Source organism: Somniosus microcephalus, chromosome 5 (assembly GCF_052327205.1).
Source record: "Somniosus microcephalus isolate GS21.2 chromosome 5, FLI_Smic_1.0, whole genome shotgun sequence".
Lineage (NCBI taxonomy): Eukaryota > Metazoa > Chordata > Chondrichthyes > Squaliformes > Somniosidae > Somniosus > Somniosus microcephalus.
In genome coordinates this window covers 93646391-93934748 of record NC_140991.1, presented here as the reverse complement: position 1 = coordinate 93934748, position 288358 = coordinate 93646391, and the positions used below count along the sequence as shown (strand labels likewise).

The following is a 288358-nucleotide window of genomic DNA, read 5'->3' as shown; positions in this document are numbered from 1 at the left end:
TTATTCTGTTGCTTTCTGAGTCCCTTGGGGTTTTTCTGGAAGCCCCTCCTATCTGGATTCCCCTATCTATTACAATAGTAGGCAGGATATAACATGCTGTGATGATATAAACCTTTCCCAGATTATATTTGGACTGGTAGCTGAACCTCTGTTCCAATATTACCATGTTGTTCTCTACAGTTACTCTGGTTGAGTCATTAGTCTTATTATACCACTGCTCAGAGGTAGTGGAAGGAGCTTGAGTAGTGGCATCAGGCATGGCAACAGTGGGTAGCCAAGGTCCACTTGCAGCCAGACCCTTGATCCTTGCACATTCTCAAACAAATGGTGGAATAGTATATTACTTGAGTATAAATGAGTCATGCAAGCTTCCAAGGAACCTATCATTGAACTGCATATATTCCCTATATGGATATAGGGGAAACGATATATTGGTTTATCATGGCAAACAACCTGCTGCTATAGCAATGGACAGCCAACTGGTAGATATGGGTTATATCCGCTGTGGCCGATTGAAAACTTCCAATGACAATAAAAAAAATTAACGTCATTGTGACCTTCACTGGCACGGAGTGCACAGTACTGGTTCTTGAACAACGTTACAAGTCCTCTCCTAGCAGATGGCACAATTCCCTGGCCAGATCCCACTAAAAAAGTGTCTCTGCAAGCACTACTTCTCACTGAGGTTCAAAGTAAATCCTTTGAGGATGGTACATCCTCACAGCTGGGTACCTCCTAGTTGTAGCTCTCCTCTGCTGCTGCTGTCTGACAGTTCCAGCTCATCATCATCACCCTTCTCCAACTGAAGGAAACACATGGACAGGGAGCTTCCAAATGGGACCATAATCTCTCAATAAGGCCTCCTCGTCTTTATTTAAGTGACAGATAAAGATATGCTGTTTTCTTGTTTGTATCTGATCACATTAGGTCAGATAAGCTCTACTGCCTTGTCCCAGCAACACAACTAAATGTCAGCACAAGGTATGCAATCTTGCTAAACCAGACAATATTTGCACTCCCCACATTTCATAAACATAGGACTGGAGATGGTTTTATAGAGCTATAAAAAAAATAGCCTAGTTGTGGTCCTTTACATCAAAGAATAAAGTCAAAACTTATTCTCCCTTACATTTACCACCTTTAGGGATAGCAGCAGGATTGTCTCACCGAAGCAATATTTCTACGTGTGGTAAACTAAATTGAACTCTGATGGTATTAGTAAGACTCAATAATAGCATTTGGTTTTCCCTTGTTTCTAAGTACCAGAAGTAGAGATCTGCTTGGGGAAGAGATAAGTGTCTAATTGCTTCTGTGTGCTTTTTGTAGCACATTGGTTAACGCATTGGCATTAATTTCCTCTCTGTGCTTTTTAAAGCCGTCATTGTCATCTACACGTCTTCAAATCCCTCCACAGCCATTCCCCACCCTATATCTGCAACTTCCTCCAGGCTTAGATCCTCTCCTGCACACTCAAGTCTTTTGTGCATCACCCCTCCCTTCGTCCCCCCATTGGTGACACACCCTCAACCAATTCAGCTCCACTCTCAGGAATTTCCTCCCTGAACCCTGCCACCTCTTAACTTCTCTCTCCACCTTTAAAAACTTTTTCAAACCTGCCCTTTTAACCAAGCTTTCAGTCACCCCTCCTAATCTCTTCCCCATTGTCCATTGCTTTTATTTTATTTTTTCTCCATTCTCTTTCAAGCATCTTGGAGGTAATTTTATCGGCAGATGAAAAAGTATTCAATGGAAAAGATAATTGGGCAGGGTGTAAAAGGGGCAGCCGATTCATCTTGCCCGTTCTTTGCCCAGCGGAAAAAGTTAAAATGACCTCCCTTGAGACAACTTCAATGTTAAAGGTGCTATATAAATCCAAGGAGGATAATGTTAACTTTGTGCGATTGTGTAAAAATCAAAATATCGATTTAGCCACCTGTTGTACATCTCTCCCGATTTTAATTTCCATTGAAGTCAATCAAAATGAAAATCAGGAGAGATGTATAGCGGGTGTCTGAATCAATGTCGCCTGTTTTACATTAATCCCCCAAAGTCAAATTTAACCTCAAGTAGTTTTTGTTTCACATTCCTGATGGGAATTATGTTTTCTCCTACTGTAGCATTGCCGCTAAATATTCTGTATTGTCTCCAAAGACAATTCTTGAATTTTTTTTCTAAATTAGGGTATCAGAATTAAGTACTTTCCTGAGTTTATATAAACTGTGAAGAGCACACACTTGCTGTTTTCTCTCTTTCCATGTGATCACTTGGAAATAAGCTGTAACAAAAACTATTATTGTGAATATAATGGCCCAGGAATTCGGGTCTCCACGGGTGAGTACGCACAGGGTACTCACCCGTAGGCCCAATGGAAGTGCCAGTTTCCTGCATGCACTGCGCATGCGCGGGAAACCGGCACTTCCGTTCCCCTGAAAGCAGGGGTTCAGAGGTCGAACGTGTGCGCGGGGGAGGCTGCGCATGCGCATTGAACTTCGTTTTTTTTTACAGGTTTTCCCGGGAGGGTAAGTCTCCAGGAGTTAGACATGTAAAAAGCAGGCGTAAGGCCTGCTTTTTACAAGGTAAGTGGTGAATTAATTAAAATTAAAACATTTTTTCCACAGGTTTATTATTTTTAAATACTTTAAAGCAAGATAAGTTTATTTTTAGCCCCGTTAGAAAATAAAATTATTTTTTTCAAAAATTTAAATTATTGTTTAAAATAGTTATTTCATGTAATTTATAGTTTATTTAAAAATTGTGATTTTTTTAAAAATTAATTTGGAGATTTAGTGATGTTTTGTAAGAAGAAGGGGCTCGTAGTATTTCTAAGTTTGACAGCACTTCCTGTCAATCTTATGAATGGAGCATTCCCTGCTCCGATTGGCTCCCCATGGCCCACGTGATCCCAGGGGACGCTTTGAACTAACTGCGCCCCTGGGATACACAAGCACTGCGTGCCGGCAGCTGGAGCAGGCCCCGGATCAGAATTCCATGGGGGCCCACAGCTCAATGGCCAGCGCGCAAGGTAAGTGCAGATCGGGGGCTTGCACCCGCGGGAAGCCCCCGACCCGAATTTCTGGGCCATTAACCTTATAATCAATTCAGGCAGCAGCTGCTATGAAAAATGTGTGTTAAAGATTGCACCTATAAGAGGTTGAGAGGCACAAGCAATAATACCAATCTAACCTTCCCCTCTCTGATGTGGTGTTAACACTGGTAGAAATAAGGCTCTGGAAACTAATGGATTAAAGTCAACTTTCAGGAGAGCTATGAGTATGGCTTAGAGTCCTCTTCTCTGTATGACAAGATTAAAGCATACATGACTAACTATTTTTAAAGATTTAAAAAAAGGTAACACAAAATGAAAAATAAACACTTGGTGGAAAGGTGCCTTGATTTTGATTGAACACCAGTGCTAGGTGAAAACAATAGCTGCCACAGCACCAAAACTCTGCTCCGAATAGTCATGTTTAGAATTAGAGCCTGAGGCTGTAGTAGATCTTGTGCCGGGACCACCAGCTGTAAGTCCATTACCTCCTGGCATGGGGAAGAACTATCCCTTGTCTCTAGAAATAATTAGCACTGAGGACTAAGTTCTACTGTGTAAATCTATTATGGTTAATATTTAAATACATTTATCATTAAAAAAATGAATTAATGTTTCCTCCAGGGATACAAAACAACAATATGATATTTCAGGTAGAGTCTCTTGGTAATAAAACGTGTTGTACATCCTTTTAATACTTTCTATAATAAGTATGTTTAGCTTATGTCATAAATCACTTTGGTGACAGCACTGCAGTAAATTGGTTTATCTGCTGCTCTCTGGGAAAACGCTCACAGTACAGTTGGGAACAGGCTGTGCCAGGCTCATTCTTCGATCTTAATAAAACTCCAATGGGAACACAGGAGAAAAAAAAAATTAGGACACTATCATGGCATTGGTGTGGAATCTTACTAGTGAGGAGTTGCAGAGTAAAGATAACCTAAATATGTCCTCCACATTAAAAGTCACTTTTGCTTTTAAAAACAGTACTAAAGATTAACTCGATCATCAAAGTGAATTAGTGCATGTCTAAAGTACACGTTGTGTCAAACTTAGTACATTCCATCAAAGACCAGAGCATGAGGGGGCTTCCCTTTGATGTGTGTAAGATTTAATGGCCCAGTAATTCCGGGCACAACGCGTGAGTACTGACGGGGTACTCACGCGTGTGCCCGGAGGAATTGCCAGTTTTCAGCATGCACAGCGCATGCGCTGAAAACCGGCATTTCCTGTCCTCTGACCCAAGGGGTTAAGAGGCAGAACGCGCGCGACTGCACAGGCAGCGCGTGCGCAGTGAAATTCCTTTTTTTTTTCAGAGTTGCGCGTGTGTAAAGGCCTCCGGTCTTTACACATTGAAAAACCACACGTAAGTGCTTAGTTTTTCAGGTAAGTGGGCTTTTAGTACAATTGAGAAATGTTTTTTCCACAGGTTTGTTATATTTAAAGAATTTACAGTAAGGTAAGTTTAGTTTTAGCCCCGATTTTTTTTTTTTAAGTTTTTTCAAATTTTAAAATGATTGTTTAAAATAGTTTTTCAGAGTTCTTTATTGTTCATTTAAGTAGTGCAATGTTTTTTTTAATTTTCTTTCAGGTTTAAGTAGTGTTTTGGGGCCAGGAGTTTTCATGAGTTTGACAGCTCTTTCTGTCAAACTCATGAATGAGTTTCCCCTCCCCTGATTGGCTGCACAGTGCTCACCTGATCCCAGCCGGCACATCGCACTAACTACGCCGCTGGATCAGGTAAACACATCGCGACGACATCTGAACCGGGCCAGTGACAGGAAATGCAAGCAGGCCCGTGTAAAGTCTGTGGGTTGTTTAGTTAATTAATACACAGACTACCAGAGTAACTTAAAACAGGACTTTACTATTCGAAGGTCAGGGCGAATCTGCCAAATAAATCCTGACACAGCACTTATATACCGGTGTGGTCACCGTCGGTATTACAGTATACAGAAGCCAACAAAGTAGTGCCACACCTAAAATAGTTCTCTTAAAGGTGAATGGTTACATACAATGGTTTTCTTAAAGGTAGACGGATACATACACTACAATCCTCCCTTTTTAGCTTACAACATACTTAGTCCCCCATTAAACATAACATATATTCAACTTCATGTAAAACAATTCACAGGTATAATCTATGCGGGAAACAGTTTACAGATTCAGTCTCTGCGGGAACAGTTCACAGATTCAGTCTCTGGTCTTGACTCGGTCCGAACAACATCTCTGTGGTGTAGCCGGTTCACATTGCTAGCGTGACTCATCCAATAGTCTTTCCCTTGACTTAACAGCTTGAACTTCCGTCCTGCTGAACCAGCAGTGCTGACTTTTACAAACAGCTGGACTGCCTTGGTAATTTTTCCTACTTGCCAACTGATTTGGCTCCCTTCGTAGGGCCCACGTACATGATCTGGTAGAAGTGATAATGATTTAGATGGTTATCACCTTCTGCTTCGTCTTTTTCTTTTCTGCTTCTTGGAGACTCTCGGGGCTCCCTTATCAGCTGCCAGCTGTAGCGCCACCATCTCCCTATGTTCCTTAGACTTTAAGTGCTTCATCCTGATTTCTGCAATTTGGGAGTTTTCATCACAAGCTGGGCAGACCAAGTCCTCGTAATATTCCGTGTCACTCAACAGGTCATGGTAATATTCGGTGTCATCCTGAACTAGTCTAGCGAGAGGGCCTGCTACTTCTTCCTTACCCAACTGGACGTTAGCCGACTGTTGTTCCCTCCCTAGACATCTTTCCTGAAGAGACTTCTTCATGCGTTCATATTCATCCCGCTCTTCCTGGGTTTCCTGCAAATCCTTCACTAATGACCTCATTTGTGATTTCAATACTTCCCCTTCCATCGGGGATTGATTGATCGGGCTATTCAATTCTTCTACTGGAGCAGCTGTTTCAACATTCTGTTGTTCACATAGACGTGATTCAGCGTACTTTTGGCATCCCAGTAAAATCTGTGTTGCAACCTCAGCTATTTCCATAACTTTTGAGAGCTCCGAACTCCTTCCCTTTGAAGATTGAAGCTCGTGTTCAGATTGTTCCCATTGCAGAGTCTTGTCCCTCAGCATATGAAGGAGTTGGCTGACCGTTAACTCTTCCACGGGAACACTGTGGATCAGAGTCTTCTCCATTTCATCCACCTTTTCCTCCAATGCTTTCACCTTCTTTTCCTCTTGTACTTTGGCTTTCAGCGCTCGGAGAAGTTGCGCCTTGATGCTCTCTGGCTCATGTTCAGGGGCCATTCTTACAGTCTCTGTGTTTCTTACAGTTTCCTTTTCTTCCACTGAAAGGATTCCCAGTTGAATCTGTTCTTCAAGTTGTTGAACCTCGGTCATTGCCGTCTCATATTTGTCTTGGGTTTCCTTCAATATTTTTATGAGTTCTTGGACATCTTGTCTTTCATGTTCTGCCATGTCTTTCACCTCTAATTTCTCATCTATGGATGGAACTTCTACCGATGAGTCTGTCTTGGCCTTGAGCTCATCAAGAATTTCCTGCAGCCTTTGGACTTCTTGCTCATGTTCAACCTTTAGTTGCTCAGATGCTTCTACTGAAACTAGCTTTTCGGAGGTTGCCGAGTTAATCCCCTCCAGGATTGTAGCCTGGGCCTGTTCATACTGTTCCTTCAACTTCTCAAACTCTGCTTGTAAGGAGTCGTAGAGAAGAACGGGAATAAAATCCTGGCTTCCTGAAGATTCCTCTTCATTTGCTCCTTCCTGCAAATATTCTAACTCCTGAACAGCATAAGGGAGATGTGATCGGTAATTGGTCACAATGGCTCTGTGGTCGCTCTCTGCTTGAGCTAGCTGCTTCTGTTGTCTTTCCAGATTCTCCCATTCGGTGTCATAGAACTTTTTCATTGTTTTCATCTCTTGTTCGAGACGGTAACTCACTTGTTCTACTTGCTGTCGTAATTTGAAATAAAGTTGAGTCTGAGCTCGGTGTTCGTCAGTCATGGATATGTCCGTAAACTGAACAGACTCAGAATTCTCTGTCAAACTATGTTGTCGTTGTTCGGTGGAGTTCTGTTCTGAAACTTTGTTCTTCTCTGGAGCATAAGCCTTTATGCATGCCTTTGTTCTTCCAACCTTAGTCGGCAAGTCCATTTTAGCCTTGTCTTTCATATTTGGGTTGGTCTTATCGTCATCCGTTTCAGAATCTGAGCTGATTGTCTGCACCGAGTCCTCACTCGTTATGGCTTTTAGATAGTGCCATTCCATGTCTATTTTCTTGATCCACTCCCGTCCCAGAAGTGGTGGTCCTCCCTCAGGTAGTACGTATAAGTTCATTCTTGGGTGTTCTTTACCCCCATCTCTCACCTTGACTCTTATCTTCCCCATGGGGTATACTTTATGCCCCGTGTATGTCTGCAATACGAACTTGGTATCTCTTAAGGGTATATGTGAGAATAGCCGGTGGTAATCCCTTCGATTTATGACTGATAGAGCTGATCCAGTGTCCAACTCCATTTTCACTTGGACTCCAGCTATTTTTAGCATGACCCAGATAGTTTGTAGGTCAGCTTCCTTATTCACATTGTGAAATCTCAGACTGCCCAGCTCCTGGCCGTTGGGGTCTGAGTCCGAATTCTGTTCGTCTGAACTCTTCTCAGCCACCTTGTGTACCTTGTTGTACTTTTCCTGTGATGGCTTCCTTTGGTTGTTGGTCTTCTTCCCTGACCGGCATACCTTAGCTATGTGACCCAGTTTGCCACATTTCCTATATTCCTGGTTCTTAAACCAGCATTGGTTCTGGTCGTGTGTTGTCTTCCCACAACGATAGCATTTTGTTGTACTCGAGGTAATTTGATCCACACTGAGTGCCGCTGCCTTTAGCTGCATTTCCGCAGTTCCCTTCACTGCGGCTTCGTGCGATGCTGCAATAAGGACAGCCCTGTCAAGTGTAAGGTCGTTCTCTTCGAGTAGTCGCTTTTGCGTTCCTTCCTTTGACAACCCGCACACGAACTTGTCTCGCAATGCCTCTGTCAGATTCCCTCCAAACTGGCAGTGTTTCGCTAGTCTACGCAGTTCGACCAAGTATTCTGCGTTGCTTTCGTCTTTCCTTTGCGTTCTCACATAGAATTTGAATCGTTCCGCCAACATCAACGGTGTGGGGTTCAAGTGATCCTTCAGAACAGTCACAATATCATCGAAAGTCTGATCCGCCGGTTTAGCTGGTGCTAGTAGATGCTTCAAGAGCCCGTATGTCTTCGCGCCCATCGAGTTTAGCAAGGTTATAGCTTTGTCATCTTCTTCTATTTTATTGGCCTCACAATAGATCTCAATGCGTTCCACATACAGAAATCACAGAAATCACAGAAACCTCACAGTACAGATAGAGGCCATTTCGGCCCATTGTCTGCCATACGTGGCCCAGTCTTCTACCTCAGAATTAAAATCGTTGATGTTACCACGCTTAGGCATCTTCCTCTCTTCCTGATAACACCATGAATTATTTCTTTAAATTTTCTTTTATTTTTTTTTCCAAGATGGCGGTTCCCGCGAAAATGGCGGTTTCCCGCGCTTATCTTCTCTCCCCGCCCACTTCAATGGCGGTTTCCCGCTTCTGTCTTCTTCCCCGCCTAATGGCGGCTTCCCGCATTTCTTCCCTAGCGGGAGGGGTACACTTTCCCCACGGGCGACAGTCGCTGGCTTTCAGGTTCACAGCCTGCGCGTCGGCTTCAGGGCTTTCCCTTTTCTCGGCAGGGCAACCGGCGCTGGGTACACCCCGTTGACGGCGAACAGTTTCAGCCGCTGGGCTGGCTCTCGCTCGGTTCCCCTTGCTCGGGCTCTGTCTCTCTCCTGCTCACTCGGCTCTACCGGCGCTGGGTACACCCCGTTGACGGAGAACAGTTTCAGCCGCTGGACTGGCTCTCGCTCAGTTCCCCCTTGGTCGGCTCTGCCTCTCCCGCTCACTCGGCTCCCAATCGCGCCTCCCAGCCCTCTCGCAGTCCGGTGCTTCCCTCCCCGGCTGCGGCTGAGTTTATCTCTTCCCGCGCCTACGCTCCTGGTCGCAGTGCTTCGTGGCTTCGGTCGCTGCCCGGCCTTTTTCGCCGGTCGCGGTCTAGCTATCTCACGACGCCGTTGCATCCCCCAGCCTGTCTGTACCGCGGCTTCCTTGCTCCACACTGCCCCAGTCTCAGCGCCTCTGGACCCGACTTCTGTCCGGCTCCTTTCCCCCTCGACCGTGGTCGAGTGCACCGCCCTTATCCTCCGGTTATTCTTTTTACTTTCCCTTACTCACAGTCACCGTGGCCGCCTTGCTTCTCGTGCTGATCGGCTCACTCCTCACCGTGGCAGAAGGGGCAGTCAGTGCCTGTTGCTGATGGAAGTCTTTGTCTCTAACTTCTTCTTCCTTTCTAGTTCTGCAGCCTCGAGTTTTCTCCCAGCAGAACGACGAGGGCGGTTGCCTCTTCTCGACGCTCGTTAACTGCTTCGGAAGTATTGTTGCTGCAGGGTACGATCGGACTCGTCGCCACTGTAAAGTCTGTGGGTTGTTTAGTTAATTAATACACAGACTACCAGAGTAACTTAAAACAGGACTTTACTATTCGAAGGTCAGGGCGAATCTGCCAAATAAATCCTGACACAGCACTTATATACCGGTGTGGTCACCGTCGGTATTACAGTATACAGAAGCCAACAAAGTAGTGCCACACCTAAAATAGTTCTCTTAAAGGTGAACGGTTACATACAATGGTTTTCTTAAAGGTAGACGGATACATACACTACAGCCCGGGCTTTAGATGTCGGCGCGCAGGGTGAGTGCACATCGGGGGCTTGCACACACGGCAAGCACCCGATCCTAATTTCAGGGCCAATAGTTGATCCATTTGCACTAGAAAAAAAACTTAATTCAGTGCTCAATGATGCACATGAAATTGATTGTTTGGGTAAAATACCCTTAAGTGTCTCATTTTGTACTGTATCAACAACAGATTATTATAAATATAAATGTACCTAGAATTCTAGCTATTTATAACTATATAATATGTAAAGTCCCAAACAAGTTACCCGAGGCTCTAAATTGCCATGTTAATGAAAAACAAGAAAATATCTGTTTCTCTCAATAATTAACAATTCGCTAATGAAATTGCATTCTTAGAAATCGTGGCCGGAACCTTTACCTTGGAGTCGGGTTGCGTGCGTGCAGGCCGCACAGCGGATTGGGAATCCGATGTTGTGAGCAGCGCCTTCTTCAATGCAACTTTAACTTACTGGCCCCAATTAAACCAGTCATGCGCGATTCCCAGCCCAATTAAATGGAGCGGGTCTGATGACATCATCAATGACTCGTTTCCAGCGCTGATATTTAAAGCAGCCTTGCACACATCTCATTTGAAGGTTGATGTAGGACTGTTCAAGGTGATTTCCAGAGGTCTGAGTAGCGTTATAAAGCTGATAAAAGTGTGGATCATGGGTACACAAAGGCAGAGGACCGCACCGAGATTTAGCGACGCCTCCCTCGATGTTCTGGTGCAGGCAGTAAGAACACACAGGGACGTCCTCTTTCCTGGCTGTAGGAGCAAAAGACCACCCAAAGACACAAAAAGGGCATGGTTGGAGATCACAGAGGAGGTCAGCAGCAGGGATGTTGTCAGGAGGACGTGGATCCAGTGCAGGAAAAGAGTCAATGATCTCATGAGGTCAGGAAAGGTGAGTGCAATGCCACACTCACCTACATCCTGATGTGCCTGTCACCCCAACCCCATCACTCTGCCTTCCCAAGCCAACTCCTGCACATCATTCCTCACGCCAACCTACCTTGCAAGTCCACCCATCCCTTTCTGTCTATGTACATACTCACATCCCCATCTGACTAACCACCCCTGACACTCACCCTCATCCTAATGCAATCATAGCAAGTAACACCACAGAAGGAGGCCATTTGGCAATGTCACGTCACTCCCTCATACTCACCCTCTACAGATGTAGCCCATCCATTCCTTATACTCATTCCATCACTCTCACTCAAAGTTCTCTTCTTTCCCTCCTGGCAGAAGAGAGCCCAGAACAACAGGGAGAGGCAGAGAATTGGAGGTGGCCCTCCAGTCTTCACTCAATTGACTCCAGCAGAGGAGGAGGCCCTGGAGGTCTCTGGAGTTGCAGAGCTGCTCGTGGTGGAAGATGGAGAGAGGGGGACCTCCCAGCAACCTGGTAACAGAATTACATCTCATACAGCCACATGGCACACAGCAGTCACTCGTATGGTGACTGATGTCAGCAGCCAGTGAATTGTCATCATGTACATAATGGTAACGTTATCCATTCTTATGATAACACTTCTCAATCATCTCTTTACTCTCCCACAGGTACATCATGTGACCCCCACTGTCCAGCCGGAGGAGGAAGACAACTCCTCAGAGGAAGGTCCAGCCTCTGAGGGTGCACCGTCAGTAGACCCAAGTGCACCCAGCACCAGATAGAGTAGTGTTGTCACCTGGTGTCTCACACATCACAAGTGAGCAAGAGCAGATGGTTTTGACAGGGACAGTAGTGGAGACTCCTCATCAGAGGGCACAGGCACTCCAAGCTCTGCTGAGCTGCATGCAGGTGCTGAGCCTCGAAGGCCATCAAGAAAGAGGGTGATCTTGGAGGGGCAGCAACAATTGCATGAGGCTCTGGCAGCTTTTGCAGCCGCGATGTTTGCAAATGTGCAGAGAATGGAGGAGTCCATCTCCAACATGAGCACCACCATGTCGCAGGCGATGGTGACGATGTGCTGTTCCATGGAAAGGATGGCCACCTGCATGGGGCAGCTAATGTGCCAGTCACACGAGCACATGCTTGCTGTGGACAACAGATGGCAGACGCTCATAGACCTCACCTCTAGGAGAGATATAAAAGTAGACTTGGGCGTTCATCGCCCCACTGCTGTACAGTAAGGTGCTCTCCAGCTCCTTGCTAGCAGGGAAGTGCAGGTGGCTCCTCTCAAAGCTCTCCCACTTCTCCTCCATTGCCCTCCCCTCAGTCAGAGCCCCACATGCTTCCTTAGATCCCGATAGCTGAGTCTGCCCCTACACAGTTGCAGAAGGAGCAGTCTTTGGCGGGGCCATCACAGGCTCCAAAACCCAGAGGCTGTCCACCAAATGTGTCTAAGCAGTTGCAGCAGGGCAGTGAGCAGCCTGCCTCTACCTCTGCTGAAGCCACAGGGGTTGCACCTCGTAGAAGCATGCGGAAAAGAAAAAAGACACAATCCTAGGTGCACAAGGGTATGCACGTGAGTGTATGAACAAATGTTAGTGATAACTTTCAGTTATTTTTAAGACACAGATAAATGTATTTCTTTATACCACCTTCCAGTCTTGTCCATTTTTGCCTGCTACCTAGGAAGTGGCTTTGTCACTTGGAGTGAATGGGGATACATTACTTAACCTCCAGCACTGGGGGCTTGGTTGACAGGAATGGCTTGGTCATTGTAGGGATACTTTATGGTGTTGCTGCCGGCGGGGGGGGGGGGGGGGGGTGGGGGGGGGAGTGGGTGGGGGGGAAACTTTGTACAGCATGTGGCAGCCATATGGATGCATTGGTGCAAGGTAAGTAAATCTAACCATTATGAAGCCATCCCGGGCCTCCCGGGCAACAATGTGTGTCGATGCTGGTGCCATCTCCACGTCAGGTTCGTCCTCCTCCTCCTTTTTGTCTTCTATGTGTTCCTCTTGCTTCTCTTCCTCCTCCTCCTCCTCTGTAGAGGCTTTGCGCTCTGCGCCTTGTTCCTCTCGCAGCTCCAATCCTCGCTGTTGCGCTATGTTGTGCAGTGTGCAGCAAACGACGATGATTCTGGAGACCCTGGCTGGTATGTACTGAAGGGCTCCTCCAGATCTGTCAAGGCATCTGAAGCGCATCTCCAGCATGCCTATAGCTTGCTCTATGACACATCTGGTGGACATGTGGCTCTCATTATAACGCTCCTCGGCCTCAGTACTTGGCCTCCTCAAGGGTGTCATGAGCCACGTCTTCAGTGGATAGCCCTTGTCTCCAAGCAGCCAGCTGTTAAGTCTGTTTGGAAGTGCGAAGAGCTGAGGGAGGGTGGACTGGCACAGGACAAAACAGTCATGACAGCTGCCAGAGAATCTGGTGCACACATGCATGATGATCTTTTAATGGTTGCAGATGAGCTGTACATTGAGGGAGTGGAAGCCCTTGCGGTACACAAACGCTCCTGGGTGATGATGGGGTGCCTTGATGGCCACATGTGTGCAGTCAATGCCGCCCTGCACCTGTGGGAAGCCAGCCAGAGCAGCAAAGCTGAGCGCACGCTCAGTAACACTGGCTTCATCAGTGGCAAATTTCACATAATTGGCTAACTTGTCAAACATGGTATCAGTCACCTGGGTGATGCATTTCTGGGCGGTCGACTGCGAGATACTGCAAATGTCTGCTGCAGACCCCTGGAAGGAGCCTGAGATGAAGAAGTTGAGGGTGGTGGTGTCTTTGACAGCCACTGGTAAGGCGTGTCCACCAGGTCCTCTGGGCAGCAGGTCTTGCTCCTGCAAATGTCTGCGACGACCTGGCGCAATAGCCTGAGTCTCCTGAAGTACTGCTGTTCAGTCATGTCCAGGAAGCTCATCCTCTGCCTGTATACCCTGTGTTGGGGGTAACGCTTCTGGTACGGTTGCAGCCCTGTGCTGACCCCCTCTCTCCTGTGGAGCAGCAGGTAATTGAGGAGAAGACTGCTGGTGTTGTGACTGCTGCTGGTGTGGCTGGTGCTGGGGCTCATCTTGGTTCGATTCTGAGTTCCAAGGTGAGACAGCATAACCGGCACCCATGCTGATGTAATAGATGGCAGGTAAAGTGGAGATCAGAGCGCATATCCCTCAATGTTGTGATAGTGACTAGCAATGTGTTGAGAGTGACTTCCGAGGTTGCAGAAATGACCTGCAAACTGCTGACAACTAAATCTCTGTACAAAATGGAGTCAGCAAGAGCCTTTCCATTAGTTAAGTAATCAGGTGTAATGTGGGAGTATTTATGTGTTTTTCCCAGCTCTCAATTAATGTCCTCGCACAATGGCCACTGAGCTTCCGCCTCCCCTTCACAGGTGAGGTTCTTGAAGTGCGTGAATCTCGTGCTCCTGAAGTTAAAGCCAAAAGATGCTGTTAAAAACCCTCTTAAGGGTCTCTCACTAAGCATTTAAGTACTTGAATGAGGTCGCCCACCTTTCCCGAGCGGGTCCGTGACGCGCCTCGAAACGCGCCCGAGTTAAATGTGGAAGTCGCTGGGATGACTGCGGGTTCCCGACGCGCTGGCAATTTCTGGGAATTTAACTGCCGACCCGCCCCAAACCCGCACGCTCGGCAATGGGAAAATTCCGGTCCATATGTTTCTAAGTCATTATGAAACTGTATCACTTCTGGTTTCAGACTGATTGGTATCTGATAGTAATACAACCAAAATATATTACCAGATTTGTTTGAAAAAATTCCCAGAGTAAAGGTCTTTAGTGCTAATTGCAGAAAACTAAGCATTTTGGTCTATGATTAATTATTTATTGGATCATTTTTGCTGGTCATAGCACACACAGTATTACAGTTGGTTACTGCTAGCTGTTTCTTTAGGCTTCAGAGAATGCATATCCCAGAATGCATGAGATATATGCCTCAGCACAGGGCAGAGAAGAGAAGTTCTTATTATATGAAATGCCTGGATCAAGTGGGCGAAAGGGTCTGTTTCAAAGCCCAGTCTTTAAAGTGTTTGGAACTGGTCAAGCTATTCCATTCAATGATAAGCATCCTGTGGGGCTGTTTACAATACACCTTTTGGTTCATGACTGTATTTATGTGGACAAACACCATTGTGAATCCTATGCATTGCTGACCATCTAATAAAATTAAGAGAAATGCAAGCCTCAATTTTAACTTAACCTGCTGCCAAGAACAGGGTTAGTTCGATTCGGACATTCGATTTAAACCACACTTGAATTTACACTCCATGCAGTTTTTAATTCCTTTTATTCCTGGAATTTTTTCAAACCAATCTGATATATTTTGGTTGTATTACTACCAGATAACAGTCAGTCTGAAACCAGAAGTGATACATTTTCATAGAATTTACAGCACAGAAACAGGTCATTCAGCCTAACGGGTCTGTGCTGGTGTTTATGCTCCACTCAAGTATAGACAGAAGGCTCTGTAGAGCAGATAGCTATGTTAGAAGTAAGCAACCATGTTTCAATAGTTAATATTGGACCAGAAATTGGTGTCGGGGGCTTCCCGCGGGTGCAAGCCCCCGACCTACACTTACATAGCGCGCCGACAGTTGAAGCCTGGCCCTGCGTGGATTTCCTGTCAGTGGCCCGGTTCAGCTCCCGGCGCGCTGTGCTTGCATGATCCAGCGGCGTAGTTAGTTCGATGAGCCGGCTGGGATCACGTGAGCACTGGGCAACCAATCGGAGGTTGCAAAAGCTCATTCATGAGTTTGATAGTAAGAACTGTCAAACTCATGAGAACTCCAGGTGCCCAAAACAGTACTTAAACTTCAAATAAAAGTTTTTAAAAATCCCACTAATTAAATGAACTATTAATAACTGTAAAAAACTAATTTAAACAATTATTCAAATTTTTGTAAAAATAATTTTTTAACAAATCAGGTCTAAAAATACACTTACCTTACTGTAAAGTATTTAAAAATAATAAACCTGTGGAAAAAAATTTCTAACTTTAATTAATAGACCACTTACCTTTTAAAACTAAGTACTTACGTCTGCTTTTTTCTCGCATAAAAACTGGAGGCATTATCGCACGGGCAACCCTGTAAAAAAAAAAAAAGGAATTTCAGCACGCACGCGCAGACTCCTGCGCGCATGCGTTCGACCTCTGAACCCCTTGGTTCAGAGGATCGGAAATGCCGGTTTCCCGCGCATGCGCTGTGCATGCAGAAAACCGGCAATTCCATCGGTCCCACGCGTGAGTACACGGTGCTTACTCACGCGTTGGGACCCAAATTACTGGGCCATTATTTTAAGAGTCAGCGCAGGGGAAGTGCCTTTGTTGTTTGGTTCTAAGAATAGTGAAGTCTTTTTCTACTGTAATTCTACTATTTGTGTTCAGTACTGCTCATTTACCTGTTTTAATGGTGGTTTTTAGCCCGAACTGTGATTTCATAGTGTATATATCCTTCCGCCTACTAAAGGCAAGGGGATAATGTGGCAGCATGTGGTATACTCCAGTAAAATAGAGTAGAGTGAGAAGGGTCCTCTGTTTGGCCCTTGGATATCCCTACATTTGCCTAGATGTTAAGCGGGTAATGGCACACTCCAGTTCATAAGGGATGTGAGGTCCACTTATAGGAGTTAAACCAAAGGAAATATCAAGAGTCAAAGTCAAAAAGATAATAATTTTGTTAATACAGAAAAACATTCTCCCATTTTTTATTAAAATAAGAATTTCAGACACTTTTATTTTCTTTACTCAGACAAATAAACAGGGCATCCAAGTGATCTGCTCAACCAGGAATGCACTTTAAATATCAGTGGTGGTGAAACTGGTCAATGCCAGTAGTGCAAAATGGGCTGATAGCAAATCGGCAACCCGTTTTACAACACATCCACTAAATAAATGCAATTTGTTGTTTAGAAGGCACAGCATGATGGAAATTCAGAGGAGCAACAGATATATTACTGTCAATAAATTAAAGAAAGTAAGGTTGTGAGGAAGAGACTGTGGGCTGATATTTCAGGGTCAGGGTATCATAAATTGGGCACGTGACAGGATCTGTTCACTCACTGCAAGTTCATTCACTTCAGGCAGAGAGAAATTGCTGTGACACCTTGATACAGTGCCGTGTGGCTGACTTTATTCTTTCAATTTAAATGTTTTACATTTCTGCCTTGTCCAATGCAATCAATTGCACCAGGCAAAGCACCCTTTATAATTTCACCTTGCCCATAGCAACACACGGTGCCAGGAACTTGGGTCCATTGTCACTGAGGTGTCAATAACGTAAAATACATCATATGACGCCATTCACACAATTGCATCTTATTATAATGCACCTGTCCTTATTTGGGTGGACGTATTGTACATCCATCACTCAGGGAAATGGCATCAGGTGGCCAGGAGATGGCAGAATGACTCCCCATCCAATTTTTCTTCCCCTCCTGTCCAGGTTACGCACAGAATTGGATGGGGTGGCAGAGGAGAATGTGCCCTGTGCGACTAATGGTGATATGGTGATTGTTTTGGCGTGGGTGGCGGGGGGGTGGGGGCGGGTGGTGCTGTTTCTACTCTTTTATTTATCTTCCTTCTACCCATGCCATGACCCTTTCCTATACCATGAGGACAATTATAGAAGCTGGTTTCCAGACCTCTTATAGTGTTGCTCTTCAACCAAGCATATGGAAATGTTGTTGATTGGAGCTTCCTTCAATCCTTCTATCCCTACAGTTAAGCACCTCATCTTGCAAACTGCCTGTTTAAGAGGCAGAACTCACTGTCTAGCGGAATACAGGGGAGAACCAATCCAATGACAGTAGCGTAATGTACAAACTGGTTGCATCACTAGTCCACTCAGGGAATAGTGAATGTTAAACATTATTGAATCATTTTATATTACTCTGTAGGCTTTAATTAAACGTTAATACAACAGAAAATAAGTACAATACAGGGCATATCACTTTAGAATTCTCTTTTGTCTTTGTTTTAATATATATCATACCATTAATGTACATTGTATCATTCATCAATTCTGACTTGACCTAAATAATTAATACGTTTTGATATTCAGACTACCACTGGGAATTAGAATTTTTATGACTGTTAATAGTGGTTGCTGCATTAAATACATCTATCTAGGTCAGTGTAAGGAATCATCAGTATCCCTCAGGTCTGCATCCTAAATCTAGTTAATGTTATACGGACATAAAAAGTCCTTGGTTGTCTATGCCCTCAACCTCACAAAAAAAAATGTCTTTTTCCATTGCATCAGGGGTGTGGATTAGGTCCTTGCCACCTGCCCAGACTTTTGATTCAATAAAATACACAATCTATACCTTCATAGCAGAGATTTGTATATTAAACTACTAAGGGGGTCAATTGGGTATGGGCCAAATTATTATATGTAATTAAATGCCCAGCAGTCATTTTTTTTTTAACTGATTGAGAAATAATTCTTAAGACACAAGGGGGGGAGGTGAGCAATTTTTAACAGCTGGCCACCTGTTTCTTGCCTGAAAACCGGGCGGTCGGCAATTGAAAATCAGGCGGAGATCATCTCGGCCACCCCATTAATGCTCAAAGCCCGCGTAATTAAATTGTCAGGTGGACCTGTAAATGGGCGAGGAGCCCACCCCCCCGGAAACAAGTGGGAAATTGCTTAAATATGCAAATCAGCATCCTACGTCAGTCATAGGACCTCAATTGAAATGTTCAGAAACAAATGGGTGATAAGAACATAAGAAATAGAAGCAGAAGTAGGCCTTACGGCCCCTCGAGCCTGCTCCACCATTCAATAAGAACTTGGCTGATCATCGACCTCAATTCCACTTTCCCGCCCGATCTCCATATCCCTTGATTCCCCTAGAGTCCAAAAATCTATCTATCTCAGCCTTGAATATATTGTACGCACAGCACCCAGTTATGGCAGAAATTGAACAGCCTAAGCTGTGGCCCTTAAAGGGACTGCTGAAGGCTACTCAAAAAACAGCCCAGGAAGCTTTCAATTATTTTGGTGGTGGGGAGGGGGGGTGCGGGGCATTTAGGAGGAGCAGGAGTGCTCCTACTGGCCCACCAAAACAACTCCAGCCCGCTACCTGCCAGTTCAAAGTCGCTTTGTGGGTTCGCCTTTCCCACCCAGGCCCAACATGCTGACCATCTCAGTGTGAGGGCCAGCCAATTTCCCACCCACCCAAAACCAGCAAGCTACCTGCTTGGCATCCACGACTGATCAGCGACATGTTAATGAGGCCCGGGCCTCAAAATGGCTCAGGCTTTACACCAGCACAAACGAGCAGGCGTAGCAAGCGCTCTGCCGACTTAGTGCCCATTTTGGACGCTATTTGCAACTCACCTTTCAAATTACAAGATTGCACAGACACTAGTCCAAGGCAAAAGCAAACTGTAGCAGTTCTGTTCTCAATGTATCGCATAGTGTTTTCCACTGAGCAATATTTTTTAGAAACAAAAGAATCATAGAATCATGCAGCACAGAAGGAGGCCATTTGGCCCATCATCCCTGTGGCAGCTCTTTGAAAGAGCTATCCAATTAGTCCCACTCGCCTGCTTTTTCCCCATAGCCCTACAATCTTTTTCCCCTTCAAGTATATATTCAATTTCCTTTTAAAAGTTACTATTGAAATCTTTTCATATGCTTGATTTACCTCTAATAACATGGATACTGAACTGGTTGATGTCATATATACCACAGAAAAAGGTAACAATTTTTTTTGTGTGGTATTGTATAGATGTAATAAAGAGAAACTGTTTCCAATGGCTGAAGGGTTGATAACCAGAGGGCACAAACTTAAGGTGATTGGCCAAAAAAACAGAGGTGACATGAGGAAAAACATTTTTACACAACGAGTGGTTAGGAATTGGAATGCACTGCCTGTTAGAGTAGCTTTAAAAAGGGAATTGGATAAATACTTGAAGGAGAAAATATTGCAGGGATATGGGGTAAGAGCCGGGGAAATGGGATTAAATGGCTTGCTCTTCTGATCTTCGAAAGAGCCAGTGCAGACGCGATGGGCCGAATGGCCTCCTGCTGTGTGTTGCACACTTCTATGATTCATTGATATCTGAGTTCTAATTTCTGTGTATATTTGCTGTAAACTGGGTTAGTAATATAACTGCCAGAACTGAAGAGTTGATATCTGAGAACAGGATATGTGGTGAAGGAGCCAAAAATTATTTATCTATTATTACATAGATGCAACAATTATCCAAATGGCCTATGTTTCCCATACAAATAGTGTGGCGGGAATTTTGCTCACCTCGGCTGGGGACTTCAGTGGCAGGTCCTGATCCCGCTGCTGGCTCCATCCCGCTCTGTGAAATGAATATATGTAGATGGGGCTTGTTAAGCCCGCCCAGCATGTTTCCCGGCCAATTAGAGACCTAATGGAATGCAACACGTCAGGGAGCATAGTTTCCCACTGCTGGTCTGGTAGGTTGCGTGACCTCAGCGCAAGACGAACAGCATTCCAAATGATAGCGTTGTATCTCTCAACCTGTATGTTACCGATGGGATGGTACAGTGTCGTTTTACTTGTGGCGATTCCCCATTGGGAGAGATAACTTTTGAGTTCGCTTGACATGAAGGAGGGACCCCGATCAGAGTGGATAAAATTGGCCATACCGCAAAGGGAAAAGACTTGATCAAGGCATTTGATCACTGTGGAAGTAAGCATATTGGGACAGGGGAAAGCAAAGGGAAAGTGTGAATATTCGTCCACCATAGTCAGTAAGTAGGTGTTTCGCGTTGAGGAGGGCAATGGTCCTTTAAAGTCAATGCTGAGTCGCTGCATAGGCTGCATAGTGTGTATGAGCGAGCCATCCGATGGACGGAAGAATTGCGGTTTTAATTCGATGTCAGCAGCCACTGAATGATAATTATGTGCATAATGTTATCTGTGCCCAATGTACATATGACATATGCAACTCATGTCTTTACTCTCCCACAGGTCCATCAAGAGCCCCCCACCCCCCGCCCTCCCCAGCACTGTCCAGGAGGAAGCCAAAGATGATTCTTCAGAGGAGCCTCCAGTTTCTGAGGACACAGCATCACCTGACATGAGCCCACCCCGCACCAGAGCAGAGACACACACCTCGGTGGGTGCCATGCGAGATAGAATAGTGTTGTCACCTGGTGTCTCACAAATCACACGTGAACAAGAGCAGATGGTGGAGACAGGGTCAGCAGTGGAGACTCCTTGCTGGAGAGCACAGGATGCTCCCAGCTCTGTTCAGCTGCATGCAGCTGCCGAGCCTCGGGGGCCATCCAGAAAGAGGGCGATCCTGGAGTTGCAGGAACAAGTGCAGGAGGCTCTGACAGGTTTTGCGAGCGTGATGACTGCCACTGTTCAGAGAATGGAGGAGTCCATTTCCAACATGAGCACCACTGTGGCGCAGGCAGTGGCAACTGTAGACTCCTCCATGGATAGGATGGCCACCTACATGGAGCAGCTAATGCACCAGTCGCAGGAGCACATGGTGTCTAAGCAAAATAGATGGCAATCTATGGAGGAGAGATGGGTATCTATGGAAGAGAGATGGGTATCTATGGAAGAGAGATGGGTATCTATGGAGGAGAGATGGCTATCTATAGAGGAGAGATGGCTATCTATGGAGGATAGGTGGGTATCTATGGAGGATAGGTGGGTATCTATGAAGAATAGATGGGTATCTATGAAGGAGAGATGGCTATCTATCGAGAATATATGGGTATCTATGGAGAATATATGGGTATCTATGGAGAATAGATGGGTATCTATGGAGGATAGGTGGGTATCTATGGAGGATAGATGGTATCTATGGAGAATAGATGGGTATCTATGGAGGAGAGATGGCTATCTATGGAGGAGAGATGGCTATCTATGGAAGAGAGATGGTTATCTATGGAGGAGAGATGGCTATCTATGGAGGATAGGTGGGTATCTATGGAGGATAGATGGGTATCTATGGAGAATATATGGGTATCTATGGAGAATCGATGGGTATCTATGGAGGAGAGATGGCTATCTATGGAGAATATATGGGTATCTATGGAGAATAGATGGGTATCTATGGAGGAGAGATGGGTATCTATGGAGGAGAGATGGGTATCTATGGAGAATATATGGGTATCTATGGAGAATCGATGGGTATCTATGGAGGATAGATGGGTATCTATGGAGGATAGATGGGTATCTATGGAGAATATATGGGTATCTATGGAGAATCGATGGGTATCTATGGAGAATATATGGGTATCTATGGAGAATCAATGGGTATCTATGGAGGAGAGATGGCTATCTATGGAGAATAGATGGGTATCTATGGAGGAGAGATGGCTATCTATGGAGAATATATGGGTATCCATGGAGGAGAGATGGGTATCTATGGAGAATATATGGGTATCTATGGAGAATCGATGGGTATCTATGGAGGATAGATGGGTACCTATGGAGGATAGATGGGTATCTATGGAGAATATATGGGTATCTATGGAGAATCGATGGGTATCTATGGAGGAGAGATGGCTATCTATGGAGAATAGATGGGTATCTATGGAGGATAGATGGGTATCTATGGAGGATAGATGGGTACTCGTTTGTTTGGACCCAAAAAAAACCCCAAAACAAATTGGACTGTAAATTAACAAAAGTTCAACTAAAACTTAACAAATCAAATTAAAATTTGGTTTTCTGGATTGATGATGCACTCCAGTCCTGGCAGCGCCCACCGGTGAGGATAGATGGGTATGTTAGATTCGAATTTTTGGAGCAAAACCACACGGAGACGGAACTGCTGACGAAGTAAAAGTTTATTAGTAAATGGCTGGAAGGCCTTGTGCACAAAGGGAGAGAGGTTGATTTCCCCAGAATCGAACCGTTCCTCTCAACGAAATACAATCTACAAGCCTTGATATACCTTTCGATAGGTAACGCCCACAGATTACAAAAGTAGGCGTACACATACAAACAGCGTCACTACCATTACTCCCTTATTGGTTGGCGTGATTCGTCTCTCAATGTTGGGGCCCGCCCTGAAGTGTTCTGTGACATTAAGCACGATGCATGATTCTTAGACAGGAGCTTCCGTCTAACTTCTGGGAACCAAGACGTTCCAGGCTCCATCTAATCTCTGCAGCCGAGGTCACCAGGCTTATCTTCCCTTCCCCAGACTATTATACCTAACCAACACTTCGTTAATTCTAGAGAAAAGTGGAAGATAAACAAGGTCATCTTGGGTTGCGGGCCACATTCCAAGGGGAGATAAGGTGTGAGGCGAGGATAGAAGTGGCCTAGTCCCCGTAAGGCTTGGTTTTCTCTTATCTCTCAGAAGGCCAGCTGCATTAAACACTGATAACACATTCCGATGTTTTGGGATCAGCGGAGACAGATGCCAGGTATGGCAAATGTGCTGTGATCGCTATTTCTACATACTTAGTTAAGAAGGGGTTAATACAATGCTCAAGTATCCCATCATGCTTTGCAACTACCCTGATGCTACATATATGCTTTTAATATATATATATCTCTACAAGTGAAACTAATCATCCTTTAAACATGATTGCTAATACTACAGCCCTACAATCTTGGTCAATGTATTTAAAGACGGGATGATTCAGGCTTTGGTTCACAGGCTTATTTTTGCAATCCAACAGGTATCTATGGAGAATAGATAGGTATCTATGGAGGATAGATGGCTATCTATCAAGAATAGATCCCAGAGGCTCATTGACATCCTCTCTAGGAGGGACGTCAGTGTAGACATGGGCCCTCATAACCCCACTGATGTGCAGCAAGGGGCTCTCCAGCTTCTTGCTAGCAGGGAAGTGCGGGTGGCCCATGAGAAGGATGATGGTGAGAGGGGACATGGAAGTGGGGGCTCCTCTCCAAGCACTCACACTTCTCCCCCTTTGCCAACCCCTTAATCAGAGCCCCAAATGCCTCCTCGGACAGCGATGGCCGAGTCTGCCCCTGCACAGTCGCAGGAGGAGCAGACATTGGCGGGGCCCTGACAGGCTTCAAAACCAAGAGGACATCCGCCAAGAGTGTCAAAGTAGTCGCAGCAGCGAAGCAAGCAGGCTGCCTCTACCTCTGCTGAAGCCACAGGGGTAGCACCATGTAGAAGCACTCTTAAAAGAAAGGTGCCACACAAGTAGATTCACAAGGGTAGTCACTTGGGTGTTTTGTTCAATGTTATTGTGAAGTTTCCGTTAAATAGGTTTCTTTTCAAAACTTTCCTGTCTTGGACAACTTTGTTTGCACAATGGGAAGTGGTTTAGTTGGAGTGAACGGTCAGACCTAACTTTACCTCCAGCAATGGTGGTATCTGTAAAAGGAATGGATTGATCATTATAGGGATGCTTTATGGTCTGGCTGTGGGGTGTTGCCAACCTGGCAAGGCATGTGGCAGTCATATGGGTGTACTGCATAAAGTTAAGTAAATTTGGCCATGTTGAGGCCATCCCTGGCCTCACGGGCAGCAATGTGTTCATGTTCTGGTGCCATCTGCACCGCAGGTTCCTCCAGCTCTTCCTCCTCCTCGTCTTCCACCTGATGCTCTTCCTGTTCCTCCTCCTCCTCCTCATCCTCTGAGGAGACTATGCGCTCTGCGCCTTGTTTCTCATGCAGTGCTAATCCTCACTGCCGCGTTATGTTGTGCAGGGTGCAGCAGACCACAATGATTCTGGAGACCCTGGCTGCTGTGTACTGACGGGCTCCTCCAGGTCTGTCAAGGCATCTGAGGTGCATTTAGAGCAGGCCTATTATCTGCTCTATAACACATCTGGTGGAGATGTGGCTTTCATTATATCTCTCCTGGGCTTCAGTACTTGGCCTCCTCAAGGGTGTCATGAGCCACGTCTTCAGTGGATAGCCCTTGTCTCCAAGCAGCCAGCCGGAAAGTCTTTTTGGAGGCGCGAACAGCTGAGGGAGGGTAGAATGGCGAAGGATGAAAGTGTCATGACAGCTGCCAGGGAATCTGGCGCACACATGCATGATAATCTTCCTATGGTTGCAGACGAGCTGCACATTGAGGGAGTGGAAGTCCTTGCGATTGACAAAGACTCCTGGTGATGTGGGGGTGCCCTGATGGCCACACGTGTGCAGTCGATGATGCCCTGCACCCGTGGAAAGCCAGTCAGAGTGGCAAAGCTGAGCGCCTGCTCAATAACACTGGATTCATCAGTGGCAAAGTTGATGTAATTGGCTGACTTGTCAAACAGAACATCGGTCCCTGTGTGATGTGGGCAGCCGACTGCAAGATGCCGCAAATGTCTGCTGCAGATCCCTGAAAGGGGCCTGAGGCAAAGAAGTTGAGGGCAATGGTGACTTTGACAGCTCCTCTGGGCTGCAGGTCTTGGTCCAGCAATGTGCAAATGTCTGCGATGACCTGGGGTGATAGCCTCAGCCTCCTTTGGCACTGCTGCTCAGTCATGTTGATGAAGCTCATCCTTTGCCTGTATACCCTGTGTTGGGGGTATCACCTCTGGCGCGGTGCAACCCTGCGCTGATGCCCTCTGTCCTGTGCAGCATCAGGGCGTTGAGGAGAAGATTGGTGGTGTTGTTGGTGGTGCTGCTGGTGTACCTGGTGCTGCTGGTGTTGGGGCTGATCATGGTCAGATTTTGAGGACCAAGGTGAGACATAAATAGTGCCCATGCTGATGGGATAAATAGCAGGTGAAGTAGAGTTGACAGAAGCAATCTGTCAATGGTGAGAGAGGTTCTTCCAATGAGGTGACAGTGGATGGAGACTTTGCTTGAAACACTTGCAGCCTGCAGAAAGCTCAGTCCATGTTGCAAATGCAGTGAGAAATAGCGGCTGCATGAGGAAAGTGATCAGCTGTCAGGTGGGAGCTTTTATAGTAAATTTCATCCTGTCAGCTAATCATCTGGAGCAATGACCACTCAACTCCCGCCTCAGGTTTACAGACGTGGTTCCCAAGCAGCGTGCACCCCGTGGGAATCCAGTGAAATTTAAAAGGTAAGTTTAAAATCACTCTTAAGGGTCTGACAACAAGGTAATAATTGTTTAAATTGGGTCGCCCGCCGCTGCCAGTCGGGGTGGCTTCGCAATGACATGCCTGTGGGAAAGGCGCGTGGGAGCGAGACCCCGCTATAAAAAAAAACAACTTTCCCACCCGACCCGACACCGATCTCATCCACTACCACCTCAAAAAATTCCAGCCATAGACATTAGGAAACATAATGTAGGGAAACATTTGGTGTGATATCATACTGAATGTACGTGTAAAGGGGCATTTTGTATCTCTGCCACCATTTCTAAAGGGTTAAGTGCAACTGAACCCAAAGCTGGCTGAATTGTTTAGGTAGGGCTTAATAAATAAACCTAAAATGATCACATTCACAGATTGTTCAGGGACCATTCCTAGATCATATTCAAAATAAACATTTCCAGTGATTTCTATTAACCTTGTACATTATCTAGAAATATGCATAACTGTCACCCATTATAATTTTGTCATCTATCATTGTCATTTCTCATCATAATAAACACCTGCAAATTAAATGTATCAAATATAAAGTACTTAACATTCCCCGCAGTTGTCTGATTGGTAATACTGTGGCCGCGATTTCGCTAGCGGAGGCAGGAGTGTGGCGGAGAGGTGGGTGGCGGGTCCCGGTCCCGCTCCCAGCTCCAGCCCGCTCTCTCCAAGTGATTTTGCCCTAATTGGGCTTGTTAAGCCCGCCCTGCGCGTTTCCCAGCCAATTAAAAGGAAGCGGGTCTGATGACATCATTTGATGAAGCGTCATCAGCCGGTTTCCTTAAAGGGGCCATGTCCACGTTGACTTTGACAGTTCTGCTGTCAGTGTTCTACATCATTGAGGTGCTGCAAACACTGACAAGCACTGCACAGAGGTGCACACCTGCACCCAGGCTCTCCCATAACTCCCTCCATATGCTTATGGAGGGAGTCACAGCACTCAGGGCGGTCCTCTTCCCTTCCCAGGACACCAACGCAGCCCGGTTGCACATTGCACAGGAGGGCAAAAGCAGGAATGTCGTCAGGAGGACCAGGCTGCAGTGGCGCCAACCTTTCAATGATCTGAGCAGATCACAAAACGTTACTGCCAAGCCACACTCAACCTCATCCTGCTGTGCCACTCATCACATCCCTATCAATCTGCCTTCCCTATCCTATTCCTGCACATCTTTACTCACACCAACTTACTTTGCACCTCCACCCATCCCTCTCTATCTACGTTATCACTTCCCCATCTCACTAGTCACCCCTTACACTCACCCTCGTCCTAGTGCAATCATACTAACCAACAACACACAAGGGTAGGCACTTGGGTGGTCTAGTCAATGTTCATTTGAAGTAACTGTTAATGTATTGTCAAACATTGAAATCTATATTTTCAACACTTTACCTTATTGGATAGATCTGTGCTCACCTTTAGAAGTGTCTTAGTGAGTTCCAATGAATGTTGATACACAACTCCGCCCCACTCCCAATTGTGATGAGTGTGAAAGGAATGGCTTGGACATAATAGGGATGCTTTATGGTGCTGGTGTGGGGTGGTGTCAACCTGGTGCATCATGTGTCAGCCAGGGTGTACAGTGTCAAGTGAAGTAAATCTGGCCATGGTGATGCCATCGCTGGCCTTCCAGGCAGCAATGTTCTCGAGTGCTGATGCCCTGTGTCCTGTGCAGCATCAGGTGATTGCGGAGAAGGTTGGTGTTGTTGTTGGTGATGTTGTTGGTGTGCCTGGTGATGTTGGTGTTGGGGCTGATCATGGAGGGATTCAGAGGACCAAGGTGAGATTTTTTCAAGGGTACCGATATTGCTGGAATAGATGGTAGCTGAAGTTGAGATGACAGAAGCGATCTGTCAATGGTGAGAGAGCTTGCTCCAAGGAGGTGACAGTGAATAGAGAGTTTACTCCAAACATTTCCAAACTGCATACAGCTCAAAGGTGTCTTCCAAGTCCTGAAGGCTCAAGCTTCTGACATTGGAATGTGACCAGCTGTGAAATGGTAGCTGTCACCTATTCACAGCAATGGGAAGACATAGAGAACCCAAACTACTTACCTGACTTGAGCTCTGAACGACGGGAACCTCGTAGAAAAAGTGGTAAAATAGAAATAGGCTGGCAAAAATTGTAGTTAACGAGCATTTAACAAGCATTTAACTATCTTAAATGCCTCCCTCGTGTCGGGTCTGTTCTGAAATCGCACACCCGACACTTTGGAAACTTACATGGAGGCGCGTTCGGCGCGGGTTCCAATCCACTGTCAATCATTTCGATTTTGGACCCGCCTCCAAACCCGCCCTCTGAGCGACGGCAAAATTCAGCCCTGTATGTTTTTAATACATTGTCTGATCAATATTTAATTTAATCGATTAAATTGAAACCAGGAAGAAGTTTAAACATGAGAGGAAATGCATTTGATTAATGAAGGAAAGCCAGATCTTAACTTCTTCATGTTCAAAATCCTATGATTTGCTGTATTTGAATAATAATGTGTATTGAACAGCAATACATTGTGGTGGACGTAAAAATTTCCTGTCGACAACTGCAAATTATTCCCCAATCCTTCTTCTTAGGCAGTCCCTTGGAACTGAGGATGACTTGCTTCTACATTAAAAATGAGTTCTCAGGTGACTGATGAGTCTAATGCTGGAAGCCTGTGGTAACAACAGTAATATTATGAATACTACAGGATATCATCATAGAGCGTACAGATTACGACTGACAGGAATAGAATGGGCTCCATATTGAATAAATGTACAATTCCTTTTAAATCATCCGGCAGGAGCCAAGAAAATTTGCAAATTAAAAGGAGTTGCAAGAAAAAGGAACAAAAAACAGAAAATGCTAGAAGTACACAGCTTCTGATTTGTAAAGATTAAAGACATGTTCATCTGTCAGAACCCAAGAAAAAGGAGGGTTGGAATGTGCTTTCCCACTTCTCAGTTAGATTTATTTACACCTTATTTTGTTTTGGGATAGTTTAACATAGTTTATGGGAGTTTTGGTTTGGAATGTGCTTAATTTGTTTTGTTTTCCACACTTCTCAGTGAGATGGATTTAAAAAGGAATCCAACTCAAACTTGAGACTAATGCAGATCCATAAATTGGTTAGTTGCATCTTAATAGGAGCACACAGGCTCACCTTGTTAAGACAGTGAATAACTGAGCCGTACAGGCCAGGAAGAGCTCAGTCTCGATCCTCAGTTTGTGCTGTGTTACTTGATCTTACCCAGGGTGATGGTAGGGGCAGAAAACTCATTTAAGAAGGGGGAAAAAATCAGTCAGGGTTCTTTAACAATTGATTACTATCCAGTTAGCCCCTCGTGGCAGTGCATATTAGGTGAACACCTGATGGTGGCCACCAGTCGAATAGCTTGCAGATAGTCACTGTTTAGGCTCACAAATAAAGGACTACTTGGGTGAGGTATCGGAGCATCTCTTGCTCATTAAATTATCAAGCAGTCAAAACTTTCAGGAGAGAAAGGGAAAAAAGATGAGAAGAGAGCACTGTACACATCATAAAAAAATAATAGTCACCCTGCAGGAATTTCAAGTTGTAATCTAATCATGGGGTTAAAATGCAGCACCACTTGGAAGTATTTGAATCACTTCAAGTATATCTTAATTAGAAACAAAATGAGCTTGATGAAATTGTGCATTGCAAATGAGGGTAAAATGCTTAGTTAAATTGTGCATCAATAGGTAAATTGAGCAGGGCATCTCATGGCGTGTCCAGTTAGTTAGACTTTATCCTGCCCCCTTCAGCTCAAAATTATTTTGCCCTGTAAGTTGCTGGTAGTGCAAGCTGATAACAGCGCAGCAAAGGCAACAGGGCACCTGGGACCTTGGTGAACGGCCGGACCAACAGGAAGGCTGCTTCAGCAGCACCCACCCCAAACCAGAACAGTGCCATGCCATTCCAATGGCAGAAAGGAGGCTTTGAAAAAGCCCAATGAAAATGTTCTGCCCTGAAATTTCTGTTGGGCTGCTCCAATGGCAGAAGAGAAATGGAGCGGACCCTAAGGCCTCGATTTTCATTGGGCCGTGAGGCGGGCTTTTAGGCGTGCGGGGGGTTAAAATCGCAAAACCTGGGGGTCGCGACCCCCCCCGCCTGGATCCCGCCTCCACGCCATTTTAACCTAGGTGTGTCTGATTGACCCGAATCAGTCCCGCCTGCAACAGGCGGGACTGGTCTTTAGGGCCCTTAAACACCATTTTAACAGGCCCTTGCCTGTTTAACCCTTTTCCCATGTAAAACACGCCTGGTGGGGATCACGCCTGTGAAACCTGACGTGAAGACTATTGGCTTACTGACTATCAGCTGCAGGTCCAACATTAAAGAGGATATTTGATCAGTCATCATTTGCAGGTGGCAGGACTTTGTTGTCTCAGGTCTGGGGCAACTTTTACCAGGCCTAACCACACCTGTGGAAGGTTGGAGCCTCATACAATTCTCCAGTGTGACCTCCTGCGAGACCCCTCTCGCCACCCTCACTCAGCACTTCCTCAACTGAGGCATCTACCAGAAGCACGGGAGGCGCGGCAGCAGCAGAACCAGGAACAACAGCAGCACCAGCCACAGCAGCAGCAGGAGCAGGAGCGACAGGCTGCTGCTCACCCACCTGAGGCAGCACAGGCCAGAAGGGGCCATCGCATGGAAGCCCATCGGCGCAGGAGATACCCCCCAAACAGGGTCTACAGACACAGGGTCAGCTACCTCAACATGACTGAGCAGCAGTGCCAAAGGCGGCTCCGACTTTCGCGACAGGTGGTGACTGACATCTGCGCAATGATACAGCAAGACCTGCAGCCCAGAGGACCAGGTGGACACTCCTTACCAGTGGCCATCAAAGTCACCACCGCACTCAACTTTTTTGCCTCAGGCTCATTCCAGGGATCAGCAGCAGACATCAGCAGCATCTCCCAGTCGGCCGCACACACTTGCATCACGCAGGTAACCGATGCCCTCTTTGCCCTCGCGCACAATCACATCCATTTCACCAGGGATCGCGTAAATGTGACGGCGCGAGCGGTTGGATTAGGTCATCTGGCAGACTTTCCAAGGGTGCAGGGCGTCATTGACTGCACACATGTGGCCCTTAAGGCATCCCATCGCAATCCAGGTATTTTTGTCAACTGCAAGGGCTTCCATTCCCTTAATGTTCAGCTGGTGTGTGATCACAGGAAGGAGATTTTGCATGTTTGTGCCAAGTACCCTGGCAGTTGCCATGACTCCTTCATATTGCGCCAGTCTAGTGTGCCTCTGCTATTCAGTCCACCAGACCAACTTCACGGATGGCTACTTGGAGACAAGGGCTATCCCCTGAGGACTTGGCTAATGACGCCATTGAGGAGGCCAGCCAACGAAGCTGAGGAGAGCTACAACTCCAGCCACATTTCCACCAGATCTATAATCGAGCAAACCATCGTCTTGCTGAAGATGCGCTTCAGATGCCTGGATAGATCAGGTGGAGCCCTGCAGTACTCAGCAGCCAGGGTCTCCAAAATCGTCGTGGTTTGCTGTGCACTCCACAACATGGCACAGCGTCGTGGCTTGCAGATTCCTGAGGACCAAATGGCTTCTCTCATACCCTCCTCAGATGATGATGATGCTGAGGAGGAGGAGGGCGAGAACGAGCATCCTGCAGAGGCCCATCAACCAGCGGCAGCATTACGCGAGAACATTGCTGCCCGGGATGCAAGGAACGCACTCATCCTGGCCAGATTTGCTTAGCCTAGTAAATCAAACTTTTTTGCCTCGCAGCTTCTTACCTGAGCATCACCAATGGCCAAACCCTGCGGATTCCGAGCTTTTTGACCAGCATCATGACAACTGCAAGTAATCCTAAGCCCTCAATGTGAAAGCCCCATTCACGAAATGACACACGCCAGAACTGCGGCAGTTGCCACCAGAATTTTTATGAAACACACACAACTGATGGCATTTTTCCAAAATACACAGCATTTCACCCAAGTGACTACCCTTGTGTCTATTTGTGCTTTATTTTCCTCTTACACGTGCTCCTATGTAGTGGTTCCCCTGTGGCTTCAGCAGATATGGAGGCCCCTTGCTCACTTTCCTGCTGCTCCTGTCTCAACACCTTTGGCGGGTGTCCTCTGGGGTGGCGAGCATGTGAGGGCTCGCCAGCAGTCTGCTGCTCCTGCAGCTGTGCAGGAGTTGAGACGTCTATCTCTGTTGGGTGTGGACTCCGGCGGGGCTCTGACCGAGGGCTCTGCAGTGGCATGGAAGTGTGAGCGCTTGGAGAGGAGCCCCCACTTCCTTGAGGTCTGCCACCAACCTCCCTCTCATGGGTCAGGTTCCCCTCTGATCTTACGGATGGACCCAGAGGCAGAGGGTCGACATAGAAACATAGAAACATAGAAACATAGAAGAAAGGAGCAGGAGTAGGCCATTCGGCCCCTCGAGCCTGCTTCGCCATTCAATGCGATCATGGCTGATCATCCAAATTCAGTACCCTGTCCATGCTTTCTCCCCATATCCCTTGATCCCTTTAGCCTTAAGAAATATATCCAAATCCTTCTTGAATATATTTAATGAATTGGCCTCTACTGCCTTCTGTGGTAGAGAATGCCATAGGTTCACCACTCTCTTGGTGAAGAAATTCCTCCTCATCTCTGTCCTAAATGGCTTACCCCTTATCCTTAGAATGTGACCCCTGGTTCTGCACTCCCCGACCATCGGGAACATCCTTCCTGCATCTAGACTGTCTAGTCCTGTTAGAATTTTATAAGTTTCAATGAGATCCCCTCTCATTCTTCTAAACTCCAGCGAGTACAAGCCCAATCGACCCAATCTCTCCTCATACGTCATTTCTGCCATCCCAGGTGTCAGCCTGGTGAATCTTTGCTGCACTCCTTCCATGGCAAGAACATCCTTCCTCAGACAAGGCGACGAAAACTGCACACAATACTCAAGATGTGGTCTCACCAAGGCCCTGTATAACTGCAGCAAGACATCTTTGTTCCTGTACTCAAACCCTCTCGCTACGAAGGCCAACATACCATTTGCCTTCTTAACCGTCTGCTCCACCTGCATGCTTACATTCAGCGACTGGTGCACAAGGATGCCCAGGTCTCGTTGCACTTCCCCTTCTCCCAATCTATTTCCATTCAGATAATAATCTGCCTTCTTGTTTTTGACATCAAAGTGGATAACCTTGCATTTATCCACGTTATATTGCATCTGCCATGCTTCTGCCCAATCACCCAACCTGTCCAAATCATACTGGAGTTTCTCTGCATCCTCCTCACAGCACACACCCACCCAGCTTTGTGTCATCTGCAAACTTGGAGATATTACATCTAGTTCCCTCATCCAGATCATTAATATATATTGTGAATAGCTGAGGTCCAAGGACCGATCCCTGCGGTACCCCACTAGTCACTGCCTGCCACTCGCAAAAAGAGCCGTTTATTCCAACATGCAGCTGAGCCGAGCTGGCAGAGTCCTGCGCCCACCGACGAGGACTCTCCACTGCTTTCCCTGTCTCCACAACCTGCTGATGCTCACTTGTGCGCTGTGATACACCAGGTGACAACTCTACTCTATGTCCCAAAGGTCCCACCAAGGTGTGAGTGTCTGCGCTGGTGCTGGGTGCACTTATTTCTGATGATGCTGCACCCTCAGAGGTTGCAGATTCCTCTGAGGTGTCTGGCTGCTCAAGCTCTTCCTCCTGCAGAGTGGGGACGGGGGCTCTCGATGGTCCTGTGGGGGAGTAAAGGAAAAAGTTAGAGATGTGATGCCAAGGTTACATGCACATTGCATTTTGCAGATGATCATAAGTCCATATGATGTAGCTTCAGAATCATTATCAGCGACTCACCAGCTTGCAGGGATGCTCCTGTCTGTCCTTCCCCAACTTCCACTTTGCGGTCAGCCCCGGCAATCTCCAGGACACTTTCCTCCCAGGGGGTGAGTTGGGCTAATGAGGGCAGACCTCCTCCTGTCCTGGCTCGCTCACTCCTGTTGTAAGCTCTCTTTTCCTGCAATGAGGGAGACAAGTGGAGGTTGAGTGAGAATGAAGGAGTGAGTGCAGAGATTGCATAGCATAGATACTTAGATGGAGACAAAGATGGAGTGAGGTTGCAAGACCAAGGGCCCTCCCTGTGTGTAGTCAGTTGTGTTCAAAGCATCAGAGTGAGAGGGAGTGTGAGGGCTGCATGGTAGAATAGTTCTGTGATTGTGAGCATAGAGAGAGAGGGAATGGCTAAGGGTGCATGGATGTGAGTGTCTAGTGGGATGTGCAGGAAGAGATTGCTAAAGCTGAGTGCTGGTGAGGAAAGGCAATGGGGAACAGATTGAGGGTGATGGAAACTTCATACAGTACTTATTTTTCCAGTGCGAAGAAGGTCATGGAATCTTTTCCTGCACTGCAACCACGTTCTTCGTGTAAGCCCCAAGGAGTTGACTTGACCTGCCACCTCTAGCAACACAGCCTTGGTTTGGCTGGGAGGCCTCTTCCTCCCTGAAGAAGAGAAGAGGACCTCCCTGTGGGCCCTAGCACCATTCAATAATGCCTGTAGTGAAGCCTCATCAAATTTGGGCGCAGATCTGGCCCTCCCGCTGGCCATTGCTCCTGCAGGTTCCTGTGCCATCTTAATGTTGAAGGTTGGAAGCCTGCAGAGGAAGCAAGGCTTGCTGTGGACCTTAAAAGCAGCAGCAATGCTGACGTCATATTCTGCGACTTTCTGACTGGAAATATTCACTTGCCAAGGCTTCCCACACGCTGGAAATCAATTGGCCAATTGTGTTAAATTTGCATCAGTCTCACAGACCCATTTACAATCGTGTCGGAATCACTAAATTCGGGGAAACCGCCAATTCCCCGCACCTGAACTAAAATCGACCCCTAAGTCTGCCCGAGTGGAAACCCCAAGACTGAAATGTGGGGTGAGTGCATCATGCTAGTAAGAGTACTTCAGCAACCCTTCCCTGGCCACTCACTCAATCTGAACTAGAGCATGCAAAAACTTGGCATCTCGAGTTTAATAATGTCACATCCTACCCATTATCGCGAATGTTTACTTACAGCTCTGCAATATTGGTTTTCTCCAGCCTACCTCACAGTCAATGAAACTCACCTTTGTCATCTCTAGACTCCCTCCCTCCAGACTCCACCCTCCATAAACTCAAATTTATTCAAAATTCAGCCATCCATATTTGCACTAAGTCCCACGCACCAATCAATCCATCCTTGATGACGTCCATTGGCTCCCTGTCCTCCAATGCATTTAAGTTAAGATCCTTGTCCACATCTTCAAATACCTGAACAGACTCCCCCTATTTCTGCAACCTCCACCAGCTTAATATCCCCTCACAGACCATTCTGTCTTCCAACTGAGGCCTTTTGTGTACCTTTCCCTTCATTCCATTGTTGCTGAGTATTGCCACCTCAGCCCTCTGCCTCTCCACCTCTCACCACCTTTAAAAATCTATTCAATACCTGTCTTTTCAGCCAAGCTTTTGAGCACCTCTTGATATTCTTCTACCAATGCTTGGTGTCCATTCCTTTATCCATTTTAATCTCCTCCAGTTTATAATGTGTCTTCTTACATTTTCTATATTAGAGGCTCTGTATAAATGCAAGCGATTATTGTTGTATTTCCATCTCCTTGCTGAGTTTCCTAATATCTTTCTGAATTTGATTTTATTGTTCCTCATTATTTGATTTGTTTCCAATTTTACTATCATATGCAAACTTGGACATTTTACCTTAGTGCCCTCATGTAACTCATTTATATATATGTAAGTATCATCATCAAAGTTAAGGAAGTCAGTATTATTATAAATAAAAATTAAACCCTTTTGTGTCCACCTCTAGCTTTAAAAGTTTCCATTAATAGCTACTCTCAATTCCCTTTCTTTGAGCCAGTTTTTACCTATCCGTCCATTTTTCCTTTTCCTCATAGAATCATAGAATAATACAGCACAGAAGGAGGCCATTCGGCCCATCAAGTATGCGCTGGCTCTTTCGAAGAGCAATCCAGTTAGTCTAGATGTTTCTTTATCCTAACCATTACATTCCAATGTAGAATTTTGTCGAAGGGTTTTGAAAATATTAGTATATTAGCAGATTTTCCATGGCATTGCTTGTAGTGAGTCAGCTGTTATCATGGCCCGTATTTTCCGATTCCTACGGCTGTGTACACACCCGTAGGGACATCGGAAATGCCGGTTTCGGGCATGCGAAGCGCATGCACTGAAAGCCGGCATTTCTGATCTGTCAAGAATGCTCTTGACAGATCAGACGCCTGCCCTGGAGAAGGGTCTCTGCAGGGGGAGAGTTCCACTTTCTGCAGAACCTCCGCCCACTGAAAACCCTTAGAAATCTTACTCCTTTTACCAGCATAAGAGTTGAAAAAAAAACATTTTCACTCATTTATAATTTTAAAATACTTTTAAAAAAGGTAAGTTTATTTTTAGCCCCATAAAAAACTTTAATTATTTTTTCAAAAAATTTAAATGTTGTTTAAAATATTTAATTTATTGTAATTTTAACTCATTTTAAAAACGTGATTTAAAAAAATGTATTTAATGTTTTACTGTGTTTTTAGGGTGATCTCCATTCATATATTTGACAGGTCTATCTGTCAAAAATATGAAGGGAGATTCCCTTCTCCTATTGGCTGGCCTGGCCCATGTGATCCCAGGGACGCTTGCGAACTGCATGCGCCCCTGGGGTACGTGGGCCCTGCGCATTTCGACTGTGGAGAGGCCCAGGAGCGGAAGTGTCTGGGCCTTGGGAGCCCTCAGTTAAGAGCGTAGATTTTTTTCCGATAGGAGGCATTCGCACGCAGGAAGCCTCCTGTCGGAAATTACGGGCCAGTGTTTTATAACAAAAGGAACATTACACCATGTAATCCAATTGTATTATTCTGCTGCTAAATCTAGCCTATCTTTTTGTCTAATTACTATAAATAGGAACATTCCAAGGTTAATTAGTGTTTAATTGCTATTGGTGCAGGTGTCTTTGCTGCTGATGACACAACCTCTGACTCTCTATTGACCTGCAGTCTGTGATCATTGGCAGGTAGAAATGTTATTCCCTCCAGACACAGTGGTAACTTCTTGGCAGGTTTGGCCGATCAGACTGTGCTGGCTGTTGACCTCCCTGGAATGACTTTTTTCATGCAGTGCAGCTTTGGCATGACATGCTATGATTCCAAAGAACCATCCAGCATTACAATTAGTCTGGACTCCACGTACTGGGGATGATTTTGGTCTCTCCACCATCCCATTTTTTGCCGGAGTAGGGTGGTAGCAAAACCAAAAATCACAATGATGAACTTACTGCTCCCTTCATGCTGTTGTCCCACCTCTTGGAGCGAGCCAAGAAATAAGCATTCAGGATTTCTGCTGGCCACAGGCAGGAAGCCTCATTATTGCAAGAATTTGAACTCAGATTAAAAAATCTGGGAATACAAGTGACCATGAAGCTATCGGATTGTCGCAAAAACCCAACTGTTTAGGTAATCTACTTTAGGGAAGGAGAACTGCTGTCCTTACCCAGTCTGGCCGACATGTGACACCAACCCACACCAAAGTGGCTGACCCTTAACCGCCATCTGAAGTGGCCCAGCAAGACACTCAAGTGTATTAAACTGCTACATTGTAGTGGTTCAATAACGCGGCCCACCACCACCATCTCAAGGGCAGCTAGAGATGGACAATCATTGCCGGCCTTGCCAGCAACGCCTTCACAACTCAGGAATAACAGTTGATGACCTGACTGTTTTAAATTTGAACAGTCAGCTCAGCTCCACGGAGGAGACGCTGGATTTCCCCCACCCCCGCTTCCTCCTCAATCTCCCTCCTCCCCCCTCCCCCTCTCCCCACCTCCCTCTCCTCCCCTTCCCCTCTCTCCTTCCTCCTCAACCTCCCCCTCCCCCTTTCCCCTACCCCCCTCCCCAGCCTCCTCCCCTCTCCTCCTCCCCCTCCGCCTCCCCTTCCTGCTCCTCCTGCCCTCCCCCACCTCCTCCCCCTCCCCCACCTCCTGCCCCTCCCTCTTCACTCCTCCCACCTCCCTCCGCCCTCCCCCTCCTCTCTCCCCTCCCTCGCTTCTCCCTCCTCCCTCCATACTCCCTCACTCCTCCCTCCCTCCTCCCCTTCTCCTCCTCTACCTCTCCCCTCCTCCCTTCCTCCTCCTCCTCCCCTTCTCCTCCTCCACCCCTCCCTCCTCCCTCCTCCCCCTCCTCCTCCCCTCCCCCTCCCCTCCCCTCCCTCCCCTCCCCGCCCTCCCTCCTCCTTCCCCTCCCCTCTTCCCCTCCCCCTCCTCCTCCCTTCCCTCCTCCCCCTCCCTCCCTCCTCCTCCCACCCCTCCTTCCCTCCTCCCTCCCTCTCGCCCTCCCTCCCCCTTCCCCTCCTCCTCCCTTCCCCTCCTCTTCCCTTCCCTCCTCCCTCCTCCCCCTCCCTCCTCCCCTCCTTCCTCCCCCTCCCTCCCCTCCTTCCTCCCACTCTCTCCTCCCTCCCCTTCCTCCTTCCTCCCCCTCCTCTCCCTCCCTCCTCGCTCCCCCCTCCCTCCTTGCTCCCTCCTCACTTCCCCCTCCCTCCTCGCTCTCCCCCTCCCTCCTCACTCCCCCCTACCTCGCTCCTTGCTGCCCCCTCCCTCCTCGCTCCCTCCTCGCTTCCCCCTCCCTCCTTCCTCCTCGCTCCCCCTCCCTCCTCCCCCCACCTCCCTCCTCCCCCTCCCCCACCTCCCTCCTCCCCCCACTTCCCCCCTCCTCCTCCCTCCTCCCATCCCCTGATTGATGAGCTGCCTGGTACTGCTCACTTAGCATTGGCAACTCACTGATTTTATTTTAATAAGCCCCAACCATGAAAATGATCCAGACCTCCAGTGAACTTCATTGTCAGGCTCCCTCCACCCACCATCTCCTCAATGAAATGGTCACATGAAAATTGATCCCATTATATTTGTGCCATTAGGCCTGCCATCAGGAATTCCCACTGAGGAACCCATTGGTGGCACTAATGGAGCTATCGGAAGGAAAAAAGAGGCACAATTACCACAAAGGCTCCTGAAATCTAAGTGTCATGGGAAAAAAATGACAAACATGATGAACACCTTAAACATGTTCACTGAATCTTCTTCCTATTCCCTTTAAATGAACTTTCATATAATACTGATGTCCTAACAACCATGGATGCCCACTATATATGGGTGTGAACTGCCCTCAGAATTCCTCACACATGAACGTCAGAAAGTAACATGCAGGACAAAATGCCATCACGCTCCCTAATTTAAATATTATAATGGAGCCCCTGCATATTTAAGACAGGAACTTCCTGCCCTTATTTATTTGCCCAGCAAAAATGCACACAATGCACATACTTAGCAGGCATCCAGCAGTATGCATCTCCGTCATACTTTCTGTTCCATTCCGTCCTGTCTGCACCAGTTTACAGTGTACAACAAAAGCAAAAATCACTCCCTGCATTTTGAGTGAGCTTTGAATTTGTTTCTAACCACTCATGACCTGAACCAAAAAGTCTAGGCTAGTGGGTCTAAAGCAACTGGGAATTAAAGTCTCTGCTGGGAATTAAAAAGAGGTTTTATCTAGCTGGTACTAGAAATAATGATCAATTTGCTTGCAAGCTAGTCACAAGCTATAGGGGCGAGTAGCCTCATACAGTAACATTCCAGGCTCGTCAAAATTTATAGAGGTGAGTACTCTCATATAGTAACAATCTTCTTCTATTCTACCCAACTTTTCTTCACTCTGTCGGGAATAAGATGGATAGAAACTATAGATAAACCTCCTTTTTTTGTTCAATGTTGCCGCTCATCGAAGTGAAAGATGAATCCTGGTAAAAGGAACACCTTTCCATTTCTGGCACCCAATAGTTGTATTAAGCACTCTCAGGTGAGGTATAGCACAAGGTAATAACAACAGAAAATGCTGGAAATACTCAGCAGGCCAGGCAGCATCCGTGGGCACCTGCTTAATATCTGTTTCATCTCCAGCTTTTTCCAGTTCTGATGAAGGGTCCCAGACCTGAAACGTTAACTCTGTTTCTCTCTCCACAGATGCTGCCTGGCCTGCTGAGTATTTCCAGCATTTTCTGTTGTTATTTCAGATTTCCAGCATCCGCAGTATTTTGCTATTACTATAGCACAAGGTAGATGCATAACATTCAGATATCCTCTATTAGATCTGCCTCTACTCTGCCCAGCAATGTTACCTTACCCCAACCTCAGAGGAGCACCAATGTCACATTGTTCATAACCTGCACCACCCACTCTGTGGCTTCTTTGAGTAAAGTAACAGAGTTCCAAATTCAGGGCTGTTTTTGTGCTGTGAGCCTATGCCCATGAGGACTGAGCTTAAACTGTCCAAGGTTCTATCATATAAGACTTTTATAGCCAACAAACAGAGAAATGCAGATTCCAGAGGTGAAATGCCAGCATGCTGATCCATTTCAGCATCCAGTCTGGACACTGCTGTATTTCACTGATTAAAGAAATCTTGTTTAGCCTGGTGTTATTTGCAATTTTCCCTGGATACATATGCAACCAATTTTGAAAGAGAGGGATGATTCTGCCACCCTGTGTTTATGACGCAAATTGTACCTCACAGCACAGAGCGAAAAGATTACTATCACTATTACTTTGATACAAAGAGAATTCCTAACTACCTTTATAAAGTTCCATAATAGCTCCACTTCTAGTGTAAGTAAACAGGTAAAAGGAATATTATGTTGTGTTCTGTTTACTCCAGCTCTTGCTATCATGAGATGCGGAAGATTTATTAGATTTCATTCAATTGTATATTGTCGACAAAATGGCTAAAGCAAAGGAAAAAGGATTCTAGTTCTTAATCATTTAATGTCCTGTTTGCACAAGTAGGGATTTGGGCAGCACCTTGATGAACAATGTTACTGGCCTTATTAAGGGCCTACTTGGACAGTCCACCTGTACAATTAAAATCTTGATCAAAGTGCAGTCTCCTGGATGCATTGAATATGAAATGGAAGGCACAACCATTGTGCCACTCAATTGCATACTTGTGTTAACCATATCTATTTCTGAGATGCAACTTCTGTAAAATCATGTACTGTGAGAAAGATGAATCAATCAAGACTTCAGTAAAGATATTTTGATTTGAGTTATTCTGGGAGTGTAGTAATAAAGTCACTCCCCTGTAAACAAAATATCTGATTCCTAAATACCTAATACAATAGATATATCAGGGTAACTTTAGTATGGCAAGGTTCCCAAAATGCAGCCTTGCTCAATGAGTGTGCAGATCAGAGAATTCATAAAAGGAAAGAAAGAAAATGCTTGTGTTTATATAGCTCCATTTATATCGCGCAGAATTCGTGCTGCCTGCTCATTTACATGATTGAAGTGCTGAGCTCAGCACTAAACACGCTGCTGGTTGGCTTACCGCTCCGCAGTTGGGCCAATATCGGGTGCAGTCCAATGGCCAGTAATATTTGGCCCAGTCTCTCTCCACTATTTAAAGGGGAGGTGCTTTGATGCAGCAGCACCTCATTGTCATTGGAGTTGGAAGACATGGCTCAACGGCAGCACAGAGAACGAGCCAGAAGGTTCTCCGATGTGGCTCTCGAGGTACTGGTAGTGGCAGTGGAGAGAAGGTAGGGTGTCCTGTTTCCACAGGGTGGCAGGAAGCCATCAAAGCACACTTCGAGAAGGCTGTGGCAAGAGATAGCTGGGTCCATCACGGCCGACAGTGTTGTACCGCGGACATGGATCCAATGATGCAAGAAGTTTAATGACCTCGCACGGCAGGTCAAAGTGAGTGAAGGCTTCAGCAAATGGCATATTCCACCATCTGCACCACAAGCCTCACACACTGCTCAATGCGGCACATCCCCATCACTCACCTACCAACAATCTCTACCTATCACCACTCATATTGCACAATCATAGCTTCACTTGACCCTCACAACCTTACCACTGCTGAAACAGTCACACTCACATCTTGCACACACTAACAGCTATTCAACTATGTGGAAACTGACGCTGTGTGTTTGGATGATGTCACCGAGGGGCAGCATGTAGATGAGAAATAGGAGGGGGGCCAAGGATAGATCCTTGGAGGACACCAGAAGTAATGATGCAGGAGCGGGAAGAGAAGCCATTTCAGGTGATTCTTTGGCTACGATTAGATAGATAAGAATGGAACCAGGCGAGTGCAGTCCCACCCAGCTGGACGACGGTGGAGAGGCGTTGGACGAGGATGGAGTGGTCAACCATGTCAAAGACTGCAGACAGGTCGAGAAGGATGAGGAGGGATAGTTTACCTTTGTCACAGTCACATAGGATGTAATTTGTGACTTTGATAAGAGCCGTTTCGGTACTGTGGCAGGGGTGGAAACCTGATTGGCAGGATTCCAACATGGAGTTCCAGGAAAGATGGGCACAGATTTGGGAGGCAACAGCATGTTGAAGGACTTTGGAGAGGAAAGGGAGGTTGGAGATGGGGCGGTAGTTTGTAAGGACGGAGGGATCAAAGGTTGGTTTTTTGAGGGGAGGGGTGATGACGGCAGATTTGAAGGAGAGAGGGACAGTACCCGAGGAGAGAGAACCCTTAACAATATCAGCTAACACGGAAGCCAGAAATGGAAGTTGGGTGGTCAGCAGTTTAGTGGGTATAGGGTCGAGGGTTCAGGAAGTGAGTCTCATGGACAAGATGAGCACAGAGAGAACATGAGGGGAGATCAGAGAGAAACTACAGAAAAATGTGAATTCACGGCTAGGGCAGGGGAGAACTTTAGAGGAAGTTTGGCCCGGTGGGCTAGGGGAAGCAAGGGAAGGGCAGAGGAAGCTGATCGGATGCTCTCATTCTTAGAGACAAAGAAGTCCATGAGCTCCTCGTAATTGTTGTTGGAGGTGAGGGTGGAGGAGACAGGGGAGAGGAGTTTATGAAGACGGTTTGCAGTAGAGAAAAGAAGCCAGGGATTATCTTTGGATTCCAGAATGATCCTGGAATAGTGAGCAGTTTTTGCAGACGAGAGCAGGAGCTGATAATGCTTTATGTGGTCCAACCAGATCTGGCGGTGAATGGCTAAACCAGTTGTCCGCCATATCCATTTAAGTCACTGATCAGTCATTTTATATTCTGTCACGCATGCAGCTGTGGGCAAGGAAAAAGAATATTGCAATCAACCACCACCTAGACCGAAGGGTGTGTTGATGCGGGATGGAGGACACAAGCACAGTCACAAGATTGGTAAATGAAATACAGCAGTTAGCGGTGTTTTATTTTTAGAAAACGGGGAAAAAGGTTCACATCTGTCAAAATCCAAAAACATACGACGTTCAAAAAACAAAATGAAGAACAAAACCATCACCTGCCCCGGGTGGTTAGGAAGGCAGTCCTTAAATCAATTTCCTCCAAAAAAACAATAAGCCAGGGTTACTTTACCACTGGATCTTTCTCAGCCAGTCCAGGGATCACATCCGGCTCTCAGGACTAAACAATATATTCCACCCAGGTTCAACAGCAGACCTCTCTGTGGCAGCTGCAAGCTGGTTTTCAACAGCAGTCTTGGCTTTGTCTTGGCTTTCTCCTCAGGTACTGGCCCTGTCCTGGCCCTCTCCTCGGGCACCGGCCCTCTCCTCAGGCACTGGCTCCCAGAACTAAACAATATTCCACCCGGGTTCCATAGCAGACCTCTCTGTGGCAGCCATAAGCTGGTCCTCAACCGCGGCCCCGGCCCCGGCCCCGGCCCCGGCCCTGGCCCTCTCCTCAGGCACTGGCCCTGAAGGGATGCACTAGTTTGCCTTTTGAACTCCTGAGCTAATGGGTAGTTTTGCCTCAGGCGTGTTGGAGGTGGGTGTGGCCTTCACCTGGATTGGAGTGAGAGGGGGACTTTGTCTCCATCTGGTGGCCACATACCGTCCATCCACCACAAACCGCCCCCATAGCTCACAATATCAATAATGAAAGCATATTTTCATAAAATGATAAATTAGAGGGAACTTTCTACTTCCAATATAAATGCTTTTAGTTGTATACCTAGAGCAACTAAGTACAGTGGAATGAAATCTAATGTGTCATTCTTGTTTTGCTGATGTTAGAAAAAAGTGTCCAATGAAGAGTAGCAATACAGAAATATTGTAATAGTTATTCTAAAACTTATTTTGGTGTCTAGAAAAGTGGAGTTGCTGCTGCATTCGATGGAGGCAAGAAGAGTTTCTCTGTTTACCACTCCCGGGCACCCTCCCCAGAAGAAAACAAGCAGCACGCCTAACAGGAGGTGGCAGCCAGGCACCACGCTAACTGTGGTACCCACAAGACCTGGGAACATGTTTGGCAGAAAATGGCACAACATAAGGAGACTATAAGGTAAGCTTACCCAACGGTTCATTTACCTGGTGCATGCCACATATGCATGTCACAAAATGCTGCTGGTCAGCGTGTTGCACATTTACTGCTGGGTCCTGAAAAGCCTTCACTCATGAAGCACATATCAAACATTCAGGCATGATCCATCCACTTTCTGACCATTAAGGTTCAGTCATGAGTCTGCAGACAAGCGATGGCAGCCCACCACCTGAGCCCTCCTGTTTGATGGTTGCACTGAAGTGGAGATGATGCTATGTGGGGTACTCTATGACATCATCTCCATAGGGCAGGATTGCCTGCAAGGACGTGGAGGTAAGCTTGAAGTTAAGCTAATCCTTCCATGCTGTGTGATAAAAGCAAGTAAACTTGCAGCTGATTGGAAAGATCTGCATTATCCATTCTGCTGACCCAGAACCTGAAAGGACAGTTCCTTATGAACACTGCCAGGTAGTTGTACCAGGGCCTACAGGCATAGCCGGTGGCATTTTGGCAGCCGTGGCCAATCAGGATATGCTGCCTGTTGATCTCCCTGGTATGTCTTTTTCCATACAGTGTTAAAGAAAACAAGATATACTTTTTAAAATTTATTCTTTGAATGTAGGCAACATTGGTAAGGCCGCAATTCACAGAATCACAGAATCCCCACAGTGCAGATAGAGGCCATTTCGGCCCATCGAGCCTGCACCGACACATAGCCCACCCTATCCCCGTAACCCCACGTATTTAATCCCCTAACACTAAGGGTCAATTTATCATAGCCAAATCAACCTAACCCGCACATCTTTGGACTGTGGGAGGAAACCGGAGCACCCGGAGGAAACCCACGCAGACACAGGGAGAATGTGCAAACTCCACACAGACAGTCGCCCGAGGCCAGATTTGAACCCGGGTCCCTGGCGCTGTGAGGCAACAGTGCTAACCACTATGCCACCGTGCTCCCCAATTATTGCTTATCCCTAGTTAACTGGAGAAGATGGTGGTGGGTCTTGAAATGCTGCCATCCATGTGGCTTTGATGCTTTCACAATGATGTTAGATAGGGGATAGGTAACTGTGACTGAGGTGCTTTTGAGGAAGCAACCAACACTGTGGTTAGTCAGGCATTCTTGGTGACACCATCTAATCAGCTGCCCGGCTCCCTTTGCCCTAATTATCTGCCAAAGGAAGTATTGGTAGGTGGGTTAAAAAGAATGCAACCTGAATTGCCTCACAACACTCCTTAGGTCCTTCTCTTCTCCAATAAATGTCAGATAGGGCACTTCCCACTGGCAAAATCTTTGGTGCCCAGAGCTGCATGATGACACTCAACTAACATTTCATGACAGATTTTAAATGAAAATCGACGATTTGCAGTGCCACCTACATGTATAAAGGATACTACAGGTAAACGTTGATATTTTTAAAATGGGTTTTCCAATTGATAAAGCCTACATAGAAGTTTTCAATATATTTTGAGATGGAATGTTGCAACCTACTCGGCAAATATATGATAGCCCAGATATTCCGATCCCTACGGGTGGGTACGCACTGTGTACCCACCCGTAGGGACATCGGAAATGCCGGTTTCAGGCATGCACAGTGCATGCGCTGAAAACTGGCATTTCCGATCTGTCAAGAATGGTCTTGACAGATCCTCTGCCTGCCCTGGAGAAGGGCCTCTGCAGGCAGATAGTTCCGCTTTTTGGAGACCCTCCGCCCGCAGAAAACCCTTACAATTCTTACTCCTGGTAAAAGCAGGCGTAAGGCCTGCTTTTACCAGGATAAGAGTTTTACCAGGATAAGAGTTGAAAAAAGTTTTTTAAAAATTCTCTGATTTATCATTTAAAAATACTTTTAAAAGGGTAAGTTTATTTTTAGCCCCATAAAAAGCTATAATTATTTTTTTCAAAAAATTACATTTTTGTTTAAAATACTTAATTTATTGTAATTTCAAGTCATTTTGAAAATGTGATTTTTTTTTTTATTTATTTAAAGTTTTACTATGTTTTTTCATTGATCTTCATTCATATATTTGACAGGTCTTCCTGTCAAATGTATGAAGGGAGATTCCCTTCTGTGATTGGCTCCCCATAGTCCACGTGATCCCAGGGATGCTGCGAACTACATGCGCCTCTGGGTTACGTGGGCCCTGCACACTTCAAGTTTGGAGAGGCCGAGGAGCAGAAGCATGTGCGTCCCGGGAGCCCTCAGGTAAGGGCGTAGATTTTTCCAGATTGCAGGCCTCCGCCCGCGAGAGGCCTGCGATCGGAAAATACGGGCCATTATAAGTTTACAATTTAGCTCCTGTGTGTTTCAGGTGAGGCTTTTTGCACCCATCAAATATCTAACTGGAAATGTGTGTGATGTGCATTATGGATGGAGATCCAGCATAACCAATCTCCATCCTTTCTTGCAGTTGGTTATGGGCTGATTATGCTCATTTATGGGGCATAGCTGATTAGTAAATCTAAACTGTGGTTTCTTCATTTCACTACAAGAGGAAGTGATATTGCAGAAAAACACTAAGATCAGGAGTCACTGAGCACAAAGATGAATACCAATCAGTGTTATTTCTGATATCAATTTCATATGTCTGTGGGCTTTAAATACCACCCAATTTGGTTTTTTTTTATTACTGTTCTTGAAGAAATGGAAAATAAGCATTTGAATGTTGTTTTCACCGGCTTAGCCAGGGGAAAGTATCTTGACCTGTGTGCTGAGATGAGCACATTTCTGGATGATCCTGCATTTGTTGCTGATGGTTTGTCTGTAGTTGATTTGGCAAATCAGCTCAATGAACTGAATCTCACACTTTAGGTAGAAAACCAGGACTGCTGCTCGTTTGTTTCACCGTGTTACGGGGTTTAAAGCAAAGTTGAAACAGGAACTGAGTACAAACAAATTTGCAGATTCATAGGGTGAGAAAGATCATGGTGTCCATGAAACCTGAAATTTGCAAGAGAGTGAGCCAGTAACTGATCAATTGCAATCAAGTTTGCCAACTTCAGAGCGAAGTCACTCAAGCTGCCCCTGTTTAGTACACTCTTCACAGCAGATTCTGGCAACACAGATGGTTCGCTGTCAGAAGAAGTGATTGAAGTTCAAAAAAGTTCTATTCTGAAAAATCAGATGTGATGTTACACATAGCTAGGCTTAGACATATCACAGCTTACAATTTCAGGGTCCTAAAATATCATGCTCAGTGCAGCTTTGCATGCAGTATATCCGGCCATCAAAGGAATGACATTACAATTGCTCTAAAAGTAATGAGAAATAAAACATCCACAATTGTCACCTTTTTCACAAGTGTCATCAGATGAGTAATAGAAAAAGAAAATGCCAGAAATGCACAGTACGCCAACCACCATCATAGCTCTGATGAAGGAATGTGCACCCATAAAATATCCTTACTTGCAACATCTCTCCCAAAAGTGTGCTGTAAAAATTATAACATTGATTATGTCTCTCTTAGGCAGTCCCTCAGAACCGAGGATGACTTGCTTCCACACTAAAAATGAGTTCTCAGGTGACTGATGAGTCCAATGTGGGACCAACAGTCTCTATCACAGGTGGGGCAGACTGTGGTTGAAGGGGCGGGTGGGTGGGGTGCTTGGGTTGACGTGCACTCCTTCCGCTGCTTGCGCTCGGCATCCACTTGCTCCCGGTGAAGAGACTCGAGGTGTTCCGTGCCTTCCCGGATGCTTCTCCTTCACTTTGAGTCGTCTTGGGCCAGGGATTCCCAGGTGTCAGTGGGGATGTTGCACTTTTTCAGGGAGGCTTTGAGGGTGTCCTTGAAGCGTGTCCTCTGCCCACCTGGGGCTCTCTTGCCGTGTCGGAGCTCCGAGTAGAGCACTTGATTTGGGAGTCTTGTATCAGGCATGCGGATGATGTGGCCCGTCCATCGGAGCTGATCGAGCGTGGTCAAAGCTTCGATGCTGGGGATGTTGGCCTGAGCGAGAACACTGACATTGGTGCGCCTATCCTGCCAATGGATTTGCAGGAACTTGCGAAGGCAGCATTGGTGATACCTCTCCAGTGCTTTGAGGTGCCTGCTGTACATGGTCCATGTCTCTGAAGCATATAGGAGGGCGGGAATCATAACTGCTCTGTAGACCATGAGCTTGGTGCCGGGTTTGAGGTCCTGGTCTTCAAACACTCTCTTCCTCAGGTGACCGAAGGCTGCACTGGCACACTGAAGGTGGTGTTGGACTTCGTCATCGACGTCTGCCCTTGTTGACAGTAGGCTCCCAAGGTATGGAAAGTGGTCCACGTTGTCCAAGGCCTCATCATGGATTTTGATAATCGGGGGGCAGCGCAGTGTGGCGGGGCAGGTTGGTAGAAGACCTTTGTCTTACGGATGTTTAGTGTAAGGTCCATGCTCTCGTATGTTTCGGTGAAGGTGTTCACGATCGTTTGGAGTTCGACCTCAGAGTGTGCGCAGACACAAGCATCATCTGCATACTGTAATTCGATGATAGAGGATAGGATGACCTTGGATCTGGACTGGAGGCGACAGAGGTTGAACAGAGGTAGCGAGGCAGAAAGGTTTAGGCAGGGAATTCCAGAGCTGAGGGCCTATGCAACAGAAGGCACAGCCACCAACGGTTGAGCGATTATAATCAGGGATGCTCAAGAGAGCAGAATTAGAGGAGCGCAGATATTGCGGGGGGTTGTGGGCCTGGAGATGATTAAATGGATAGGGAGGAGCAAGGCCGTGGAGGGATTTAAAAACAAGGATGAGAATTTTGAAATCAAAGCGTTGCTTAACCAGGACGCAATGTAGGTCAGCGAGGGTGATAGGCGAACGGAACTTGATGCGAGTTAGGACATGGGCAGCTGAATTTTGGATGACCTTAAGTTTACGTAGGGTAGAATTTGGGAGGCCAGCCAGGAGTGATTTGGAATAGTCAAGTCTAGAGGTAACAAAAGCATGGATGAGGGTTTCAGCAGCGGATGAGCTGAGGCAGGGACGGAGACTGGTGATGTTACGGAGGTGGAAATAGGCAGTCTTAGTTATGCCACGGATATGTGATCAGAAGCTCATTTCAGGGTCAAATATGACACCAATATTCCCAAATATTCCTTGTACTCTTGTAAAAATGTTTTTGTTTGGCCATGAAATATTTCCCATACTTCCAAATTACTACAATGATGTGCTCTGTGCTCCCTCTGCTGACTGAATTCAATAAAACAGCACAGTACATCATATATCTTCCCCTTTCAACTTAACCTCTGTATCCTCCCCTCCCCCTCGCTTGACTGTCACTCACCTCACCCTTAGACCTCCGTCCACTCTCCCTCACCTCAACGCTCCCCTGAAGGGTGAGTGCTGAGGCCAGAGGCCCCCTCGCTCTTAAACAGATTGCCAACCCCCCCCCCCCCCCCGCCCACCGGAGCCATTTCTCTCACACTCTCACTTCCTATGTTTCCCAGGACCAGTACATGGAGGTGACTCTTGCCTCAGGGAAGCAGGTGACCCAGAAGGGCAAGCTTCTGGCTCCATTTCTCTTGCACTGGTAAGGGGTTCCAGAGCCATGTCTAAAACTCCCTGATGTGTGGGCACTGGAGAGGACCAAAAGGAAGCAGGCTCAATGCCACTATCTGGAGAGACAGTGACATCTGTACACATTCATTATTGCCCACCCCTGGGCACAGACTCAGAAGTGCTACTGGTCAGTGTCAGTAAAGACTGAATATTCCCAACTGGGTCTTGGAACCTCTTTGCAAGTGTGATGTTCTGATTTATCCTCAAGGCATTTATTGAAGCAATGGTCGCTGCCACTGCAAAAGCCACCTTAGAAGCTGTTTCTGGCATCTTAATGCAACAGAAAACTTCCAGGCTGTCACAGTCTCCAAGTTTATTCTGCAGTTTGTGAGAAACTTCTTGCAATGTGTTGCAGATGCTGCTAGTGGACTCCTCCTTTCTGTCAATTATTTTAGCCATATGAATGGAAACCATCTCCACTACACATGAGATCAATACTCCCTAATCATTGCTCTTTTGACAACTGGGCTCCTGAGATCTGGGTCCCTTGGCTCATCGGCCATTGGAAATGGTTTCTTCCCCCTCTCCCTCTTCTACTCCCTAGTCTTCATTCTCAATAGTGCTCAGTTCTTCACCCTTCTGACTCACTAATTAACTTCCTCCCAAGTGTGTGTCCTTGTGCTGGTGCTTGCACAAGTAAGATGCCCTTAGAGTTGGTGATGAAGCGACAGGAGTTGAAGCTGTGCTTCCAGCATCTAATTCCCCAGTGGCAGTGGTGGTCATTATTATGGCTGGCCAGTTCCTGCAGACGAGCTGTGCACACTGTGACATTCCCCATGAAGAAATTGCGGGCACTACAATACTTTAAAAAAGTGTACAAAGCTGAGACTGCCTATGATGAGCATTTCCCAGCTTTTACCAGCCTTCTGTTGCTACCACACCTCCAACCTCACCCTCTCACAGCTTCTCCTATCTGCCCGCCCATGATTTACAGCAGCCCTTCTTTATGTGTGCTCACTGTGCTCAGTACAGCTGCTCTTCCCCTGGTTGTGTTTCTTTGACACAGGTTGCAGGAGATCTTTTCCTTTAGAAGGAGAGAAGTCAATGTTAACAGCATGCGAGTGGCATAGATGCTTTGCTTTGTATGAGAGCATACATCCCCTGATGATAAGATGTAGAGGCACTTTAACTCAAGTGTCTTTGAAGACTAGGGCCTAGAAATTCGATAAAGCCCGAGAACAGGCAGTGCCACCGTGGGCCAAGGTTAACCCCGCCCATAAAAAGAGTGCAGGCAGCACTGTTACTTTGGTGCTGCCTGCTGATTTAAAAGAGCGCAGCACAGAACCTCCTGTGCAACGTGCTCTTTCAGATGGTAAGATTAGCAGGAGGCCGAAGGTAAGATTAGCAGAAGGGCCGGATTTTCCAATCGGAGGCTTCCTGCGTGCGGATGCCTCCAATCGGGAAAAATCTATGAACTTACCCGCTTGCTCCATAGGTCCTGAGACTTCCGATCCTGGGCCTCTCCTGGTCCACGCGCGCAGAGGCCCAGGTATTCCAGGGGCACAGGAGGTTCGCAAGCGTCCCTGGGATCATGTGGGCCATGGGGAACCAATCAAAGAAGGGAATCCCCCTGCACACTTTTGACAGGTCTGTACGCACAGATCTGTCAAAATTATGAATGGGGATCGTATAAAAAAAGTTAAACATTAAATAATTTTTTTTAAATCACGTATTTAAAATTAGTTAAAATTACATTAAATTAAATATTTTAAACAAAAATTTAATTTTTTGAAAAAAATAATAAAGTTTTTTACGGGGCTAAAAATAAACTTACCTTTTTTAAAAGTATTTTTTAAATTATAAATGAGTGAAAAAAAGTATTTTTTTACTTTTTTAAACTCTTATGCTGGTAAAAACAGGCCTTACCAGGCGTAAGATTTTTAAGGGATTTCAGCGGGTGGAGGTTCTGCAGAAAGCGTAACTCTCTGCCCACGGGGACCCTTCTCCAGGGCAAGCAGATGATCTGTCAAGAGAATTCTTGACAGAACAGAAATGCTGGTTTTCAGCGCATGCGCTTCACATGCCTGAAACCGGCACTTGCGAGGCCCCTATGGGTGTGTACACAGCTCGTACATACCCGTAGGGATCGGAAAATACGGGCCCTTCTGTGCAGCGTTCTCAGGAAATCGCGATTTATGAAACAGAAGTGCAAAGTTTCCGGTTATGTTTCTCATGTTTTGTAGGTTGACAGACAGGGTATGCAAGATCAGTCAAAGCCTAAAAATACATTGATCTGCCAGATTTTAAAGAATGCAACCTGCAGTTTAGCTGAATACTATGTTTAATTCAACTGCTGACTCTCAAATATTTAGCTGGCTAATTTGTCAACTACAATTATTAAACAAAAAAAGTCCTCATTAACTGATTAAATTACTGCAATTTGGGTGGAACCATTCTTGCAGTTTGAGGTTCCAAATGCTTGAAGTTATGAAAGCTTATGCTACATGTGTCATAAAATTTCTGATTACACCATCTAGTGCAAACAGTGTCAAAATTATTTGAATCTGTGATCAGTGAGGAATGCAAACCTGTCACAGAGCCTGGGTTCAGTAGGGCTGCACATACTCTGCATAATTATTGAAGACTTCTCAGGGATCTATAGATCTCTGCCGCTTTCTCCCGGGTCTACGCGTTGGCAACGGCTGCATGCACGGGTCTGCTTTGGAGAGGGCGGTAAAGGAGCGGCGATGTCTAAAATCGCTCAGCGTGCATCAATTCGGCATTGCACGCCAATTGATGTCACGCTCTTGATCATTAAAATATTTGAGGCGAGCACAGGCAGCAGCAGCGCTGCTGGCCTGCCCAATATGGCGGCCATTACGTTCCACACCAGAAGTGGGCAGAAGCGAGGCGGCAGCCATTTTTTCTTCAAAACCAGCCTTAATGGCCGGAACTAAAGGTTCCAATTTCTAACCCTAGGTGTAGCCCTCCTGGCAGACAACGTGAGTTGGCAGAGTGGTTTTAAGGACAGCAGGTGCTTGAATGTTTGCAAAGGTTGCCTTTTGCAGAAATGAAAACCCCTTAACACCCAGATGCTGAGAGAGAGAGTATGTGAGGTAAGGAGGTGAGTAAAGGCTGGCTGTATGAGTGGTATTGACAAGAGTGTCTAGACTTACCTTACCACCTTTGTAAGGTAGTTGAACCTCTTCCAGCACTGTGTAATAGTTCTTGTGATTGTGGAGGTAGTACTGACTGTCTCTGCTACCACCCTCCAGACAGTCTGCGCCACTCTGTTATGGGGCTTCCTGCCATCATGCCCAACAATTTTCCGCTTCTATTCCTGACTTTTGCCAGCAGGACGTCTGGGGATGAGCCTGAGAATCTCAGCACGCTTCTCGTTGCTGACACCCCTGATGCTGCTGCTTGCTCCTGCTTTAGATATTATTGCAGAAAAGTGATGCTGCACTTTAAAGGCTGCACCAGAACTGTGTTTTCCCCCTCTCAGCAGTGGTAAGCTTATCGGGAGTGGTATTACTGATCCAAACCCTCCCGGCATAGCAAATGAGGGAGCCAGGAGGACATTGCAGCAAATTAGTGTCCGAATCAGGCAGTATTCCCACTACACCATTATACCACCAACAGAAAGGAAGTCTAGGTCCATGATTTCAAATATTCATGGTTCAGTAATTACTGTAAGTGGATTCCAAAGAGACATCCAAATGGTTTGGAAGCTCTCCACCTCCAACTGGTGAATCCACCGTTCAGTGGGGTATGTTTTGTGTGTCAGTGCTGTGGTCTTGAGGCTGGTAGCAGTGTACTCCCATATATTATGACTAGCTGGGGAGTCCCGCGTTGCGAGGGCAATTTTGGGGCGCGAGGGCAATTTTGGGGCGTTTGGTCTCCCTGCCCCTGTGTGTCCCCCCTCTCCCTGTCATGTCCTCTCCCTGTCCTATCCCTCCCTCCCCTCTCTCCCTCCCCTCCCCCCCTCCCTCCCCTCCCCTCTCTCCCTCCCTCCCCTCCCCTCTCTCCCTCCCTCCCCTCCCCTCTCTCCCTCCCTCCCCTCCCCTCTCTCCCTCCCTCCCCTCCCCTCCCCTCTCTCCCTCCCTCCCCTCCCCTCTCTCCCTCCCCTCTCTCCCCTCCCCTCCCCTCTCTCCCCTCCCCTCTCTCCCCTCCCCTCCCCTCCCTCTCCCCCCTCCCCTCCCCTCCCTCTCCCACTCCCCTCTGTCCCTCTCTCCGGCCCCTCCCCCTGCCTAGCGCCTGAGGTCCGGTGCCGTCGAGGGCAATTTTGGGGCGCGAGGGCAATTTTGGGGTGTTTGGTCTCCCTGCCCCTGTGTGTCCCCCCTCTCCCTGTCATGTCCTCTCCCTGTCCTATCCCTCCCTCCCCTCTCTCCCTCCCCTCCCCTCTCTCCCTCCCTCCCCTCTCTCCCCTCCCCTCTCTCCCTCCCCTGTCTCCCTCTCCCCCCCCCACCCCTCCCCCACTCCCCCGCTCCCCTCTGTCCCTCTCTCTGGCCCCTCCCCCTGCCTAGCGCCTGAGGTCCGGTGCCGTTGCTGAGGTCCCCCGCGTATCGCGCGGCTGATGGACGGCCGCTGCGGGCGGGCGGGCAGCGAATGCGCGGTGAGTGTGGGCGGCGCATGCGTGGTGAGTGCGGGCGGCGCATGCGCGGTGAGTGCGGGCGGCACATGCACGGTCAGTGCGAGCGGCCCGCGGGAGCCGGCAAGGCCGTTAGCGAGCGGGAAACTTCGGGCGGCGCACCCGCGCACCGTCCGCGACACCTGAGAGGGGGAAGTAGAGAGAGACAGAGAAGGAAGAGGAGAAGGAGAGAGAGGGAAGAGGAGAGAGGGAAGAGGAGAAGGAGAGAGAGGGAAGAGGAGAAGGAGAGAGAGAGAGGGAAGAAAGAGAGAGAGAGAGAGAGAGAAATTTTTTCAGCTTCAGGCCCCGAGTCCCCCCTGCGCGAGGGTGAGGAGGAGGGGGGGCGGGTTGCTAAACACAATATAAAACTCAAATAAATTGTTAATTAATTGCCTAACACATAATTGAAATATTTACCTTAGTTCCCTAACACACAGAAAGTGTGGGGGAAAAAATCGTGGAAAATCAAGATGGCGGCCACTCACCTCGGTTCAGAAGGATAAGGCCCGCCCACACACGCACCGATTGGTCGACCGGTCAGGTCACCGAAGCGTAGGATTGGTCAATCGTCGAGTCACTCGACACTCAACTGTAGGAAGACCTCGACGTTACACGGTCGCTAATGAGATGCTAATGAGCGGAACGCTGAACGTTTTTGGGATACCGCGGGCGGGATTTTTGTCCGGCCGAAACGTAAATACGCCGATGACCGGTCCGGAATCGCAAGCTTTCTTTTGAGGCGACGCGCGCGTCGGTACGCTCTGTAACTTCCAAACGTATAGAGACCAGGCGGACAGACAGACAGACAGACAGACAGACAGACAGACAGACAGACAAACAGAAGAGCCGCTTTATATATATAGATGAGTTGTGCTGCTCACCGTGCTATTCATGAGAATTCCTGGTACCTGTTATCTAACTCGGGAGTTCTCAAATCTGCACTTGTCAGTTGTTTAATGACCAATTAGTGACTGTCTTCCTGTTGGGAAGGGTATGTGAGGTTGAGGTGATGCCTGGCAATGGAAGTTTGGAAGCAAGTCAACCCTCTGTGACAGACCTGATGATCCGATGCCTGATGCGGACAGGTCTGTAATGCTCCAGTGCACTGTTGATGGTCGACCAGATAGCCGGGATCACTAATAGAACCAGGAGGGAGTAGACCTGTCTGTGATGCCTGGGATTCTTCCCACTTGACTTCAGACAACCTATAGGTCATAGGGCGGATAAGCAGCAGGAAGCTTACCAATGATCTGTTCTGTACAGTTTCAGCTGCAGTATACTTACATACGTCTAGGGGTCTCTAAGACTTGGCTCTACCAATCTATACTTTAACTGTCTAGACTTAGGTAAGTGGGATGTCTCCCTATGGGGAAATAGTGTGCAGTGCATGTTGGGCAAACAAAAACTTTATAGATGGGTATAGATTTCTTAGTAACTTGAAATGGAATGCCTTAAACATAATGTTGGGACCCCATGCATGTCAGACACCTGGCTAATGCAAATAATGAGTTTTGCTGAACAGATCCTGCCAACAATGTATACTCATGTGAATGCCACAGAAAATAGTGTCATACCTTTCGATAGGATTTACAGTGGTACCAGTGGGACATCAACACACAGATACAGAAACAGTGGAGGAGGTGGGAGGGAGCTGTACATCAGGGTAACAGCTCCCTCCCTCCTCCTCCCACTGAGACTAGGAAGTACATTGTCCTGTGCGTGTGTGGGGGGGCGGGAGAGACTTGAGCAAGCCTTCACGTGTGGTTAGGCCTTGTGTGTGTGTGCGTGTAGAGCATTGTGTGAGCAAGACATTCAGATGCGTGGGCGCCCAGTGTCCCAACCATCATTTTGTCACGGGTTGCTTATATGCTCCCTTATATTGCAATGACCAGAATCTTATGAGTTTTTTCTTAACTTTGTATATAGATGAAAATATACCTCTGATATCTGAACCACTGCTTTAAATTCAAACTGGATTTGAGTAGGCAATAATAGCACCCTGTTTGAATAGTTTCTAAGTTGAAGAATTGTTCATTGTTTCTATGTAAAAAAAAGGGTCAACAATACTTTCCCTGCATTAAGTGGTCAACAAACCCTTAACAAATCCATTGGCAGGATAGGCGCACCAACGTCAGTGTTCTCGCTCAGGCCAACATCCCCAGCATCGAAGCTTTGACCACGCTCGATCAGCTCCGATGGATGGGTCACATCGTCCGCATGCCCGATACGAGACTCCCAAAACAAGCGCTCTACCCGGAACTCCGACACGGCAAGAGAGCCCCAGGTGGGCAGAGGAAACGCTTCAAGGACATCCTCAAAGCCTCCTTGAAAAAGTGCAACATCCCCACCGACACCTGGGAATCCCTGGCCCAAGACCGCACAAAGTGGAGGAGCAGCATCTGGGAAGGTGCAGAACAGCTCGAGTCTCTTCGCCGGGAGCAAGAGGAAGCCAAGCGCAGGCAGCGCAAGGAGCGCACGCCAACCCAAGCACCCCACCCACCTGCCCCTTCAACCACCATCTGCCCCACCTGTGACAGAGACTGTAGGTCCCACATTGGACTCATCAGTCACAGTGTGGAAGCAAGTCATCCTCGGAGTATCACAACATACTTACCTTCAATCTGCTTCCCATCTCTTCTCATTACCAGCACTCTGCATTGTCAACCTACTCCTCCACATCCCACCTTACCCTTACTTCCCTTGCACCCTTACCTATCCCTCTCTCTCTATGTACAGAATCACTTCACCATCCTACTATGCACCCCATACACTCACTCTCACTGTTATGCAATGACAACAACAAACAATGCACAGGGAGGCACCTTGGTCTTGGCACCTCACTCCATCTTTGTCTCCCTCTAAGATTCTATGTTACGGATTCTTCATACTCACTCCATCAATGTCGCTGAAACTCCACTTGTGTCCCTCCTTGCAGGAAAAGAGAGTCCACAATAAGAGGGAGGACTGGAGGAGGTCCATCATCCCTGGCCACTTCAACAAGCATTGAGGAGGCTGCTCACAACATTGTCGGAGGTGCAGAGGAGCTGGAAGTGGGGGATGGAGAGATGGGTGCAGTAAAGCAAGCTGGTGACAGATTAGATTTGCAACGCTCTCATTTCGATTTCATGAGTGATTGAAATGGCATCTGATGTTCATAGAGGTTGACTTCTGATCATCTGCACAGCAGGATGTGTCTGCTACCTAAATAACACATGTCTAACTCATGCCTTTACTCTCTCACAGGACCATTGAGAGCCCCCCTCCCCACTGTCCAGGAGGAAGAGCCAGATGACTCCTCAGAGGAACCTGCAGCCTCTGAGGGAGCAGCGTCACCAGAAATCAGTGCACCCAGCATCAGCGCAGAGACGCACACCTCGGTGGGTCCTTCGCGACATAGAGTAGTTTTGTCACCTGGTGTATCACCGCTCACAAGTGAGCATCAGCAGATGGTGGAGACAGTGACAGCAGTGAGAGTCCTCGTCGGAGGTCACAGGACGCTCCTAGCTCTGCTCAGCTGCATGTAGACGCTGTGCCTCTGGGGCCATCCAGAGAGAGCAGTGCTGGAACTTCAGGACCAAGTGCATTTGTCTCTGACAGGGTTTGCATCCACGGTAACTGCGAGTGTGCAGAGAATGGAGGAGTCCATCTCAAACATGAGCACTGCCATGGTGGAGGCAATGGCACATGAACATGCCACCATGGAGAGGGTGGCAACCTCCTCAGAGGACATAACTCGCCAGACTCAACAGAGCATGGTAACTCTTCTAAATAGATAGTCTGCTGTGGAGGATAGATGGGCATCTATTGAGGAGAGGCACCAGAGGTACATGGACGTCCCTGTTATGGGGACTGTCAGTACAGAGAAGGGTCCTCATGGTCCCACTGATGTGCAGCAAGGTGCTCTTCAGCCACTTGCTAGTAGTGACGTGCAGGTGATCCATGAGAGGGATGTTGGTGGTCGACAACAAGGAAGTGTGGGCTCCTCTCCAAGCACTCACACAGCCATGCCACTGCGGAGCCCTCAGTCAGAGCCCCAGATTCCACACCCAACTGAGATGACTGTCTCAGCCCCTGCACAGCCGCAGGAGGAGCAGACTGTTGCGGAGCCCTCCCAGGCTCCAAAGCCCAGAGAACACCTGCCAAAGGCATCCAAGCAGGTGCAGCATGAAAGTGAGCAAGGTGCCTCTACATCTGCTGAAGCCGCAGGGGAAGCACCATGTAGAAGCACGCGCAAGAGGAAGTTAACACACAAATAGTCACAAGGGTAGACACTTGGGTGTTTTCTTCTCTTACAAAGTGAAGTTTGTCATCCTGATTGTAACTTTATTAAAAAATAGTGATGGCAAAGAATTGATAATTTGGCCTATGTGTGCTCAGAAATGGAAGTTGCACAGTGAGGGGTCAGGGCGCCTTTCATGATGGTGGTGAGAGTGATAGGAAACCACAGTTTATTGTACACATGCTGTATGGTGTGTTAAGAAGGTCATCCAGACATTAATTTCCAAGTGCTAGCCACATGTGGTTGATGCATAAACTTATGCGAATCTGGCATGGATGAGTGCATCCCTTATCACGGCCAGCAATGTGGTCCCGCAAGGTGTCCCTCATCTGCTGCCTTCTCCTCCACCTCGTTCTCCTCCTCATCCACCTCCTCCTCCTCTTCCAAGGAGGCTGTGCGCTGAGCCATTTGTCCCTCAGGCAGCGCTAAGCCACGCTGCTGTGCAATGTTGTGCAGGGCGCAGCAGACCACGATGATTCTGGAGACCCTGGCTGGTGCATACTGTAGGGCTTCACCAGATCTGTCGAGGCATCTGAATTGCATTTTGAGCAAGCCAATGGTTTGCTCTATAATGCTTCTCGTGGAATTGTGACTGACATTTTACCGCTCCTCAGCTTCGTTTGATGGTCTCCTCATCGGTGTCATTAGCCACTTTTTCAGGGGATAGTCTTTGTCGCCAAGTAGCCATCCAGAAAATTGGGTTGGTTGTTTGAACAGCTGAGGCACAGTAGACTGCTGCAGGATGAATGAGTCATGGCAACTGCCAGGGAACTTGGCGCAAACATGCATAGTGTTCTTCCTGTGGTTACACACCAGCTGGACGTTAAGGGGGTGGAAGCCCTTGCGGTTGACAAATACAGCTGGGTTGTGATGGGGTGCCCTAATGGCCACATGTGTGCAGCCTACGACACCCTGCACCCTTGGGAAGCCTGCCATATTTACAAAGCCAACCACATACTTGCTTCATCCGTGGAGAAGTGGATGTAATTGTGCAACTTTGCAAAGAGGGCATTGGTAACCTGCATGATGCAAGTGTGTGCGGCCAACTGGGAGATGCCGCTGATGTCTGCTGTTGATCCCTGGAAGGAGCCCGAAGCAAAGAAGTTTAGTGCAGTGGTGACTTTGACAGCCACTGGTAAGGCGTGTCCACCCGCTCCTCTGGGCTCCAGGTATTGGTGCAGCATTGTGCAGATGTCAGCAGAGAGTGCTGTGAGTTTGGGTAAATGTGAGAGTTCTTTCATTGTTATTTCTCTTTAAATCATTCTTGATAAGATTACTTAAGCAGTTTAAGTAAAGGGGAAAAGTTAAATATTTGGGATTCTGTTGGTTTAAGAAGAGTAAAACAAGGTTACACTGCAGTAGGAGTAAACTGGCACAGCAGGCAGTGGAAACCAGTTTTCTAACCAATCAGCAGGGGTGACTCATTTGGCTGTAAACAAACAAACAGTATAAAAAGACCAGTGCTAGTGCGAGCAAGCACTGAGTGCGAGTCAGCAGAGAGTGCTGTGAGTTTGGGTAAGTGTGAGTTAGGGTAAGTGGGGTGTTAGGTGCTCTTTTCAAACTTTAACTCTGTGGGTCGTAGTTAATAAGACCTTTCTGGTGCAGAGTGACTGTTGGTAAACCATTTAACTGGTGTAATTAGAGGGATTGATTTAATTTAAATCCAATTAATTAAAGGAGATACGAGCATCTAAAATCAGGCAGAGGGTGTCCATAAATAACAATAAAAAAATTAATTAATTATATAAAATGGAGCAGGTGATGTGTTACTGTTGCAAGATGTGGGAGCCGGTGGACCCAATTGAGGCTCACAGTGTTTACTTCTGTGACAAGTGTCTGCTGCTACAGGAACTCCAGCTCCATGTTGATGAGCTGGAGTCTGAGCTTCAGACACTGCGACACATCGGGGAGGGGGAGAAGTACCTGGACTCTGTGTTTCAGGAGGTGGTCACACCTATGAAGTTAATTAATTCAGATGTAGCCCATGGTCAGGGACAGAACGGTGTGACTACGAGTGAGGCAGGTACGCGGATCTAGGAGGTAGTGTTGGAAGAGCCGCAGCCCTTGCTCTTGTCCAACAGGTTTGAGGTTCTTACTCCCTGTGGGGACAGGAGCAGGGACTGCAGGGAGGATGAGCAACCTGGCCACAGCACCGTGGAATGGGGGGCCATTCAACAGGGGGGAGTAAATAGAAATGTTGTAGTGGTAGGGGATAGTATTATTAGGGTGATAGATAGAGTTCTCTGCAGCCGAGAGCGAGAGTCCCGAAGGCTGTGTTGCCTACCCGGTGCCAGGGTAGAGGACATCTCCTCTGGGCTGGAAAGAAACTTGCAGTGGGAGGGGTTGGATCCAGTTGTCATGGTCCATGTTGGTACAAACGACGTAGATAGGACTAGGAAGCCGGTTCTGTTAAAGGAGTATGAGCAGCTAGGGGTCAAATTAAAAAGCAGAAACTCAAGGGTAATAATCTCTGGATTATTACCTGAGTCACGAGCGAATTTGGCTAGGACAAATAAAATTAGAGAGTTAAATGCGTGGCTCAAAGACTGGTGTGGGAGAAATGGGTTTTGCTTCCTGGGACACTGGCACCAGTACTGGGGCAGGAGGGAGCTGTTCCGTTGGGACGGGCTTCACTTGGCCAGTGCTGGGACTAGAGCCCTGGCGGATCATGTAACTAGGGCTGTAGAGAGGGCTTTAAACTAACTAGTGGGGGGGAGGTTCCTAGAGAGCAAATAATAAAAATGACAACAGAGAAGGTCAAAGACTTAGGTAGCAGTGGGGAAATTAAAAACCAGAGCGTGTCAGGAAGGGGCAGAAGGTATGGAGTAAAAGGTAAAGTAATAAAAAGGACAAAAGCAGGAACTAAGTGTCACAAAACATATTTGAAAGTTCTCTATCTGAATGCACGTAGCATTCGTAACAAAATAGACGAGTTAATGGCACAAATAACTACATATGGGTATGATCTTGTGGCCATTACAGAAACATGGCTGCAGGGTGACAATGCCTGGGAATTAAACATACCAGGTTATTTAACGATCAGGAAGGACAGGCAGGAAGGAAGGGGAGGTGGGGTGGCTATGTTAATAAAGGAAGGAATCACTGTAATACAGAGAAATGATAATAAAACAGTTTGGGTGGAGATAAGGAATAATAAGGGGGAAAAAACACTAGTGGGCATAGTCTATAGGCCTCCGAACAGTTGCAACTTTGTTGGACGGAGTATCAATCAGGAAATAGTTGAGGCTTGTAATAAGGGAACATCTATAATTATGGGGGATTTTAACTATCATATTAATTGGACAAATCAAATTGGGCAGGGCTGCCTTGAGGATGAGTTCATTGAGTGTATTAGGGATGGGTTTCTTGAGCAGTATGTAACTGAACCGACCAGGGGGCAAGCAACCTTAGATCTGGTCCTGTGTAACGAGACAGGATTAATTAAAAATGCCCTAGTAAAGGATCCCCTTGGAATGAGTGACCATAACATGGTTGAATTCCATATTCAATTAGAGGGTGAGAAGGTTGGATCTCAAACAAGCGTGCTAAGCTTGAATAAAGGAGACTATGAAGGTATTGAGAGCGGAATTGAGTAGAGTGGATTGGGAAAATAGATTAAAGGGTAAGACGATACATGATCAGTGGTGTACATTTAAGGAGTTATTTTACAACTTCCAAAAAATATATATTCCACTGAGAAGAAAAGGGTGTAAAAGAAAAGTCAGCCATCCATGGCTAAGTAAAGAAATTAAGGATAGTATTTGACTAAAAACAAGGGCATATAAGGTAGCCAAATCTAGTGGGAGGATAGAGGATTGGGAAAACTTTAAAAGAGAACAAAAATTAACAAAAAGATTGATTAAGAAAGGGAAGATAGATTATGAAAGTAAATTAGCAAAAAATATAAAAACAGATAGTAAGAGTTTTTATAGTTATATAAAAAGAAAAAGGGTGGCTAAAGTAAATGTTGGTCCATTAGAGGATCAGACTGGGAAATTAATGGTGGGAAATATGGAGATGGCAAAAACACTGAATGAATATTTTATATCAGTCTTTACAGTAGAAGACGCTAAGAATATCCCAACACTGGACAAACAGGGGGCTAAAGGGGGGGAGGAGCTAAACACGATCAAAATCACTAAAGAAGTGGTACTCGGTAAAATAATGGGACTCAAGGCGGATAAATCACCTGGACCTGATGGCTTACATCCTAGGGTCTTGAGGGAAGTGGCGGTAGGGATTGTGGATGCATTGGTAATAATTTTCCAAAACTCCCTGGACTCAGCAAAGGTCCCGGCAGACTGGAAAACTGCTAATGTAACACCCTTATTTAAAAAGGGCAGTAGACAGAAGGCTGGAAACTATAGACCGGTTAGCCTAACATCTGTGGTAGGTAAAATGTTGGAGTCCATTATTAAGGAGACAGTAACAGGACATTTGGATAATCATAATTTAATAGGACAAAGTCAGCATGGTTTTATGAAGGGGAAGTCATGTTTGACAAATTTGCTGGAGTTCTTTGAGGAAGTAACATATAGGGTGGATAAAGGGGAACCAGTGGACGTAGTGTATTTAGACTTCCAAAACACATTTGACAAGGTGCCACACAAAAGATTATTGCTTAAGATAAAAAATCACGGGATTGGGGGTAATATTCTGGCATGGATAGAGGATTGGCTATCTAACAGAAGGCAGAGAGTTGGGATAAATGGTTCATTCTCAGACTGGCAATCAGTAACTAGTGGTGTTCCGCAGGGGTCAGTGCTGGGTCCCCAACTCTTTACAATCTATATTAACGATTTGGAGGAGGGGACCGAGTGTAACATATCAAAGTTTGCAGATGATACTAAGATGGGAGGGAAAGTAGTGAGTGAGGAGGACATAAAAAACCTGCAAGGGGACATAGACAGGCTAAGTAAGTGGGCAGAGATTTGGCAGATGGAATACAACACTGGAAAGTGTGAGGTTATGCACTTTGGCAGGAAAAATCATAGAGCAAGTTATTATCTTAATGGCAAGAAACTGGAAAGTACTGAAGTACAAAGGGATCTGGGGGTCCTGGTGCATGAAACTCAAAAGGTTAGTATGCAGGTGCAGCAAGTGATGAAGAAGGCCAATGGAATGTTGGCTTTCATTGCTAGGGGGATAGAATATAAAAATAGGGAGGTATTGCTTCAGTTGTACAAGGTATTGGTGAGACCACACCTGGAATACTGCATACAGTTTTGGTGTCCATACTTAAGAAAAGACATACTTGCTCTCGAGTCAGTACAAAGAAGGTTCACTCGGTTAATCCCGGGGATGAGGGGATGGACATATGAGGCGAGGTTGAGTAGATTGGGACTCTACTCATTGGAGTTCAGAAGAATGAGAGGCGATCTTATTGAAACATATAAGATTGTGAAGGAGTTGGATCGGGTGGCTGCGGGGAGGATGTTCCCGATGATGGGTGAAACCAGAACTAGGGGGCATAGTCTTAGAATAAGGGGCTGCTCTTTCAAAACTGAGATGAGGAGGAACTACTTCACTCAGAGGGTGGTAGGTCCATGGAATATGCTGCCCCAAAAAGCTGTAGAAGCTACATCATTACATAAATTTAAAACAGAAATAGACAGTTTCCTAGAAGTAAAGGGAATTAAGGGTTACAGGGAGCGGGCAGGAATTTGGACATGAGTCTAGGTTCGGATCGGTCATGGCCCTGTGGGTAGCGGAGCGGGCCCAGGGGCCGTGTAGCCTGATCCTGCTCCTATTTCGTGTGTCTAATTCTGTTAGATTCAGGAGATGGTTCGGTGATAGTGGATTGGCGGTTAGGATCAGATCAGCCATGATCTTATTGAATGGCGGAGCAGGCTCGAGGGGCCGATTGGCCTACTCCTGCTCCTATTTCTTATGTTCTTATGTTCTTATGTTCTTATGACAAGGTGCCACACAAAAAATTATTGCTTAAGATAAAAAATCACGGGATTAGGGGTAATATTCTGGCATGGATAGAGGATTGGCTATCTAACAGAAGGCAGAGAGTTGGGATAAATGGTTCATTCTCAGACTGGCAATCAGTAACTAGTGGTGTTCCGCAGGGGTCAGTGCTGGGTCCCCAACTCTTCACAATCTATATTAACGATTTGGAGGAGGGGACCAAGTGTAACATATCAAAGTTTGCAGATGATACTAAGATGGGAGGGAAAGTAGTGAGTGAGGAGGACATAAAAAACCTGCAAGGGGACATAGACAGGCTAAGTAAGTGGGCAGAGATTTGGCAGATGGAATACAAGACTGGAAAGTGTGAGGTTATGCACTTTGGCAGGAAAAATCGTAGAGCAAGTTATTATCTTAATGGCAAGAAACTGGAAAGTGCTGAAGTACAAAGGGATCTGGGGTCCTGGTGCACGAAACTCAAAAGGTTAGTATGCAGGTGCAGCAAGTGATTAAGAAGGCCAATGGAATGTTGGCTTTCATTGCTAGGGGGATAGAATATAAAAATAGGGAGGTATTGCTTCAGTTGTACAAGGTATTGGTGAGACCGCACCTGGAATACTGCATACAGTTTTGGTGTCCATACTTAAGAAAAGACATACTTGCTCTCGAGTCAGTACAAAGAAGGTTCACTCGGTTAATCCCAGGGATGAGGGGATGGACATATGAGGAGAGGTTGAGTAGATTGGGACTCTACTCATTGAAGTTCAGAAGAATGAGAGGCAATCTTATTGAAACATATAAGATTGTGAAGGGGTTGGATCGGGTGGATGCGGGGAGGATGTTCCCGATGATGGGTGAAACTAGAACTAGGGGGCATAGTCTTAGAATAAGGGGCTGCTCTTTCAAAACTGAGATGAGGAGGAACTACTTCACTCAGAGGGTGGTAGGTCCATGGAATATGCTGCCCCAAAAAGCTGTAGAAGCTACATCATTACATAAATTTAAAACAGAAATAGACAGTTTCCTAGAAGTAAAGGGAATTAAGGGTTACGGGGAGCGGGCAGGAATTTGGACATGAGTCTAGGTTCGGATCGGACATGGCCCTGTGGGTAGCGGAGCGGGCCCAGGGGCCGTGTAGCCTGATCCTGCTCCTATTTCGTGTGTCTAATTCTGTTAGATTCAGGAGATGGTTCTGTGATAGTAGATTGGCGGTTAGGATCAGATCAGCCATGATCTTATTGAATGGCGGAGCAGGCTCGAGGGGCCGATTGGCCTACTCCTGCTCCTGTTTCTTATGTTCTTATGACTACCTCTTGTGAAAGTTTCAGCCGCCTTTGACACTGCTACTCACTCATGTTGAAGAACCTCATCCTCTGCCTGTAAATCCTCTGTTGGGGGTATCTCCTGTGGCGAGGTGCAGCCCTGCGCTGATGCCCTCTGCCCTGTGCATCATCAGGTGGCTGAGGAGAAGTTTGGCGCTCCTGTTGTTGATGCTGCTGTTGTGCCTGGTTCTGCTGCGGCCGCGGCTGCTCTTCCTCCGATTCTGAGGACCAGGATGAGAGAGTATAAATGGTTCTCATTCCGCTAGAATATACTTCAGTTGAGGAATAGATGTTATAAGTGCTCACTCAATGTGGCCAGAGGTTATTCCAAAGAGGTCACAGTGCATATGGATCTCAGCTTGAACACTCACAAGCTCAATAAACCTGCAAAATGTGTGCCAAAACCTCAAAGCACAAAGTTCTGGCATCTGAAACTCAGCCATGCAGGAGCAGCTGTCAACAATTCAGCTACTTGCTGAACCCGGCACAATCAGCTGGCGTGTTTGTCGCACGACGGGCAACATGCTGAAAATGTACTAAAATGGGAAGAGCCAGTAAAAATGGGATTAGCTAAGCAGTTAACTAGCTGTTAAATGCCTTAAGTGCCGTTCCCGCCGTTTGGTGTCGGGTCTGATCAGGGCTTGCAGACCCAACACTTTGGAAAGTTGCGTGGAGGCGGGATGGCAGCGGGTTCGCAACCCGCCATCAATTATTTGGATTTTAACTCCCGAACCGCCTCCAAACCTGCCCTCTGAGCGCCAGCAAAATCGCGGCCAAAGTGTTTATTCCACCATCTATTAACTGAATGGAGAGGTCTAATTCCATATTTTAAATGCATTTCTAATTCTTAAAGTGTTCCAAAACTGTTTGAACATGTACAATTTGCCATCAATAAAACTTAAGCAAAAATGTATTTAGAAATTGCAAGATTATTTATGCCTGTTTCTGTTGTACCTACCATATATAGTCTTGTTTCTGCTCTCTTTGTTATGTTCATAAATAAATCGACGTTTTCATTATGAACAGCTAGCTTGAGCTCGTCATTTATTCAGCCATGTGGACTGGTGTACAGGCATCCATCTTGACTACTGCCTTGTGGGTAGACCACTACTAAACATACAGCTCCACCTAGTGTACCATTCTAGAATGACATGTTACTGATCATTACACTCTTCATTTAGGTTGCTCATCCTGCTGGTTATTCAGCGTTGCCTGTGATAATCTGGTCAGTTAATAGATCTTGTGATAAACCCTTTAAAATACAGATTCAGAATAAAGGACTGTTGAAATTTGGCCACAGCCCATTATTGTCAAATTCAGTTCTTTCCCTCCCCTGAAAATTGAATTGAAATTAAATGAAATCACAATTCCTATGTGGCTTGAATATTTTTAACAAATGTATAAGTTGTTTCCCTCTTCAGGTTTGTGTCTGCAGCCATGTTTTTGGGTAGCTGGAACTGTCTAAATATTCAATGGAGCTACACCACTATGAGAGTATTTGTTGGGGAATTTGTATGATTGCTGGTAGACTCCATGGAAAATAAATATTAACTAATTAAAATGCATTTTGCATTTGCCACTGGCAAGCAGAATAGATGCTCAACATGTCCAACCAATGTAGAGCAACAATCAACAAAGTCACTAAATATTGAACTACATAGCTGAAGGACTGGAATATGTCAGAAGAAGTCATGATCAAACTGTACAGTCAGACGACACCTTGAGTACTATGTCCAGTTCTGTGAGATATTCTAATGCTGCAGGCAATGCAGGGAAGAGCCAGGAGACTGATCTCCAGTGAAAAGGATCTGAGTTATGAAGAGATTTTAGTGAAATTCATTTTGGGCGTAGAGAGTGCTACCACTGAGTCAAGGCTGACACCACAAATCACAATGGTTGGGCCAAAAGGAAGCCAGATATACTTAAAATAACTCTGGTGCTAATAAATAAAATGATGGTAGCTCCACGCTTTAATTTCAAAAGTTCAACAAGTTCATCTGATGGATCAGTGGATAAATCAGTGGATAAACACAGCTTGTTACTGAGGCTAGCAACATCCCAGGTTCAAGCCTTGATATCTGACTTTAAAAGAGATAGTAGTTGGAAAGTTACAATTAGGCACAGGGTCTCTGGGCTAGAAAGGAGTGAAAACAACTTAGCCATGTGGTGTATGTGCCTTTAAGAGCCCCAGGTGTGCTGTAATGCCGGTAATTGCCACTCGGGCTATATAAGCCTGTATATTGTGTATATCCATTAGAACCCCCCCCCCCCAGACTTTGCTTAGTAAATACCTATGAACCAACTCCTGTCTTCAGTGTCTTTATCAACACACGGACACGACAGTGGCGGCGAAGTGGAAACGGACTTACCTGCAATTCGGCAGCACCTCAAGGACATCGATTCCTCGGGCGTCCAGAAGACTCAAGGAAGTGAGAGAAGCTGTGGTTTCACCAGCTGGCCAAGCTGGTGGCAGGTACTGCGTTAATCCTTCCTGGGCACCAGGCTGGGGCTCCAGCGGCTGGCTCTACAGCTGAGACAGGCAGCGAAATCGGAGGCAATCAATAACGGACTGGGAGGGAGCACTCGGGAGACGGCCGGCGCGGCAAGCAGGTCAGTGTTCAGACCTCCGGCGGGAACGAGTCTCCAACAGTAAATTTTAAAAAAAAGAGAACGGAAACCGCAGTAAACAGCGTTGTTATCGGCAGCAGCGGCGGGAAAGCGCGGGAAGTGCCATATCTTTGCTACAGAAAAGAAAAAAAAAGCGCGGGAAGCGCCATATCTTTTCTGAAATGCCTAAGTCTGGCAATATTGATGCTTTTGATAGCGAAATAGAGGATTGGACCACATACGTGGAAAGAGTAGAGGTATATTGCACTGCAAATGGAATAGAAGATGAAAAAAAAGCTTCAGTACTTCTGAACTTAATGGGCACAAAGACATACGGGCTGTTATGAAATTTAACCACTCCAGCCAAACCAAAGGACAAGAATTTTAAAGAAATTGTTGATACCCTGCAGGAGCACTTAAACCCAACACCGCTGCTGATAGCGGAACGATTCAAGTTCTTCAAGAGAAATCAACACAAGAATGAAAGTAACGCTGATTACCTAACCGAATTAAGAAAGCTATCAAAGTACTGCCAATTCGGGGCAGGACTATCAGATTATCTTCGAGACAAATTCGTTTGCGGTCTCTTAAGTGAAGGAACACAAAAAAGACTGCTTTCTGAAAAAGATTTAACATTGGACAAAGCTTTCAGTATGGCTGTATCATACGAAGCAGCAGCAAAAGGAGCTGCAGAGATACAACAAAAGACACAGGACTTCGGCACCCATGAAATGACACAGTGTTTCGAAAGATGTTATCGCTGCGGCAGATCCACCCATAACCAGAGGGACTGCTGCTTCAAGGACAAAGCATGCAGGCAATGCGGAAAGATTGGACACATTGCACGGGTATGCTGATCTGGACAAAATTAATCCACTGACAGAAAAAAAAAATCAATAAAGAAAAGTACAGGAAGGTACAAATGATGACGGACAGTAGCTCCGAAGACCAGAAGAGCGATAGCGACTTCGAAAACAAGAGACTAAGCTGTCTCAAATTACATAATGTACTTGCCAAAGATGATTACCAAACCATTTGGGTTACCCTCACAATAGCAGGGTCCCCAGTTAAAATGGAGCTAGATACAGGATCAGCTCTAACCGTAATAAATCGACGGGATTACGAAAGGCTATTTTCGCATATACCTCTAAAAGACACATCCATTATCTTAAAAACATATACGGGGCAGAAAGTATACCCCAAAGGAAAAATAAGGGTGCCTGTTGTATACAACGGCAAAGAAATACAAAAGTTGTATTTATACATTCTACAAGATGGTGGTCCACTGTTGTTGGGACGTGAATGGATCAGGAAGATACGTTTAGACTGGCACTCCATTCAGGCACTGACGGTGACCAGTAAGGAAAAAAACAATGATGACATCATACCTGAACAATTAAAAGACATCTTGGCCAATGCCAAAGAAGTGTTTCAAGAGAAACTAGGAGCCTTGAAAGGCATCACCGCCTCAATAAAAGTGGAAGATGCAGCAATTCCCAAATTTTTTAAGGCAAGACCGGTGCCATACGCAATACGTCCAGCAGTCGAGGCAGAGCTGGAGAATTTGGAAAAAGCAGGCGTATTATCCAAAATAGATTGGAGCGAATGGGCAACACCCATCATTCCAGTCATGAAAAAAGCATTGAATAAAGATAATTCTGAAGAACAGAGAAAAATTCGCATCTGTGGTGACTTCAAGGTGACTGTAAACCCTGTCCTTCACACAGTACAGTATCCTCTTCCGAGGATAGAAGATATTTTCGCCTCACTATCCGGAGGGAAACGTTTCACCAAAATTGACTTGGCACAGGCATATCTACAGATGGAGGTTGAGGAGGCCTCTAAAAAGTATCTCACGATAAACACACACAAAGGCCTGTACCAGTACAATCGACTGGTTTTTGGAGTAGCATCAGCTCCAGCTATCTGGCAAAGAGCTATGGAGCAAGTCCTGCAAGGGATTCCGGGGACTCAATGCCACCTAGACGACATCCTTGTAACAGGAGAAAACGACAACGAGCACCTTGCCAATTTGGAGCAGGTGCTCACTAGGCTGAAAGAACGGGGCCTACGAGCGAATCGCCCCAAGTGCGAATTTTTCCAAAATCAGATATCATATTGTGGCCACATAATTAATAATGAAGGGTTGCATAAGTCACCTGAAAAAATTGAAGCGGTTATAAAAGCCCCAGCACCTGAAAATGTTTCACAATTAAGGTCGTTCCTGGGATTAATAAATTACTATAATAAATTTTTACCAAACTTATCAACTCTTCTACACCCTCTTAATGAACTTCTACAAACAGGAGTGATTTGGAAATGGAACGAAGACTGTAAACGTGCCTTCCATAAATGCAAAGACTTAATCACATCCGAAGAAGTTTTGGCTCATTACAACCCATCACTGCCAATCAGACTGGCGTGCGATGCATCCCCTTACGGCATAGGAGCAGTATTATCCCATAAATTCCCTGATGGCTCAGAACGGCCGATAGCTTTTGCGTCACGCTCATTAAACTCAGCTGAGCGTAACTATGCCCAAATCGACAGGGAAGCACTCAGCCTGGTATGGGGAGTGAAGAAATTCAACCATTACCTACACGGACAAAAATTTACCTTGTTGACTGACCATCAACCTCTCATCTCCATATTCAACCCTAAAAAAGGTGTTCCCATTATGACAGCGCAAAGGCTACAGAGGTGGTCCCTTTTTCTAGGGGCACACCAATACAACATAGAATACAAAGGGTCAAAACAGCATGGGAATGTTGACGGTTTATCGCGCCTACCGTTGCCAACGGTAGAAGAGGCACCTACAGTAGACCCAGTAGAGATGTTCCACTCTACCATAGTGGAATGTCTACCAGTGACAAATTCTGCCATTGAAAGGGAGACGAGAAATGACCCGACTCTCTCACGGGTCTACGATTTAACAGTGAAGGGATGGCCAGCACATGGCGAACCACTGTTGCCAGCATTCTCGCAAAGAAGAGAACAGCTGTCAGTGTGCCGAGGAACCTTGATGTGTGGATCCAGAGTGGTGATTCCACCCAAACTCCAGGATAAAGTGCTAAAGGAGCTTCACGAGGGGCATCTGGGTGGAGTGAAAATGAAGAACCTAGCTAGGGCGTTTGTATGGTGGCCAGGTATCGATGGAGACATCGAAGAAATGGCCAAGAGCTGCCTAGGATGCCAGAAGGTCCAAAACGCTCCACCACAAGCCCCTCTACATCCATGGGAGTGGCCCTCATCTCCCTGGCAAAGGGTGCACATCGACTTTGCTGGTCCATTTATGGGCTCAATGTTCTTAATCGCGGTTGATGCACACTCCAAGTGGCCGGAGGTAATAAAGATGTCCTCCACCACCACGGAAAAAACCATCACAGTATTAAGGACCATATTTGCCAGGAATGGGCTGCCGGAACAGATATGTTCTGATAATGGACCGCAATTTGTGTCCGAAGAATTCAGAAAGTTCTTAAAAAACAATGGGGTTAAGCACTACACGTCCGCCCCATACCATCCCGCCACCAATGGATTGGCTGAAAGGTTTGTCCAGCCCTTCAAGAAGGCCACAAAAGCCATGGGTAATGAAGACATAAAACTTCAGCACACGGTGGATAACTTCTTATTCGCATACAGGAATACAACACATATGGTTACCAACCAAACTCCCGCCATGATGTTCTTCAATAGAAACCTAAGATGCCGGCTGGATTTGGTCAAGCCCAACATCAGAAGGGGCGTGGAGAACTGGCAGTTTCAAGGCATGAATGAAAGGCCAACTAGAACCTTGCAGATAGGTCAACAAGTTTTGGCCCGGGACTACCGTACCGAGAAATGGCAGCCTGGAACTATCTGCACACGACTAGGACCACTGATGTATACCGTGGACATCGGAGAAAGCATAATAAGGCGCCATGCTGACCAAATCATAAAGTCATCCGAAAAGGGACAACCTACACCACAACTCTATACATCTAACGATGAAGTAGAGATACCCATATCTACCTCCGATCCGGTGATACTGGAACCCGATGAACCCGACACTGGCATTCAAGCCGAATCAGCCTTGCCAGAAGAACCTACTACACCACCAGAAACTACTACACCCCCGAGGCGTTATCCGGACCGAGTCAGGAAGCCTCCTGAGAGACTAACTTATAATTAATTAACTACAGCAATGTATATTATTTTGCTTATAACATGTAATTAATAATTACTTAAAATATGATGTACTGGTTAGCTAAAAGGGGAGGAATTGTGGTGTATGTGCCTTTAAGAGCCCCAGGTGTGCTGTAATGCCGGTAATTGCCACTCGGGCTATATAAGCCTGTATATTGTGTATATCCGTTAGAACCCCCCCCCCCCCCCCCCCCCAGGCTTTGCTTAGTAAATACCTATGAACCAACTCCTGTCTTCAGTGTCTTTATCAACACACGGACACTACAAGCCAGGGTTCCTGCTCCTGATTGCAGTTCAGTGAACCTTGCTGGAAATGGCCAATGTCTGGATGTTAGGTGAGGCCAGATTCAGGTTCACCTACAATGGGCAAATAGCCTGCCTGCACTTTATCGTAAATGTTTTTGCTGCTTTTCCTGCCCCATCCATGTCAGTTGCCTTGTATGCTTCATGCAGATGTCCCATCCCCAACACTGGCCATGACATATCCAGGTCCCGGCAGAGTTTGCGGCCATTCTGTTGGATTCCCATTGGAGTTACAATGGGCATCCACTGGAACAGCCAAGCAATTCTGGCCCAGTGAAACTGTTACTGATTAATTTGTAAATAAATTGGTTTTTCAGCTATGATGAATACATTATCTTGCCAATTTTCTACCAACCTGCCCCCGCCACACAGTACTGCCCCCCCGATTATCAAAATCCATGACGAGGCCTTGGACAACGTGAACCACTTTCCATAACTCGGGAGCCTACTGTCAACAAGGGCAGATGTCGATGACGAAGTCCAACACTACCTTCAGTGTGCCAGTGCAGCCTTCAGTCACCTGAGGAAGAGAGTGTTTGAAGACCAGGACCTCAAACCCAGCACCAAGCTCATGGTCTACAGAGCAGTAGTGATACCTGCCCTCCTTTATGCCTCAGAGACATGGACCATGTACAGCAGGCACCACAAAGCACTGGAGAGGTACTGAAGGGATAATTACAAGTCCTAGCCCTTCCCGGGCTACCCCAGATCAGGCGCATTCCCCAGCCGTTCACCTTCAACTTAAGTTAGAGATAGCCGAATTCCATAAGATGGGTCTAAAGGTTTAGACTATCTCTCCCTAAAGGAAAGGAACAACTGAAGATGTTACCGTCCACCAGATAGCATTTTTAATAAGTTGAGCTAGACTGTAACCTTCCGGATATTATGGGGGTCCAGAATACCCCCCAGAATTCTGCAACTCCTTACAAAAGAGTGTACAGAAATTGGGTTCACGAGTTTATACAGAAATACTCTTTGAGACAATTCTAAAAATATATAGTTTTATTTAAGAGCTGACATTCATTTAACAGCTGTTGATTCTGCCACAACATTAACAATTCAAAATACAGATAGCTTACATTTCTTATTTCACAGAGATCCTTATTCTCAAATCTTTACTTCGTTACATTTCTTAATTATTTCTAAATCCAGAACATCCACCAAAATCAACTACTTTGATTACCCAAGACTCAAAGTTAAAAACTTACAGAGCGTGCCTGTGAAGTTGAGAAATGCTTGGCCTGTTCAGCGAGTTCTGACTTTCTGTTTGAAAGCTCTTATTTTTATGCCCTTTTTGCAGTGGTTTATTCTTTGAAGTTCTCTGCTGATGTCAGCTAATTGCCTTTATTGATACCTCTGATTTGAATGCTTTCTATTTTACTGTCAATTCAACTATTGCATGCATAATTATGTCTCTACCTTTAGGTGTTCCAAAAACTATCATAAAAACAATGACAGCAATGGTTTGTTTGATGCCATTCTTACAAAATTCTTTCATTCAATTCTTAATATTGGCTTAACTGGTTTTTAGCAGACATTGAGTCTCCTTACTGTTCCAAGTTCAATACAAACACAATGTCATTGCTTGGTGTATCTATTGAAGTCATATCTTCAAAGTGTTCTTGTTGGTATCATATTTACTATGTATATATTAAAGACACTTTGACCAGAGTGTTTCATGCATTTCTAGCTCTCTCAATTGGTTGCATATTTAATCGTGTTTCCTGTCTTCCAAGTTTTACATAAAAACTATTTGAGCAGCAGGTGTTTCTTTTACTTGAAGTCATCTTTTCAAAGGCACATGCCTCTTTTAATGTTTGTGTTTCTGTTCAATGTGTTAGCTTGTAACACCTTAAACTGGATCTTCTCATTGTGTTAGTTGCAAACCCCAGACCCTCTGGAATCGCCAAACTCTCATTTCAATAGGGTCATTGTTTTAGTATATTTAACTACTTCCCATTTCAAAGCTTGTTTGGTTTTTACAACTTTGTTATACAACTGATCTTTACCTCAGAAGCCTGTATTTCTGTTTACAGCCTGTGTCTCCAGGGCTTTAGATCTTTAAACCCAGTATATCATAGAGTCATAGAGTTATATAGCACAGAAAGAGGCCCTTCGGCATGTATTAATAAATATCAGAATTGTGTTCATATTATGATGTTTCTTTCTGAAAAATGGCTTAATCCCTCACAGTACCGCCAACACTGCCTCTGCAAGATCCTGCAAATCCATTGGCAGGATAGGTGCACCAATGTCAGTGTTCTTGCTCAGGCCAATATCCCCAGCATTAAGCTTTGACCACGCTCGATCAGCTCCGATGGACGGGTCACATCATCCACATGCCCAATACGAGACTCCCAAAACAAACGCTCTACTTGGAGCTCCGACGCGGCAAGAGAGCCCCAGGTGGGCAGAGGAAACGCTTCAAGGACACCCTCAAAGCCTCCCTGAAAAAGTGCAACATCCCCACCGACACCTGGGAATCCCTGGCCCAAGACCGCACAAAGTGGAGGAGAAGCATCCGGGAAGGCGCTGAACACCTCGAGTCTCTTCACCGGGAGCAAGCGGAAGCCAAGCGCAAGGAGCGCACATCAACCCAAGCACCCCACCCACCCGCCCCTTCAATCACCATCTGCCCCACCTGTGACAGAGACTGTAGGTCCCGCATTAGACTCATCAGTCACCTGAGAACTCATTTTTAATGTGGAAGCAAGTCATCCTCGGTTCCGAGGGACTGCCTAAGAAGATCTTGCCAATTTTCTCTTTCCTCTCCAATTCCTGAAGGTGATGTTTATTTGCTGAGATAGATTTTCAATGGGACCAGTAATTCTCCCAGATCTCCCCCAAGCAGCTATTATTCATGTGTGTGCCTGTACAGATTTAGCAAGCTGTCCAACTGTAGAGGAGCATCATAGCCGAGCCCAATCCTGTCCTTATGCAACCTCCACATCTGCATACATCCAGTAGGAACCTGTGGAAAACACTCTTGAACAGGAACCCAGGCCAATTTTTCCCTCCCTACTGCAGCAGTGCTCAAGTTAATTGTAATGCCCCTACCACCAATCCCAGCTGAGACAAGCTTAGTGCACACTGGGGGCCAACTCTGGGGTCTTCCTAATTTACAGAGGTCAGCTACCCACTGGATAAATTCACTATGCCATTTGGGGAGGCACAATTCCACCCTATAAAATATGTTTTACAATTACTTACAATTAGAATTTTGTTAATGTGTCAAGCCAAGTAATGCTGGTGGTATCAAAAACTGCACATAACTCAAGTCCAGTTGATGTATGACTAGAATTTTGTCTTTCTTCTCTATTCCTTCTGGGGGATGGGACATTTGTGCTTTATGTCATATTATAATTCTTCAAATGTGCAGTTTAATTTAGGAGCTCATGATGGTTAGATTTCTTTGCAGGAACCATTAATCTTAGCACAAAGCCTGGTATCCATTTTTTAATTTTGAAGAAAATTCCTATCTTTATGATCCAGTCCCTAGTGAGAGGAAGGATGCTGCAGCTGTGGCTCAAAATAGACTGGATCAGACAAATATGTTTATAGAAGCAGTGAATTCTTCCAATGTGTCACAACCTGTTTGTGTGGCAGACACCGTACTTGAAATGAAAAAGTAGTTTTTTAGAATGTGGCTTCCTGTTGGCAAAAAGCAAGATTTGACACAATTTATGCAAATATATTTTTGAAATGTGTTTAACTAAATCACACTTAAAATGCCAATGTTGCAAAACTTACAAGAATCAAAATTTCTCTTTTCATTACATTTATCAGGTAATTTCTCTTTTCATTACATTTATCAGGTACATAACATGGTTGTAAAATGTGTACTAATGTGTGGATATTTCATCCATGTTAACAATTTCTTGTTTTTGGAAAGAGTCTTTAAGAACAGCAACAGACATGTAAAATGTGTGTATAATGACAAATAAAAAGTGCTGTTGGACCTATAGAGACAGTGGAATGGCATCAGTCACAGAAGGTGTTCTCCTCCACAATCACTGTGTGGACAGGTATGTGTAACAGTGCAACTGTGTGATTAAGATGGAGCTGCCTGGAGCTCTGCCACATCAGCATCCCGCAACTTCTACGTCCGTTTCTGACCTGCCCCAGGAAGCAGATTTTGGAAACCTGATCCATACTAATTTAAACATTTGGAAAATTACTCCCAATAGCCAAGGTTCCTGCTGGAAGTGAAAAATTACCCCTTTGTGTTGAGACCAGACATATTGGCCACTGTAAGGTACTTTCAGCAGCACATTCTCTCTCTCATCATAATGAATGCAATAAAAATTGCATAACCATGCCAGCTTCACTTGTGACACATTACCTACAAACTTATCGCTTTTATAGGCTAAGATCTTTTCATCTGGAACTTTGCTTCATGCCCATGTATGACCTTTACTGTAAGAAGTCACACAACACCAGGTTATAGTCCAACAGCTTTATTTGAAATCACAAGCTTTCGGAGCGCTGCTCCTTCTTCACTTCACCTGAAGAAGGAGCAGCGCTCCGAAAGCTTGTGATTTCAAATAAAGCTGTTGGACTATAACCTGGTGTTGTGTGACTTCTTACATTTGTCCACCCCAGTCCAACTCCGGCATCTCCACACCATGGCTACTATCGACCTTTACTGTGATATCACAATCTTTATTGGTTATCTTGATGCTTTTCTTTAGGTGATGCAGATTTGTCTGTACCTCCTGCCAAGTTTTTCACCTATGCGACACAACATGTACTGTCATCCCAGGTTTGCCTCCTGTTTATTGAAATCAGATGATTACATTCTAATCCAATATATCATCACCCCTTAAATGAGCACTTTCAGGGTCTTGTTGGTGAATTGCACTTGCACTCTGCTGTTGTTATTGCTCTACTTTCACCGACTATTGCACATACTATAGCTGCATTTATGAAGTTAGGCATATGAAGGTAAATTCGCTGATCCTGCAATCCCAGCAAGGAGTTATGCTTGATGAAAGCAGTCAGAGAATCAGTGTTACAACAACCATGTACGTTGATCTAAATTTATGTTCCAGGCATACCAAGCTGAAGGAGAGATTAAAAAGAAAGATTATAGCTCCTTTCACAACCTCAGGATGTCCCAAAGCGCTTTACAGCCAATAAAATTCTTCTGTAATGTAGGATACATGGCAGGCCATTTGTGCACAGCAAGGCTTCACAAACAGCAATGTGATCATGACCAGATACTGTACTCTGTTTTAGTGATGTTGATTGAGGGATGAATAGTTGCCAGGGCACCGGGGATAACTCCCCTGCTCTTCTTCAAAATAGTGCCATGGGATCTTTTACATCTACCTGAGGCTGAATGGCCTATTCCTGTTGCTAGGTTGTAGGGCTGGAGGAAGTTACAGAGATAAAGAGGGGCAACACTGTAGGGGTTGCAAAATTTCCCCTATTTCCCTGAAGATTGAAAATATTGGTCCACATCGTGGACGAAGAATTGGGTGATGTGACTGGTCTGCAGTGTTTTAAAATGTGCCGAGAACCACAAAAGACTGCTCTGAGATGGACAGAACGTGGACAACACCGGAGTCGTAGAGCTCTGTGGAAAATATTCACACACCTTAAGACAGTACTTTATCAATAAAATCATTCCCTGGAGGTTGGGCAATCATAAAAGGTTTTAAAATGGCCAGAGAAAGCATGGCAAAAGGACAAGCAGCTCGCAGCAAGGATGTCTGTGTATAAAGTGGGAGGATCTAGCAGTGGCTGAGTCAGACCTGCCAATCAAAGGGAGGTTCCCTCTCAGCACTTGAAGTTGTTTATTGACTTAAGCAATTGCCCACTTGAGAACTGATTGCAGGACAATCGATTTGAAACTGCTTCTGTTTACACAGCCATTCAGAGCTCCCTCACAGACAATGAGAGACTGAAACCCTGAAATGGACTTTGGATCTGCTACCGTTTAAGAACTGAATGGGTTTAAGTCACCTAGCATTCTGGACAATAGAGCAGTTGTCTTCCCTTTTGTTTCAGCCCAGGTAAGCTCCGGATGTGGGCGGGAACATTTCGGCCCCACAGTGCAGACACACTAACCCAGTCCAACCACTTTGAGTTAGCCAATCACAGCTTTTCTCTTGTGAATTGGAACTTTTTGGGCGCGAATTTTCCAGACAGGCAAACAGCAGGGGGGAGGGGGGGCTCACCAGGTATATAGATAGCTCCTGAGAAGCTATCACTTTTTACTTCCTGGGACCACAGGTGAGCCTCTCTCTCTCTCTCTCTCTCACTTCGCTGGACCACATGTGAGCAGAGTTTCTGACTCCTCAGCAAAGCAACCTAGTAAAGAGTTAGGGGATGGTAATTTAAGGGGATATTGCTAAGATTGTTTAATCAACATTGTAGCCACTTACCCCTCATTTTTGCTGTCTGCATTCCCCCATTTAAGCAATTTTACTGTAGTTACTGTGATCATGTGGTATAGTTTGATATTTGATTATAGTTTCTTTTAGTTAATAAAGCTTGATTTTTTTCTCTCATCCAAACCACGCGTCCGTTTTTAATATCATTAATTATAAGTCCTGCAGTCAGAACTGGAAGGTGGGGTAGCAAATCAAAACCGCTGTTTGAAAATTGGTTTATTGGAATTGGTCAGAGTGCAGGCAAAGGCTGCAAGACCAGGAGAATTACCTTAAACCAGTTAAAAGAAGCCCCCCCTACAAAATGGCAACCGCGGCAGGACTGCAGGCCGTTTTTGATTTGATAAGTGGTCTGGATCTGGAGAAAGTACCAGCTCTTGTTTCTCTCATTTTCAGTATGTGGGTAGCCCTGCAAATTTTAGCGGCAGTGTGTAGGCTGACCTATCGGGGTATAGGTGGCTGGATTAAGGGTGAGATGAGGGAGCAGGAGGAGGCTAAAGAGGCCAAGAATCGGGAGTCCCAGTTTGAAAAATGCCAGGCAGAGATAGAGCGCCTTGTGCAGGAGGTCACTGAAGCCAGAGATAGCGAGATGAGACTGCGGGAAGAGAATGTCCACCTCATATCAGAGGTTACAGAACAGGAGGAAAGGTTTAGAGAAGTAAGGACAGCTTATAAGCTGGCCTGCACCCAAAAGTTTAGTGAAGCAGATCATGGCCCCTGTAGGGCAGAGATAGAAAGCCTTAACGTGGCTTTAAAAGCTGCAAAGGGGACGATTTGTGTAATCAGCCCAAAGGCAGGTCAGCTGGATTTTACTGGCAGCCCAAATCAAACTACCCCAGAGGCAACACCCAGGGAAAGGCTGGTTGGGGAATTAGAGATCCCAAGACAGCAGCCCACAGCTCCAGGTTCTGAGGAGCTCTGGCAGCAAGGAGGGGTGGACAATGGGGTGGTAGGAGAACGCCAGCAGGTCCCGCTAGGCAGGCGGGGACCAGGACCAGTGTACCCCCTCCAACAACAGAGGTACGGTCCGCCCATGAGTGGTGAACCTGAGAATAGGAATCCTCAGCCCACAGCAGGCACAAGTTCACAGGCAAGCTCTGTGGCTTGTGTGGGGGGAGGAGCAATTCATGGGCAGAGTAAGCTGTTTAAGCCAGGGAACAGGGAAGGAGAGTTCTGGGACCCCTGTAGAGCAGGTCCAGTAGCAGAAATCCGGGACAAGGGAGGCACACAGGGGATAGTTTTGGCCCCAGACCAAAGGCAGGTCCAGGTCCAAAATTCCCCATTTAAAGCCACCCGAGTAAGAGAACATGAGTTTGCTTACCAAACAAGTTCAAGTTCACAGCCTGTAAAGACAGGCTCGGTGGCTTGTTCTAAGGGAAAAGTTGTCCAGCCCACAAATTGGGACACTTCCCTACCCCAGTGGGACCCTAGTTTTGGCAAAAGTTCAAATTTGAAATGGTTAGGTGGCTTAGGAACAGAGAAACAGCAGCCTGGGATCAGAAATCTGCAGGCTGCTGCCACTCCATCCACTGAAACTGCTCGCGCAGGCGCGGTTCCCCAGCCTGCACCCCCAGCGGATCTTCTTTACTCTTCTCGCACAGGCGCAGTAGCGCCTGAGGGAAGAGGTTCCCCAACACTGGGCTCGCGCAGTCGCGAGCTTGGTACCCCCAGCGGATCATCTCAACTTTTCCCACACAGGCACAGTCGAGCACCTGAGGGAAAAGGTTCCCCAACACCGGGGTCGCGCAGGGGCAGTCACGGACCCGGAGCTCCGAGAAGCCCTTACTCTGTTTTCCCGTGCAGGCGCGGTCGCGCGCCTGAGGGGAGAGTTTTGCCAACAGGAGGTTCACGCAGGTGCAGTCGCAAACCCAGAACCCTCAGCGGCTCTTGCCCACAGTGAGGCTGAGCGCGCAGGCGCAGTCGGCCATTTAAAGATCCCTGCTGCTCAGTTTTTACGCGCAGGCGCACAGGCCTGCTTGGAAGACTCAGCGGTTCTTCCAAACCTTTTCAAACAAATTGTTCATGCAGGTGCGGCTGCCTGTGGGACCCCAGCGGCCCCTCTTCTGTTTTCCTGCGCAGGCGCGATCGCCTGTTTGAAGCCAGAGGCTTCACAGCCTCTGCCGTGGGACAAAGAGGAGGAGGTTTGCGCAGGCGCGGCCGCCTGCTTGAATACAGAGGCTTCACAGCCTCTGCCGAGGGACTCCGAAGAGGAAGTTCACGCAGGCGCAGTCGCCTGTTTATAGGGACCAGCTTCCCAGCCAGCCTCTAGAATGGTTCCCCCCATGATGTGGGACCCTGGGGGAGGGGGCAGGGATAGCAATTCTTCTTGCAGGGGGGCTGGTAACAGGTTTTCACAGAATCACAGAATCCCCACAGTGCAGATAGAGGCCATTTTGGCCCATTGAGCCTACACCAACACATATCCCACCCTATCCCCGTAACCCCACGCATTTAATCCCCTAACACTAAGGGTCAATTTATCATAGCCAAATCAACCTAACCCACACATCTTTTGGGCAAGGGGGAGAAGGTTCCCAGCCAGCTAGGGCTGCGATCCTGGCTCAGGGCCCGCCAGCCAAAGTTTCCCCCACTGAGACACCCCTCAGAAGGTCTCAGCGGGCCCGCAAGCCCAAGAAAAGGTGGTCACCAGGGTACCTGCATCAAAGAGCAATCTCCCAAACCAGGGAGAAGCCAAAGGGCAGGGGTCCCTACTCAACAGCCATAAGCTGCGGGGGACCAGAAACAGGATGCAGTCCAGTTTCGCTGCAGCCAGCAGCAATTTGCGACCATGCCAGAGATTAGCCTGGCCATCCGGAGACGGGCAGCATTTGTATTATAGCTATGTGTGAATATAGCGTGCTTTTAAGGTGTATTTTAAGTTTTGTTGATATAACTAGTTTTAAGGTTAAGTTTAAAGAGTTTGGCCTAGAAATTCAGTTGGGCGCGGCAGCCGTTAGCACCTTAGGAGTAGATTTCGAGCGCTAGGCGCTTAGCGGCCGGGCGCAGCGCAATCTGCGCCTCGCCCCAACTTCAGTACACATTTAGCGCCAGCGCAAAGTCTTAGCGCACGCCCTGCTGCGCGCGCACATCATGACGTCATTTGCTAGTGCAACGCCTTTTGTGTGCCCCGAACCGGAACTTCACTCGCGCCGGCCCATTGTGCGCCGGGCGGCCCGAGCGACTGTGAAGTGGAACGGTACACAGCCCAGCCGGGCCGCGGGGAGTGCAAATTAAAGGGCACTTACCCAGCAGTATAAAGGCCAGCCATTTTGCAGCATTCACTCTTGTGCAACGGTTTTTTGGACAGAGACCAAGGAGGAGAGTTTACTGGTTTGGACCAACACTTGGACAGGTATTTTTGGCTCAGGCCAGAGCTTACCAATTATCTTTGCCTTCATTCAGAGCTCAGTGTTTGCCAGCATATAATGGGGGCTGCATTGGGTGGCAACGCTGAATTTCAGCCTTATGCCAGAAGGGCTTACAGACGCCGTGAGAGAGTGGCAGCCCTGGCTAGACGCAGAGGGGGCAACAGGCGTCGCCAACTGAGGCCTTACCCACGCAGGGTATACCGCCAGCAGACCTCCTATCTGACCATGTCTGCCGCGATGTGTGTTAGGAGGCTGCGATTCCGAAGGGAGGTGGTTGCAGACATCTGCCGGCTGCTTCAGAGAGATCTGCAGCCACAGCTGATGCGCAGGACGTCTCTGTCGGTGGCAGTGAAGGTGACGGTGGCTCTCAACTTCCATGCCACCGGCTCCTTCCAATCCGCTACTGGGGACATCGCTAACATCTCCCAGTTCGCCGTGCATTGCTGCATCCGCCAGGTGACCGAAGCCCTTTTCAGAAGGAGACATCAATTCATCTCCTTCCCCATGACCCTGGACAAGCAGGGGTTTGCAAGAATAGCGGGCTTCCCCATGGTGCAGGGTGCCATTGACTGCACGCATGTGGCCTTGCGGGCACCTCTTGGGCATGCCGAGGATTACTGCAACCGGAAGGGCTACCATTCCCTCAATGTACAGCTGGTGTGTGACCACAGGCAGCGTATCCTAGCTGTCAATGCCCGCTTTCCAGGCAGCAGCCACGATGCCTTTATCCTGCGACAGACAACTGTGGCTGACATGTTCCAGGCACAGCCTCCCCCAAGAGGATGGCTTATCGGGGACAAAGGCTATCCTTTGTGTACCTGGCTCATGACCCCGCTCCGCGCGCCCACGACCCCTGCTGAAGAGGCATACAACGAGAGCCATCAAGCGACGAGGAACCTCATAGAACAAACAATCGGCGTGCTCAAGCAACGGTTCCGCTGTCTCGATCGCTCCGGGGGAGCCCTCCAGTATTCGCAGGATCGAGTCTCCCAATTCGTCGTCGTTTGCTGCATGCTGCACAACCTGGCTATCCGCAGGACTCAGGCACTGCCACCTCACGTTGGACCACCACCTCAGGAGGAGGAGCAGGAGGAGCATGAGGACGACGAGGACGAGGAGTACCAGCCCAGGAGTGAGGCACAAGGTCTGGCCGTCGAGCGGGCGGCTGTTGATTGCTGCAGCTGTGGCTGGCCAGCATCAGTCGCTGCAGCAGCTCCTGGCAGCTCCACTGGGGGACTGGCAGTGGCGGCTAGAGGAATGGCGGCAAGCTGGCGGATGGCAGGCGCTCGCTGGTCGCCTGAGACACTGGCACTCGCCCGGGCCAGCACTGCAGCATGCGCACCAATCTGCCGAGGGACAGACCGCTGTGCTGCTGCAGCACGCCGGGTGCCCTGGCGATGCCTGGCTGACACAGCGAGTGTGGCAGCAGTGAGTGCCCGTGTTGACCTGTTCACTGACCGCATCAGAGCAGCCAGTGACTGGACGGCACCACTGATCACCTGGCCAGTTGCTGACAGAGCTGCCCCGAATTCCGCCCAACTCGCTGCCTGATCTGCCCGGTATTCCACCCGACTGGTGGCCTCTGAGGGCCCGAACTCGGCCACACTCCGAGAGAGGGAATCGATGGACTCAGGCAACCGTGCCACTGCCGCCATGAGCTCCGTGTGCCGGCACTCCGAGTCCGCGGACAAGTCTTCGAGGCGTTCCATCTCCTCGGCGAAGAGCATCTCCTGACTGGAGGCCGGACTCTCCCTCTGGGGAGAAGGTCGCCGAGCTGGCCGACCCTTCCTGCGTTGCTGGAGGCCGCTGGGCCCAGCAATTGGACTCCCGTCCGACGCTTCCCCCCTCTGGGGAGAAGGCCGCCGAGCTTCCACACCCCTCCCGCCTTTCTGCAGCCCGCAGGTCCCAGGAGCTCCCCTCCCCTTCGACACTTCCGCCACGCTGCCCTCCAGGGAAGACGTGTCCCCTACATTGGCCTGGGTGGCCGCGGCTGAGGGTTCCCCTGATGGGCCGCCTTCCTCTTGCTCCCCCTCCTGCTCCTCTTCGGAGGGTCTGTCACTGGCAAGTTCAGGGACCTCCTCTTCACCATCTGAAAGCAGGAAGGCACAAGAGTAGCTTTAGAGTGAGGAGAGGGCGTCAGTGCGGGATGCATGAGTGGTGGCATTCAGCGCATTGGTCGGACAGTGGCAAAGGATGTAGATCTGATGCGCAAGTGGGACGAGAGAGGTGCAAAAGGTGATGTCCTTACCATTGCTGCCCAGAACAGGGTCGGCATCTCCACATGCAACGGGCCCAATCACCCGGCCACCCATGAGGCGCTCCACGCGATGTTGCAGGTCGGTGAGTGGCTGGATATGGGGTCGGCCTCCCCCAGTCACAGTCCAGCTCTTGCGATTATTCGCCAGCTTGGCCTGCAAGAGAAAGGACGGCCTCTAAGTACAGTGTGTCACCGTGATCTTGTGTGCACTGCCTCCCATGGTGGAATAGCTTGGCCAGTGTGTCGCCATGATCTGGTGTGCACTGCCTCCCATGGTGGAATAGCCTGGCCAGTGTGTCGCCATGATCTGGTGTGCACTGCCTCCCATGGTGGAATAGCCTGGCCAGTGTGTTGCCATGATCTGGTGTGCACTGCCTCCCATGGTGGAATAGCCTGGCCAGTGTGTCGCCATGATCTGGTGTGCACTGCCTCCCATGGTGGAATAGCCTGGCCAGTGTGTCGCCATGATCTGGTGTGCACTGCCTCCCATGGTGGAATAGCCTGGCCAGTGTGTCGCCATGATCTGGTGTGCACTGCCTCCCATGGTGGAATAGCCTGGCCAGTGTGTCGCCATGATCTGGTGTGCAATGCCTCCCATGGTGGAATAGCTTGGCCAGTGTGTTAAGTGCAGAATGTGCAATTGATGCTCATGCCTGTCCCATAGCTGCTGGATGAAGGCTGGCCATTAGAGCTTTCAGGTCCCTTTGCCCATAATGTGAGGTGCACATGCAAGGATGAGGAGGTCACTGGAAAGGGTACTCACCCTGACAATGCGTGTGAGGTCATTTAACTTTTTGCGGCATTGGGCACCGCTCCTGGGGACGTCGCTGTTGGCTGACAGCTTGGTGGCGACATGCCTCCAGGCTCTCCTGTAGACGCGGACCGTCGCCTCCTTGCCATTGTCCAGGTACAAAACATGGTGCCTCTTCTCCACAGCAGCAATCAGCACACTCAGATCACGCTCTGAGAAGCGCTGCGCACGTTCACGGGCCTTCTCCATGTCTTCAGGCGCTATTTGGGTCCAGCAGCAGTGTTCAGGCCTAGCTGGAGGGCTCCACTATCCAGGGCGTGGCAGCAGACGCAGTCGACCCTTCCCCCTTAAGAGCTGGCCGGCGCCAGGGTGTCTGCTGTCAATCACGAGATGGCCGCACCTGCGCTGCGCCCGGCCTCGGCGCTATCGATCACCACCTCCGGCTTAGCGCCCAAAGAGAGGCATCCAGCAGCAGTTTTAGCGCTCGCCCGAACTCCTAGGGCGAAGCTAATGAATATCGGAGAAGTGGCATCGATTTGGCGGCGGCCGCAAACTTTAGCGGACGCCCCACTTTAGCGCCCCAAAAGTGGCGTCAATGAATTTCTAGGCCTTTAAGTTTACATGTGTGCCAAATGTTTGCATTTTGGTCCGAGGTCAAGGGACCCGACCATGTCTCCACCTAAGGCAGCAGGTCAGTGAGACCTGGCTGCGTGTCCTTTTAAGTTTTTGCAGGAGATTGGAAAATGAAGCAGCCCTGTTCGCCCAGCCCGAGCTTGGCATCGAATGAAGATATGAATACAGAATGTTGGGGATCACCTCGCCACCGGACGAATCCAGAGGGAAACCCTGCAGCGACCTTCGGGAAAAACCGGACAGGGTCCGGAGGAACTTGCCTACTCCTCCTACGCAGAAGAGATGGCCCAAGCTGGGTGGGGCACGGCACCCAACCCAGCACTATCCTGACCGAAGTTCACTTGCGGGAGACCTCGGTGTTGAGGAGTCATGATGGGGAAGCGTGGGCGCCTTGTTAGGTAGGGACGCATTCCCCAGGGGTGGGTGGTGATGGCCCGGGAAAGATTGTATAGAGGAGGGGGAGACCCAAGAGTCACATGGGTGCGGTCGAGGGAGGGAGGAACTCACCCGGGGGCCCACGGGCAAAGAGGGTAAGTGTGGCTGGGAAGGATGAGTGGGTGGCTGGATCTGGGATCCAAGTTTCAGTGTGGGGCCAGGGAGAGCTGCCACACAGGCACCCATCATTTTCTGCAGCCAGTCGAGGGAAGACGGGAGGGGGAGGGACTGGGAGTCACAATCCCATACTCCCCAGTCTCGGTCTGTGCCAAGGTAATTTTAAACATGAGGGGTACCCCACCTCCACAAAGGGACAAGGGAATGGCTCGGGGCTGGCGGCAGCAGGCTGGTCTGTAAATCCATTCTGCCTGTTTTAAAGTTTAAGATGATCAAAGGGGGGTGGAAGGTACATTTACTGCCCGGGTGGGAGGAGCAATACCCACTCGAATTTTGTGACCCATCATTGGCACATGATGGCCGGGGTTTGTTTAAGCATGTTGTTCAAGATTTTTTTGTATTTTGTGTTACAGCCCCAAGTTGAGCAGAGGCGTAGGATCCTCTCCATGCTTGGGATCATTTTGTGACAACTCCAAGTTGAGCAGAGGCGTAGGACCCTCTCTGTGCTTGGGATCATTTTGATTACATTGTGTAACTAAGATTGCAACATTTTGTAATAAGTTATAATGTAAAAGGTGATTGTAAATTTTGATTGCATTGTAATTTTACAAGTGATGCAGGGGTATGCGACCCTTTATTGTAAATTGATGTATCTGTAAGATGCCTACCATACCACTGTTTTTGCGAATTTTAGGGGAAAGGACAGTTCGGGGGATCAGTGGCAGATAGCTGTTAGGCAAATACAGGGGATGGTTGTTTGTGAGGGGGTCTGAAAATTTTGCTCACTCCTTCGAGTTGATACTACAAGCAAGTTGGGAGTATCAAAAGGGAGGAATGTAGGGGTTTTGCAAAATTTCCCCTATTTCCCTGAAGATTGAAAATAGTGGTCCACATCGTGGATGAAGAATTGCATGACCTGAATTGTCTCAACACCAGGACTTTAAGATTAAAATGGTACCCTTTGAGTTTCAAACTGTGCAAATTGCAGAGGGGCCTGAAAATGGCGTGGACAACAATGGAATTGAGGAATTTGTGGTGTATGTGCCTTTAAGAGCAATTATGGTGTATGTGCCTTTAAGAGCCCTAGGTGTGCGTAATGCCGGTAATTGCCACTTGGGCTATATAAGCCTGTGTATTGTGTATATCCTTTAGAAACCCCCCCCCCAGACTTGCTTAGTAAATACCTATGAACCAACTCCTGTCTTCAGTGTCTTTATCTACACACGGACACTACAGTGGCGACGAAGTGGAAACGGACTTACCTGCAATTCGGCAGCACCTCAAGGACATCGATTCCTCCAGCGTCCAGAAGACTCAAGGAAGTAAGAGAAACTGTGGTTTCACCAGCTGGCCAAGCTGGTGACAGGTACTGCGCTAATCCTTCCTGGGCGTCAGGCTGGAGCTCCAGCGGCGGGCTCTACAGCTGAGACACGCAGCGAAATCGGAGGCAAGCAATAACGGACTGGGAGGGTGCACTCGAGAGACGGCCGGCGCGGCAAGCAGGTCAGCGTTTAGACCTCCGTCGGGAACGAGTCTCCAACAGTGAATAAACGGAAACCACAGTAAAACAGCGTTGTTATCGGTAGCAGCGGCGGGAAAGCGCGGGAAGCGCCATATCATTGCTACAGAGAGAGAAAAAAAAAGCGCGGGAAGCGCCATATCTTTTCTGAAATGCCTAAATCTGGTAATATTGAGGCTTTTGATGGCGAAATAGAAGATTGGACCACATACGTGGAAAGAGTAGAGGTTTATTGCACTGCAAATGGAATAACAGATGAAAAAAAAGCTTCAGTACTTCTGAACTTAATGGGCGCGAAGACATACGGGCTGTTACGAAATTTAATCACTCCAGCCAAACCAAAGGACAAGACTTTTAAAGAAATTGTTGATACCCTGCAGGAGCATTTAAACCCAACACCGCTGCTGATAGCGGAACGATTCAAGTTCTTCAAGAGAAATCAACACAAGAATGAAAGTAACGCTGATTACCGAACCGAATTAAGAAAGCTATCAAAGTACTGCCAATTCGCAGCAGGACTATCGGATTATCTTTGAGACAAATTTGTTTGCGGTCTCTTAAGTGAAGGAACACAAAAAAGACTGCTTTCTGAAAAAGATTTAGCATTGGACAAAGCTTTCAGTATGGCTGTATCATATGAAGCAGCAGCAAAAGGAGCTGCAGAGATACAACAAGAGACACAGGACTTCGGCACCCATAAAATGACACAGGAGTTCGGAAGATGTTATCGCTGCGGCAGATCCACCCATAACCAGAGGGACTGCTGGTTCAAGGGCAAAATATGAAGGCAATGTGGTAAGATTGGACACATTGCACGGGTATGCCAATCTGGACAAAATAAATCCACTGACAGAAAAAAAAAATCAATAAAGAAAAGTACAGGAAGGTACAAATGATGACGGACAATAGCTCCGAAGACCAGAATAGCGATAGCGACTCCGGAAACAAGAGACTAAGCTGTCTCAAATTACATAATGTACTTGCCAAAGAGGATTACCAAACCATTTGGGTTACCCTCACAATAGCAGGGTCCCCAGTTAAAATGGAGCTAGATACAGGATCAGCTCTAACCGTAATAAATCGACGAGATTACGAGAGGCTATTTTCGCATATACCTCTAAAAGACACATCCATTATCTTAAAAACATATACGGGGCAGAAAGTCTACCCCAAAGGAAAAATAAGGGTGCCTGTGGTATACAACGGCAAAGAAATACAAAAGTTGTATTTATACATTCTACAAGATGGTGGTCCACCGTTGTTGGGACGTGAATGGATAAGGAAGATACGTTTAGACTGGCACTCCATTCAGGCACTGACGGTGACCAGTAAGGAAAAAAACAATGATGACATCATACCTGAACGATTAAAAGACATCTTGGCCAACGCCAAAGAAGTGTTTCAAGAGAAACTAGGAACCTTGAAAGGCATCACCGCCTCAATAAAAGTGGAAGATACAGCAATTCCAAAAATTTTTAAGGCAAGACCGGTGCCATATGCAATACGTCCGGCAGTCGAGGCAGAGCTGAAGAATTTGGAAAAGGCAGGCGTATTATCCAAAATAGATTGGAGTGAATGGGCAACACCCATCGTTCCAATCATGAAAAAAACATTGAAAAATAACTCTGAGGAACAGGAAAAAATTCGCATCTGTGGGGACTTTAAGGTGACTGTAAACCCGGTCCTTCACACGGTACAGTATCCTCTTCCGAGGATAGAAGATATTTTCGCCTCACTATCCGGAGGGAAACGTTTCACAAAAATTGACTTGGCACAGGCATATCTACAGATGGAGGTTGAGGAGACCTCTAAAAAGTATCTCACAATAAACACACACAAAGGCCTGTACCAGTACAATCGACTGGTTTTTGGAATAGCATCAGCTCCAGCTATCTGGCAAAGAGCTATGGAGCAAGTCCTGCAAGGGATTCCGGGGTCTCAATGCTACCTAGACGACATCCTTATAACAGGAGAAACCGACAACGAGCACCTTGCCAATTTGGAGCAGGTACTCACTAGGCTGAAAGAACGGGGCCTACGAGCAAATCGCCCCAAGTGCGAATTTTTCCAAAATCAGATATCATATTGTGGCCCTCATCTCCCTGGCAAAGGGTGCACATCGACTTTGCTGGTCCATTTATGGACTCAATGTTCTTAATCGCAGTTGATGCACACTCCAAGTGGCCGGAGGTAATAAAGATGTCCTCCACCACCACGGAAAAAACCATCACAGTATTAAGGACCATATTTGCCAGGAATGGGCTGCCGGAGCAGATATGTTCTGATAATGGACCGCAATTTGTGTCCGAAGAATTCAGAAAGTTCTTAAAGAACAATGGGGTAAAGCACTACACGTCCGCCCCATACCATCCCGCCACCAATGGATTGGCTGAAAGGTTTGTCCAGACCTTCAAGAAGGCCATCAAGGCCATGGGTAATGAAGACATAAAACTTCAGCATAAGGTGGATAACTTCTCATTTGCATATAGGAATGCAACGCATATGGTTACTAACCAAACTCCCGCCATGATGTTCTACAATAGAAACCTAAGATGCCGGCTGGATTTGGTCAAGCCCAACATCCGAAGGGACGTGGAGAACCGGCAGTTTCAGGGCATGAATGAAAGGCCAACCAGGGCCTTCCAGATAGGCCAACCGGTTTTGGCCCGGGACTACCGTACCGAGAAATGGCAGCCTGGAACTATCTGCACACGATTAGGACCACTGATGTATACCGTGGACATCAGAGACAGCATAATAAGGCGCCATGCTGACCAAATCATCAAGTCATCCGAAAAGGGACAACCTACACCACCACTCTATACATCTAACGATGAGGTAGAGATACCCATGTCTACCTCCGATCCGGTGATACTGGAGCCCGATGAACCCGACACTGGCCTTCAAGCCGAATCAGCCTTGCCAGAAGAACCTACTACACCACCAGAAACTACTACACCCCCGAGGCGTTATCTGGACCGAGTCAGGAAGCCTCCTGAGAGACTAACTTATAATTAATTAATACAGCAATGTATATTATTTTGCATATAACATGTAATTAATAATTACTTAAAATATGATGTACTAGTTAGCTAGAAGGGGAGGAATTGTGGTGTATGTGCCTTTAAGAGCAATTATGGTGTATGTGCCTTTAAGAGCCCCAGGTGTGCGTAATGCCGGTAATTGCCACTTGGGCTATATAAGCCTGTGTATTGTGTATATCCTTTAGAACCCCCCCCCCCAGACTTGCTTAGTAAATACCTATGAACCAACTCCTGTCTTCAGTGTCTTTATCTACACACGGACACTACAGAATTGGTGGAAAATATTCACACACCTTGAGACAGTACATCTTAATAAAGTCATTCCCTGGAGTTTGGGATATCACAAAAGGTTTTAAAATGCCCACAGAAATCATGGCAAAAGGACAAGCAGCTCGAGTTGCCTGTGTGTATAAAGTGGGAGGATCTAGCAGTGGCTGCGAGTCAGACCTGCCAATCAAAGGGAGATTCCCTTCAGAAGCACTTGAAGTTGTTTATTTACTTAAGAGATTAGCCCACTTGAGAAAACCACAGGACAATCAATTTGAAACTGCTTCTGTTTACATAGCCATTCAAAGCATTCATAGACAATGAGAGACTGAAACCCTGAAATGGACTTTTGAAAGGCAACAGTTTAAGAATGAATGAGGTTTAAATCACTCATCATTCTGGACAATAGAGCAGTTGAATTTCCCTTTTGTTTCAGCCCAGGTAAACTCCGGATGTGGGCGGGAACATTTCGGCCCCACAGTGCAGACACACTAACCCAGTCCAACCACTTTGAGTTAGCCAATCACAGCTTTTCTCATGTGAATTGGAACTTTTTGGGCGCAAATTTTCCAGACAGGCAAACAGCAGAGAGGGGGGGCTCACAAGGTATATATGATAGCTCCTGAGAAGCTATTGCGCTCTTTACTTCCTGGGACCACAGGTGAGCCTCTCTCTCTCTCTCTCTCTCTCACTTCGCTGGACCACATGTGAGCAGAGTTTCTGACTCCTCAGCAAAGCAACCTAGTAAGGAGTTGGGGGATGGTAATTAAGGGGATATTGCTAAGATTGTTTAATCAACATTGTAGTCACTTACCCCTCATTTTTACCATCTGCGTTCCCCCCATTTAAGCAATTTTACTGTAATTACTGTGTTCGTGTGGTATAGTTTGATATTTGATTATAGTTTATTGTGGTTAATAAAACTTGATTTTTCTCTCATCCAAACCACGTGTCCATTTTAATATCATTAATTATAAGTCCTGCAGTCAGAACTGGAAGGTGGGGTAGTGATTCGAAACCACTGTTTTAAAATTGGTTTATTTGGAATTGGTCAGAGTGCAGGCAAAGGCTGCAGACCAGGTGAATTACCTTAAACCAGTTAAAAGAAGCCCCCCCCCTTACAAAATGTTCCCGCCCACATCCGGAGTTTACCTGGGCTGAATCAAAAGGGAAATTCAACTGCTCTATTGTCCAGAATGATGAGTGATTTAAACCTTATTCATTCTTAAACTGTTGCCTTTCAAAAGTCAATTTCAGGGTTTCAGTCTCTCATTGTCTGTGAATGCTTTGAATGGCTATGTAAACAGAAGCAGTTTCAAATCGATTGTCCTGCGGTTTTCTCAAGTGGGCTAATCTCTTAAGTAAATAAACAACTTCAAGTGCTTCTGAAGGGAACCTCCCTTTGATTGGCAGGTCTGACTCACAGCCACTGCTAGATCCTCCCACTTTATACACACAGGCAACTCGAGCTGCTTGTCCTTTTGCTATGCTTTCTGTGGCCATTTTAAAACCTTTTGTGATATCCCAAACTCCAGGGAACGACTTTATTAAGATGTACTGTCTCAAGGTGTGTGAATATTTTCCACCAATTCCTCAATTCCATTGTTGTCCACGCCATTTTCAGGCCCCTCTGCAATTTGCACAGTTCGAAACTCAAAGTTTCGAACTTAAAGTCCTGGTGTTGAGACAATTCAGGTCATGCAATTCTTCATCCACGATGTGGACCAATATTTTCAATCTTCAGGGAAATAGGGGAAATTTTGCAAAACCCCTACAATGCCATAGAGGCATTTGAACACATGGAGAGGAAAGAACTTGCCTTTATAGTGCCTTTTGCAACCTCACAATGTCCTAATGTTCTTCATAGCCAATTAAGTACTTCTGAAGTATAGTCACTTGAAATGCAAACGTCAATTTGCACACAGCAAGGTCCCACAAATGGCAGTGATATAAATGACCAGATAATCAGCTTTCACTATATTAGTTGAAGGATAAATGTTGGCCAGGACATCAGGAGAACTGTCTGGCTCTTCTTCGAATAGTGGCCTAAGATATTTTTACATCCACCTGAGAGTACAGACAGGGCTTCAGTTTAACAACTTTTTCCAAAGACAGTTCCTCCAACAGTGCAGCACTCCATCAGTACTACACTTAAGTATCAGCCTAGACTATGTGGGCAGCAGGTGCATGGGAACACCATCACTTGCAAGTTCCCCTCCAAGTTACACACCATCCTGACTTTAAAATATATCGCCGTTCCTTCATCGTTGCTGGGTCAAAATCCTGGAACGCCCTCCCAAACAGCACTGTGGGAGTACCTTCACTACATGGAATGCAGCGGTTCAAGAAGGCAGCGCACCACCACCTTCTAAAGGGCAATTAGGGATGGGCAATAAATGCTGGCCTTGCCAACGATGCCCACATTCCATGAACACATTTTTTAAAATGCTGGAGTGAGGTTTGAACCCATGATCTTCTGATTCAGGTGAGAGTGCTCCAAGTGAGCCAAGGCTGACCCCCTAGGATGAGAATTTTAAATTGGAGGCATTGGGGGAATGGGAACTAATGTAGATCAGTGAGGACAAGGATGATGGGCAAGCAGGACTTGGTGAGGAATAGGATATCAGCAGCTGAAGTTTGGATATGAGTGGTAAATGAGAGACCAGCCTAGGGAAACATTAGACCCAAAATTAAATGGGAGGCACATTGGAAGTGGGGTGGGTCCGATATCCTGTGGGAAACCCAGAAGTAATTTCAGCGCGCATGTTTGTGGCATTTTAATGTAGCCACCTCATTATTATTTGACTTCCAGGTTTGGCGTTGAATGCATGCCAGCTGGCGTGGTGCACACCCATATGAATGGAGCTCAACTCCAGTATTTAAAGGGCCAATCTGAAGATGGAATTTGGAGGAGTTGGGAGGTTTGGCACAGAGACAGCAATTTCACAATGTACTCAAGACGCTCAAAGGTGCATCCTCTTTTAATGATGCCTTGCTTGACGTACGGTTTGGAACAGTGAGGAGTCGGAGAGAGATATTCTTCCCCAGAAACAGGAGGAAGAAACCAACCAACATGCCAATTGCCTTCCTTATTGCTTGCTGTACCTGCATGCTAGCTTTCTGTGTTTCTTGCACGAGGACACCTACATTTCTCTGAACACCAGCATTTAAAAGTTTCTCGCCATTTAAAAATATTCTGTTTTTCTATTTGTTAACTGCCAGGGGTTCCACTCCATCAATGTGAAGCTGGTGTGCAGTCATCCAACAAGTCTGCTTGCAGGTCCGAAGAGCTAAGGGAGCTTGGGCTGCCACAGAACGAAAACATCATGGCAGCTGTCTGGGAATCTGGTGCACACCTGCAGAAACCTTTTCTTGTGATTGCATACCAGCTTCACATGGATGGAGTGGAACCCCTGGCAGTTAACAAATAATCCCCATTGATCTGCGGGTGCAGATTGCCACGTGTGTGCAGTCAATGACGCCCTGCACCTGTGGGAAGCCAGCCAGAGACGCAAACCCGAACACTCACTCATTCTGGCTAGCGTCATCACAGGCGAAGTTGACATAATTGTTGGCTCTGGCAAACATCCCATCAGTGACTTGCCTTATGCGTTTGTGTGCAGCTGACTGGGAGATCCTGGATTTGTCTCCGGCAAAGCGCTGAAAGGATCTGGAGGCAAAAAAGTTGAGGGCAGTGGTCACTTTCACAGCCACGGGTATTGCGTGGCCACCAGCTCCAGCGGGGAGCAAGTTTTCTTCCAGGAAGCTGCAGATGTCTGCCACCACCTGGTGCTACAACCTCCGCCTCCGGAGGCGCTGCTTTTCCGAGAGGTCTAGGAAGCTGAGCCTCTGCCTGTGCACCCTGTTACACGGGTAGTGCCTCCTCTGAGCTCGACCTCTCTGCTGCTCCCCTCTCTGCTCACCACCTGCAGGCCTCTCAGAAGCAGGCTGCTGCTGCTGCTCATCTTGATCCTCGTCTGAGGTTCAATCTAAGGCAGCCAAGGTACCACTCATCGTGATCTGAGTCTCAAAACGTCTGAACTATAGAAACTAACCTCTCAGCACAAATACTGTGAGCAAACCCTTCCCCAGTGGGAGGTAACAAAGCAGCTGCGAACACTGAGGGCTGGATTTTCATTGAGGAGGCGGGTAGGAGGCAGGACTACAACTTTCGGGGTTGTAGTCCCGCCTCCATCAAGTTGTAGCCAACCCACGCGATTTTGACTTGATTGACCTTGTTGAGCCCGCCCAGTGGGCTCAGCAGGCCAATTAAGGGCCACCCGGCAACAGGTGACGTCACAGATTGATATTTCATCTGTCAAGACCTTTTGACAGATGAAATATCAGCGTTTCACAGCTGTTTGAAGCTGTCAAACACTGACAATCTGTACTCTAAGTTAATTCCTTCCTCTCAGGATGATTTAGAGATCTCTCCAGAACAGAAAGCTGAATGCTGCAATTTTTGACAGATCGCGGCCATTCTGCTTTCTGTGCCGGTGAGATGAGGGACTCCCGAGACCTGAAGGAAGGAAGGCTGTAAAGGTAAGTAAAACTACTTTAAACACACCAAACACACTTAACTCTGCACTCATACACCCATCATTCACCTGAACACCGGACATCTCGAACCCTCCAAGCCCTTCAGCCCGCCTCACTAACTTGGCGTGGTTTGAAGCCGTCGGGAATCCCACACTTCAAGAATGAAAATAGGGATTAGGCTAAAAACTGCCTGTTAACTACCTGTTAACAGGCAGTTAATTAGCACTAATCCCCTTCCCGCCTCGGGGAGGCAGGTCCCAGCACAGGTCGGATACCCTCCTCCTTTGAAACTGGCATGGAGGCGGGTTGGGGCCGGGATGGGTTCGTGCCCCCCGATTTCAGGATTTTAACCCCCCACACACCTCCAATCCCGCCTCCACGGCCCAATGAAAATCCTGCCCTGAGTATTTATTGCACTATTTGCCTGATTTTTAATGAGCTTCATGATCTTGCTTTGTGTTCTCACCTTGATTTCAATGGTAAGTTTCAGGAAGCTCGGGAAACCCATGGATGCACCATTAAATCTGAAAGTACATTGAAATATCTCTGCAATCGAGCGATTTGCACATTTCAATTGGTAACCCGCCTCTCCCAAGGGTGTTATGCTCAAACAGCCGAATACGCCCGAGTTAAACGCAGAAGTCAGCAGCTTGGAGCCGGATTCCGGACACACTCACATTTTTCACGAACTTAACCGCGCCCCGCACCTCACCGCACGCGCTGCTCCCCCCATCGGATTAAACAAGTCTGGAGGAGACAAGAATATGGAGCTGGGGCCCATAGATGATGGCTTCGGCCTTCCTAATGTTTAGCTGAAGAAAATTACAGCTCATCAAAAACTGGATGTTGGACCAGCTGACTGACAGCACAGAGGCAATGAAGGGGTAGAGGGAGATGGTGGAGAGGTAGAGCTAGGTGCCTGGCATACATGTGAAAGTCAATTCCATGTCTGCAGATGATGTTGCTCAGAGGGAGTGGGAAAAGAAGCCAATGCTAGAGATGCTCTGACCACAGTCAGAGAAGTAAGAGTGGAATCAAGCAAAGGCAGTTCTAAAGAGCTGGACAACAGAAAGGCAACTTGGAGGAGGATGGTGTGGTTCACTATGTCAAAGCCTGTAGAGAAGTCGAGGAGAGATAATGCACCACTGTCACAGAATATAATTTGTGACTTCAGTAAGGGTCGTTTCAGTGCTGTAGATGGGGCAGAAATCTAATTGGAGAGATTCAAACAAGGAATTGTGGCTAAGGTGGGCACAGATCTTGAAGGGCACAACATGCGGATAGGGTCACAACAACATTGTAGTCTTATCCCCAATTTACATGCCCTTTGAGCACAATCCTAGCTGGAAGTATGGGAGCTGTGCATTTACATTATATTGTTTAAAAAGCTCATTAGCTGTGTAACAACTGTTAGAGGTGTTGCCAGTGAGTACTGATTCAGTGAACAGTCCTTGGTGGTCACTGTCATGAATCTTACCATTCATGTAGAAATGACTCATGAGATAACACTGGGCGGCCAGCTGGTGGCGCCGTCCAAGGAAAGTATAGTACTCGGGCGTGGGCCCAGCTTGCTCAGGACGTTTTTGTAACCAGGAATTAGTGATGTAACTAGAAAGTCATGGTTGTGAAACAGTTGATTAAAGCCTTGTTTCATACTCAAACTAAGTGCTTAGTAGTTTTCTTACGTCAGTCACTAAAAACTTACTGTCACAGACAAAGTTCAAAACAATGGGGTTGAATTTCCTTGGGGTTTTTCCAATCGTCCGCTGTTTACTACGTTTCTCAGGGATATCCACAGACCTTCCAATGAAGTTACAGCAGACGATCAGGAAAACCCCTGCAAAAATTCAACCTCAAATGTGTTTTTGTGTGTTCACTGCCATGACGAAAAAGCATAGTCTCACATTTATTTGATAAAAGAGCAATTTTGAATTGAAATATCCTACAGTAAATTCTGAGGTGACATTTTTTGTATTTTTGTCAACCATTGTTGCAACCTTGGCAAAAAGAAAACTTTTTTTTAAACAAAAACTTAGATAATAGACAAGTGCATTTAATACAATTTTATGTAAATGCCCATAATCTTCTTTTCACACTGCAAACAAAACTAGTTATCAAGCAGATGACAAAGTTTTTTTAATTTTTAATTGACCTTCACAAATACTGTTTAAACTAGCTGCATGAAATTTGACAGGTCCAAATGATTCATGTTCCCCAATTACAATAAAAAGATTACACTGAGAGTAATGTTCCAAATACTTAACTGTTGTATATTCATAAGAAAGTTTGGTATCATCTTTGTGTCCAAGTAATGAGATGACGAAAAAATTTGGTGATAAAAATTACACCTCATTCATAAGTTAAAATTTATCATAATTTTGAGACAGCCCTTCTGACTTATGTACACAATTCCAAAACTCCACGCATTTAATTAAAAATATCTTAAATTCTGCAAAGAAATTATAACTGCTCAACAAGTTAGACTCTCTGATATCTGAATTTCATCCAGAACATCCCGGAAAGTCTCCACACAAACTTCTCCCTTTGGATGTTTCAAGGCAGCAAGCTTCCACACCTCTTCAAACGTATCCCTGGACATGTCCACTCCAGCTTTACAAAATATTTGCTTAATCTGATCAAATATAAATGGAAAAAGTAAACTTGAATGTCAATGCAATTTTGAGTATATATTTTAGAACAAAGTACTGCAATAGAAATAATCAACAATTTGTAAGTGATTAAAAATGGAATAATCTGAAGCAATGATCTAAGCATCAAAAGGAAGATTTAAAACCGAGGATAATTTGAATGATTCTAACACTGGGATGAGAAGAAAAGTACTAACGGATATCTACACTAGATTATGATGTAAAAACAGACATTCACTCAACAAAATAAGAATAAATTCTATATTTCATCTAATATTTTAGGCAGGGACCCCAATTGCATTAATTAACTATTAAAGAAATCAGGACCTTACAGCAACTAAGGAGCATCCAACGGTTAATAAATGCCTTGAGTAAAATACACTGCACTTGGCTCAAGCCTGAATGAACAGCAAATTCACTGAACTCACACTCAATATAACAAATTTTATTAATTTTTTTTTACTGTTCTTGACTGAAGCTTAATTATAGGCAATACAAGTGCTCAAACCTGACTCAATGAACTCTCAGCAACTCTCTACGAGCTTGCTAGTTCCAATTTTAGCCTGTTGTACCATTTACACTCTGGCAGAATGGAACAGCAACTCATCAAAGTTGACAGGAGCACTGTTTTCTAAAAGACTAGATTAAATATTTTCGTGTTGGCCTGGCCTCATTAAAACCTTTTCTGTGTTGTTATTTTCAAACTACAGCAAGGTGACTCTTGTACATAACTGAGAGAAAGAGAATGAAGCTTGATGCAATAGATATTAAAAGTTTTTTTAAGTGTGCAGGGAGTGCAGGGAGTGCTGCTGGATGCTTGCAAGGCTTCGGATAGTAAAGGAAGGCCTCAGAGAAGACAGAAAATGCTGGAAATACTCAGCAGGTCAGGCAGCATCCTAGGAGAGAGAAACAGAGTTCACGTCTCAGGTTGAAGAGCTGCCTGACTTTCTGAGTATTTCCAGCATTTTCTCCTTTTATTGCAGATTTCCCGCATCCGCTCGCCAAGGGAAGAGGAAGACACAGACGAGGAGGAAGCGGAAGGAAGGATGTAGCCCAGACAGCACCTTTCTGGCTGGGATATCCGGAATGGAATCATCCACCTGTGGTACCAGTGACCACAAACCCAATTCCCCTTTCAACATTTGTCCCACACCTTACCCTCTCTCAGAAGGCAGTTCAGCTTTAAGAGCTGAAGACTGCCCTTTGGGAATTATTTTTTAATGTTTATTTTTATTTCAGAAGGCAATTGAGCTCTAGGGGGTAAAAGACAATGGGGGAGAAATTCCCCTCCTTTGCGTCTCCCGTGGGGGTGCTAATGGGGTGCTAATGGGGCGCAAAGCCCTTTTCTCCGGGGCGCACCACTGACTGCCAAATTCTGCGGGAGGTTAGAGGCTGCGCTACCGGGTTGTGCCCCGATCTCATGCACCTGGAGATCATGACGTCATCTCCGGGCGCATCGCCCCGGCACAAAAATTCCCCTTCGCCCCCTGCAGCAGCGCCGGGCGATGGCAGCGACTGTCACAGGGGATGCGAGCAGGGCTGCCGGCCGCTAGCGGGGCGGAAGTTAAAGGCGAGGTGGCCGGATGCCCTGAAAAAAAGTCAGATTTTATCAACTTTTTTTTTGCGTCTCCGAACACAGGGTCCGTGCCGCGATCGGTCAATCCAGCACTCCGCTTGAGTGCCGGGCTGATCACGTGGCACCCCCGCTCCCCGGTGGTCCAAGTAAGTTTTTTTAAAAACTGCAGAGTTTGCAGCATGGGCCGTTCCCTTTAATTCAGGGAAGAGTCCCTGCAACGCGGCAGCGCCATGCTTGGCCACTCATGACGCTGCTGAGCAAATCACCTCGGATGCGCCCTGGGTCGCAAACTTCCCTCCTCTTGCACTCCAAGAAGGAAGTGAAGAGCTTGATTTAGTGTAATATATCCAAGTTTGGTGACGATGCAAAGCTAGGTGGGAAAGTAAACTGTGAGGAGGACACAAAGCAGCTGCAAAGGGATATAGACCGGTTAAGTGATTTGGCAAGAAGGTGGCAGATGGAGTACAATGTGTAAAATTATCCACTTTGGTAAGAAGAATGGAAAAGAAGAATATTTTTTAAAAGTTGAGGGACTAGTAAATGTTGGTATTCAGTCAGATTTAGGGTCCTTGTACACAAATCACAGAAAGTTAACATGCAGGCACAGCAAGCAATTAGGAAGGCAAATGGTTGCAAGGGTGTTGGAGTATGAGGGCTGGATTTTGATATTGGGGCGGGCTGAGGTTGTGTAATCCACATTTCGTGTTAGCCACCCGATTCTAAATCAATGTGGCAAAATGATGCCATTTTAACTTAATTGGCCAATTGAGTTCCAACGTGTGGGAACCCATGGCCAAATGAAAAGAGAGGGAACCCATGGCCAATGAGTTTTTCCAGTCTGAAAGTCGCCTCCAATGACATCATCATTGCTGCTGCATTTAAGGTCTGCAACAAGCCTTGCTTCTTCTGCAGACTGCCAAGCTTTTGCCATTGCATGTTAAAGGCACCTGCAGGAAGAATGGCCAGCCAGAGACATAGGTCTGCACCCCGCTTCGATGACGTTGCCCTGCAGGCTTTAGTAGAGGGAGCAAGAGCAAATAAAGAGCTGCTCTTTGACCTTCTGCACACTGGAAAAGTGAGTATGTATTTCCCATCACCCTCAATCTGATCCCCATTGCCTCTCCTCACCAGCACTCAGATTTAGCAATCTCTTCCTCCACATCCCACTTGACACTGACATCCATGCACCCTTACCCATTCCCTTTCTCTCTATGGTCACATTCACCTAACTATTCGACTATGCAGCCCTCACACTCCCTATCACTGTGATGCAATTACAACTTACAACATACAGGGAGGGCCCTTAGTCTTGCCACCTCACTCCATCTTTGTCTCCTTCTAAGCATCTATGCTATGGATTCTCTACACTCACACATTCATTCTCACTCAAACTCCACTTGTCTCCCTCATTGCAGGAAAAGAGAGTTCACAATAAGAGGGAAAGAGCAAGGACAGGAGGAGGGCCACCCTCAGTAGCCCAGCTCACCCCCTGGGAGAAGGCGGTCCTGGAGATCGTGGGAGTGGAGGAAGATTCCCAAGTGGGGGGCGGACAGACGGGCGCATCACAGCAAGCTGGTGACAAAATAGTTTTCCATCTCTCTCAATGACATTGCATGAGTCGCTGATAATGATTCTGAAGCTCTAACAGATGGACTTATGATCATCCACAATATGCAAAGTGCATGTAACCTTGGCCTCACATCTCTGACTCTTTCCTTTACTCCCCCACAGGACCATCGCAAGCACCCATCCCCACTATCCAGGAGGAAGAGCATGAGCCTTAAGACTCCTCAGTGGAAGCTGCAACCTCTGAGGGCGCAGCGTTAGCAGAATTCAGCGCACCCAGCACCAGCGCAGACACTCACACCTCGGAGGGAACATCGCGAGATAGAGTAGTGTTGTCACCTGGTGTATCACAGCTCACAAGTGAGCATCAGCAGATTGTGGAGACAGGGACAGCAGTGGAGAGTCCTGGTCGGAGGGTGCAGGACTCTGCCAGCTAGGCTCAGCTGCATGTCGACCCTCTGCCTCTGGGTCCATCCATAAGATCAGCGGTGCTGGAACTCCAGGAACAGATGCAGGAGTCTCTGGCAGGTTTTGTCTCCAGGGTCGCTGCGAGTGTGGAGCGAATGGAGGAGTCCATTGCGAACATGAGCAGAGCCTTTGTGCAGTCATTGGCATATGAACGCATCACCATGGAAAGGATGGCATCCTCCATGGAGGTGATAAGTCGCCAGAGTGCAGAAAACATGGTGAGTGTTCTGAATAGAAAGACATCTCTGGAGGAGCGATGGTTATCTATTGAACAGAGAAACCAGACCTTCATGGAAGTCCTTCTGAGTAGGACTGCCAATGCAGATACGGGTCCCCATGCCCCCCCTGATGTGCAGCAAGGTGCTCTCAAGCCACTTGCAAGCGCTGAGGGGGACCTGACCCATGAGAGGGAAGTTGGTGGCAGACATCAAGGAAGTGGGGGCTCCTCTCCAAGTGCTCACACTTCCATGCCATTGCAGAGCCCTCGGTCAGAGCCCCACCAGAGTCCACACCCAACTGAGATCGGCATCTCAACCCCTGCACAGCCGCAGGAGCAGCAGACTGTTGGCGAGCCCTCACAGGTTCGCAACCCTAGAGGATGCCCGCCAAAGGTGTCGAGACAGGAGCAGCAAGAAAGTGAGCAAGGGGCCTCCACATCTGCTGAAGCCACAGGGGAAGCACCACGTAGGAGCACGCGTAAGAGAAAGATATTGCCCAAATAGTCACAAGGGTAGTCACTTGGGTGAAATTTGATGTTTAATGTTAAAAAGCCATCAGATTATTACTGTAAATAAAAAATCTGATGGCTACTGCTGTAGTTGTGGCGTGTGTCATTTCGCGAATGGGACTTCCACATTGAGGGCTTAGGATTACTTGCAATTGTCAGTATGGTGGTCAAATTGCTAGGAATCCTCTGGTTCTTGGCCATTGTCGATGCTCAGATAAGAAGCTGCGAGGAAAAAGTGCTTGATTGGCTAGGCTAAGCAAATCTGGCCAAGATGAGTGCGTTCCTTGCATCCTGGGCAGCTATGTTGTCGCGTACTGCTGCCGCTGGTTGATGGGCCTCTGCAAGATATTCGTTTTCGCTCTCCTCCTCCTCCTCATCTGAGGAGGATATGTGAGGAGGAACTTGGTCCTCAGGAATCTGCAAGCCACGACGCTGTGCCATGTTGTGAAGTGCACAGCAAACCATGATGATTCTGGAGACCCTGGCTGCTGAGTACTGTAGGGCTCCACCTGATCTATCCAGGCATCTGAAGCGCATCTTCAGCAAACTGATGGTTTGCTTGATTATGGCTCTGGTGGACATGTGGCTGGAGTTGTAGCTCTCCTCAGCTTCGTTGGATGGGCTCCTCAACGGCATCATTAGCCACGTCTTCAGGGGATAGCCCTTGTCTCCAAGTAGCCATCCATTAAGTTGGTCTGGCGGACTGAATAGCGGAGGCACACTAGACTGGCGCAGTATAAAGGAGTCATGGCAACTGCCAGGGTACTTGGCACAAACATGCAAAATGTCCTTCTTGTGGTCACACACCAGCTGAACGTTAAGGGAGTGAAAGCCCTTGCGGTTGACAAAAATACCTGGATTGTGATGGGGTGCCTTAAGGGCCACATGTGTGCAGCCCTGCACCCTTGGAAAGCCTGCCAGATTAGCTAATCCAACCGCACGCGCCGTGACACTTGCTTGATCCTTGGTGAAATGGATGTGATTGTGCGCGATGGCAAAGAGGGCATCGGTTACCTGCGTGATGCAAGTGTGTGCGGCCGCCTGGGAGATGCCACTGATATCTGCTGCTGATCCCTGGAATGAGCCTGAGGCAAAAAAGTTGAGTACGGTGGTGACTTTGACGGCCACTGGTAAGGGGTGTCCACCTGGTCCTCTGGGCTCCAGGTCTTGTTGCAGCATTGCGCAGATGTCAACCACTACCTCTCGCGAAAGTCTGAGCCGCCTTTGGCACTGCTGCTCAGACATGTTGAGGTGGCTGACCCTGTGTCTGTAGACCCTGTTTGGGGGGTATCTCCTGTGCTGACGGGCTTCCATGCGCTGGCCCCTTCTGGCCTGTGCAGCTTCAGGTGGGTGAGCAGCAGCTTGGCGCTCCTGTTGTTGCCGCTGCTGTTGTTGGTGCCGCTGTTGGTGCTGCTGCTGTTCATGGTGCTGCTGTTGTTCCTGGTTCTGCTGGTGCCGCGGCTGGTCTTCGTCCTCATCTGATGTCCAGAAGGGAAGGAAATAAATGGCTCCCATGCTTCTGGTATATGCCTCAGTTGAGGAAGCACTGAGTGAAGGTGGCGAGAGGGGTTTCCCAGGAGGTCACACTGGAGATGGGTGTCAGGCTCCAAACTTCCACAGCTGTGGTTATGCCTTCTAAAAGCTCCCCCAGATCTGAGACAACAAAGTCCTGCCACCTGCAAAGAATGGCTGATCAAATCTCCTATTTAATGGTTGAGCTGCAGCTTATAGTCAGCAATCCAATTGTGCTACCACCAGGTTTCACCGTCGTGTTTCAGAACAGGAGTGCTTCACGTGGGAAAAGGGTTAAAATCATAAAGGCCTATCAAAATGGCCTTAGAGAGGCAATTTAGTGCTTGTTAAGGGCCTTAACGGCCTATCCCGTGTCTTGGAGGCAGGACGGAGACGGGACCAGTAGACACGATTTAATGAAAATTGCTTGGATGCGGGATGGAGGCGGGGTTGGGCCCGCCCACCAGTTTTTGCAATTTTAACACCCCACACGCCTCCAATTCCGCCTCAACGGCCCGATGAAATTCGAGCCTTAAGAGAAAGGAAGTCTTGCTGCAATTATATAGGGCTTTGGTGAGACCACACCTGGAGTACTGTGTACAGTTTTGGTCTCCTTACTTCAGGAAGGATATACTTGACTTAAAGGGGGTACAATGAAGGTTCACTAAATTGATTCCTGGGATAAGAGGGCTGTTCTATGAGGAGAGATCGTGTAGGATGGGCCTATATTCTCTGGAGTTTAGAAGAATGAGGGGTGATCTCATTGAAATGTATAAAATTCTTAGAGGGCTTGACAGGGTAGATTCTGAGAGGCTATTTCCTCTGGCTGGAGAGTCTAGAACTGGAAGTCATTGGCCGGAATTACTGTACCTGGGCAGGTCGGGTGCGGATGGTCGGAGTGGGGCCTATTAAGCCCACCCAGCGTGTTACCCGGCCCAATTAAATGGTGCAGGACTGATGGCATCACCCATGATGCGTTTTCAGCCAGTAGATTTAAAGGAGCCATGCCCACATTGCATTTGAAGGTTCATCTAGGAGTGTGCAGTCACTGCTCGAGAGCTTGTGATTGTTCCAAACACTTGGAAACATGACTGCACAGAGGCAGGGGGCTGAACCCAGGTTCTCCGATGACTCCCTCGGTCATATGCTTGTGGAGATAGTCAGAGCACACGGGGAGGTCCTCTTCCCTTCCGACGGGCAGAAGAGACCTCCCCCAGAGACAAAAAGTGCCTCGCTCCAAATTGCAGAGGAGTTCAACAGAAGGGATGTGGTCAGGAGGACCTGGGTGCAGTGCCAGAAATGTTTCAATTATCTCATTAAATCAGGAAAGATGAGTACAAAACCACACTCAAATTCATCCTGCTGTGCCTCTCATCACATCCCCATCACTCTGCCTTCCCAACCCTGCTCCTGCACATCATTACTCACACCAACATACCTTGCACGTCCACCTATCCCTCTCCCTCTTTCTGCATTATCACATCCCCATCTTACTAGCCACCCTCACACTCACCCTCATCCTCATCCTATCGCAATCATACCAACTAACAACACACAAGGAAGCCATTTGGCATTGCCACCCCACTCCATCATAGTCTCCCTCTAAAGAGCTAATCCATCTATTCGTTGCACTCATGCCATCAGTCTCACTCAACCTGCTCTTCTTTGCCTCCTTGCTGGAAAAGAGAGCCCACAATAAGAGAGAGAGGGAGAAAAGTTGAAATAAAGAATAGATTTGCCTTTCTAATCTAGGCTTTATTAACTTTAAAAATCCAGTAGCACATCTTTCAACACCAGTCTCCAACCATGACTGGAGAGAACTGAATTTAAGATGGCCACCACAAATCACCTGACATCCACTACCAATGAGTTTACAGCATATATCTCAAGGTAGAAACAAACAACCAATTACAATACTTCTTACTAACACAGAGAACAACCACCACATTCACCAATCACGATACTTCTTATTAAACATAGGAAATAATCACCACAAAAGTGGAGGTGGAACGCCATCATTTGCCACCCTCATAACAGCAGAGGAGGCTGCATTAGAAGTATCACGATTTGTTTAGCAGCTCGAGGTGAGAGACAGAGAAAGGGGGACATCTCAGCAACCTGGTGACAGAATTACATATCATACAGCCACATGGTGTAAATCAATCACTCATATGGGGACTGATGTCATCAGCCACTGAATGGTCATCATGTGCATAATGGTATCTGTACCCATTCTTCATATGACATATCTAACTCATCTTTACTCTCCCACAGGTCCATCAAGAGCACCCCCCACACTATAGGAGGAAAAGGAAGACGACTACTCAGAGGAGCCTCCAGCCTCTGAGGGCGCACCGTCACCAGACATAAGCGCACCCAGCACCAGTGCAGATATGCACACCTCGGTGGGTCCCACACGAGATAGAGTAGTGTTGTCGCCTGGTGTCTCATAACTCACAAGAAAGAGGGCGATCCTGGAGGTACAGCAAGAAGTGCAAGAGGCTGTGACAGGTTTTGCGACCGTGATATATCTGCAAATGTTCAGAGATTGGAGGAGTCCATCTCCAACATGAGCGCCACCGTGTTACAGGCGATGGCGACTGTAGGCTCTTCCATGGAAAGGACGGCCACCTGCATGGAGCAGCTAATGCACCACTTACATGAGCACATGCTGTCTATGGAGAATAGATGGCAGAGGCTCATAGATCTCCTCTCTATGAGGAATGTCAGCGTAGATATGGGACCTCATGGCCCCACTGCTGTGCATCAAGGTGCTCTCCAGCTCCTTGCTAGCAGGGAAGTGTGGGTGACTCATGAGAGGGATGATGGTGAGAGGGGACATGGAAGTGTGGGCTCCTTGCAAACTTCTTACACATCTCCCCTATTACCACCCCGTCAGTCAGAGCCCCAGATGCCTCCTCGGACAGTGATGACCGAGTTTGCCCCTGCACAGTCGCAGGAGGCGCAGACTTTGGCGGGGTCATCAGAGGTTCCAGAACCCAGAGGATGTCCACCAAGTGTGTCTAAGCAGTCACAGCAGGGAAATGAGCAGGCTGCCTCTACCTCTGCTGAAGCCACAGGGGTAGCACCTCGTAGAAGCACACATAAGAGAAAGATGACACACAAGTAGATTCACAATGGTAGCCACTTCGGTGTTTTATTCAACTTTAATGTCAAGTTTCCGTTAATGTGATCTCAACCATAAAAATCTTTATTTTCACCACTTTCCGGTCTAGGAGAAATTTGTGTGCACCTTTGGAAGTGGCTTAGTGAGTTGCAGTGAATAATGAGACAGAACGGTACCTCCACCAATGGTGAATGGCTTGATCATTGTGGGAATGGTTTATGGTGTTGCTGTGGGGTGGTGCCAACCTGGCGCAGCATGTGGCAGCCATATGGGTGTGCAGCTTAAAGTTAAGTAAACCTGGCCATGATGAGGCCATTCCTTACCTCCCGGGCAGCAATGTGCTCGGGTGCTAATGCCCTCTGTCCTGTGCAGCATCATGTGGTTGTGGAGAAGGTTGATGGTGGTGTTGTTGGTGCTGCTGGTGTTGGGGCTCATCGTGCTCAGATTCTGAGGACCAACGTGAGAGAGTATAAACAGCATCCATGCTGATGGAATAGATGGCAGGTCAAGTAAAGTTGACGGAAGCAATCTGTCAATGGTGAGAGAGGTTCTTCCACTAAGCGGACACTGGATGGAAACACTTGCAGCCTGCAGAAAGTTAAATCTGTGCTGGCAATGTAGTCAGCAATAGCTTCTGCCTGAGGAAAGTGATCAGCTATGAGGTGAGAGATTTTATAGTACATTTGCTGCTGTCAAGTAAATATCTGAATCAACTCCTGCCTCAGGTTGACAGACGTGGTTCCCAAGCTGTATGAATCCCATGGCCATGCAGGGAAATTTCAAATGTAGGGGGGAAAAGGCTCTTAAGTGTCTGACAACAAGCTCATAATGATTTCAATTAGTTCATCCGCCTCTGCCGGTCGGATTGCTGCCTCACTGGCAAAGGCGCCTGAGGGAAAGGCGTGTGGGGGTTGGATGACGGCAGGTTCTCAGCCCGCTCCAACTTTTTCTAAATTTCCCCACCCAACCCGCCTCAGATCACACCCGTGCGGACCCCAGAAAATTGCGGCCAGTCTCAGGATAAGGGATTGGCCATTTAGGACTGAGATGAGGGCTGCGAATTTAATGGAGGAGGCAGGTTGGAGTCGTGTTGCCTGGTAGGCAGATTCCGGTCCCGCTGCCGGTTTCAGCCGTTCCCCAATATAGATTTTGAGTTAAGTGGCCTCATTAAGGCTGCCATGCACGCAACCCGGGCCAATGAGTGGGAGCGGGTCTGCTGCTCGCCTCTGCGGACAACGCTCATTCAGTTGTTTTTAAAGGGCTCCATGTAGCCCTAGCTTCTCATTTGGTTTTTGCTGCGCTGGGAATCGTCCCATTCATGATGACTACTGCAAGGACAAAGGTTTCGCCAAGATTTGCTGAAGACTCCCTCCAAGCTCTTGAGGAGGGAATAAGAGGGCACAGGGACATTCTGTTCCCTCGCGATGGCCGGAGGAAGCCTTCTCAGCAGACAAAGGTAGCCTGACTGCGAATTGCTGAGGAGGTCAGCGCTAGATCAGTTTGCTCACGCACATGGGTCCAGTGCCAAAAACCCTTCAATGATCTTCTGTGCTCATCCAAAGTATCACATCACACTTTACTTCAATCTGGTTCCCTTCTCTTCTCATCACCAGCACTCTGCCTTGTCAACCTGCTCCTCCACATCCCACCTCACCCTTACTTCCCTTGCACCCTTACCTATCCCTCTCTCTCTATGTACAGAATCACTTCCCCATCCTACAATGCACCCCTCACACTTGCTCTCACTGTTATGCAATGACAACAACTAACAACGCATAGGGAGGCTCCTTCCTCTTGGTTCCTCACTCCATCTTGGTCTCCCTCGAAGCTTCTATGTTATGGATTCTTCACACTCACTCCATCAATCTCGATGAAACTCAACTTGTGTCCCTCCTTGCAGGAAAAGATAGCACACAATAAGAGGGAGAGAGTGAAGACAGGAGGAGGGCCACCATCCCTTGCAAAACTAACAAGCGCTGAGGAGGCTGCTCACGAGATAGTTGAAGGTGGTGAGGAGCTGGAAGTGGGGGATGGAGAGATGGGCGCATTAGATGAAGCTGGTGACAGAATACATTTTCAACCCTCTCTTTTATATTTCATGATTGACTGAAATGGCAAATGATGTTCATCGAGATTGACTTTTGATCATCTGCACAATAGGATGTGTCTGTTACCTAAATATCAGATGCCTAACTCATGCCTTTACTCTCTCACAGGACCATCAAGAGCCCCCCTCCCCACTGTCCGGGAGGAAGAGTCGGACGAACCCTCAGAGGATCCTGCAGTCTCTGAGGGATCAGCGTCACCAGAATTCAGCGCACCCAGCACCAGCACAGAGACGCACACCTCGGTGGGTCGATCGCCACATAGAGTAGTGTTGTCACCTGGTGTATCACAGCTCACAAGTGAGCATCAGCAGATGGTGGAGACAGCGACAGCAGTGGAGAGTCCTCGTTAGAGGTCGCAGGAGTCTCCTAGCTCTGCTCAGCTGCATGCAGATGCTGTGCCTCTGGGGCCAACCAGAAAGAGAGCTTCAGCAACAAGTGCATTTGTCTCTGACAGCGTTTGCATCCACGGTAACTGCGAGTGTGCAGAGAATGGAGGAGTCCATCTCAAACATGAGCACTGCCATGGTGGAGGCAATGGCGCATGAACGTGCAGCCATGGAGAGGGTGGCAAACTCCTTGGAGGACATAACTCGCCAGACAACAGAGCATGGTGACGCTTCTAAATAGATGGTCTGCTATGGAGGATAAATGGGCATCTATTGAGGAGTGACACCAGAGGTACATGGACGTCCCTGTTATGAGGACTGTCAGTACAGAGACGGGTCCTCATGGCCCCACTGATGTGCAGCAAGGTGCTCTCTAGCCACTTGCCAGTAGTGAAGTGCAGGTGACCCATGAGAGGGATGTTGGTGGCCGACAACAAGGAAGTGTGGGCACCTCTCCAAGCGCTCACACTGTTATGTTCATTAATAAATAGACATTCTTATTATGAACACAGCTAGCTTTTGCTAGTTACTTTTATTGAGCACATGTGGACTGGTACAGTATCTGTGGAGGCTTCCATCTTGACCGTTGCCTTGTGGGTAGCCTAGTGCCTCATGGGTAATGTAGTCTTAATATATATATACAGCTGGGTAGTGTAGTCTTATATACAGCTCTACGGCTCCACCTAGTGTCCACTATAGAATGACATGTTATTGATCATTACATCCCCCTTTCTTTGAGGTTTAACAAAATCAATATCAATCAACTTTCAAGAAAACAATAAAGATAATATCAGTAACACTTTTGTTAGTGCTCTATAAACATAAACATTTTCAAAACAGTCAACACATTTTCAAAGCTTTACATTGTACTCAAAGATTAAGTCTATCAGGCTCTTTTACTTCACGTGTGGATCTTCTCAACACGGGTAAGTCTGATGTGTCTTCATGAGATTGTTCTGGCGGTGAATGACACGATGCAGTTGCGGCATTATCATCAATCTGGTCTTGAATAGTCTCTTGTGTTTTTAGGAGGGAACGACGGTTCCTCCTGAGAATCTGTCCTTCCTCAGTTCTAACAGTGTATGACCTTGGTCCTACTTCCTCAAGAACTGTAGCTTTCCTGGTCCATGCATCTGGATCCTCAATCCTGACAACATCATCCCTTGTCAATGGTTTTAGAGTTTTGGATGACTTGTCATAGTATGATTTCTGTTTCAGCTTTAACAGTTGAAGGGTCTGTCTCAGTTCCTCACTTTGCTGTTCTTTTGCACAGCAGGGTAGCGTGGTGCGCAACTTGCGACCCATTAGTAGTTCAGCAGGTGAAGAACCACAGTCTAAAGGTGAGGCTCGGTAGCTCAGCAGGGCGAGATAAGGATCAGACTTGCTTTCTGTCGCTTTCTTCAGTAGCTGCTTGAGAACTTGAACACCTTTCTCTGCCTTACCATTTGAATGAGCATACAAAGGACTGGATGTGATGTGCTGAAAGTCATAATGTGCTGCAAACTGTTGCCACTCCTTACAGTTGAAGCACGGACCATTGTCGCTAACGGTAATCCTGGGAATTCCATGTCTGGTGAAGATGGATTTCACATGCATTATGACACTGCTTGCTGTGGTGCTTGAGAGCAGCGCCATCTCAGGGTAGTTAGAATAGTAGTCAATCACTATTAGATAGTCTTTACCATTTAAATGAAAAAGGTCCATACCAACCTTTTGCCATGCTGCTGTTGGTATGTCAGCTACTATCATTGGTTCCTTTGCTTGTTTGTTTTGGTGTTTCTGACATGTCTCACATTTGCCTATCATGTTCTCAATGTCCTTATTTATGCCAGGCCAATAAACAGTGTCTCTTGCTCTCCTTTTGCATTTTTCAATTCCGAGGTGTCCCTCATGAATCCTTTTGAGCATGTCTTGACGTAGAGCCTGTGGAATGACTATTCTGTTCTGTTTTAGTAATAGTCCACTTGCGACACTCAATTCTGACCTTATGTGAAAATATTTTGGACAGGAACCTTTTGGCCAACCATGATGAATGTTTTCTATTACTGTTTGTAATACTGTATCTTTTACTGTTTCTTCTGCTATTTGCTTTGATTTTGTGTCTGACACGGGCAGCGCAGCAGTGACCATACTCACATGAACATGCACGTCTTCTTCAGTAGAGCTCACATGACTCATTGTGGGTGCTCGGGATAGTGCATCTGCTAACACTATGTATTTGCCTGGTGTGTAGATCAGTTCAAAGTCATATCTTTGCAGCTTCATCATGAGTCGTTGAATCCTTGGAGACATCTCATTCAGGTTTTTTTTTATGATGGCAACCAGAGGGCTGTGGTCTGTCTCAACTGTGAAGGTGGGAAGTCCATATATGTAGCCATGAAACTTTTCTCGTCCAACTACCAAGCCTAGACATTCCTTTTCAATCTGGGCGTATCGACACTCGGTATCAGTCATAGACCTGGAGGCATAGGCAACAGGCTTCCAAACTTCACCCTCTGCTTGTAGCAAGACCGCACCTAGGCCATCTTTTGATGCATCCGTTGACACTTTGATTCTTTTTGTTGGGTCAAAGAAGGTGAGTACAGGTGTGGTTGTCAGCACTGTTTTGAGGTTTATCCACTCTTGTTCATGTCTTTCTGTCCATGCGAACTCATTTGTTTTATGTAGCAGGTCTCGCTGACAAGTTAGGAATGAACTTTCCAATGAAGTTTATCATCCCCATGATGCGTAGCACTCCTTTTTTGTCAGTGGGTCGGGGCATTTTGAGTATGGCATTTACTTTTTCCATATCTGGCTCTATTCCTTTACCAGATAGATTATCTCCTAGGAAAGTGACTTCCTGGACGCCAAACTGACACTTGGCTTTGTTGAGCTTCAGTCCATTCCGGCGTATGCTCTGTAGCACTTTAGTCAGTCTCTCATTGTGTTCTTTCAGTGTGGAGCCCCAGATGATGATGTCATCAACATAGACCCGAACTCCTTCCAGACCTTCAATTATGTGTTCCATCGCTCTATGAAAGATTTCAGATGCAGATATTATCCCGAAAGGCATTGAGGAAACAATACCTACCAAATGGTGTGTTGAAGGTACAGTATTTGGTGCTCTCTTCATTCAGTTTTAGTTGCCAAAATCCGTGTGAGGCATCAAGCTTTGTAAAATATCTGGCACCTGACATTTCACTGGTGATTTCTTCTCGCTTGGGAATCTGGTAGTGTTCACGTTTTATGTTTGCATTTAAGTCCTTTGGATCCATGCATATTCTTAGATCATTGTTCTTTTTCTTTACACATACCATGGAGTTAACCCAGTCTGTTGGCTCTTCGACTTTCCTGATGACTCCTAGTGTGGTCATTCTGTCCAGTTCATCCTTGAGCCGGTCACGCAGGGGTGCTGGAACTCTTCGTGGAGCATGTACCACTGGCTGAGCATTCTCCTTTAGCTGGATCTTGTAAGTGAATGGTAGAACTCCAAATCCTTTGAACACATACTGGAAATTATTCACTACAGAATCCACCGAGTCATCTGGTCTGCTTATGGCACAGTTTATACGGTAGACTCTTCTGGCCAGTTCTAAGTCCTCACAAGCTTTGTCACCCAGTAGTGAATCAAGCCTTTCAGCCACAACAGAAAACATGAGATGATGCACTTTGTCTTTGACTGTCACTTTAAGTCTGCATACACCTAAGCTATCTATTTTCTGTCCATTATAGTCCTTCAGTAGTACTGACTTTTTCTGTATTTTGGGCTTTTCTTTCATATTGTTAATGTCACTCATACTGATTAAGTTTGCTTTTGCCCCAGTGTCTAGTTTCAAGGTAACTAATGCTCCATTTACCTGCAGTGGGATCATCCATTTGTCCTCTTTTACTGCATTAACTTTATGTTCAGCATTGTCCATTTCTGAGGGCTGCACATTTTCTGTATCCTTTTTGATATTGTCACATGACACCATTCCTACAAAAAATGTCTCACTTAAATCAGTGTCCTCAATTACATTAACTCATTGCCCTTTCTTAGTTTGTACTTTTGAAAAGCATTGTTTGGCAAAGTGATTCTTTCCATTACACTTTGTGCACATTTTTCCAAACGCTGGGCATTGTCTTAACTGATGTTTGTAACCACAGCGTTTACAATTAAAAATTTCATCCTCCGATTGCTTTTCATTTCTGTTCTGCCCATGTTTCTTCCCCTTATAGGACACAGCACCGACAGCAGCATGATCACTCGTTACAATCGCATCATTATTGATTTCAATGAAAGTCTTCGCGTGCTTTCAAGCTAGCTCGCTGGCTTGGCATATTTTCACCGCATTTTCCAAATTTAGTTCGGTTTCTCTCAACAGACGTTCCCTGACTTTTTTATCATGAATACCAAACACAATCTGGTCACGAATCATGGATGCTTTGAGCTCAGAGAAATTACATGTCTGTGCTTTCAGTTTCAGCTCAGTTATAAAGCTATCAAAAGTCTCATTTTGCTGCTGTGTCCGAGAACAGAAGATGTATCTTTCATAGGTCTCATTCTTTTTGGGAGAGCAATGTGCATCAAATTTTTTTAGCACATCTTCTAATTTTTCTCTGTTCTCCACTGGATTAAATACAAATGTATTAAATACCTCTATCGCCTGTGGGCCTGCAACCGTAAGCAGCAATGCTATCTTCCTTGCGTCTGGCTTCGTACCGAATCCGATGGCTGCAATGTAGAGTTCGAATTGCTGTTTAAGAGTCTGCCAGTTGTAGTCGATTTTTTCTGTGAGATCCAAACGCTCTGGTGGCTTCAAATTCTCCATGTCGCTTTTCACAATTTTCAGCAGATCTTCACCATCCTGGTACCATGTTATGTTCATTAATAAATAGACATTCTTATTATGAACACAGCTAGCTTTTGCTAGTTACTTTTATTGAGCACATGTGGACTGGTACAGTGTCTGTGGAGGCTTCCATCTTGACCATTGCCTTGTGGGTAGCCTAGTGCCTCATGGGTAATGTAGTCTTAATATATATACACAGCTGGGTAGTGTAGTCTTATATACAGCTCTACACAGCTCTACTGCTCCACCTAGTGTCCACTATAGAATGACATGTTATTGAGGGGCCAACCAGAAAGAGAGCTTCAGCAACAAGTGCATTTGTCTCTGACAGGGTTTGCATCCACGGTAACTGCGAGTGTGCAGAGAATGGAGGAGTCCATCTCAAACATGAGCACTGCCATGGTGGAGGCAATGGCGCATGAACGTGCCACCATGGAGAGGGTGGCAAACTCCTTGGAGGACATAACTCGCCAGACAACAGAGCATGGTGACTATTCTAAATAGATGGTCTGCTATGGAGGATAAATGGGCATCTATTGAGGAGAGACACCAGAGGTACATGGACGTCCCTGTTATGAGGACTGTCAGTACAGAGACGGGTCCTCATGGCCCCACTGATGTGCAGCAAGGTGCTCCCTAGCCACTTGCCAGTAGTGAAGTGCAGGTGACCCATGAGAGGGATGTTGGTGGCCGACAACAAGGAAGTGTGGGCACCTCTCCAAGTGCTCACACGACCATGCCACTGCGGAGCCCTCAGTCAGAGCCCCAGATTCCTCACCCAACTGAGATGGCCGTCTCAGCCCCTGCAGAGCCGCAGGAAGAGCAGACTGTTGCAGAGCCCTCCCAGGCTCCCAAACCCAGAGGACACCCGCCAAAGGCGTCCAAGCAGGTGCAGCATCAAAGTGAGCAAGGTGCCTCTACATCTGCTGAAGCCACAGGGGAAGTACCATATAGAAGCATGCTTAAGAGGAAGTTAACACACAAATAGTCACAAGGGTAGTCACTTGGGTGTTTTATTGTGTGAAAAAGTACCACTTTTCATCCAGATTGTGATTGCATTAAACAAAAGTGATGGCAAAGATTTGAAGTTTTGGCCTATGTGTGCTGAGAAATGGAAGTTGCACAGTGAGGGCTCAGGGCTACTTGCATTTGTAATGATGGTGGTGAGAATGATAGGAAAGCACCGTTTATTGGACAGATGATGTATCGCGTATTAAGCAGCTTGTCCTGACATTCATCTCCATCTGCCAGCCACCTGTGGTTGAAGCATAAGCCTACATGAATCTGGCATGGATGAGTGCATCCATTGCCCGACGGCCAGCAATGTGGTCGCAAGCTGCTGGATTATCCACATCCGGCCCCGCAAGGCATGGCTTCTCATCCTCCTCCTCGTCCTCCTCCTGAGGAGGCTCTGCGCTAAGCCACTTGTTTCTCAGACAGCTCTAAGCCACGCTGCTGTGCGATGTTGTGCAGGGCACAGCAGACCACGATGATTCTGGACACCATGGCTGGTGCATACTGCAGGGCTCCACCAGATCTGTCGAGGCATTGGAATCGTATTTTGAGCAAGTCGATGGTTTGCTCTATGATGCTTCTGGTCGAAATGTGGCTCACATTGTACCGCTCCTCAGTCTCGTTTGATGGTCTCCTCATCAGTGTCATGAGACACTTTTTCAGGGGATAGCCTTTATCGCCAAGTAGCCATCTGGAAAGTTGGGTTGGCAGATTGAAGAGCTGAGGCACAGTAGACTGCCGCAGGATGAAGGTGTCATGGCAACTGCCAGGGCAACTGCATGCGCAAATATGCATGATGATCTACCGGTGGTTACACACCAGCTGGACATTAAAGGAATGGAATCCCTTGCGGTTGACAAATACAGCTGGGTTGTGATGGGGTGCCCCAATAGCCACATGTGTGCAGTCTACGACGCCCTGCACCCTTGGGAAGCCTGCCATATTTACAAAGCCAACCGCACATGCGGCCATACTTGCTTCATTTCTGGAGAAGTGGATGTAATTGTGCGACTTTGCAAAGAGGGCATTGGTAACCTGCATGATGCAGGTGTGTGTGGCCGACTGGGAGATGCCGCTGATGTCTGCAGCTGGTCCCTGGAATGAGCCCGATGCAAAGAATTTTAGTGCGGTGGTGAGTTTGACAGTAACTGGTAAGGAGTGTCCACCCGCTCCTCTGGGCTCCAGGTGTTGGTGCAGCATTGCGCAGATGTCAGCGACTACGTCTTGCGGAAGTCTCAGCCTAGGCCTTTGGCACTGATGCTCACTCATGTTGAAGAAGCTCATCCTCTGCCTGTAAACCCTGTGTTGGGGGTATCTCCTGCGGTGAGGTGCAGCCCTGCGCTGACGCCCTCTGCCCTGTGCATCATCAGGTGGCTGAGGAGAAGGTTGGCGCAGCATGCCTGGTTCTGCTGCTGCCGCGGCAGCTCTTCCTCTGAATCTGATGACCAGGATGAGAGGATATAAATGGTTCCCATTCCGCTGGAATATATCTCAGTTGAGGAATAGAAGTTGTTTGCGCTCAGCCAAAATGGCAGGAGGATATTCCAAGGAGGTCACACTGCAGATGGATTTCAGCTTGAACACTCACAAGATAAGTAGAGCTGCAAAATGTGTCCCAAAACCTCAAAGCACTAAGTTGTAGCTGACGTAATAAAATTCACTACGTACTTGGTTTGAGTATAAAGCAAGGCTTTAATCAACTTGTTTCAGAACATGGAGGACTAGTTGTACTTCTCTAGTTCCTGTCTTACAAAATGTCTCTGGGCAAGCTGGGCCCACGCCCAAGTATTTATACTCCTTGGACGGCGCCACCAGCTGGCTGCCCAGTGTTATTTCATGAGTAGTTTCTTTGTAATGATGAGATTCATAACAGTAGCATCTGAAGCTCAGAGATGTTGCAGGGCCGCTTTTAAGCTGTTCGAGCAGCTGCCAACAATTCAGGTCCTCGCTAATCCGGCACAATGCAGCTGGCGTGTTTGTCTGATGACGGGCAGCACACAGAAAAAGCTGCAAAATCGCAACAGCCAGTTAAAATAAGATTATCAAGACAGTTAACAAGCTGTTAACTATCTTAAGTGCCTCTCCCGCTGTTTGGTGTCGGGTCAGATCGGGAATCGCTGACCTGACACTTGCTAAAGTAGCGTGGAGGCGAACCCACCATCAATCTTTTAGATTTTCGCTACCGACCCGCCTTCAAACCCGCTCTCTGAGCTCTATTAAATTTGCGGCCGAGGAGAAATTTCTTCACTCAGAGGGTTGTGAATCTTTGGAATTCTCTACACCAGAGGGCTGTGGATGCTCATTCAATGAGTATATTCAAGACAGAGATCAATAGATTTTTGGGCACTAAGGGAATCAAGGGATATGGAGATAGGCTGGGCAAGTGGAGTTGATGTAGAAGATCAGCCATGATCTTATTAAATGGCAGAGCTGGCTCGATGAGCTGTATGGCCTACTCCTGCTCCTATTTCGTATGTTCTTATGTTCTTACCTCATCAACTTTTAAAACATAGAAAAACTTTTACTAATTTGCACTCCCAGCAAGGAGCTACACCCATTAGAAGTGCAGATGAGGAATACAAGGCCCACATTTCTAATATACATTCCCAGCAATGAAGCTCCACGCCAAGTGTGTGAATTCATAACATTTACTCACTTGCAGGTATCCTTATCAGATTTTCTGTCAACTTACTTTAAGGTTTACTTGCTATTACATAGGATGGCATCTAAATTTGACAATGCTCAATATTCTGATCAATGCAGGAAATGATTACAAGTTTCCTTTGCGAGAGTTTTGCTCTTATAAAGGTCTTGGATTAGGAAGAGTTAAAAGATCTTTGCCAATGACTTACCTCATCTTTAGACCTGTCTATAAACATGTCTTTCTCATAAACTCCTCTTTGGGCAAAAAGAGAAGGATTTAGCAAGGCAGAAGCAGTTGCTTCATCACCATAGTTAATCCTATCACTGATACGACGAAAACGAGGGGCTGGTATGTCAGTACGAATAGAAGGTACACCAAAGGTTCGATAATCTGTTCAGAATAAAATATATGATAATCAGGCCAAGATATTCTCATTTTATACAAAACTAGTTCTTAACAGTAGATACATAGGCCAGAATTTTTATGTTTGGACCCGCTGGGAGCGAGGGGGCCCGGTAGAGCGCGGGAAACCCACAAGTCCAGGTTTCCCCGCACGCTGTGGAATTTTAACTCCACAGCGTGCGTGTGATGTCACGGACAGGTTCCCCGCCCGGAAGCCAGCCTGATTGACAGGCTGGCTTCCAGTCAGGCAGGGAACGCTGGAGAAGAGGCCGCAACCACAGGTAGGTGCGAGCCCCGAACCCGGGGTGGGGGAGGAAAGCACTCCTGCTCCTCCCAGGCCAAAAGGAGTGCTCCCCGAGGCTGTCCTCGCCTTGCTCCAGCTGCCGGGAATCACAAAGCCTGGGAACCCCAGCCAACCACAGTTAAACTCGCACAGCAGGTTAAATCCGACGGTTCCAGCCTCATTATAATATTTAAAGTGCCAACCCGCCTCCTGGGAGCAGGTTGGCTGCCCGCCCCACTCCTGTCTCGCCTCGGTTAAAACCGGAAGTGGACAGGTTGGTGGCAGGTTGGGGTTGGGATTCAGGTTTTTAACACTTTAACCTCACACCCGACCCCAACCCACGCATTTTTTGTGGTTAAAATTCCCCACACACTCTCCACGTAATATAACTCATCAAACCTAAATCGTAATTAATTTCTGCATTATATGATTATTGGACCTTAGCTCATAACTTTCAGATACAACATTTTAGGCTGTGATAGGTTATTCATGATATTACATAAACCAAGCAAAAGCTTTAGTTTCAAGTATCTATATGATGAAGCAGGTCACATTAAAGTTGAAAAAAACATAACTAGAAATATTACATGTGTTCATTTTTCAAACACCTGGAAGGAAACAATTCACAATTAATAGTTTTAAATTAAAAACTTTATTCTTTCTGAAAAAAACACCTTTTCTAACTTCTTAATTCTCATTTGACATAACCTTATTGGATACATTTTCACCTTCAGCACTCCCTGTGCTGAGACTCACACACTGGGAGCATTCATCGGGAATCCAGATGCACGGCCCACAATTTTCCATCCATTAAAATTAATGGATGGGGACTTTTCTCTCAGGAGAAAAGGAGGATAACGATGAAACTTGATAGAGGTCTTTAAGATTTTCATGGGCATGGAGAACTTGAATCTTGGCACAAGGACTAAGGATAGAGTTTAAAATAAGCATTTCAAAAGAAAATAGGTGACATTTTTTTCCCGTAAGAAGTGGTAGAATAGAAAGCCACGGCAGGTTTTTAAAAAAGACTGGATGAATTCCTGGTAGGGAAAGGGATACAAGGTTATTAGTTCCAGAGTTACAGTAAGGAAACAGATGAATAGTTCGGAAGGGTAGGCTAGATGGACCAATGTACCTGGAATTTCCATGGGCATTCACCCTATCTCCTGCCATACGTTCAGTGGGGAGGGAATCGACGGAAACCCTGAAAAAACAGCTTTAATGTCTGTTTATGCCATTTCTGCAGTTTCCACCAATCTTCCATCAAGGGTATGGCAGGAGATTGGGAGAACTCCATGGAGGTTCTACCCCATGATCTTCTCCTGCCGATGATCTTCTCCTGCCCAAAACATTACTATGTTACCATGTGAAAATTGTAGAAGGCGTGCACCCAAATTCCTGGTGTGTGCAAAGCACTGCACCAGAGCCTCTGAAGATGAAAATTTACACTATATTTTTCTTAGTTTATATTTTCTTTTTTGGTTTCCTTTCTTTAATTAAAAAAACTTTTCTGTTAATTCATTTATATCTGAAGACTGTGTGATATGTCCAAAGGTCACATTAAGTGGGTGTGGTGGTTATATTTGTTTTTTAGTGCATTCTCATCTCCTTTTTTCAATTTAATTTTCTTGTCTTTCTTAAGTTTCCTTTTCTGACAGTTATATTCCTTACTAGTTCCTGTATTGTTTTACTCAATCATTTTAATGTTTTCCATGTGTGTTTATGTTCCTGAAAGTGATCTCAAGTTGGTAAAATACTGGCTGCACTCCATCCTATGATGGCTCCAAATTGCATTTTTCCGATTCACAAAACCACAGAATCATAGAAATTCCAGCATAGAAAACAACTCCTGTTATCCTAATTCCCTCTTAAATGCAGTGACTGATTCTGCTTCATTAGTCACATTCTGGCAATGCATTTCGATAGTGTAAAAGGAATTCCTCTATCCGCCCCCTGCATGCCACAACTACTGATCTGAAAATTATGCCCCTTATTATCACTTCATGGACTCGTGGAAATAATGGGAGGGATTTTAACCCCCCCCCCCACCCGCCCAACAGAAACTGCTTACTTCGTGTTTAAGAAAACATGGTCTATATGCATCTAACCAGTGGTCCTTAAAGGAATCGCTGGAGGCCGCCACCAAAGGTGGTACATTTTTTTAAAATACTTAGCTGAATGTGGAGCTGGGAGGAGCAGCATTAACACGCTAGATGGTCACCTCTTCGAGGTAGTCACTACAGAAGACACGACTTGCATACCATAGGAGGCCCTACAACTAAGCTTAATAGAGGTAAATTTCCACTGAGTTGTGCTATGTTCATGCCAATGAAAGAAGATTTGCAGCCACCGGTGGTCTGGAGAGGTATTTGCACAAGGGTTTCCTAGGTTTGTATATCCATTGGAGAAGTGAGTGGCATAAATCCCATGTAAAACAAGTGTAATCTGCTGGAGTTTATGTAAATTGGAGTGCAGCCTTTAAGAAGACAGTTCTGGCAGAAGATTGCAGCAGCAGACTGGGGAATAACCAGGTAAGTAAGGAGCAGTGCTTGGTTCACTCATTTAACTCCAATAAACAGACGGGTGCATGATCAACCAGCATGAGTCCCCTTTCCAAATGGTGCCGACCACATCACCAGTGTTAATGGGGTGGTAAGGCTACCGACCCCATTTTGAGCTCATTACCGCCCCGTTAATGCCAGGTGAAGACAGTCAAAATCGACTCCAACAGTTGGAGAACCACAGACATAAGCTCCAATGCAGTATACTACCATGCCGCCTTATAATAAATTATTTCATAGGAGTATCTTAATTGAGTTTCTAAATTGGAATATCTAATACTTATTTAATTATTAACTGTACAAACCAAATATTAGATTTAAAGTGCAAATTACAGATAATGCAATTTCAAATATTCAAGAATTAATCTTAACACTATGTAATCATACAAAAGCACAGAACTGTTAATTTAAAAAAGATATATTTACTAGGTAGATGAAAAGACAGACATAGGCACACTTACTGGCTGTTGATTGACCACCTACTACAGCATTGATCAATGAAGAGGTTGTGCGATAGTGGTCATTAGCCTTATCTTCTTTTTTAGTTATAGTTCTGAGCGTCTTGGCTGAGCTACCAATATCTAATGGTACAATATCTTCAGGTGCTACAAGCCTAGTGTCATCTTCAATTGGTGAGTTTCCTATTGGAGAAGTAGATCCTGTTTAATAAACATGCATTCGTTTGATAAAGTGCCACATAATAAATAGGCTTGCCAGCAAAGTTGAAGCCCATGGAATAAAAGGGACAGTGGCAGCATGGATGCGAAATTGGCTAAGTGACAGGAAACAGAGAGTAGTGGTGAACGGTTGTTTATCAGACTGAAGGAAGGTGCACAGTGGTGTTCCCCAGGGGTCGGTACTGGGACCACTGCTTTGCTTGATATATATATTAATGACTTGGACTTGGGCACAATTTCAAAATTTGCAGTTGACACAAAACTTGGAAGTATAGTGAGGAGAGCAGTGAGGAGGATAGTGATAGACTTCAAGAGGACATCGACAGACTGGTGGAATGGGCGGGCACATGGCAGATGAAGTTTAGCACTGGAAAGTGCGAAGTGATGCATTTTGGTAGGAAGAACGAGGAGAGGCTAAACTAAAGGGTATAATTCTAAAGTGGGTGCATGAACAGAGAGACCTGGGGGTATATGTGCACAAATCGTTGAAGGTGGCAGGGCAGGTTGAGAAAGTTGTTAAAAAAGCATACGGAATCCTGGGCTTCATAAATAGAGGCATAGAGTACAAAAGCAAGGAAGTTATGATGAATCTTTATAAAACACTGGTTCGGCCTCAACGGGAGTATTGTGTCCAATTCTGGGCACCGCACTTTAGGAAGGATGTGAAGGCTTTAGAGAGAGTGCAGAAAAGATTTACAAGAATGGTTCCAGGGATGAGGGACTTCAGTTATGTGGATAGACTTGAGAAGCTGGGGTTGTTCACCTTAGAGCAGAGAAGATTGAGAGGAGATTTGATAGAGGTGTTCAAACCATGAGGGGTCTAGACAGAGTGGATAGAGACTGTTCCCATTGGCGGAAGGGGTCGAGAACCAGAGGACACAGATTTAAGGTGATTGGCAGAAGAACCAAAGGCAACATGAGGAAAAACTTTTTTACGCAGCGAGTGGTTATGATCTGGAAAGCACTGCCTGAGAGGGTGGTGGAGGCAGACTCAATTGTAGCTTTCAAAAAAGAATTGGATAAGTACCTGAAGGAAAAAAAATTGTAGGGCTATGGGGAAAGGGCGGGGGAGTAGGACTAGCTGAAGTGCTCTTGCAGAGAGCCAGCATGGGCTCAATGGGCCAAATGGCCTCCTTCTGTGCTGTAACCATTCTATACAGTTGTTAAATATAATCCAACTAGCATAAACATCTTGTACCTTTTGTAATAATCTTTTGTTCTATTTCTCCTAAAGGCATTTTATCTTTCCAATTCAGAAAATTTGCAAACTCCAAGAAGTTAATCGTGCCATCCCCTTCAATATCACAGTATTCAATTAATTCATCAATCAGTTTGGGCTCTAAATTCAGGTTAAACTGTATACAGACATCTCGTAGCTCTTTTCTGTCAATTTTTCCATCACCATTCTGGAGAGAAACAAACAAAACAAGAAAAGAAATGAATGCACCAGTTGTTTTTTTAAATGGTATAACTGTCATTTTATATAAAAGACAAAACAAATCACCAGGATTACTCTGCCCAATTTCTAGCCACGTTAATTTTAACATGTGGACTATGATGTTATAGGCTAGAAATTGATGCACCATTCAGGGGCTAGCTGTGAGTTACTAAAAATAATTGGGAGTAACAAAGCCTGCTGGTTTTCATATAACTTTACAACATTGTGCTCCTGACTGTCAGAAACAAATATCAGGAATTCAAATGCACACTCACCATGATTTTCCATCTATTTGTTTTAATGGGCAAAAAACTCCAGGTTGTGGGGGCGGGGGTGGGGGGTAGGAGGTGGGAATATAGCTGAATTACCAATAGGTACTCATGGCAGGTGAGGCTCAGAAATGGAACTTGTACAATTGCCCCTTAGCTTTTGCCAATTTTAGTGTGGGGCTAAAAAGCTATTTCTCCCATACAGCAGCCAGCCGCCTACTCAGCTGTGAACTGCAATTAGGAAGCAATTAATAACTAAAATACAAGTAAAAATACAAAGGCTTTACTGACCAACATGGCTGCAGAATTTCTTGCTACAGAGTCAGGAATAGCAGTTTTACAAACTAGGATTTGCAAGCCCTATTGCAAAGATTCTTCCCCCTCAGAAGGATCTGTTATGCCAAGCGCGGGACTAAAAGAAAAAAGACTTGCATTTATATAGCGCCTTTCATGACCACCAGATGTCCCAAAGCACTTTACAGCCAATGAAGTACTTTTGAACAAAGAATCACTTAGAAGGAGTGGTAGATTAGACTAAGGAGCAGCACAGTGCAAACTCAAGCTGTCAACAATCAAACACACAACACAAGAGGGGATACATGCATTGCACAACCATACATTTGAATGTATGTAAAGAGTGGCAAGAAATGACCATCAGGCCTGCCATATCCAGGCAGTGGTGCAACGTTATACACCATCAACGACACAATCTCTCGGGAAAAGAGAAAAAAAAACTGCAGTAATTCAGCAAAAACTCTGGGGAATTGCTCTCCAAGTCCCTAAAGCAATCAGGCAAGGCTTGAGGAAATTCCAGTAATTCATAACGCTTCAAAATCCCGGATAACTCGCAATTTATCCTCTATAAATTGGAAATCTCTGTTCCTCTCAGGAACCTATTAAGTTCCCTTGTAAAGCGCCGTAGCCAATTCTTTCCCACTGCAAGCTTAGGAAGTCTGGTCCAGAGGGCTTTGATTCCCTGCAAAAAGATATACTTACTGACAATTAATCTAACTTTTTGCCTATGGATTTTATATGCATTCTCGCTACTCCTCACCAACCCTATCCACCTCAAATAAGCTATCCCCTCTAAACCTGATGTTCTCCAAATAGCTCTAACTCAAAGCCTGTCCTCGTACCTAAAAGCTCTGAGATTATGTATCGTTCTAGTCACCCTGCTTTAATGGCCACAACTACTAGTGTAATCTTGAAATAAAAATGGGAAATAAACCTACTAAATATTGGAACCAGGTAAATAATTGCTGCTTAAGACTGAATAAGACTGAGTACTAGATGTGTAACTGTTACAATTTTATAGCATCAGAATAATAGTAGTACTAAAATAATATACCTTGTCATAATGTCGAAAAGCTTCAAGAAGCGATTTGAAATTATGGAAGTTCATTTTCTTCAAATGCTCATGGACAGTAGTGAAGATTCCTTTATCCCTGTCCTTCTCTCGAAGGAATTTGGTAGGAGTCCTATAGTGAATAAGGTCCCCAACACCTGAAAAATAATGCATTCACTGAGAGGAGGCCAGACAAGTTTTTAAAAATTCTGAACTCCCACTGGATCTGCAGCCAGTGTGTGGCTTAACTGTACAATAGTGGTTGTAGCATTCAGAATTTATTTTTACATCAAGGTACAAATTCTTTCATATGGTTGTTATTTTTTTTCAACTGGCATTGTCAAATATACAACTACAGTGGTTCATAGCATTTCCAGCTGATTTTTCTCTTTGCATCTAAAAGAAAGACTTGCATTTATATAGCACCTTTCACCACCTCAGGACATCTCAAAGCACTTTACAGCCAATGAAGGACTTTTGTAGTGTAGTCACTGTTGTAATGTAGGAAACATGGCAGCCAATTTGCACACAGCAAGCTCCCACAAACAGCAATGTGATAATGACCAGATCATCTGTTTTAGTGTTGTTGCCTGAAGGATAAATATTGGCCGGGACACCAGTGATAACTGCCCTGCTCTTCTTCGAAATAGTGCCATGGGATCTTTTACATCCACCTGAGAGGGCAGACTGGGCTTCGGTTTAACGTCTTCTCCAAAAGATGGCACCACCAACCGCACAGCACTCCTTCAGTACTGCACTGGAGTGTCAGCCTAGATTTTTGTGCTCAAGTCTCTGGAGTGGGACTTGAACCCCCAACCTTCTGATTTAGAGGCGCGAGTGCTACCAACTGAGGCACAGCTAACACTAAGGTTATCCTTTTGTTGTTGCTAACCTTCCTGCCATCCTCAGCTAGATCTCCTTGTCACATATGCAGTCTGGTTCACTTTTGATATAAAGTTAGCATATTAACAATGCCTGCTTTCCATCAGTACAGTAATTTTAACTCTGAACACTGCTTCGATCATCACCATGAAATAAATGATGATCTACTGTAGCAATTAAAAAATAAGCTTTACCCCCATTAGAGCTGATAACCTTGACATGGAACTCCCACATCACCTCCATTACAAAAACTGCCTCTACACAGACCAGGTTTTACTTTTCGGACAGGCACTTCTTTGCCTAAAGTCCAAGCCTATTGAAGACTTTAATACTGCTCCCATATCTGAGGAGGTTCCTGTTGATATCTCTGTTGCACATCTGAACAAGATACAAAAAAAATGCTTGTTGTCTCTCACTTCTAGCCCCCAAGATCTCTTCCCTTTATTTTGCCTTGATTATATAGATAATACTATGGTCACTGCTCCTCTAAGCAGTGAGTTCAACAATTTCAGATCATAACCTCTGCCCCCATTTTTTCAGACGGCAGCTGTTGTTGATGATTCTGCTATTCCCATTTAACCTCTTGGAGACCCATCTTTTGTTTCTTTACTTGTCCCAGTACCATCTCGTTTTGCCTTGTACAATCATACCTTTTGTCATTTAATCTCTCCTGCCTTCCACCCTATCACAGACCTTCCCTTTTGTTGTTTCCTCCCCTGTCCCCGCACTTGTTTAAATTCTATTATATCTCTAACTTTTTCCTGTTCTGACGAAAGGTTATCGACTTGAAATGTTAACTCTGTTTCTCTCTCCACAGATGCTGCCTGACCTGCTGAGTATTTCCAGCATTTTCTATTTTTATTACTTTACAATCATTACTCATTCTGTTCCACATTTTATATATGACCTCTGCTAACAAAGAAAAGAGACTTGCATTTATATAACGACCTTTCATGACCTCCCAAAGCACTTTACAGACAATGAACTACTTTTGACATATAGTGTTGTAATGTAGGAAACGTAGCAGCTTTATACCACAAAGAACACTTGTCCATTCACACTGCCATCAATTCATCATAATTAACCAAAGTGAATACCAGATATTCTCCATTGCCACAGGTAGGAAGTTCAAATACAAATGTACATAACATCAAAGGGGAGATAAATACTGCACTGGTACAATGGAAGTGCTATCAAGACACTTAGGCCTAGAAACTCGGTTGCATAGCTGATGCGCCAAATAACGGCCCGAATCCATGAGGTTAAAGTCCAAAACTAAAGGCTTTTATTAAGTAAGAACATGGCATCAAGTTAACACAGGCCCAGCCCTTATGAGTAAGACCTAGCTCTTATAAGTAAGACTCACACCAATCAGGAGGATCCAGAGGGGCGGGGCTAGGGAGGAGCATTAGTGGTTACACCAGTAGAACATTCCAGACATTAACAAGTACAACAACAACAACAATACAAATGCCAGAACACAGAGTTATTTCATCACATTCACCCCCTGCTATAGATTCAGTCTGTCAGGAGGTCTGATAATCCTCTGGGAACGACGTAACTCTTGCTGAGGCTCCTCCTGGAGTACTAACTCCGGTTCATTCGAATTCCCAGAATCATCAGTATTTTCCACACTGAGGGTTTGTGTCTCTGAAGGTCCAATACCACGATTGAAAACTCTACTCTCAGAGTTGAACTCTTTTCGAGCTCCAGCAGGTGCAAGATCTTTAATAGAGACCGTATCCTCTCGCCCATCCGGATAATGAATATACACATACTGGGGATTAGCATGGAGGGGTTGTACTTCCTCCACCAGTGGATCAGTCTTGTGGCCTCTCACATGTCTGCGCAACAACACAGGGCCCGTGGACATCAACGATGTGGGTAACAATACTCCATTAGTAGCTTTTCTTGGAAAACTAAACATCCTTTCATAAGGGGTGGCATTCGTCGCTGTACACAAAAGAGACCTTATGGAATGCAGCACGTCTGGCAGGACATCCTGCCAGCGAGAGGTCAGCAGGCCTCGCGACTTCAGAGACAGTACGATAGCCTTCCACACTGTCGCATTTTCTTTCTCGACCTGCCCATTACCACGAGGGTTATAGCTGGTAGTTCTACTCGTTGCAATCCCTTTCGATAGCAAAAACTGTTGCAATTCTTCGCTCATAAAGGAAGAACCCCTATCACTATGTATATAGTTAGGCATGCCAAACAAGGAAAACAGTTGGCAGAGGCATTTAATTACAACAGCACTAGTCACATCCGGACAGGGGATGACAAAAGGGAACCGAGAGTACTCGTCTATAATATTAAGAAAATAGACATTACGGTCGCTTGATGGAAGGGGACCTTTAAAATCGAGACTCAAACGCTCAAATGGTCGAGTTGCTTTAATAAGATGAGCTGGCTCGGACGGCTTATAGAAGCGGGGTTTGCCTTCAGCACAAACACGACAGGTTCTGGTCATTGTCCGGACCTCCTCAATAGAGTAGGGTAGATTGTGGGACTTAATGAAGTGGTTCATTCTGGTAACCCCAGGGTGGCAGAGTGCGTCGTGGAGACTTTGAAGCTTATCTATACCTAGACTAGCACATACTCCTCATGACAAAGCATCCGATGGCTCATTAAATACTCTAGGCCTGTACTGAATATCATAGTCATATGTTGACAGTTCTATTCGCCATCTTAAAATCTTATCATTTTTGATCTTGCCTCTCTGCTTAGTATTGAACATAAAGGCCACAGATCGCTGGTCAGTAATGGGCGTAAAACGTTGGCCAGCGAGATAATGTCTCCAATACCTGACTGCTTCGATAATCGCCTGTGCCTCCTTTTCCACTGAAGAATGTCGAATTTCTGGTCCTTGCAATGTACGAGAGAAGAAAGCTACTGGTCTACCAGCTTGGTTAAGAGTTGCTGCCAATGCAAAATCAGATGCATCACTTTCCACTTAAAAAGGGATCTTCTCATCCACGGCACATACCACTGCCTTCTCAATGTCCCGTTTGATATTAAGGAAAGCCTCCTGAGCTTCCGCCGATATTGGAAAAGACGTTGACTTAATAAGAGGTCGGACTTTATCTGAGTAGTTAGCCACCCACTGGGCATAGTATGAGAAGAATCCCAGACACCTTCTTCAAGCTTTTACAGTGTGAGGTAAAGGTAATTCCTCAAGTGGGCGTAATCTTTCAGGATCTGGCCCGATTACCCCATTCTCCACAACGCAACCAAGAATACACAAACGTGTAGTATTGAAGGTACACTTGTTTTCGTTGTAGGTCAGGTTTAACCTCTTTGCAGTCTCTAGGAACTTCGCGAGATTTTGATCATGCTCCCGTTGATCGCACCCACAGATAGTAACATTGTCCAGGTACGGGAATGTTGCTTCCAATGTGTATTCATCCACCATACGATCCATCTCCCGTTGGAAGATGGATACCCCATTCGTCACTCCAAAGGGCACCCTAAGGAATTGGTACAGGCGCCCATTAGCTTCGAAGGCCGTATAAGGTCGGTCTTCTATTTTAATGGGGAGTTGATGGTAGGCAGACTTTAAATCAATGGTGGAGAACACGCAGTACTGAGCTATCTGGTTCACCATCTCAGAAATACGAGGCAAAGCGTAGGTGTCTAATTGGGTATACAAGTTTATAGTCTGGCTATAATCGACCACAAGTCTTTTCTTTTCATTAGTTTTAACCACCACCACCTGGGCACGCCACGGGCTATTACTGTGTTTGATGATTCCCTCCCGTTGAAGCCTTTCCACTTCCTCTTTTATAAATTTTTTATCTTTTGAACTATACCGTCGGCTCTTAGTCGCTATAGGTCTACAATTAGGAGCAAGGTTCACGAACAAAGAAGGCGGACTTATTTTTAAAGTAGAAAGGCCGCAGACTGTGAGCAGAGGCTGGGATCCACTCTCATGCTGACACTGGAAGTCCAAGCCTAAAATTAAGTTCACACACAACTGAGGTAATATGAGGAATTTAAAATCCTTATACTCCGTATCCTTAACGGTCAATGTGACTTTACAATATCCAGTTACCTCCGAAGTAAGGGACTTGGACGCCATCGCGATTTCACTTCGAGTAGGATACACCTTCAATGAACAGGAGTTAACAAGGTTGGGGTGTATAAAACTTTCAGTACTGCCACAGTCTATCAAACACCCAGTAGGACAACCATTAATCTTGATGTCCATCATAGATTTCGACAAGGAACACGGTATGGTCTGGTCAACCGTAACCGAGGCTAGAGTAAAACAATAGGCGGCAGCAGAAAAGACATCGGGTACAAGATTACCCTTACACACTTTACTAAAATGTCCCCGTTTCTTACATTTAAAACAGGTAGCCTCTCTGGCTGGGCATCGTTGCCTGGGGTGTTTAGATTGGCCACAAAAATAACACTTAGACCCATGGGGTACAGCCACAACAATAGGATTGAGTGGAGGCTCCATTGGTGTTATGGATGCCTCCATACTCGGAACACATGAGGCTGAGAAAGACGCGTGGGCTGATGCATACACTTCTAAATTCTTCTGGGCTACATCTAACGATTGGGCAGTAGCGACGACCGTTTTTAAAACTAATGAGTCATTCTCGAGAAGTCTCTGTCTAATATAATTAGATCGGAGACCAGATATGAAAGAATCGCGGATGGCCTCTTCCTGATACAATATGGCAGAGACAGCCTTGTAGTTACAATCTTTAGCCAAAGCCTTAAGGTCCTGCAGGAAATCGTCCAGAGGTTCCTCGGGTAATTGCCTGCGAGTAGACAAAAGATACCTGGCGTATATTTCATTAACCGACTTAAGGTACTGGGCCTTAAGGGCTGCGAGGGCCTCTTCATATGTAGTAATATCTTCAATTATCGAGTAAGTTTGATGACTTACCAAGTTGGTTAGAAGACCCAACTTGTTAACCGTCGAATCGACCGATGCGATGAAGTGTTCAAAACATCGAAGCCAATGCGTAAATTTCTTCAACGCGTCTGCCGAATGGGGATCGATATCCAGGCGCTCTGGTTTCAAAAATTGAACCATCTTCCAAAAGTTGTTACTTAATAAAATTGATGTGCCAAATAATGGCCCGAATCCGTGAGGTTAAAGTCCAAAACTAAAGGCTTTTATTAAGTAAGAACATGGCATCGAGTTAACACAGGGCAACCATCATTCATCACCGACCCAGCTCTTATAAGTAAGACTCACACCAATTAGGAGGATCCAGAGGGGCAGGGCTAGGGAGGAGCATTAGTGGTTACACCGGTAGAACATTCCAGACATTAACAAGTAAAGCAACAACAACAATACAAATGCCAGAACACAGAGTTATTTCATCACAATAGCGCTCGTTATTTGGACACTACGGGTGCCAAATTGGGACCTAAATGGTGTCTGAGCAGCGCACACACACTTCTGGTGCAGGCCGCATTGGACGCCATCTTGGTGAGGGCGGTAGGGCAGTTGTTAGGAGCATGCCCTATAAGTATGGCAAGTAGGCAGATTGTGATGTCAATCAGCATGAAACGCTCATTTGACGTCAGCGCTCTCATTTCCGTCGTCATCGCTGAAGCTAATGCCCTCTCTTAACCTCGCACAGCTGAACATGTGTTCAGCAGCAGGCAGGGCCCCTCCCACCCCCAATCCCACCAGCGCTACTTAAAGGGATCATCACCAACTTTCAGGTAACTTGCTTTTTCAGTTCTGCTGGCCCTTTTTAAGTTTGTGGAACTGTTTGGAGCTTTCTAGAGTTATTTAAAGTTGGTGAGGTGATAGGGAGTGGTACTGCAAGTGGAGAAGGCCTTGCTTCTGACTTCAAGAGTTCTGGTCAGACCACTTGCTCCCAGTCATGGGGGCTCTAGTTGTCACCCCCCTTGACCTGCAGTATGACAGGGCGATGGAGCAGAGACAGTAAAAAGGACAAGTTGCTCGCAGAGGGAGGAGGAGATGGAGAAGGGCTCTCAGCAGGAGGCCTTACCAACCTAGGGTAATCCGAGAGCAATTCTCTTACCTCAACCTGAGCCAGGAGAAGTGCCTGAGGTGCCTGTGCTTTATGAAAGAGGTGCTCACAAAACTCTGCCACCTCTTGCAGCCAGACCTGCAGCCTCTCTCCATGATAAGTACAGCGCTGCCAGTGGCTGTGGAGGTGACTGTGGCCCTGAATTTCTTTGCGTCGGGATCCTTCCAGGCTAGAGCAGGCAACGTCATGATCTGCTGTATCCTCCATGACCTGGCCATCATGAGGGCACAGCACTTGCCACCAGGGATACGGCCACCAGCTCAGGAGGAGGAGGAGGATGCAGAAGCAAGGAGGCAACCCAGACAGCCCCTTTCTGCCCAGGATATCCGGGAGTGAATCATCTGCCTGCGGTACAATTGAATGCAACCCAAATTCCCCATTCAACAATTGTCCCACACCTTGCCTTCCCTCTGTTACTTACCAACACATCGTCCTCATGGCCACACTGCTGAAATAAAAGCCACCACAAAGCAAACATTCCAATCAAACTTTATCCATCCAATATTACATCAAAAAATCAACTAATCACCCTTGTGCATTCCCTTAGTGACTGTCTTCCGTGTGCCTTTGCCTATCCTAGTGCTCATACACAGTGCTACCCCAGTGGCTGTAGGAAGGCTGCTGACTCTCATTGGGGGAGACTGCAGATGGCCTTGCAGGACAACCTCGAGGAGCTTTGGTCCTAGTAGGCCCGGCTTCAGACTGCACCAACCTCAGCATGGGCGGCAGCGGTCTTGGCTAGTGTAAGACTCGCAAAATTATACAAATTCCCCCAAAGTAAGAAAAGAAGAGATATTGGACTATTTGAAGGAAATATTGGGCCAAAAGGGGCTTAAAATCAAAACCCCAGGATTTCTGCTAGTTTAAAAGGCATGTTCAGGCCTGTGGAAAAGCTGCAACAAAGGGAATGGGTTGGACACTGTGGGACAGACAGTTTGAGTATTGGAAAGGCCAGATTGTCTGAGAATGTTCTGGACTATCCCAGTCATTCTACACAAAGACAATAAGCCCACGGGAGGTCAGTTCCCGCCGAAAACCTACAGGGCCATCAAGTACATGAATAATACAATACATGCCAACAACCAACAAAAGAGACCCTGGCCCCAACAGGAGTAGACAATCAAACAACAGTTTAAACCACTCAGAAAGATTTCCAAAACCACTTTGCACACTTAAACTGATTTTCGAAGCAATCCCAAAACTAGTTAAAAGCCAATTAAAAATAGATGGGACCAGCCCCGAAACTCGATGAGCATTTAAACCTATTAAAATTAACGAGCCTGCCAAAATTAACAATGGACCAGAGGAGATTTGGCGGTCAGATAAGCCAGGCCTCAACACATTGGGCCAGAAATTCGTGGCCAGAAGCGTGAGTACGGTCGGGGTACTCACGCATCTGGCCGTTGGAAATGCCGGCGTTCAGCAGGAACAGCGCATGCGGGGAACGCCGGCATTTCCAGACCCGAGGTCTATTCACAGCGCGTGCGACTGCACAGGCAGCGCTTGCGCAGTGAACTTTGTGGATTTCAATGATGGATTCAGTGAGGGTAAGTCCTTAGAAGTTACACTTGAAAAAAGCAAGTGTAAAGTTGTTCATTGGCTGCGGAGGAAGATATATTTTATCGTGGAGCTTCTGAAATGCAATATTTTTGTTTGGGAAAGGGAGGGAAGTTATTTTAAGAAATTTTAAGTAAGTTTTAAAGTTAAAAATTTTTTTTTTTTTTTTTTTTTTAAAAAGGGTTTTCAGAACGGTAGGTAGAAGGAGCAATTGTGGCTGTGTGAATGGAATGTGAGAATGAGTTATGTATGTATGTCCACATATATTCCTTTACGTATATGTATGTATGTTTTATATTCCTTTACTAATGTGTATGAATGTATGTTTTTAATTATGATTTTCCAATAAGTTACTTTCTCTGAAAGTCATAATTAAATAATACATTCATACACATAAGTAAAGGAATATATACATAACACGCAAAGGAATATATACAGACATACATACTTTCAGAAGCTCCACGATAATAAATATCTTCCTCCGCAGCCTCTGGAGCAACTGTACCCATGCTTTTTTCATGTGTAAGTTGTAATGACTTGACCTCACTGAAAGCATTAATGAAAGCGGCGAATTATACTGCGCACGCGCTGCCTGTGCAGTCGCACGCGTTCTGCCTCTGAACCCCTTCGTTCAGAGGACAGGAAATGCCGGTTTTCCCCACATGCACTGTGCATGCTGAAAACCGGCATTTCATCCAGCCAGATGCGTAAGTACCCCGACCGTACTCGCGCATTTGGAAGGGAATTACTGGGCCAACATTTTACATGTCAATAAAATGAAAAATTTAACAATTGCACGACTTGCCCCCTCGCATCTGCGACTGAGGGTCCAAGGAGGTGCATTGCGCAAGAGGTCATCATCGTACGTATCCTCACACTGTTCCCTTTGGGGAACTGTATGAAGTGGTGGAAGGATTTATGGCCGTGATTAACGCTCATTCCGTGACCGTAACTATCTTTGAACCAGCCATTAGGGTGGTTAGTCCTATGGCGGGAGGGTTTTACGGGCTCCCACAACCCATCTGAGGGGGGGGGGGCCACCAACACCCACGGACGCAAGTATCCCGCTGGATGTCCACCCAGAATTTAAAGTTGGAGCTCCGACTCCACTTGCCGGGACTGTCTGGAGTGGGGTTCAAAACCCTACTCCTTCTGGCCCAGCGGCGGGGATGCTTACTGCTACGCAAAAGGCCCACTCCGCACAAAAGGTGACACCCATACGTTTCCTGCGCCTTTTCCCTCCCCGTGACTGGAGCCCTATGCTGCCATTTCACGTTGCTAATCGGATTGGGCCTTTGTCATAGCGGTAGGATCCCCGCCGCTGGGCCAGATCAGGGTAGGGTTTCGAACCCCGCTCCAGACAGTCCCGGCAAGTGGAGTCGGAGCTCCGGCTCTAAATTCTGGGTTGACATCCAGTGGGATATTTGCGTCCGTGGGTGTGGGTGGCCCCCCCTCCTTGTATAGCTTGTGGGAGCCCGTAAAACCCTCCCGCCATAGGACTAACCGCCCTAATGGCTGGTTCAAAGATGGTTACGGTCACGGAATGAGCGTTAATCATGGCCATAAATCCTTCCACCACTTCATACAGTTCCCCAAAGGGAACAGTGTGAAGACACGTATGACGACGACATTGCTAAATAAATAAATGGAATTAAAAAAATTCTTTTAGGGCTTTTAAAAGTCTTTAAATTGCTTTAATTCTCTTTAAAACTACTTCAGATTACTCAAAATAATGTGAACATTTTAAAAAGTTTATAAAAGTTACCAAAATCTTCAAAAAACTTCCAAAAACCTATTTAAACTGCTGCTTTGCATGTAAAAATGCTTAGCAGCTTGACAGAAACATTGGGGGCGTGTCCAGTGAAACTGAGACCTCAAGGGGCGTGTCTCACTTGCACTGCACGCTCCTGGCTTCGCGCTGGCTGCACTCCTGGGCGGCGTGACCTCATACGCTGCCCGGGATTCTTCTTTCAGTTTCTGCAAGTGCAGGCGTTCCTGGAGCTGATCGGCAGGAGCGCGGGGTAAGTGCAAAAACGGGGCTGCAAGCCCCGTTCAGCAATTTCTGGCCCAGTATAATTGAGGCCTTTGTTCAGAAAATACAGACAGTTCGACAGACAATTCGACAGACAGAAAAGACAGACAGTTCAACGGACAGTTCAACGGAGAGTCAGTTGAGGACACAGCTCAAGATGGTTCAAGTTCAGTACAGGAGAGAGAAAGTATGGTTCAGAAAGAGTACTACTCATTATCATCATCACCGTACATAGTCGGAGGATCGGAGACTTGAGGAAAGAAGAACGAAATGAAAGGAAAAGGGAATCGCGGCAACCAAAGGCCTCAAGAAACCAACAACTAACAATATTACCACCAATTAGGTAATACTGAGCCACCGCGACCAACAAGAAACCAACCAACAAGAAGTCAAAAATTCGCAAGTTTGTTTCCACTCTACAAGCTAGTCTGACTTACCCCTGGGTAAGATTTGACACAAAAGACTCTAAAAACTATACCTAACCAAAGGAAATTGGGTACTTACCCGATAAATCCAACTACGCATCCAACCGCATCAGCGGACAGGCGAAGACTGAAAACCCAACGCAGGTGCAGTCTTCTACCATGTCCGGGGTACGGCAGGCCCCAACCGCCACAACTAAAGAGAACCCCAAAATCGTGGACCTCTACAATCTGTCAAGAAAGTCGTTTGGTGAGCATTTCCTGGTCCTCTGGAATTCAACCTAGTTAGGATAGTGGGATTGGGAGGGGTAAGGTATTTTTGTCTATTGTCATTCTCCCTCGCAGATTCCAAAGTGTTCCCCCTTTAAGAGTATAAGTTTTATTGTATTGTGTATTTTTCCTGTCTCAAAAATAAAATCTAAATTCTTTTGACCAACTCAGGTGTCTGTTGCAATTTCATTGCAACCCCCAAATAAGTCCAAAGTCTAGAACCAAGGGAGTGGGAGCGATTCGAACCGCTCAGGGAGTCAGAGGTGAAGCTGACCACACACACCACCCCTTACACTGGCTGGCTGAAAGGCAACAGCAAGGGCACTGGCAGAGTGGCAGTGGTGGAAGGGCGAATGCTGTCATCCTGAGAGATGACAGCAGGGTTGGCCTCCATGGATCCATTGCCACTCCCCAGGGGCAGCGCCTCAGCAATCCTAGTAATTTGATGGAGTACAGACTGCTGGACTGCTGCGACACCCTGCAAGCCCCTTTCAACACTGGTAAACTCAGCCATGATGGCAGCAGTCTGTGCTTGCATGATTTCAGCCTGAGATTCCATTGCAGCACTCAAATGTTGGGTGGCTTCTGCTTGTGCTGCAATGGAAGCTGAGACTTTGGGCAGCAGACGCGCCATGATGGTTGAGTGCACAAGTGCGTTAATGGATATGCCCAGCCCTTCCACACTGGAAAGGATGGGCTCCAACCTCTGCCCAAAGCTCTATGCAAGGTTGGAGCTGGACTCCGCCATGCTCCTTGACATTACATTCAGGCTTTCTGGCAGGGCTGCCAATGCACCAAGTATTTCATTGTACATACCCATCAGCGTTCTTCAGTAGGCCGCCCCATCGAGGGCTTCATCTGAGTCCTGTGCAGCAGAACTCATGTGCAATCTCGCCCACCAGGGAGCTGGCACCTGAGCTACCCTTTCCCCCACCCTGGCTGCAGGCCACTTGTGCCCGGTGTCTCACCACGTGCAGATGCTGCATCTAACCTATCGTCTAAAGCACACGGAGTGTCAGTATCTGAGCTGGTCACTGGGAGTGTGAAATCGAGTGACGGTGGTTCTTCTTCTTTACTCTCCTCTCCCTCTTCTTGTTCAACCACTGGCTGGGCAGGCTGGATTTCTTGGATGTCTGAAATGAGAAAGGCACATGGGTGGGGTTGTGGTGAGGGGAAGCAAGAGGTGCATGCTTATACCATGTGCAGATTGTAAATCAGAAGAGATTGTGGAATGAGAAGGAAGTGGGATATGAGAAGGAGGTTAATGCACAAGGATGCCAGCATCTTACATTCCTTCAGCTGCGCCGCTGGCCATGGCCTCAGCCATGCCCCTGCCAAGTATGGCCAGCACCGTCTACTCCAAGGGGGTGAGGTGATGCAGGCATGCCTGTCCCCCACTGGTTAAGGTCTACTGGCATCTGTTATGCACCACCTTTTCCTGCAAGAGAAAGGGAAGTGTGTCAGTGAGTGTGGTGCTATGTGTTTGGGTGATGTGCCTGTCATGGTTGAATAGCTGACAGTGTGTTCAAGCTGTGAGGTGTGGGTGTGAGGCTTGTAGCAGTGTTAAGTGTGTGCGGGTAAGGTGGAGCTATGAACGTGAGGTGTGAGTCGTGTTTGGTAGAGATTGTTGGTACGCAATGTTCCCTTTATTTTTCTTTTGGGTGTGCAGCCCATTCAAAATACCGCGAATGCGCAGTTTTTCCTATTTAAAAGCCGGTAAGCCAGCTGTGTGGGAGCAGCAGACCTGCAGAGTGCTGCACGGCCACACGGCTTAAAAGGAACATTGTTGATAAGTGAGTGATGGGGGTGTGCTGCATTGAGCAGTGTGTGAGGCTAGTGGTGCAGATGGGGGGATACGACATTTGAAGATGAACTCACTGACCTTGACCACTTGTGTGATGTCATTAAACTTCTTCCTGCAGAGTCCAGGTCCTCACTGCTATACTGCTGGCATTGACCACATTGTCTATTGGCTACCACTGCACTCTCATCTGTTGTTGGGAGGGCCACTTGTGGGAAGAGGACCTCTCTCCTGGGGTTGACCTCCTAGACTAACGCCTCCAGTGCTGCATCCGAGAACCTTGGAACCCTTTCTCTGACCGGTTGAGCCATTACTCAGTCGTCTCGTTTATGGCAGTAGCCTCCACAAGCAGTCCTGTTGCAGGCAGAAGGCACCTCCCCTTTAAGAGGTGCAGACTGCCTTTAAGTAGTGCAGGCTAGCTTTAATTGGAACTAGCCTTGTACGGCTTTGGGCCCCCTGCTGATATTTAAGCCACTTAGCACTCAGCTGAAAGCCACAATCATGCAAAGTAGCAGGCAACACATATTGTATGTGCTGCCAGCAGTCCTCCGAACAGGTGCGGGATGTTATCGCATCACAATCCCCGCACCCATTTTCGGGGGATCCCGAATTTCTAGACCTTAAAATTAGACAATTATATTATCAGCTTTCAGCCATGTTAGATTGAGATAACTGCCAGTGTTAATAACGTATGTATATTTCTCTGGAAATTTCAGTTCAGATTCAGATCATTACCATACTCATCAGGATGCAGTAAAACACCAAATGTATGATCAGGGGGAACCTTCAGGGTATCTGCAATTCTGAAAGAACCAAAAAACAGTACCATTAAATCCAAGCAAGTTGTTAATGACAACAATAAATTTTGAAAGCGGTATACAACAAAATAATCACAAATTTGAAATGGCCTAAAAATTGGGCCTCCTAAGTCCCCAAATTGGCAGGCAGGAAACGTGGGTATGCTTCCGACCAGAAGCACGCTGCCCGTCATATTGGATAAGGACAAACAAGACTCGTCCTTTACGCACGCCTGAAGCAGGCATTAGGCGGTTTGCATATGCAATTAGGGGGTCCAATGCCTGCTTGAGGTCCCTGCTGCATGACTGGTTTGCCCTGAAGCAGCCAGCGCCATCGCTGACTGCACTCAGGGAAACTAACCCTGAAGAATGCCTGTAACAAAATGATTTGCCTGAATGTGGGAGCTCGGAGGAGCATTCCTGCTCTTACTGACCCCATATTTAACCCCCGCCTGATCACCACTGCTCCCAGCCTCGAAATCCCCAACCTCCAGACTTCCCAATCTCTCTCCCCTCGAAGCCCTGACCTTGCTTCAGCTCCCCCACCCCCGCCCACTCCCCCGAGACCTGTGGGCAGGTCATCACATCTGTGGGCCACTGCAGCACTAGCAGCAGCCTGAACCTCTACCACTTACCTTCCTGGCCTCTTCTTGCAGCACCATTCCTATGTGAATGAGGTCCAAGACCCAACATCAGGGGCTCCTCACACCCTACCATTCGGATGCTCCTGAATTTCTAAACCAATATGTTGTCCACTCCGGAAACAAATACTTCTTTTTCCTTTGGTCCAATCTGTTCTTTTTTTCTATATGACTACAAACCATATGTTTAATAGTGTTGGTAGTAGGTTGGAATGGGCTACTTCATTATTGGGGGGAGTAGTGATTGGAACTGAAAACTGTGGGATCATCAGCGAACAGCCTTAGTCTGACATTATGATAGAGGGAAGGTAATTGATGAAGCAACTGAAGATGGTTGGGATGAGAACTGAGGAACTCCTGCAGTGATGTCCTGGGGCCATGATGATTACCCTCAGACAACCACAAAGATCTTCCTTTGCATCAAGACATGATGCCAGCCACTGGAGGCTTTTCCCTTTGACCTTCAATGACCATAGTTTTCCAAGGGCTCTTTGGTGTCACTCAGTCAAATGTTACCTTGATGTCATAGGCAGATACCCTCACCTCTCCTCTGACATTCAGTTTAATGGCATTACTGATGGCTCTTTCAAACATTTATTGATGATTGGAAGGAGGCTGATAGGATGGTAACTAGCCTGGTTAGATTGAACCTGGTTTTTGTAGATAGTACAAATATAGGCAATCTTCCACATTGTCAAGTAGATGCCAGTGTCATAGCAGTGGTGGAACAGTTTGGCTAAGGAAGTAGCTAGATCTGGTGCAAAAGTCTTCAGCATTACAGCTAGGATGTTGTGAGGGCCCATAGTCTTTGTTGAGTCCAGTGGACTCAGCCACCTTGTAAGGTCAAGTGGAGTGAACTAAATTTTCTGGGCACAGGTATTTATGTTGGTGGGTACCTTGGGAGGAGGCGAAGTAGGATTATCCTCTTGGCATTTTTGACGAGGCATTTGTAAACACTTGTCTCTTGCACATGTGTACTGAGCTCCATTATGGTTGAGAATGGGGATGTTTATGCAGCCTCCTGTTAATTGTCGATCGCCATTCTCAATTGGAAGTGAAAAAGTTATAGAGATTCCTCTGATCCATTGTTTGTGGAACTGCTTAGCTCTGTCTGTTACTTTTGGTGTTTAGCATGTGGGTAGCCCCGTGTAGTGGATTCACTAGGTTCACACCTCATTCTGAGGTATGCCTGGTGTTGCTCTTGGCATTCCTTCTACATCTGCCTTGAACCAGGGTTGGTCTCCCAGTCTGATGGTGATCAAGAAGTGAGGGATGTGCAAGGCCAAAAAGTTACAGATTGTGGTGATATACAATTAAGATGCTGATGATGACCCACAGTACCTCACAGTCTGTCTAACTTAGCATGGTGTTAGTGCCACATTACATGATGGAAGACATCCTCACAGTGAAAATGAGAATTTGTCTTCAAAAGGACTGTACGGTGGTCCACCAATGTTATCATGGGCAGAACGGTCTGCAGCAGATAGACTGGTGAGGACGTGGTCAAGTAGGTTACCTCATGTTAGTTAGTTCCCTCACCAGCTAACACAGGCGCAGTCTAGCAGTTACATCCTACAAGATTCGGCCAGCTCAGTCAGGTCAATGGTGGTACTACACAGCTATTCGTGGTGATGGACGATGAAGTTTCCCACCCAGAGTCAATATTCCCTTTAATTTTGTTTGGCCCTGCGTGGCCCTTTTAAAATACCGCGCGTGCGTGGTTTTTGTATTGAAAAGCCGACTGCATGGGTTCCCTGAAGCACTGCACAGCCACGAGGGAGCACAGCTTACAGGGAACATTGCCCAGAGTACATTTTGTGCTTTGCTTCCCTCAGAGATTCCTCCAAGTAATTTTCAATATTGAGGAGTCCTGATTCATCCATTGGGGGGAGCAGTAGGTAGTGATTAGCAGAAGTTTTTCTGGACCTTATTTGACATGAAGCCACGAGACTTCACAGGGTCTGAAGTCAGTGTTGAAGATTCCCAGGACCACTCCTATTCGACTACTGCCAACAGGCCTATCTGATTTTCTTATTACTGAACTTTGTTGTGATTGTTTACAAGTAGTGGCTGTTAGGCCACTTAAGGACATTAGGAGTCAACTACATAGCGTAGAACTGGAGTCACATGTTGGCTGGATAGAAGTGGCAGGCACCTTCCCTAAAAGAACATTCGTGAACTAGTTGGGCTTTCATGACAATCATTAAGCTTTTCATGGTTATTTTTCTGGTGTTAGCCCACAAATTACACTTGGAATAGTCTCTGGCTAAGGTAGTGCTAGATGTTCTACCCATTTATCACCAATGGGTGGAAAATGTAGCCCTAAGATCCAGTAAACCATATGAAAAGAAAACTTGAGCATTTTTTTCTGGATTGATGAGCTATGATGGGTCAAATGAACTCCCTCATCTGTATTTCTCTTGTGATCCAAATTTCCTCTATTATCAATGCCGAGAGAGAAGACAGAAAAATACTGCCTTTACAGTTTCTGCTCTGAAATTGTATTAATCTATTTGTGTGTGTGTGTGGGTGGGCAGTAGGGGAAGATTTTTCCTAAATACATTAGTTCTCAGTAAATGTATAATTATGATTTATAATGAAATCCTTTTTCCAAAACTTAAATTGGACTTACGGATCAAGGAATTTTCCAATTTGAGAGTGTGTTTTTTCTCTGAAGTCATCGACTTTTTTTGATATGATCTTTGCCGCTTTTTGCCTATATTGAAAAGAAGCAATACTAAGTGTGAATATTTTAATAAGAAATACCTCATTTAAACAAAACATAGGTAGGAAGTATTAGAGGTTAAGCAAAGGAAGAACATACGAACATACAAAATTGATGGACAGGAAAAGATCAGCTGGTCCATCAAGCCTGTCCCACACTCAGAAAAGTAACAGAGGATAAACATGAACACCAAATGCATTCCCATTTTGTGAATAAGCTACCCAATACCCCAGCACACTTTGATAGGAAATTTACCAGTTCCATTGACCTATCCAACATCATTTTTTATTAAACTGTTGTAATTCTTGTGACGGTTGGGTAATTTTTGTGCTAGTTGATTGGTCTGATGTTTCATTGAAAGGGTGGTCAATAATGAGATGACAGATCTGACAAAGGCCCAATTAGTGTGAGAGCTTTCTGATTAGTCTGAAGTGTTTCATTGGCCACACTGAGGACCAATGAGGTAGGAAATCTAACAGAGATCAATGGAGATGAGTGGGACAGGTACCACAAAAAGGTTCTAAACACCATTACAGTCCTTTATTAAATGTAGAGATGGTGTTATAGACTCAAATGCCTATTTTTGAAGTCACTAACATTTTGATGCCTCAGCTGTATGAGAGAAAAGTCTAGCAGTAAATCTATAAAGCAGTCCTTATACGATGCCAGCAGCTATGTTTCGTTGACAGGGCTGTGTTTCATTGAACAGGAGAGAAACAAAGCGTCACCCCAGCACTAGTCTTTATAACAAATACTTACTTTTGCACTTCAGTTAACCAGCGTAATGATTTTGCTATCATTCTTCCGTCTTTAAAATAAGGAGTCGCTAATCCAAATGTACTATATTTGCTGTGTCTTGACCAGTCATATTTTCTATCCACCTGCTCCCCTATGGAAATAGTTCAAGAAATCTGTTTAAATCTTGGAACCTTTGCTATTATTTTTACCACTATTACAATTCCCATTACAAATTATTGTGTTGCCACTAAACAATTGCTGACATTGTGAACCAGCCCCTCAACCATCCAGCAGTGCCCCTCCTCCCTCTCGGGGCGCTACCTGGGAAAATCAGCCGCAGGGGTGCTAACTTTTTCGGGGCGCTAAAATTAGCGTCCCAGCGAAGGTAGCACCCCAAAAGGGACGCTACCCAATTTTTACCTCATTGTAGCTTTAAGGTCTGTATGTGGAGGTTGAACTATATTAAAAGAACGCAATTTGTTTCCTTCATTCAATATCCATATAAATACATAGATTATATAGCTGTGCAATAACAGAGGTGGGAAACTCAATGGCTTTGAAATTACACTGTGTGAAGATTAGTGTGCACACACATAATACCTTGCATGAAATTCCTTAGCCTGCTATTTTAAAATCGAGGCCCACCTCCATTAAAATAGCACACCAAGGAACCTCATGGCCGCTATATTTACGGGGAGGGAGCGGGGAGCAGGGAGTGGGGGGGGGATCCCAGAAATCCCTAGTACGCTGAGGATGTGCTGGATTTAATGGCGGGCCCTCATTTCAATTTTTTTACTCTATTTCCCACCCGGCAGCCAGCCAGATTGAGAGGCCTGCTGTTGGGGACTGTCTCCGACAACCGGGAAAGATCAGTGGTTTTTGGGGGGTGGGGAGGGGGGGAATGGCTCAGGCTGGCCATCAGGAGGGGGGACCGTGAGAGATCTCATGGTTGGTGGGGGCCGGGGGGGGGGCCGGGGGGAACGGTTGGACTGGCAAATCGGAAGGGAGGGGGAACCGGGAGAGAGCACAGGGCTGGCGGGGGGGGGGGGGGAGGGGGGAGGAGCAGTCCTGCTCCTCCTGGCGCACAAGCAGTGCTAGAAAAAGTACTTACCTGCTGGATCCACTGCTCCCGTCTCCCTTTAACTGCCAGGTTTTGTGAACCCCAGGAAACCCGTGCAGGAGGTGTTAATTTCAAATTTCAGGTGCATTCATGACGGGTTGCCCGAATTTACAATTTAACCAGCCCCCCGACCCTCTCCTGCCCGACGTAGGGGGTTAAAATTCCCCCCCATATGACTGCTTCAAGTGTTTGTACATCAATCATTAAACAGTATAATTTCAAGACCTATCACTTAATTTTAAGCTCACCTTGCAGCACCGCAGAGCCAAAGCTATTGCCCTCTCGAGTAGTTCAATTAAATGAGTAAATATTCATAAAAATAGGAAAATTACTACATCCAACTGCTTTGCATAGATTTAAGAGAAATCATTGCTGAAAATTTCCCCAGGGGTTCTCTTGATCAGATGCCGTAACTTTGGCTGAAGATCAGCGGGAACTCTGCTCACAGGGTTTCTGCCAATCTTCCGTCAAAGTTAGTGGTTGATTGGGAGAGCCCATGGGAAATTTGCAGCGCATTTGTATATTGGCCAATAAGATGGCCGTTGTTTAGGTAAAATGAGCTTTATCTTATCTGGCAGATAGTATGTCAGATTTTAAAACAACACAACGAAATATATTTTTTATTTAGCTATGTGTTACTTGATTATGGGTTTGCCTTGCGTTTTACCGCCAAATGAAATAAAAATAAATTGCTTGGACTGGCAAATACAGAACTACACTATTTCCATGAAAACTAAAAGTTTTCAAACTTTTCTTTGTGGGAGATCCCTTGCAAATATTGATAAAATGTGTCTTTTTATTAATATATAACAAGAGAAATAATGTGCTAGTAAGTCAACTGTAAAATTCAGATATCTGATGAGATGGACAGAAGTCCAATATCCTCGTGGTCCCCTTCTTGGATCTTCTTTTCAACTCCCTTTATCTCAAGACTACCAGCTTGGAGTAATGCCTGCTTCCTGTTGAGTTAAAATTCCTCGGTCAACATAGAATGGTTCAGAGGACACTTCAGAAACAGTTTCATGCTAATAGAAACATAGAAAAATAGGAGCAGGAGTAGGCCATTCGGCCCTTCGAGCCTGCTCCACCATTCAATATGATCATGGCTGATCCTCTATTTCAATACCATATTCCTGCTCTCTCCCCATACCCCTTGGTGCCTTTTGTGTCTAGAAATCTATCTATCTCTTTCTTAAATATATTCAGTGACTTGGCCTCCGCAGCATTCTGTGGTAGAGAATTCCACAGGCTCACCACCCTCTGAGTGAAGAAATTTCTCCTCATCTCAGTCCTAAATGTCCTACCCCGTATCCTGGGACTGCAACTCCTCATTCTAGGCCCCCCAGCCAGGGGAAACATCCCTGCATCCAGCCTGTCTAGCCCTGTCAGAAATTTATACGTTTCAATAAGATCCCCTCTCATTCTTCTAAACTCTAGTGAATACAGGCCTAGTCGACCCAATCTCTCCTCATACAGCAGTCCTGCCATCCCAGGAATCAGTCTGGTGAACCTTCGCTGCACTCACAATTCACAATTCAAATCGCTTTATTGGCATGATAAGTTACATCTTATGTTGCCAAAGCATCAAAATACATTTATGGTTGAGCACATAAACGCAGTTCTATTCATACAGTGTATAAACAGGTATATCCCTGAGTGTATAAATATACATTCGCATTGTTTATATATATTCATTTCTTAGTTTACTGGTTGTCCCTCTGTTCATGGCAAGCTGTAACATAGTGTGCCGCCAGTGTTACACAGCTTCTCTCCTCTCCCAGTAGGAATGGGAGTTTTTGGTTGTCATTCAGATTTCTGAATTCAGGGCATATTTGTGAGAATTTTTGGTAGAAATTCTCCCTGATGTCCTGATATTTTCCACAGGCTGTGAGGAAGTGCATCTCTGTCTCCACTACTCCCTGACTGCAGTGAGAGCATATCCTGTCTTCTCTTGGCAGCCTGGTCTGCCTGTGTCTGCCTTTTTCGATCGCTAGGCTATGTTCGCTAAGTCTGTACCTTGTCAAGGTTCTTCTCAGTTTGTTATCCTTTACCATGGTCAGGTAATCAGCTATGTTGTATTGTCTGTTTAGGGCCAAGTAGCAATTGAGTTTGCTTTGGGTTTTTGTTGTTTCTGCCCAATATGTCAGATATTTTTCCTTTTGCTTAGCGACGATTGTGTTGGGTCGAATTCTTTGTGTTACCCTGTCACTGTCCTGGGGCTGGTTATTGTTAGTATTGTTAGTAGTTACTTCACTGAGTCCCAGGACTAGTTGACTGAGGGTATTCTTCTTTATGGTCAGCTCTTGGCATTTCAGGGCGTCGTAGTGATAGCATTGGGGGTTGCTCATTTGTAGGTGATTCCAAAATTTGGTGGCTCTTTTTTGGATAGTGATTATTAATGGATATTGGCCTAGTTCCGCCCTGCATGCATTGTTTACTGTTTTCCTTTGAGTCCGGAGGATACTTTTACAGAATTCTGCATGTAGGATCTCAATTGGGTGTTTGTCCCATTTTGCGAATTCTTGTTGAGTTAGCGGTCCCCATACTTCACTGCCATAGAGTGCAATTGGTTCAATTACTGATTTGAAAATTTTGAGCCAAATGCTAATTGGGATTTCTATTTGGATTGATTTTTTGATGGCATAGAAAGCCCTTCTTGCTTTCTCTTTCAGTTCATTCACAGCCAGTTTGAAGTTTCCCGTAGAACTGATTTTTAAGCCCAAGTATGTGTAGTTAGTGGTTTGTTCAATTTTGGTTGTTCCTACTGTGAAATTTATTTTGGGTCCCTGATGTTTGGATCTTTGCTGGAACACAAGGACTTTGGTTTTTTGGGGATTTATTGTCAGGGCCCAAGTCTGGCAGTACGACTCCAACAGGTCCAGGTTCTGCTGTAGACCCTCTTTAGTTGGTGACAGCAGAACCAGGTCGTCTGCATAGAGGAGGAATTTAACCTTGGATTCATATAGGGTGAGGCCGGGTGCTGTAGATTGTTCAAGTAGTTTTGCCAATCCATTTATGTAAATATTAAAGAGTGTCGGTGAGATTGGCGAGCCCTGCGTCACCCCCCGCCCCTGTGGGAAGTATTTTGTTTGTTTGTCTCCAATTTTAACTGCACATTTGTTGTTTGTATACATTGATTTAATTACATCATATGTTTTCCCTCCTACCCCGCTTTCAATAAGTTTCAGGAATAAACCGTCATGCCAGATGGAGTCGAAAGCTTTCTGGAAATCTATAAAGCATGCGTAGATTTTGCTTTTGTTATGGTGAACGTGTTTGTCAATTAGGGTCTGTAGGGTGAAGATATGATCGGATGTTCTATAGTTTGGCAGGAATCCAATTTGGCTTTTACTCAAGACATTGTGCTCCTCAAGGAAGTTTATAAGTCTTTTGTTTATGATGCTACAGAATACCTAACCCAGGTTACTGTTTACACAGATGCCTCGATAGTTGTTTGGGTCGATTTTGTCCCCACTTTTGTATATGGGCGTTATGAGTCCTTTGTTCCAGATATCAGGGAAATAACCGACACTCAGAACCAAGTTGAAGAGTTTTAGGATAGCCAGTTTCATTTTGTTGTCTGTGTGTTTAATCATCTCGTTTAGTATGCCGTCTGTCCCGCAGGCTTTTCCTGGTCGCAGGTCCTTGAGTTTTTCAAGAAGTTCTTTTTCTGTTATTATGGCGTCTAGCGGGTTTTGGTTATCTTTTATGGCCATTTCTAGCTTTTCCAGTTTTTTGCATATTTGGTGTTGCTCTGGTCTTAGTGTGTTTTTCTGGTATAATTTTTCAAAGTGGTTTACCCATGTGTCCCCATTTTGAATGGCCAAATCGTCGTGTTGTTTTTTGTGTAGTGTTTTCAAGTTTTCCCAGAAACAATTGGAATCAATGGATTCCTCCATGGAGCTGAGTGTATTCTTAATATATTGCTCTTTTTTGGTTCTGAGTGTGTTTCTGTATTGTGTTAGTGTCTGACAATAAGTAAGGCGTAATTCCTCGTTTTCTGGATGTCTGTGTTTTTGGTTTGATATTTTTCTAAGTTTTTTCCTCATGTTATGGCAATCTCGGTCAAACCATTTTTCATAGTTTTTTGTTTTGGGTTTGTTCTTGCGAGCTTTCAAGTTTGCATTTGTTGCCAAATTATCAAAAATATTGTTTAGTTTAATAACTGCCCGGTTTACGCTTTCTTTATTGTGAGTGTATATGTTATCCAGAAAGGTGTCCAAGAGAGCTTGAGTTGATGCATTGCTAATTGTTTTCTGGTATTTTTCCGTGTCGTTTTTGGCCCATCTGTACGATTTTTTGGTGTTGTACAGTTTACTGGGTTGTGTTTCTATGTTGTTTGTTTCTGTCTTTTTGAGGAACATAGTAATTTGACTGTGATCTGACAGTGTTGTTTGTGGTTTGACTGTGAATGCTCTGAAAGAGGATGGGTCTAAGTCTGTAATCATATAGTCTACTGTGCTGCAGCCAAGAGGTGAGCAATAGGTCGATCTTCCTAGGAGGTCTCCTATGAACCTACCATTGACAATGTACAGACCCAGGTTTCGACAGAGCTGTAGTAGCTGTTTTCCATTGGTATTTGACTGCTTGTCGCAGTTATGCCTGTATGGAAGGGAAGGGATGTCAAAGTGGTTATTCCCGAAAACGTAATTGTTTCCCTGATTATTGGTGAAGTCTGGTTCTTCGCCCGTTCTTGACTCCCTCTATGGCAAGTATATCCTTTCTTAGGTAAGGAGACCAAAACTGCACACAGTGCTCCAGGTGTGGTCTCACCAAGGCCCTGTATAACTGTAGTAAGACATCCTTGCTCCTGTACTCAAATCCTCTTACAATGAAGGCCAACATACCATTTGCCTTCCTAACTGCTTGCTGCACCTGCATGTTTGCTTTCAGTGACTGGTGTACAAGGACACCCAGGTCCCTTTGTACATCAACTTCTCCCAATCTATCACCATTTAAATAATACTCTGCCTTTCTGTTTTTCCTACTGAAGCGGATAACTTCACATTTATCCATGTTATACTGCATCTGCCATGTATTTGCCCACTCACTCAACTTGTCTAAATCGCCTTGAAGCCTCTTTGCATCCTCCTCACAACTCATAATCCCACCTAGTTTCGTGTCGTCAGCAAACTTGGAAATATTACATTTGGTTCCCTCATCCAAATCATTGATATATATTGTGAATAGCTAGGGCCCAAGCACTGATCCCTGCGATACCCCACTAGTCACCGCCTGCCACCCCGAAAAAGACCCATTTATTCCTACTCTCTGTTTCCTGTCTGTTAGCCAATTTTCAATCCGTGCCAGTATATTACCCCCAATCTCATGTGCTTTAATTTTGCATACTAACCTCTTATGTGGGACTTTATCAAAGACCTTCTGAAAATCCAAATACACCACATCCACTGGTTCTCCCTTATCTATTCTACCAGTTACATCCTCAAAAAACTCCAGTAGGTTTGTCAAACACGATTTCCCTTTCATAAATCCATGTTGACTTTGTCTAATCCAATTGATATTTTCTAAGTGTCTAGGGGGGAGAAATTCGGTATCGTCCATTTTGGGGCGCTAATATCGGCTGGGCACAAAGTTTAGCGCCCGGTGCTAATTATCGCCTCTGACTGCAAAATTCGCCTCTATCGCCCCTAGAGGTGATTTGAGCGCTAAATCAGGCTACACACCTTTCTTAAGGCGCAAATGTCGGGGAGCGAGGTGCTACCTCAGAACGCTACCGAAGCTTAGGCGATGTCAGTTACCATGGAAGCCAGACAGACTAGCGCTGTCCAGTTCCTAAAGGGGTGGGGCCATCTTTCCGGCCAGCCACACCCTGCTCATTGCAGCCTTGAATCTCGGCCTGGAGAGACCTCTAAAGCAATTATGTTGGATGCACCAATGGATAGACCCAGGGAAAGAGCTTGGCGTTTAGGAACCACAAAAGTGGTGCTGAGGGCCAAAACTCCTTAGGACAGCGTTAAATCTTTCCAGACGTCGCTCTCCCTCTCAACCTGCGTGTAACAAAAATTTTGCCGACAAGAAAAGGCAGGAAGCAGCCACCTTTAAATAGCGCTGCCCCAGCCCCTTCCCAACTGCAAAACGTTCCCCTCTACCTGTTGTTGCTAGCGGCAGGCGGAAAGGCAGGGGTCGCGACTCAATATCCAGTCCACGGCGCTACCGGAGTGTTGCACGCTTGACTGACGTCACGATCTGTGGCCGCAAAAGATCGTGGCAGTAGTGTTTAGCACCGCCACAAAATGTCTGGTCAATTTCGCGGGCGGCGCTAAAATCGTCGCGCTCGGGCGCTAACTTCCTAGCAACCCGTTAGCGCTACCCGGAGGAGCTAACGGGAGGCGCTAAGCAACTGAATTTTTCCCTCTAAGTTTCTAAATAGACGAAGAGTGAAACTGTTCTACAATTACTTAAGTTAGAGAATGGGTTCATTTGTCCTAAGCAGAATGAATAAGCTTACTCAGCTTGTAATGGTAGCAGGACAGCATATGATTGGATGTGGAAGTTAAGAGTCAGATTGGTATTCTGAAATGCTCTAGCCCATTTTAACCAGTTTCCAAGATGATCGAATACAACAACAACAACAACTACTTGCATTTATTATACAGAAGAAAACCAAGGCAAATGCTTCTATTGTACCATTACCACATCAGCAGCTTCATTGTCTCACCAGCATCAGCCTGTGTACAACAGAATTCTGTTGCTGTTGTTTGATACTTTGTATAATAATCCTTAAAAATGTGCCATTCCAACATATATGACTCAAAACTAATCCACAGCATCTCTGTGAAAAACATGGAATTAAAAAGCACCTAAATATTTCACCTTCTACCTCCCCCCTGCAAAAAAGAGTACTGATGTACTGCATCACCCACTGACAGGATGTGTTCCTTCTTGCAGTTCCCAACAGCAAGTTCTCGATCTCCACCAAACAGTCAGGGATTGTGGAATGGAAGCTTGTTGCTTATGCAGAGGAGTGATGGAACAATCAGTCAACTCAGGCTTCTCTCATAATATCCTCACAATCATTTACTAAGAGATATTGGTAGGTGCTTGGAAACAGATAGGAAATGGTAGGTAGTGAGGGGTAGAAAAATACTCCAGAAGTGGGAGGCAGTAAATAAATGAATCATGAAACATCTTGCTGCAAATGTTTACCAGTGTTATTAATATCTCTGATAGAAGGTTACTTGTTCACTTTATAAGGCTGCCTGATTTTTATGGAATATTCACTATAGCATACACCTCAATTTAATATATTTGCACTTACAAACGGGGTGGTAGCAAGACCAAAGTAATGCCATGGTTAGTCACACCAACTTAGCATCGAGTTACTATCCATCTAGTTTTCAGGCAGGCCTCCATCCAAGCTGCCAGATCTGATGTTGAAAATAGATGGGAGGCTCGTGCATGTATGTTAATAGGGATCTGATGACACCCTTAGAAGCCCCAAAGCCATTTTCATCTCGGCCCCCCTGAATATCGTCAGTTCTTGCTCCTGCCCACCAACCATAGGCAGTGCAAGTTGGGCCATATCCATTTTCAATGAAAATTAAAGAGATCCTTAGCTGCAGTCAGTGAAGGCTGGATGAAGGTTTGAGACACATTTTTATGGCAGTCGCTTGTGGGTTTTGAGCCTTAAAGAGTTCCATATTTAATGCATTTGCTGCTGTAGGTTCTGCACACAAAATGCCTGCGGCTCTAAAGTTCAGCTTCTTTTTATTCCCAATACTATACCCCTCCTCTTTAAGGTGCTACTGCAGGCCCTTCAAATTCGGGCAGCCCACCGAATTTCCCACCTCCAGAAAGGCAACCTGCCGACTGGAGAATGCATTTCACACTGGAAGCTTGCTGACCACGTCATAATGAAAATCAAGGAACACAACAGAATGGGTCCAACACTGACTCCTCCAGGTGGTTGCTACATAAGCCCTGTTGCACTGACCACCCAAAGAGCAGTCCAAATAAAAATCACTCCCCTCATAAGTCCTAATAAAACCAAATCCTGGCTTTATGGCAAATGCAGCTTGTTACCATATTCCAATTTTAATCTCTACTTGATTTAGAATGGTACAGTCGTGTAGTTGTAAGAAACAAATTTTGTTCTTCCTAACCTACATTATTGCAAATAAACAGGAATTCAGTGTAAATGTGTATTACTTACAGAACTCGTGTTTCCTTACCAACATTGTAATCACTGTGTGTTGCAACATATAGTTGATGTCCCTCTTGTGATTCATTATCAACTTGTTCTCGAGTCTTTTGTGGGTTTACAAGCTCTCCAACAGAGATGCCTGAAATAAAGTTTTCAACACGGTCTTAAGTAATCAAATTCTGATTAAGCGTTAATTACATAAAGTACAGAGTACACATATTTAACACTTCAAACATTTAATATTCTGCAGCTATCAAAATAAGTGTCAGCTTTTGCAGTCAGCAACACTGTTCTGAGTCAGAAGGTTGTGGGCTCAAGCTCCAGGACTTGAACACATCAAACTAGACTAGTGCTTCCGTGCAGCAATTTTTTGAAGGTGCTGCCTTTCAACAATAACCTGCATTTACATACCAACTTTAACATAAAAATAACCTAAGGCACTTCACAGAGACAGTCTCACTGAGCTGCAAAACAGGAAAGGGCATCGGAAGAGAAGTTGCGGGAGAGATAGGCACGGGTTTGGGCGTCAACATCACGTTCAGGGTTTTTGCAAGGAATACGAGGTTGGACACGGAGCAGTAGTTTGCAAGGAGAGAGGGTCAAAGCTGGGGTTTTTTTAGGAATGGGTGATTACTTTTGATATTAGTTATCTGACTCTTCTATAAGCACGGATATTGCACTGATGTTGAATAAGAGTTTCAAGTAAGGATGAGTAAATTAGCAGAAAATGAGAAATTATTCCAATAGAACCTTCATTTTTTTTAATTGGGTCAAGCAAGAATTAAACTTTTTCTTTAAAAGCTCTGGTAAGGCACTTCCTCCAGTGACTCAGCAAATTTATAGAGTGAGTTGCTGAGCCATACAGACTAGGGATATCCCAGGTTCAATCACCAGCATGCTCGGAGTTAGTTGATCTCAAGCAGGGTGGTGTTGGGTTGCTATCAATGATCCCAGTGTTGGGGGGGGGGGAATCTATCAGGGTTCCTGCTCTTGAATATATCCAGTGATCAGTGCCAAGTGTGCCGTGAAGACAGAATCAGACTTAGCTATGATCTGCCCTGTAAATGCCATGACAGCTGATTGTCAAGGCTCATGTATGAATAATGTTAAACTGGATGTGGTGTTGGAGGATGCCAAGCACCTTTATTTTAAATTTGTTCACGGGATGTGGGAATTTCTGGCAAAGCCAACATTTATTGCCCATCCCTAATTGCCCTCGAAGGTGCTGGTGAGCCACCTTCTTGAACCACTGCAGTCTATAAGGTGTTTTCCTAGCGGTTTGATACTGAGTGGCTTGTTCGGCCATTTTAGAGGGCAGTTAAGAGTCAACCACAATGCTGTGGGTCTGGAGTCACATATAGGCCAGACCAGGTAAGGGCAACAGATTTCCTTCCCTGAAGGACATTAGTGAACTAGATGGGTTTTTACGACAATCCAATAGTTTCATGGTCACCATTACTGATACCAGCTTTTTATTCCAGATTAATTTAATTAACTGCATTTAAATTCCACAGCTGCCGTGGTGGGATTTGAACTCATGTCCCCAGATCTTTAGTCCAGGCCTCTTGATTACTAGTCCAGTAACATAACCACTATGCTACCATTGTAGCGCAGTCTTGGCCAGCTGACAGCCAGCCTTAAATCTGGCCGACTGTTAGGTGGGAAACAGAGTAAAACAATTCTAATGAGGTCCTGCTGTTAAGTTCTGTAGGACCTCCATGTTGCCGGCAATTACTTCCAGCCGCCCCGTAAATATCAGGGGTCAATGTCTTCAGGAGAGATGGGAAGGAAAGAAAATTGCCAAGCAAAAACAAAGCTCAGGTATAGAGCCTTTTTAAAAAGCAACCTTACTGTTGGGGAAGCAATTCAATGTAAATTTATTTTCCCATTTAGTTAATATACCTGTCAGGGCAAATCTGGCTTTGGATTGTCTTGCTATAACCCTTGAAGGCCCAGTAATTTTTTTTTTTTATTTGTTCCTGGGATGTGGGCATCGCTGGCAAGGCCAGCATTTATTGCCCATCCCTAATTGCCCTCAAGAAGGTGGTGGTGCGCCGCCTTCTTGAACCACTGCAGTCCATGTGGTGAAGGTACTCCCATAGTGCTGTTGGGGAGAGAGTTCCAGGATTTTGACCCAGCAACTATGAAGGATCGGCGATATATTTCCAAGTCAGGATGGTGTGTAACTTGGAGGGGAACTTGCAGGTGATGGTGTTCCCATGCCCCTGCTACCCTTGTCCTTCTAGGTGGTAGAGGTCAAGGGTTTGGGAGGTGCTGCTGAAGAAGCCTGCTGACAGTTAACAAGGAATTATTCAGATAATATCAGCAACAGATTAATCAGTAAGGAGCTCCATGGTATCAGCAAGAATTGGTATCCCGTTCAGCACCACTGACCACAAAGCACCAAAGTCATAGAATATTACAGCACAGAAACAAGCCATTCAGCCCTTCAAATTTGTACCAACACTTTTCTCTACACTAGTTACCAAGTCAAATTCCACTCTCCTACTCGTTGCCCATACTCTTTAATATTCCTCTTTTTCAAGCAACTACCTAATTCCTTTTAAAAAAGGCCTTCTTGGAGGCTAAATTGGAACGTGTAGTGCCTCTATTTTTAGGCGCTATGCGGCTAAAAAGGACTCAAAAATAGGGTCAGAGATGTTGCGAACACTTCTGATGGGAAATGCACATCTTGGTAAAGGGGTTTGTGCGTGCCTGCGTTACAACTGCCGGCAGCATGCAGAGCAGTGAAATGATGATGCAAATGAGTGTGCAATGCCGATTTGAAGCCACCGCTGCCATTTTCCAATTCCCCACTCCAGCCAATGCCCTTGCACAGCTGAACACGGTCTAAAATGGAATAAATGACCCCCCGCCCCGCGCACCCCGCACCAGCATGATTTAAAGGGATCATGAAGTACTTACAGGATAGTTGCTGGCTGCTGGTACACGTTTTTGGAGGTTTCCTATACTTGGCTACAGTTGGAGTACTCTACAGGGAGTGTTCTTGGTACTCTACAGGGTGGTCTTGCAGTATGTTTTTTGTCATTTAAAATATTGTGCTGAAAGAAGTTGCTTCCAAACATGGGTGTCTTGCTAGGGCTTCCTCTGGGAATTGAACATGACTGGGAGAATGAAGAGAGGTCACATAGAGCAGGACAAGCTGCTAGAAGAGGGAGGAGGAGGGGGAGCAGGCCACTCAGCAGGAGGCCATATCCGCAGAGGGTCTTTAGGGAGCAATTCACTTACCTCAATTTCAGTGAGGACCAATGAGTGAGACGTCTTCACTTCACAAAAGAGGTTGTGAGTGAAATCTGCCAACTGCTGCAGCCACAACTGCAAACTCAAAGCAGGGCAAGGATAGCATTGCCTGTGGCTGTCAAGGTGACCTGGGCTCTTAATTTTTATGCGTCTGATTCTCCTTTCAGGCAGCTGCTAGAGATATAAGCAACATCTCGCAGTTTGCAGTGCACTGCTGCATAAGAGAGGTCACTAAGGATCGCTATACCAAGAGAAACACATTCAGCTCCTTTCTTCTTGCCATATACAAGCAGGAGGAGCGACCATGAGGCTTTGCACGGATTACAGGCTTCCCCATAGTGCAGGGTGCCATTAACTGCACGCACATTGCCTTGTGTGCTCCTCATGTGAAGTCGTCATTTTCATCAACCGAAAAAGATTCCATTCCCTCAATGTGCAGCTGGTGTGCGACCACAGGCAGCGCATCTTGCAAGTGAATGCCCATTACCCTGGCAGCAGTCACGATTCTTCTATTCTATGGCAGTCCTCTGTTCCAACTGTATTCGAACCAGCACGACAAGTCAAAGGCTGGCTACTGGGCGACAAGGGTTATCCCCTTATGACATGACTCATGACTCTTGTCAGGAACCCATGCACACCTGCACACCAGGCCTACAATGAGTGCCATGCTGCCACAAGAAACATTATAGAGCACACCATCGGTGTCCTCAGGCAATGCTTCTGCTGCCTGGACTGCTCTGGCGCAGCCCTGCAGTACTCAACTGAGCAGGTATCAATATATGTGGTAGTATGCTGTGATGTGCCATCAATAACTCAAAGACAAGAAGTTAAAGGATTCAACTGAAGGCTTTTAATCGCTAAGAACATTGCACGTCATTCCACATTGGATTCGTCTGGCAGAATGACTCATACAGCTCTTGAGGCCTTTATATGACAAAAGACAGGGGCGGAGCCAATAGACACAATAAGGGAAAAGGGGGCGGTACACACAATACAATGCAGGTAAAACACAGGGGCTGATGAAGACATATATTTCATCACATTCACCCCTTCTACAGATTTAGTCTGTCCGGGGGTGTGATAGTCCTTCCTGAACGTCGCAACAGTACCTCGGGTTCCGACCGGGAGTCCGTGGTGCCCTCCTGGGCATACCCATGTGCTGGGGGTGTTGCAGGTACTTCTGGGGGTGGTGAGGATACCTCTGGGGATGGTGGAGGTTCTTCTGGGGGTGGTGAGGATGGGTTGTCGTCGCTTCCTGCCGAGGCGAGGTCCTTTATGGACACGGTGTCCTCACGCCCGTCGGCGTGCTTGACGTACGCGTACTGTGGGTTTGCGTGGAGTAGGTGTACTGCCTCCACGAGGGGATCCGTTTTGTGGCCCCTCACATGCTTCCGTAATAGGACTGTCCCTGGGGTGGAGAGCCACGAAGGTAGGGGCACTTCCGAGGTTGATTTGCGGGGAAAAACAAACATCTTCTCGTGAGGAGTGGCGTTAGTAGCAGTACACAGTAGCGACCTTATCGAGTGGAGTACGTCTGGGAGGACCTCTTGCCAGCGGGAGGTAGGGAGGCCTTTAGACCTTAGTGCTAAGGTGACCGCCTTCCACACCGTCCCGTTCTCCCTCTCCACTTGCCCATTACCCCGGGGGTTATAACTAGTGGTCCGACTCGTGGCTATCCCCTTCGACAGCAGGTATTGGCGCAGTTCGTCGCTCATGAACGACGCCCCCGTCAGTGTGGATGTAGTTCGGCATGCCGAACGTGCAAAACAGGCTGCCGAGGCACTTGATGACCGTGGCACTGGTCATGTCTGGGCAGGGGTAGGCGAATGGGAAGCGGGAGTACTCGTCCACAATGTTGAGAAAGTACACATTGCGGTTGGTGGAGGGGAGTGGTCCCTTGAAATCTAAGCTCAGGCGCTCGAATGGCCGTGTAGCTTTGATCAGGTGGGCTCGGTCGGGCCTATAAAAACGGGGCTTGCATTCCGCACAGGTGCGGCAGTCCCTGGTCATAGACCGGACCTCCTCGATGGAATAGGGCAGGTTACGGGATTTTATAAAGTGAAATAGCCGGGTGACCCCCGGGTGGCAGAGGCCATTGTGGAGGCCCTGTAGCCTGTCCCCCTGGATGCTGGCACACATCCCTCGTGATAGGGCGTCGGGGGATTCGTTGAGGGCCCCTGACCTATATATTATGTCGTACTCAAACGTGGAGAGTTCGATCCGCCACCTGAGAATTTTGTCGTTCTTGATCTTCCCCCTCTGTTTGTTGTTAAACATGAAGGCTACCGACCGCTGGTCGGTAAGCAGGGTGAAGCGTTTGCCAGCTAGGTAGTGCCTCTAGTGCCGCACTGCCTCCACTATGGCCTGGGCCTCCATCTCTACCGAGGAGTGCCTGATCTCGGGCCCTTGGAGGGTTCTTGAGAAAAAGGCTACGGGCCGCCCATCCTGGTTGAGGGTGGCTGCTAAAGCGAAGTCGGACTCATCGCTTTCGACCTGGAAAGGGATGTTTTCGTCCACTGCCCCCAGCGCGGCCTTCTCAATGTCGTGTTTAATGCTGTTGAAGGCGGCGTGGGCCTCGGCCGTGAGCGGGAAGGACGTTGATTTCAGGAGGGGACGGGCCTTGTCGGAATAATTGGGGACCCATTGGGCGTAATAGGAGAAAAACCCCAGGCACCTTTTCAGGGCCTTGGGAGTGTTTGGTAGGGGTAGCTCCCGTAGGGGGCGCAATCGGTCGGGGTCCGGACCGATTTCCCCGTTTTCCACCACGCAGCCCAGGATACAGAGGCGCGTGGTGCTAAAGACACACTTATCCTCGTTGTAGGTGAGATTGAGTCTGAGGGCGGTTTTCAGAAATCTCGTGAGGTTCGAGTCGTGGTCTTGCTGGTCGTGGCTGCAGATGGTGACGTTGTCTAGGTATGGATAGGTGGCTGTTAACTGGTTCTCATCGACCATGCGGTCCATCTCCCGCTGGAAGACCGAGACCCCATTCGTTACCCCAAAGGGGACTCTGAGGAAGTGGTAGAGGCATCTGTTCACCTCGAAGGCGGTGTATGGACGGTCCTCTGGCCTAATGGGGAGCTGGTGGTATGCCGATTTTAGGTCGATGGTGGAAAACACCCGGTATTGCGCAATTTGGTTAACCATATCTGCTATGCGGGGCAGAGGGTAGGCGTCTAGCTGGGTGTATAGATTAACTGTCTGGCTATAATCTATCACCATCCGCTTCTTTTCGCTACCCTTAACTACTACTACCTGGGCGCGCCACGGGCTGGTACTGCATTCGATGATACCCTCCCGCTTGAGTCTTTCTACTTCAGACGCAATGAACCGTCTGTCCTCCCAGCTGTACCGCCTACTCTTGGTCGCTATGGGTCGACAGTTGGGTGCGAGGTTGGCGAACAGAGAGGGCGGCTTGACCTTCAGGGTAGCCAGACCGCACACTGTGAGGGGCGGCTGGGACCCACCGTAGGTAAGTGTGATACTTCGGTGGTGGCACTGGAAGTCCAGACCCAAGATCACGCTCACACAGAGATCTGGCATTATCAACAGTTTAAAATCTCTGTAATCAGTGCCTTTTACCGACAACATAACCGCGCAGAAACCTGTAATTTTTGAGGTATGAGTCTTATCAGCCACGGCGATTTTGCCCTGTGTAGGGACTATCGTTAGTGAAAGTCGTTTTACCAGGCTAGGATGAATAAAGCTTTCGGTGCTCCCGCAGTCAATCAAGCATTTAACCTTGTTCCCGTTTACCTCTATGTCCATCATCGATCTAGACAACAGATGCGGCCTGGATTGATCCACTGTGATTGAGGCCACCAGTGGGTCCTGGGGGTCCGTGTAGTCGGGACAAGATGGTGGACTCCATGAGGATGGACAAGATGGCGTCCAAGATGGCCGCCCCCACGGCGCGCACGCGGCGGTGGCGGAGTTGAAGGCGGGGTTCCCTCTGCAGACTTTACTGAAATGTCCTTTCTTCCCGCATTTAAAACAGGTGGTGCCCTTCGCTGGGCACAAATGCCTGGAGTGTTTGTCCTGGCCGCAGAAGTAGCATTTCGGGCCCCGATGCATCGCGGCAGTAGTGGGGCTCCTGGGTGGAGGCTGGGGCTCCGACGGTGCTGGGCTGGCCTGAGACCTGGGAGGTGAAGATGGCTTCCAAGATGGCGGCCCCCACGGCGCGCACGAGGTGGAGTGGGCCGTGTGGCCTGAGGAACAGGATTCAGAGTTCCTCTGGGCCATATCCAGTGATCGCGCTATGCCCATAGCCTGTTTTAAGTCCAGTCCCTCCTTTTCAAACAGCTTCTGCCGAATGTAATTTGAACTGAGGCCCGCAACAAAGGAGTCTCGGATCAGCTCCTCCGTGTACACGGTGGCAGACACGGCCTTACAGTTACAGTCTCTGCCCAGTACTTTTAGGCTTAGCATGAAGTCCTCTAGTGACTCACCATGCCGCTGCGTGCGAGTAGTCAGAAGATGCCTGGCGTACACCTCGTTTATTGGCCGCACGTAGTGGGCCTTCAGAATGGTGCAGGCATCCTCATAGCTGGTGGCATCTCGGATGAGAGGGGAGACCCGATGACTCACCCGGTTTCGCAGGATTCCCAGTTTCACGTCTCCGGTGGCGGTCGCGGCTGCTATGGCGGTGGCTGAGGGTTCGATGAAAAATTCGAAGCATTGGAACCAGTGTCCGAACTGTGTGGCTGCGTCTGTGGCATGGGGGTCCAGATCCAAGCGCTCTGGTTTCAGGAGTCGATCCATCTTGGTGTTTTAGCGATTAAAATTGATGTGCCATCAATAACTCAAAGACAAGAAGTTAAAGGATTCAACTGAAGGCTTTTAATCGCTAAGAACATTGCACGTCATTCCACATCGGATTCGTCTGGCAGAATGACTCATACAGCTCTTGAGACCTTTATATGACAAAAGACAGGGGCGGAGCCAATACACACAATAGGGGAAAAGGGGGCGGTACACACAATACAATGCAGGTAAAACACAGGGGCTGATGAAGACATATATTTCATCACATGCTGCATGCTGTACAACCTGGCCATTATGAGGGAACAGCCTTTTCCACCACCAATCAGGCAAGAAGCTAAGGAGCAGGAGCATAATGAGGAGGAGGAGGAAGGTGAGTAGGAGGAAGAGTCCCACACTCCTTGCCTTTCCTCTATCTCTGACCATCACATCATCCTCTTTCTGACAACACAAAAATAAAAACCACCAGAAAATGCACACAGCCATATATGGAGTATTATGTCCAATTTTCATCCCCATATATGGTGGAGGGTATCAAGTCCTTAAGGAAGGTACATAGGACGGCCAAAATGATATGCACTTTTTGGGCTCTTAGTTATCAGGAAAGGTTCCAGCAGTTGGGGCTACTTTCATTAGTAAAATGCAAGCTTACAGGGGATATGATTGTGGTTTTTAAAATGATGAAAGTATTAGATTCTGTCCAGTTAGGTAGGTTATTTGAGACATATTAACAATTGTAGAACATATAAAATTCTTAGGTAAAAAGTTAGTTAGATGTTGGGATGTATTTCTTTTCATTGAGAGAGATCGCCCTCCGGATCAGATTACCAAAGCATATGATGAATATGGATTCCATGAAGTCCTTCTAAAGGCAGTTGGAAAAGTTCCTGAGAGAAGAGGATATTTACAATTAAAGAGCATAAATTGCAGGCTAGCTGGGATTAGAAGGATTTATGGGCAACCACAATCTCCTGGAGCTTTGCTGGATTATTTAGGGAGTCGGAAAGAAACTTGTCAGAGATTTCCTAAATTGGCCTCAGATCTTTTTCTCTTTTGTTGTCTCTCTTCAGAGATTGCATGGCCAGGCTTAATGATCTTTGCTAATCCTTCTTTTCATATGTTTTTACGTTTGTTTCTCCATGCACTTAGTAATTGCATTTCATATTAGAGACCAGCAACTGAAAACTAAATGACTTATCTGAAGAATATTTGCTGAATCCAAGTCCTGGCTTATTCTCTGTCTACTTATTTGAAGACAGGGGTTGCATTTTACCTCCAGTCCTCTGGCATAATTTTCCTTTCCGCAAATTTTGAAAAATGACCACCAAAGTCTTCCATCAGGTTTCTTGGATGTAAACCAACAGGTCCTGGTTAGTTGTCTGGCTTAAGTTTGAATAGTTTCTTGAGAATCATTTCTCTTTGAAACACACACCTCTGGTGGTTCTAAAATGCCAATAGCCACCTCCTCTTTAGCAACTTAGGTAAAGTGCTTATTTAGTGTTTCTGCCCATTCCCTCACTCCCACAACAAGCTTGACTCCTTCTCTTGGTGGTCCTACCTGAACGACCTTATTTTTCTTTATTCATTCTCGGGATGTGGGCTTCGCTGGCAAGGCCAGCATTTATTGTCCCTCCCTAGTTGCCCTTACTACTAATGTGCTTCTATAAAGCCTTTTTATTGCTCTTTATGTTTTGCTAATTTTCTCTCATGTTCCATCAACATTTCTAATCCCCCTTTTTTTTGTAGATTTCTTGTATATTCTTTATATTTGTCCTGATTTTCATTTTGATTATCTCCCATGGAAGCAGCAAATGCTTTTTTTTTTCCATTTCAGATTTGATCTGTCATATTCATCTATAAAACCTTAGTACCATGGATGTAATAATAATGTTATAATAATAATGTCAGTTGAAATGAACCCCATTAGTTGTGCACCAATCATTATTAGCATGTATTATATGGCAGTGTTATGCTAACTTTAAGTAACTGTATACTGTTTTAAGTCTATGGTTCTGTGGAACATCACTTTTTCCCAAAGAAATAGTGACCATGAAAATTTGCAGCTCATCAGTCTCAGTGTAGTGCTGAGGGTGTGTTGCATTGCCAAAGGTACTGTTCTAGGTACCAGCCTAATCTCCAGCTATTCCAGTGTACACCAGGATGGCTGGAGACTCGGGCTAGTGTGCGCTGTTCCCAAAATCATATGATGATTTCTATACATCATAATGTATATGAAACTAAGTGATCAAATACAAACAATTAAATGGCATAGAATTACATAGAAATTAAGAATGACATAGAAATTACCATAGAAAAACAGGCTGTTTTACCCAAGTAATCCATGTTGGTGTTTATCCTCCACATGAGCAGTATTCCTAATCCCATGCGCCCACCCTGTATTCCAACATCCCTTCATTCCTCTTTCATAGGAACATAAGAACATAAGAAGTAGGAGCAGGAGTAGGCCATACGGCCCCTCGGGCCTGCTCCGCCATTCAATAGGATCATGGCTGATCCGAACCTAGACTCACGTCCACTTCCCTGCTGTGGTAAACCACGTTCACTATCGTATCACTGTTAGTAGTTAGCACTGTTCACCACTGTTCGTTATAACTGTATCACTGACCACTATTGTATCACGGTACGAGGTCGCCTCTTGCCACACTGCTATACCTGGGATGACCACCGCCGACTCCGCCTTGGCTCCACCCACCAGGCCAGGTATAAAGGTGAGCGACTGACTGGTATTCCTCCTGCTTGGATCGGATCACCCACGAGAGTGGGCTCTGTTATTTAGTCAATAAAAACCTTTAGTCACCTTCGTAACTCTTCGCCTTTTATTGGAGGAATTGATAGGTATATCAATTTTATTGACTAAATTTAATGATGTCCGACAACGAGTCACAACCGGCGGAGGAGCCACCAGCGCAGCTCCCAGGAGCACAGCCACACCAGCCAGCTTGGCTGCGAGCCCTCAGACCGCCGTACCTGGACCTGAACCCACGAGCAGCAAACTCAGCCGCAGACTTTAAACACTGGCTGGTCTGCTTCGAATCATACCTGAGAGAATCCAGCGTCCCTCAGGCATCCAAACTAAGTGTCCTGCAGGCGCAACTGAGCCCGAGAGTATACACTCTCATCGAGGACATGACTACCTACGAGACCGCCATCAACCTGCTGAAACAGAAGTACCGGACCCCGGTAAACTACATGTACGCTAGGCACCTCCTAAGATCACGGCCGCAACAGCCAGGAGAATCAGTAGCCGAATTCTCACAGGCGCTATATGCACTCGCCAGGAACTGTGACTTTAAATCGGTGTCGGCAGCCGAAAATACTGAAGATAATATCCGCGACGCATTCCTGAAAGGCCTACGGTCCGAGTACTCACGGCAAAGACTGCTGGAAGCTAAAGACCTCAGCATGGAAAAAGCTGAAGCCCTCGCTATCTCCCTGGAAGTGGCCCACCAAGATCAGGAAGCATTCACCAGGTACTGCTCGCGACCCTGGGACTCGGGCCCGACCCCTACCACAGCACCCTTCCCAGCGCCGCCCCCGGGACCTACCTCTGCGTCGGCGTCCCGGACCCGACCGGCCCCGCCACCCCCGGCACCGGCCCCGACATCGGGCATCCGCGATCGGGCCGCCGGCTGTTTTTTTTGTGGCCAGGAGAAGCACCCGAGGTCGCGCTGCCCAGCCAAGAACTCCACATGCAGAACCTGCCTGAAGAAAGGCCACTTCTCCAAGGCCTGCAGGAGCGGATCCTCAGAGGCCAGCAGTGCCGCATGCGAACTATGGGGGCGGCCATCTTCGTTTAGGGCAACTGAGGCCAGCATCCCCACACATGAGTCATGGGGGCGGCCATCTTTGTTTAGGGCAACTGAGGCCAGCATCCCCACACATGAGTCATGGGGGCGGCCATCTTTGATTAAGGCAACCGACCCCAATAGTGCCTCATGTGAGCTACGGGGGCAGCCATCTTCTCCGTCATTTTGCCCTACCTCGTGGGAGACGCCATTTTACTCACCACGCCCGACCGCCTCGCCCGCAGATGACAACGACTCGCTCAGCTACACACTAGCTTCCGTCACCCTGGACCAAGCCCGCCCGCACCATCTGTCCAAGTCAATGATGGACATCAAAGTGAACGGCCACGCCACGACCTGCCTGTTCGACAGCGGAAGCACGGAGAGCTTCATCCACCCAGACACGGTGAGCCACTACTCCCTCTCTGTCCTACCAACGCGCAGCCGAATCTCGATGGCATCGAGGTCCCACGCCACGGACATCAGCGGCTACTGTGTCGTGACCCTGTCGGTTAAGGGCACGGAGTATAAAAACTTTAAACTCCTCGTCCTCCCCCATCTCTGCGCTGCCGTCCTACTAGGGCTGGACTTCCAATCCCACCTCCAAAGCGTAACCCTAGCATACGGTGGACCCCTCCCCCCACTCACAGTCAACAACCAGCAAACGTTAAACCGCCCACCGCGTAACACCTGCAGCCTCTCCACCCTCAAGGTCCCGCCACCCTCTCTGTTTGCTAACCTTACCCCTGACTGCAAACCCGTCGCTACCAAGAGCAGGCGGTATAGCGCCGGGGACAGAGCCTTCATTAGCTCTGAGGTGCGGCGCCTCCTGAAAGAGGGCATTATCGAGGGGAGCAGCAGCCCCTGGCGTGCCCAGGTCGTAGTCGTAAAGACCGGCGATAAAAACCGCCTGGTCATCGACTACAGCCAGACCATAAACAGATATACCCAGCTGGACGCATACCCCCTCCCCCGCATATCTGACATGGTCAATCAGATTGCACAGTATAAAGTATTCTCGACCATCGACCTGAAGTCGGCCTACCACCAACTCCCTATCCACCCTGAGGACCGCCAGTATACCGCCTTCGAGGCGAATGGGCGCCTATACCACTTCCTTAGGGTCCCCTTCGGTGTCACTAATGGGGTCTCGGTCTTCCAAAGGGAGATGGACCAGATGGTTGACCAGAACGAACTGCAGGCTACATTCCCCTACCTAGATAACGTCACTATCTGCGGCCGCGACCGGCAGGAACATGACGCGAATCTGGAGAAATTCCTCCGTACGGCCCAACGGCTGAACCTCACCTACAATAAGGAGAAATGCGTGTTTAACACCACACGCCTTGCCATCCTAGGCTGCGTAGTGGAGAACGGAATCATCGGCCCCGACCCAGAAAGAATGCGCCCCCTCATGGAGCTACCCCTCCCCCACTGCCCTAAAGCACTTAGGAGAACCCTGGGGCTTTTCGCCTACTATGCCCAATGGGTACCCAATTACGCGGACAAAGCCAGACCCCTCCTGAAAGCCACTTCCTTCCCCCTCACGGAGGAGGCGTGCGCGGCCTTCTCCCTCATTAAGGGAGACATAGCCAAGGCCACGATGCACGCAGTGGACGAGTCCATCCCCTTCCAGGTGGAGAGCGACGCATCCGACTTCGCCTTAGCCGCCACCCTAAACCAGGAGGGGAGGCCAGTGGCCTTCTTCTCAAGGACCCTACAGGGCCCCGAGATCCGACATTCGTCGGTCGAGAAAGAGGCCCAGGCGATCGTGGAGGCAGTACGGCGCTGGAGGCACTACCTGGCAGGCAAACGATTTACCCTCCTCACCGACCAGCGTTCGGTGGCTTTCATGTTTAATAACAAGCTGAAGGGCAAAATCAAGAATGACAAGATTTTGAGATGGAGAATCGAGCTCTCCACCTACGATTATGAGATCTTGTACCGGCCAGGCAAGCTGAACGAATCCCCTGATGCCCTTTCACGAATGACATGCGCCAGCACGCATATCGATAGGCTTCAGACCCTCCACGACCAGCTCTGCCACCCCGGAGTCACCAGACTCTACCATTTCATTAAGGCCCGCAACCTGACCTACTCCATCGAGGAGGTCAGGACCATGACCAGGAACTGCCAGACCTGTGCGGAGTGCAAACCGCACTTCTATAGGCCGGACCGAGCAAGCCTGATCAAGGCCACCCGCCCCTTCGAGCGCCTGAGCATCGACTTTAAGGGGCCCCTCCCGTCCTCTGACCGTAATGTGTACTTCCTCAACATCGTTGATGAGTACTCCCGTTTCCCCTTTGCCTTCCCCTGCCCCGACATGACCAGTAGCACGGTCATCAAGTGCCTGAATGCCCTCTTCGCCTTGTTCGGGTTCCCGAACTATATACACAGCGACCGGGGCTCCTCCTTCATGAGCGAGGAACTCCGGCAATTCCTCCTAGAGAGAGGTATTGCAGCAAGCAGGACCACCAGCTACAACCCCAGAGGTAACGGTCAGGTGGAAAGAGAGAACGCGACGGTATGGAAGGCCGTCCTCTTAGCCTTAAAGTCTAAGGGCCTCCCAACCTCCCGCTGGCAAGAAGTCCTCCCGACAGCGCTGCACTCCATCCGGTCATTACTTTGCACGGCCACTAACACCACCCCCCATGAACGAATGTTCGTTTTCCCCAGGAAGTCGACTACGGGAACCACTCTACCAACCTGGCTGACCGCCCCGGGGCCGGTCTGGCTGCGGAAACACGTGAGGGCCCATAAAACGGACCCCCTGGTCGAGAGGGTGAACCTCCTGCACGCCAACCCCCAGTACGCCTACGTGGCGTACCCAGACGGGCGGGAGGACACTGTCTCCCTACGAGACCTCGCACCCTCAGCCGATCCGGAAACACCGCCACCACCCCCCCCAACCCCAGCCCAGGTAGACGGCATGCCGGAACCCCACGAGCCCTCGCCGACCACGCAAACACCAGCATCAACACCGGATAAGGCACCAGCACCGGATAAGGCAACACCACCGCTGCGGCGATCGGAGAGGCTTACGAAGCCTCCGGACAGACTGACCTACCAGAATTGGTAGTACACTTCACCCCGCCGGACTTAATTCTAAACAAGGGGTGAATGTGGTAAACCACGTTCACTATCGTATCACTGTTAGTAGTTAGCACTGTTCACCACTGTTCGTTATAACTGTATCACTGACCACTATTGTATCACGGTACGAGGTCGCCTCTTGCCACACTGCTATACCTGGGATGACCACCGCCGACTCCGCCTTGGCTCCACCCACCAGGCCAGGTATAAAGGTGAGCGACTGACTGGTATTCCTCCTGCTTGGATCGGATCACCCACGAGAGTGGGCTCTGTTATTTAGTCAATAAAAACCTTTAGTCACCTTCGTAACTCTTCGCCTTTTATTGGAGGAATTGATAGGTATATCACCTGCCCACTCCCCGTAACCCCTAATTCCCTTATCAGCTAGGAAACTGTCTATCTCCGTTATAAATTTATTTAATGTTGCAGCTTCCACAGCTCTCTGAGGTAGCAAATTCCATAGATTTACTACCCTTTGAGTGAAGAAGTTTCTCCTCATCTCAGTTTTGAAAGGGCAGCCCCTTATTTTAAGATTATGCCCCCTAGTTCTAGTCTCACCCATCAGTGGAAACATTCTCACCGCATCCACCCGATCAAGTCCCCTCACAATCTTATATGTTTCGATAAGATCGCCTCTCATTCTTCTGAATTCCAATGAGTAGAGGCCCAACCTACTCAAGCTTTCCTCATAAGTCAACCCCCTCATCTCCGGAATCAACCGAGTGAACCTTCTCTGAACTGTCTCGAGAGCAAGTATGTCTTTTCTTAAATATGGAAACCAAAACTGTACGCAGTATTCCAGGTGTGGCCTCACCAGTACCCTGTATAACTGAAGCAAGACTTCCCTGCTTTTATACTCCATCCCCCTTGCAATAAAAGCCAAGATTCCACTGGCCTTCCTGATCACCTGCTGCACCTGCATACTAACCTTCTGTGTTTCATGCACCAGGACCCCCAGATCCCTTGGTACTGTAGCACATTGCAGTTTCTCTCCATTTAGATAATAACTTGCTCTTTGATTTTTTCTGCCAAAGTGCATAACCTCTCACTTTCCAACATTATATTCCATCTGCCAAATTTCTGCCCACTCACTTAGCCTGCCTATGTCCTTTTGCAGGTTTTTTATGTCCTCCTCACTCACTGCTTTCCCTCCCATCTTTGTATCGTCGGCAAACTTGGATATGTTGCACTTGGTCCCTTCCTCCAAATCGTTGATATAGATTGTAAAGAGTTGGGGTCCCAGCACTGACCCTTGCGGAACACCACTAGTTACTGATTGCCAACCCGAGAATGAACCATTTATCCCAACTCTCTCTTTTCTGTTAGATAGCCAATCTTCCACCTATGCCAGTATATTACCCCCAATCCTGTGATTTTTTATCTTCTGCAATAAGCTTTTGTGTGGCACCTTGTCAAATGCCTTTTGGAAGTTCAAATACACCACATCCACTGGTTCCCCTTTATCCACCCTGTTTGTTACGTCCTCAAAGAATTCGAGCAAATTTGTCAAACATGACTTCCCCTTCATAAAACCATGCTGACTCTGTCCGATTAAATTATACTTATCCAAATGTCCTGTTACTGCTTCCTTAATAATGGACTCCAACATTTTACCAACCACAGATATTAGGCTAACTGGTCTATAGTTTCCAGCCTTTTGTCTACCTCCCTTTTTAAATAAGGGTGTTACATTAGCAGTTTTCCAATCTGCTGGGACCTTTCCTGAATCCAGGGAGTTTTGGAAAATTACCACCAATGCATCCGCAATCCCTACCGCTACTTCTCTCAAGACCCTAGGATGTAAGCCATCAGGTCCAGGGGATTTATCCGCCTTTAGTCCCATTATCTTACCGAGTACCACCTCCTTAGTGATTTTAATCGTGTTTAGCTCCTCCCCCCCTATAGCCCCCTGTTTGTCCAGTGTTGGGATATTTTTAGTGTCCTCTACTGTAAAGGCTGATACAAAATATTTGTTCAGCGTTTTTGCCATCTCCATGTTCCCCACCACTAATTTCCCGGTCTCGTCCTCTAAGGGACCAACATTCACTTTAGCCACCCTTTTTCTTTTTATATAACTGTAGAAACTCTTGCTATCTGTTTTTATATTTTTTGCTAGTTTACTTTCATAATCTATCTTCCCTTTCTTAATTAATCTTTTAGTTATTCTTTGCTGGCTTTTAAATGCTTCCCAATCTTCTATCCTCCCACTAGATTTGGCTACTTTATATGCCCTTGTTTTCAGTCGGATACTATCCTTTATTACTTTACTTAGCCACGGACGGCTGTCTTTTCTTTTACGCCCCTTTTCCTTCGACCATCTATCCAACCTACTCTTAAATGTCGATATGGTCTCTACTTCAATCACTAAACCTATTGCATTCCAGAGCCTTACAATCCTCTGTAAAAAAAATTATCATGCTCTCTGTCTGAAATCATTTACATTTAACCTTACATCTATACCCATTTGTTCTAGACCTCTAAATTACACAGAAATTACAACATAGACATCCAGCCTGTGTTGGTGTTTATCAAAGAATCATAGAATTATACAGCACAGAAGGAGACCATTCAGCTCGTTGTTCCTGTGCCTGTGTCGGCTCTTTGAAAGAACTATCCAATTAGTCCCATTCCACTGCTCTTTCCCCATAGCCCTTCAAATTTTTCCCCTTCAAGTATTTATCCCAAATGCCTTTTGAAAGTTACATTTGAATCTGCTTCCATCACCCTTTCAGGCAGCACATTCCAGATCATAACAACTCGCTGCGTAACTATTTTCCCCTCATATCGCCTCTGGTTCTTTTGCCAATTACCTTAAATCTGTGTCCTCTGGTTACCAACCCTTCTGCCACCGGAAATAGTTTCTCCTTATTTACACTATCAAAATTCTTCATGATTTTGAACACCTCTAGCAAATCTCCCCTTAACCTTCTCTGCTGTAAGCAGAACAACCCCAGTTTCTCCAATTAACTGAAGTCCCTCATCCCTGGTACCATTCTAATAAATCTCCTCTGTATTCTCTCCAAGGCCTTGACATCCTGCCTCAAGTGTGGTGCCCAGAATTGGCCACAATACTCCAGCTGGGGCCTAACCAATTTGCTATAAAGTTTAGCATAACCTCCTTGCTTTTGTATGACTCTATTTATAAAGCCAAGGATCCCGTATATTTTTTTAACAGCCTCCTCAATTTATCTTTCCACCTTCAAAGGCTTGTGTCCGTACACACCTTAGTCTCTGTTCCTACAACCCCTTTAAAATTGTACCCTTTATCCTCCACGTGAGCAGAAGTTTAATGATTCAGATGTAATTCTAGCTTGTCTAATATTTTCGTCTGTTTCCTGCTTCTTTACTCTGATTAGTAGTACCTTTGACTCCTCTTTTACCAAACGTGGCATTATATAAATCTAGCCCTTTGGGTAATCCTGGCGCTTGATCATGAGACTTTCCCAGTGGAGCTCGCTGATGGCTTGGATAAGATGCATTTATTTTGTTCAAGAGTATTTGCTGAACCTGAGTCTTGATTGGTGGATTTATCAATGATGCAACCTAAATAGCAAAGTGAAATAAAGAGATATTACAATATGCTTAATTTTCATCAATAATCTCCTTATTTATTCTTAATTCCGAGGGCTCAATTTTTAGTTCTGAGGCGGGTTGGAGTCAGGTTGCGTGGTGGGCGGGTTCCAAAGCCGCTTCTGGCGGGATCGGCTGCTGATGTCCGGTTTTGATTTAATGAGCTTGTTGATTTTGATGGGGCGCACTGGCCGTTCCAATGAGTGCGATCGGGTCGGCTGGCTGCCTCTGATAACGTCATCATAGCAGCTGCTTTTAAAGCTGCCATTCAGCCTAAGCCTTTCTCTTCTGGATTCTGATACTCAGTGAGATTGACCTATACACAATGGCTTCTTCCAGAGGCAAGGCAGCTCCTTGATTTAATGATGATTTCCTCCATGCTCTTGTGGATGCTGTCAGAGGGTGCAGGGAGATTCACTTCCCTCCTGATAGCTAGAGGAAGCCTCCTCAGCAAACCAAGGCAGCCTGGCTGCGCATTGCTGAGGAGGTCAGCGCAAGGTCCATATGTTCACGCTCATGGATCCAGTGACGAAAAAGGTTTAATGATCTTGTGTGAACATCAAAAGTGGGTATCCCATCACACTTACCTTCAATCTGCTTCCCTTCTCTTCTAATCACCAGCACTCTGCATTGTAAGCCTGCTCCTCCTTACCCTTACTTTAATTTTCATTTCAATCTGATTAATAATTATTTAACTTAGTTTTCAATATTCTGTAAAATATATTGTGGTTGTCCATTGTAAGGCCGCGTGGCTCCCAGCCCCAGCTTGCTGCCCAACCACTGCAATTCCTTCTCTCCCTTTTACTGAACCCACCAAACAGCGTCCCAGAACCCTGGCCCCTGCCATTAAGGACAATACTCTGGAAAGGTCTGCGCACTGGCACCCTCCTCAGAAAGTGTTGCTTAGTGCCTCGGTCTATCTCCTTGCTTGACTCCCAGCTATATCCCTTTAGAGTCATAGTCATAGATTTATACGGCACAGAAAGAGGCCCTTCGGCCCATCGTGTCCGCGCCGGCCATCAGGCCCTATCTATTCTAATCCCATTTTCCAGCACTTGGTCCATAGCCTTGTATGCTATGGCGTTTCAAGTGCTCATCTAAATGCTTCTTGAATGTTGTGAAGGTTCCTGCCTCTACCACCCTTTCAGGCAGTGAGTTCCAGATTCCAACCACCCTCTCGGTGAAAAAGTTTTTCCTCAAATCCCCTCTAAACCTCATGCCCCTTACCTTGAAACTATGCCCCCTGGTTATTGACCCCTCTACTAAGGGGAAAAGTTCCTTTCTATCTACTCTATCTATGCCCCTCATAATTTTGTACACCTCAATCAGGTCCCCCCTCAGCATTCTCTGCTCTAGAGAAAACACCCCCAGCCTGTCCAGTAACTCTTCCTAGCTGAAGCGCTCCAGCCCAGGTAACATCCTGGTGAATCTCTTCTGCACCCTCTCCAATGCAATCACATCCCTCCTATAGTGCGGTGACCAGAACTGCACACAGTATTCCAGCTGTGGCCTAACTAGTGTTTTGCACAGCTCCATCATAACCTCCCTGCTCTTATACTCTATGCCTCAGCTAATGAAGGCAAGTATCCCATATGCCTTTTTAACCACCTTATCTACCTGTCCTGCTGCCTTCAGGGATCTATGTACATGCACACCAAGGTCCCTCTGATCCTCTGTCCTTCCTAGGATCCAACCATTCATTGTGTATTTCCTTGCCTTATTAGTCCTCCCAAAATGCATGACCTCACACTTTTCAGGGTTAAATTCCATTTGCCACTGTTCTGCCCATCTGACCAAACCTTCTATATCATCCTGTAACCTGAGGCTTCCCTCCTCGCTACTTACCACTCCACCAATTTTCATGTCATCTGCGCACTTACTGATCATACCTCCTACATTCATATCTAAATCATTAATGTACACTACAAACAGCAAAGGACCCAGCACCCATCCCAGCGGTACACCATTGGACACAGGCTTCCAGTCACAAAAACAACCTTCGACCATCACCCTCTGCCTCCTGCCACTAAGCCAATTTTGGATCCAATGTGTCAAATTGCCCTGGATCCCATGGGCTCTTACCTTCTTGACCAGTCTCCCTACTCTTTCCCTGGTTATCCTCTTGCCCTTAATATACTTATAAAACACCTTGGGATTTTCCTTTATTTTGCCCGCCAGTGTTTTTTCATGCCCCCTCTTCGCTCTCCTAATTTCTTTTTTAAGTACCCCCCTGCACTTTCTATATTCCTCTAGGGCTTCCACTGTTTTTAGCCCTTTGTATCTGCCAAAAGCCTCCCTTTTTTTCCTAATCTATTCTTGTATGTCCCTTGACATCCAGGGTTCCCTGGGTTTTTTACGGGAACATGTTGGCGTTGTACTTTCTCTATTTACTTTCTGAAAGACTCCCACTGCTCTGATGTGGACTTTCCTACAAGTAGCTTATCCCAATCCACTTTGGCCAGATCTTGCCTTATCATTTTAAAATCGACCGTCCCCCAATTTAGAACCTTTATTTCCGGTCCATCTTTGTCCTTTTCCATGACTACCTTAAATCTCACCGAATTATGGTCACTGTCACCAAAATGCTCTCCTACTGACACATCTACCACTTGCCCAGCTACATTCCCTAGAATTAGGTCCAGTACCGCCCCCTCTCTTGTAGGACTTTCTACATGCTGGCTCAAAAAGCTCTCCTGGATGCACTTTAAGAATTCCGCACCCTCTAAACCTTTCACACTCTGACTATCCCAGTTAATATTGGGGAAGTTGAAATCCCCTACTATTATTACCCTATTATTTCTACACTTCTCTGAGATTTGCCTACATATCTGTTCCTCTATCTCCCCCTGACTGTTTGGGGGCCTATAGTACACTCCCAGCAAAGTGCTTGCCCCCTTTTTGTTTTTAAGTTCTACCCATATGGCCTCATTAGAGGAACCTGCTAAGATATCGCCCCTCCTTACAGCAGTAATTGACTCCTTGATTAATATTGTGACACCCCCTCCTCTTTTACACTCTTTGACTGTGCTTTTGTGGTCCGATCCTCACCTGGGTATAACCTCCACTCTGCTTTGCATATTCTGTGGCTGATGGCCCAATCCTCAGCTCACCCCAAGTGTTTTTTCAGGCACACAGACAAATCCTCTATTATCTGCAATCCTCATCCCTCGCCGCCCACCACACCGTCTCACCACCGCCCCCCATCCCTCAAACCCTTTCCTCCCCAGCCCACTGAAGCCCACTTTCCCTCCCCCCACCCCCCACCCCCATTCCCCTCCTCTTATCCTCTTTTCCCATCATGTTTCCTATCCCGTCGGGGTCAGAACAGCAAGATTGGGAGTGATTTATGAGGAAGCACCAAATATGTTTATATATGGGCAGCAGTCAAACAACTAATCACAGAATAACATTAATGAAAGTTATGCATACATCAATGTTCACAAGTGAAACTAGACATTGAGCGTTTCAGGTTTTTAAATATCTGAAACCATCATATCCTGAGATCGACACATGCACAATTATAACAGAGGTTGCTGAGTCCAATTGTAGACCCCCGTGTAATACCCTGGCTGAGACTGGCTAACTCAGCACAGATGGACAACTGAGCCCAGGACCTTCCTCGTCCGTGTGGCAGCTGAGCCAAGCCATGAGGGAAGCCTATGATTTGCACTTTTTAAGTGCAGTTGATTATTAGATATTGACAAAAATCAAACTGGAGCTCAATTGATCTGCATTCTGTGAGTTGCATTCTATATTTCTGCACAAATCAGGCAAGTGAATACAGTGAGCTGTCACTCATGATTCTGAATAGAGTTAAAAGATCTGTGTCTGGCACTGTTCTCAGTTCTGCAATTCTCTTGATAATTCTTATGTAGTGAAAAATGTCATATATGATTTCCCCCACTCACAAACCTAGGCAAAATAATTACACTGGGTGAAGCAGCTGAAGAGGACACTTATTTTGCTGGTACCTTACTATCCACCCCATCTGGTTTTTTTTGAATCCATACATAAGCCTTCCTCTGCCTTGAAAGGAATTCCTTTGAAGGAGTGATACTTGACTGTCTAAGGATGGGTTAACAACTTTTCAGCCACCTGTTTTCAAACGATTTCTGAAATTTCCAAGCCTATTCTCTATTAGTTTCCCAAAACAATCTTTCCCCAAGTAGATAGTTTCTAATAGTCTGAAATTCAGGTATAAAAGGAAAGTTTGAAATTCTGTATCAGATATACCCAGCAAGCAGGATTTGTTATGTTGCAATTCATATTCCTAACTGTATGATGCTGGATTGCTCAAATAATTCAACAAATTGCTTTATGTTATTCATGTTGACCAAATTACTGTCCAAAATATTATCAGGGGCTTAGGTAACTCAGGCACCAAATGATGAGACTTGTTCCTGAACAAGTTTAACCCAACCAGTTTGATAGGAAGCTGTCATCAGAGTGTATCCTCAGGTATATCTGATCCAAGGCAAGAGGATAAGCTTGGCGGGGATGGGGAGCACTCCTACTCCTCCTGGCCCACAAGCAATGCTGTAAAGGCACTTAGCTTCTCCCTGAAGCTGTACTCACCTCCCTTCAGCTGCCAGGTTTCCCAAGGCCTGGGAAACCCGGCCGGCCAGGGTTAAACCTGCAAAGCAAGTTAAATCAGAGGCTGCTAGCCTCATTAAAATATTTAAATGGCCAACCCGCCTCCTGGGAGCGGGTTGGTTGCTCGCCCTTGTCCCGCCTCCATTAAACCCGGAAGCGGGCAGGTTGGAGGCGAGTTGGGCTCGGGGTTGAAATTTTTAGGGGGAAAAATTCGGTTGCTTTGCACCTCCCGTTAGCACCTTAGGGCGCTAATGGGGCGCAAAGCAACTAGCGCCCAGCCGTGGTGGCGCCAACCCTCCCGCGAAATGGGAAGTATATCTATGTGCAACAAAGGTTCATGAGGTTGATTCCTGGGATGGCGGGACTGTCGGATGAGAAGAGATTAAGTAAACTAGGCCTGTATTCTCTTGAATTCAGAAGAATGAGTGGGGATCTCATTGAAGCATACAAAATTATTACAGGGCTTGATAGGGTGGATGCTGGGAGAATGTTTCCCTTGGCTGGGGAGTCTAGAACCAGGGGCCACAGCCTCAGGATAAAGGGTAGGCCATTCAGGGCTGAGATGAGAAGAAATTTCTTCACACAGAGGGTGGTGAATCTTTGGAATTCTCTACCCCAGAGGGCTGTGGAGGCTCAGTCATTGGGTATATTCAAAACAGAAGTCGATAGATTTCTGACTAGTAAGGGCTTCAAGGGATATGGCGATAAGGCCGGTAAATGGAATTGAGGCAGAAGATCAGCCATGATCTCATTGAATGGCGGAGCAGGCTTGAAGGGCCGAATGGCCTACTCCTGCTCATATTTCTTATGTTCTTATGAAATTTAGCGGGAGGTTAGCGGTGGCAGTAACTGTTAGCACCCCGATGCACTGCCAGCGATGATGTCATTGCTGTGCGCAGCGCACCGCTCGCACCCCGGCCGTGATCTTCAGTAGCGCCCCCCTGACTTACTGCCGGACGCTATGTCCAACGGGGTCAGCGGGACCTACCTGCGGCCGGGGCGGTGCTAATTAAAGGCGAGGTGCCAGGTGGCCATTTTTGTTGCTGGCCGCCTGCCAGCACCTGCCCCTGTGGCCGTCCCCGGCCTCCTCTGCAGCCCCCTGCGGAGTGCTGGCTGAGCTCCATGAGTACGGCACTTCTTTTCAGTGCCAGGCTCTTTTGCCAGCACTTCGATCCCTGGTGGCCCAGCTGGGCCCCGGGTCGCGCTGCGCAATGCCCCTCCCCTTTAAGAAGGGGAGGAAGGCCTGCAGTACTGCTGCGCAGTGTGCCGCAGCACCGCGATATTCCCTCGCAGTGCCTCAAGAGGGAGGCAGAGTGCTTCCTGTAGCGTCCCGCTTCCCTCTTGGAGTGCTATCATAGTTAGCGCCCCAAAGGGGGCGCGACTTATTTTTCCCCCTTAATGTTTAAACCTCTGACCCGACCATAACCCACCCATATTTGGGAGTTATAATTCATCCCTAAATCTTGTTGAGGATATAAAAGCTTCAAAACGGCAGATCCTCAATCAATAGGTTGTCTCTGCACTTGAGTAACATTCTTCTTCTTTCATATGGTAGTAGCAAAAAATAAATCAAATATCAATATCTAAGTCAGATATCCAAGCCAAAGCTTCCGGTGTAACAGCGTGGATATCTTGTAGGCTGCCTGAGAATTTCCTCTGAGGACAGTGCTCGATGATATGCTCAAGAGTCTGATTAGAGGCTCTGCTATCGCATGATGGGGATGCTTTAATCTTCCATCTATGGAGAATGTGGCAGCATCTACCATGACTGGTTTTAAGGTGGTTGATGGTTGTCCACTCTTTGAGGAAGGTTTGATCCTTTTGTTATACTGTGGGATCCTCTATAAGGAATCCATTTGGTATGTCACAGTTCTTCCATGCATTTCACCATCGGTCATAAAGGTTGAGGGGAGATTGCTGAAGGGCTTCAGTGACAGTCCAAAATGGCCTTCTAGATTTGAGACGGGTTGGTGGTAGGATGTCATGTCAGCCTGCATCGGCATGTGTTTCTTGGTGTAGCGGTTATATTCTCTGGAGACTGCATATTTGCAGTGTAGGTGTGGTAGTGCGATGTTTGCAAGCATGGGCAGCCAAGGTGTTGGTGTCGATAAAAGCGTACCGGTGATAATTCTCATAGTAGAGTTAAGCTGGACATCAACGGATTTGGCATGCGGACTTGCTAGCCATGCCAGAGAGCAGTACTCCACTACAGAGTACACCAGGGGGAGTGCTGCTGTAGGGAGGGTTTGAGCGTCTGCTCACCATGTGGATCCACCGAGTTTCTGGATCAGGTCAGTGAGTGAAATTACACAGAATTACCATTGGCCAAGAATTAATTTTATGGCTCCAGAACAAAAATGATTTAGGAGTCAATCGTGTATAATGGTCAATGACATACTGACTGCAGTAGCATCTGCTGATACCCATACAGTCATGAAGGCTAATACAAAAGCAAAATACTGAGGATGCTGGAAATCTGAAATTAAAAAAAGGAAATGCTGGAAATACTCAGCAGGTCAGGCAGCATCTGTGGAGAGAGAAACAGAGTTAAAGTTTCAGGTCAATGACCTTTTGTCAAAGCTGGAAAAAGTTAGAGATGTAACAGATTTTAAGCAAGTGCAGGGGCAGGGTAAGTAGGGAGGGGAGGAAAGAACAAAAGGGAAGGTCTGTGATGGGGTGGAAGGCAGGAGTGATTAAATGACAATGGTATGATTGTATACAAAGCAAAAGGAGATGGTAATGGGACAAGTAAAGAAACAATAGATGGGTCTAGAAGAGGCATAAATGGGAATGGCAGAATCATCAACAGCTGCCGTCTGAAAAAATAGGGGCAGAGGTTATAGTCTGAAATTGTTGACCTCAGTGTTGAATCCAGAAGGCTGTAAAGTGCCTGATCGAAAGATGAGGTGCTGTTCCTCGAGCTTACGTTGAGCTTCGTTGGAACAGTGTAAGAGGCCGAGGAGAGAGAGGTCAAAGTGGGAGTGGAGCGGAGAATTAAAGTGACAGGCGACCGGAAGCTCGGGTTCACACTTACAGACTGAATGCAGGTGTTCCGCAAAGCGGTCACCCTATCTGCGTTTGGTCTCCCCAATGTAGGGGAGACCGCATCGTCAGCCACGAATACAGTATGCTAAATTGCAAAAAGTACAAGTAAATCGCTGTTTCACCTGGAAGGAGTGTTTGGGGCTCTGGACCGTGGGAAGGGAGGAGGTAAAAGGGCAGGTATTGCATCACCTGCGCTTGCACGGGAAGGTGCCGTGGGAAGAGGAGGGGGTGTTGGGGGTGATTGAGGAATGAACCATGGTGTCGCGGAGGGAGTAGTCCCTTTGGAATGCTGAAAGGGGAAGGGAAGGTGGCAGAAATGGCAGAGGATGATTCGTTGAATGTGGAGGCTGGTGGGGTGAAAGGTGAGGACAAGGGAAACCCTATCGTGGTTTGGCAGGGAGGGGAAGATGTGAGAGCAGAAGTGCGGGCAATGGAACGGACACGGTCAAGGGCCATGTCAAACATGGTGGAGGGGAATCCTCGGTTGAAGAAAAGGAAAATCCCAACGTGTTTTATAAGTATATTAAGGGCAAAAGGATAAACAGGGAAAGAGTAGGGCCCATTAGGGACCAAAGTGGCAATCTGTGTGTAGAGCCGGAATATGTGGGTGAGGTTTTAAATGAATATTTTGCATCTGTGTTCACCATGGAGAAGGACGATGTAGGCAGAGAAATCAGGCAGGGGGATTGTGATATACTTGAACAAATTAGCCTTGAGAGGGAGGAGGTACTAGCAGTTTTAGCGGGCTTAAAAGTGGATAAATCCACAGGCCCAGACGAGATGTATCCCAGACTGCTGTGTGAGGCAAGGGAGAAGATTGCAGGGGCACTGACACAAATTTTCAGAACTTCTCTGGCCACAGGGGAGGTGCCAGAGGACTGGAGGACAGCTAACATAGTATCTTTATTCAAGAAGGGTAGTAGGGATAAACCAGGGAATTACAGGCCAGTGAGCCTAACATCAGTGGTAGGGAAATTATTGGAAAAAATTCTGAGGGACAGAATTAATCTCCACTTGGAGAGGCAAGGATTAATCAAGGATAGTCAGCATGGCTTTGTCAGAGAGAGATCATGTCTAACAAATTTGATTGAATTTTTTGAGGGGGTGACTATGTGTGTGGATGAGGGTAGTGCAGTTGATGTACTCTACATGGACTTCAGTAAGGCTTTTGCCAAAGTCCCGCATGGGAGACTGGTCAAGAAAGTAAGAGCCCATGGGATCCAAAATTGGCTTAGTGGCAGGAGGCAGAGGGTGATGGTCGAAGATTGTTTTTGTGACTGGAAGCCTGTGTCCAGTGGTGCACCGCAAGGATCGGTGCTGGGTCCCTTGCTGTTTGTAGTGTCCATTAATGATTTAGGTATGAATGTAGGAGGTATGATCAGAAAGTTCACAGATAACACGAAAATTGGTGGAGTGGTAAGTAGCAAGGAGGGAAGTCTCAGGCTACAGGACGATATAGACGGGTTGGTCAGGTGGGCAGAACAGTGGCAAATGGAATTTAACCCTGAAAAGTGTGAGGTGATGCATTTTGGGAGGACTAACAAGGCAAAGGAATACACAATGAATGGCAGGACCCTAGGAAGGACAGAGGATCAGAGGGATCTTGGTGTGCATGTACATAGATCCCTGAAGGCAGCAGGACAGGTAGATAAGGTGGTTAAAAAGGCATATGGGATACTTGCCTTCATTAGCCGAGGCATAGAATATAAGAGCAGGGAGGTTATGATGGAGCTGTACAAAACACTAGTTAGGCCACAGCTGGAATACTGTGTGCAGTTCTGGTCGCCACACTATAGGAAGGATGTGATTGCATTGGAGAGGGTGCAGAGGAGATTCACCAGGATGTTACCTGGGCTGGAGCGCTTCAGCTATGAGGAGAGACTGGACAGGCTGGGGTTGTTTTCCTTGGAGCAGAGAAGGCTGAGGGGGGAACCTAACTGAGGTGTACAAAATTATGAGGGGCATAGATAGGATAGATAGAAAGGAACTTTTCCCCTTAGTAGAGGGGTCAATAACTCTATATCGGAAGCACTAGTATGGAAGGTGGCATCATCAGAACAGATGCGACGGAGACGGAGAAACTGGGAGAATGGAATAGAGTCCTTACAGGAAGTGGGGTGGGAGGAAGTGTAGTCCAGATAACTGTGGGAGTAAGTGGGCTTATAGTGGATGTTTGTTGATGACCTATCCCCAGAACTGGAAACAGAGAAGTCGAGGAAAGGAAGGGAAGAGTCAGAGATGGGCCATACGAAGGTGAGCTAGAGTAACATCGGGTAGGTGTTAAAAAGACGTCCAACTCAAACTCACCCAATGGGTTCGGTTAAAATTATCTCCTATAATTCTGGAGAATGTAGGTCACTAGTAGGCAATATAAACATGCCTTGTGACTGAAAAGGACCCATGACAAAGTCAAGAACAAGTCAGTGTCACAAATATTTGCAAAATTACAAGACTATATAAAAAAGATTTAAAAAGTAAAGTGAAAGGATTGATTAATTCAGAGTCTATAATTTTGTTTTCAAAGTGGGCTGAGAACACTCAGACTGCTGCCAATCACAACAGAAAATTAACTGATGTATGCTTCTAGATGAGTTCTATATATGCACAGTGGGGAACGCCATAAATCTAATGCCCCAGTATGGCACCAGAGGGATAATTTTACAAAATCACACTCCTGACTGGCAAAAGACCCTAAAAAGAGCAGGATTTTGTAGAGTTACCCTGTAGAACCTTAAAGAGACAGTGTCCCAATTAATCTTCTTCTGTTTGGAACACTGCCTATTCCTTTTTAATTTGTAGAAGGAGGCTGAAAAATGAGCAAGAATGTGTATTTCACATTTTTACTGTCATCATATTTGTTTTCTATCACCAAAGTGGATAATTCCTGCTATCTGTACCTGAAACAAGAAAACTATAAGTAAATGTTTTGTTTTTTTAAATAACTATTTTACGTAACTTAAAGTGCTGTGAGGGTGGTTTTTAATTCCTGTCAATCTAGTTGTCAAATTGTATCTCTAATTTGGCCCACAAAGAATATAGGGAAATGCATCTGCATTACCTACCTCAATTGAGTGTGCCATCAAACCCTGATAAACTCCCTCTCTTTCCCTCTCCTACGAGACTAAGAGAAAGAGGCCCCGATATTTACGGGGAGGTGGGAAGGGTACGGCTGAGGCTGAAACAGCTGAAGAACCCAGCAAGGCAGGAGATGCGGACATCTTGTAGCTCTGCCTCGTGCCTGCAGCCAGCCAAATGGACAGCCTGGCTGGCGGGTGGGAGGGAACACTAGTGGCAGGAGTAGGGTTGCCAAACCTCCAGGATTTAAAAATTATTCTCCTGGACACTGCTGCGAGCAAACCTGGAGAAAAATCATAGGGGCATTGTGTGTTGTTGTGGTAAACCACTGTTTGTATTCCACTGTGTACATGCCTGGACATGCCTCGGCTGACTCCTCCCACAAGTCCTAGTATAAAGGTGACTGCTCCCCAGCCCTTTGTATTTCTGGACCGGTCGACCACTCGAGGCAGACCTTCATTCTTTTGTTAATAAAAGCCTTTAGTTACTCTCTTAACTCTCAGTCTTTTATGAGTAATTGATAGCGCATCAGTTGTTTTCCATTTTCTTTGAAAACTCTTGTTTATTAGTTATGAAAATATTAGAGCTGGGACAAAAAGTGCTCGACCAAGCCAGGCGGTTGGAGGAGGGAAGTCATGTCATGAAACCTCAAGAAATGCATCCAGCCAGAGTTGGCAACCCTTAGCAAGAGGCCACAGTTGGGAACCCTTGAGGATGGTCCCTGGCAATCAGGAGGGGCTGGGGAGGTCGGCAATCGGAGGGGGTGTGGGGGGAGGCCGCAGGCTTCCTTGTGGTGCCTGAGAGGGGCATTCCTGCTCCTCCTGGCTCACAATGAGTGCTGAAACAACCTTGAGGAGACAGCAGCTCCCACCTCAGTTTCACTGCCAAGTTTCCCAACCCCTGGGAAACCCATGCAGCAGCAGTTAACTTCCTGCCTGGGTGGGTGGGTTAATATCAAGGCCAGAGTATCCATCTTTATTGCCTAGAATGTCCAATAAAGTATGGATCACGTGCCTAACAGTACACTTATGAGTGCCTCACAATCTAGTGTCAGCTTGGTTTTAATTTCAGACTTTGTGCAGACCTAAATTTTGGATCTGATGAAACTGATCAATTTCTATAGATTAATGAGTAAAAATACTGATTTGTTAATTGTTCGTTTAAACTGCAATATACAGTTATCAAAATGAGTATGAAACTTGGACCTGAAGATATCCATCAAATCAAATCAAATCAAATCAATCAAATCAACTTTTATTGTCATTGTTACTGCACAAGTGCAGTACAACGAAATGTAGGCTTGCGGCTCCCGAGAGTGTACATTTAGATTAAGACATTTAAACATTCAACATACATTTGGCTTGTAATACATTACATAAACATAACCATAATAAAGTGCATTGGCAGATGTGCAGGCTTTAGAGTTTATTTGTGGAGTTCAGTAGGATGACAGCCCTGGGAAAGAAGCTGTTCCTAAATCTGGTCGTACGGGTGCGAATGCATCTGTAGCGTCTCCCAGATGGCAGGAGGGCAAACAGACTGTGGCTGGGGTGGGTAGGGTCTTTGATGATGGACCGTGACCTCCGTAAACAGCGTTTCTGGTATATGTGCTCTATGGTCGGTAGCCGGGTGCCGGTAATGCGTTGGGCAGTTTTGACTACCCGCTGCAGGGCTTTCCGGTCATAGTAGCTACAGCTGCCATACCATACTGTGATACAGTTTGTCAGGATGCTCTCTATTGTGCAGCGGTAAAAGTTAGAGAGGATCAGGGGTGACAGGTTACATCCCTTCAGCCTCCTTAGGAAATATAGGCGCTGCTGGGCCTTCTTCACCAGAGAGGAGGTATTGAGGGACCAGGAGAGGTCTTCCGTGATGTGGACTCCGAGGAACTTAAAGCTGTCCACCCTTTCCACCACAGCCCCATTGATGTGGATGGGGGTGTGACTTCCGCCTTTAGACTTCCTGAAGTCCACAATGATTTCTTTGGTTTTCTTGATGTTAAGGGCCAGGTTGTTATCGGCGCACCACTTCACGAGATGCTGGACCTCCTCCCTGTAGGCTGACTCATCGTTGTTGGTGATCTGGCCTACTACCGTGGTATCATCCGCAAACTTGATGATGATGTTGGAACCATGAACAGCCACACAGTCGTGGGTGAAGAGGGAGTAGAGGAGGGGGCTCAGCACACATCCTTGTGGGGCCCCCGTGTTCAGGGTCAGGGGGGGGGGTGTGGTTACCTAATTTGACAGACTGGGGTCTGTTTGTTAGGAAGTCCAGGGTCCAGTTGCAGAGGGAAGTGTTCAGGCCAAGAGTTTGGAGTTTGGTGGCCAGCTTGTTGGGGACGATAGTGTTGAATGCTGAGCTGTAGTCTATGAACAGCATTCTGATGTAGGTCTCCTTACCATCTAAATGATTCAGTGCCGAGTGTAGAGCAGTTGTGATTGCATCCTCCGTTGATCTGTTTGCACGATAGGCACAATTGAATGAAACACAATTCTCTGTCTTATGTCTGTACTTTTCCACAGAACGAAATATACTGTTACAGTAATGAATTACTAGGTTTTCAATTGCTTATCATGTCTACAAGCATAAATATATCACAAGGATTAAGTAAAGAGTACTGCAGCCATTAGTAGTGAAACCAAAGTAATAATGCAACATTTCAACAAGTACTTACAGAATTAGAGGGTTTGCTAGGAAGCCCATGTTGCAAAAGGGATGCGATATCAGGATCATCTGCTTTGCCATGGAAAATCGTGGCAGCACCAGGTTCAGGATTGCTATTATTCAAAAACTTTTTTACCACAGGTGGTGTAACAGGCTGGAAGAATAAGCAATGAAAAATTAAACATTTGATTTGCGTACGCGATACTTATTCAAGTTATAGGGCTGGATTTTGTCAGCCCTGAGGAGGCGGGTATGGAGACGGGACTGCCGGTAAAGTTGCAGAATTTGGGGGCGGGTGGCAAACCCGCCCCCAACCTGCCTCTGTGCCCTCTTGCCAGGAGGCGGGAAGCCGTCCTGCCCTGGGTCCCGTCTCCTCAAGGCGGGAAAGGGATTAAAGCCTATTAATTGCTTGTTAACAGGTAGTTAACAGGTAGAAAATAGGATTATCCCCATTTTTCCTTCTGAAGTGCAGGATTCCCGATCTCAGGGAACCCCGCCAGGGTGTAGGAGACGAGTAGGAGGTCTGCCTGGGTCGGAGGGGTCTGAAAGTGCGATGTAGACGTGAGTGATGGGTGCAAGTGTGGAGTGGTAAGTATGCAAGGTGAGTGTAAAGCGTTAGAAAATGTTCACTTACCTTTGTTTCTGCCTACTGCCTACAGCCTTCAGCCGCTGCGGAGCCAGAGTCCCGACATCCCCATTGTAGATATCACAGACTGGCTGTTGGATCCTCTGAACCAACAGCCAGGTGATTTCTGCAAAGTTGAAAGGTTTGATGAGTCCTGAACACAAGGGCTCATCAAACTACACAGAATGTCAATGTTTGACAGCTTCACAGGGCTGTCAAACGATGACATTTCTTCTTTCAAAACTTCTTGACAGATGACACGTCATACGTTGTTGACGTACTCTGTCAGTGACTTCCTCCTAATTGGCCTGCTGAACCCGCTGGGTGGGCTTAACAAGGTCAATCAGTGGAAAATCCCGCTGGTTGGCCGGAAGCTGATGGAGGCGGGATTGAAAGCTGGCAAGCAGCAGTCCCGCCTCCAAAAGCTTCCCATTGAGAAAATCCAGCCCATAATGTCTGATTTAGATTTAAACACATTAACCAATAGTTAAATAAATGTATTGGAACATTTTGTAATAACTCCAGAAATTATAGCCCACAGTATTAGAGAACAAAGGCCTAGAAATTGGGTTGGGGCGCCAAAGTGGCGCAAAAGTCGGCTAAGCGCAGGATTTAGCGCAGCGATCGGTGTGATACCGATCGCCAGAAATTCAGTTTCAGTGCCCCTCGAGGGAGACGGGGCGAGGCTCGAGGCGCTCCGCGTCCCTCTTAGGGCGCTGAAACTGATTATCGCAGCGCAACGTGCCGCAGCGCCACATGCTGCGGCACGGCACGCTGCGGTACTGCAGGCCTTCCTCCCACTGTTAAGGGGGAGGTGCCGGCAACAGCGCGATCCCCGATCGCGAGTGCCGGCAAATGAGCCCGGCACCAAGGAGAAGTGCCGGGCTCTCGGGAAACAGCCAGCAATGCCGCAGGGGGGGTGCGGTTAGGAGGCCGGGGACGGAGGTGCTGGCAGGCGGCCGCCGAAAAAGCCGCCGCCCCGCACCTCCACCTTAACTTGCGCCGCTGCCGGCACAGTAGGGCCCCGTGAACCGGGCGTGGGTAGCGAGCGACGCAACTGCGGCGTTCGCTACCAAATATCGCGAACGGGGCACTGCGCACACCGATGACGTCATCAGTGGCGGCGCAGCGCAAATGCCTAACGCCACCATTAGCGCCCCTACTGAATATCGCCGGAGACGCAGCCAGTGGCGCTACAGCCACTGACTGTCTCTTTAGGCGCTAACAGGTGGCGTTACTCACCCAATTTCTCCCCCAAAGGCTTTACATGTTCATATGACATGCTTTTACCTGCTATTTTAGCAGAGACATGAACTCATTTAACTTAAGTGGATGTGTGAGCAGAGAAGCCTAGAAACACATAGGCGGTGGGCTAGCAGTTGGGCCATGGAGCAACACACTGGATGGATGGGTAAGCAATCAGATCATCTGGAAAGTATTTGAGGCAGCAAAGGAAGCACCAGGAGGACGGAGTGAATGAGCCATCAGGCCAAGAAACACAGGGCTCCAGGTACGGAGGTAGACAGACAAGTACTCAGACTTGGCAGGCAAATAATTAAGCTGGGAAGTACTTGGAGCCAACAGACAACAGGCTGATCAGCTATTTGAGAGAGCAAGTGGGCTGAGATTCATTGTATTTGGCTCCTGCATTGTACTTGTCAATAATACTTGTAATCCTATGTTTAATGACACTGTCACAAATATAGTTGGCAAGCACAATCTGAAGTCAAGTGGAATCTGAACACAGCGATGACACCAGCAGTACAGGAGAAAACCAGCAAGCAGGGAAGGACTTGGGACAGGGCTATAAGGACTCCAGTATGTTGGAGCAGTACTGGAACAATTTAGAGTTATGCAGGTTAGGCCTGGAAGGTCTCGGCTGTATTGGGTAGGATTCAGAGAGGGCAGGGCCAGGTTGCATGGGGATTGGATTGAGTTGGACCATAAAAGGGAAGGACAAGGAGCAGATTGGGTTGGGTCACTGAAGACAGCACAATGATCAAAATTCAGCAAAAATAAAGGGATGGGGTTTTCCACAATGTGGACTATAGCCAATTGGAAGGAAACAGAGCATCATTTAAAAGAAAGAGGCAACAAAACCCATTTCACAAAGTTAAGCGCTTCAAGGAAGTACTCCAAATTGAGACACACTCTCCTGACACAGATGTGAGCTTCTGTGAGAAAAAGATTTCCAACACAGTGCAAAGAAATTTACAGGATAACTTCACAAGTTCATACTCCTGGCATAAGGCATCTTCTACTGGGATCAGATCTTAGGAATTCAGGCACCTGCCCAAATTAATGATTTGCTGCCAGTGGTTGAGGCTCCAAGCCGATAGTGAATTAAAAATGACCCTACAGAGTCCAAATAAGCATTTTTTTCCTGAATTGTTTAATTTTTTAATGCATTTTACATATTATACTTATAGGCACTTTTTAGATAGCTGAAAAATCAAATGGCAGCTCAAACCAAGTTCACAAAATTATATGAACATGGTTGGTTTCTACTACTTACCAGTTCGTGATTGATAACTTCCAGGAAAAATTAAGTGATGTATTTCTACATTCATTCCTTAGTGACACCAACTGAACTAAAGAGAATTGAAATTCTGATTTGTTCAGTTAGATTTTTGATTAACAGACAGAATCATAGGGGAAAAGTTCGGTTGCTTTGTGCCTCCCGTTCCCGTCCCAAGGGGGCGCTAACAGGGTGCAAAGCAACTAGCTCCCGGGCACGGCGCCGCTAACACCTCCCGCAAAATTCAGCGGGAAGTTAGCGGTGGCAGTAGCTGGTAGTGCCCCGCGGCACTGCGCCTCCGGCGATGACGTCATTGCCGTGCGCAGTGCCTCGGCCGCAAACTTGGCTTGCGCCCCCTGACCTACCGCCGGACGCTATGTCTGACAGGGTCAGGAGAGCCTTTTTGCAGCCGGGGCAGTGATAATTAAAGGGCAGGTGCCGGGTGGTCTTTTTTTTGGGCCACCTGCCAGCACCTACCCCCTCTGGTCTCCTGCTGCGGGGTGCTGGCCACGATTCATCGACCCGGCACTCCTCTTGAGTGCCGGGCTCTTTTGCCAGCAGGGCCCCAGTGCGTGCTGCGCCAGGCCCCTCCTCTTTAATCAGGGGAGGGAGGCCTGCAGTACTGTGGCGCTATGTGCCGGCGTGCGAGGCGCTGCTGCACGTAGCAGCACGATATTCAATGGGAGCGCCCCAAGAGAGAGGGGGAGCACTTCCAGTAGCGCCCCGCCCCCCTGCTTGGGGCGCTACCATTGAATTTCGGGCACAGGGGCGCTAACTTTTTCAGGGCAATAAAAATAGCACTCCGGTGAAGTTATCGCCCCAAAAGGGGGCGCAAGCCAATTATCCCCCCTATAGAATCTTACGGCAAAGAAGGAGGCAAATCAGCCCATTATGTTAATGCCGGAACTCTGAAAGAGCCATTATTCACTTAGCCTCATTCCTATGCTTTTTCCCTTTATCTATGACCCAAGCAATGATTCATACAGATTTAGCATTACCTCTTTGGTTTTGTACTCCATGCCCTAGAGGAGTGCTTATTTCAGCCAATCACCAAACTTTGCCCAATGGATATGAAATGCTTTGAGGCGTGACCTGTTTGAGGTGCCTTGTTTATGAGGCCACAATTGAGGCCTGTGAGGCTAGATGAAAGACTTTAAATTATACAGATTATAGTTATTAAATAAATTAAAACACCCCAGTGCTAGTATACCAAGACCAAAAGACAAATGCTCCAATTTTACAATCCCAGCAAAATCTTTACTGAGAATGGTTGGCTACTTCATCCAAGCTAATCTACAGAGCACTGAGGTAACTATTCCAAATATTAGGGGGTCAGATGATTAACATAAAGTCCCAATACAGCTGTGCCCTTGTGCTAACACTTAGCTCAATCGGGCTAAAATTTTAAAAGGATGTGCACACTTACAGGTAAGTGGCTGCATGTGGGAACGCATACTGTTTTAGTCCTCCTTGTCCTATCCAGCCATCTCACAATTAGTCAGTTATTCTTCTATTCTCTTACACAAACAGTTTCTTTCCCTCAGTTTCAAAACTCTATTTTCTTCTCCCCTCTTTCTCTTTCTTCTTTGGAATATGGCTTCAGATGTTAATAGCAATAATTCTAAACTTCTTAATTGTTGTAGAGAGAGAAGATATCGCTTTACAGGGTGCAGCTGAAGCTATTTGGGTTCAGATGGATCAAGCTATTGTTCCAAAATTGATCACTGGTACCTGTTATAGTCCTGCATGTCAAGGGACACATCAAGATGACCCTGTTTGAGTACAAATTGTAAGAGCAAAAGGAATGGGACTATTTTAATTTGTAGTATTAAGTGACATTAAATTACACACTACAAGTACCCTGGGCCACGTTCACGTCCGGGTGGCCCTGGAGATGGGAGTACGCGGTGTCTGCCGGCACGCTCGAGGCCCTCCGCCACCGGTGGGTACTGGAGTGCATCATCACCCTGGGGAATAGAATTTTAATTTGTTTTGTTAGGTTTCCTTTAATTTTCTTTTTGTTAAGTTAAGTTTATTTGTTTATTGCTTCACCAAAAGATCGACAAGTACCCTCCCCAAGCGGATGGCACCACTAATACAAGTGGCTGTTTTAGTCTTTATAAAGCTTTAAAATGGAATTTTATTTTTCAGTGTTTGCCAAGGCTAAGGAGGCTGTGCAGAATCAAGTGTCAAAGAAAAATCAACTGAAAGGAAACCTGTCGTGGAGGTACTATGCAGAGTGAATTGGCAAGTGCAGAGCAGTACAGCATACTGTTTGATGTTTCAGGGCACACTATCTACAGTGCATTTTTGCTGTCAGAATAAGTGGCCAGGCTCACGTAGGTGTTATATGCAATTCTTTGCACGCTTGGGAACCCTGGCACCCCAGAATCATCCTATGCTGTCAAGCCAATGCCTCCTTTCCGTAAGGAAAGTGATGAACATGCTACCCTTTGCAAACAAGGCCTCTGTCACTTGCTTGATGTATCAATGGATAGCTAAGAGATTGATTTGTCATGTCACTGGTAGCAGCCCAGTGAAGAGGTAGCAAGAAAGCCCCAAGATCCAGCAAGGGATTTATTTTTGGAACTTTAGTAAGGTATAAGCTGACCATCCGCCAAGCCTCAAAAATGCCAGCATATTTCTTGGCCGTTGCTTTTAGACTTCAAAAGCCACCAGTTGGGAAAATAGCACTTTGAGCAAATTTACAAAAGTAGGAACACTTACCTTGCAAAGAATGCTCTAGTGTTGTAATATATGTGGGTAGAAAAAATGAAGGACAGAGCCAGGATGAGTTGCTAGTCCATGTGCTTGTTTAATAGGCTAGAGCAAACTGAGCATGCTCATACTAAACCATGTGAGAATACATTACACTGCTTTCCCCTTAAAAAAAAGTATTGGCCGGATTTTCTGACTCCCACGGGTGCGTACGAGGTGTGTACACACCCGTAGGGGCCTCGCAAGCGCCGGTTTCAGGCATGCGAAGCACATGCGTTGAAACCCAGCACTTGCGATCTGTCAAGAATCCTCTTGACAGTTCCTCCGCCTGCCCGGGAGATGGGCCTCCGCGGGCAGAGAGTTCCACTTTCTGCACAACTTCTGCCCGCTGAAAGCCTTTAAAAATCTTACGCCTGGTAAAGCAGACGTAAGGCCTGCTTTTACCAGCATAAGAGTTTTTTAAAAATTTAAAATTTAAAAATGTTCACTCATTTATAATTTTAAAAAATACCTTTAAAAAAGGTAAGTTTATTTTTAGCCCCATAAAAAACTTTAATTATTTTTTTCAAAAAATTAAATTTGTTTAAAATATTTAATTTAATGTAATTTTAAATAGGTGATTTAAAAAAAATTATTTAATGTTTAACTGTTTTTTAAGAGATCCCCATTCATACTTTTGACAGATCAGTGCATACAGACCTGTCAAAAGTGTGAAGGGGGATTCCCTTCTTTGATTGGTTCTCCACTTGCAAACCACATGCGCCCCTGGGATACCTGGGCCTCTGCGCATTTCGTAGAGCAGAGGCCCAGGATCGCAAGTCTCGGGGCCTACAGAGCCAGCAGGTAAGTGCGTAGATTTTTCCAATCGGAGGCATCTGCACGCAGGAAGTCTCCGATCGGAAATTCAGGGCCTATGTATTTCCCCTCTTAAATACAACAAAACTATGGTCCCACCTTTCCCAGAATTACATGAACCACATCAAAAAAACTCCTGGCTTTTTTTTTCTTTTAAATGAAATACAAATCCAGTATAATAACGGGTTTGCAGAGCCTTCCTGATCTCCTTACTGAAGATTTTAGTGTTGAACCAATTTTTGGGCTGTTTTATTTTGGTTCCGAACTCAAAGAAGTAGGTACCACCACTCTGTTTCCCCACTTGATACAACCTTGCTCACAAGACAGTTCAGTACGACGGTTATGGAATGGTTTCAATTCTGTGTCCATAAACTGATCAGTCCATCCATTCAATATGTTTTCATACACTCTTTTCAGTATTGAGTCCTTTTGAGTCTCATCTGCAATTTCAGTTGAATTCACGGGAAAGTCTTTGTCGACTGCACCTAGCGTGAAAATCTCACCTTCACTCCCAACACATGAGTCTTCATGTGGCAACCTGGACAAGGCATCTGCGATTACGTTTTGCTTTGAAGTGCGATATTCAATTGTGTAGTCATATTGTGACAACAACACTGCCCAACGTTGCATTCTTGATGCGGCCATTGCAGGGATGGCAGATTTGGGTCCCAATATTGCTAGGAGTGGTTTGTGATCAGTTATCAGGGTAAACTTTCTGCCGATCAGGAAATGTTGGAATTTCTTGATTCCAAACACTATGGCAAGTGCTTCCTTTGCAATTTACACATAGTTTCTTTCGCTCTTTGTGAGGGTTCACGATGTGAACGCAATTGGTTTCTCTATGCCGTCATCCATTACGTGGCTTATGACAACTCCCACACCATAGCTAGAAGCATCACATGCTAACTTAAGCTAACGCTCTGTGCCGTAGTGCACAAGTACACCATCACTAGAGAGACATCGCTTACAAGCGTCGTAAGCTTCCTGTTACGCTTTTGTCCACTTCCACTGGACATCCTTCTTGAGGAGCTCAAGCAATGGAGCTAACATGGTTGCTAACTCAGGTAAGAAACGTGCGTAGTACTGGATGATTCAAAGGAAAGATCTTAACTCAGACACGTTCTGTGGCTTTGGATGCACTGATGACATCATCAACTTTTTCCTTAACTGGTTGCAAGCCATTTGCATCAACTTTCAGACCAAGGCACACAACCTTGGGCTGCACAAAAGCACATTTGCTCCTTTTCAATTTTACATTGTGGACATTCAACCTTTGAAGCACTATATCTAACACGTCTAGATTTTCTTCCTCGCTGTTTGTTGCGATCAACACATCGTCTTAATTGCATAAGCAATTTGAAACTCCTTGCAAAATCTTATCCATCGTAGCCTGGAAGATTTCGGGGAAGGACTTTACACCATATGGCAGCTTGGTGTATGAGTACAGTCCCTTGTGTGTGTGTTGATAGTGAGATACTGTTGACTCTCTGTCAACATTCAGCTGAGCGTAAGCACGCGACAAGTCAAGCTTTGAGAAAACCTTTGACCCAGAGAGTGCTGCATACAAATCTTGTAATGTAGGTAACAGGTACTGCTCATCGTCAACTGCTTGGTTGATAGTAACTTTGCAGTCACCACACAAGTGTACAGTTTTGTCTGCTTTGGGCACTACCACAATCGGGGTAGCCTATTCACTTTTGTCAGTTTTTACTAGCACTCCATTCTCTGAGTTTCTCTAGCTCTTCCTCCACCTGACTTTTCAATGCACAGGGGACCGTCCTTGCCTTACAATAGACAGGCTTCACGTTGGACTTGATGCGGATATGTGCATCATACCCAGTGATGCCCTCATAACTGTCTGTGAACATACTTGTTCAGCATTGTGTTGAGTCGCTTCTTTGAAGCATCTATACTGAAGATGTTTTTCCAGTCTAGTTTTAACTTTCTCAACCAGACTTTGCCCATGAGGGTTGGCCTATTGTAGTAGGCTACAATAATAGGCAGCTTTACTGACTGGCCATTGTGTTGAACTGTACATTCCATTTGTCCACATGTCTCTAGGATTTCTCCGGAGTAGGTTTTTAACTCTACGGTACTCTTTGTAAGTGGTATTTGATTAAACTTACTTTCATATGTGTTCTTACTCATGATAGAGCATTCCACTGCCGTGTCGATGCACATATCAATATATTACTCGTTGATCAAAAGTTTTGTACGGAAGTCTTTCTCACGACTGCTAGCATTGCCGCTAGTGGCATAGATACTGTAGATGCCTAGTCTTCAACATCAGGTGTGTTCACTTCAATATTGTGAACTCTTCCCTTTTGTTGTCACTGCTTCGCATTGCCACTAGAATAGTTCTTATTTCCTACTTTAGATCTAGCTCTGCAAGCTGTTGAAATATGGCCTTGCTTCTAGTAGTGAAAACACTTTGCATTTCTGTATTGGCAGGACTGTGGTGAGTGATTTCCATTGCAGCGATAACAATTCACTGAACTGCTCTCACCGACATGCTTTTGACTTGGTCTCACAACTTTAGGTTCGTGGCATGGCGATGCCGGTGTTGGACTGGGGTGGACAAATGTAAGAAGTCACACAACACCAGGTTACAGTCCAACAGTTTTATTTGAAATCACAAGCTTTCGGAGCTTTCGGTCAGGAAGGCTTTCTAATGAGTCTTGAGGAAAGACACAACTTAGACAGATTGTCAGTGTTTGACAGCTTCACAGAGCTATCAAACGATGACATTTCATCTGTCAAAAGCTCGACAGATGAAACGGCACTCGCTGACGTCACCTGTAACTGGCTTTCCCTTAATTGGCCCGCTAAGCCCGCTGGGCGAGCTTAACAAGGTCAATCAAGGGAAAATAGCGTGGGTTGGCCACAAGTCGATGGAGGCGGGACTAAAACCCAACAAGTGGGAGTCCCACCTCCAAAAGCTCCCCATTGACAAAATCGAGCCCTGTGTCTTTCCATGATCCCTAAAAATGGCTTTGGGATCCCATTCTCATCACCAAAATGTAATATATGTGGGTAGAACAAATGAAGGACAGAGACACGATGAGTTGCTAGTCCATGTGTTTGTTTATTAGGCCAGAGCAAACTGAGCATGCTCATACTAAACCATGTGACAAACCATGTGCTAATACATTACACTTGTCAGCTTGGCTCAGTTGTTAACACTTATTTCGGAGTTCTAATGTTGAGAGTTCAACCCCATTCCAGAGCTTTAGCACATAACCTAGACTGACAATGCAGTGCTGAGGTGCCATCTTTCAGCTGAGATGTTAAATGGATGTTTTGCCTATTCAGGTAGATATAAAAGATCCCATAGTACTATATCTAAGAACACATGGGGTTTTTCCTGCTATCCTAGCCAACATCACCAAAAAACAGATTCATTGATCATTAATTTTATTTGCTGTTTGTAAGATCTGGCTGTGCATACATTGGTTTGAAGCACAGTTGAGCCTCCAGCAGCTGTACAGCCAGTGGAACTAGATGTCTGAGACACCACTTTCAAAAGACAAATGTTTTCATAACATGACAGACTACTGCAATCCTTGGGTAGCATGCTTTCCTGCTTCCATAAAGTGTGTGGGGTTGTGGTGCTCAGAATTGAAAGCATACAAGCATCCTTGGAGTGGGTGCAGTTCCAGGGCCATCTGCGGCACAACCTCTCACAGCAGAGGCATTGTTGTCAGTCTTAGGTTCTCTAATGAATGCTTAGAATGCTACAATACAGGCCTTCAGCTGCAATGTTGCTTCCTTAATGGATAGGCTCACAAAGGTCATTGTTCAGACTAGGAAGAAAATAGCAGCTGTCTTGCTCAAAGCCTTTCCTGCTCGATGGTCTGAAAACCCTCCGGCAGAGTGTCACAAAGACCAGGAGATGGGGAAGGTTGAAACCATCGGTGGATGTTGGTGCAATCTCTCCCGATCATTCTACTTCCACAGCAGTCAGCCTCCCCTCACTGACTGTCATGGACCCTAAAAGCAGGCAGGCTGCAAAAGCAGAATAAATGCAGCCTGAAGCTGGTCCATCTGGTGACCTAGGGACTGCTTGATGAAAAAAGTCCAAGGTCCATCTGGTTCACCTTCTAGCATCCTTGTAGTTGCATGATACAACAATAATGTACTTGTTGGATAATCATAGCAATGATTCTCTATCAATTAGTCTACAATAGACCCAGAAATGACATGAGGAAAACCAGAGCGGTGGAGCTTTTCGGAACCATAGGTCCAAGTCATCTATTTCTTCCCACGCATGCTACACTTACCACATGTCATGTCTCAAGTTACCCATATACTGTATCCCAAAGTGTTATTTTCTGAAAGAAATCTATCTAATTCACATTTGTAACTGCTTCCATTGTCTCCCTAGGGAATTTGTTCCATAGATCAACCATTCGCTCACTAAAATATTGTTTCTGCGGATTAGTATTGAATTTACCCCCTTTAAGCACTGGCCTTGTCCTCTGTTTCTACTGTTCTGGACAAGGTGGCATCCTCTGGCTCTGTTCCTGCCTTTGGGATGTCATTTTGATGAAGCGCCAGATTAATTAGTTGTGCTCTAAAGACGCACACTGTTTGTAGAAGGAACATCATGGTTACACTGAAAAGATGGATTCTGGCCAATAGATTTTCTGACACTGGCATATGGGGTATGTAAATTTCATGTAATGTTACAGGAAACTGAAGGCTTTGAGGATGGGTTTAAAGGCTGTGATAGAAAGTTGTGACTGAGTCTTTTTAGATATCTATGGGATATTTTATTGCAGTGGAAGGTCAAGATGGAGGAATTAAATGATGTTGTTACGCAGCATGACAACTTTAGGTAGAAGTATTCAAATTGAGGGTTCTGCAGATAAATCTTCCTGTTGGTGCCTGAGAACCACGGTCCCCTAGCAGCCAGCCCCTTGACCCTTACCCTTCTTCAAACAATAGTAGAATAGTCGATTCAATAATAATAGATAGAATCATAGAATGGTTACAATATGGAAGAAGGCCATTCGGCCCATCGAGCCCGTGCCAGCTCTCTGCAAGAGCACTTCAGCTAGTCCCACTTCCCCGCCCTTTCCCCATAGCCCTGCAATTTTTTTCCGTCAGGTACTAATCCAACTCCCGTTTGAAAGCTGTGATTGAGTCTGCCTCCACCATCCTTTCAAGCAGTGCATTCCAGATCCTAACCACTCACTGAGTAAACATTTTTCTTCTCATATCGCTTGGTTTGGTTCTTCTGCCAATCACCTTAAATCTGTGTCCTCTGGTTCTCGGCCCTTCTGCCAATGGGAACAGTTTCTTTCTACCTACTCTGTCCAGACCCCTCATGATTTTGAACATCTCTATCAAATCTCCTCTCATACTTCTCTGCGCTAAGCAGAACAACCCCAGCTTCTTCAGTCTATCCACATAACTGAAGTCCCTCATCCCTGGAATCATTCTCGTAAATCTTTTCTGCACCCTCTCTAAGGCCTTCACATCCTTCCTAAAGTGCGGTGCCCAGAATTGGACACAATACTCCAGTTGAGGCTGAACCAGTGTTTTATACAGGTTCATCATCATTTCCATGCTTTTGTACTCTATGGCCTAGAAATTCAGTGGCCTGCGCCACCAGTTTGCGCCCAAAGAGGGCACTCAGTGGCTTTTGCGCCACTGGCCACACCTACCGCGATATTTAGCGGGGCGCTAATGGCGGCGTTAGCCTGTAGCACTGCGCCGCCACCGATGATGTCATCGGTGTGCGCAGCGCCCCGCTATCGCCCCGATGGCCATATTTGGTCGCGCCCGCCTCTTCAGCGCTGGCCGCAAATAGCGACCGGTACACAGGGGCCTACCTGTGGCGGTAGTGGCGCTAGTTAAGGTGGAGGTGCGGCCGGCCGCTTTTTCGGCGCCCGCCTGCCTGCACCTCCGTCCCCGGCCTCCTACACCCACCCCCCCCGCGACATTGCCGGCTGTTTCCCGAGAGCCCGGCACTTCTCCTTGGTGCCGGGCTCATTTGCCGGCACTCGCGGGCGGGGATCACGCTGTTGTAGGCACCTCCCCCTTAACAGTGGGAGGAAGGCCTGCAGTACCGCAGCCTGCCGTGCCGCAGCGTGTGGCGCTGCGGCCCTTAGCGCGCCGAAATTCAGTTTCAGCGCCCCAAGCGGGGCGCGGGAAGCCTCGTTTAGCGGCCCGTTTCCATTTGGGGCGCAGAAACTGAATATCCGGATGGCGCAAGTGGCTCCGCTCGCAGCGGTAATTCCGGTGCCCAGGCGAGCTTGGTGCCCCAAATGGCGCCCAACTGAATTTTTAGCCCTATATCTCTATTCATGATGCCCAGGATCCCGTAAGCATTTTTAACAGCTTTCTCAACCTGCCTTGCCACCTTCAACGATTTGTGCACATATACCCCTAGGTCTCTCTGTTCATAAGAACATAAGAACATAAGAAATAGGAGCAGGACTAGGCCATTTGGCCCCTCGAGCCTGCTCCACCATTCGATAAAATCATGGCTGATCTGGTCTTGGCCTCAACTCCACTTCCCTGCCCGCTCCCCATAACCCTCGACTCCTTTATCATTCAAAAATCTATCTCCACCTTGAATATATTCACTGACCCAGCCTCCACAGCTCTCTAGGGTAGAGAATTCCAAAGATTCATGACCCTCTGAGAGAAGAAATTCCTCCTCATCTCCATTTTAAATGGATGACCCCTTATTCTGAAACTATGTCCCCCAGTTCTAGATTCCCCCACAAGGGGAAACATCCTCTCTGCATCTACCCTGTCAAGTCTCCTCAGAATCTTATACATTTCAATAAGATCACCGCTCATTCTTCCAAACTCCAATGAGTATAGGCCCAACTTGCTCAACCTTTCTTCATAAGACAACCCCTTCAACACTCTGTACAGTTGTAGTAAGACTTCCCTACTTTTATACTCCAACCCCTTGCAATAAACATAGAACATAGAAACATAGAAGATAGGCGCAGGAGTAGGCCATTCGGCCCTTCGAGCCTGCTCCGCCATTCAATGAGATCATGGCTGATCATCCAAGTTCAGTACCCTGTCCCTGCCTTCTCCCCATATCCCTTGATCCCTTTAGCCTTAAGAAATATATCCAACTCTTTCTTGAATATATTTAATGAACTGGCCTCCACCGCCCTCTGTGGCAGAGAATTCCACAGGTTCACCACTCTCTGGGTGAAGAAATTCCTCCTCATTTCAGTCCTAAATGGCTTACCCCTTATCCTTAGACTATGACCCTTGGTTCTGGACTCCCCGGCCATCAGAAACATCCTTTCTGCATTCTTAAAGGAGCAGATTTATCTTCTGTGAAGATGTTGATGCCCATGTCACTCCTGCTTCCTCTGTCTTTATTTGTTAGTGCATTGACAAATGACGAATGAAAAGTTAAAAATATGTAATAAGGGGGTGGGGAATTAATTGTTCAGATAGCTACCACAGAGAAAAAAAAAAAAAAAAAAATCAGTGCTTCTCTTGAGGTAGGACTATTGGCTATCAGCACACACTTGTCTTGGACTGGAACCTGGAGAAATATTTTTTTTTACCCTCTTTGAAGTACCAGTGAAGAAAATGATTAATGCATATTGAAAGAATATTAAAGCCATTATTGTGGCAACACTAAAGCATAGTGAAGTAGCATGGATATTTCACTTTACACTTTATTCACTTACTGAACATTTTTAAATGCAGCACTCCTTCAGTGCAGTGTACAATGATCAGAGTTGTGCTCGGTCTTATGCTTTATATTAGCTCTAACATAATTGCATCCATCACAATAAAAGCCAACATTTCATTTGCCTTCCTAATTACTTGCTGTACCTGCATGTTAACTTTTTGTGTTTCATGTACAAGAACCCCCAGATCCCTCGGTACCACAGCATTTTGTAGTCTCCCTTCATTTAAATAATAATTTGCTTTTTTATTTTTCTTACCAAAGTGGATAACCTCGCATTTTCCCACATTATACTCCATCTGCCAAATTTTTGCCCACTCACTTAACCTATCTATATCCCTTTGCAGATTCTTTGAGTCCTCTTCACAACTTGCTCACCCACCTATCTTTGTATTATCAGCAGATTTGGCTACATTACACACGGTCCCTTCATCCAGGTCATTAATATAGATTGTAAACAGCTGAGGCCCCAGCACTGATCCCAGTGGTACCCCACTAGTTACAGTTTGCCAACTGGAAAATTACCATTTATCCCAACTCTCTGTTTCCTGTTAGTTAGCCAATCCTCTATCCATCCATACTAATATATTACCCTCAACTCCATGAGCTCTTATCTTGTGCAGTAACCTTTTATGTGGCACCTTATCGAATGCCTTCTGGAAATCCAAATACATGACATTTACTGGTTCCCCTTTATCCACCCTATCGTTACACCCTCAAAGAACTCCAGCAAATTTGTCAAACATGATTTCCCTTTCATAAAACCATGCTGACTCTGCTTGACTGTATTATGATTTTCTAAATGTCCTGCTACTGCTTCCTTAATAATGGACTCCAGCATTTTCCCAATGACAGATGTTAGGCTAACTGGTCTATAGTTTCCTGCTTTCTGTCTCCCTCCTTTCTTGAATAGGGGTGTTACATTTGCAGTTTTCCAATCTGCTGGGACCTCTCCAGAATCCAGGGAATTTTGGTAGATTACAACCAATGCATCCATTATCTCTGCAGCCACTTCTTTTAAGGCCCTAGGATGCAGGCCATCGGGTTCATGCACCCCTTTAGGATTGTACACTTTAGTTTATATTTCCTCTCTTCATTCTTTCCACCAAAATGTATCACTTCACATTTTTCTGCGTTAAATTTCACCTGCCGTGTGTACGCCCATTCCTCCAGTCTGTCTATGTGCTCTTGAAGCCTATCACTATCCTCCTCTCTGTTCACTATACTTCTAAGTTTTAACAACTTCTATGCTCGCTTCGACAGGGATAACAGGGAGCCGGCTACCCGGAAGACCAGGTGCTCACTCTTATGTTCATTAATAACTAGACATTCTTATTATGAACACAGCTAGCTTCTAGCTAGTCATTTATTCAGTACACGTTCTCTAGGTACAGTATCTGTAGAGATGCAGCATGTGTGCTCCTGTGTGTAGGCTGTCATCTTGACTGCTGCCTTGTGGGTAGCCTAGTGCCTCATGGGTAATGTAGTCTTAATATATATACAGCTGGGTAGTGTAATCTTATATACAGCTCTACACAGCTCTACGGCTCCACCTAGTGTCCACTATAGAATGACATGTTATTGATCATTACATCCCCCTTTCTTTGAGGTTTAACAAAATCAATTTCAATCAACTTTCAAGAAAACAATAAAGATAATATCAGTAACACTTTTGTTAGTGCTCTATAAACATAAACATTTCCAAACAGTCAACACATTTTCAAAGCTTTACATTGTACTCAAAGATTAAGTCTATCAGGCTCTTTTACTTCACGTGTGGATCTTCTCAACACAGGTAAGTCTGATGTGTCTTCATGAGATTGTTCTGGTGGTGAATGACAAGATGCAGTTGCGGCATTGTCATCAATCTGGTCTTGAATAGTCTCTTGTGTTTTTAGGAGGGAACGGCGCTTCCTCCTGAGAATCTGTCCTTCCTCAGTTCTAACAGTGTATGACCTTGGTCCTACTTCCTCAAGAACTGTAGCTTTCCTGTTCCATGCATCTGGATCCTCAATCCTGACAACATCATCCCTTGTCAATGGTTTTAGAGTTTTGGATGGCTTGTCATAGTATGATTTCTGTTTCAGCTTTAACAGTTGAAGTCTCTGTCTCAGTTCCTCACTTTGCTGTTCTTTTGCACAGCAGGGTAGCGTGGTGCACAACTTGCGACCCATTAGTAGTTCAGCAGGTGAAGAACCACAGTCTAAAGGTGAGGCTCGGTAGCTCAGCAGGGCGAGATAAGGATCAGACTTGCTTTCTGTCGCTTTCTTCAGTAGCTGCTTGAGAACTTGAACACCTTTCTCTGCCTTACCATTTGACTGAGCATACAAAGGACTGGATGTGATGTGCTGAAAGTCATAATGTGCTGCAAACTGTTGCCACTCCTTACAGTTGAAGCACGGACCATTGTCGCTAATGGCAATCCTGGGAATTCCATGTCTGGCGAAGATGGATTTCACATGCATTATGACACTGCTTGCAGTGGTGCTTGAGAGCAGCGCCATCTCAGGATAGTTAGAATGGTAGTCAATCACTATTAGATAGTCTTTACTATTTAAATGAAAAAGGTCCATACCAACCTTTTGCCATGCTGCTGTTGGTATGTCAGCTACTATCATTGGTTCCTTTGCTTGTTTGTTTTGGTGTTTCTGACATGTCTCACATTTGCCTATCATGTTCTCAATGTCCTTATTTATGCCAGGCCAATAAACAGTGTCTCTTGCTCTCCTTTTGCATTTTTCAATTCCGAGGTGTCCCTCATGAATCCTTTTGAGCATGTCTTGACGTAGAGCCTGTGGAATGACTATTCTGTTCTGTTTTAGTAATAGTCCACTTGCGACACTCAATTCTGACCTTATGTGAAAATATTTTGGACAGGAACCTTTTGGCCAACCATGATGAATGTTTTCTATTACTGTTTGTAATACTGTATCTTTTACTGTTTCTTCTGTTATTGGCTTTGATTTTGTGTCTGACACGGGCAGCGCAGCAGTGACCATACTCACATGAACATCCACGTCTTCTTCAGTAGAGCTCACATGACTCATTGTGGGTGCTCGGGATAGTGCATCTGCTAACACTATGTATTTGCCTGGTGTGTAGATCAGTTCAAAGTCATATCTTTGCAGCTTCATCATGAGTCGTTGAATCCTTGGAGACATCTCATTCAGGTTTTTTTTTATGATGGCAACCAGAGGGCGGTGATCTGTCTCAATTGTGAAGGTGGGAAGTCCATATATGTAGCCATGAAACTTTTCTAGTCCAACTACCAAGCCTAGACATTCCTTTTCAATCTGGGCGTATCGACACTCGGTATCAGTCATAGACCTGGAGGCATAGGCAACAGGCTTCCAATCTTCACCCTCTGCTTGTAGCAAGACTGCACCTAGGCCATCTTTTGATGCATCCATTGACACTTTGATTCTTTTTGTTGGGTCAAAGAAGGTGAGTACAGGTGTGGTTGTCAGCACTGTTTTGAGGTTTATCCACTCTTGTTCATGTCTTTCTGTCCATGCGAACTCATTTGTTTTATGTAGCAGGTCTCGCAGACAGGCTGTCTTGGCTGACAAGTTAGGAATGAACTTTCCAATGAAGTTTATCATCCCCATGATGCGTAGCACTCCTTTTTTGTCAGTGGGTCGGGGCATTTTGAGTATGGCGTTTACTTTTTCCATATCTAGCTCTATTCCTTTACCAGATAGATTATCTCCTAGGAAAGTGACTTCCTGGACGCCAAACTGACACTTGGCTTTGTTGAGCTTCAGTCCATTCCAGCGTATGCTCTGTAGCACTTTAGTCAGTCTCTCATTGTGTTCTTTCAGTGTGGAGCCCCAGATGATGATGTCATCAACATAGACCCGAGCTCCTTCCAGACCTTCAATTATGTGTTCCATCGCTCTATGAAAGAATTCAGATGCAGATATTATCCCGAAAGGCATTCTGAGGAAACAATACCTGCCAAATGGTGTGTTGAAGGTACAGTATTTGGTGCTCTCTTCATCCAGTTTTAGTTGCCAAAATCCTTGTGAGGCATCGAGCTTTGTAAAGTATCTGGCACCTGACATTTCACTGGTGATTTCTTCTCGCTTGGGAATCTGGTAGTGTTCACGTTTTATGTTTGCATTTAAGTCCTTTGGATCCATGCATATTCTTAGATCATTGTTCTTTTTCTTTACACATACCATGGAGTTAACCCAGTCTGTTGGCTCTTCGACTTTCCTGATGACTCCTAGCGTGGTCATTCTGTCCAGTTCATTCTTGAGCCGGTCACGCAGGGGTGCTGGAACTCTTCGTGGAGCATGTACCACTGGCTGAGCATTCTCCTTTAGCTGGATCTTGTAAGTGAATGGTAGAACTCCAAATCCTTTGAACACATACTGGAAATTATTCACTACAGAATCCACCGAGTCATCTGGTCTGCTTATGGCACAGTTTATACGGTAGACTCTTTTGACCAGTTCTAAGTCCTCACAAGCTTTGTCACCTAGTAGAGAATCAAGTCTTTCAGCCACAACAGAAAACATGAGATGATGCACTTTGTCTTTGACTGTCACTTTAAGTCTGCATACACCTAAGCTATCTATTTTCTGTCCATTATAGTCCTTCAGTAGTACTGACTTTTTCTGTATTTTGGGCTTTTCTTTCATATTGTTCATGTCAATCATACTGATTAAGTTTGCTTTTGCCCCAGTGTCTAGTTTCAAGGTAACTAATGCTCCATTTACCTGCAGTGGGATCATCCATTTGTCCTCTTTTACTGCATTAACTTTATGTTCAGCATTGTCCATTTCTGAGGGCTGCACATTTTCTGTATCCTTTTTGATATTGTCACATGACACCATTCCTACAAAAAATGTCTCATTTGAATCAGTGTCCTCATTTACATTAACTTGTTGCCCTTTCTTAGTTTGTACTTTTGAAGAGCATTGTTTGGCAAAGTGATTCTTTCCATTACACTTTGTGCACATTTTTCCAAATGCTGGGCATTGTCTTAACTGGTGTTTGTAACCACAGCGTTTACAATTAAAAATGTCATCCTCCGATTGCTTTTCATTTCTGTTCTGCCCATGTTTCTTCCCCTTATAGGACACAGCACTGACAGCAGCATTATCACTCATTACAATCGCATCATTATTGATTTCACTGAAAGTCTTTGCGTGCTTTCGAGCTAGCTCGCTGGCTTGGCATATTTTCACCGCATTTTCCAAATTTAGTTCGGTTTCTCTCAACAGACGTTCCCTGACTTTTTTATCATGAATACCAAACAAAATCTGGTCGCGAATCATGGATGCTTTGAGCTCAGAGAAATTATATGTCTGTGCTTTCAGTTTCAGATCAGTTATAAAGCTATCAAAAGTCTCATTTTGCTGCTGTGTTCGAGAACAGAAGATGTATCTTTCATAGGTCTCATTCTTTTTGGGAGAGCAATGTGCATCAAATTTTTTTAGCACATCTTCTAATTTTTCTCTGTTCTCCACTGGATTAAATACAAATGTATTAAATACCTCTATCGCCTGTGGGCCGGCAACCGTGAGCAGCAATGCTATCTTCCTTGTGTCTGGCTTCGTACCGAATCCGATGGCTGCAATGTAGAGTTCGAATTGTTGTTTAAGAGTCTGCCAATTGTGGTCGATATTTCCCTCGAGATTCAAACGCTCTGGTGGCTTCAAATTCTCCATGTCGCTTTTCACAATTTTCAGCAGATCTTCACCACCCTGGTACCATCTTATGTTCATTAATAACTAGGCATTCTTATTATGAACACAGCTAGCTTCTAGCTAGTCATTTATTCAGTACACGTTCTCTAGGTACAGTATCTGTAGAGATGCAGCATGTGTGCTCCTATGTGTAGGCTGCCATCTTGACTGCTGCCTTGTGGGTAGCCTAGTGCCTCATGGGTAATGTAGTCTTAATATATATACAGCTGGGTAGTGTAGTCTTATATACAGCTCTATGCAGCTCTACGGCTCCACCTAGTGTCCACTATAGAATGACATGTTATTGATCATTACACTCACTCTGTCGACCTCTGACGTAAGGGGTGTTCTACGCGGAGTGAACACACGAAAGGCTGCTGGACCGGATAGCATCCCTGGACGGGTACTCAAGGAATGTGCTGATCAGCTGGCTGATGTCTTCACCGCCATCTTCAATCTGTCATTGGCCCAGGCAGTAGTTCCTACATGCTTCAAGACCGCTACCATTATTCCTGTGCCAAAACAAATGGCTGTGATGTGCCTGAACGACTATCGACCTGTCGCACTCACACCCATCATAATGAAGTGTTTCGAGAGACTGGTGCTGGCTCACATCAAAGCCAGTGTTCCTGCCTCTCTTGACCAACACCAGCTTGCCTATCGTGCAAACAGATCAACGGAGGATGCAATCACAACTGCTCTACACTCCGCACTGAATCACTTAGATGGTAAAGAGACCTACATCAGAATGCTGTTCATAGACTACAGCTCAGCATTCAACACTATCGTCCCCAACAAGCTGGCCACCAAACTCCACACTCTTGGCCTGAACACTTCCCTCTGCCACTGGACCCTGGACTTCCTAACAAACAGACCCCAGTCTGTCAAATTAGGTAACCACACCTCCCCCCCGCCCCCCGACCCTGAACACGGGGGCCCCACAAGGATGTGTGCTGAGCCCCCTCCTCTACTCCCTCTTCACACACGATTGTGTGGCTGTTCATGGTTCCAACTCCATCATCATGTTTGCGGATGATACCATGGTAGTAGGCCAGATCATCAACAACGATGAGTCAGCCTACAGGGAGGAGGTCCAGCATCTCGTGAAGTGGTGCGCTGATCACAACCTGGCCCTTAACATCAAGAAAACCAAAGAAATCATTGTGGACTTCAGGAAGTCTAAAGGCGGAAGTCACACCCCCATCCACATCAATGGGGCTGTGGTGGAAAGGGTGGACAGCTTTAAGTTCCTCGGAGTCCACATCACGGAAGACCTCTCCTGGTCCCTCAATAACTCCTCTCTGGTGAAGAAGGCCCAGCAGTGCCTATATTTCCTAAGGAGGCTGAAGGGATGTAACCTGTCACCCCTGATCCTCTCTAACTTTTACCGCTGCACAATAGAGAGCATCCTGACAAACTGTATCACAGTATGGTATGGCAGCTGTAGCTACTATGACCGGAAAGCCCTGCAGCAGGTAGTCAAAACTGCCCAACGCATTACCGGCACCCGGCTACCGACCATAGAGCACATATACCAGAAACGCTGGTTACGGAGGTCACGGACCATCATCAAAGACCCTACCCACCCCAGCCTCAGTCTGTTCACCCTCCTGCCATCTGGGAGACGCTACAGATGCATTCGCACCCGTATGACCAGATTTAGGAACAGCTTCTTTCCCAGGGCTGTCATCCTACTGAACTCCACAAATAAACTCTAAAGCCTGCACATCTGCCAATGCACTTTATTATGGTTATGTTTATGTTAATGTATTACAAGCCAAATGCATGTTGAATGTTTAAATGTCTTAATCTAAATGTACACTCTCGGGAGCCGCAAGCCTACATTTCGTTGTACTGCACTTGTGCACTAACAATGACAATAAAGTTGATTATTATTATTATTATTATCTGCAAATTTTGAAATTGTGCCCTGTACATCCACGTCCAAGTCATTAATATATATCAAGAAAAACAGTGGTCCTAGAACTGACCCCTGGGGAACACCACTGTATACCTGCCTCCAGTCCGAAAAATAACTGTTCACCACTACTCTCTGTTTCCTGTCACTTAGCCAATTTCATATCCATGCTGCCACTGTCCCTTTTATTCCATGGGCTTCAACTTTGCTGGCAAGCTTATTATGTTCTTCTCTTCTTAGGCAGTCCCTCGGAACCGAGGATGACTTGCTTCCACATTAAAAATGAATTCGCAGGTGACTGATGAGTCCAATACGGGACCTACAGTCTCTGTCACAGGTGGGTCAGATGGTGGTTGAAGGGGCGGGTGGGTGGGGTGCTTGGGTTGACGTGCGCTCCATGCGCTGCCTGCACTTGGCTACCGCTTGCTCCCGGCGAAGAGACTCGAGGTGTTCGGTGCCTTCCCTGATGCTTCTTCTCCACTTTGTGCGGTCTTGGGCCAGGGATTCCCAGGTGTCGATGGGGATGTTACACTTTTTCAAGGAGGCTTTGAGGGTGTCCTTGAAGCATTTCCTCTGCCCGCCTGGGGCTCTCTTGCCGTGCCAGAGCTCCAAGTAGAGCGCTTGTTTTGGGAGTCTCGTATCAGGCATGCAGACAATGTGACCCATCCATCGGAGCTGACTGAGCGTGGTCAAAGCTTCGGTGCTGGGGATGTTGGCCTGAGCAAGAACACTGACGTTGGTGCGCCTATCCTGCCAATGGATTTGCAGGATCTTGCGGAGGCAGCGTTGGTGGTACCTCTCCGTTGCTTTGAGGTGCCTGCTGTACATGGTCCATGTCTCTGAGGCATACAGCAGGGCGGGTATCACTGCTGCTCTGTAGACCATGAGCTTAGCGCTGGGTTTGAGGTCCTGGTCTTCAAACACTCTCTTCCTCAGGTGACCGAAGGCTGCACTGGCTCACTGAAGGTGGTGTTGGACTTTGTCGTTGACGTCTGCCCTTGTTGACAGTAGGCTCCCGAGGTATGGAAAGTGGTCCATGTTGTCCAAGGCCTTGTCGTGGATTTTGATAATCGGGGGGCAAGTTGGTATCGGACCTTTGTCTTACGGATGTTTAGTGTAAGGGCCATGCTCTCGTACGCTTCGGGTGAAGGTGTTGACGATGGTTTGGAGTTCGATCTCCGAGTGAGCGCAGACGCAAGCATCGTCTGCATACTGTAATTCGACGATAGAGGATGGGACGACCTTGGATCTGGACTGGAGGTGACGGAGGTTGAACAGTTTCCCGTTTGTTCTGTAAATTAGCTCCACTCCAGTGGGGAGCTTACTGAGGGTGAGATGGAGCATTGCAGCAAGGAAGACCGAGAAGCGCGTTGGTGCGATGACACAGCCTTGTTTGACCCCGGTTCGTACGTCAATTGGGTCTATGATGGAACCGTTGGTCAGGATCACGGCTTGCATGTCGTCGTGAAGCAGGCGGAGGATGGTGACAAACTTTTGAGGGCAGCCGAATTTGAGGAGGACACTCCATAATCCCTCATGGTTGACAGTGTCGAAGGCCTTTGTGAGATCAAAGAAGGCCATGTACAGCAGTTGGTGCTGTTCCCTGCATTTCTCTTGTAATTGACGTGCGGTGAAGATCATGTCCACTGTGCCCCTTAGTGGGCAGAATCTGCATTGCGACTCTGGAAGGAGCTCTTCAGCCACTGGGAGAAGGCGATTGAGGAGGATTCTTGCGATGACTTTCCCTGTGGCAGACAGCAGGGAAACTCCTCTGTGATTACCGCAATCAGACTTGTCACCTTTCTTGAAGATGGTCACAATTACGGCATCTCTGAGATCCCCTGGTATGCTCTCCTCCTTTCAGATAAGAGAAATTAGTTCATGAATTCGCGCCAGCAGTGCTTCTCCGCCATGCTTTAGCGCCTTGGCAGGGATTCCATCTGCTCCTGAGGACTTGTTGTTCTTCAGTTGTCAGATGGCCTTTTCAGCCTCATGCCGGGCTGGGGTTGTGCTGAGATGATGGTGGGTAGCATGCTGTGGGATGGAGTTGAGGACACTCACGTCAAAGACAGAGTCGCGGTTAAGGAGATCTTCGAAGTGCTCCTTCCAGCGGGCACTGACTGCCTCTCTGTCCTTGATGAGTACCTCTCCGTTCTTGGCCCACAGTGGGGTATTATGTGGCGCTTTGTCAAACGCCTTTTGGAAATCCATGCACATCATATCAACCACATTGCCCTCATCAACCCTTTCTGTTACCTGATCAAAAAACTCGATCAAGTTGGTTAAACACAATTTGCCTTTAACAAATCCGTGTTGATATTCCTTAATTAATCCACACTTGTTCAAGTGACTGTTAATTTTGTCCCTGATTATTGCTTCTAAAAGCTTCCCCACTACCGAGGTTAAACTAACTGGCCTATAGTTGCTGGGTTTATCTTTACACCATTTTTTGAACAAGGGTGTAACATTTGCAATTCTCCAGTCCTCTGGCACCACCCCCGTTTCTAAGGAGGATTGGAAGATTATGGCCAGTACCTCTGCAATCCCATCTGGTCCTGGTGACTTATCTGCTTTAATACAGCCAGCCTTTCTAGTAGCTCCTCTTTATCAATTTTTATTCCATCCAGTATCTCCTCTACCTCCTCCTTCACTATGTCTATGACGGCATCTTCTTCCTTGGTGAAGACAGATGCAAAGTACTCATTTAGCACCTCAGCCATACCCTCTGCCTCCATGCGTAGGTCTCCTTTTTGGTCCCTAATCGGCCCCACCCCTCCTCTTGTGACCCATTTACTATTTATATGTTTATAGAAGACTTTTGGATTACCTTTTATGTTAGCTGCCAGTCTATTCTCACACCCTCTCTTTGCCCCTCTTATTTTCTTTTTCACTTCTCCTCTGAACTTTCTATATCTAGTCTGATTCTCACTTGTATTCTCGACTTGACATCTGCCATACGTGCTCTTTTTCTGCTTCATCTTACTCTCTATCTCTTTCGTCATCCAGAGAGCTCTGACTTTAGTTGCCCTACCTTTCCCCCTCGTGGGAATGTACCTCGACTGTACCCAAACTATTTCCTCTTTAAAGGCAGCCCATTGTTCCCTTACAGTTTTGCCTGCCAATCTTTGATTCCAATTTACCCGGGCTAGATTCGTTCTCATCCCACTGAAATTGGCCTTCCTCCAATTAAGTATTTTTACTCTAGATTGCTCCTGTCCTTTTCCATAGCTAGTCCAAACCTTACAATACTATGATCACTGTTCCCTAAATGTTCACCTACTGACACTTGTTTCACTTGACCTACCTCATTCCCCAGATAGTATCCCTTTCTGTTCATTTTGGGCACTCCTCTCCAGAGGAGCACACAGCCCCATGTAGGTCACATCTATGACTCCCTAAACCTGGGGGAAGTATACAAGTCTGTAAAGGTAAGCGTACAGGCTTGCTGCTCCTGGTATCCAGAGAGAAATTAAATGGGGGTGGGAGGGAAGAGTACCAGTTTCAATGGGGGAAGAGTGGAAGAAGAGCACCAACTGAACTAAGCTGCAGGGGATGAAAAGTGCCAACTTCAATTGGCAAGTGAGATGGAGAAGAGTGCCAGTATGAACTGGGAAGGTTGGAGAAAAGTGTCTACAAACTTGGTCTGGAGGAGGTAGAGTGCTTTGTGAACTGGGGTTGGGTGTGGGAGAATGACTGTTGAGGTAACTTTTGGGTAAGTAATGGTCTAGTTGGTTTGTTGAAAATTTAAATGTTACTTTGTTTTTCCTTAAAAAAAACTGTTGATTGTGAAGTATAAAGCGCTTAAAGCATAATACATAATTTTTAATGTAAAAAAAATCCATGTTTTTTTCCAGGGGAGTATGCACCATCCATTTTCTACTTTCAACATACGTTTGTTTTTGCCTTTCAGTCTTTATTTTTTTTCTTATTCCTCAAATATTAATGAACTGTTGTGTATACCTCCCACTTAAGGTCCAAAGCGTATGTAACTACTTGTTTTCTCATGTCTGGTAACTTCTTGAGTTGCCAGTTTTTGGGGCTATTGCCGTTTTTTCAAGCTTTTGATCAAACTAGCTTTCGCTCATTTGGCATGCGTGTGTGTACTCCAAAAATATTTTCCTACACTTAATGGCGTCAGATAAATACGTTTCTATTGCGCAAAAACTAAACGTCAGTATTATTTATTTTTCTAAAGTTGTACAATTGCAGCGTGTTTACATACCCTGGGCTGAATTTCTGTCAGACATTCCAAAGCGCTTCCAGTAATCGGCACTAATCTCCCAGCCTGCAAAGGAAACATTCATTACTACCACAAAAAGAAAATACTGCAGATGCTGGAAATCTGAATTAAAAACAGAAAATGCTGGAGACAAGCAGCAGGTCAGGCAGCATCTGTAGAGAGAGAAACAGAGTTAACCAGTAATTCCGGTCCCAACGCGTGAGTACGGACGGGGTACTCACGCGTGGGCCCGTTGGAAGTGCCGGATTTCAGCATGCATAGCGCATGCGCGGAAAACCGGCATTTCCTTTCCTCTGAACCAAGGGGTTAAGAGGCGGTTCCCGTGCGACGTTTCAGGCAGCGCGTACGCGTTGAACTTCGGGTTTTTGACAGGTTTGTCCGTGCGTGAAGGCCTCCACTTTTTACGAATGTAAAAAGCAGACGTAAGGACTTAGTTTTATAAGGTAAGTGGTCTAATAATTAAAGTTAGAACATTTTTTCCACAGGTTTATTATTTTTAAAGAATTTACAGTAAGGTAAGTGTATTTTTGGACCCGATTTCTTGAAAAAAAAATTTTGGCAGAAATTTGAATAATTGTTTAAAATAGTTTTTTTAAGTTATTAATAGTTCATTTAATTATTGGAATGTTTTTTTAACTTTTATTTAAAGTTTAAGTAGTGTTTTGGGCGCCCGGACTTTTCATGAGTTTGACAGGTCTTATGTCTAACTCATGAATGGACTTTTGTAAACTCCCATTGGTTGCCCAGTGCTCACGTGATCCCAGCCGGCTCATCGCCGCTGGATCACGCACGCACAGCGAGCCGGGAGCCGAACCGGGCCAGTCTTCAAATGTCAGCGCGATATGTAAGTGTAGGTCAGGGACTTGCACCCGCGGGAAGCCCCCGACCCGAATTTCTGGGCCAACGTTTCAGGTCTGTTTCTCTCTTCACAGATGCTGCCTGACCTGCTGCGTGTCTCCAGCATTTTCTGTTTTTAATTCATTACCACCAGACTGGCCACTTTTTAGCTCATAGGTTTCCCTGTTAATGCATATAAATAACAGAAAGATATTATATATTAAGTAATATATGTCAGTGAATAGTTTCAGAAATAATGTAAAAGTTATATTTATAATAATTGACGTTGAGAAGACATTGAGCATAAAGCATAAATAAAAAATAAAAACAATACATACTGTGCGCAACACGGGATCCTTATCGGCGAATCTCCCCTTATATACGGGTCTTAAAGGTTGGAGGACACCCGGCATAACTTATGGCAACAGCTAACACTTTGGAAAATGTTTTAATTCAGATTTCAGGCGTCGCGCCCACAACTCGCCCCGGGATCTGGCTCTCCTCCTCTGGAATGTTGATTTTTACTGTCACCAGGCAACCAGCTGCACGTGCGCACTGGGCGCCTGGCCAGAGACACCAGTGCACCCGGCGACAGCAGAGACAAGTGGCTGGGCAGCAGTTAGCACCTCCTTCACCTCAAATAGTCGCAGCTCCAGAATGTCTCAATCGGTTCTGACAGATATTAGCATTTTTACACTTGCAATTGACTTTCCGTCTTCTGGTTACTTTATACATATTCTAGGACTGGGAAATGTCATAAATTGCGCCTAGTATGTTTCTTTTTTTTTTAATTGGCCTCAACATGTCGAGCTAGGCCACATTTATTGCTCATCCTTAGTTGACCTGAGAAGATGGTCGTGGGCTCTTTGTTGAACTATGAATTGAATTGTTTTAGAACACGTCTGTATTATCAGTAGCAACAATTCTGAATCTCAGACAGACAAATAAATGATTTTTTTTTGCTGCTTCGCACCAACAGATCAGCAAAACGGATTTCCACGCCCATATTGTGCAGCCCCGCTCTCAGCTGTGAAGTCAGTGCTCAGCAGTCTCGCGAAAAGTCGGGAGAGTTAGTGTACAGATGGACGGGAGAGTTAATGTACAGAGGGACATCAGAGTTAGGGCAATCCACCTCTACCTCTCCTCCTTTAAGATCCCCCTTAAAAACTAAGCTTTTGGTCACTTGTCCTAATGCCACCTTTGGCTCTGTGTCAATTTTTGTCTGATTAAGCTCCTGTGAAGTGCCTTGAGGCATTTTACTATGTTAAAGGTGCTATATAAACACATTGTTGTTTTGTGTACAGAGCAGCAGCAGAATTAAAGTACAGATGGATGGGAGCATTAGTGTACAGAGAAATGGGAGAATTAAGGTACAGAGGGAAAGTGAGAGTGTACAGAGGGATGGGAGAGTTAGTGCACAGAGAGACGGGAGCGTTAGTGTACAGAGGGATGGGAGAATTGAGGTACAAAGGGAAAGTGAGAGTTAGTGTACAGAGGGATAGGAGAATTAGGATACAAGGGATGGGCGAGTTACTGTACATAACATAAGAACATAAGAAGTAGGAGCAGGAGTAGGTCATACGGCCCCTCGGGCCTGCTCCGCCATTCAATAAGATCATGGCTGATCCGAATCTAGACTCACGTCCACTTTCCTGCCCTCGCCCCGTAACCCCTAATTCCCTTGTCTGCTAGGAAACTGTCTATCTCTGTTTTAAATGTATTTAATGTTGCAGCTTCCACAGCTCTCTGGGGTAGCAAATTCCATAGATTTACTACCCTCTGAGTGAAGAAGTTTCTCCTCATCTCAGTTTTGAAAGGGCAGCCCCTTATTCTAAGATTATGCCCCCTACTTCTAGTCTCACCCATCAGTGGAAACATCCTCACCGCATCCACCCGATCAAGACCCCTCACAATCTTATATGTTTCGATAAGATCGCCTCTCATTCTTCTGAACTCCAATGAGTAGAGGCCCAACCTACTCAACCTTTCCTCATACGTCAACCCCCTCATCTCTGGAATCAACCGAGTGAACCTTCTCTGAACTGCCTCGAGAGCAAGTATATCTTTTCTTAAATATGGAAACCAAAACTGCATGCAGTATTCCAGGTGTGGCCTCACCAATACCCTGTATAACTACAGCAAGACCTCCCTGTTTTTATACTCCATCCCCCTTGCAATAAAAGCCAAGATTCCATTGGCCTTCCTGATCACCTGCTGCACCTGCATACTAACTTTTTGTGTTTCATGCACCAGGACCCCCAGATCCCTTTGTAATGTAGCACTTTGCAGTTTCTCTCCATTTAGATAATAACTTGCTCTTTGATTTTTTTCTGCCAAAGTGCATAACCTCACACTTTCCAATATTATATTCCATCTGCCAAATCTCTGCCCACTCACTTAGCCTGTCTATGTCCTTTTGCAGGTTTTTTATGTCCTCCTCACTCACTGCTTTCCCTCCCATCTTTGTATCGTCGGCAAACTTGGATACGTTGCACTTGGTCCCTTCCTCCAAATCGTTAATATAGATTGTAAAAACTTGGGGTGCCAGCACTGACCCCTGTGGAACACCACTAGTTACTGATTGCCATCCTGAGAATGAACCATTTATCCCAACTCTCTGTTTTCTGTTAGATAGCCAATCTTCCACCCATGCCAGTATATGACCCCCAATCCCGTGATTTTTTATCTTGATCAGTAATCTTTTGTGTGGAACCTTGTCAAATGCCTTTTGGAAGTCCAGATACACTACATCCACTGGTTCCCCTTTATCCACCCTGTATGTTACGTCCTCAAAGAATTCGAGCAAATTTGTCAAACATGACTTCCCCTTCATAAAACCATGCTGACTCTGTCCTATTAAATTATGTTTATCCAAATGCTCTGTTACTGTTTCCTTAATAATGGACTCCAACATTTTGCCAACCACAGATGTTAGGCTAACTGGTCTATAGTTTCCAGCTTTTTGTCTACTTCCCTTCTTAAATAAGGGTGTTACATTAGCAGTTTTCCAATCTGCCGGACCTTTCCTGAGTCCAGGGAGTTTTGGAAAATAATCACCAATGCATCCACAATCCCTACCGCCACTTCTCTCAAGACCCTAGGATGTAGGCCATCAGGTCTGGGGGATTTATCCGCCTTAAGTCCCATTATTTTACCGAGTACCATCTCCTTAGTGATTTTAATCGTGTTTAGCTCCTCCCCCCCCCCCCCCCCCCATTGCAACCTGTTTGTCCAGTGTTGGGATATTTTTAGTGTCCTCTACTGTAAAGACTGATACAAAATATTTGTTCAGCGTCTTTGCCATCTCCATGTTCCCCACCACTAGTTTCTCGGTCTCGTCCTCTAAGGGACCAACATTCACTTTAGCCACCCTTTTTCTTTTGATATAACTGTAGAAACTCTTGCTATCTGTTTTTATATTTTTTGCTAGTTTACTTTCATAATCTATCTTCCCTTTCTTAATTAATCTTTTAGTTATTGTTTGCTGGCTTTTAAATGCTTCCCAATCTTCTATCCTCCCACTAGATTTGGCTACTTTATATGCCCTTGTTTTCAGTCGGATACTATCCTTTATTACTTTACTAAGCCACGGATGGCTGTCTTTTCTTTTACTTCCCTTTTTCCTCAGTGGAATATATTTATCTTGAAAGATGTGAAATATCTCCTTGAATGTAGACCACTGCTCTTGTACCGTCTTACACTTTAATCTGTTTTCCCAGTCCACTTTAGTCAATTCTACTCTCATACCTTCATAGTCTCCTTTTATTTAAGCTCAGTACTCTGGTTTGAGATCCAACTCTCTCACCCTCAAACTGAATTTGGAATTCAACCATATTATGGTCACTCATTCCAAGGGGATCCTTTACTAGGACATTTTTTATTAATCCTGTCTCATTACACAGGACCAGATCTAAGATTGCCTGCCCCCTGGTTGGTTCAGTTACATACTGCTCAAGCAACCCGTCCCTAATACACTCTATGAACTCTTCCTCAAGGTTGCCATGCCCAATTTGATTAGTCCAGTCAATATGAAAGTTAAAATCCCCCATGATTATAGCTGTTCCCTTACAGAGAGACACAAGTATTAATGTAGAGCGGGACGGGAGAATTAGAAACAAAGCTGCAGTGAAAAGGAGCCTGGGTTGAAAATGAATCACTACGGTGTTGTAGGCCTATCTCTGATCCACACACCCTTTGCTAGTGACCAGGGGTGTGGGGTTAATGAATTTACCCCATGAGTACATGTACATTAGAACTGATTCACTGTTATATGATCCTGTAAATATAAACCACTAACACCTACTAGATTACTGTGTGACTGTATAATTCAGGGAATGAAGCACATCATTGAAAGTGCAAAGAGGCAGCAAGCTTTGAATCGCATGAATGCCACCTTTAGTTAAATGATTGTAAGATGATCCCTCACAGCTCGTGTGCATTTTGGGCTAAATTCAATAAAAATATATAGTAAGAGCAGAAGCATGGAGTTAGAACAACAATATAAGAGAAGCTTGTCATCTGATAGCTCATCACTCTCTTGCCCAGACGGCAACCTCATTCTCTTTGCAACCTTCCTTGTCTCTCTTTATTTCATCAATGCTACTATGGTCATTGCTCCTCTGAACTTTCCATTCTTGTTCCACCTCTGCTCCTAATATTGTGTCCTGCACACTCTTTCTCCATCCTGCATCCTCTCTGTGTTGAAATCAAGACTTATTGCTCTTTTTCCTACCCTAACGTATTCTTTCCCAAGACCTCAAATCTGTGGTGCTCCCCACCCCACTTAGTCTTCCTGCCCCTGACAATCTACAGTTTTTAAAAACTAAAGCTTGGCATCACCTGAGTCTACCAACTTTCCTGCCCCATGATTGCAGTCTCTTTGCAGCATGGACCAGGCTGGAAATTGTCCACATTCCCATCCAAGTACAGTGAAAGACTATGTGAAGACAGATTGGTGAAATGGGCAGGCATATGGCAGATGAAATTTAATGCAGAGAAGTGTGAAGTGATGCATTTTGGAAGGAAAATGTGGCAACATAAACTAAATGGTACAATTTTTAAGGGGGTGCAGGAACCTGGATGTTCACATACACAAATCATTGAAGGTGGCAGGACAAGTTGATAAAGCTGTTAAAAAACATACAGGATCTTTGGCTTTATAAATAGGCATAGAGTACAAAAGCAAGGAAGTGATTGTATATCTTTATAAATCACTGGTTAGACCTCAGCTATGATATTGTCTCCAATTTGGGGCACCACACTTTAGAAAGGATGTCAAGGCCTTAGAAAGGATGCAGAGGAGATTTACCAGAATGTTGCCAGGGATGACGGAATTCAGTTAAGTGGAGAGACTAGAGAAGGTGAGATTGTTCTCCTTAGAACAGAGAAGGTTAAGGGGAGGTTTAATTGAGGTATTCAAAATTATGAGGGATTTTGATAGAGTAGATAGGGAGAAACTGTTTCCACTGGCAGGAGGAGCCTGTGAAGTGCCTTGGGATGTTTTAAAGGCACTATATAAATATAAGGTTTTGTTGATGAACCTTCACCTAACACAATACCAAGAATACTCTCTGGACACATAATTGCTTAAGTGTTGCCAAATATTTAATCTCTACATAAGTGCTTTGTGTGTGCAGCCCTGCTGCTGTGCATCATTCTGCCTCCCTTTTCTAAAACTATGTGATTTTTGTGCTCTTGAACCTAATCTACTACTACAGAAAGACTTGCATTTGCATTGCACGTTTCACGTCCTCAGGATTTCCTAAAGTACTTCGTAACAAATTAATTCCTTTTGCAGTGTAATCACAGCTATTTTGTAGGAAAACACAGTGGCCAATTTGTGCCCAGCAGGTCTCACACAGAGCAGTGAAACTAATGACCAGCTAATCTATTTTGAGGGATGAATGTTGGTCAGAACATCAGGAGAACGCCCTGCTCTTTTTCACAAAAGTGCCATGGGATCTTTTACACCCAGCTGAACAGGCAGAAAGGGCCTTTGTTTAATGTCTTATCCAAAAGACGGCAGCTCCAACAATGCAGCACACCCTCTACTGCACTGAAGTATCAGCCTAGGTTATGCACGCAATTCTTGTAGTAAGCTTGAACCATCTGACACATGGTCAAGAGTACTACCACTGAGCCAAGCTGACCCTACTTCTATGTGTATGCCTGTGGCTGAAATCAATAAGGTGGCTGCATGTTAAGTGTCAGTTGAAGCCCCTGTGGAAGTTCCTTCTACAGGGAAGAAGGGAGATTAAAAACCAAGGGCTAGATTTTCAGTATAGACAGTTTTGGGGCGCTAACCTTAGCGCCCGCCCGAAGTTAGCGCCCGCCCCAAAGTAGCGCCCCGTTGCCAAAAATTCAGTGGCTTCGCCCGAAGAGGTTGGTGGAGCGCTAAAAGAGGCGTTCCACGACTATCTTTAGGCGCTAAGCCGGCGGTGCAGAGCGCAACGCCTGAGCTCGGGCGCAGCGCACGGCAGACACTCTGGTGCCAGTGAGCTCTTAAAGGGGAATGGTGTATGTCTTCTTTTCAAAAGCAGAGTCTGGGGGGGGGGGGGGGGGAGAGAGAGAGAGAGAGGAGGAGGAGGAGGAGGAGGAGGACGGAAACATAAATACACCGTTCACAACAACACACTGGATCCTTCCACACAATACATGCAGACTGCCGTTTATAGTGCATGAGGAGTGCCCTTTAATTTGCGCTCCCCAGGGTCTGTTGCGTTCCATTTTACAAACGCTCTGGACGCCAGCCGCACAATGGGGCGGTCCGACTGAAGTTTGGATTCGGGGCGGCCAAAGGGCGTTGCACAAGGATGTGATGTCATTTTCTGCGCGCGCATCCGGGCGGCCGCTAAACTTTGCGCCGGCGCTAACGGGCAACTTAATTTGGGGCGGGGCGCAAACTGCGCTGCGCCCGGGCGCTACACGCATAGCGCCCGAAAATCACTTCTCTTAAGGCGCTAACTGCTGGCGCAAGCAACTGAAAATCTAGCCCCAAAGGTTTTACCTTTATTAGTTTTGTTAATTTCTCTGCCAAGATTATTTTAGTTAAGTGTCTTTTCATATTCAGAACTTTGAGAATTGTGTGCCATTTCCAATGCAAGCCAAATTTAATCATCAATGATAGGAAAAGATCTTGCCAGATGTTCTTTGTAAGCAAAGTGCTTTTAGAGGCTTCCATTTTAGAATAAAGCTTCCATTTTAGAATAAGGCTTTCTGTATAAACATTGTAGTTTAGTTTGTTAGCTAAAGATTGAAACCTCGTCTAGTCAAGCATGTCCTTGAAGCATTTTGAGTAAGGAGGTACCCATCCATCCTTCTGATCTTATGTTTATAGGGTGGTTTTAGGGAAGTTAGGTACTGAGATGAGGTAATAGAACAGATGGCTGCTATGCGAGAGAATAAAGAACATTATTGATGGGAGGCAAGGCCTCCCGGGGAACAAGAATAGTTGGAATAATGGTGTGTTGTAATGTATATAAGCCTAGGCTTGGAACATAGATGTTCAAACGTTCTCCAAGCGACACTGGATAAGCTCGAGGCAAGGCCATTCAAGATTGATCACCTCAAAATCTTGTGGATGTTAACAGGTTGTATCTATCTTTAACTGACTATGCTATAAGTATAACCTTGGTATTTTAACTTCTTTATTTCTGGTATTGTAGCTTCTTTTGTAACTATAATAAACATATATATTTTGAAACAAGGCTTCCTCTGGTCTCTGAGTATCACAGACCGAATCTAATATACATAACTTACATTCTTTGATGAAGCAACAGAAAGGATTGATGAGGGTAGTATGGTTGATGTTGTGTATATGGACTTTAAAAGGCATTTGATAAAGTCTAAAATATAAATAAATAATACAGGTGTGTGCCAGATTCCCTGGAGCTGTATGATGCATTCATACTGTGGCAGTCCAACATGCTTCCAGGAAGCAGACTTAAGGGCTGTCTCTTAGGAGACAATGGATACCCCCTTCAAACTTGGCTCGTGATACTTGTGAGGAACCCCACCAATGAGGCACAGGAGTGCTACAACTACAGCCATATGACCACCAGATGTGTCATAGAGCAAGCCATCGGAATGTTGAAGATGCACTTCAGGTGCCTAAATAGGTCTGGAGGTGCCCTTCAGAACTCACCAGTGAGGGTCTCCAGAATAATAGTGATGTACTACGTCCTATACAACATTGCAAGCAGCGAGGATTGCAGGTGGAGGAGGACGAAATGGTTTATCACGCATCTTCAGATGAGGAGACCATAGAGGAGAAGGATAAAGATGGGGCACCCATCGCCAGACCAGCCACTTACATTGCTGCCTGGGATGCTGGGTGATGCTAATTGGGTGAAGGTTCAGCTAGTGTTGACTCACATAGGAAAACATAACAAATGAAATTTTCCAGCCCGCTTCCACCACCAGCACGACCCCTACCCCTCCTTTTGTACTAAACTGTCCTTCAACCACTCATCCACCCATTGCACATCCACCCAATGGGTCCTGTCATGTATTGATATTCATCATGAAACAAGTGAAAGGGTGAGTTGGCACTTTGGACCCAATAATGGGCAAGACATGGAAGTGGTGCTAATCAATAAATTTTATGTGGCGTTATAAAAAACAGGAAACATAACAGCGTAACATTTGTCAAACACCCACGAGTATACCCTTGTTGAATTACAATTTCTTTAACTTTAACTTCCTAATGCTTCTATATGGTGCATCCTGTGTGGCTTCAGCAGAGGGAACACCGCCATCTGCAAGTTCCCCTCCAAGGCATACACCACCCTGACTTGGCAATATATCACTGTTCGTTCATCATCGCCGGGTCAAAATCCTGGCACTCCCTCCCTAACAGCTCTGTGGGAGTACCTTCACCACACGGACCGCAGCAGTTCAAGAAGCGAGCTCACCACCACCTTCTCAAGGGCAATTAGGGATGGGTAATAAATGCTGGCCTTGTCAACGATGCCCACATCCCGTGAACTAATTAAAAAAAGGTAGAGGCAGGCTGCTCAGATCCCGGACCAGACTGCTGAGATGCTTTTGGTCTATGCGCCCATGAAGTAGCATGTCGGCTACTGGCTGGGGTTGGGGGGTTGGAGAGGAGCAACGGATGAGAACTGGGAGCGCTTTGAATGGAGTACCCACTTCCATGACCTCTTTCATCATCATCCCGCTCCTGGGCCAGTGTCACATCACTCCTACCACTCTGCTGCAGACCAGCTTGGTGGAGATCAGTGACGCATTGTAAGGCCACGAATAAGGTACCTGTCATCCTGTTTAAGGTGGCAGACAAGTTGGCATCCAAAGTCTGCATGGCCGTGGTCATGGCTTGCATAGCTTTATTTGAGAGCCATGCTTGATGCTCCATGGAGGTGGCCATTCTCTCCATGGCAGACTTTCTTGCAATTCCCTGCACCACCATCCTAATTGACTTTAACAAAGGTAAACCGAAGGGGTTAAAATGAATCATCTCAGAATTCAGACAGCCGAGGTAACCACTAATTAAGTGGTGCCAGCAGAATTAAAATCAGAACAAAGGAGTGGGGTCATGTGAAAATGAACAAGAGCTAAAAGAAACCAGGTGGCGATAAGAAATATCACAATAAAAATTGACTTACGTAAAAAGGCAAAACTAAACAAAGGACAGACTGAAAAGTGTTACTTTCTTATGTGAAAAAGTGAAACTAAACAAAGGACAGTGTGTAGGGAAGCTTCGCAAAGCAAAGATAAGATGTAGCTGTGGGACAAGACAGAATATGTGTGTTCTGAATAAGCGATAAGAAATGTGCTGCTTTAGCTAAAAATTGTAGACACAGCAGAATATAGGGGTCATGGGAATTTGACCTGTGACCAAATGCATAGTAAGATGTATCTAACCTTTACTAATACTGAAAAGAATAAATAAGCCATATGTGATCAGGTGATTATTGTAATACAATGTGATTGGATGAAAATAGAATAAAAAGCTGTACCAACCAAGAGAGAACGAGAAGGGTGTCACTAGACTGCGGGGTCTATGACCTTCTCCCAGAACGTTCTGTTAATAAACTGTGTACTTTTACTTTAAGACAGACTCGAGTGAATTTATTTTTCACCAACAAATTGGCGTAGTCAGCAGGATACTACAGAACTGAAAGACTGCCCGTACCAGTGAACCTGGACGAGAAGTCAAATTCTGACCGTCCAGAAATTGAGTCATCTGGGAAGGCGGAGGGACAGTGCCGTAGCATCACGAATCAAGTGAAAGTCTGTAAGAGGTGAGAGAACACAGTTGTGTGAGTGTGGATCACATGAACTAAGGGAACACTGTGTAGCGATAGAGGTCGCGAAGGAATGAGTGATTGACTGATCGACAAGGACAAGGAGGGTGCCTGTCTCATCGACCCTAGCCTGAGCTGGAATTAAGAGGGCGATTGGGCCCCACGTGATGGCCAGGATCAAGTAGGCTGAGAGACTCCAAAGTACCCTGGGATCGTGAAGTCAATGAATGTATGTGTGCTTAATTGTGATTAATTAACCGCTTACAAAGTCTTTTACGACCACCGGGGGTGTTACTAGAGGTAAGACGGAGGGGAGAAATCCCAGGTCACGGACGTACCATGAATAAAGACAGGATCACGGCAAACCCGCACAGAGAAACACAGCAGAGTAGGTAAGACTGACGTAGGACTGGATATGGCGTCGGGGAAAGAGATGGAATGGGGACCCCCTGGGTCCCTTTCCAGGCTCTATGCAGATGACCGGAAGGGTTTGATCGACAAAATGAAAAAGGACAGATGGGATCCGTCTAAGGTACCAGTATACCAATGAGAATGGTGGGAGACACAAAAGGGAAGTAAGACAAAGAAAGCGGGAGTTATATTGGTACACCAATTAGTAACGGTCATTCAAAAGGCCGAGGAAATTAAAACGAAAATCTACAGGAGCAGGTGACAAAATTAGAGAAAAAAAATTGGCAAAACTAAAGGATAAACAAGGAGAAAGAAGATAGGGACACCGATGGAAAAAGAGGAAAAAAAAGAAAAACTTAAAGTTTTACTGACATGGAAGTTATTAACATTTGTGCTGAGATAAATAAAACACAAGATTTGCTGAGTAAAAGGAACCTTAAAAAATGCTGGAATTTCAGTTTGTGTGAAAGTGTGTGTTAAAGTGTGAAAGTTTTCCTGACTATGAATGTTTAAGAAGTTACAGTATTTCTTTTGTCTGAAAGTCTGTCTTTAAAAGAAAGATTCTGTTATGTTTGTTTTAGCTCCACCCACTTCTCTGTGTTAAAAGCGTTTAAAATATTTTGTCTTGTCTTGGATTTTGGAAGTTTTAAGAATGTGCGAATAAGATTGTGCCCCAAGAATTGGAAAAAACCTTTGAACTAATTTAAGTAAAGCTGGTGTGTAAAAACTGAGAGAGCAACAAAAAGTTTGTTTAACAAAAAATTAAGTTTCAGTCTAAGATTTAACCTTGGAGTCGCGGTTGCTATGGTGAAATCTTCTAAAGCAGTTTGATTTGATTTGTTTAAATGTGAAAAACTAATTTTTCTCCAGTTATGTTCAATGTTTTTACAGTATTTTGGAAAGACATCTGAAGAAAGGACAATAAGAAAATATGACGTAATTTACTGTTTTCTGCAAGAATGTGCGATTTTGTTTTGTTTGTCTGTTCATAGTTTTACAAAAGATAAGCTTCTGCCTTAAAGTTACAGTTGCCAATGTGCTTGGAAGAAAATTAATTTGAATGTTTACAAGATCTGGATTAAATTGGAGTTATGAGGTTAATTAACCTATTAAAACCAGGCTTTCATTGTGGCCATGGTGAAATTTTGGTTGGTGTAAATTTGTGTAGACCGCATTGAATAAGATAACTCCGCTCCGCAAGAACATCCGATAGTTGCAGAGTTCCTTACAAAGACTTACTTAGCTTGTGAACTTTGCTCAATCCCGTCTTTCTTCACTGTCCATATTACCTCCGTGTTCGTGTTTAGTTAAAGTGTGAAAACACAACTGTCTTTCGATCAGGAAAGTTCTTTTTTTTGATTTACGTGAATTGACGCAGTTGCGTGCATTTGATAATGTATTGCTCCACCTTCTTAAAAACCTGCAAAGGAGTTAACCCTTTCCACTGACAGCTATTTAAGTTCACCAAGCAACAACTTTAGTATGAAATCTAAAGATATTGGACATTATTAAATTTAAGTTTCTTAATTTTAAGCTATTATTTCACCACAGTGACAGAGGGAAAATTAAGATTTGATAAATTAACCCCTTGGGCTCTAAGCAGAGTCACAATGGATTCCCTTCTTTCTTTTGTTATATGGAAGTTACCTTGTAAACTAATTGCAGCACTTCTGTCTCTAATGTTAAAAACACTGTAAGCTACCTAGCCTGAGAATCACTTGTTTCTGAAATTGGAAATGGAAAATAAATTGATAGAGATGAAATTGAACATTGACAAAACCTGTCAGTTCAACTGTACTGCTATTTGGATTTTGGGATAATTTTGAAATGACAAAATGGACTCAGGCACCATATATTTGGTTACTTTTGGGAAAATAAAAGGTCCTCTAAAAATAATGATAATAAAATGTGTTAATAACTTGGATCAAGTGAGAACGTTTGATCTATGTTTTCTATCTTAAATATTGTACTGGACAGTAAAGTTTTTCCAGGACTCATGAATGAGATATGAATGGTAATTAAAGGAAAGTGATTGAGAGTATAAGATTGAAACAGAAGAATTACACTACTGAATGGGAATTTTCAAAATTTTCTAGTGAAAGTCAGGAAAATGTAGTTAAGAATAGTAAATTGATAGCTTTCTCTTGGAGACATTTGTGTCCCTGCCTTTAATGAACTTTTAAGAAAACTGAATTTGATAGTCTGGCCACTACCCAAGACATCGGGACCATGCAGAGGAAGATGAGCAAAGATCTCCAGGCGACTACAAACTTTTGATAAGATACCTGAAAGCCCGAGGAAGGCTTGTATCGGATGGCACGTGTGGCACGACATTGAGATACCGGTATGAGTGTGCAAATGTGATTCATTACGTATGAGGTAATTACCATCCAGGAATGTATGTTGAGTTTGCACTGAAGAATGGGTCTCAGACATGCTCAGTTACTTGACAACAGCAAGATATGAAATGGTTAATGTGGCTCAGGAGAGCAAGACAACTTTTAAAGCATACTCCATCGAGAAACTATCTAATTAATGAAACAATCAGAATAGAGTTAAACACACGGGTACCTGTTCGAGGGATTGAAATTGAAGTTGAAGTGGAGAGTTATATGGAATCTGGATTGGTACAATCGAGGGCTAAGGAGAAATCATGATTAGTAAGAATTATCCACAAGATGGATACGAGCAAAAGAGAGATCTGGAGGATCTTTTAAATCCATGATTTGTTGATTAGATGTTAAACTGTAATGTATTTGATATGATTGTAAGACTGAATTTAACTGTGACTGTAATAATTGTGTTTTGTAGGTAACAGTGCGTGGGAAAAACCAGTATGAATCCAGTATGAGGTGATTTTAGTGGTGCCTCCTGTGTCACTACTACTGCAATTACCATGCTTTACGGGTCTAACAGGACCTGTCCCATAAACCAACATGTTTTTAAGTATGAGCTACACAATTATGTGGCACAATTCGGATACTCAGATATGACATTCCCCTGTTGTTTGTGGGTTTCAGTGAGCTCATGATGCGACTGAACTCCTCCCCAAAGCATTTTTATGTTTTGGAGCAAGACAACTCGAGAATAGATATTGAAATTGACAGCATAGGGGACAACTCACATTGGTGGGATATTGGGCTTAATACATCAGCACACCCTTAGGTTTGTATTATTTCACATGCTCTGGTAGTTATCCAACTTGTAATGATAGTGTATTTGATATATGTAACGTGTGTAGTAAGACTTTGATACATAAGCCAATTGGGTACTCATGCCCATGACTGACAAGCACTAACAAATTAATTGAGCACACCGAAAGAGAAGATCCGAAGCAATGTAGAGGAGACCCCAGGCAGGGTAACATCAGGAAAGATAGAAGAAACAGAGGAGACCCCAGGTGGGGCAGAATTGGAACACCGGAACAGTGAATTGAATTTGAGTAAGGGGTCAGAGGTTGCTCCTTCTCCTCAAAGGAATGGACTGTAAGGAAGGGAGAAATCTTCAAGACTCCCTACTAACTAACGCCCAAGTTGAGAGAGCAATAAGAGCTAGCTAGATTAGTCAAGAGCCGATTGTGAGAAGTCAATAAGGATATTTCCTTCTCAAAAAAGGGAATTGTAAGAAATAGCTGTTAGATTCAAAGATGGGTTTTAATTCTTAGACCAGGGACTGACAACAGGCAAGCGGAAAAAGATAGCCTAAGTGCCAGCAAGGTCGAATATCAAGCATCAAAAAACAAATAGAAATGATAAGGGAATGGTAAAATGCAAGGAAACAGGGAGGATAGCACCTGCTAGATAACAAGGAGCCACAAATCCCATGGGGAAGGTTGGTGGAGTTGGCTATTTGGAGGATCTTGGAGTTCATATCTGACGCATGGACTTATAATTGTTATTATAGTTGTAGTATTATTTTGTGTTATGATGACGGTTTTGAATGCATGTTGTAGGGCAGCTGTGTCCGAATAGTGCCGGTTGCTATAGTTGATATAATCAATATTGAGCCAGAAACCGAACAGTTAATGTGGGATAATGAACTGATAGAGATAGGAACATACATGTAATGTTCTTTGGTCATTTGCACAGACTACCACGCCTAGCACAACAAGATAGACAGAGGGGAAAGACGAACTTAGGTACTAAGTTTAAGCCATCAGGATAGGAGTAATCCCGGGGATGGTAAAAGTGGAAAAGAAGTTGGTATCCCTAGCCAAAGTCTAAATTTGGTGCGGGACCAACAGGAGGGACTGAAGGGGTTAAAATGAATCCTCTCAGAATTCAGACAGCCGAGGTAACCACTAATTAAGTGGTGCCAGCAGAATTAAAATCAGAACAAAGGAGTGGGGTCATGTGAAAATGAACAAGAGCTAAAAGAAACCAGGTGGCGATAAGAAATATCACAATAAAAATTGACTTACGTAAAAAGGCAAAACTAAACAAAGGACAGACTGAAAAGTGTTACTTTCTTATGTGAAAAAGCGGAACTAAACAAAAGACAGTGTGTAGGGAAGCTTCGCAAAGCAAAGATAAGACGTAGCTGTGGGACAAGACAGAATATGTGTGTTCTGAATAAGCGATAAGAAATGTGCTGCTTTAGCTAAAAATTGTAGACACAGCAGAATATAGGGGTCATGGGAATTTGACCTGTGACCAAAGGCATAGTAAGATGTATCTAACCTTTACTAACACTGAAAAGAATAAATAAGCCATATGTGATCAGGTGATTATTGTAATACAATGTGATTGAATGAAAATAGAATAAAAAGCTGTACCAACCAAGAGAGAACGAGAAGGGTGTCACTAGACCGCGGGGTCTATGACCTTCTCCCAGAACGTTCTGTTAATAAACTGTGTACTTTTACTTTAAGACAGACTCGAGTGAATTTATTTTTCACCAACATAAACTCTCCCTCCTCCTACTTCTCAACCTGTCTGAGGCCTTTGACACGATATTCTGCTCCAACGCCTCTCTACCATCGTCCAGTTGGACAGGACTGCACTCAGCTGGTTCCATTCCTATCTTTCCAGCCGTAGCCATAGAATCACCTGCAATGGCTTCTCTTCCCTCTCCCGCACCATCACCTCTGGTCCCCCAAGGATCTATCCTTGGCCCCCTCCTATTTCTCATCTACATGCTGCTCCTCGGTGATATCATCTGATGACACAGTGTGAGTTTTCACAAGTATGGTGATTATACTCAGCTCTACCTCTCCTCCACCTCTCTCGAACCCTCCTCTGTCTCGATACTGTCCGACTGCTTGTCCGATATCCAGCACTGGATTTTTTTTTTATGAATGGCACTGAACACTGTGCAGTCATCAGCGAACATCCCCATTTCTAACCTTATGTTGGAGGGAAGGTCATTGATGAAGCAGCTGAAGATGGTTGGGCCTAGGACACTGCCCTGAGGAACTCCTGCAGCGATGTCCTGGGGCTGTAATGATTGACCTTCAATCACCACAACCATCTTCCTTTGTGCTAGGTATGACTCCAGCCAGTGGACAGTTTCCCCCCCAATTCCCATTGACTTCAGTTTTACTCGGATTCCTTCATGCCACGCTCAGCCAAATGCTGCCTTGATGTCAAGGGCAGTCACTCTCACCTCACCTCTGGAATTCAGCTCCTTTGTCCATGTTTGGACCAAGGCTGTAATGAGGTCAGGAGCCGAGTGGTCTTGGCAGAACCCAAACTGGTCATCGGTGAGCAGATTATTGGTGAATAAGTGCCGCTTGATAGCACTGTCGATGACACCTTTCATCACTTTGCTGATGATTGAGAGTAGACTGATGGGGCAGTAATTGGCCAGATTGGATTTGTTCTGCTTTTTGTGGACAGGACATACCTGGGCAGTTTTCCACATTGTCGGGTAGATGCCAGTGTTGTAGCTGTACTGGAACAGCTTGGCTAGAGGCGCGGTTAGTTCTGGAGCACAAGTCTTCAGCACGACAGCCGGGATCTTGTCGAGGCCCATAGCCTTTGCTGTAACCAGTGTGCTCAGCTGTTTCTTGATATCACTTGGAATGAATTGAATTGGCTGAAGACTGGCTTCAATGATGGTGAGGAACTCAGGAGGAGGCCAATATGGATCATCCACTCGGCATTTCTGGCTAAAGATGGTTGCAAAAGCTTCAGCTTTCTCTTTTGCACTCGCATGCTCTGTCATCACTGGTTGTGGATAATTAAACAACTAATGGGAGGAGGAGTTGTGTACAACTGAGTGGCTTGCTTGGCCATTTCAGAGGGAAGTTAAGAGTCAACCACATTGCTGTGGGTCTGGAGTCACATATAGGCCAGACCAGGTAAAGACAGCAAATTTCCTTCCCTAAAGGACATTAGTGAACCAGATGGGTTTTTAATGAGAATCTGATAGTTTCATGGTCACCATTACTGATACTAGCTTTTTATTCCAGATTTATTTAATTAACTGAATTTAAATTCTCCAGTAGCCATGGTGGGATTTTAACTCCCGTCTCTGGATTATTAGTCCAGGCCTCTGGCTTACTGGTCCAGTATCATAACCACTATGCTATTGTTCCCTGTGAGATATTGCTGGCATTTCAGTTCATTTAAATAAATCTAAATAAATTGTAGAATTGTGAGCATGATACTTATACATTATTCGCAGGCCTGAAGTGTCGCTGAACTGGATTGACAAACATGCAAATAAAACCAGAAAACTATGGAAATACTCAGCAGGTCATGTAGTATTTGTGGAGAGTTCCATGACCAGTGGTCACCACAGGGATTGGAGTGCATAGTCGACACTGGAAATTATATTATGATCTAATTTATTAAGTTTGCTTTTATTTGTATAATTTGGGTTTTATTGGTTGTACCCCTCTAAAAGGGGGGCACATTTGTTAGATTTTTTGGGTTAGAAGTTACTAGAAACAAGACAGGATGATAGTAAATTCTTCTTCCTGGAATTGTAGACAGGGGGAGGTAAAGAGAAGAGAATACACTGTACTGAAATTTCTTTTTGCAGTATTCTCGTTTAACAAAGCATTAATGCTGTGGAAATGGAGGTCAAATTCCATTTGAATCCTAAAGGGGCATTGGTTTCTCGCAATGAGCAGATGTTACACTGTTGACTTACGGGTAGATTAAAAGAGGCATCTGTGGAGAGAGAAACAGAGTTAACGTTTCAGGTTGATGACCTTTCATCAGAACTGGAAGAAGTTAGATATTTAACAGTTTATAAGCAACTACAGAGCCAGGGAAAAAAGGGGAGGAGAAAAAACAAAAGGGAAAGTCTGTGATAGGGTGGAGCGCAGGAGTGATTAAATGATAAATGGGATGATGGTCCAAGGCAAAACATGGAAACATAGAAGATAGGAGCAGGAGTAGGCCATTCGACCCCTTGAGCCTGCTCCGCCATTTAATGAGATCATGGCTGATCATCCAAATTCAGTACCCTGTCCCTGCTTTCTCCCCATATCCCTTGATCCCTTTAGCCTCAAGAAATATATCCAACTCCTTCTTGAATATATTTAATGAATTGGCCTCAACTGCCCTGTGTTGCAGAGAATTCCACAGGTTCACCACTCTCTGGGTGAAGAAATTCCTCCTCATCTCAGTCCTAAATGGCTTACCCCTTATCTTTAGACTGTGACCCCTGGTTCTGGACTCCCCCGCCATCGGGAACATCCTTCCTGCATCCAGTCTGTCTAGTCCTGTTAGAATTTTATAAGTTTCAATGAGATCCCCTCTCATTCTTCTAAACTCCAGCGAATATAAGTCTAATTGACCCAATCTCTCCTCATACGTCATTCCTGCCATCCCAGGTATCAGTCTGGTGAATCTTCTCTGCACTCTCTCCATGGCAAGAACATCCTTCCTCAGATAAGGCGACCAAAACTGCACACAATACTCAAGGTGTGGTCTCACCAAGGCCCTGTACAACTGCAGCAAGACATTCTTGCTCCTGTACTCAAATTCTTTCGCTATGAAGGCCAACATACCATTTGCCTTCTTAACCGCCTGCTGCACCTGTATGCTTACCTTCAGCGACTGGTGCACAAGGACACCCAGGTCTCATTGCACTTCCCCTTTTCCCAATCTATTGCCATTCAGATAATAATCTGTCTTCCTGTTTTTGCCACCGAAGTAGATAACCTCGCATTTATCCACATTATACTGCATTTGCTATGCATCTGCCCAATCACCCAACCTGTCCAAGTCATACTGGAGTTTCTCTGCATCCTCCTCACAGCACACACGCCCACCCAGCTTTGTGCCGTCTGCAAACTTGGAGACATTACATCTAGTTCCCTCGTCTAGATCATTTATATATATTGTGAATAGCTGGGGTCCCAGCGCCGATCCCTGCGGTACCCCACTAGTCTGCCACTCGGAAAAAGACCCGTTTATTCCAACTCTTTGCTTCCTGTCTGCCAACCAGTTCTCTATCCAAGACAGACCTTACCCCCAATCCCATGTGCTTTAACTTTACATGCTAATCTCTTATGCGGGACCTTATCGAAAGTCTTCTGAAAGTCCAAATACACCACATCCACTGGTTCTCCCTTATCTATTCTACCAGCTACATCCTCAAAAAATTCCAGTAGATTAGTCAAGCATGATTTACCTTTTGTAAATCCATGTTGACTTTGTCCGATCCTGTCACTGTTTTCCAAGTGCTCTGCTATTACATCTTTTAGGTGGTAATGATAAGGGGTGGTAATGGGACAAGTAAAGAAACAAAAGATGGGTCTAAAGGAGCTGTAAATGCCAACAGTAGAACCATTACCAACACTTGCTGTCTGGAAAAAAAGGGAGCAGTGATTATGATCTGAAGTTGTTGAACTCAATGTTGAGTCCGGACAGTTGCAAAAGATGAGGTACTGTTCCTCAAGCTGCTGTTGAACTTCATTGGAACAGTGTAGGAGGCCGAGGACAGAGATGTCAAAGTAGGAGCAGGCTGGAGCGTTAAAATGACAGGCAACTGGAAGCTCGGGGTCCCACTTGTGGACTGAAGGGAGATGTTCAGCAAATTGATCACTCAATCTGCGATTGGTCCGCCCAGTGTAGAGGAGACTGTATCGTGAGCAGCGAATACAGTATACAAGTTGATAGAAGTACAAATAAATCGCTGTTTCACCTGGAAGGAGTGTTGGGGCCCTGAACGGTCCAAAGGGATGAATATAGGAAGAGGAGTAGGCCATTCAGTCCATTGAGCCTGTTCTGCCATTCAGTGAGACCATGGCTGAACTGTATTCTAACTCCATACACCCACCTTGAGGGCGATTTTCCCAGCCCCGAGGAGGTGGGTTTAGAGGCGGGACAGTTGGCAAAATCACAGAAAGTGAAGGCGGGTTTGGAACCCGCCTCCAACCCACCTCCGCGCAATTTTGCCAGAGGCGGGTTTAATGGGTGCGATTCAGTCTCGCCTCCATCAGCCAGGAGAGGTAGTTAAGACCCTTAAATAGTGGTTAAGGCCCCCTATAATCCAATTATGACAGGCCTTTGTTATTTTGCCACATTTTGTATGTGTTGCACAACCCTCCTAAACCACGCCAGCTAATCCTGGCGGGTTGACAAGTGGGTGGCCTCCTCACAGCTGCAGCTCCAACATTAAAACGGAGCTTTCATCAGGGAGCAGTTGCAGGTGGCAGAACTTTTGTTCCACAGGTCTTTCAGCACTTTTAGCAGGCCTACCGAAGTCGGAGGTGCTGCAGCTTCTATCTCTCAACTGTGGGACCTCCTTGGAAGACCCTCTCCCCGCTTGGGCTGAGCGCTTCTCCAACGGAGATATCTGCCAGCAGCATAGGAACCATTTATTTCCTTTCACCACGGACCTCAGATTTGGATGAGGAGCAGCCACGGCAGCAGCAGAACCAGGCAGCTCAGCAGCAACAGCAGCAGGAGTGCCAACCTCCTGCTCATCCACCTGATACTGCACAGGGCAGAAAGCGCCAGCGCATGGAAGCACGTCGCCGCAGGAGATACCCCCAACACAGGGTTTACAAACAGAGAATGAGCTACCTCAACATGACTGAGCAGCAGTACCAAAGGAGACTGAGACTTTTGCGACAGGTTGTCGGAGACATCTGCGCACTGCTGCACCAACACCTGGAGCCCAGAGGAACGGGTGGACACCCCTTACCAGTGGCTGTCAAAGTCACCACCGCACTCAACTTTTTTGCCTCAGACTCCTTCCAGGAATCATCAGCAGACTTCAGCGGCATCTCCCAGTCGGCCGCCTACAGTTGCATCACGCAGGTTACCGATGCCCTTTTCGCAAAGGCACACAATTACATTCACTTCTCAAAGGATCAAGCAAGTGTAACCATGCATTCAGTTGGCTTTGCAAATATGGCAGGCTTACCAATGGTGCAGGGCATCATAGGTCTTAGGGCACCCCATCACAACCCAGCTATCTTTGTCAACCGCAAGGGCTTCCACTCCCTCAACGTACAGCTGGTGTGTAACCACAAGAAGGAGATTTTGCATGTTTGCGCCAAGTTCTGTGGTAGTTGCTGTTGTGTCTGTGTATAATAAGGCACAGACTGCAGGAGAAACGGTACAACAGGTGTTTACTGAATGAGGGTTACTCTAGAACTAACTGTACAGATCACTACTCAGGGTTTATATACAGGTGTGGTCACTGCCGGTACTACAGTATACAGGAGCTGTAAAAAGTAGTTCTCTCCCTTAAAGGTACATACATTACAATTCCTCCCCTTTTAGGTTAACAGTACCATAACACTCATTTAACAATTAAATATCAAACTAATTACAATTAACACTTTTAACATGCAACATTAGCTGAACATTGAATTTATAAATAGACTGTCTTTGGGGAGGCTTCCTGATTCTCTCTGGATAATGCCTTTCCCGAGTGTCTCGCTCTTGGTGCGGAGGCGATTCTAGCACCCTGTCGTCAGTTGATTCATCAGCTTCCAATGCTATTGTTTCTGAGGTAGATGCGACCTGTACATCGGGTTCCTCACCGGGTACGTATGGCTGAGACATGGGGTTGATTCGTTCCTGTGACTCTAGGATCTGGTCAGCATGGCGTCTCACAATGTTCTCCCCAACATCCACTGTGTACATTAGTGGCCCCTGCCGTGTGCATATCGTTCCTGGTTGCCATTTCTCTGTTCGGTAGTCGTGGGCCAAGACTGGTTGCCCTACATTGAAGCTCCTTGTCGGCTTCTCATTGATGTGCTGGAATTGCTTACTCTCAACATCTCTTCGTACATTTGGTCTGAGCAAATCCAGACGAGATCTCAACCTTCGGTTAAAGAACATCATGGCCGGGGCTTGGTCGGTGACTGCATGTGTCGCATTTCTGTAGGCTAACAGGAAATTGTCCACCTTATGCTGCAGTGGAATGTCGTCATCGCACATGGCCTTTACTGCTTTTTTAAAGGTTTGTACGAACCTCTCAGCCAATCCATTTGTGGCTGGATGATACGGGGCGGATGTGTAATGTCTTACCCCATTCCTTTTCATAAATCTTCGAAACTCTTCGGACACAAACTGTGGTCCGTTATCAGAGCAAATCTGCTCTGGCAAGCCGTTCCTGGCAAAAATGGTCCATAGGACTGCAATAGTTTTCTCCGTGGCGGTGGAGGACATTTTGATCACCTCAGGCCATTTCGAGTGCGCATCCACAGCTATTAAAAACATTGAGTCCATGAATGGACCAGCAAAATCAATATGCACCCGTTGCCATGGAGATGAGGGCCACTCCCATGGGTGTAGAGGGGCATGTGGTGGTGCATTTTGGACCTTCTGGCATCCTGAGCTGCTCTTTGTCAGGTCCTCGATTTGCTGATCGATCCCCGGCCACCACACATAAGCCCTAGCAAGGCTTTTCATTTTCACCCCTCCCAGATGACCTTCGTGAAGCTCATTGAGCACTCTCTCCCTTAACTTGGGTGGAATTACCACTCGGGATCCACACATCAAGGTCCCCTGGCATAATGACAGCTGTTCTCTTCTGGATGAGAATGCTGGCAACAGTGAGTCGCCATGTGCTGGCCATCCTTTCACCGTCAAATCATATATCCGAGACAGTGTCGGGTCATTTCGGGTCTCCTTCTCTATACCAGCGTTAATTACTGGCAAGCATTCAATTATAGTCGAATGAAATATTTCGACAGGATCCACTGCTGGTGCTTCCTCCGCAGTAAGCAGTGGCAGGTGTGATAGCCCATCAGCGTTTCCATGCTGTTTCGTGCCCTTATACTCGATTTCATATTGGTGCGCCCCTAGAAAAAGGGACCATCTTTGTAGCCATTGCGCAGTCATCACATGCCTTTCTTTGGATTAAAGATGGAGACAAGTGGTTGGTGGTCAGTCAGCAAGGTGAACTTCTGCCCGTGCAGATAGTGATTGAACTTTTTCACTCCCCACACTAGGCTGAGGGCCTCCCTGTCAATCTGGGCATAGTTACGCTCGGCTGAGGTTAGTGACCGAGACGCAAAGGCTACTGGCCTCTCTGAGCCGTCCGGGAATTTGTGCGACAGCACCGCTCCAATGCCATAGGGTGGCAGTGCTGGGTTGAAATGAGCCAACACCTCTTTTGATGTGATCAATGCTTTGCTCTTCTGGAAAGCTCGTTTACATTCGTCACTCCACTTCCATGGTACCCCTGTTTGCAGTAGGGTGTTCAGTGGGTGTAGTACTGTAGACAAATTCAGCAAGAACTTATGGTAGTAGTTCACCAGCCCGAGGAACGACCTCAGTTGTGACACATTTTCCGGTGCTGGAGCCTTGACTACTGCCTCAATCTTTTCAGGGGACTTATGTAACCCCTCTTTATCAATAACGTGGCCACAATACGAGATCTGCTTCTGGAAAAACTCGCATTTGTGGCGATTAGCTCGGAGCCCATATTCCTTCAATCTAGTGAGCACCTGCTCCAGGTTGGCGAGGTGATCACTGTCATTTTTGCCCGTGACCAGGATGTCGTCCAAATAACACTGGGTCCCTGGAATCCCTTGCAGGACTTGCCCCATTGCCCTTTGCCAAATAGCTGGAGCTGATGCTACCCCGAACACCAGCCCGTTGCATTGGTAGTGACCTTTATGAGTGTTGATCGTGAGGTACTGTTTCAAGGCTTCTTCTACCTCCATTTGCAGGTACGCCTGGGCCAGATCAATCTTAGTGAAGCGTTTCCCTCCAGATAGCGAGGCGAAAATATCTTCAATCCGCGGAAGCGGATATTGTACAGTGTGAAGGACTGGGTTCACTGTCACCTTAAAGTCCCCACAGATGTGAACCTTCTTTGGTTCCCCAGGCGTATTACTCAACGACCTCTTCATTACAGGAACGATGGGTGTAGCCCACTCGCTCCAGTCCACTTTGGACAGTACTCCTGAACGTTCCAAACCTTCCAGCTCTGCTTCGACGGCTGGGCGGATCGCATAAGGTACCGGTCTGGCCTTAAAAAACTTTGGGCTTGCATTTTCCTCTATTTTGATCGTCGCTGTTCTGCCTTTTAGTGTTCCGAGTCCCTGCTGGAACAGTTCTAGTGCGTCAGTTAGCATTTTTGACAGTCGTCCAGGTGTGACGTCGTCATCCTTTTTGGCATCTACAGTCAGTGCTTGTATGGAATGCCAATCTAGCTGTATCTTCCGGATCCATTCACGTCCTAGTAGTGGTGGTCCTCCATCTGGCAATACATATAGGTCCATTTTTGGTGTTTCCTTGCCGTTATATATAACATTCACCCTTATGTTTCCTTTGGGTAGACTTTTTGCCCCGTGTACGTCTTCCAGACAATCTTTGTAACTCTCAAGGGTACATGTGAGAATAGCCGCTTGTAGTCCCTTCGGTTTATGACTGTTAGGGCTGATCCTGTGTCCAATTCCATTTTCACTTGGACTCCTGCTACCTTGAGCATGACCCAGATAGTTTGGTGATCCTCCATTTTGATCACATTATGTAGTTTCAGACAACCCAGCTCCTTGCTTCCGGAGTCTGTATCACTTTTCTGTTTGCCTGAACTACTCTCCGTCACCTTATGTTCCTTCTTGCACTTCTCCTGTGGAGATTTCTTGCTGCTGGTTTTCTTTCCCGACCTGCAGACTCTTGCTATGTGTCCTACTTTTCCACACTGTCTGCACACTTTGTCCTTGAACCAGCAATCATTATGGTCATGTGTAGTTCTGCCGCAGCGATAGCACTTCACTGTTCCGTATGACATTTCATTTGTGCCATATTCTTGCGGTCTCCGTTGTATCTCTGCAGTGCCCCGTGCTGCTGCTTCGTGTGATACTGCAATGCTGAAAGCCTTGTCCAGCGTAAGATCCTTTTCTGATAGAAGCCGTTTCTGGGTTCCTTCACTTTGAAGCTCACACACAAACTTGTCCCTTAAAGTATCTGCTAGTCCCGTTCCAAACTGGCAGTGTTTCGATAGCTTGTGCAGTTCCGTTAAATACTCAGCATTACTTTCATCTTTATGCTGGTTCCTTTTGTGAAACTTAAATCTTTCTACTATCAGCAGCGGTGTGGGGTTTAAGTGGTCCTGTAGGATTGACACTATGTTTTCAAAATCCTTTTCTACTGGCTTCTCTGGGGTTACTAGGTTTCGTAGTAAGCCATACATTTTTGCACCCATTGAATTCAACAATACCAGCGCTTTCTTGTCATCTGGCACTTCATTCGCCTTGCAGTATACTTCTATGCGTTTGACATATGTCATCCAATCTTCGACTTCATTGTCGAACGCTGTGATACTGCCACTCTTCGGCATTTTTGAGTGTGGTTAGAGTGGCTTAAAATGGCGTCTCCTGCGCTTTCCTTTCTTCCCCGCTGCGGCTTAAAATGGCGCCTCCCGCGCTTTCCTTTCTTCCCCGTTGCGACTTAAAATGTCGTCTCCCGCGCTGCTGCCAACGCCGCTCTCGGCAGTCCTCGTGGCAAATGGCGACGCCTTGTGGGTTTCGTGTGCTGCTCCTGCGCTGCTGCCAATGCCGCTCTCTGCGGTCCTCGTGGCAATGGCAGCGCCTCGCGTTTTCCTGCGCGCCTCTCTCCCCCGTTGACGCTGCTCGGCCCTTGAACACCAGCTGCGCTCTGCTCTCTCTCGTCTCTCTCCCCCGTTGATGCTGCTCGGTCCTGAACACCGGCTGCACCCTGTGCGCTCTGCCCTCTCTCTCTCCCCCGTTGACGCTGCTCGGCCTTTTTCTGTGCCGCTCGGTCGGCTTTAGCCGCCGCTGTCCGGGAAGGGTCTGCGCAGTACCTGTTGCCAGCCCGTTTCGCTGGACCACCGTGACTGGAAAGCCAAGCCTGGCTCTCGACAGCCTCCCCTGCGATGCTCAAATCTCCACTGGCTGACTGGGCGGTTGCCCATGGTCGACGCCCGTGCTTCTGGACTTGACCTCCTTCCACTGTTCTCCAGGACTGAATCCCTGGGAGGTGATGCAGAGTTGCAGGTAGGTTCGAATCTGCTCGTCGCCAATGTTGTGTCTGTGTATAATAAGACACAGACTGCAGGAGAAACGGTACAACAGGTGTTTACTGAATGAGGGTTACTCTAGAACTAACCGTACAGATCACTACTCAGGGTTTATATACAGGTGTGGTCACTGCCGGTACTACAGTATACAGGAGCTGTAAAAAGTAGTTCTCTCCCTTAAAGGTACATACATTACAGTTGCCATGACTCTTTCATCCTGCGGAACTCTAGTGTTCCTCCGCTCTTCAATCCGCCAAACCAACTTAACGGATGGCTCCTTGGTGACAAGGGCTACCCCCTGAAGAAGTGGCTAATGACGCCGATCAGGAGGCCAGCTAATGAGGCTGAGGAGCGCTACAACGCCAACCACATTTCGACCAGGTCCATCATTGTGCAAACCATTGGCTTGCTGAAGATGCGATTCCGATGCCTTGATATATCAGGTGGAGCCCTGGAGTATTCAGCAGCCAGGGTCTCCAGAATGGTCGTGGTCTGCTGTGCACAGCACAACATGGCACAGTATCATGGCTTGCAGCTTCCTGATGAGCAAGTGGCTCAGTTCATAGCCTCCTCAGATGAGGAGGAGGAGGGCCGAGCGGTGGCGTATCGACCAGCAGCAGCGGCAGCACGCAAGCACATGGCTGCCCGTAATGCAAGGGATGCACTAATCCTGGCCAGATTTGCATAGGTTGCCCATTGTGGCACATGTACTTGGCTCCTTCTTAACACATGATAGACAATGGGCATGACCCTCTGGCCTCCTTTCACTCTGACCACCAACCTGACTACGCAAGTGTCGCAGAGCCCGCAATGTGGAGCTGCCTAAGCTGAAATAACAGATGCCATCACGTCAACAGTTTGTCGTCACCTAATTTTGATGGCATTTCATCAATAAACAGAAACAATCACCTAATCTGCACACAGATCTGGAGGTTATATCCCTTGCCAGCTGGACCCACACAGCCTTGGTTTCTTTGGGAGGCCTCTTCTTCCCAGATGAGGGGAAGAGCACCTCCCTGCTAGCTCTCGCCCCCTCAACCAGCATACCCAGAACCTTGGGGAGGCCCTTGCCTTGGAGCTGGCCATTCTTCAAGGAGATGAAAGTTTGGAGCTGGTGCACCATCGACCAAAAACTATTGGAATGAGCCAAGACAGCAAGCAGCCCTTAAATGAAGCTGGATAAGTGACATCAGCAGAGGCGAGTTTCAGTACCAAATCACTAATTGGCCCAGGGGAACCCACACTTCTAAAAGTAACTGGCCAATTAGGGGAAACCAGCAATTTTTTCCCACCTGACAGTGGAGGCAGGTTTGGAACCCACTCAAACCGAAACCCGCCTCCAACCCATCTCCAATGGGAAAATTGCACTCAAGTTGACTCCATATCCCCTAATACTCTTGGCTAGCAAAAATCTATTGATATTAGATTTAAAAATATGAATTGAGCTAGCATCTACTGCTTTTTGTGGGAGAGAGTTTTACACTTCTACCACCTTTTCCATGAAGAAGTGTTTTCTAACTTCTCCCCTGAATGGCCTGGCTCTGATTTTAGGGCTATGTCTCCTTTTCCTAGAATCCTCCACTACCAGAAAAAGTTTATCTCTATCTACCCTATCAATTCCTTTCAAAATCCTAAAAGCCCCAGGACATCACTGCAGGAGTTCCTCAGTGTCCTAGGCCCAACCATCTTCAGCTGTTTCATCAATGACCTTCCCTCCATCATAAGGTCAGAAGTGGGGATGTTCGCTGATGATTGCACACTGTTCAGTTCCATTCGCAACCCCTCAGATAATGAAGTAGTCCATGCCCAAATGCAGCAAGACCTGGAGGACATTCAGGCTCGGGCTGATAAGTGGCAAGTAACATTCGCGCCACACAAGTGCCAGGCAATGACTATCTCCAACAAGCGAGTGTATAACCACCTCTCCTTGACATTCAACGGCATTACAATCGTCGAATCCCCCACCATCAACATCCTGGGGGTCACCGTTGACCAGAAACTTAACTGGACCAGCCTCATAAATACTGTGGCAACAAGAGCTGGTCAGATGCTGGGTATTCTACAGCGAGTGTCTCACTTCCTCACTCCCCAAAGCCTTTCCACCATCTTTTTTAAAAACCAGCAAAGGATGACTAAAAAAATAATAAAGAGAGAGAAGATTAATTGAGAATAAACTGGCAAGAGACATTAAAACAGATAGTAAGAGCTTTTTTTTTAATTCATTGATGGGATGTGGGCGTCGCTGGCTAGGCCTGCATTTACTGCCCATCCCTAATTGCCCTTGAGAAGATGGTGGTGAGCCGCCTTCTTGAACCGCTGCAGTCCATATGGTGTAGGTACACCCACAATGCTGTTAGGAAGGGAGTTCCAGGATTTTGGCCCAGCGACAGTGAAGGAACGGCGATACAGGTCCAAGTCAGGATGGTGTGTGGCTTGGAGGGGAACTTGTAGGTGGTGATGTTCCCATGCGTCTGCTGCCCTTGTCCTTCTAAGTGGTAGAGGTCGCGGGTTTGGAAGGTGCTGTTGAAGGAGCTTGGCGAGTTGCTGCAGTGCATCTTGTAGATGGTACACACTGCAGCCACAGTGCGCCGGTGGTGGAGGGAGTGAATGTTGAAGGTGGTGGATGGAGTGCCAATCAAGCGGGCTGCTTTATCCTGAATGGTGTCGAGCTTCTTGAGTGTTGTTGGAGCTGCACTCATCCAGGCAAGTGGAGAGTATTCCATCACACTCCTGACTTGTGCCTTGTAGATGGTGGAAAGGCTTTGGGGAGTCAGGAGGTGAGACACTCGCCGCAGAATTCCCAGCCTCTGGCCTGCTCTTGTAGTCACAGTATTTATATGGCTGGTCCAGTTCAGTTTCTGATCAATGGTAACCCCCAGGATGTTGATAGTGGGGGATTCAGCGATGGTAATGCCATTGAATGTCAAGGGGAGATGGTTAGAGTCTCGCTTGTTGGAGATGGTCATTGCCTGGCACTTGTGTGGTGCGAATGTTACTTGCCACTTGTCAGCCCGAGTCTGATTGTTGTCCAGGTCTTGCTGCATATGGACACGGACTGCGTCAGTATCTGACGAGTCTCGAATGGTGCTGAACAGTGTGCAATCATCAGCGAACATCCCCACTTCTGACCTTATGATGGAGGGAAGGTCATTGATGAAACAGCTGAAGATGGTTGGGCCTAGGACAGCTATATAAAAAGGAAGAGGGTAGCTAAAGTAAACGTTGGTCCCTTAGAGGATGAGACTGGGGAATTAATAATGTGGAACAGGGAAATGGCAGAGACTAAGAACAAATATTTAGTATCTGTCTTCACGGTAGAAGACACTAACAACATCCCAATAATGAATAATCAAGGGGCCACAGGGAGGGGGGAACTAAAGACAATCACTTTCACTAAGGAAATAGTACTTGGTAAAATACTGGGGCTAAAAGATGACAAGTCCCCTGGACCAGATGGCCTGCATCCCAGGGTCTCAAAAGAAGTGGCTGCAGAGATAGTGGATGCATTGGTTGCAATATACCAAAATTCCCTGGACTCTGGAGAGGTCCCAGCGGATTGGAAAACCGCAAATGTAACACCCCTATTTAAGAAAGGAGGGAGACAGAAAGCAGGAAACTATAGACCAGTTAGCCTAACATCTGTCGTTGAGAAAATGCTGGAGTCCTTCATTAAGGAAGCAGTAGCAGGGCATTTGGAAAATCATAATGCAGTCAAGCAGAGTCAGCATGGTTTTATGAAAGGGAAATCATGTTTAACAAACTTGCTGGAGTTCTTTGAGGAGGTAACGAGCAGGGTGGGCAAAGGTGAACCAGTGGATGTGGTGTATTTGGATTTCCAGAAGGCATTCGATAAGGTGCCACATAAAAGGTTACTGCATAAGATAAGAGCTCACGGATTTGGGGGTAATATACTAGTATGGATAGAGAATTGGCTAACTAACAGAAAGCAGAGAGTCGGGATAAATGGGTCATTTTCCAGTTGGCAAACGGTAACTAGTGGGATGCCACAGGGATCAGTGCTGGGGCCTCAACTGTTTACAATCTACATTAATGACTTGGATGAAGGGACCGAGTGTAATGTAGCCAAGTTTGCGGATGATACAAAGATGGGTGGGAAAGCAAGTTGTGCAGAGGACTCAAAGAACATGCAAAGGGATATAGACAGGTTAGTTGAGTGGGCAAACATTTGGAAGATGGAGTATAATGTGGGAAAGTGCGAGGTTATACACTTTGGCAGGAAAAATAAAAGAGCAAATTATTATTTAAATGGAGGGAGATTACAAAATGCTACAGTTCAGAGGGACCTGGGTGTCTTGTGCATGAAACACAAAAAGTTAGCAAGTAATTAGGAAGGCAAATGGAATGTTGGCCTTTATTTCAAAGGGGTTGGTGTATAAAAGCAGGGAGGTTCTGCTACAACTGTACAGGGTATTGGTGAGACCACACCTTGAGTACTGCGTACAGTTTTGATTTCTTTATTTAAGGAAGGATATACTTGCATTGGAGGCAGTTCAGAGACGATTCACTAGGTTAATTCCAGAGATGAGGGGGTTGACTTATGAGGAAAGGTTGAGCAGGCTGGGCCTATACTCATTGGAATTTAGAAGAATGAGAGGTGATCTTATTGAAACATATAAGATACTGAGGGGGCTCGACAAGGTAGATGCAGAGAGGATGTTTCCCCTCGTGGGTAAATCTAGAACGCGGGGACACAGTTTTAGAATAAAGGGGCACCCTTTTAGAACTGAGATGAGGAGGAATTTCTTCTCCCAGAGGGCTGTAAATCTGTGGAATTCTCTGCCCGAGAGCCGTGGAGGCTGGGTCATTAAATACATTTAAGGTGGAGGTAGACAGATTTTTGCAAGATAAGGGAGTGAAGGGTTATGGGGAGTGGGCGGGGAGGTGGCTTTGAGCCCAAGATCAGCCATGATCTTATTGAATGGCAGAGCAGGCTCGAGGGGCCAAGTGGCCTATTCCTGCTCCTATTTCTTATGTTCTTATGTACAAGACACAAGTCAAGAGTGTGATGGAATACTCTCCACTTGCCTGGATGAATGCAGCTCCAACAACACTCAAGAAGCTCGACACCATGAATGACAAAGCAGTCCACTTGATTGGCACCCCATCCACCACCTTAAACATTCACTCCCATCACCACTAGTGCATTGTGGCTGGAGGAAATACAAGCCTAGTTTATGTAATCTCTCCTTATAATCTAACACCTGGATCCCTGGTAACATTCTGGTGAATCTGCGCTGCACCCCTTCCAAGGCCAATATATCCTTTCTAAGGTGCGATGCCCAGAACTGTACACAGTACTCCAGATGTGGTCTAACCAGGGCTTTGTATAGCTGTAGCCAAGCTTCCTCCCAATTATATTCTAGCCCTCTAGTTACAAAGCCTAACATTCTATTAGCCTTTTGATTATGTTTTGTACCTGACTACTACATTTTACTGATCTGTGGAGGTGAAAGTGCAGGTGTTGCATCTCCTGTTGGGGGTGATGGAGGAGTTGACCAGGGTGTTGCGGAGGGAACAGTACCTTCAAAATGCTGAAAGGGGAGGGGAAGGTGTGTTTGGTTACAATCACTCATTGTGATATATTTAATTGTGTGTCACTCTTAAGATTAAGCAGCATTTCACACATTGTATTTGAATAGATTTACCCAGCTGTCATCAGGGGATTCTTATTTATGATCAAGATCCAGATTGCCATCCTGTTTGAACAAATGGTGCTCTGTTTATTTGAGAATGAGAAAAAAGCTCAATTTAAAAAAAAGAGTGACTCTTTGACAGATGTGGATTTGTACTGTGCCCGTTTTAGTTATAAAGCTAAATCCAAAAATATCTTCCAATTTAAAAATGATTGAGATTCCCTCCTAAACTTGAAACACAGTTATACTCTTGAACTGAAAGCGACCTAGACTGCCTTAGGCACGACTATTTCTCGTGTTCTGCTTTGCCCTTCTCTGACCTGCAAAGCCATTTTTATGAATAGCCGAGCTATCAATATCAGGGAAACAGTGCATAAAGATGAAGTGTTGCTATTTTTTTAAAGTAGTGATAGACAATAAAAGAAAACAGGTCACAGCGTGAACAATGCATTGAGCGAGCGATTGCCACTCACAAACGAGTTGCTTGTCCCAAGGCTCTGCAACTGTGGGGAACAAGAAGCAGTGAAAGTAGCAAAGTGAAAGAGGCGCGGGGGCGCGCGCGTTAGACCGATGGCGCGCGCGCGAGCGAGAGACGCTGCAGCGGAAGGTGACGCAGTCGCCGAGGCGGTGATGCGGCGCGTCAATGAGTTCCGGTGCGAGTGTTCAGCGGAGTGAGCGGCGCGAGCTGGCGGTCGGGGCAGTGGCTGGACACCCACTTCATGTCATAACAGTCGGGCTCAGAGAGCGGCCGGAAACCGCACCGCCTCCTTCAGCCGGTAAGGTCTCGGCGGAGGGCCGCCGCCGCGTTTGTTGCTGCTGAGAGTCCGACTGTTTATTTTATAAACCTGAGGTTGGGTTGGAGTTGGGGTGCTGAGTGCCGCAGCCCCCTCTCTCTCTCTCTCCTTCGCCCTCCCCCGGACTGTTCCTGTCATTAAACTCGCTGCATTTTAAAATCCAAAATGGCGTCTCCCGTCTGCGTAGACTCGGCAGCAAGTCGCAGATATAGAGAGAAATAGAGTGAGGCCGGCGGCGAGGTGAAGGCCACGGGTGGGAGAGGGCAGTTAATGTCGCAGGGAGGGTTAGTGCCGCTGTGTTGTGGTGAGCAGCAGCCCGAGGTTCCGGCCGGCTGGCCGGCTCCCAATGGCTGCCTCCTTCCCTGGGCCTGAGTGTTTTTGTTGCAAGTCAGGGATGACGTCAGCGGTGTAACGAGATCAAGCGGCGTCGCTTTTAGTTGTAATTATTTAAAACTTTTATCGTTGATTGTAGGTTTACCTGTAAAAGGAGGGATAAGAGGCATGTAACAATTCTTCTATATGTACTCTGGCGAGCCAATGGGCTAGTGTCCGCAGTTGATGTAGTTTTTCTGTAGCTTTGTAAGTAATTTCGCGAATCGCATTAAGTCACAGGAGGGTGCCAAGAATCGGAATGCAAAACGGATCAGCATTTATTTTTAACGCTAAATATCCATCGTTACCCAGCTGCTATTGAAGCATAACTATATTTTAATCGCTTGAAGATTAGATTGTCAAATACCTGAATGTACTAATGTAGCGTTAAACAAAATTAAGAGCTCAATCACCACTGGGTCAAAATTCTGTCCAGAATTGGACGGCAAGGAGCTACATGGATCCTATTGACTGACAACTTTAGGTGACCTGAAGTTACCGTCCTTAACCAGGCAAAATTCTGCAGAAGCTGGAAACCTGAAATAACTGAATGCTGGATTAAGCAGCAACTGACTATATAACTCGTGAGAATAATAAGACAGGTTCAATCTGATTCTTTGATTCATTCCTAATTATGGTGCTCGTTGGAATTTCTAGAAGTCTTGCTAAAATAAGCATATTTCAGTTCTGGTCACTGGTAGTTCCAATTAAACTGCAACCATCTTGCTTTAGTCTGAAGTCTTTTTCTACCTGGATTTTTGTGATCCTACTCTGCTGCTTAAAACATGGCCTAATCATCTTCAATGCACCAAATAGTATTGTGCTTTGAAAGGGATTTACTGCCCAAGATCCTTTTCTCCTTCACTGTGTCTTTGACTTTTGTTGAATTAGGAGTGGAAAAATGCAAATGTTTACCAACTTCTAAGTCTTTCCATTTTTAAGCAGGATATGCTAATTATTTTCTTGGAGAAAATCTTAAGTGGGCATTTGTAAATGACAGCCAACAACTACAAAGTTTAATTGTAGGGTAGCAGCTATATTGTACCAATTACATTTTTCTAAGAAAATGTAAAAAGAAAACTGTGCCCTTTAGATGGGCACAATACTGGGCATCTACTGAATAGGCCACTAGGATTTCCAACTTCGAATGAGACTGCTTGAAATTTAAGGGAAAAAATGTGTTCTTAAAGTACTTGATATTTCTATTAATTTCTGCACACATTGACTACAAAATAAACAGGTTTACTACTATCTAGTATGTAACTATACCGTTCTTGCAGCCATAAGCTGTCTTTGTTTGATAGTTAAAGACGATAGAAGCCTATTAAATACTATTAACTGTCTGTGCAGCCAGTCAGGTGCTAGAACAAGCATCTCCAATACTGTGTGGTTACTGTACAGACTTGTTCTGTAAAGAAAGTTACATGATGTACCAAATTAATTCACTGTTTTAGTTTTATCTGTCAATTAATAGTTTTGTTTTTAACCTACTTAAGCTCCTTGTTGCTAAAACTAATGACTCTTGTCTCTTAAGTTGGTTATAAACCATTTATATGAATCCTATTCATTTGTAATCTACACTATAGCTTCTCAAATTCTCTTTTATATAATGGGTAAATATAAATTGTTTATGTTTGAAACTTTTATTAAAGAGCCATTTTGTAAGTTGCTAGAAGCTGGCTAGAATTCATTTCCTATGTACTGCAGACCCTAACTGCAGCAACAGTTTGTTGAAGTAGTAGGAAATTTGGCTCTTTTTTTCCAGTGTTTGTGAAGAGGTGAAAACTTTTTGAAGTCAGAATTATAAGCAGCTGCAATACAAAGTATTCAACTTTGATATTTACAGAATTATCTGTCATGCCATCAGTTGTATGTTATCTCCTGCAGTTACAGATGCTAAAACTATTTTTTATGGGCAGGTTTAAGATGACTTACAAAAACCTTTTAAGACAACTTGATAAACTAACATTATGTGCAAAGCATAGCTTGGATTTAGGTTTTGGCTTTCTATACACATTTTGGGACACTGTTAGCATTCAGATTTCATGTCTACAGAACAGCATTTTAAATGAGTCACTTTAGATGTCACCAGAAATTTGGCCTGTAATTCAACATTTAATGAAGTTGCCTTAGCTCGTGTGGTTTTATTTACAAGGATTCATATTGGGATATGTGATAACCTAATATTGGAAGTAATTACATTTTGTCCTTTGGTTTTTATTTTTATGCCTGCTCCATATTTATAATTAAGAAAAAATAATGTTCCTGAATCTTGTCTGCTCTTGCAGTACATTCCCAGTCTGGATGCCCAGCCAGCTCTGCTCTTTATCCAGGCTTTGATACTCTACTTCTTGACCTGTTAATGTAATGATGCAGTATTCCACATTTTTGAATATTACACTTGGAGTCTTCCTGCCACAAACTTTACTGCTTCATTTGTTGGCTTGGAGGCCCAGCTCTGCTCTGCTCTCCAACCCAAATGTGCCCTGCAACTCCTCTGTTATACATTGAAGTAATACATAGAAGTTACAACAGGACTTTAACTCTGCTCTCTGTCCACTTCTCTATGGCTGCTTTGGCCCAGCTCCTCTGTGGCACCCTGTTCCTTCACTCGCCTGTGGTTCCCTCTCTCTGCTTCCTTCAGCTGTTCTATCCCTCTGCTCCATATCCATTCCTCAATCTAAGTCTACTCTCTCTATTTTTCCAACCACAACCTGTCCTATCCTACAGTCTAATTTTACCAACGGCTACATTCTCCACTGCCACCAGCAGAAAGGTGGGTAAATGAAGTTGAGGTACAGATCCGTCACGATCCAATAGAATGGTGGAGCAGGCTCGAGGGGCTGAATGGCCTACTCCTGTTCCTATGCTCCACCCCTAATACTCACCGTTAATCTCCACAAACTATTCATTTCCCTGACCTACGCACTTCTCCCCAAAATACTCCATTATTCCTTCAGTACCCACCATCCAAACTTTTCCCTCCCCTTCAGCTACCTTCTCACTAACCACTCCCTCAACTACTCATTACCTCATACCAATGCCCTCCGCGCGCCCCCCCCCCCAAAATACTAACCACACCCTCCACAATTACTCATTTCCCCCATTAAATCTTTCACTATCTTAAATATTCACTACCATGAGCCTTGTTTATAGTACTCCTTGTTCCCTCAGTTAATCACTACTGCTCTCTGCTGCTTCACTACTTAATGCTGTACCTCAATTACTCTTGTCTCCCAAATCCACAATATATTCCTCCCCAAACTCCATATACCATCTTGCTACTATGTTGTCACGAATCCAACACACCCTCTTAATCACTTACAGCCAACGTCCCACCACATTTACTTCCTTATAAAGCACAATGCCCTCTGACTTCCCATCAGCAATGGAAGATCCCCAAGCATTTTTTGAAATTCCATTTATTTAATTATTATGATTTGGGTGTACTACCACTGGGCTGTTAATTAGGTGTTTTAGGGACAGGTAGCAGTTACTGCGAAGAGCCACTAAAGCTGTTTCTCAAATGACCTGAGCCCAGTGTTTACTAAATGTAACGAAGCTCATTTCACTGATTTATCCATTTGTCTGTTTTTTCAGACTGGTGTGCTGCAACTTTTGGTTCTGACATGGTGTCATAGTGGTTAAGAAGTGGGTTCTCGCCCAGTATCTCATTCCGAGCTGCTGATCACAATCATTGTACCAAAATGTTTCTCTACTCGGCTTCATTAAGCTGCCTGGAAATGGGCTGACATCCATTCTTTCAGTGGAGGATTTTTTTTTTTTTTTTAATTTAAAAAAAATCCATCAAAAATCTTTCCTCAGAAGTACTATGAAACAAAAGTTGAATCTAATAATGGTGGGTTACTTCCCCTATAAATCTTTGTAGCTTGAGGACTTGAGCTGTCTTCCAGTATGTGAAAGCAAACTTTTTTAAGTTTGAATGTAGATTGATTGTGAACTGTTACATTACCAAGCAGATTGCAGGCCATCAGTTTTCAAGCAGTCCATGGGCATTTTATTTGCGGCATGTTTTTCTTTTGCATCAAGATATTATTTAACATGCTGATGTCTTCTCAATGTCTCCTAAGTTTTCTAATCTTAACAGTATTGAAATGGCTTCAAAGAACAAATGTTATTGATAATCTTTGGTGATGTAACCTGCTTAATGCTACTGTTTGTAAGAGTTATTTAGTGCAGCTAGATTGTTGCAAATGCGATTGTCCTACAGGAACAGTCTGGCTGAGAGCAGACATTCCAAAAACAAGTTCAGCTGCTGTAGCCGAGTGGTTGCATCACAACTTAATATTGTCATAAGGAATATTCTATTCCCATTAGCACATTTCTTTCCTTAGCTGCCTCCTTCTGCACGTGCAGAATTATGCTGGAGTATTGTTCCATGGGTGCTGACAGCTCTCCAGTAGCTTGCCTTAGTGTTAATTCATGAATGAATCTAAATGGTTGGTGTAGGTAGGATATTCAAATAATGTGCGTTGCCACTGAGCATGATCTTGTCTACTTCTCAAGGGTCAGAGGATAGTGGTGTTCAGTAGTTGGAATCATGGCTAACTTTTTTTAATCAAGATTCATCAGATCAGTCCTAACTTTTTAATGTCTTGGTTGCAGTATAATGGTCCAATTTTTTGAGTCTGCTCTGTATCCTGCATACACTGGCCCAGAAATTCGGGTCGGAGGCTTCCTGTGGGTGCAAGCCTCCAACCTGCACTTACCTAGCACACCGGCCGTTGAGCTGTGGGCCCGCATGGGATTCCGATCCTGGGCCTGCTCCAACTGCCGGCGAGCAGTGCTTGCATATCCCAGGGGCGCAGTTAGTTCGAAGTGTCCCCTGGGATCACGTGGGCCATGGAGAGCCAATGGTAGCAGGGAATGCCCATTCATAAATTTGACAGGAAGAGCTGTCAAAACTATAAATACAAATCAGCCCCAAAACATAACTAAAACTTCAAAAAAAAATTAAAATCACTTTTTTTAAATAACTATAAATTACAAAATTTTTGAAAAAATTAATTAGTTTCTAACAGGGCTAAAAATAAACTTACCTTTAAAGTATTTAAAAATAATAAACCTGTGGAAATTTTTTTTAAATTTTAACTAATTCACCACTTACCTTGTTAAAAGCAGGCCTTGTGACTGCTTTTTAAAAGTGTAACTCCTGGAGACTTACCCTCCTGGAGAAACCTGCAAAAAAAACGTATGTTCCAGGTGCACGTGTTCAACCTTTGAACCCCTTCCTTTAAGGGAACGGAAGTTCCGGTTTCCCACGCATGCGCAGTGCATGCACGAAACCGGCACTTTCGTTGGGCCTATTTGGTTGCAATGAGTGGCTATAGAATTTGGAGACTTCCTGATTTTTGCCCTTTTCTGGTCATTTTATAAAACAAAAGCAGGGTGCTATTAAATTTTTTTGCATATACTGTAAATAAAACCTTTCCAAGTTAAAGCAACATAACTGTTTCCCAGTTAACATCTATGAAATCAGGAACCAGTCTTCACTTCAAATCATTCACAGTAGAAAAAATTAAGAAGCAGTCTTACCAATTGATCTGATGAACTCTTGCTTTCAATTTAATTCATTTTTCCCAGTCTAATTAATCTTTGTTTTCCCAATTACTTCCATAATAGATTTAGTGACTAGTAATGAGCCAGATCTAGTAAGCAATCTGACGGTAAGGAAACATTTTGTGAACCGTGACCATGATTGAATTTGATGTAAAGGTTTGAGAGGGAGAAGAGTGAGTCATAAACTAAAGTTTTAAATTTGAGGAAGGCTGACTTCGAAAGAATGGGACATAAACTGAGGACAGTAAACTGGGCTTAATTGTTGACCGGTAAACCTACAGACACAGTGTGAGGTATTCAGAGAAGTATTTGGTACAATACAAGTATGTGCCCCAAAAGGCAAATGCGCCACTTGTTTAGTTAGACAACAATGCTCAACAAATGAGGTAAGATATAGTGTAAAGCTAAAAGAGGAGGTTTGCAGCAATGCGAAGAAAAGTGGAAATCCAGTAGACTGGGAGAGCAATTAAAAAAGCAACAAAGGGTCACAAAGAAAGTATTAAAAAGGAATACGAAAAAATGCAAGACTACTGTCAGTTAAAATATTTAATGAAGAATCATCCAGTATCTTAGAAAATAGTTTGCGACATTTTCCCCATCACTGATGTCATGCAAATAAATTATAGACTGGAGTGATGTTGTCTCTATTCCAGCTGTGTGTTTTTAACAGATTTTTCTGACGGTCAGTGTAGTGAGGAGCACCTGAAATAAATAGTGTAATTATATTCAGAAAGTATTCGAATTTAACAAATGAGATGCAAATCATTAAATGTATGTTATTCCTTGGCCATAACGTGGTTCAGGAATTTTAAAGTAGTGTGATTTGTAGGAGGAAAGAAAGCTGGAGGTGAGGAATTCACAATTCTGGGACTCTGGGGAAAGACTAAGTTGGAGTGGGAGGCTGTGTAATGAGCATGTATATATGTATTGGAGTGGTGGAGGTTAGAGGTAAGGTAGGATCCATCAAACCAGATGGATCCTGTATTTTGTGCAGCAGTACAAGGAGGGTGTTGGAGCCTTCCCCGATATAGAAGGACTATTGAAGTCCTTGGTGGGCTTGGGGCTTTATATAGAGCATGAAGAGTTCTCCGCAAGAAAGAGGAAATGACATTTTGGAGGCAATTTTAGCAATGTCATTGCATGAAGGCTGGAACAAAAAACTAGATAGGCATGAACAGAGATTTGCTGATGGACTATATAGTAACTTGCTTAAAACATGTCGTGTCAGACCTTGTCATAATCTTGAAATGCCCAAGGTGGTAATAAATGATTTGCTGCTTGAAAGCAGAGTTTCTGAGACAAGATCGCCAGTGGAATAACCACACTGGCTCACTTTCTCGCTCTTCTCCCACTACCTTGTTTGTGTAGGTGATATGCAGTAGAGCAAAGCAAGCAATATTTCAGTGAGGTTGGACTTTTTAAAAAATAAATACATTTTTAGAAATATCTGCTTTCAGACTCTTGTTTCAAAGCTGACTTTCCCCAAGCCTGAAGTGCTGAAACTAATTGTAGTATCCTAATTCCAACCCAGCTGAGATCAGCTAACTCGTATCCTGTCTGAGACCATCTTAGTCTGTTACTCAGTACTACACAAAGTGGTGCATCTGCCAACTGAGCAATTGGAAGCTCCAGAATTGTCTCCAGAACCACCACCTGTTTGACATGGTAAGAGATGGATGTCAAAAAAGGACCAATTCTAAATAATATTTGAGCTGATTTTCTTTTTCCCCTCTATGCTTATTTTTCTTCCAATTCTGTAACTTTTGAGACATTTCACTTTTTGCATCTTTAGTTCTTGAAGATAATTAAAGAGTAATCAAAGCACATAGCTGTTGAAGGGAGTCTGCTAGCAATTTGGAAGAATAAAATTAACAAATGACTGGAAGAAAAGAGTCTTGTGGCAGAAATGTATGGCACTGTCTTGAAGGAATGAAAAACTTAGTTGCTGGGAAATAGTTTTATTGCATATACTGGTCCAATAAGAGCTTAAGCTGCTTTTCTCAGGAAGTGATTTCAGTTGTGTAGAATCAAGACGGCTTAGATTTTATGTGGGGGGGAGGAGGGCGGGGGTGTTGTCTTCAGTTCTGAGAAAGGGCATACACTCTAACTTGTCTTTATTCTTTACAGATGCTGATTAACCTGCTGTAGATTTCCAGCATTTCCTATTTGTTTCAGATATCTAGTGTTTTTTTCAGTATCTGATTAGCTGAAAGGCCTTTTCTTGTTTTTGTATCTTTTTCCATCATCGGAGTAATTATGCTACAAGAATGGGCCATTTTGGAGCTTATTTTCCCTAAGCTAGGTTATTTGAAGTATTTTTACATTAATTGATGGTTTACTGTTGCTTCAAAAAAAATCTTGTTCTTTTTTAGCCTAAAACTGACTAGGAGACCAGGAGCGAGTACTAGTTTGGCACAAGTGAATCTGGTGACTAATTAGGACATGGCAAATCGGGGAGGTGCAGCGAGACCCAATGGACCAGCTGCTGCTAACAAAATCTGCCAGTTCAAGCTTGTTCTACTTGGAGAGTCTGCTGTTGGCAAATCTAGTTTAGTGCTTCGTTTTGTGAAGGGACAGTTCCATGAATATCAAGAAAGTACTATTGGTGGTAAGTTTTACTTTACTGAGGATTTACCTTTTAGTCTTTAATGTAATTGTATTCAAATAACTAATGTTTTTTTCAGTGTGAATATTTGTATGTACTGTGTGCTATACATCAATTTTTTCCCACCCCCTTTCACAGATTAACATCTCCATGCCATTTTCGGAAGGGAGTGAGAAAGTGGGAACTTCCTCCAAAGTTTAGCACTGGCTCATTTACTGCCCTACAGAATGTACACCAATGGCTGAAAGTGATAAAACGTGTTTTTCTCTTGGGAAATACTGCACAAAATACACAGCCTAGATGACAAACGATCAAGCTTCTTTACCATGTTAGCGACTTTCTTTTGTGCAGGGAACAATTGTTACTTTGTCTTTCCTTTGAAGTGCTAGCCCTGCTAAGATTTACTCTGGATTTTGAACTCGATTATGGTGGTCAAATGGTATTGACATGTCAACTAATTGCACTCATGTCTTGCCCACCAACACTTGGGCTTCAGGCTTTTGATGAGAGACTTGGAGCATAGGTCAGCTGTTGCCTCAGAAGGAGTGACAAATCTGGGAGAAGGCTTGGGTGAAAGACTATTTATCAGCCAGCCTAGATCGCTCAAAATCTGTGGCAGAGACCCGGGCAAAGCGCTCTTGGTTGGAAATTGTACAAGAAAACTTGTAATGTAGAAAAAGTATTTTCTTTATAGCAGTATGATCAGAGTATCAGGAATGTGAAGTCTGCCTATATTAATTTGGGATTTAGATCATATTTTGTAACATTGTTTAAGCTACTTAAAGGAAACACTTTTGCAACATTGCCTGCCTCTTTTCCCCCCCCCCTCCCCCAACCCCCTCACCACTACCACCAGTAAAGTCCCATATTTTTGTCAGCTCAAAACTTGACTTCTTGCAACGCAATCCTTGCTGATTTCTTGAGCTTCTTCTCTTGAACACCCACTTAAATAAACTCCCAACTAATCCAAAACTCTGCTGCACGCACATATCACTCATCTATCATCGTATCCTCACCAACCTCCATTGTCTCCCATTGCACCAAATTAAAACATTTTGTTTTTGTCTACAAGTTCCTCTGTGACCTTGTCCTGACCCAGCTCTGCAGCCTGCTCCAGCCCTGTATCAGCTCTGCAGCCTGCTCCAGCCCTGTATCAGCCTGCAGCCTGCTCCAGCCCTGTATCAGCCAGCAGCCTGCTCCAGCCCTGTATCAGCCAGCAGCCTGCTCCAGCCCTGTATCAGCCAGCAGCCTGCTCCAGCCCTGTATCAGCCAGCAGCCTGCTCCAGCCCTGTATCAGCCAGCAGCCTGCTCCAGCCCTGTATCAGCCAGCAGCCTGCTCCAGCCCTGTATCAGCCAGCAGCCTGCTCCAGCCCGACTTTGGTTACCTCTCTCACAGGTGTTTCTTACTTGGTGACCAAGCTTTCAGGAGCGCCATAAACCTCTTCACATTGCTACTTCCCTCAAAACCTCTTTTCAAACATGTTTTTGGTCAATTCTGCTACTACTTAGTCTTATTTTCTTGTATGCGTAGTATCTTGAAATGGTTCATTTTGTTGAAGCCGGTATGCCATTATCAAGCTCTACCAGGGCTTGCTGCACTTTGGCAAAACCACCCATTACCCTAGGAACATCCTGGAGAGCAAAGATAACCCCAGAGTCCTTTTCTCTATTACTGACCGACTCCTTGACCACCACCTCCCTGCCTCCCACTCTTGCTTCTAAAGTGCAAGGCGCTTATGGAATTCTTCGTGACTATCCGATCACCCTGTTGCATGTCCCCTAAGCCTAACTCTCCTATGCTCCCTGTTACTGGAGCCCTCAATTCCTGTCTTTCTAGTTTCTCACCCATCTACACCCATACCCTTTCCTAACTCATCTCATTCATGCTTCCTTGACCCCATTGCAATGAAACTCCTGTCCATCCAGCTTTCTCCTCACCCTCTCCTCACAGTATCCACCCTTAACGTCTCTGTCCTCACTAACTACCTCCCCATCTTTTCTACTGAAGTCCTTGATGATCTTGCCTCTCTGTTCTTTGCCCATCTCTCCCGCAACTTTCTGAATCCCTTTCATCAGGTTTCCAACCTTCCCCACAGCATCAGAACAGCCCTAGCCAAAGCCACAAATCACATTCTTTTTGATTGTGACCATGGTGCATTTATCCTTCTTGGACCTCTGCAGCCACTGATGTGACTGCATTGTTCAAATTTTGTTTTTAGAAATGTTCTTTATATCCCACTAATGGGCCCAGCTCCAGTATCCCTGTGATGTGCCACACCAGTGTAGATACGGCAGAGTTACTGTACACTATTTGCTGAATGTCTAATGAGATCCAGAAATTGCATTAAAATGTATCAACAGATTGACTCTGCACGCTTTTGGTATAAGTTGGGGAGTGTTTTGGGATATCTTGAGGACGTGACATGTACTATATAAATGCAAGTCTGTCTTTTTTTTTGTCTCTTCTCACTCTAGTATATGCACTCTTATTGCATGGAGATCTAAGGGGATATAGCAAAAATAAAACATTTGTACAAAACAGGCCTTTTAGACCAAGCTTCAACCAATGATATATCAGAATTAAGTTTTAAAGAAACATAGAAGATAGGAGCAGGAGTAGGCCATTCGGCCCTTCGAGCCTGCTCCGCCATTCAACGAGATCATGGCTGATCATCCAAACCCTAGCACCCGGTCCCTACACCGACAGCCATCCCACCCAAGCCCTATCCCCGTAACCCCACGTATTTAATCCCCCCCTAACACTAAGGGTCAAATTTTTATCATGGCCAATCAACCTAACCCGCACATCTTTGGACTGTGGGAGGAAACCGGAGCACCCGGAGAAAACCCACGCAAACACGGGGAGAATGTGCAAACTCCACACAGACAGTCACCCGAGGCCGGATTTCAACCCGGGTCCCTGGCGCTGTGAGGCAACAGTGCTAACCACTATGCCACCGTGCTGCATATAAAGAGTTGTATAAATTGCACAATTCAGTCATCTGTTACTTTGTGACACATGCCCATTGTTATTAATTATTACTGTTTTCTCAAAGCCGAGTTATGGCCTTTGCAGCTCTGTGTAACAATCACTACAAAAAATGAGATCTTAATTGTGTGCAAACAAATCGGGGTGCAAAGCCATTCAAATCATTGAAACTTTGCTCCTCTTGTACCCAATTGTAGGATCCAGCTCTATTTTGAATCGTCTCTATTTTTGTTTCTCCTGGCAGATTGTTTCAAACATTTCGCTCCAAGAAGTTCTTTGTTTTTAATTTCCATTTATGCCTTATTGTACTTTTCACACACTGAAGTAATTTTCTGGGTTTACCTTAGCAATATTTTATATATTAAATTCCCCATAACTGCCTTTTTAGTCCGTGAAGCTTGTACATCTCATCTTTCCTAATAGATCATCATCTTTACAATTGGGATCAGTTTACTTTCTTTGGTCATTGTACCTTTTCCAGTGCGTGTGTAACAACTTTTGGCAAAATGTCTAAAACTGAGGTACTCTTGTATAGTCTGACCAGTGCATTGTAAAGCTTGAATGTAACTTATTTTAGACTTGTATTTTACTGTATATATCTTAACAACTTTATTTATTTAAAAAAAAAAAAATTGCCATATTGAAAGTAATATATATCTGCTGTAATCCCGGTCTTGCTGCACGAATTCATTTTCATTTTGTGCAGTTTTATTAAAAAAAAATGTATTCACTGACTACAGGTAGATGAATAATAGTTAATGTAACCAGCTAAAATGTAAAAAAAATCAACGTAATAAATTCTCCACATCCTGCCAGAAAAGCAGCTAAGTTTTGCTCCACTAAGGCTTATCTTTGGGGCTCATGTTTGACTCTGGGGCTGCTGTCTGTGCTCCTAGTATGACCGTGTATTGTCTGAGGAAGAGAGTGTTTGAAGACCTCCAACCCGGTACCAAGCTCATGGTCTACAGAGCAGTAGTGATTCCCACCCTCCTGTATGCTTCAGAGACATGGACCATGTACAGCAGGCACCTCAAAGCACTGGAGAGGTACCACCAATGCTGCCTCCACAAGATCCTGCAAATCCATTGGCAGGATAGGCGCACCAACATCGGTGTTCTCGCGCAGGCCAGCATCGAAGCTGTGACCACGCTCGAACAGCTCCGATGGACGGGCCACATCGTCCGCATGCCCAATATGAGACTTCCAAAACACGCACTCTACTCGGAGCTCTGACACAGCAGGAGAGCCCCAGGTGGGCAGAGGAAACGCTTCAAGGACACCCTCAAAGCCTCCTTGGAAAATGTGCAACATCCCCTCCGACACCTGGGAATCCCTGGCCCAAGACCGCTCAAAGTGGAGGAGGAGCATCCGGGAAGGCGCCGAACACCTCGAGTCTCTTCGCCGGGAGCAAGCGGAAGCCAAGCACAAACCGCGGAAGGAGCGCACGTCAACCCAAGCACCCCACCCACCCGCCCCTTCTACCACCGTTTTCCCCACCTGTGACAGACTGTAGGTCCCGCATTGGACTCAGTCACCTGAGAACTAATTTTTAATGTGGAAGAAGTCCTCCTTGGTTCTGGGGGACTGCCTGAGAGATGGCCCTGAGCAAAGTCATGAAAGGTGCTCTTTTGTTCTGAGTCCTGCTCTGCTGCTGACTTAGTCACCCCAAAGCCTTGAGCACCCCAACGGCACCTGGTCCATTCTGACTGGCAGCAACATGTTCCCAGGCCACCCTGACTTGTCTGTTTCTGGACATTGGGCCGCTCTCTTGTCCACCCAAACCCTGGCCCATTCTTAGCGGTCAGGTGCACATGCACTTATTAGTGTGTGTGTGTGTATTGCAATTGGCAAATGGTTAAAAGCACTTAACGCTGAACACTGGCTTCAGGCTGGGAATGCAGTGGGGTGTAGATGGTGCCATACAGCTGAGAACAAAACCAAGGAGTGGTCTGATGGCCAAGGATGATCTAGAACACACTTCTCGTCCCAGTACTCCCATGATCTGTGACCCTCCACCTCCCAGTGCTCAAAGATTTTAGATTTCCCCTTCTGAGCCACCATCCAATACTACCAGGCCAGCACCCCCCCCCCCCCCCCCTTCACCCATAATTGTTGCTACGCTCCTAGGGTTGCAAAATTCTGGGAATTTTTAAGAGGAAACTTTCCATGGGAATTTTTGAGTTTTTTTGCACACTGATGGTTTTTGTCTCTGACCCTTATATTATCTTTGTTGTCAAAATAGACATACTGTTCCATACAAATAAAAACAGGCTTTCAAAACTTTATTTCGGTTACAATTTTGAGCTTTATTGAACCCCCACAAAAAGACCCATCTAAAATAAAATAAAAAGAGCATCAGCTTATTTAGCCTGTAATTTGTCCTTATTTTGTCCCTTTGAGTCTTCTACTCCTCATTGCTCCTCCTGATACTCTGGCTCTGACGTGTCCACTTCCTCCTCTGTCAGTGTCTAGCTGTGTGGTGGACACTTCTGTATCTGGCTCAATAAGTTGTAGGTTCGCCCGGATAGCCACCAGTTTCTCCACTCTCGTTAGTCAGCCTGTTGCGCACCTTTGTATGCGTATTCCCAAAAAGTGACCAGTTTCATTCAGAGGCCGCTGATGAAGGTGGGATTTGGAGTATCACCGATGCAATAGGTGACAGGGCCTCAGATGCACAAAGTCCCTTCCACCAGGTATGTGCACTGATATGCTTGCATGATTCCCATAATCCCATCCCCATTCCAAAGACCTTGCTTGGTAGAGAACTTTGCCCACATCCAGATTGAGATGGTGTGAGAGGGTAGAAATCACACTGTAAGCGCTGTTGATCTGTTCTCCAGAAAGTATTGGTCTCCCAACATGCTTTGGGTCCAGCATGTATGCTGCAGCATGAATCGGCTTGACACAAAATTCTTGACGCATCTGTATGAATTGAACAATTGCCTTCTCTGCTTTGAGCAGCAGGGATGTGGGTAGGGCAATGCTGATTTTGTTCTTTTAAATCAGTAAAAAGCCTGAGAACATCTGACAAGACAGCGTCATCTCCTTCAATGTGAGCAATTGCAGATGCTACTGGTGAGAGTAGTTTAAGGCTGCTAACCACTCTCCCAAAACACATCATCCAGCAGTATTTTCTTGATGGTGGTTTCCATATCCCCAGACTGGGATATTGCCATTTCTTGCAGCAACTCCTTACCCTCCAGAAGGCTGTTGTACATTATGACAACACCACCCCATCTAGTGTTGTTGGGCAGCTTCAGTGTGGTGTTCTTGTTCTTTGTCATTTGCTTGCAGTTGTAGGTTGCTGCAACTACCTGTTTTCCCCTGACATACTTAACAACTTGCTTGGCTCTCTTGTACAGTGCTTCCATGGTTCTCAAACCCATGTTGTCCTTGAGGAGCAGGTTAAGCCCATGAGCTGCGCACCCAATAGACGTAATATGAGGGTAGGCCTCCTCCAGTTGAGCCCAAGCAGCCTTCATATTCGCAGCATTGTCAGTAACTACTGCAAAGACCTTTTGTGATCCAAGATCGTTGATGACCGCTTTCAGCTCATCAGCAATGTATGTGCCTGTGTGTCTGTTGTCCTTCGTGTCTGTGCTCTTGAAGAACACTGGGAGAGGAGTGGAGACGATGTAGTTTATGATCAGCACGATTGCAACAGGGTGAGTACATTTTTGCTGATGCTCCATGTGATGGAAGCATGACCTGTACACACACGACGCTACATCACCAATAGTGTATTATTTTGTATATTTTAAATTGAAGGACAACAGTTCAACAACTGGTTTATTTGGTATAAAGTCTGATTTACTTACTGCATCATCACAACATCAGCAGAAAACAAAATGACTTCCCTCAGGACCCCTAACCTGGATCTTAAAAAAAACTATAGCAGTCTTACAGATGCCTGCAGGCCAATCACAATTTGATATGCAAATATTACAAATAGAGGGAGCTAATCGCTCATCCAACCAATCAGGACACATTTGTTCACAGTCACACACAAAGCTTGTAATTATTAAAACAAGCCAAGTAAGAAGATAAACATATATTGATTAAGAAATTCCTTAATAATTAAGATTCCATCTCTGTTAGTAATTTTAAGAGAGGACCTGTGGGGGGGAAAAAAGAGAGAAATACAAAGAAAACAATATTATGCTAGCATGTGCTTTTTTGGGCAAAATTCCCAAGCTAAACTTCCTGTGGAAAATTTCTGGAAATTTACCGGAAACTTTCCACCCCTTTGCAACCCTATACGCTCCACATATCTACCTCCAGTCTGCTGCATAAAGCCTTTCATCATCCTGTGTATCCTGGGTGTGTTTTTTTTTTATAAAGAGTATGGGGTAAATACACAGGTAAAGAAACACATTTTACTCAAACAACTCAGTTAGTTTTCACAAGTCACATGATTTGATCCCTGAAACAGTTTAAAATCTAGTACAAAATAAAAATAGAATTTGATTTATTCAGTCCCCATAAATCCGTGGGCCCAATAATACATTGTTATATGGCATAAACACCCCATTGCCCTATTCGTGAGTTCTCTTCACCCCACCCCCCCCAAAATGATAGAAAACAAACTGAAAGATGAAGTTAAGGTTTTTGAGTAAAAGTTATTGGTGTAACTAAGCACTTGTTTACATAAATATTGAATTGTGCAGCTGAGCTAGCTATTTCACAGTACCAAATGCTGACATTTCCATCCCAAATGTCTTTTTCCCCTTTTGTCACTGCCGCGCCCCCCCCCCCCCCCCCAAAAGTGCTGCTGAACCTCAGGATCTCCCCCTTCTCACTCACTACAAGCAATGTCACAGGTGGAACATCACATTCTGTTATCAATGTAAAACAATCTTAAAATGCTAAGTGTCTCCGAACTGTAACTAGAACCTGATGAGCACATTCCAATCTGCAAAGTTTCCTGACCAAATTTCTGATTTGCTTCCAGCAATTAGATTTTCTGGCTTTAAAGGGACAGGCTATCTTAGACACAGTGCCACCTCAGCAGCAGAATAATATAACGTATCTGATTTGCAGTAAGCAATACCATGGAAGATCTGTTTGTATACATATCTATATAATTCTGCGTTTCTGAATCTAGGTCATTTATGTAACTTAAACACTAATGGCCGAGTCCTGAGGTACCCCACTTAATACTCATTGCCCTCTCCTTGCCTGACGTATCTCCTCTAACTAGTACTCATTGCTTCCTATTCTTCAGCCAGTTGCTTATGCATTCCTAGGGTTTACCCAGAATCCACACGGTTTTGAGTTTAATGGTCTTTCGTGAGAACTTTATCAGAAGCTTTTTGGAAGTCTAGGTACACCACATAGGGCTTACCACAGTCCACTTGAGTTGTCACTTCCTCAAAGAAGCTGAGGCTGGCCAAGCAGGATCTTCCCCTTCTGAATCCATGCTAACTGCTGTTGGCTGTTATTCTGCAGCTTACGCCTGATCAATTGCATTATTTTACATGGAATGGAAGTCGGAGTAATAGGTCTGTAGTTGCTTGTCTGTGTTGTCTATTTTGAATATGGGCACCACATTAGGCTGTTTCCAATCTACCTCCCTAGTGTACAGTGTAACTCTCATAATGATCGTTGGTGCCTCACGAATCTCCTTCCTAGTCTCTCTCAGCATTCTGTGATTAATACCATCTGTACATAGGGATTGTTTTGAGCCCATTTAGCCTGTCTAGAACTTTCATTTCATATCTGGTGAAGTAATTGGAGAGGAATGTTGCTCATGTTTTCCCTTTATATTAAAATCTTGCATCTGCAAGCACTTCCTGCCTATGAAACCTTACTTTGCCTCACTCTTGTGCCTTCCTTTCCCCATTATAAATTTATATGGCCACATTTAGAATGAAAATTGTGTTAATTTGTCATGCTATAATTATATCCTCTCGCCATTGGTGATGCTGTAGCACCTTAGTTTTGAATCTCCTAGCTCCTCAATCTGTATCTATGTCTCTGCTTCCCAGATTGCCATAAATTTTGTTATTTAGCTATAAATAATGACACAACATATGATTTTAAAATGGGCACTGAATTACAGCTGTCCATCTTGGTCCAGATATTCCCTTGTCCTCAAACCCAGCTTTACCTCAAGTCTACGCTCGGACTTGACTCCCTGTGCAACGCCATTGTAGATTGACTAGTAGTATTAAAAACTCTCATGTAGAGTGTCATTTCTGTCATGTCTGCTTGCCCAGGGTTCCCCTTCCAGATCATGGGGCTACCCTCCCAATATGACTAAACTAGATCCTCCCTCCCCATTCCCCAGTACTACTGCACACAGTAGCTGCAGCCTGGAACTTTTTCCTACATTTCTCTCCATCTGGGCTTTGAAGAAATGGTGATGTATGAAATTAATTGAGCATACAATCAAGGATACTAGTTTAGAGTTTCTATGCAAATATCGACATAATTGTGGAATATGATCCTGAAACTACCACCAACACTCCCAAGTTCTATGAATAAATCAAACTGCTTTTATTATCCAATCAATAATCCTGATCACATAATATATGTTGGATAAAACAGCATTTTCTTTACTCACTGTCAGCAACGCCATGAGATTTATGCTTTATATAAAAAAATTTAAAAATCACACACCCTTTTTTTAACCTTAAGCTCAGTCTGAACAGTTGGATACCACTTTAAATCTGATTGTGACACAGTAGAATGTGTTGTATATAATCTTTTAAATCTTCAGAAATGGTCATTAAGATTCTGGTAATAGACGATCTTGCTTTGTAAGGTTCACAATAATAACCAGTTGGAGTGATTACATTTTCTGCAAATGTCACTGAAGAGAAAGCAATTAAACAAACACATTATTTTGCATACCCAATTAATGTACAATACTATTTTGAGCCCTTAGTTTTTAGTTTCAGTATTGTAATCTGGTTTTATTTCCTTCCGATATTTTGGTATGATTTTTGGGGTGGACATTCAGTAACCAAAGAAGTGCAACGGTGGTGTTCTTGGACTAATTAGTAAGCAATGGTAGCCTTTGTTGAATGCGGCCTCGTCAGAAACTCCCGCAAAAGGGAGAGATCATGAGCCTAATAGCAAACTCTTGAGACCCAAATGTTTAGGTACCTAGTCTCTTGACTATTGTCTTAATGGCAATCTGGTACACTACCCAGATTTTTTTTTTTTAATGTACAGGAAACTTTGTGCTATCCGGAGGTGAGCTATCCGGCAATCTGGAGCCACCGGCAAAAATCAGCAGCCATTTTTTTTTGCTTTGTTTGAACAGTCAAGCTGTGCAAGGTCTGTAGCTATAGCAACAGCTTCAGCTACAGAGCTTTAGGGCCACACCCAAGTATTTAGAAGCTGTTGCTAAGCAACAGTGTTTGTTGTCAAATACAGAGATAAGAATCTCCGTATCTCTCAACATTAACTCTGGAGAGTACGGCACTTTTTAGGCAACGGCAGCAGCTCGGTCCCGTGGGTGCTGGATAGCACAAAGTTTCCTGTACAATGTTCGATAAATATTGTGTAAATGAAAACGGTTACATAAAGCAAACACATTTTGTACCCGTCAGTGAGATAAGTAAAGATTTTGTGCTTTGCTGTCAAATTTTGTTTCTGTAGTGTCCACTTCAGAACTAGTCAAATTTTTAACTGGACCACCACATTAACACGCTAATGCATTATTTTGTTTTAGCTGCTTTCCTAACTCAGACTGTGTGCCTGGATGACACAACTGTGAAATTTGAAATTTGGGATACAGCGGGACAAGAAAGATACCACAGCTTGGCCCCCATGTACTATCGAGGAGCACAGGCTGCCATAGTGGTATACGACATTACAAATGATGTAAGTGGAATTCTTCTTAGGCAGTCCCTCAGAACCAAGGATGACTTGCTTCCACATTAAAAATGAGTTCACAGGTGACTGATGAGTCCAATGTGGGAATTATACAACATGCAGCTACATTCTTAATTTTGGCAAAGGATTCCAAAGATTTAAATTGACTGAAAATGTTCTGTCTCCAGTAAGTGTACAGAATTCAAACTTGTTCCTTTCACTTAAGGCACCAGCCTATAGTGTATTTTGTGTCTAGCAAGTGCAGCTGCTTATTTTATTGGGTTTATGAAAGGTACTGAAATGCTAAGATCCTATGTGTGATGTAGGAAGCGCCAAATTTGGTCAAAAGATTCAGCTGAACTATCTGCTGCTATTACCAATTAAGAACAAAGGGCTAAAGAGAAGAATTTTTAATTGGTGGAACTACTTTAAGCAAATGGGTCAAGTGTGTTGGGGTGTCCATGGAATAGCAGAAAGTAAATGGAAGATGATGGATTGAAGTTAGGAGCTAAAAACTGAATAGGGTAATTTCAGTGCTTTGAGAATTTGATTGAAGAATATATTACTTGAGGTGCAAAGTTAAAAGTATGGCAAGTATGACCGTTGCTACGTGGGAAGGGGAAAGATTCTCCCAGAATCGTGTCTATCTCACTGTTTATCAACTTGTAACTCAACACTTGCTGATTTGTTTCATTCTTTGTTTTGATTTTTTTTCTAGTATTTCCTTTGTCCACTTTTTAAAGGAAAAGTAGAGTATAGGTTAGAGTTTTTGACCAATGTATTCTCCATATTCTATATAGAAAAATAGTACACAAGTTTTTGTTTAAACATTGATTTTTTTTTTTAATTATTGGCTGCATTGAGGCTGCCTAGTTAGTTGGGTCTACCTCACTGCTGGAGTGCCCTGGTTACATCTGTGATGGGCCAGATCCCCTCTGAATCTCAAAACAGTGACGTTCTTCCCCCCTCTCTTCTCCCCCCCCCCCCCCCCCCCCCTCCAAATGTTCAGTATGTACTAATCAGCACTCGAGTTGTCCTATCCTGGGGAAATTTCCTGGCATGTTTTTTTAGAAATCCTACGGTTCGGGTGTCCTGACTGAACAAAGGAGACCCAGTTGTAGAATTTCAGTGCAAGCAATAAAACTTGCATTTCTTCAGAAATGACAAAATAATTAAGTCTACTTTTATTTATAGAAGGAATACTTCAAACAAACTGTTATTTCCACTTTCCCTGACTTATCTTCCCCTTTTACTTTTATTTTTCTTTAGACTTGCAATGCATTTTCTTAGATTTTTTTTTTCTTCTCTAATCTTAGTTTTAATTTTCCATTACTGATTTATTCAAGATTGCATTAAAAGAATTAAGATTTTGATTGGTTTATTGACTTCTGCAGAGGCAACTGAATACTGTTGGAAGCTTGAAGTATAGACACTGAAGTTCTGGTGGTAGCACTTAGAAAAGGCTAAATCTAGCAGAGTTCTAATGATGGCCCTTGTGCATCTAAATAACACATTCTATGAAAACCTACAGATGTGAGAGAATCATCTCTCCTACATCCCAAAACTTTCACCAGACTTGAGACCGGTACAGATGTTTATTTTGACTCTTGCGCTTTGTTAATAAGGTATCTAACTGGCAACCATACTGTTCCTCTAATTTAGAATTTTGAGGACCCTGCATAAGAAAATTCTGGTGTAATAACTAAATTTACATTTCTGGAAATATTTACAGATATAAGTAGTATGCGTTCACAAGTTGAAGACAAGTCTTTGCATGTCTGAATGTTGCGCTAGGCCTTGGGATTGTTAAAGCCTTTTTTAAATTATTTTCTTTTTGGCGCTTCTCTCATTCTGATTCCCTTGGGTTTAGGGGGTGTATAATCTGTGTAGATAACACCTTGGAAGGTTTCCACACTCTTCTACATCACGACGGTCATAGGATAATTGTGGCTATCTTTCATCTATCCAGAAAGTCAAACGGTCAATTATTGCAGAAGCCAATTGCTTCTTAAATAATGCCAAGCTTTTTGCCTCTACTCCTGTATCTGGAAGTTCATTCCATACGATAGCAAAATGCCGCGGATTCTGGAAATCCAAAATAACAGAAAACGCTGGAAAAACTCAGCAGGCCAGGCAACATCCGTGGAGAGAGAAACAGAGTCAACGTTTCAGGTCGCACCCCTTCAGAACTGAGGGGGGAAAAAAAGCAGGAAATGAAACATTAAAAGGCCAGTATGGGGGAAGGGATGAAAGAGCAGAAGGGAAGGTCTGAGAGGTGAAGAGACATTAAGAGATATTCGAGACGAGATGGTAATAGGACAGGTAAAGAGACAAAAGATGGCTCTAGATGAAGTGTGAAATGCGCTGGCAGAATGAGAGACAGCTGCCATGTGGGAGAGAAAGAAAGGAAAAGGCACAAACCAAAGGTGTGGATAAAAAAATATATAAAAATATAACAGGGGCCGAGGTTAGGATCTGAAATTATTGAACGCGATATAGAGTCTGGAAGGCTGTAAAGTGCCTAATCGGAAGATGAGGTGCTGTTCCTCGAGCTTACGCTGAACTTCCGTGGAACAATGCAAGAGGCCGCGGACAGTGAGGTCTGAGTGGGAGTGGAGCGGTGAATTAAAGTGACAGGCAACCGGAAGCTCGGGGTCACCCTTACGGACTGAACGGAGGTGTTCCACAAAGCGGTCACCCAATCTGCGTTTGGTCTCCCCAATGTAGAGGAGACCACATCGTGAGCAGTGAATACAGTATACTAGATTGCAAGAAGTACAAGTAAATCGCTGTTTCACCTGGAAGGGGTGTTTGGGGCCCTGGACAGTGGGAAGGGGGGAGGTGTTACATCTCCTGTGCTTGCACGGGAAGGTGCCGGGCAAAAGGGAAGAGGTGCTGGGTTCATTCCATATGTTTGTCACTGGGATGAATTTCCTGATATCGGTCCTAAATTTTCCTTTTGCTAGTTCAAAATTGTGACCCTGTGTTCTACTTTTGCAATTTAGTTTAAAGTAATTTTCTGAGTTATCTGTTGTATACCATTTGCTATCTATTGTATACCATTTGCTATCTTGTGTGCCTCAAGTAAGGTCTCCTTTCAAGGCTGAAAAGCCCATGTTTCTCCAGCCTTGTAACTCGGACCTCTTAACACTAGGGGTCAGTGTCACAGCTCTTCCCTGTAAAGGATGACTATAACTACATAGTACCGAAGGTGTGCTCTGATCAGATCTGACAGTTTGATTATGACTTCCTCTGACTTTTGCTCTACTGTCAAATTCTTAATCGCACCAACACATTTGTTTTGTATATCATTGATCTGCAGTAGTTAGATATGTTGAGCTCCAAGTTTACTAACACTCTTGGCTCTCTGTTTCACTCTTCTATTTCATCACAATTTATAGAGCACATGTTGTTCATTTTCCCCTTATGTACAGTATTTTACACTTTGCATTAAAATTCATCTGTTGTTCTGACACTTACCTATTTTCTCCAACTAATTCTGAGCTGCCTGCTTTAAATCAACTACCAAACCTAGTTTGGTGGTATCTTCATATTTGACCAATTTTTGTGGAGTCTCTTGATCTAAGTCATTGAAATTAGAAACAGCAGTTGTCCCAATATAAATCTCTGGGCCACAGCACTCTCCCACCATCCTAATGCAATGTGCCTATTGTTTTGTTTTTTTAGCCAATTTCATATTAATTTGCACAATTTACCCTGAATCCCCAGCTTTGAGTTTAATTAATAGCCTTGTGTGAAACTTTCAGATTCATTTTGGAAGTCTAGGTACACCACATTGTAGGGCTTTCCATAGTCCATTTGGGACGTCACTTTCTCAAAAAAAGTCAAGTGGATTGCTCAGGCAAGACCTACCATTTCTGAATCTCTTGCTGTTTAGGATTATCTGTACAATAATTTAGTAAAGCTTACTCCTAATAATTGATTCCATTATTTTACTTAGTAGTGAGTTAAGACTAATGGGTCTGTAGTTGCCTCTGTTTTGTAACCCTTTTTGTACATGTGCACAATATTGGTGTGTTTTCTAATCCTAGTATCTCTCCAGTGATTCCCTTATAACGATCATCAGTGCCTCACAAATCTCCCTAGTCTGCCTCTGCATTCTGGGGATAAATACCATCTATCTCTGGAGATTTTTGTTTTGAGCTCTGTCTGAGATTTCACCTCACTTATATCGGATGAGAGCATTAGCCTGATCTCTTGTTTCCAAGAGAATAAGTAAACCAGATCAGTTTACCTCACTGGCTCTTACTCTGTTTTGTTACTTTGGTTGAAGGATATAACCAACTCAAAGCCAGACTGAGTTTCAAAGGTTTGTAGCTACACTGTTAACTCTCATAAAGGCAGCACTTTTTAAAGAAAAAACAGTTTGCATTGGGGCATCATCTGAGTTAATATTGTTCCAGGAGGTGGGATTTCTAAAATTTGGATTGCAGTCTGTATCTACCAATACTGTTCTTTTGGAGCTAGCCCCTCAACCATACGTGTCTCGAAGTATAATCCGTCTGTGATTATGTCCAAAATTGGTGAACCTTATGGTGTGATGCAAGCTTACAGAATCCTCACTTATATTCTGTTCCTCAAGAAGGGAATGATCCTTTTAAATAATCCTCTGCTTTCAAATATCAGATTATTTGAGATCTTTTAAATGCAACAGTAGCATTGAGACTTAATTTATATTTTTTGGAGCTGGATTGCATCTACCTGAAAAGGCAGATGCACTGTCATACAACAAATCAAATTGGCACAATTTCCCTTGAGCTATGTATAATTCAGTGAATGTCATTGGCAGCTGCTTTCATGGGTGGATTATCTCTCGACATCCAGAAAATATCCCATTGCAATATAAAATTAGGTTTATTTTATGTTGGAGCAATCTCTGTACCAAACCTTGCTTTATTTGCAGTACTTACTTGGTGAAACCTCAAACCTAACTCATTTACAATAGATTTAGCAGCTATTGCAGCTTTCTGCCCCTTTTGTAGATAGAACATTCCATATACAAGCACTGCTGAGTCCAAAAGGAATTTGGGAAAGCTGGTCTTTCACCCATCATCTGACCTCATGGTAGGATTCATTTTGTGCTCTTAAGTTTATATCTGAAGACCTAAAGCACTGGAGGTTTAAAATGCTGGAATCTGGCTTTAGTTTCAGTATCTAACTTTAGGCTGTCAGTTCTGTTTATTTGGCATTCAGAGCTGTGTGAGCCATACTGTGTATATCTGTTACCTCGCAGGCGTACAACTGTCAAGCAAAATTAAAGCATGGCAGTCCTTTTACGAGATGACCATATGGAATAACCCTCATGATTTTACCAAATAAGTGCCTGGATTTTTCTAGCAAAGATGCTGTTCAGCAAATTGATCCTCAAGGAAGGTGTTCAGATAGTTGTCCACCCCATGTTTGGCATACTTGTAACAGTTCTTGTAAGTTTACTATTTCCCTTGTCGATTTCTTTGCAGGACACTTTTGCACGGGCCAAGAATTGGGTTAAGGAGCTTCAGAGGCAAGCAAGCCCTAATATTGTAATAGCTTTAGCAGGGAACAAGGCTGACCTTGCTAACAAGAGAACAGTAGAGTTCCAGGTTTGTAAAAGATGAGCAATCTCTGTGGTGTGCAGTAAAAATGTTTTCAGAACCATTTGAGTTTGCTTTGAGTGTGCAGTAAATGCTTTGCAAGAACATTCATCATGCTTGTGATTAACAACTAATTACATAATTGGTTATTTGAAATATAAACTGGCAGCCAATGTTCCCCTTTTGGGTGCATGGCCTCTACGTGGGAGGTCCCCTTAAGGGGAACATTGCTAGCAGCCCATAACAACCTCTTCAAGAAGCTTATCCCTCTCCACAGTACCTGTTGCAACCAAGCTTTTGGTCAAGGAATGCCAGATTGGGCTTCAGTATCCTTGGTTTGGGTAAAAATAAGATTTGTGCTTTGGATTCCTATTTAGTGACTAATGATGGAAGTGCTCTGGTGTGAATATTGGCTGATGTCACCTTTGGACATGTTGCAAAAGCTTCTATTTTTTTAATGCATTCTTAGGATCTGGGCATTGCTGGCAAGGCTGCCATTTATTGTCCATTCCTAGTTGCCCTTGAGAAGATGGTGGTGGGCTGCCTCCCTGAATCACGTGTGTGTGTGTGTGTGGTGACGATGCTCCCTCAATACTGTTAGGTAGAGTGTTCCAGGATTTAGACGCAACAGCGATGAAGGAACAGTGATATATGTCCAAGTCATGCTGTGTGGCTCGGAGGTGGTGATATTCCCATGCACCTGCTGCCTTTGGCCACCTTGGTGGTGGAGGTTGTGATTTTGGGAGCTGCTACCAAAGAGGCCTTGGCAAGTTGCTACAGTGCATGCTGTAGATAGTACACACTAAAGCCACGGGGAGTGGCTCAATGTTTAAACTGGTGGATGAAGTGCTGCTTTGCCTAGATGGTGTTGAGCTTCTTGAGTGTTCTTGCAACTGCACAGAGTATTCCTTCTCACTCCTGATTTGTGCCTTGTAGGTGGTGGAGAGGCTCTGGAGTCAGAGCCACTTGCTACAGAATACCCAGCCTCTGGCTTGCTCTAGTAGCCACAGCATTTATGTAGTTGGTCCAGTTGATTTCTGATCTAAGGATGTTGATGGTTAAGGACTGAACGATAGTAATGCCATTGAATGTTAGGGGGGAGATGGTTAGCCTGTCTCTTGTTGGAGATGGTCATTACCTGGCACTTGTCAAATCATAAAATGATGCAGTATAGAAATAGGCCACTCAGCCCATTGTGCCTGTGACTGCACAAATGTTACTTGCCACTTATCAGCCCACACCTGGATGTATTTTCTGCATGCAGGCATGGACTGCTTCTTTGAGAAATTGCAAATAGAGTTGAACACTTTGCAATCATCTGTGAACAACCCCACTTCTGACCTTGTGGTGAAAGGAAGGTAGTTGGGCTTGGGACACTTCCTTGAGGAACTCCAGCAGCAAAGTCCTGGGGCTGAGATGATAGGCCTCTGACAACCACCTTCTTTATGACTTCAGCCACTGGAGAGTATTTCCCCTGATCCCCATCAACTTTAGTTTTACTATGACTCCTTGGGACCACACTTAGTCTAAAATTGCCATGATGTCAGTCAGTCACTCTCATCTCATCAATGGAATTTAGCTTTTGTGTTGCTGTTTGGGCCAAGACTGTAATGAGGTCTGGAGCTAAGTGATTTTGGCAGAACCCAAACTAAGCCTCAATGATCCGGTTATTGGTAAGTGCTACTTGGTAGCATTGTGGACATTTCCTTCTCGCAGTTTGCTGATCATTGGGAGTAGGCTGATGGTGGTAATTGGCTGGGCTGGATTTGTCCTGCTCTGCGAGAACGGGAAATACTTGGACAATTTTCCATATTGGTGGATGCCAGTGTTGTAGCTGTACTGGAACAGCTGTGGTCAATTAGCCTATTGGCACTCATTGTCCAAGAGTGCACTTGAGGAATCCTCATTTGAATGATGTTGGAGAATTACTGCCTTATAGGGAGGGTAAGGTTAAAAAGAGAAATGATATAAAGCCCTGGCCTGAGAAACTTCAAATGAAAGCATTGGTTTATAGAGTAGTTTTATATCTTATTTATATAAATGTTATACCATTTGAGTATTAAGTTCTGCAATGTCAAAAGGAAATTTATTATGTATCCCTAATGTGCACAAGAATGGCATTCTCCAAAGTGTTTCTTGCAAACTACACTACACAAAGAAATGTTTGTTCTGTGACAGAAAAACTGGAGCTATTCCAACTGTGCCTTTTTAAAAGGGACAAAATGGTTGCTGTAGTCCTCCGTACAGGCTCCAAGAAAACTGCTTTCTAACTACTTGATCTGTTTTATAGGAAGCACAGTCCTATGCAGATGACAACAGCTTATTATTCATGGAGACATCTGCAAAGACTTCAATGAATGTGAATGAAATATTTTTGGCAATAGGTAAGCTTGCTCTCATTGAAAGGAACATTCTATAAATTGCAGTCTTAGTGCAATAAGATGTCATTAAAAATGAAATCTGCATATGAAGTATTGGAATAAAAGCTGCCTACGCAAGTTTCTGCACAATGTAATGTTTCAGAAATTTATAAACCATGTCATTTAATTGCTATTTCACTTTTTTATTATAAATTGTCACTAAGTGGGAGTAACAATTAAACCAAATAATAAATACTGCTAATACTGGAAGTATGAAATAAAAACAGAAAATGCTGGAAGCTCTCTGGTCAGGCAGCATCTGTGGAGAGAGAAACAGAGTTGATGCTTCAGGTCAATGACCTTTCATCAAAATTGGAAGATGTTGGAGATGAACAGCTTTTAATGAGCAAGTGCAGAGCTAGTGGAATGGGTGGGGGGGTGTACAAGAAAAGAACAATAGGGAGAGGTCTTTGATAGGGTGATTAAATTAGATGGAGACGAGTATAGAAACAAAAGATGGGTCCAGAGGAGGTGCAAATGGTTACAGCGGAATAGCTGCGGAGGGAAGCATGAAAAATCTGCCAAAGAGAAGCCTCCTGTGGCCCAGGAATGTGGTGGAAGAAATGCAGGTAGACCCCAGGGGTGTGAAACACCCGGCCGGCCGTGTACCGAGGATCCCCATCCCAAGTACCAGCCCACACCTACTTCACTTCCTGTGGCCCTGGTGCAGCCATCCTCTATTACCAGCACCCGCTGTCTGAGAGAAAATGGTTAAGGTCTAAAGTTGTTAAACTCAATGTTGAAGCTGGAAGGCTGTAAGTGCCTAGTAGAAAGATGGGAGTAATAATTAATTCATTACACCATGCATTTACACATTCTGGGCTACTATCATATGAAACTAATGTGGAATGTTTCAACAAACAGCTTAAATTTAACTTGCTAGTTGTCTTTTTCCCTATTTTTCACTAATTTTCTCCATTACTCTTTCTCCCTCTTCTCCTCCCCCTCTCTAGCTAAAATCCTTTGAGAGAGACTGTTGAAAGGGGACATCTATTGAGTTTTATACAGTTATTGTTCCCCCATCAAAAGACTGTAGGTTAGGAGCATCTACAGAGACTTGAAATTCAATATTTCTGATGGGTAGGAATGTGATGCAAAAACAAAAGGCCTTTTTAAGCAGAAAACTGAAACATATATACTTAGATTGGTGTGGCATAAAAGTGAACTGTCAGACTTTAATCTTTAACCTGATCCTTACAGCAAAGAAATTGCCCAAGAATGAGCCTCAGAATACAGGACCAAACAGTGGAAGAAGCAGAGGAGTAGACCTTCATGAACCCACCCAACAGACCAAGAGCCAGTGCTGTAGTAACTAGCCTGTTTCTAATGCAATTCCATCTCCAAGTATCTACTTCACTACTGCTTTGTAATGGGAAAACCGGTGTTCACAGATGACCCTCAACAATTCCAAAATTTAGAGGGGAAAGCATATAGTTAAATTTCTAATACAAGATTTATGTCTTAAGAACTTTTAAAATGTAAAATGTTCTTCTCTTCAGTTGGTAGATGCATGCATCACTCAATACAAGCATAAATTTTGCCTTCTGTAGGGATGGACTAATGAAAAACTAATGAAGCCGTAAAAACCTGCTTGAATTGGTGATTCAGTTTAATGTAATCATTGAAATTTGTACCATTGACTGTATCCAATTGCTAACTAAGCAGTGACCATTTGGTTAATGCTTCTTAAGTATGTTTATATTGGATATACAGTATAATTAAAACCAACTTGACCTAAAATTATTTATTGGAAATAACTTTAAAATGTTAAGTTTCTTTCAGCAATCTGGTCTGCAGCTAGAATTATAATGGAATTGAACTCTTTTGGCAGGTTATTGTGTAAAAGCTGTACCACTCCTTGCACTAACATTTTCTCGTGTATATCCCCTTACTGTCATTACTTTGAGATTACTCGGATCCATTTCTTGTAAATAGGATATTATGACTTGGTCTGCATTTACATAAACTTATCAGACTGCTCTGGTAGGAAAGCCGTATGGAAAAAAAAATCATATTAAAAATACAGAATTAATTGAAGCAGATCACCTGATTTGCTATAGAAGGGTTATAAAACTTTATAATTATGATATAAATATGACATAGGGCACTCTACAAATGTATGTACTGTAAGTAATGACCATGTATTCCTTCAGTTTTTTCCAGCAAGTTCCCAAATGTGTGTTTTTTGTTACAGAATGTTTTCTTTTTCCATTGTAATGCACAATTTTTTGTAGTTAGTTTGCAGTACTGTTGACATATCTTCTAAAAGGTGAATTATCTGATGATAAACCAATAGCACAACATGTAAAAATTTTATGCCATTGCATTAAAATGAAGCATCTAGCAAAAGGAGAAAGGGTAATGGCTTTGCATTTAACAATGGGCAAACTAATGAATGAATTTAAAAAATGCAATAATCAGACAGTCGTCATAATCTAATGTAAACTCTTCCTCCTTTGGCTCAATCCATGTGAATGCAGTGTTTCAGAACTAAAATTAACAGTTACAGGTTTTTGTATTTATTCACCTGTTAGAAATTGGATGTCTCTAATCAATTTGTTAAAATATACATGTAAATAAATATATTCAAAATGTTGGTGTTAAATCATTTTGAGAAGTTTATGAACTGGAATGTTAGAAATCTATTAAATCAGTCAAATATCCATGACTCATTTTCAAGTTTGATGTGACCAGAAAGCTAATGTAAGTCGGTATACTACAGTTTCTGATGGGACTTTGGAAGTCCTTAAGCTTAATTTTTTTTTTATAAAAGTAGTTAAGAGTTTGAAGTGAATTAAATCTGATGCCTGTCAGGCATTCCTTAGATACTGTAGGAATTCGTCCATTTTTGGTTCTAGTGAAATGCATTATTTATTGCTCCTGGCATAGGGACCACCTCCACGTCATTCCTGTTCCAATCATGTATAAAGGCCCAGGATCTGCATGATAGCTCTGTTAATTTACCAGTTTTGAGAAGGTTCTCCATTCTCAGCGTTTCTTATTTGATTTCCAGAGCCATGCTTTGCCGTTTTTGTTACGTTTTAGGAGAGAGCAGTAGTTTTTATCGGAAGTGATTAGTTTTAGTTACACCTTTATCTATTTTCTCTCTAGTTGATTCCTCACATGCAAACTCAGTGGGAGATGTTTTTATTTAAATTAATGTTACAAAATTGTCCACTTTGAGCAAAAATCGACTATTCTCAAAGTCTTAGTGCTGTGTTCTTGGGATTCAGCAGGCCTAGTTTATATATCAAAAAATACTTGATCTTCTGTTAATCCAGTGATAAAGTAAAAAGAGCTTGCATTTACACCGTCTTTGGCCACCTCAGGATGTCCCAAAGTGCTTTATGCCAATGAAGTCATTTTCAAGTATAGTCATTGTTGTAATGTAGGAAATAGAGCCAATTTGCAAGGTCCCATCAACAGCTAGGAGATTTTTTTTGTGATACTGGTTGAGGGATATGGCCAGGACACCAGGGAGACACCTTATATTTACAGAATATATTTTTTTTTAAAGCCAATGGGTACTTTCAACAGTGCTTGGTACCTCACCTTCACTCCTTTGATCCAGCTGTTTGTGCTCAAGATATTTGGAAAACAAAATAGCACTTTTTTGAGTGAGGCCTTCATTTTATCACCCAGACCTAGCATCTTATCCCAAGCACTAAACTCATCCAGTGGTTTGCATTATTGGTCTGCTTGAAGATCTGGCTTGTCAGTAGTGGGTCATCATTGAATCTGAGGTAGCCCAGCCCACTATTAGTTGAGAGGGGCAGTTACCCTCAGCATTTTTTTGATGACTTGGGAACAATGATTTCTCATTTGTAGACCTTGGAGATAATGAGCCAACAGTTAACCTTTTAATTTCAAGGTTGCTGTCCCACCTTTTCGTTTGCACCAATCATTTAAAGTAAGCTTCTTGATCAAGCCAGTAGCAAGACTCAAATCGGTTGCATTTCTGGATATATGCATGCAGTGTTTTAGGGTTTGGTCAGTGACCACAGATCAATCTTTCAATGGTCATGTATTTTTACATAGCAGTTGGAACCTGCCATTAAGAATTTCTCATGCTTTGTTTCCAAAGTGTAGAAGTTAACAATATTGAGTCCTTTGCTTTAGCCATTTCCAGTCTTTACAAAGTGCTTTCAGATTTTAATTTAATTTACATGCATCTGTCCACATAGCAGTTTAGGTTGTTGAGTTCAGATTCTGTGAAAAGGGCAGCAGGGACGCAGTGAAGTGCAGCCCAAGTAAGTTTCCACTCGTACCCACCCCAGCTCTACCAAACAAATTGCATGAGGATGGGTGGAAAATCTATCCTGGGTTTCTATACATGGATGAATAAAACCATTGAGGATAAGAAAGGGGACTGCATGATGAGGGAGAATACGAAGAGATTAGGAGAGAAGACCAAAAAAAAAGGAAGGCAAAGAGGAACTATGAAATTAAATTATCAAGGAACATAAAACAAAATAGTAAAATATTTTACAGGCACATCAATAAAAGAAGGAAGGTTGGGATGGGAATAGGGCCATTAAGGGATAGGATAACAAATGATAAATGGCAGAAATATTAATTATTTTGCTTCAGTATTTATCAAGGAGATAGAACAGGTGGACATGACATTGGATGATATTAGTAATGACATAAGTGCATTTAAAATAAAAAGATGGGATTTATTAAGTAAACTAATCAAACTCTGAGGCTAAAACCCCTGCTCTGGGTGGATTGCATCCATGCATTTTTTTTTTTAAATCTAGGGACAAAGTAGCCGAGGCATTACTGCACATTTAATAATTCATTAGAAAAAGGTGTAGTGCCAGAAGACTGGTGGATAGCTAACATAATACCTATATTTAAGAAGGGGGATAGAACATGTACAGGAAATTATAGACCAGTCAGCTTAACATCAGTGGTAGGAAAAATAATGGAATCCCTACTAAAGGAGAAAATAGAACATCTAGAAACCAAAACGTAGTAATGAATAGACAGTATGGATTTCAAAAGGGAAAGTTTTGCTTGACCAACCTCATTGAATTTTTTGAAGAGGTAACCGAGAGAGTAGAAAATGGTAATTAATCTAGATTTTCAAAAGACCTTCGATAAGGTACCCCATAATAGACTGATGAATAAGGTCAGGGAATGCAGAGTCAGGGGACAAGTAGCAGACTGGATAGCCAGCTGGCTTCAAGATGGAAAGCAGGGGTAAAGGGTAGCTATTCACAGTGGCAGAAGGTGGGTAGTGGTGTTCCACAAGGATCAGTGCTGGGACCACTGCTGTTCACAATTTATATTAACGATTTAGACTGGAATCAAAAACCATTTCTAAATTTGTGGATCACACCAAATTGGGGGGGGGGGGGTAGTCAATACTGAGGAGGATTGCAACAAATTACAGGAGGACATTAATAAACTTGCAGAATGAGCATATAATTGGTAAAATGTGAGATTACATTTTGGTAGGAAGAATAGGGAGGTCACATTACTTGAAGGGTGTGAGTCTAGGTGGGGTAGAGGAGCAAAGGGATCTAGGAGTACAAAAACACATCACAAAGTTGCAACACAGATTAGCAAGGCCATAAATAAAAAACCAAGCACTGGTTTATTTCTGGAGGGATAGAATTGGAAAGTAGGGAAGATATGCTAAACCTGTGTCGAACCTTGGTTACACCACACAGAGTACTGCGTACAGTTCTGGTCGCCATATAAAAAGGATATGGGGCAGTGGAGAGGGTGCAGAGAAAGTTTATAAGGATGATACCAGAAATGCAAGGGTATACCTATCAGGAAAGGATGAAGAGGTTGGGTCTCTTTTGAAAAAAGAAGGCTGAGGGATGACCTAAGAGAGGTCTTTAAAATTATGAAAGGTTTTGATAGATTGGATACAGAGAGAATGTTTCCACTTGTGAGGAAGAGCACAACTAGAGGCCATCTTCTTAGACAGTCCCTTGGAACCGAGGATGACTTGCTTCCACATTAAAAATGAGCTCGCATGTGACTGATTAGTCCAATGCGGGACCTACAGTCTCTGTCACAGGTGGGGCAGACGGTGGTTGAAGGGGCGGGTGGGTGGGGTGCTTGGGTTGACATGCTCCACTTGCTCCCGGCGAAGAGACTCGAGGTGTTCAGCGCCTTCCCGGATGCTTCTCCAGTTTGTGCGGTCTTGGGCCAGGGATTCCCAGGTGTTGGTGGGGATGTTACACTTTTTCAAGGAGGCTTTGAGGGTGTCCTTGAAGCGTTTCCTCTGCCCACCTGGGGCTCTCTTGCCATGCCGGAGCTCCGAGTAGAGCGTTTGTTTTGGGAGTCTCTTATCGGGCATGCGGACAATGTGACCCGTCCATCGGAGCTGATTGAGCGTGGTCAGAGCTTCGATGCTGGGGATGTTGGCCTGAGCAAGAACACTGACGTCAGTGCGCCTATCCTGCCAATGGATTTGCAGGATCTTGTGGAGGCAGCATTGGTGGTACCGCTCCAGTGCTTTGAGGTGTCTGCTGTACATGGTCCATGTCTCTGAGGCATACAGCAGGGCAGGTATCACTGCTGCCCTGTAGACCATGAGCTTAGTGCCGGGTTTGAGGTCCTGGTCTTCAAACACTCTCTTCCTCAGGCAACCGAAGGCGGTGTTGGACTTCGTCGTCGACATCTGCCCTTGTTGACAGTAGGCTCCTGAGGTATGGAAAGTGGTCCACATTGTCCAAGGCCTTGTCGTGGATTTTGATAATCGGGGGGGCAGCACTGTGTGGCGGGGGCAGGTTGGTAGAGGACCTTTGTCTTACGGATGTTTAGTGTAAGGCCCATGCTCTCGTATGCTTCGGTGAAGGTGTTTATGATGGTTTGGAGTTCGACCTCCGAGTGAGCGCAGACGCAAGCATCGTCTGCATACTGTAATTCGACGACAGAGGATGGGACGACCTTGGATCTGGACTGGAGGCGACGGAGGTTGAACAGTTTCCCGTTTGTTCTGTAGATTAGCTCCACTCCAGTGGGGAGCTTACTGAGGGTGAGATGGAGCATTGCAGCAAGGAAGATTGAGAAGAGCGTTGGTGTGATGACACAGCCTTGCTTGACCCCGGTTCGTACGTGAATTGGGTCTGTGGTGGAGCCATTGGTCAGGATCACGGCTTGCATGTTGTCGTGAAGCAGGCGGAGGATAGTGACAAACTTTTGAGGGCATCCAAATTTGAGGAGGACACTCCATAATCCCTCATGGTTGACAGTGTCGAAGGCCTTTGTGAGATCAAAGAAGGCCATGTACAGTGGTTGGTGCTGTTCCCTGCATTTCTCTTGTAATTGACGTGCGGTGAAGATCACGTCCATTGTGCCCCTTAGTGGGCGGAATCCGCATTGTGACTCTGGGAGGAGCTCTTTGGCCACTGGGAGAAGGCGATTGAGGAGGATTCTTGCGATGACTTTCCCTGTGGCAGATAGCAGGGAAACTCCTCTGTAATTACCGCAATCGGACTTGTCACCTTTCTTGAAGATGGTCACAATTACGGCGTCTCTGAGATTCCCTGGCATGCTCTCCTCCTTCCAGATAAGAGAAATGAATTCATGAATTCGCGCCAGTAGTGCTTCTCCGCCATGCTTTAGTGCCTCAGCGGGGATTCCATCTGCTCCTGAGGCCTTGTTGTTCTTCAGTTGTCGGATGGCCTTTTCAACCTCATGCCGGGCTGTGGTTGTGCTGAGATGGTGGCGGGTAGCATGCTATGGGATGGAGTTGAGGACACTCGTGTCATAGACAGAGTCGTGGTTAAGGAGATCTTCGAAGTGCTCCTTCCAGCAGGCACTGACTGCTCCCCTGTCCTTGATGAGTACCTCTCCGTTCTTGGCCCACAGTGGGGAAGGGCCTTGGTTGCTTGGGCCGTAGATGGTCTTGACTGCGCTAAAGAATCCACGCACGTCATGGTTGTCGGCTAGCTGCTGGATCTCCTGCGCTTTCTCCACCCACCATCTGTTCTTTAGGTCGCGAGTTTTTTGTTGGACCTCGGCCTTCAGGCTTCTGTAGAGCTGCTTTCTTGCTCTCGAGTTCTGTTGCTGTTTCCAGATCAGAAATGCCTTGCGCTTGCGGCAATTGTATTGCCATCAATACAAGATAGTCACCAAGAAATCCAATGGGGAATTCAGAAGAAACTTCTTTACCCAAAGAGTGGTGAGAATGTGGAACTCATTACCACAGGGAGTGGTTGAAGCGAAAAGTATAGATGCGTTTAAGGGGAGGCTAGACAAGCATATGAGGGAGAAGGGAATAGAGGGTTATGCTGATAGATTTAGATGGGGAAAGAGTGGAGGAGGTTTGAGTGGAGCATAAACACCGGCATAGACTGGTTGGGCCGAATGGCCTGTTTCTGTGCCATATATCCTATGTAATACAATGCCTAATGTGGTTGCTTTAACTGTCCTACTTACCCAGTCAAAGATATTGGTTGCTAAGTCAGGTCTCTATAGCACTGATTACATGCAATGAGTGAATTGTAACTTAATTCCTACTTGCCAACAGCATCAAAGACTGAACTGAACAGTGATTCATTAACAATATTTAACATCTATAACAACTGATAATGAATATTAATGACGAAATGGGAGTGGTAGCATAGTAGTTATGTTACTGGACTAGTAATCCAGAGGCCTGGACTAATGATCCAGAGACGCCAGTTTAAATCCCACCATGGCAGCTGGGGAATTTAAATTCAGTTAATTAAATAAATCTGGAATTTTAAAAATGCTAGCATGAAAATATTGGACCATCGTAAAAACCCATCTGGTTCACTAATGTCCTTTCGAGAAGAAAATCTGCCGTCCTTACCTAGTCTGGCCTATATGTGACTCCAGACCTGTAGGATTCACAAAATTGAACTTTATATTATAAAGGGTCGAATGGCAGAAGAGGCCATGATTTTAAAGACTATTTTAAAAGAAGCCCAGAAAAAGGGGCATACAAAATGGCCGCCGGACCCCGTGATCAACTTATTGGGACACTTTAAAATGGTTCCTGCAAATCCTCAGACAGCTTTGTGGATTCAGCCCAAAGTAAGTTCTGGAAGCTATTTCTGAGAGAACGAAACGAGACACCCACATATACATATAGATTGGATGCAGATCCAGTCGAGATCGGCCTGTAGATAAAGGCCATCTAAATGTTGACCCAGACAAAAGGGAACAGTTTCATATTCATGAGAAGAGCATCAAGGGCCCGTTAAGGACATCGCCAGGACATTAAAAACAATGAAGGTCATTCCAGACCAGAGATGGCCCATTACCGGCCATCCAAGAACAGTTTAAAATATAATAACTACCCCATTGTGCAACAAGCCCGCCAAAAGTTAAACAAAGATCAATCTGATTTGGCGCAAGATAAGAGCTTCTGGAAAAGAAGTATAATTGAGAGAACACACGGGTAGGAATTGGGTTATTCAGTTTTCCAGCTTGCAGGCCTGTCCAGCTTTCGAGCTGGGAAAAGAGGAGCCGCTTTGGGAGAAGATCAGCGTGACTCCTCTCCATCGTCGGAGAGGAAGAAGAAGAAGACTAAGCCGCCATCAAGAAGATCGTTCGAGCCGGCGTCTCGCCCCGGGGTAAAACATCGGGAGATCATCGACCAACCCTGGGCCGTTAACGAAACGAGAGGCCATCGACCCACTCCGGCTCGGGAGAAGAGATAAAATAAAACTGAAGAAATGATGGGGGCCAGCCCAAGGCTCCTCTGACCGGGGTCGAGCCGACGATCCCCGACCCCGCCGACATCCAGGCCAGCCGGTGTCCAGCCGCCCCCGACCCCCACCTCAGGAGAGAGGTGAGGCGCAGCTCGCTGGGGCTCCACTAACCACGTGGAGACGGGACGCCTGAAAGGATCAAACGCAGACCGGTTTCAAAACCTTGCACTTCCTAGTCGGATTGGTGAGCATGTTTCTGGCCCTCCATAATCAGATCTAGATAGGTTTAAGGGGGTGGATATTTAAGGGTATAATTAACATGAGTTGTTATCCCTCGATGTTCCGTGTGTTTCCCTATTTCATGATGATTTTGTAGAGTATAATATGCCTGTATTTGCCTTAGTTAGTATTGTGTCGTTATGATTGGTTTGTGTTTTTCCCTCCCATGTACTTACTCTCTTATTTGCTTGCATTTGATTTGTGTTACCATCTGCAATAAAATTTCATTTTGTTTCATCAAACTTGGTCTATAAGAGTTTTCTCTACATTGTAGTTCCTGCCCCAAAGACCAGAGTATAGAATCTAAGGGGCGAGTGGGTCGAACCACTCACGGTTTTACTGTGCAAGAGAGAGAGGCCTCTAGAGAGAGAAACTTCTGCGATCTAAAACCCCTTACAGACCTATAACAATGTGGTTGACTCTTAAGATGCCCTCTGAAATGGCCTAGCAAACCACTCAGTTGTAACAAACCGCTATGTAAAACAATGGCCTGGATTTTCCGAGGCCTATAATGGCATATGCAGCCGTAAGTGCCCCGCAAGTTCCGGATCTCTGCGTGCAATGCGCATGCGCGACAACCTGGAACTTGCGATCTATCAAGTTTCAGCCTGACAGATCCACCGCATGCATCCATGGGAAGTGGACATGTGCTGGCGGAGAGTTGGGCTATTTGCAAACTACTGCCCAGCAAATGCCTGTGAAACTCTTCTGCCTGGTAAAATCAGGCCTCGGGCCTTTTACCAGCGTAAAAGTTTAAATAAATATTAAAATAATTTTTTAAAACTTATTTAAACATAAAAAATCTTTAACATTAGTTATGGGTTATTTTTAGCCCCTTTAAAAAGTTCAATTTTTTTTCCAAAAATTAAATTTTTGTTTTAAATGTTTAATTAAATTGTATTTTAATTAATTTTGAACATGTATTTATTTTTATTTAACTGGTGTGTAATTGTGTTTTTTAGGGGGTTCCTAATCATGCTTATGGGGATTCTGTATGTAAATGGATTCCCCATAAGCATAATGGGGATCCCCCTTTTTCATTGGTTGGCCGGGCCCACGTGATCCGAGCACCGCTTGCGAACTGTGTGCGCCCCGGGATGCATAGACATTTACGCATTCGTATGTTTAGAGGCCCAGGAACGTAAGTGTTCAAAACTCCGGGCCCGTCAGGTAGGTTCGTACTTTTCTTGCGATTTGGAGGCATTCACCCGCAGGAAGCCTCCGACCGCAAATTCAGTCCCAATTAAAATAAAACTGGACGGGCCACCTGGCATCAACCTAGGCACCAGCTTTGGACATGACAACGGCACACCCAGCCCAGTCGACCCTGCAATGTCCTCCTCACTAACATCTGGGGACTTGTGCCAAAATTGGGAGTGCTGTCCCACAGACTAGTCAAGCAACATCCTGATATAGTCATAATCATACAATCATATCTTTCAGCCAATGTCCCAGAGACCTCCATTACCAGCCCTGGCTATGTCCTGTCCCTCCAGCATGAGGGAAAAACCTACCTGACCTTGTCCTCACCAATCTACTTGTCGCAGATGCATCTGTCCATGACAGCATTGGTCGCAGTGACCACCGCACAGTCCTTGTGGAGACAAAGTCCGGTCTTCACACTGAGGACATCCTCCATCGTGTTGTGTGACACTACCACCGTGCTAAATGGGATAGATTCAGAACAGATCTCGCAGCTCAAAACTGGACATCCACGAGGTGCTGTGGGCCATCAGCAGCAGTAGAATTGTATTCCACCACAATCTATAACTTCATGGCCCAGCATATCCCTCACTCTACCATTACTATCAAGCCAGGGGACCAACCCTGGTTCAATGAGAAGTGCAGAAGAGCATGTCAGGAGCAGCACCAGGCGTACCTCAAAATGAGGTGCCAACCTGGAGAAGCTGCAACACAGGACTACATGCATGCTAAACAGCGGATGCAGCATGCTATAGACAGAGCTAAGCGATCCAACAACCAACAGATCAGATCAAAGCTCTGTAGTCCTGCCACATCCAGTCGTGAATGGTGGTGGATCATTAAACAACTAACGGGAGGAGGATGCTCCATGAATATCCCCATCCTCAATGATGGCAGAGCCCAGCACGCTAATGCAAAAGAAAAGGCTGAAGCATTTGCAACCATCTTCAGCCAGAAGTGTCGAGTAGATGATCCATCTCGGCCTCCTCCTGAGGTCCCCAACATCACAGAAGCCAGTCTTCAGCCAATTTGATTCACTCCACGTAATATCAAGAAATAGCTGAGTGCACTGTAAACAGCAAAGGCTATGGGCCCTGACAGCATTGCAGCTGGCGGCTGAAGACTTGTGCTCCAGAATTAGCTGAGCCTCTAGCCAAGCTGTTCCAGTTCAGCTATAACACTGGCATCTACCCGACAATGTGAAAAACTGCCCAGATATGTCCTGTCCACACAAAGCAGAACAAATCCAATCTGGCCAATTACTCTCAATCATCAGCAAAGTGGTGGATGGTGTCATCGATAGTGCTATCAATTGGCACTTATTCACCAATAACGTTCCGCCGGGACCACTCAGCTCCAGACCTCATTACAGCCTTTGTCCAAAGATGAACAATAGAGCTGAAATCCAGAGGCGAGGTGAGAGTGACTGCCTTGATATCAAGGCAGCATTTGACAGAGTGTGGCATCAAGGAGCCCTAGTAAAATTGAAGTCAATGAGAATCAGAAGGAAAACTTTCCACTGGCTGGAGTCATACCTAGCACAAGGAAGATGGTTGTGGTTGTTGGAGGCCAATAATCTCAGCCCCAGGATATCGCTGCAGGAGTTGCTCAGGACAGTGTCCTCGGCCCAACCATCTTCAGCTGCTTCATCAATGACCTTCCCGCCATCATAAGGCCAGAAATGGGAATGTTCCCTGATGATTGCACAGTGTTCAGTTCCACTCGCAACTCTTCAGATAATGAAGCAGTCCATGCCCGCATGCAGCAAGACCTGGACGATATTCAGGTTTGGGTTGATAATTGGCAAATAACATTGGCACCACACAAGTGCCAGGCAATGACCATCTCCAACAAGCGAGAGTATAACCACTGCCCTTTGACATTAACAGCAATGTAATAACGACCAGATAATCTGTTTTTTAGTAATGTTGATTAAGGGATAAATATCGGCTAGGTCACTGGGGATAACTTTCCTGCTCTTCAAAATAGTGCCATAGGATCTTTTACACCCACCTGAGAGGGCAGACAAGGCAAGTTTATCATCTCATAATGTCAGCCTAGATTTTTGTGCTCAAGTCTTTGCACGTGGGACTTGAACCCACAACCTTCTGACTCAAAGGCAAGGCTGCTGCCCACTGAGCCACAGCTGACAATAATCCTGTTTATGCTAAACAGTTCACCCTTCTTAATTTCCAACTTTTCAATCTTAAACAACCATCTCAGCTTTTGAGGACCTGCTTTAAAGCTATCTACAAATTCGCCCCGAAACTTCTCTTCTGGAAGCCCCTCGCCTCTGAGATGGGTGAATAATAGATTACCTTAAATATTGAATTAATTCTCACTTAAGGAACATGATTAATGGCAACCAATCAAGATAAAGAAAGGCTTGCATTTATATAGCCTCTTTCATGACCTCAGGACATCCCAAAATACTTCTGAAGTGTAGTCACTGTTGCAATGTAGGAAACGCAGCATCCAATTTGCACACAGCAAGGTCCAACAAACAGCAATGAGCTGAGATTTTTTTAATGATGTAGGTTGAGGGATAAACATTGGCCAGGATACCAGGGCAGATTCCCTTGCTCTTAACAATTAGTTCCATGGGATCGTTTATGTCCACCTGAGAGAGGAGACTGCCTCGGTTTAACGTCTCTTCCAAAAGGCAGCATAACACTCCCTCAGTACAGCATAGAAGTGTCAGCATAGATTATATGCTCATGAGATGGACTTGAACCCTCAACCTTCTGCCTTAGAGGCAACCGTTCTACCACTGAGCCAAGGCTGACACCATGAACAATTTAACCACCTGTATAACATTGAAATGTCATTCAAATAAAGCATGTCAAAAATGATTATTGCCAGATTTTAATTAGATTGGCAAACATTAGATGTCCAATGACTTACTAATTTCTTCCCAGAACTTAAACCATGATAAGGGGACATACTTCCTGATATCAGAGCTCTGTCAAGGTCTCCAGAACCACAGTATATTAATGTGACTATGATCCAGAGCTCCTCACAGTGGATTAGCTCAAATTATTTTTTTTTAATTCATTTATGGGATGTGGGCATCACTGGCAAGGCCAGGATTTATTGCCCATCCCTAACTGCCCTTGAGAAGGTGGGTGGTGAGCCGCCTTCTTGAACCGCTGCAGTCCGTGTGGTGAAGGTACTCCCACAGTGCTGTTTGGGAGGGAGTTCCAGGATTTTGACCCAGCGACGATGAAGGATCAGCGATATACTAAGTCAGGATGGTGCGTGACTTGGAGAGGAACTTGGAGGTAGTGGTGTTCCCATGCATCTGCTGCCCTTGTCCTTCTAGGCGGAAGAGATCGCGGGTTTGTGAGGTGCTGCCGAAGAAGCCTTGGCGAGTTGCTGCAGTGCATCTTGTAGATGATACACACTGCATCCACGGTACGCCGATAGTGGAGGGAGTGAATGTTTAAGGTGGCTGGTGGGGTGCCAATCAAGCGGGCTGCTTTGTCCTGGATGGTGTCGAGCTTCTTGAGTGTTGTTGGAGCTGCACTCATCCAGGCAAGTGGAGAGTAATCCATCACACTCCTTATTTGTGCCTCGTAGATGGTGGAAAGGCTTTGGGGAGTCAGGAGGTGAGACACTCGCCGCACAATACCTAGCCTCTGACCTGCTTTTGTTGCCACAGTATTTATATGGCTGGTACAATTAAGTTTCTGGTCAATGGTGACCCCCAGGATATTGATGGTGGGGGATTCGGCGATGGTAATGCCATTGAATGTCATGGGGCGGTGGTTAGACTCTCGCTTGTTGGAGATAGTCATTGCCTAGCATTTCTGTGGCGCAAATGTTACCTGCCACTTATCAGCCCATGCCTGAACATCATTCAGGTCTTGTTGCATGCGGGCATGGACTGCTTCATTATCTGAGGAGTTGTGAATGGCACTGAACACTGTGCAGTCAGCAGTGAACATTCCCATTTCTGACCTTATGTTGGAGGGAAGGTCATTGATGGAGCAGATGAAGATGGTTGGGCCTAGGACACTGCCCTGAGGAACTCCTGCAGCGATGTCCTGGGGCTGTGAGGATTGACCTTCAATCACCACAACCATCTTCCTTTGTGCTAGGTATGACTCCAGCCAGTGGAGAGTTTTCCCCCCGATTTCCATTGACTTCAGTTTTACTAGGGCTCCTTGATGCCACACTCGGTCAAATGCTGCCTTGATGCTAAGGGCAGTCACTCTCACCGCACTTCTGGAATTCAGCTCCTTTGCCCATGTTTGGACCAAGGCTGTAATGAGGTCGGGAGCCGAGTGGTCTTGGCAGAATCCAAACTGGGCATCAGTGAGCAGGTTGTTGGTGAGTAAGTGCCACTTGATAGCACTGTCGATGACACCTTCCATCACTTTGCTGATGATTGAGAGTAGACTGATGGGGCGGTAATTGGCCGTATTGGATTTGTCCTGCTTTTTGTGGACAGGACATACCTGGGCAGTGTTGTGTCTCCTTGTGTTCTTTTACTATAAATAATACAGACACTTTTAGCTCATTTTAGTTACTGCTTTTACTAGCTGTATTTCTGCTTTGTTTCTGTGCTGCCGCATGGTGCGGAGTGATATAAGATGTCCGACGCTGCACTGTGCACTGCCCGTGCACAGTGTGCCACATAGCAATATAACTACACCATACCAAAGTAGTTCCATACCAAAGTAGTTCCATTTAACGATGTGATACTATAACAATGTAACATCCCTCTTTCTCAAAAAACTAAACCATGAAATTTAACAATTTAAATTAACAAATATTATATCTAAACTATTATCATCAACTACAAAGAATCGTGAGTTTTTTTTTATTCGCGCTATCGCTCAGGTGGTTGGATGTTGTCCCTCCATCTTGTGGATTTGGTGGTGACCATTCCTCTCTGCGGTGTTTTGGTGTGTTCCGCTCTCGTTGTTGTTGTTGCTGTCGCCTTTGGAGTTGGAGTGTGCATGCTCGTGGTTGTTTGATTTGTAGCGCTTGTTTCTTGTGTTGTGCTGCTTGTGGTAGCTGGTGTTGTCAACATTGCTGATGTTGTCTGCTGCTTATCCAGTTCAGGTGAAGGTCTGATGTGGAGTCTGTTCCGTCTGTATTGGTTACCAGGTTCAGTCTCTACGAAGTAGGATCTTGGAGTATCAGCTTTTCCAATGACCCTGGCTGGATTCCAGGTTTTCAACACCGGGTCTTGCACACGCACTGATTGTCCATTCAGCAATTCTGGTAGCGTGTCTGCATGTTTATTGTAATGTTTGCTTCCTGCGATTTGTGCTTCTGCCAGCTTTTGTCTGAAGTCCTCCTGGTCCTGGGGAGGATGTATTTTTGCAGGTAGTGTAGTGTTAAACTTCCTCCCATTCAGCAAATCCGCAGGTGATTTCATGTCTGCTTTCAGTGGTGTTAATCTGAGTGATAGGAGGGCAAGGTCTTGGTCTTCCCCCATCTCACTACTTTTGATGAGAGTTCTCTTGACAGTCTGGATCTGTCTTTCGATGAACCCGTGTCCCCTTGGGAAATGTGGGGATGAGGTTACTATTTTGAACCCATACTTTTCTGCC

At 45.6% G+C, this 288358-nt stretch overlaps 2 protein-coding genes across 4 annotated transcripts; one reads left to right on the top strand and one right to left on the bottom strand.

Moving 5' to 3' along the window:
- Window positions 1-98107: 98107 nt before the first annotated feature.
- efhb (EF-hand domain family, member B) lies at window positions 98108-212260 on the bottom strand. Of its 2 annotated transcripts, XM_085988010.1 has the most exons (13): window positions 212088-212260; window positions 210895-210957; window positions 184675-184818; window positions 171077-171257; window positions 152825-152935; window positions 143534-143663; window positions 142682-142765; window positions 139347-139414; window positions 125625-125779; window positions 123768-123975; window positions 122354-122533; window positions 118855-119036; window positions 98108-98691 (listed from the first exon to the last, which is right to left on the bottom strand). In XM_085988010.1, exons 1-13 carry the CDS (start codon window positions 212160-212162, stop codon window positions 98530-98532), a joined length of 1743 nt encoding a protein of 580 aa, XP_085844136.1. In that variant the 5' UTR covers window positions 212163-212260; the 3' UTR covers window positions 98108-98529. The 2 variants fall into 2 exon arrangements, with proteins under 2 accessions (XP_085844136.1, XP_085844137.1); XM_085988011.1 differs by lacking the exon at window positions 118855-119036 and having other exon boundaries at window positions 98604-98691.
- Window positions 212261-244119: 31859 nt separating this feature from the next.
- Window positions 244120-274328, top strand: rab5aa (RAB5A, member RAS oncogene family, a). 2 transcript variants are annotated; one of them, XM_085988009.1, is made up of 7 exons: window positions 244120-244263; window positions 251691-251898; window positions 252606-252841; window positions 263509-263660; window positions 269132-269254; window positions 271536-271629; window positions 272866-274328. In XM_085988009.1, the coding sequence occupies exons 3-7, from the start codon at window positions 252676-252678 to the stop codon at window positions 272979-272981; spliced, it is 651 nt and encodes a 216-aa protein (XP_085844135.1). In that variant the 5' UTR covers window positions 244120-244263; window positions 251691-251898; window positions 252606-252675; the 3' UTR covers window positions 272982-274328. The 2 variants fall into 2 exon arrangements, with proteins under 2 accessions (XP_085844135.1, XP_085844134.1); XM_085988008.1 differs by lacking the exon at window positions 251691-251898 and having other exon boundaries at window positions 244121-244263.
- The last annotated feature ends 14030 nt before the right edge of the window (window positions 274329-288358 follow it).

Excerpts from the sequence above, each read along its gene's own strand:
- efhb (XM_085988010.1), bottom strand. The coding sequence starts at position 212,162 with ATGCCGGGTGTCCTCCAACCTTTAAGACCCGTATATAAGGGGAGATTC. Across the intron at positions 143,664-152,824 it reads ACACAGTGATTACAATGTTG|GGGAGCAGGTGGATAGAAAA; the intron begins GTAAGGAAACAC and ends CTATTTCCATAG. Across the intron at positions 122,534-123,767 it reads ACAAAAGATTATTACAAAAG|GAAACTCACCAATTGAAGAT; the intron begins GTACAAGATGTT and ends CTTCTCCAATAG.
- rab5aa (XM_085988009.1), top strand. The coding sequence starts at position 252,676 with ATGGCAAATCGGGGAGGTGCAGCGAGACCCAATGGACCAGCTGCTGCT. Across the intron at positions 269,255-271,535 it reads AGAGAACAGTAGAGTTCCAG|GAAGCACAGTCCTATGCAGA; the intron begins GTTTGTAAAAGA and ends TCTGTTTTATAG. Across the intron at positions 271,630-272,865 it reads TGAAATATTTTTGGCAATAG|CAAAGAAATTGCCCAAGAAT; the intron begins GTAAGCTTGCTC and ends TGATCCTTACAG.